The following is a 288,358-nucleotide window of genomic DNA, read 5'->3' as shown; positions in this document are numbered from 1 at the left end:
CGATTTTTCCTTACGAATATGTAACCGATGAATCTAAATTTGACGATGACACTCTCCCACCTCAAAAAGAATTCTTCAGTCAACTGAAAAAGAACGGAAGTACGAATGAAGAATACGAACATGCAAAATTAATATTGAAGGAATTGAGATGCAATACTCTCGGCGATTATCAGGATGCATATCTCAAATTAGACATAACAATACTTGCTGATGTTTTTGAGGTATTCAGAAAAACAGCAATACATATTTATAAATTAGATCCAGCATACTTCTACAGTCTTCCTGGTTTGGTGTGGTCTGTTATATTGATCCAGGCCAGGATCAAGTTGGAAATAATATCGGATGTGGACACGTTACTTTTTATAGAAAGGGGGATACGTGGGGGGGATGGTGCAATGCTCGCAGAGGCAAGCAAAGGAAAACAATATTCACATGTCTGAGAATCAATACGATGCAAATCGACCTTCGAATTACATATTTTACCGTGACGTAAACAATCTCTACGGATTCGCAATGATACAAAAACTTCCCTACGGAGGATTCGAGTGGATAGATCCTATTTCAATTGATATTAATCATTTCGACGATCGTGAATTTCGTCTGTTCATTGAGGTAGACATTGAATTTCCAAATAATTTGCATGATACTTTTTCCGATTTACCTCCGGCTCCCGAAATGAAATGCCCACCTTATTCTAATTAAAGCAAGCTTTTGTTAACTCTGGAGAGAAAAGAGAGGTATGTCGTCCACTACAAGAGTCTCCAGTTTTTGATTGGGAAGGGTGTTCAGGTGGTAAATGTAAGAAAAATTCTCAAGTTCAAACACTTTCCATGGTTAAAATCTTATATTGAGACCAACACGAGACACAGAACAGCTGCAATTTCAGAATTAGATAAAGATTTTTATAAACTAATGAATAATGCCGTTTATGGAAAATCGATGGAGAACGTCAGAAAGCGTATAGACATAAAATCGGTTTCAGATAACAATAAATGAAGAAAATTGGTATCTGATCCTAGATTCAAATCGAGAAAAATTTTCGAGAAATTAACACTTTTAATCTAGATATAAAATTGATGAAATTCAGAAAACCGATTTACGTTGGTGCAACAGTTCTCGACTTGTCGAAACTGCACATGTACGAATTTCATTATAGTATTATGAAACACTTCTATAATGATAAGCTGTTAATTTTGTACATAAACACCGATAGTTTTATTTATGACATACAAACACCTAACCTCTACGAAGATATTAAACATCCTTCCATGCTTGGGTATTTCGACACTTCTTCCTATCCTCAACCCAACAGATTTGGAATTCCTTCCCACAACAAGAATGTTCTCGGTAAATGTAAAGATGAGTGTAACGGTGAGATTATTGATGAGTTCTCTGGTTTGCGTTCGAAGATGTATACATTCAGAACAGAAGAAAGTAAAAGGAAAGTACAAAGATACCGTGGAAGACAAACTAACATTCCAGGATTATACTTATTGCCATTCTTCACAGTCGAGGATACTTCGAGAGGATAATAGAATACAAAGCTCAAACCATGAGATTACAACGAATAAAATAAAAAAAGTAGCCCTGGATCCACACGACACGAGGTGTAATCTCGAAAGATGAATCCATACTTTGCCTTGAGGTTCACTTTAGTTTAGAAGTTAATAATAATTGCACTCAACACATGTGAAAACAATAAACCTAACATGAAACAAAAATTTTGAAAATAACAAAAAAAAATCTACACGTAGTTAATTTTTTTATATATTATTCTCTCCTATTAAAATTTTTCTACCACTCTTTCATTTTTTACATAATAAATATATGATTTCTCCACAATTAAAATTGCACTGCATATTGTATTTTCAGGTATAGTTTCTTGAAATTCACATACTAATTTAATATTAGTTCGATCATTTATAACTACCAATTTTCTTTTTGATGCATTGATTAAAAACATTGGTCTGTGAATTATGAACTCATCTGGATTATAATACATATCTATGTTATCTTCAGTTACCCTTTTAAATGCATTATATGCTTCATATAATTTTAAATAATCTTGTTCTGTAATATTTAAATTGTAATTTTCACGAGGAAATACTTCATATCTGCCATTCTTCAGATACACATTTTTAACTTTACAATTATCAAACTGGCTGCTATCCATTTCCAGATTGTCATTTCTCCCTGTTTGAAACAGCACCGCTACAAATTCTGGTGTGTATTATTGCAAAGATTGGAACTGATTAGTAAGGTGAAATTCAAACAATTTACCCTCCTCTGACCTCTGAATGCATTGGTATGTATAAAACTGTATCGCAATTTGAGGATTTTTCAAAATGTTGGCTTTGTATTTGAGAGCATAATTCGACTCATATTCAACTATAGGCATTCGCAACTCCATAGACTGGATCACACATTTCGCAGCTTCGTGTAAACTAGCCTCAATAACTGTTCCATCTGCATTTAAAGTTTTGTAAATCATGATGGCATTATGATCATTGGGTGCTCTGCGAAATATGACACTCAAACCAGCTTTGCACATAATTTTTTTTATAATCAGAGAAAAATCCAAATAGCAATCTCATGGGGAACAGTACTGTGTGACATTTTGCTTGAATTTTTGTTCCAGCTTCGAACCCACCAACTTTGTAATATGCACTCTCTGATATGGACAGTTTCAATGTCCCCACTGTAGTAGATGTAATTCCAGGGTAATAAATCCTGTCAATCACTGTACCATTCTTCCTAATTTCAATTTGAAAGAATAATAATGGAACAAAATTATCTATAAGTTTTATATTAGCCCCATGGAGAGGATATTCTTCACTATTACTTTGTTTTACAATATCAAATTTTATATACAGATCTGATCTATGTGGATGAATAAACCCATCCCCCACCGTAATTTCATACTGTATCTCTCCATTAGGCTGATTCAAATTTGCAAATGTCCTCCTGTTTGGATAGGAGGACTGTAATTCATAACTCTCGATATTTTCTATCTTGGTATTTATTTATATATTTTAAATATTAATTTCTATTATCGCAATGCTATTAGCACCGGCAAAATCGATGATCTCATTTTTCTCATTCGTAATTGTTATTTCTATGTAATGAACTTCATCAATAGAAACAGGGAAATAGACTGATGGGATTGGGGAATAGAAGATAGGTTCCATAAATTCCGAATTCGGTTTAAATGTAGCAATAATACCTCTCTCCTTGTAACTTCCAATCGAATTTTCTTCTACTTTGATAATCATACCTTTGGCTATGTTACAGTGAACATTCAATGTCTCTATAGCTAAGATTTTGGTATAAATTTACCTATGTGCCTAATACCTGGTTCTAATTTGCTATTGTTCTCAAATATTAAAAGTTCTCCCATTGTAGATAAGTCCAGTGTTTCATTGGTAGTTTCAATCTCTACTCTGTGTGTTACAGAATTTTGAGAGAGCAAGACAGTGGTTGGAAGTTCAAATTGTAAAGTAGATAAGTTATACTGTCAAGGAGGAATAATAATTTTTTCATTCCTACTAATATAGTATTGTTGTAGGTAGTTACATTCGGAATCAGATACATACTATAGAATGCTCTTAGAGCTATGGATTTTGGATAGATGATATCATCGTGAAGATGTAGTTTCAAAACCGAAGTCTAGCTGGAGAGATGAAAAATTCCCATATTTAATATATAATACAGCTTTTTGAAAATCTTTTAATTTGATGTTTGGTTTTTTATTTAAAATTCTGAGCATCGTAATGCAAACATGGCCACATATAATTTGATCGAAATCTTGAATATGATCGTCGTTGTAATAAATTTTAACATGTTTCAATTAACGGATTACTGTACGAATCCGTACGAACTGTACCCTGAAAGTGAAAGTGGACGGACGTGTTTAAATCTGCTCCGTGGAACCGCGTGCTTAGCGAAGTGATGGGGGTGTCGACCGAGACCTGGCGCTGCCGTATAGGAATGTACGTGGGAAAAGTGCCTTCGAAATGTCAAGCGACCGTGGGGTGCAGTTTTGGATTCAAACAGTGTTTCTTTGCTTACGGACTAGTTGTGCTAGTGTTATTAGTGATTGGAGGCGTGGAACTAAACCCTGGCCCAAGTGACGAAATGAAAGAATTCAAAGAAATGTTCCGTGATCTCAAAGCGTCTCACGAATCACTTGTTACCGAAGTTCGACAATTCAACGACGCACTTAGAACTCTGGTCGGTAGAGTGGATGTCCTCCAAAGTGACGTAGGTTCGCTTACAAAACGCGTAGAAGAACTCTCGGAGAACAATAGATGGCTTCAACAAAGGCTGGATGAGCGGGAAGATAGAAGTCGTCGGGATAACCTAGTGTTTTACGGTGTCGATGAGGATTCCCCGGGAGAAGACTGGGCAGAATCCGAGTCCAAAGCACGTCGAATTATACAAGACAAGCTGATCATAATTCTGCAAGAGGATGACATTCAGCGAGCTCATAGGATAAACACGAACAGCACACGAGGCCCACGCCCAATCGTTTGCCGCTTTTTACGATACAAAAAAAAGGAAGAAATTCTCAGGTGCCGCAACAAACTAAAAGGTACAAAAATATATGTTGAACATGACTTTTGCTATTCCACTCGGAAGGAGCGCCAGGGACTCCTGGAACATATGCACAGTGCCCGGAATGCTGGTCATAGAGCCTACATTAGTTACCGCCACCTCGTTGTTGACAAAGTCAAGTATTCCTTGAGTGATCTCCAACCTGACCCAGCCACCTTATCTGAGCCCCAAACTGTTGGCGCCAACCCGTCTCGATGTGAAAGTGCAGTTCAACATCCCCCAGCCCCTATCCACCCTGGAAGTTCAGGAATGCAGTACGATCGGCGAAGCAAGTGGTCCCGCGGAAATGGCCTCCGGCCTCTCTGAAGATGTCGACGTAGCCACCCCCATCGCAACCTGACAGGTAAGAAGGACATCCCCTCAGGACCCACTGGTGTATTAGTGAAAACAGCTGACAATCTCGAACCTAGCGGAACGAGTACAAATCTAATTAGCGCACCCTCCGTTTCTGGCAACTCGCCTGAGAATGTTCATTCAGTCAAAACCATTCATGAGAATCAAACAAATCGAGTCCCCATGAGCATTATTTATCAAAACCTAAGAGGTATACGCACGAAAACGAATCAGTTTCTTCTCAGTATTTTGGCGAATAACTAACGTGGTCTTGTGCGCTGAAACTTGGCTCAACACTTCAATATCCAACTCGGAAATATTTTCAGAACAATACAGTGTTTTTAGATCGGACCGCAACCCACGAGAAAACGGGAAAACCCTAGGAGGTGGTGTTCTTATTGGTGTAAAGAAAGAACATTGCCCTGAACTGGTGGATTTACCGTTAACTGAACAAACCATAGACTTTGTAATTATAAAATTAAAACCGGAACATGCACATGCCATCTATATTTCTGTAATATACATCCAGCCGTCATCACCCTTACCGGTATATGAAACTTTGTTCTCCGACATAACCGCACATTGTCCTCTAGGAGCCCCATTGCTCATCGCTGGTGACTTTTACATCCCTGACATAACTCATCCCACTAACGACCTCCTCACGTTAGGTTCCCACTGTCGTGAATTGAAGTACTTTATTGATTTTAATGATCTCAAAAACTTAAATACTATACAAAATGCCAACGGTAAAACCCTAGATTTAGTCCTAACAAATATAGATAACGTAACGATTCTCCGGCAGGATGCACTGGTGCCGGAAGATACTCACCACCCTCCCCTAGGAATAAATGTACCACGCCCCAAGCCTAAGCGTAAAACTTCAAAGTCGAATATTAAGCGATACAATTTTAAGAAAGCTGATTTCGTCAGTATGTTTCACAAATTTAAATCGGCTAACTGGGAACAATTACATAAATACAAAGATATCGATCTTGCAGTGGACAAATTTTATGAAATAATTAAGTGTATATTTGATGAATGCGTCCCATTCTCCCGCTCAACTTATTCTAATCAGTACCCATGTTGGTTCACGCTACATATTATAAAAGGTATAAAGATCAAGTCGCACCAATGGAAATAAACAAAGCTTACCAAAACTACTTAACAGCTGCGAAGCTAATCTGACTCGCGACCCAAATCTATTTTGGTCTTTAGTTAAGAATCAAAGGAAGAATCCACCAGCCCAACCAACCAAACTCAATGGTGAACCTATCGATAACAATAACATCCAGAATGTTTATGCTACATATTTCGAATCTGTCTTTTCCGCGGAACCGTCCTCTTACGAAACCACACGTACGAACGCGCTCCCGAAATCCCAACTTAGTCGCTTAAGCATTACAGAAATCTCCCTAAAAGAAATCGAAAAAGCCATCAAGAAACTCAAACCAAAAAGAGCAGCTGGACCGGACCTAATCCCCCCCTACGTTATTAAAGGTTGCTCAGAGGCGCTCAAGTTCCCTCTCCACACCCTCTTTAATTTAATCTTGAAAACAGAAAAATTTCCCGCAAGTTGGAAAACGAAGGAGATTTGTCCAATCCCCAAAGCAGCAGATAAGACAGACATAAGTAACTACAGACCAATCGCGAAACTGTCAGCTCCAGCTAAACTCTTTGAGCAAATAATTTATAATCATATTTACTCTCATGTCAAACCTATCCTTTCTCCACACCAGCATGGATTTGTACAAAACCGTTCAACTGTGACTAATCTCGTCGAATTAACAAATTACGTTGCGTCAACTATTGACGATAAAGGACAGGTCGATGTAATATACACGGACTCTTCAAAGGCCTTCGACACTGTACACCACGATACTTTAATTCAGAAACTAGCTTACATCTGCCTCTCCCCGCAACTTATGTAACTACTTGCTTCATATTTACAGAATAGACGACAATATGTCATGCACCAAGGACTAAGGTCCTCCTATTACGTAGCCAGCTCCGGTGTCCCCCAAGGTTCGAACCTAGGCCCCCTGCTGTACTTGATTTTCATTAACGATTTACCAGATGCACTAAAAAACTCCGAAAAATTAATATTTGCTGACGATGTCAAAATTTTCAAACAAATTAAAAGTGATCACGACTGTACGAAATTACAAGACGAACTTAACGAAGTACTTGATTGGTGCAAGAACAACAAGGTTAATCTCAATCTCAAGAAATGCAAAGTAGTGTCATTCACACGTAACAAACATCCCATCCAATATTCATATAACATTTCCGACGTAGAAATCCTAAGAGAGAATACTGTAACTGATCTTGGAGTCACATTTGACAAAGTTTTAAATTTCCAGACACACACTGCGCGCATCCTCAGTGAAGCGCACAGGAACCTAGGATTTGTGATGAGAATGTGTAGCCAGTTTAAGAAAAAAGAAACCTTTACTATACGTTTGTCACATCAAAACTTGAATATGCCTCAGTCGTTTGGGACCCGTTATTTATAAAGGAAATCGAAAAAATAGAAAAACTCCAAAATAAATTCTTAAGGTATTTAGTATATAAATTAGATGGCATTTATCCCAAATTCACTTCGGGTGACATCTTACGCAACATGCTGAGTGTCCCGTCCCTGGAAAAAAGAAGACAGATTCCTTTCGAAACTTGTCAATGGAAAAACAGACTCCTCCGCACTTCTCGCAAAAATAAACTTTTACGTTCCATGCTCAAAATTAAGACCCAGAAATGACCTCTTTAAAATTTCACGCGGTAGAACCAGGATGGCTGAAATGGATCCCATGAGGAGGATGTGCGCGTTGTACAATATAGTCTCCAACAATACCCCTGACATTGATCTATTTAGACCTAAAAGCAAACTTATTATGAGAACCCTGTATATAATGGCATTGTAACCAAATATGTTGTATACTTTATGACATACCACCCTTGTATTATATATTGTTGTTATGTAATGATTATTCTGTTCCGTCTTATACGTAGTTATTTTCTACTTGTCTTTGTTGTTTTCTCTTACCAATTTTTAATTACTTGTTTTGCCAATATGTATGTAAACCGAACTCAGTTAACCTCAAAGCACTGTAACTGGGCATTTGCCTGTAGTGTTTAATAAATAAATAAATAAATAAATAAATAAATAAATAAATTCTGTAGGGGGTACCCCTCCGAAAGAATCGAAAATAAAAGCATTGTCATTTTGTTTATAATAGCATATCCAGTGAGTACCAACATTTTCGGACTTGTCCAAATTCACCACGCCACATTCTCGAGAGTGAGAACTACCTTTAGGGAGAGAAGCAGACATGAAAACCCCCCTGAAGTGTTTAATTTTAAATATTTTAATTAAAGATTCAATATCTTGGTTGGTAAGAGCTTCTTCTTTTTTTTCTGACTGCTCTAGACTTCACACCTTTGCCTCTTTTTCTCTCCATCGAAAGATTATGACGCTTCTGCTCTTCTAGTTCTGCCTTATTTTTTTTCGAATGAATCACAGTTTTGGCAATAGCAGCACTACCCCCAGCTAAGCTCTCAACTGCCCCCAATGTAGCCAGGATAGCTGGAATGCTGAATATAAATCCTCCACTGTGTGTTTTCTTTCTTGTATTTTGCAATCGTTTTAATTGTGGCATACTGAGTAATAATTTCATTCCATTTCCTTTGGCTATATATTGCCTCTTTTTTTCTTGTTGTTTTTTTTGTTAAGATCGAATTAAGTTTTAAATTTTTAAGATCATGAAATTGTATTTGGTATACAACTCCATTTGGTTTCATGTTGTTTTATTATTATAATTATTATTTTTCAGGGTATTTATATTACAAACCCCACCCTAATTTTTGTTTGTATTCAGACCAATGGTTGTACCCAACGCTGTTATTTTTTTTACCCAATGAGGTATCTCTGCTTGTTAATCTTCCAAAAGCTGACTCTTCCAGTTTTTGATCAGCCACATGACGATCATTCAGATCTTTGTGTGTGTTGAATGCAATATCATGTTCTTTACAAGCTGCGTCCAGAGGATTAATACCCCTGTCCCCTCTTTCTATTCGTTTCTCAAGTTTTGTACCAGGACCACAATATTGGTAACCAGGTATGTGTAACTCGAACGGAAATTTATTAAAAATATCATTAACCAAACCTCGACCCTCTGATATATTCCAGAATTTAGGAGGTAAACTATTGATAATTTTAATTAAGTATCCTATACCTTTAGGATCGTTTACAATAAAATTAGCTAATTTGTCACTAATCATGTTTACAATACCCATTTTCTCATTGTGGAAATTATTGTTCCCAGCATTTTCCTCTTCTGCTATAACCAGCAACCTATCTATAAGTTTTCTCACATCGTTTACCCATACAAATTCCTTAGGTAAAGTATTGTATTGATTTATACCACTACCGGTTTCTAGTTGATTCCAGTTAGGTTTAATCAGATTTTTGTATTTATCCCCGCTGCTCGATTTCACACGCTTCTGACTGGCATCGTCATTTTGATACAAAGCATCAGAGACTGTCAAAATTTCAGAGTAACTTTGATAATCATCTTCAGCAAATTTTTTTTGGTTGTTTCTTTGTAATGAGCTCCCATAGCCCTACGGTACCAGGATATCTGGTCCAGTTGTTTCTCCCACCCAAATTAATTTTTGTGTTGTCCCCTTCGAATGTAACTGTATATTTGCCAATTTGATATACTACGCCTTCATTAGCTTCTATAGTTGGATACAAACCAAATACCTCATCTTTTTCGAATTTTCCTGTACTCAAACAATCCCTTGCCAGGGGACCCAACTCGATTTTCTCTGATTCTTCTATAGCTGCTTTAGCAGGTGGTTCCTTAAGTACCAGAGCTGTGTGGATACTTGATAATGGCGAAGGAGGGAAATCAGCATAATTTTTAGCAGTAAGAGGTACCAATTCATTGATGAGGTTTTTATTTTGTTCTGTCACACCCATAATCTCTTTACCAAGACCACTGATTGCATCGATAATAGGTTGGTCTTGACGCTTGTGTTGTTCGTAAAAACCTCGATTATCTGATTTCCAACCTTTGAAACTTTTGGACTAGTACTCTCGTAATTTCGAATTATCTTCTATTGTATGTTTCGTCACATATATATTTTTTGTTTAATGGTTATTTTATATCGTTTCAACGTTTAAAAAGTCGTTGATTTTATTTCTGAATTTACCATTGTTAGGTCTCCAAGTCATGTCGATAGTAACAAATCCAAAATCGTCGCTGTTCCAACAAGATGAACAGAATTTTGAAAATTGGTTGTAATTTAAGTCTCCGCCCACATAATCATCGTATACATGTTTCAAATTAGTATGATCTTGACGAAACAAACAGATTAAGTTTGTATTTTCTCGTAGTATTTGTTTGGGAATTTTGGAATAAGTTTGAGCTAAACAAAAGCAGTATATTTCTTTGTGACGACCTGTGTAAAAAAATTCTAATTTCATTCTGATTTTCCAGAATGACATCATAGAACACCACAACAGAATTTTTCAAACATTGGTTGAGAGGTTATATTGTTGATGCAAATGTAGCTATGCCCAGTCCCTCGTACAGCTTCATGAGTTGTTGGTATTTCAGTTGTTCTAAACTATTTGAGAATACATATAAGTATCTATTTTTCCAATCTAGTCAATTGGGGGCAAGCAAGAAATTATGAACCAGCAAAGTGGTCTTTTCCACAACCGGATGGGCCTGCAATGAGGCATCTTATGTTATCAGGTAACAACTCTCAATTTTTTTTATTAGTTTCCACTACATCTGGTAAGCGCTGTACCGCATTCCATGTTGGTGTCAAAGAATCACCTGGTTTGCTTCTATCCAACTTTTGTCTGGCAGACCTAACTATTTCACATACAATTTATTATTTTTCTTCTTCAATATTTTCTCGATTAGATATGTATCTTGATATTTTGTTTTACTAAGTTCCTCTTCATAGAATCTCCCTTTCAATATTTTGTTATGATTATCTTTTATGATATATGTATTTCTAATCCCTCGTAAAACTTGAAATATTGAGAATAAATCCGTACTCCAATTTTTAATGAATCCCTTCTCGAATAACTGTTTATATTTACTGACCCTAACTTGATCCCCTATTTTAAACTTTGGCTTCTTGGTAGTGTATGTATATTTTTGACAATAAACAGTAGAAATCAATCGTTGCTCAAGGTTTCATGTGAAGAGTACTGTGTACTGTATTGTTGTAATTTTGATCACACTAGATAGCAACTCTTCCTCCCCCCTATTGTTTGGTAGGGTAATCGATGCCAATGGAGAGAAGATGATGGATCTCATTGCTGAAACTAACCTAAATATAGAAAATCAACCAGAGAATCCGCCAACTTTTAGAGGTAGAGCTGGAGCATCCAGCAACATCGACCTAACACTATCAAATAGAAGTATGTGTCCATTAATAGAGGGATGGCAGGTACTGGACATGATCACTACCAGTGATCATAATGCCATACATTTTAATATAAGACTGGATACTATTCCAAACATCCCAAACGCTCCAACAGGGCAAAATCTCTTGTACAACTGGAAGAAAACAAACATGGAAACCCTCCTCGATAGTATTGTGTTGCCGGATTATCCTGGACCTGGGCATAGTCTGGATGAATGGTCAGAGATACTTACTAAAGAACTCCAAATTGCAATACAAGCATCCACCTCAATGAGAGGTATGGCAATACAAAAGAGACCATGGACAGAAAAACTCACAAAATTAAGAGCAAACATGCGGAGATGTAGGAAGGCATATCAAAAATCAAATATTCCAAACACTAGAGCGATCCTACTCGATGACTAAGGCTCGATGGCCAAGGCTAGGTACGCAGAGGAGCTCAAGGATTTTAGGAAGAAAAATTGGCAAAAATTTGTAAATAAAAATATCAATAAGGACAAATGGGGAATACCGTACAGGATTGCAACAAATAAAATTAAACAGGATTCAGGAATTACCACTGTCAGGAAACCTGATGGGTCCATAACCATGGACTTAAAGGAAACTGCCATAGCATTGCTGTATGGACTATTGCCAGATGATGATGAAGACACGGACAACGAGGTTAATGCCATAATTAGAAGCGAGATGGGAAGGTATCCAAATAATAACCCAATTCTTCCTTTTACACCTGAAGAAGTGTTGAGCGAACTGGCTACAGTAAGAAATGGCAAAGCTCCAGGGCCTGATGGCATTCCAGCAGAGATATTAAAAATGTCTCTCCCTAAGACGCTTGAATTCATTACGTCACTCTTCAACTTGTGCCTAATTGAGAAACAATTCCCTACCCCATGGAAGGAAGGGAGATTGATAGTAATTAAAAAGGAGGGAAAACAAGATGAGCTGGCATTAAAAACCTATAGACCTATCTGTCTGTTAAATAGTATTGGTAAACTACTGGAAAAGCTTATAAATAGAAGACTTCAGGACTTCCTCGAAATGATTGGTAACACTGGAAATCAGTACGGCTTCACGAAGGGTCGCTCCACCGAGGATGCCGTAAATGCACTAACAAAAGCAACAAGGGAAATATATGGAAAATATATCATAATTATTTTTGCCGACATCAGTGGAGCGTTGGACAACTTATGGTAGCGCACCTTTTCTCCACACTATACAAAATGAATTGTCCTGTGACCATAATCCAAATCCTGGAGAGCTATTTCAAAGACAGGAAAGTTAAATTAAATTTAAATGGTGAAACTGTGTCCAAAATGTCAACAAAAGGATGCCCACAAGGATCAGTGTAGGGACCACATTTGTGGAATATAAACCTCGAGCCCTGTTTGAGACTATTAGGAAGGAACAATAATGTTGATAGAGCCTATGCAGACGATGTTGCCTTCATTTGTTCGGGGAACACGAGAGCTCAGTTGGAGAGAAAAGCAAATAACGCTCTAAGTGAACTAAACGGGTGGTGCCGTAATGCTAAACTTGAGATATCGGCTGCTAAAACAAAGTATCTGATCGTCAAAGGTCGCTTCAGCAGAAGTAGAAATCCAACAATCAGAATATCAGGAAAATCTATATAGCGAGCAAATGCAGTAGAATATCTGGGAGTAACATTGAAAGAGGGGCTAAAATTTGGAGCTTATATACAATCTATTACAAGTAAAGGGGAGCTAGCCATGAATAAACTGACAAGGTTGGCCTCCCAGAATTTTAATCTACATCCTAGCATTATACAATCTTACATTAAATCCATACATGCACAAATAGTAACATATGCGGCTTCAACGTGGGTAGATGGCCTAAACAACAAAAAAAGTTTAAGGACACTAAGAGGCTCACAACGAAGGATACTTTTAAGAACGACAGGTGCTTCTGGTACAACATCGACTGAGGCGCTTCTGGCTGTCACAGGACACCTGCCAATGGATCTGCAAGCGAGATGGAGAGCCACTAAATACCATTTCAAGAAGGGCAATGAAAGAGACATAATAAGAACTATAGGGACCTTCCACCCGACACTCCAAGAAATTCACGACAAAATAACCACGGACTGGCAACGAGAATGGGAAAGAGCGAAAAACGGGAGAAGAACATATGAATTCATCCCGAACATAAGAGCCAAAATTCCTACTGGTGATCTCCCCATAAGAGGACTTATTCACCTGCTGACAGGCCATGGTCCTTATGGAGTTCACTTGCACCGAATTGGTAGCAGGCAAACAACAGTATGCGCCACATGCGGAGAGACAGAGGATACTCCAGAACATAAGGTCTTCTTCTGCCCGGCAGCTGGAGACTACATCAAGAATCTGAGGAAGGAACTACCAACGACGAATATCACAATCCTTCTATGTCAGCAACAAATAGACAAATTGAAATGCTTGACAAACGCAGTTTCCTTGGAGGAAATGAAACGGTTCAACTCACAGCTGCAGGCTCGACCTACTACATCTCTCATTACTCCCAGCCAGCCTCAAGATAGAAGGTGACGAGGTCCCTAAATGCTCTCTCGACGTGTAGAGAGCACCCACAGTAGTTCCCGGGGAGAAGAGCGATAAGGAGGACGCACAAGTAAATGCCCCCAGAAGGAAATTCCTCGTGACATCTACAGACAGAAGTGAAGCAGCCGAAAGAAGAAGATTTCGTCTCATGCGAATGCAAGGAGAAATACACAAGGACTACCTTCTGAGGGAGACAGCCTCAAAACAACACAACCCAAATTCATAAAATTATCAAATAAAACCCCTCTGTAGATACACGTACTGGTACGCAGGTAAGAACATAGCACCGGAAATCCGGAGCTTCATAAACCCTTGCATTCATTATTAATACTCATAATAATATAGTATCTTATTTTCGTATTATCATTGTTATTTTCATTAATATTTTATTAAAAGTTATTTTACTTTACATTTACTAGTTACCTGATTGTAATCATACACGTCGCCATGAATTAGCTGAAGTGCACACATTTCGGCCTACACATACACAACATGGCGACGATCTTTTCATTTATTTTATCTACAACTTCTGTTTTGTTTTTTCTCACTACAAATTGCAATACTCCACTATAGGGATGGAACTCGAGTGCTCTATACCTTGTCCACTTCCTCCTAAAGGAAACGGGACGGGACACCGAGGGCGGAACACCTAGCCTCTGGGGTGGAGCAAACGACGAAACAATACAAACTAAAATGGTATTCAACAATCAACTCACCCTCTCTCGGTGGCTGGTCCAGGAGCCTAATCATACCTTTAAAAACCAACTATATTAAATAGAGAACTCGAGCCATACAAATCCTCAATTTCTTAGATTCTTGTACCACAGAATCCGGTACTTACAGCCAAACCAAACTACAATAAATTGCAAACACTTTCATACAGAATCTCCATCTCACGAAGAAATAATTGTGTATTGTAATACTGTGTCCATACACTATTTTATGTAATCATTTCATGTATGTAGTTATTTTCTTGTATACTTTCAAATATTGTAATGGGAAATTTAATAAAGTGGTAGAGCAAAACAATAACGGGGGAACCGTAATTCGAGCAAAAGACGTCCCAGTTTATTCACAGAGGCACTGGGACAAAGCGTATGCCCTCGAATGCATACGGGTGGAGGTTTGGTAACATTCGAGGGTTCCCCCTTTATTGTATTGTTGTAATTATAAACTAGCTCGGGTAAAATTTGTACCCACTTATAATTGCCCTGTAGAGTAAATTGTCTCCACATGCGATTTTTTAATGTTCTGTTGAATAGTTCCACTATACTAGCTCTAAGATCACTTCTATGTAGAATAATGTTTAATATTATGTTGTTGCATAAACTTAGCAAATGTAGAATTGTAAAATTTTTTCCCTCTATCTGTCTGTAAATATTTGGTATCCTTCCATCACTAAATATCGACTTAAAAGCCTCGGAAACACAAGTACCAGTCTTGGATTTTAGGGGAACAGCCCATGCATATTTGATAAAGGTATCAATAAATGTAAGCATATATTTGTTACCATGATTTATCATATCCAATTCTTTAATGTCCACCTTGGGGGGACCATCTCAATCAGATCAGCCTGAAACAAATCATTCACGCCTTTCGTTACCACACTGAGTCGTTTGTAGTTACGACGAGCTGGTCTGTGTAATTCATTAACTATATCTTGTTTTAACATCGAATTCTATAAGAAAATATTACATAAAATGGATTATTCTCGGGGTATAATTGTTTCACTTCAAATAATAATTTGCCATTAGCTTGCACAGGGAAAACAGATAATTCTTGATCCACATGTATTTTATATTTATTTCCAGATTCGTCCCAATATACAACAGGTATCTGTAGTGCTTTGTAGATGCCATATTTTCTCTGTATGGTAAAATTTGGTACTTCCACATGCTTTCCTTTCTTCACATAGCCTAATTTTAAAAATTTAATTTCGCCATCAAGGAAAAATTCATGAGACTGACTGTAAGAGTACATTTTGTAAACATTTCAAGCATTAATATAAATCCAGTGCCCTCGTACATTTGGTACACTCTCAAGCCTAACTATCTCAACAATGAAAAATTGACGTAATTCGAGATCGTCTCATCTGTTTAATACCGTTTCTTGATATTCGTTTATGGTGCGTACCACTTCATCGTATATTGGTTTGATTTTCACATCGACATACAATTGTTTAAATTGTTCTTTGAGATCGTGAATTTCTGATGTGAAACCTGATAAAGCAGATTCCTGGCTTGTTTCGAGGGTAGCAATTTGTTCTCTAATGTTGGAAGTAATCTCCAGTAAACTTTGTACAAGTTTCAATTTAGTGCTCTCGTTTGTAAGATCTAATACCTTCCTTCTGATTTATACAAACAATGCATGTAATTCATTCACAATCTGATTGGTAGGCAAAGTAATTATTGCAATTTCCGCTTGAATATTCTTAATGTTCTCCGACTTCAATATTCTATTTACTGCTCTTTTCACAGATGTCACCTCCTGGGAAGATGGTAAATTGGATACTGTGTTTTGAAGTGAGGTTAAAGCTTGATTAATTACATCTAATTCTGTAGCAGATGCTACACTGGTTAAGGCATTTTTAAGTTGCTCTATGTCATCTTGCGTAGAGGTAGACTGTTGCAGCATTTGCAATTTGTTCTGTATGTCGTCTATGAGATGGTGAAAATGAGATAGTTCATATTCAGTGTTGAGATTATCTAATTTTGTGATCTGTCGTTGAATTACATTTAAAGATTCGGTTATGCTTGGCAACTTATATTCCAGAGTTTCCTGTACATTCGTCAATTCGTTTCTCATGGTTGTCAAAGTATCTTCAATACGAGCTATGGTACCCTGTATCTTTCCAAAATCTTCGGAAGTTTCTAATTGCAATTTGATGCTTGCAACACTGCGAGCGATGGCATTTAATTCGGAAGATGAAGGTAAATTATTGATAAAGTCTTCTGATATTTGTAGTTTGGATTGAACTTCTGTTATGGCAGCATGTAATTGGTGTGTTTGCAGTTCGGATTTAATATATTCCAATGAGGGAATTTTAAAAGATAAAAATTGGTCCCGTAATTCAAGAATACTTGCATTAAGCAGTTCATATTGCTCTTGAGTCTTGATAGATTCAATTATGGAAAGTAGTTCGGTACGAATAGTATTGGCTTGGTTATTTAGTTCTTGCTTTAGATGTTCCGAGGTAGTTGTGTGAAATTGACGGAATTTTTCAAGATATTTTTTTAATTTAGCTAAATTCTCTTTTAAATTTTCAACATTATCGAGAGTAGGTAAAGACTTGAGTTCCCCATCAGTTTTTATTATGGGATTAATTAATTCAGACTGTAGATTGGTAATTTCAGCATGTACGCTTACATTCAAAGAATTTTGTAATATTAATAAATCTGATTTCAGTTTCTTTAGACGTGCATCTAAACTAGCAATCTCGCTGGAATTATCTGGAATCTCCTGTCGCCTTCTATTACCAAATATATCCATGTTTTGTTTTGTTTTTAGGTATTTTATATATTAATAAGAGGATAGATTATTCTTATTTCGATAAACAGAGGAATCAATTTATCATACTCTCCAATTATCTCAGCATACAAAAATTCACTAGCTTCCACATCATAAGACGTATCAGGAAGTAATGTACTATGTTTAATTCTATACAAATTTCGACCTATGTGCAAAACTGCTGCATTTTGTGGTGATTTGTTTATTTGAATTTTCCCACTAACAGGTAACTTATATGATGATAAGTTATTATTAAATACAAATAAGTGCTTTCCAGTATCCTCGTCAACATGAGACCAAATATTGTTCAAGTGAACAAGAAGTAACCCTTTTAATTGATGATAAATTTCCCTAAATACATCCATGTTTACTGGAATTCTCTCTACAGGCTGATTATGTTGTTGCTTCTTAAACACAAAAATATTCATGACGTTTTCTTTTATATTAGCTATGTTTTATTATATATAAAATATATATTTATACTAAGTATAAAAAATTAATAAATACACCAAAACTCAATCTGATCGAAATTACTATGAAAAAATCACTTGATACACTTTTTAAACTTAAAATTAATAAATATCCCTCTGTCCCATAATTATTGTCCGGTACACTTTTGGTTGTTGTCCCATAATAATTGTTTGATAGGCAAACTGTGACATTGGTGTATACAGAAGAAGAAAATAAAACACGGGAATGAGTCATACAATGTTATTACTCAAGGATCAGAACAAATTTGCCGATCAAGTATCCAAAGGAACATAAATAAAAAGTCACCATTTTGGCATACTGGAATATAATTATGGGACAGACTGAGTAGTATGTAGCTTTAAAATAAATTAAATACTTATCTTTTAACACTGCAACAACACATCCGTACTCTTCAAACACTCTCACGATACTGACTGATCTGTAATGCAAAAACCCTTTAAGTAACCTAAGCGCGGATGAAAACATCCGAAACAGTAAGTCAATCACAAGACACCCATTACGTCTTAACCAACAACACGGTAGATACGGGTCTGCGTAATAACTTGTTACGTAAACATTGCGTAATAACTTGTTGCATAACATGATGCAATAATTTACCCTTACGAGCCATCGCAATGTTGCGTACTTTAACTCGAAAAAAATTATGACACTCGTACCAAGTACGAGATTGAGAAACACAAATTTGCAATAGTATATAATCGACAAAAACATCGTCAAAATAGGTTTTCCATTGTGGTTAAATTAATAAAAACAATAGGCCTCGTACCAAGTATGACTTTGAACCGCTTAAATATATGTACTTATAAAAAACTGGAAAAACCCACAGGTGTCTGCCAAGTAAACCGGAAGTAGACCGGAAGTAGACCAGAAGTAAACCAGAAGTAAACCGAAAGTAGACCGAAAGTAGAACGGAAGTTGAGCGGAAGTAGGCCGGAAGTAAATTTGTGTAGGTGTAAGTGTAGGTGTAGGTGTGGGTGGGTGTGGGCGGGTGTGGGTGTAGGTGTGGGTGTAGGTGTGGGTGGGTGTGGGTGTGTGTTACGTAATTTAACTCGTAAGAAATTATGACACTCGTACGAAGTACGAGGTGAAAAAAACACAGATTTGCAATAGTATAAGATCGACAAAAACATCGTCAACATAGGTTTTCCACTGTGCTTAAATTAATAAAAATAATAGACCTCGTACCAAGTATTGGTTTGAACGTATATGATTACACTACTAAAACCACTTCCAGCAAGTTCCAGAAACCCTCAAGTAAATTTGGCAACAACTTCGAACAAAGGACCCTAATCGTCTCCAGGAAAGAAGGAAGTCGTCGACCTCGGAGGAAACAGCAGGACTATCCCCACCCCTTCACACAGTAGACAATCGCCAGCGTCTGCAACTGCATTTGCGTGCAGCTTTATGGAAGGATGAAGACGATGGCCGAATCTCGGAAGCAAGTTGGAATGGACAAATTAATGGACAATATTTTTAAAGAGGGGTACTTTCCGAAGGACTGGGCAAGCTCCATAATCCGTTCTAATTATAAAGGGAAAGGGGACAGAAATGACGCAAACAATTTCAGGGGTATTTCATTATTACCTAAATGGAGTAAAATTTACACACACAATTTTAAACAGCTTCAGGAAAGGGTACAGCACGTTAGACACCATATTCATGTTACAAACACTCGTACATAGGAAAATAAAACAGAAGCGGGGGAAATTATACGCATGTTTCATTGATTTTGAAAAAGCATTCGACAAAGTTCATAGGGATATTTTGTGGGGGAAATTGTATGAGAAGGGAATGTCTGCGCGCATGATCAGAGCCCTGCAAGCAATATATGCGTGGGTAGAATTCGGAGTAAGATGCGAAGGAAATCAAGTCTCGGCACTGCAGCCTTCGCTCAGGGGAATCAAATAAGGATGCATCCTATCACCAGTGCTATTTTCTCTGTTTATAGATTGGGTAGTGCATGAAATTAATATCGTCCATGATTCTATCCCATGTATAGGACTCAAAGCATACCAGTCCTTATGTATGCAGACGACATAGTCATCTTGTCCGAGACAATAGAGGGTCTTCAAAGGTACATAGATAGCATATATGAGGGGTACATCAAATATAAAATGAAGGTTAAAATTTAAAAAACAAAAATCATTGCTTTCAAAACTGGCTATATATTTAGGAGACAGGAGACATGGACAGACGGGGGAGATTTAATCGAGCGGGTTAAAAACTTCACATACCTGGAGCAACACTCTCCATAACAGGGAGTTGGACACACCACATAAGGGCAAGAAAAACTAAAACAAAATTTGCAATAGAACAAGTCATAAAGACAATAAATAAGGCACCTCCAATGGCTTTCCCGGTCATTCAAAACCTCTATTCATCAATAGTATTAGGTACATTAAACTATGGCATAGAACTGTGGGGGTTAAGGTGAGACAACACAATAATTGGCATACAAACATAATTTTATAAGAGAGTAATTGGTGTAAACAGAGGCACGGCCAACTGTGGAATTCTCAAGGAATTGGACCTGAACAGAGACGCGGTACAAGCACGGATGAGAGTTGTTAAATATTGGATGCGATTATCACAAGAGGGCCAAACTACACTGAGGGGACAATGTTTGGAAATGTAGACAAGGGAGGAAAACGTTTACAGCTGGGGTCTGGAAGTGAAAAATATCTTATATAATAGAGGAATGGGTTGGGTATGGGAAGGGTGAGGAAGCGGGGGCATCTCAACAGAAAATCAAATCAGAGACAGGTTTCTCGACATAGACAGACAAGAAATAATAGCTGACTGCCAAACAAAGACCTCAATCAGGTAACAGCTAAGAGTAAGAGAATGGGGGAAACCGAAATATATCCAGGTTGTGGGAAAAAATGAAAGAGGTGCGCTGGCATGGTTCAGATTAGGGGGATGGTAACAACTAAGAAAGAGAAACGAAGCAGGGGAACGATATGTCCTTTGTGCAAGGGGGAGGAGACGGATAAACATATCCCACTGAACTACCCTTCTACACGTGACCTAAGGGACATGGATGAAAAACGTAACAGGTAGGGAAGTGATAGAAGTGGTAGACGGCAGAATAAAGATAAAGGAAGCGGGGCAGCAAGTGGGGAAATACCTGGGAGAAGTAAGAGAACGGCGGGGGAAAGCTATTAGAGAAGGCAACGAAATGAGTGACCATGCTCCAGACGAGCCATATTTATAGTGTAAGTGTGTGTAAAGCAAAATGTATGAGTTTTTGGTGAGATTGCAGGAAAAGAGAAGTGGTGAGAGGAGGAAGAAGAACTGCCGAGGGAGGGGAAGAACGTGTATATAGGGGACAAAGTAAGAGACAGCTTAAAAGAAAACTAAATTTAACAAAATAGTGTAGAAAAATAAAAAATGTATAGTGCGTACTGCCTATGGCTCGCACAAAAAGAAAATAAATCAATCTATCTATCTAGAAAAGAAAATAACTGCATGCTATTGTATTCTCAAAGCCCCATGAATGGTGTAAATAATTGGAAGTAATTAACTTAAAACCTATTGGTTTAATAGAATAAAGAAATAGAACTGAGTAATATACTAATGAAACATTATACTCTCACGTATCATATACACAGTGTATACCGTTTATTGAAAGTGATTGCGTGAAAAAATGCCTACGTTTTCTGCAAAAATCGTTTGGAGCCAACTGTTATTTATACACTCTGTTTCGGGAATCTCTAGATCAAGGCCGCGCATAGAAGGGAAAAACAAGTGGGCCAAACAAAGCAGTGCGTGCTGCTACAAAGAACTTGTAACTGCAGCCTCGTTTTACCCTTGCACTCGCGCCCCCTCTTCCACCTCTCGTTGGTTGAGCCCCTTTCGACTCACTAATTGCACAGACTTGTTTTCGTTCGCTTGTTCCAGAGATTCCCGGGGCATAGTGTAGAAGCACATACAAACTTTTCACAATGAAATAATTAAACATGTATCTGGTGCGCATGTGCTACTCGTTTCCATTTCTGCCCCCTCCAGTACATACACTGCTCTAATATTCTGGCAGTACGTAGTGGTGGAATCTTCTTCCCAAGCTCGTGGTAAAAAAAAATACATAAATATTGCCGAACTTACATAATGTAAAATGTTCAGCAGCCCTGGTGCAAGTGTTTCATAGAAGTTTATTATTTTTGTGTTTCTTATGAAGAGTACCGAAATCATTTAATGGAGATAAATGTATTATGCACAGACACACACACACGCGGTGTTTACTCACGACCGTCAACCACTTGTTTGCTTATATATATATATATATATATATATATATATACACATACACACACACACACATAGAGTAAGGGAATCTCCACGTTTCTCTTCAATGCACTGCTTGAATTTTGAAATTTTTGTTCCTGCAACTATCGTGTAACATTATTATATTTAATTATATATCCTTTTCAGTGGCCACGATTGGGTTCCAAAACTGAGGGGGCAAACTGCCAAAACTGGGGAGGGGGTGCAAGGACACTTTACTTCCTCTTGGTAAGTAAGGTTTAGCATAGTGTAGGAGCATAGGTGCCCCCCCTTCCTTATCGCCACCCCTGATCCCGTTTAATAATATATTCAGTAAAGTGAAATTAGATGTATGACCTCCTCTCCGATATATCTAGTTTCCACGATGGCCGTTAACCTCCCCTTAACCTTATCTCAATTCCACCCATGAGATATAGTCAAACTCAGATATTTCTACCGCGATCGGTGCAGTAGACCTGGAGAACCAGTGTTGCTAATCTCCTCTATAGAAAAATCGCTACAGTGTGCCGAGGCACAGCTGTTCGTAGAACAAGGAAATTAGAGAACTCAGCTCTATCTAACGTTGAGTTTTAAACGCCATGCATTATAACCAGAGCTGGGATATATATATGTGCTAACAAGTGGCTTTATATGTACATAAATATGGACTAAAACCGCTAAATGTGGACTAATCCTTGTGTAAAATTACCCAAAATGATGTAAAGAAGACTTCTTCATGGTGATTTCAAATGAAATTAAACAATTTATTATTTCTCCATTCATTAATGAACCTGGTGGCATTTTAACTGTTCACTCCCAATAAGAACGTCCACACTGGTACTGGAACTGCAACGACATGTGATGCACGACTGACACTACCACTAGTTCGATATCTAATAACACTGTTCTACACACGTTTTGTTACAGAAATGAGAGAACCCAATCTTTACTAATATGAGGATGCTGATTACGGAAGTGTTTAAAGTGGATGAAACAAAGTTATGCTTTCCCCCAGTTAAGAGACTTATCACAAAGCATCACCACCATTAAGTTAATTTACATCTGTCTTTCACGGCATCTCTCATCTATATTTTCAGGCTTTAATTTCAAAACTTGAATTGTATTAATATTCTTCCCAAGTGCACCCCTGGCCTCCTTTTGCGGGCGCCTTTAATATATTTATTAAGTTTAGCCCACATTGATTATGATTAATTTTTATACATGAATTATACTATATTGAAAATAAGAGCCAACGTATTGCTTATGGGTAACATGAATTATGCCGTAACTCAAATTAAGAGCCAATCTTAGAAAATGAAATTCGTATTTGTGTTCAGGAGGTCAATTTCAGTAAGAAAGAGCTACTTTCCTTTCTGTAACATAAAAAGTGAAAATTTGTAGAACGGTGTAACTTGCTAAAGTGTTAAAGAGCAACAATTGGACCACAAACACTCCTCCTTAAGCAGTATTATTGCCTCTGTGTGATGGCCGACAGTCGACTGCCTTTGTTGTACATTTACAAACTATGCCGGCTTCCGAAACAAGAATAAGAAGCACATATATTGCCACCAGACGATAAGCCGCGAGGCTTTTTCTTTTGTTATGAACTTGTCACCCATCAAAACATGCCAACTTTAACACAAAAAAGAAACCAATATGCATCGCATTAAGCAGCAAAAATAACAGCTTCCATCACACAATTCCTAAAATAACCGAAGACGAAGGTCGAAATGTTCATGCATCCACATAATTTATTTCTTTTGAGCAATTCTAAAGTGATGAAATATGAACAATAGTACTGGAGGCATTATGGAATTTAACGTTCACTAACCAAACACATGCACTTTCACTTACACACACGCTATACACGCACACAATGTCAAACCAATCAAATACTTAAAATAAAAATATGGTGTTTACAATCCAACAAAACTCGCCGTCATTTTATCTTTCTCCTTCCGTAATAGAAATAGTGCTTCATACTTACATTGGCAACACTAGTCAATAGGTAGCCAATGAACATGCACTGCATCAAAGAAGCAACCACTATGCCATGCTATATTGCCACATTACCGTCCCTGCCAAACGGTGTGAACCGCGAGCTGGAGCGTTATCCAATTGTTGAGAATGATGTTTGCGCGAGTGTGTCCAGGAATGGAATGACGATATGGCTACAATGGCAAAGGTAGGCGATCAGGGTAGAACACGTAATGCTAAGAGAGAGGGAGACGAAACGAAAATTGGTATCTGCGCAACGGCAAAGATATGTGTGTTGCACTCTACGAATATGATGTTTTTATAAGGAAAATTTTTACAGTGCGTAACTAAGTACAAACCATTAAATTTTCAACTCCTTTATTTAGTATTATGCACTATTTCGAGAAAAGGCGACCACATCTGCAGGCAAGCATGTAAACATCTTACAAATGGCGTGGTGTGCACAGTGAACCCGTCGTCTGCCCAAGGATACCCACGTTATAAATCCCAATGAACCAGGAATATTCGCTCCACAGTGGACTTAACTCACTCCTCCTACCTACAGCTGAAATGCACGTGGATCCCGCCCAGCAAGCAACAGTAGTATGATAACGCTAGCCCGGTTGCCCTGGCGCATGGAGAGCTGGGTCCCGAGAGTTAACGGGTCCAGCTTTACGGAGTAAGTCATGTCCACCCACGCAGATCTGGTAGCGATAAGGAAGTTTTTGTTTTATCCTCTTTTGAATACACAAATGTCAAAGAAATATAAGTTGTAATCTATTAAAATTCATAGGTAGAGGTTGGATTTCTATAATTATTTAATGTAACCAGCCATTGAAAGTAAATACTTAATTTTCTTTCGAAGAATCTGACTGGACGTAGGGCACCCAAATTTGTTTCTTGCGGACGTGTACATGACGACTTGCTTACGCCACTGCATAACATATTTAGAACTACAAGAACATTTCAGACGTATACAACAAAATGAGATTCACAATTATCATCTAACTTCTGAAATTCAAAACTGACTGGTACAATTAATGTGCAACAAAATCAAAATGGCTATATTAAAAAACAGTCAAATTAACAATACCTATTGATTGTACCAAAGATTCCACACGTAGAGAGCAAATGACTATCATTTTAATATTTGTTGATATTGAAAGCGATTGTGAGGAGCTAGATATCTTGGCGCCTTAGGCAGGATTATTGTTTAGCCATCACCTTATTCTCGCTCTATCAAGCACCGACATTGTATGTGCGTCCTACGATATTTCCTTCTTATTCCATGGTTTGCGATATTTTCATCCTTCAAATTTTGAAATGAAAAAAAAAGAAAAGCTCATTAAAAAACATTATATAGAGGTTTCATTTAAAGATTCGTAGTTTGCATTTCAGATTTAAAAAAATAAAGTGTAGCATATTTATGAGGGTATTGTGGGCTACTGCCTGAAGAACATCTTTAAAAACGTACTATTCCTACTACTTTGGTTGAAGAAAATTCCAGCAGTGTGTTACAATAATATAGCAAAGTTCAAATTTCTGTGTCGCATATTATTAAATATCATTTTCGTCAGTAAGTTCTTATCATTCTTACATTGACGTAGGAGGGTTGGGCGAAGTGGGCAACCGCCCGGGGCCTTGTGTTCCATGAGGTTGATACGAAAAATGTAAAAATTAGAACTAAGAAAACAATATGGAATATGCTATTTTTATGGGCAAAAAAATTATAATATTCTGTTTTTTTATGATTTAATATTCTAGTTAGACGTCATAATTTATGACGTCGTGGATACGTTAAATCACGGGCTTAACAAACTGGCAGGTCGGCCCTAAGCCTAAGTGACCCCAAAGAAAATAAAAAAGATCATCAGTAGATGTATTTACAATAGGATGAGCGCCAGAAAGGAAGAGCTCTTCTCATGCAGATTTGCTATATTTAAAACAAGCTCAACATGCCCATATGAGCTTTTTGCTCAAGTGTGGAACCCTTGCCTAATCCAAGATTTTTGTGAAAATGCCCTCGGGAATTTTTCAGAAAGGAAGAGCTTTCTCAGATTGATTTGTCTATACTTAAAACTTGCTCAACATGTTCATTTGTTCAAGTGTAGTACCTGCCTAACCCAAGAGTTTTGTAATCGGAAAGTATCAACCCCCCTCAAGCAGATTTTTGTCTATAAACTTGTATCCATACATACACATACACATATTTACTTCAGGTTTAAGTTTAATTGGATACCATTCAATTTGCTTATCTAATATTAAAACAATGCAATATGCAGAGACCCCCTCTAGAATTGCTCCGTGCTTGCATGTTTCCTCTCTGTGTAAGTGTGTGGAATTCCCGAGACGGTAGTATTGATTTTTGTTTTGCATGTTCTCCTCAGCGCCAGTATTTACAGAAATTCCCGAATATTGCATCAGCCAGTATTGTGAGACTGACTGAGGAGAACATACGTGTTGATACAGTGCTTCTCATACTTACTGGTTTAAATTCATATTGAACAATATAAAATCTGATATTTGTTGTAATCCACTCATATTTAGAATCAAGCTTATATTTGTCCCAGCGTGTTATACATAACAAGGTTATTGCTATTCAAGACATGCATGTCCGTGCAGGTATTTGCGGAAGGTTGGTGTGAATGAATATTTATTCTCTTTTTACACTTGTGGGCTATTGGCTTTACAACCTGTCATAATAAGCATAGAGATTAGATTTAAAACCCAAGAAATTGTATATAAATACCAAAGCCAAAAATATTAAGTGTATATACACATACACACACACTCACACACACAAAGGACAGTGTTGAACCCAACTGATATTTTTATCCAGCATAGAGTTTTGAATTGAAACCCAGGAAATTGTATATAATAAACAACAGCAAAAATGCCGAATCAAAAATATTGCAATCAGTGCAATAAAAATATATCCAGCTCTAATTGGGCCAGACACCAAAAAATTTGTAACCCAGACAAATACAGAACTCCCACAAAAATTTGCCCCAAATGCAATAGAAAATATAACATGGAATACTTCACATATAAACATAAAGATACTTGCTCTGTACAATTATCAACATTGCCTCCACAACCATCAACATCTGGTCTGAAAAGAAGGCACGAAGCACCTCTTAATGCCAGAGCAGCAAAGCAGCCACGCCATGAACCTATCCGTAGCAGTTTTAATGCCCAACTTAGGGATTATCGGTTTGTATCAGAGCCAAGATGTGGCATTGAGAATTTCTTGAACAGTATAAATTCTGATCTGCAGGCAATTCTTAATGCACAAAATGGCTCTTATAAACTGTCCCTTAAATTGTTTGTACAATATAAGAAACCAAATGACACAAAATTTACGCAGCCCCACATAACAGAAACTGTAGCTGTATATTCAAATGCAAATTCGGACAAAATAATAAGCAGTTTGATGGATCAACTGAATATCAAACACTCTGAATTTGCGGCAAAAGAGTCCGGATGGAGCCTATGCGGCTCTCCGCACAAGTTATATGTCAATATTTCTGAATTCAGCCCATTACAAGGTTCCACTTATATGCCATTACCTGCCAATATCAAAAACAAAAGAGCCGTGGTCAATATAAAAAATAATGACGCGAAATGCTTTTTGTGGTGTATATTAGCTGCTTTGTATCCAGTTTCAAGGGATCCTCAGAGAATAACTTATTACAAGCAACATGAACATGATTTTGACGATGCAATGGAGGGTTTAGAATATCCAATGTCTGTTCAGAATATTGATAAATTTGAAAAAAGGGCCAGGCACACCAATGGCAAACAATTATCTATTAATGTATTTACTTGTTCCAATGGCAATTGCCCGATAGCACCTCTCAGAATCAGTACAATTGATGATGAATCTGCCATTCCGATTGATTTGCTCTTAATTGAAGGGGATGGCACATATCATTATACTCTGATACATAATCTTCAAGCTTTAGTGAGAAAGCAAATAGACAAATCCAATACAATATTCAAGTTGTGCAGAAGATGTTTAACTGTATTTGATGGTCAAAAAATGGTGAAGGGGGTTCGGGAAGTGAATGCAGAAATTGCCAAAAACGAGTTAATTGAGCATCTGAAATACTGTGGCAATCATAAACCTGTTCATATGGTGATGCCTAATCCAAGTGAAAATTGCAAATTCAAAAAGAATGATGCCTTGTTGGAACACCCAGCATATATTGTCTGTGATTTTGAATCGAACGTCAATCCTCTTGCATCCTGCAATCCAGATCCCGAAGAATCTTCAATTACACCATACCAGCTACATGAACCTTCCAGCTTTTGTTGCGTGGTTATGCGGGATGGTGTTGTTATTAAAGAATATTCATACAAGGGACCAAATGCCATCAAAATATTTGCATATATAATAGAAAATGTGTGCCGTGACATAGCATCTAACATCTTATTAATATCAAAGCCTATGTTGCCTTTAACAGAGGAAGAGATTGAGGATTTCAACAATGCAGAAAAATGCCCGGTATGTGATTGTGAATTTTCAGATACAAATATCAAGGTTCATCACCATTCTCATACAGATGGTAAATTCTTAATGGCCCTGTGTAATAGCTGTAATATTAAGATCAAGAGACCAAGATTTGTCCCCATATTTTGCCATGGAGCATCCAATTATGATTTTCATCATCTGATCAGATACGAGGGGTTTGAGAAGCAGAATTTAAATATTTTAGCTGAAAATGATGAGAAATATATATCTATTAGCAAGATAATTAAAGTTGATGGTGTTCCTATTCACATAAGATTTCTTGATTCTTACAGATTTTTATCAGCTAGCCTGGATACACTGGCCACTCAATTATCTGATGATCAATTCAAAATCACACGTGCATTGTTTCCAAATCAGGACCTGAAATTAATTAGGCGGAAGGGTGTATATCCATATGACTATGTTACAGATTTTTCTAAATTTGATGAGTGTTCCCTGCCACCACAAGAAGAGTTTTACAGCAAAATCAGAGGATCTGGAATCACTGATGAAGATTATCACCATGCTCAGTTGATGTGGAACAATTTAAAATGCAAGACATTTGGTGATTATCACATGGCTTATTTAAAACTTGATGTCACTCTCTTAGCTGATATATTGCAAGCATTCAGAAAATCTTCCATGCAAAATTATAAACTGGACCCAGTGTATTTTTTCAGTGCCCCGGGCCTAGCATGGGCCGCAACGTTTTTGAACACTAAAATGCAATTGGATCTGATCCACGATCAAGATATGTATCTGTTTATGGAGAAATGTATAAGAGGAGGGATGGTGCAATGTTCCCAGAGATATGCCAGAGCAAATAACAAGCATATTATGCTGCCTGATTATGATCCAGCACGGCCATCAAATTATATACTGTATGTAGATGCAAACAGCCTCTATGGTCACGCTATGACGGCTAAACTGCCATATGCAGGGCTTGAATGGGTTGAAGATTTCAATATTGAGGATCTTAAGAATTATGATGACAGTGACTATGGCCTCTTCTTAGAGGTTGATCTGACAATTCCTGATTATTTGCACAATAAATTTTCTGATCTGCCCCCAATTCCCGAGGTTCAGTGCTCACCTGGCTCTAAACAGAAGAAGCTCATGATGACTCTGGAGCCGAAACAGGGCTATGTTGCATATTACAAAAACCTCCAGTTCCTGATGAAACATGGTGTTCAAGTGACCAAAGTTGGCAAAGTTTTGAGGTTCAGGCACTCAGAATGGTTGAAACCATACATTGATACAAACACGGAGCTTCGAACATCTGCAAAGAGCCAATTTGATAAGGGCTTGTTTAAATTGATGGTGAATTCAGTGTATGGCAAAACAATTGAAAATATCAGAAAACATACCGATGTTAAAATAATTACTGACCCCAGCCTGAGCAAAAAATTGGTTGCAAAGCCCAACTTCAATTACAGAAGAATTTATGATGAGCACATGGCACTTTTCAACATGATGAAAACAAAGATCAAGTTTGATAAGCCTATTTATGTAGGGGCTGCGATATTGGAATTGTCCAAATTACATATGTTAACATTGTATTATGATGTGCTGAAACCTTTTTATGGTGATCGTGTAAAATTATTGTACATGGACACGGATAGTTTTATTCTTGATATTAAAACAGAAGATGTTTATCAAGATATGGCACAGCCTGAATTGTTTCAATACTTTGATACCAGTGAACATACAATAATTCAACCCCACAACAAAAAGGTGCCTGGCAAGTTAAAAGATGAGACATGTGGTGATGCTATTGTAGAATTTGCTGGGTTAAGTGCCAAGGTGTATAGTTTTAAAACATGTAGTGCTGTTGTCAAAAAGGCCAAGGGCATTGGCAAAGTAGCTGTGGAAAAAGAGCTTGTATTTGAAGATTATAAAAATTGCATCAAATCCCAGAGTTTAATCAAAACATCAGAATCCAGAATCCAGAGTGTGGATCACTTGCTGACTAGCAATATTGTAAGAAAAGTGGCCCTGGACCCACATGATGATAAGAGATGCATTTTATCATGTGGCATACATACTCTACCATGGGGGCATTGTGATTTGAAAAGTGGCAAACAATGCCCAATTACAGAGCATGATTTGAAATAAATAAACATGCCTATGAACTTATTTGGGTTCAAAAAACAGGCTATTATGGATCTGCCAACACCACAACCCTCTCCTGATATGCTGTCTAAACTGAGTGGCTTGTTAATTATTCATCTGAACAGCATACTTACAGATGTTGATGATGAAACAGGCAAAATATTGTACATATTTAACAATAATTTAAATCATTACCAATTACCTGTAGGTGGTCAATTGCAATTTATTACAACCCCTGAGGGTGATGTCAAGATTTCAATAGGGAGAAATATTTATAGAATGAAGCACTCAAACATGATTTCTGGCACTGTATATACTGTTTCTGCTGGTGACTGCTTATATATTGAGGTCCCGGGATCCTATGACAAGCTTATACCCTTTTTTATAGAATTAAGAATCAGATACTCTATAATAAATAACCACTAAAACAAAAATGCCTAATGATATATTTGGCCATACAAGACATGAAGATCACAGTGATGAGATTCTGATGCTTGATGTCAGAGTCAAGAAATTGAGAAGTGATTTACAAGCTTTACAGACCACACTCAATGCCAGTCTTCAATTAGAAATTACAAATTTACAATCACAATGCATGGACCCTCTTCTTAAAATTGATTCTGAACTCAAAGTGCTGCTTCAGAAATATACTGATCTGGCAACATTGGATAATTTTCAAAGTTTAGAAGAAGCTGTAGCAGCTCTTCAAGCCAAATTTAAGACCCAGGCTAACAACTCTGAGCAATTGAAACAGCAATTGGAAGAGCAGATTAATAATGTCCAGGCACAGCTCCAAACAATTGTCAAAAGCATAAAATCACAAGAAGATTTTGATCTAGTGATTTCCACTCTAAAAGAACAGATTCAGTCACTCCAGATACCTAATCTGGATCCCCTGCACAATGCCATAGCCGAGGTTAAAGAAAAAATTGAGACACTTGAAAATTTTATGAACAATTTGCCATCTTCTGATGCTTTGAATGCAATAACTCGGAGTGTAGCAAATATTAAGCTGCAACTTGAAACATATGAAGATTTTGGAAAAATTCAAAGTTCCATAACCCATCTTGAAGGTACAATAGCAGCAGTGCAAAGTGATTTGGCAAATGTACTAGAATCCAGATTGCCTGGGATTGTAGATACCCTTGTCAGTGTCCAGCAACAAATCACAAAGCTTGAAAACCTCAACACTGAATCTGAGCTATCTCATTTTCATCACTTGATAGATGATATCCAAACAAAGCTTGAAATTTTACAACAATCCACACCCTCTCAGGCAGATATAGCCCTGCTCCAAAATGCTATGCAAAATGTGGCTGATGCTTCTGAATTAAACAATGTGAAATTGGCACTTGAATTTTTGCAAAATACTGTGTCAAATCTTCCCACATCACAGGAACTTAAAAATATTAAGAGAGCTGTGAATCGCATATTGAAATCAGAAGATATCAAGAATATCCAGGCAGAGATCAAACATCTCACTCAGACAGTGGCCACTCTTCCAACCAATCAACATATTAATGAACTGCATGCCCTGTTTGAAGATATAAGAAGACAGGTCCATGATCTTACTGCTCAAAATTCAAAATTGGCAGTTGTTGAAAATTTGCAACAAATTGTAGCTAATATCAAGCAACAGCTACGGACCATGGAATCCAATCAAGCAAATGCCCTGTCTGTTTTTGCCACCCAGCTTCAAGAAATTGTGCAACAATACAAGAAACTTATTGTGGACATAAAAATTAAGCCAGGCCATGATGATGTTGTTAGGACCATCAATGAGCACCTTGAATCTGTAACAAGCAGATTGCTTACAGCAGAAAAAGAAATAACGGGCATAATCGAGAATCCAAAACATTCAGTAATTCTTGAATTGTACAGCATCCCCAACAAAGAATATGATTCACCATTTACACCAGGTGGCAAAATATATATGCTGTCCCCTGCACAATTTTATTACCAGTTTTTTGTTGGGGGCACACTGAGACCAATCAAGATCAAATATTGGCATCAGCCACAGGCACACCACTACCCCACCTTATCAATAACAAATGCTGACAACAAACCAAAAATCACCAGTGTAGAGTTAGAGGATTTTACAGACCCCAATACATTAGAAACAGCCTATGCTGAAGATGATGGCTCTCTGGAATTTAAAATACAAATAGGGGACAAATTATATTTAGAAAATCCTGCAGTATCAGCTGCTGAACACCCCATAGTTGCAATATTCTTGTTTTCATATTATGTCTAGACAAATTATTGTTGATGAATTACACAGACAAGCCAGACATAATTTTAAGAGACTGCCAGTAGTCACAAAGGGCATAGATGATTTATGGCAAAGCGACTTGATTGAGTTGTCAAGTGGACAATTGAAAAACTTAGACAAAATCAACAAGGGCTACAAGTATCTACTTACTGTCATAGACACATTTTCAAAATTTGCCTGGGCTGTGCCACTCAAATTCAAGACTGGAAAATGTGTTACAGAAGCCATCAGGACAATCATCAATCATTCAGGAAGATCCCCGCGCTATTTGCAAACAGATAATGGCAAAGAATTTTATAATTCTGTGTTTCAACAATTTATTAAAAGCCAGGCAATAAAACATTACTCGAGTTACAGTGACCTCAAGGCCTCAATTGTAGAGAGATTCAACAGAACCCTAAAAAATCTTATGTATAAACAATTTACCCTCCAAGGTAATTATAAATGGATTAATATTCTTCCAGAACTTTTACATAAATATAACAACTCGGTCCATTCTACAATCAACATGAAACCCTCTGAAGTAACTTCATCTGATGAGCAAAAATTGATCAGCACTGTTTATTATCCTAGATACCAGCCAACAACAAGAAGGGCCAAATACAGGGTGGGCGATCAAGTAAGAATCAGCAAATATAAGCACTTATTCAAAAGAGGCTTTACAAGAAATTGGAGTACTGAATTATTTACAGTGGTTCAAGTTAAACCTGGGACCCTTAACACATATATAATAAAAGATCACCGAGGAGAAATTCTCAAAGGCAGGTTCTATGAACAAGAGCTCAGCAAAACTAAACAGCCTGACACATATCTCATAGAAAAAATCATCCGCAGAAAAGGCAACAAGTTACTTGTTAAATGGCTGGGTCATCCGGAAAACAGCTGGATCGATGCAGACAAAATAATAATATGAGCACTTGGGATGTTATAAAGAGGCTGCCAGAACCTGAACAGCAGATTAAGAGAAATGGTAACTTGCTGCCTGATAATATTAGATGTCTTATTGTTGGGCCATCAGCTTGTGGTAAAACTACACTAATGGTTGATAATTTTTTATTGGCACCCAACTGGTTAGACTGGAAAAACAGGCACTTGTATGTTTTCTCTAAGAGCTTGGAACAATTAAAATATCAGCAGCTGATGAAGCTATATGATGGATTGGATATAGCCACTTTTGAATCAGAAGTTAAGCCACTCCATGAATGTCTCGATAATTCTGTTGTTGTGTTTGATGACATTATACTGGATAATCAAAACAAGGTTAGAAATTTCTTTACACAGGGCCGACACAAAAACATTGATTGCTTCTACCTGGCACAGACCTTTTCAAAAATACCGAAGCAGCTGATCCGGGACAACAGCAATTTTATATGTGTGTTTCATCAAGATCATACCAACCTCAAACACATACATGATGAATATGTAGGTGGGGACCTGAGCTACAATAATTTTTCCAAGTTTTGCAGTAGGTGCTGGAGCCAGGACAGTTATGGGTTTGTTACAATTGATATGACAAGAACACCCAATACTGGAAAATACAGAAATAAAATCAACGATTTTCTAGACGTTGAAACATATATAAATAACCATGAAAAGGCCAATTATTGATGATCTTAAGTTAAGAGATTATCTTGTAAAAAGATTTAAGGGATGGAAATCAGAGAACCGTGGAATTTATGAAAAACACAAACAAACAGAACAGCCTGTCATTGATGCTATTAATAATTTAGGTAAGAATATCAAAACTGTTACAGAGCAGAATCAAAATTTGATCACAGAGCTTGTACCTGTAGCTGCAAGGAACATATTAGATTATCCATTCACCCCACTTTCCAGTATTCATACACCTAGTCCTGTTGCTCCTAGAAGAATTGAAGCTACTCAGGATCCTATTGAATTGGGTCTTCTTGCTCAAAAATATTTAACCACACCTAAAGACAATAAAAATGAGGTCTTTGGCTTATATGCTGACACAGAGCTTGATGGTAGTATCATACACAGAATTGGTAATTTCAGAGTAACTTTTATGGGGGATGATCTGATTGTTTATTCAGAATCTCGTCTCGGAGAAAAAGGTGCTTTTGTTAAGTACCCCGGCACACCTGGGTTGTGGGAACTGATGACTAGGAAAAGGCCTGGCAGCTATACAGATCAAGATTATGAACATTACAAAGAAATATTAATAAAATCAGATGCTCTATACCAGAACAATGATCCCACACAAAAAAGAGTCAAGTCTAGCAGTGGAGCAAAATACAATAATTTAATCAAGCCCATATGGTCGCAGATCAAGACTGGCAGTGGAATCAAACAATACAACACCCTGCCTAAAGAATTTGTGTGGGTTGATGATGTCAGGAAACTTGTAGATATGTTATTGGTGATAGCTGGGGAGGAAAATGCTGGCAACCACAATTTTTACAATGAAAAGGTTGGAATTATGGACATGATAAGCACAAAATTGTCTAATTTTATAGTGAATGACACTAAGGGGATTGGATATCTTATAAAAATTATTAATACTCTACCACCCAAATTTTGGAATATTTCTGAGTGTCGGGGCCTGGTTAATGACATTATAAACAAGTTGCCATTTGAACTACACATTCCAGGCTATCAGTATTGTGGTCCAGGCACAAAATTGGACCATAGATTAAACAGAGGTGATCCTGGTGTAAATCCCCTAGATGCTGCTTGTAGAGACCATGACATAGCATACAACACAGATTCTGATCTTGACAAGAGACATGTTGCAGACAAGAAATTAGAAGAGGCTGCATTTGGTAGATTTGTAAGCAAAGATGCTTCTTTGAGTGAGAGAATAGCAGCATTGGGGACTACCATTGCTATGAACACCAAACAAAAATTAGGGTGGGGGCTGTGAATATGTATATAATAAACCTACAATGAAGGCCAAGGGTGTTATGTATCAAATACCTTATGCAGGTCTCAAATCTCTTAAAACTATTGACAGTCTTTTAACCAAAAAGCAGCGCAAGAAAAAAAGCTCTTGTCTTGCAAAGGGACATGGTATGAAATTGTTGCTTAGTACCCCCCAATTAAAAAAATTACAGCAATCAAGAAAAAAATCACATGTAGGGGGGTTTATATTTACCATCCCGGCCATCTTAGCGGCACTCGGGGCTATTGGGAGCTTGGCCGGGGGATCAGCTGCCATAGCAAAAACAGTAATAGATGCCAAGAAGAATAAGGCAGAATTAGATGAGCAGAGGCGCCATAACCTGGCAATGGAGAAAAAAGGCAAAGGTGTTAAGAGAGCCATGAATAAGTTTAAAAAAAACAAGAACAGCTTACAAACCAAGATATTGAAGCTTTAATCAAGCCACTGGGCATCAAAAATTTTAGGGGTGTGTACATGTCTGATTCTTTACCGGAACAACCACTCGACAAAGAGTGTGGCATTGTTAATTTGGATAAGTACAAAAATCAGGGCACTCACTGGATCTGTTATCTTAAATATTTAAAAGATGAGGCATTTGTGTTTGATTCATTTGGAGGTGTTCCACCTGAAAATTTAGTAAAATATCTAAAATCAGCTAATCTTTATTACAATAATGCCCGTGTTCAAAACTTCAAAGATGTTAATTGCGGACATTTGTGTTTATCTGTTCTCAGATATATGTCTCAAATAAATAAACCATCAATTGAAAATTTTCAAAAGGCCTTGTGGTATCTGAAACATCATGGGGGTATTCCATCTCACCAGCCAAAATTCAATATTGAAACTCAAATTGCATGATGATATAGTGTATCCCAAAACAATAGCTCTCAGAGCATTTTACGGCATGTACTTGATACCTAATATTACACGCCACAACAACACAATTGCAGTAGGGGATCAAAAAATTGTCATCACTCCAGGGCAGTATAATCTGTCCACTCTAAATGCTCAATTACCCAGAGGTATAGTGTTAAGTCAAAATTCTGTCACTCACAGAGTAGAGATTGTATCTGCTACAGAAACAGTGCATCTGGGTACTATAGGAGAGCTGTTAGGCTTTGAGAACAACACAAAACTTGAACCGGCCATCAAACACACTGCTATGAATATACCCAAATTCTTAGCCATAGAGACTCTGAATATTCACTGCAATGTGGCTGAGGGTATGATCACCAAATCAAATGGCATAGGCACTCACAAACAAACCGGCATCATTGCAACATTCAAACCTAATTCCGAATTCATGGAGCCAATCATCTACAATCCATCCCCAACATTATATTTTCCTGTGTGCCATAATAGAATAGATTACATTGAATTGATGGTCACTAATGAAAAAGAAGAATTAGTTGATTTTGCTGGAGCCACAACAACTGCAATCATAGAGATTAACATTTAAATAAAAATACATACAATGGAAAATATTGAGAGTTATGAGCTACAATCATTCCCCCCAAACAGGAGGACGTTTGCAAATTTAAATCAACCCAACACAGAAATAGAGGTTGATCTTGATGTGGGGGACGGCTTTATACACCCTCACAGAGCAGATCTATACATCAAATTTGATGTTGTAAAGCTCGATGGAACAGATTATCCGGCAAATTCGAATATAAGATTGGTGGACAATTTTGTGCCGCATCTGTTCTCTGAAATTGAGATCAGAAAGCATGGCGTTGTTATAAACAGAGTGGATTATCCCGGCATTACCTCCACAGCTTTGGCCACATTAAAATTATCCAAAACCGAGGCATCATACTACCAAATAGGTGGATTTGAGGCTGGTGATAAGATATTAACCAAGAACCACACAGTGCTGTTCCCGATGCGCCTGTTGCCAGGATTCTTCTCGGATTACAAAGAAATTATGTGGAAGGGTGGGTTAAGAATTACATTTAGAAGAGCTGCAAATGATAATAATGCTTTGATGAGGTACAGTGCCATAAACCCTACAGGAGATGCTCTGCCCAATACCCTACCTGATGAGGGCAAATGCATTATTCAGACTATGGAGCTAAGAATCCCTGTTGTTGAATATGAAGCCAGCTATGCTCTTAAATACAAAGCTGATATCCTAAAAAATCCACAAATTCCTCTGCAATTTTACACATATCAATGCGTACAGAAGCCCGCATCTGGTACTTATTATGAATTTGATGCTACAAATTCATTCTCCAGCATACAATTTGACATGCCTGATTTTGTGGTGGTACTGTTTCAGACTGGGAGACACAATAATCAAGAAAAAAATTCAAGCAAATTTGATAACTGCAACATCAAAAATATATATCTTAAAAATGGCAGAAATGAGGTTTTTCCTAGAGAAAATTACAATTTAGACATTTCCAAGGATGATTTCCTCAAATTATATGAGGCTTTTTCTTCCTTCAAGCGTGTCACTACTGGCAGTACTGATATGTATTACTCACCAGAGGAATTCAAAAATCAGAGACCCATGTTTGTAATTAACACTTCGAAAAGAAAACAGGTTGTGGTAAATGACAGAACAAACATTAAAATTATCTGTGAATTCCACGAGGCTTTACCAGATGACACCATATGTAGCGTTATTCTCATAGGTGAAAAATCATATGTTTATGACGTAAGAAATGAGCGGGTCACAGAGCAATTCTAGAGATCCGATTCAAACACAGAGGCCCTTTGGATATAAAACAATACTTTACCGTCAGAAAATATATTACCTACCCATTTTATAGCACTTCTGCTCGTAGCAGAAAAGCTTTTACCTACCCAGCACATTTGCCATTGCAATTATTCTGTTGCGACAAGACTAAACCTTTGCATGACAATATCCGAGAAGGCAATTCCTCAATATGATAGATGGTTCCTGAAAAGAGCATAGTGTAGATAAGAATTTCTCTTTGAGTTCCATGACAAATGACATGTAATTTCCCTCGGAAAAGGCACAGTGCAGGTAATATCAACAGATATAATCACTCAGGCATACAGAAAGAAGGCAATTACTCTTTGATGATGAATAACTCTGAAAGAACACAATACAGATTATATCTGCTAGCATACAAGAAATATAATTTCCCAGGCTAGCATGATTAATTGTTGGCAGAAACATGGGACTGATCAAAAGATTGGAAAGAACATGGAATGTTTACTTGACCTCCATTCTATTGTATTGATCAGGCAGTTTTGCCCGTATTGTTGAGCTGATATTTTACCCAGATAACAAAACTCTGGTGATTCTTAATAGAGAATAATTTTGCTCTGTTGTATAACATTTTTTACCAAATTTAAGATCTGGGAGCTATCAACTAGCAGTATTTATTCTCAAAATCTCACATATGGAATGCCACATCTCTCAGGACTCGAACCCAGAGCCCCTTGTTTACAAAACTACAATATTAACATTTTGCCATCAGATTTTATGAGGACTCAAACCCAAAAACCTCCTGATTACAAGGCAATAAAAACCATGCACCACACTCCACTGGGTCTCAGAACCCAATAAATATCAATTCAAGATTCCTGGGATTTTGACAGAAAAACATACTATAAACAATAAGATGATAAGAGTTTTAAGTATAGACAAATCAATCTGAGAAAGCTCTTCCTTTCTGAAAAATTCCCGAGGGCATTTTCACAAAAATCTTGGATTAGGCAAGGGTTCCACACTTGAGCAAAAAGCTCATATGGGCATGTTGAGCTTGTTTTAAATATAGCAAATCTGCATGAGAAGAGCTCTTCCTTTCTGGCGCTCATCCTATTGTAAATACATCTACTATCATCGTATATTTCATTCCATGACCATCAGATATTGACTTATTTTTTTTAAAAAAAAACATATGATTCTCCATTGCTCTTTAATCTTGCCTTAGAATACGCTGTTAGGAGGTAAAAGAAACTAACGAAGGACTAATATTAAACGGTGTGACTCAGCTGTTAGCATATGCAGATGATGTAGACTTACTGGGGGATGATGTAAATACAATAAAGTATATTGCTAAAATATTTTTCAAAGTAGCTAAAAAGATAGGTTTGAAAGTTAGCAAAGAGAGAACTAAATATATGCTTACATTTCGAAACCAAGTGTTAGGTAATAATCAAAATCTAATTAATGATAACAACTCGTTTGAACAAGTTTCTAAATTTAAGTACTTAGAACTAATACTAACAAATTAAAATGATATTAAACAAGAAATAAAAAGTAGGCTTAATTCAGGAAATGCATGTTACTTTTATCTTCATAAATGTTTGTATTCTAGTTTAATATCTAAGAAACTTGAAAGTTAAAATATACAAAACAATAATTTTGCCTGTAATATTATATGGATGCAAAACTTGGTCCCTTACATTGAAAGAGGAACATAAATTGAGAGTATTTGAATATAAGGTCCTTAGGAAAGTATTTGAAAGATGTTATTAGAATGATTAAATCAACAAGACTTAGGTGGGCAGGCCATGTGGCAGAATGGGATAGGAAAGAAGAGTTCAAAGGATTCTTATTGGGAAACCTGATGGTATGAGACCAGTAGGAAAACCAAGACGAAGATGGAGGGATAATGTTGAGATGGACCTAAAGGAAATCGGTTGGGATAAAGATAATATAGATCTTGCTCAGGATAGGGACAGATGGAAGGCCTATGTTACTGCAGTCATGAACATTCCTGTTCAAGTTGGCTAGAGAGTTAGTTATTTAGTTAGTTATCGTCTTTCTCATGTGCAATATTTACTCAAAATTTTACCATAACATGCTTGGACGTTTTTACCTATTTATACTCTTATTGAATATAAAGCATTTTGTCTTGTATTTACTCCTTTCTCTTGACCTTGCAATCTCGATTTTAAAAAGTTAAGAATAAAGCACTTCCAACTGGTATGAAGGAAATGTGAGGCATTTAAATTCTTGGGAGGTTTCATTCCTACCTACAGCAGGCTCGTATCAAGGATTTTTGGAGGTGGGGGAAGGACGGCAGATCAGAAAATGTGTAACAAAAATAAGATCCGAAATGCTGTTCGATTGATTGAGTTACGTTATGTTACGTCGATGTTCTGAAACTTTTGGCATATTGCGACTATGAGGATGAGTGATGATATGATGAAATTAATAAAGGAGCTCACACAAAGAATACCCATGCCCAGTCAGGGATTCGATCCGGGACCCATGGCGTCGTAGCGCGTTGTGATACTCACTCCGTCACGGTGGTCGGCGAAATGCTGTTGGAGTCTTTTATTTTTTAATTAGGGGCCGTTTTGCGCTCACGTTGGCAACACTGCGTGCTTGGCGTTTTTGTGCCCATGTGCGTTAGTTACCGACATACCTTGCACGTAAACAGACGCCTTTTGCAGGTTGTGAAACTCTTGGTGAGGTTGTGGTGGAAAATGGAAGTGGTGCAAGTTGATGAAAATCCCGCTTAGTGTGAGATACGATCAGTGACCAGGTTTTTGGCCGCGAAAAAATGTGAAAACGGCAGACATTTATCGCCAGTTACGTGAGTTCTATGGTGCAAATGTCATTATTGAAGGCAAGGTGCGTAAGTGGGTACATCTGTTTATGGCCTGTCGCACGAATTTTCATGACGAACCACGATGCTTCTGATTGAGTTTCTGCTGAATGAACAAACAGTTAATGCAGCCGTGTATCGCAACACTATCAAGTAACTTCGCAGAGCAATACAGAATAAAAGGCGAGGAATGCTGTCTTCCGGCATCATGTTGCTACACGACAACGCAAGGGCACACACTGCAGCTGCCACACAGTCGCTCATTGACCGTGACGGATTGGCTGTCTGGCGTGGCGGCTGATTTCTTTCATGAGGGTCTACAAAATCTCATCTACCGCTACGAGAAGCGTCTCAACAACTATGGGAACTACGTTGAGAAGTAGCTGAATGTGCACAGGAACAGCCACAGAGGTAATTAAATTTCATCCTTTGCATGTTTTCGTTTTATTTCAAAACGGCCCCTAATTAAAAAATGAACCTGGCTAAATGCAGTTGGAGTATTAGATGTAACCACCAATATTATGGCAGTATTGCAGATTGTGCTAAGTATACACCCAACGGCAAAAGTAATATGCCCATTCAGTCTGTTTTCTACGATGTGATCATAATGGGTTGAAATAAAAACATGACTAAGCAGATGTCATCTTCAGCTTCCCATCAAAGATTTCGATCCCTTAGAACAACATAAGGTGCCTACTATAATATTTGATAACGGCTGCACAATTCTAGAGTTGCAATGTTATGGTCCAAAGTAATGTGGAAGAAACACTCAACGATAGACCCCGCTCCCTTCGATCCGACAATCAGCAAAACAGTCGCTTACAGAAAGGATGTCACATGGCGTTCAGCTTAGTAGTTATTGTTTACATTCAATTCTCAGAAGTATTCGAATAGTGCTTCGTTCCACAAAATAACAATGTTTTCACTTTTTTAAAAAAAAATCCTACACCAGCACCATTGAACGGCCATGATAATTCTATGGTTATAAATACTATATTTTTTAATTAAATGATATGTATTAGCAATGATTATTAAAGTTAAGAACATGTGTAAATGTGAGTTAACCCCCCGTCCACCAAATACGAAACACTTTCACAACCAAACTGCAGTTTGAAATAGTCGGGACAGGGATTGGAAAGAATTTAGTGTCCCGAGTAAATCCGGATTTATTGTAGTCTTGCTTCAATGGTTATATAAAAAAAATACTCAATGTTGCAGACAGTAGAATCCTGGAGCCTGCCTCTCTTTCAAAACAACTCATTCATAATATAGGCTTTGCAAGGACAAACTCGAAATTCTTGCACAATATGACGTATCCCTGAAGATTTTGTTTCGATTGATTGATTGATTGACTTCGTTTATTTTAATTCGCTTTTATGCAATTTTGACTAATTACGAAATTGGGGATGCCATTCATCAATCGATAAATGGACACTCACAAACATCCATGATCAGGCCGGGATTCGAACCCTGCCGTCATAGCGCAATGTGCTAACCACTCCGCCACGGAGGCCTGCAAGATTTTGTATCGAATCACATTGAGATTTCAAATGTAAGGAACGGATGGGGTCTCTCATTCTAATCTCGCCTACGGCCTCGCCATAAGTTGCTCGCCACTGGTTGAAGACCCATGCAGTGTTTAGGTTTCTTTGCTGAATTCAATCTATTTGCTTACTAATTTATATTCCGAACAACTTACCGTCGTTTTATTGTTCCTATCGCCTTCAAATTCGTGGCTGGAGCACCATGATTTAGGATAGGAGACGTTCCCGTTCACTATACGGAGCATCGCCTCAAGGGGGAATGATTACTTCAGATCCGTGTAAACAACCGAAAGCAGGTCAAAAAAAAGGTGCAAACGCCTCTATATTCTCACGGAAATAGTAGGTTACCTAGTGCTCTTCTGCCCATTATGCATGGGTAATCGAAACAATCAAATATTTTTAAAAGGCGGCACTCAGTGCCACCACAAATGTTACTGAGGGTTAACAAGGATTTACTTTATTGAGTTCATACTTATTAACTTTGACCAATTTTTCATAATAATAGTTGGAAAGAAACGAGAAAGCATACGTATTCACAATATGTATAACCATAGTCATGGAGTCATAGTCACTAATGTTTCATAAATTCCTGATAAACATGAAGATAAAACAGGTGTCTCTAAATAGAGCAGTGGTAAGAAGGGAGTGAGACAGAGATATATTTTTCGACTATGTGAATTTTGATTTCAAGTGTCATATATTTGCTTATACCTTCCTATTCATACTTACAGTAAATGTGTGCTCTGTGCATTTGTGTGTATACTCGTATCTGCATGCCATGTACAAAATGGCCATATTTATTTCAATCCTTTGATTTCTATTCTCTGTAAGAGCTATAAAACAACATGTATTATATGAAAGGTCTTATTATCAGTGAGATGATGTGACTAGCGATGTTGAAAATGTTGTTGTAACAATTCTGCCCCCTCCCCTCCCTTTTCCTTCCGGATGTGGATCCTCTCACTAGTGAAGGAAATATCAACGATGATATTAGTAGATCTCCAATTATACTCCGAGGTGGGTATTTTAAGAACCCCCATCGGGAATCTAACCCGGGACCGCTTGCACCAAAGGAGAGGGCTAACCATTAAGCTACACAGGAGCCACCTTCATTGATGAAATAATTGTGAAACTTTTTGGAACACACTCAATCAGACAGTTAATTTGAGTATAACAATTGTTACACTCAAATTATAGTATAGATATAATTATATATATTATATAATAGATATTATTATAAGTATAGATATAACCTTTAGAGTAGGTTGCTGTGATAGTGGTGACTGCTTGGATTTGAATTGTATTCTTAACGAGGAAGATGAAATGTGGTGCAACAGGAAAGGATTCCCTAGGATTATCAGTTCTGGAAAAATAATTGTTTGAGGTTGAAGATCCATGCAGATCCTAGGTTTTGTTTTAATATATACATTCCTTACTTCATTCAAGCTAATTTCTGATTACAATTTAATTATACAAAATTCCAGTAAACTTTTAAAACTAAGAATGTTACACTTGTGCAAAAATTTAACTCTTTCCTGGTGAATACAGCCTAACGTATTTGTTTGTAGTTACATTTCGACTCTTATTACCACTGTCTTATCTAGAGAACAGGCTGTTTCACTGATTTATAATAAATATTAAAACAAAACAAAAAATGAAGGATGTACTATTATTCTCCTAAATGATGTGTGTGTGCGTGTGTGTGTGTGTAATGTGAACAATTTCCATCAAGAAAAAAAGTCCGTAAAAAATGAGTTAGGTAGAAAGTGCTCATTGTTTCACAGATTCGTCTGTTTAGAAATATGAGAACTTCTCTTTTGTACTCATGACAAACACACTGTATGGCAACCATATTGTTCTGTTGAAACAAGATGTCGGAGAGTAGCGGAGATTGGGTGCCAAAATCTGGGAGCAAGGCAGTTTACTTTCTTGTTGTAGATAAGAGGCAACTGCCCCCAACGCCCCCTAAAGGCCACCACGACGTTGGAAAATTATAAGGAACTTTGAAGAGATTATATGTTTTTATGAGAAACTGGCTTGCAGCATACCACTGAAGGTGCATATTTTGGATTCGCATTTCAATTTCTTACCTGAAGATTGGGTGCCAAGTGATTCCACAAGAACATTTCTGTTATGCAACTACAATACAAAGAATGCTCTATGATAGCAAATTTCTGCTGGACCTTGCAGTTAAAGTCACCAGAGGTTTCACACAAGCGGTAACGGAAGAAGTGGTGAGTGTAAACGAAGATGTACATTGCCTTGCCTTCCACACGAGACAAAAGACCATACTGTATGTACAGTGTGACTCAAAAGAAAGATAAATTTTGGAACGGAGGATAATAAAAGAGCACACACACACCTTTGAACCATTTAGTGAAGCTAGTAAATAGTACAGAATGTGCCATTGATGAATTTCATACAGTTAAGTTATTTCTTGAAGATAATATCCGACAGACAACAACCTTATCTGCGGAGACATTCCTGCAGTCTTTGAGAGACATTGTTCATGACGCGACGTAACATTGCAACAGAAATCCTGGCAATGTTCTCTCGCATTCTTGCTTTATGGTCTTCTTTCGAGTACGGTAAACCTCGCTCTTAAGATGAGCACCACATGCTGTGAGGTCAGGCCATCTTGGGGGCCATGCAATGTCACCGTTCCTTGAAAGCTTGGAATATGTTTTGACTGACAAGGCACGCTACACACCACTCCACTGCTCCATGATTACTAAATGGCAAATAGCAAGATGTTGTGAGCAGATTTGTATTCAGTGCTATCAACCTTCTAGAGTTGCCATGACACTATTCAAAGTTTCACGTTCTTTTGAGTCACCCTTTGTAACATAAATGGTGATTTATCATGTAAACTAGAGCCAATGGGGAATTTTTTTTTTGGATTCAGAAGCCAAAGACCAATGAAGAAACCATCCATTTTAAAGATAAAATTATTGTATCAGTGTAATTTACCCAAACATCCCCCAACTAGTAGACAGGGGCGAGGAACAGCCAGATTTGGAGATGGGTGAGAGATTAATTTTAAGATGTTCGAAAGTTAACACAAAACTTTGAATATCCAAATAATATTACAACTATGTATTGATAGTATTCTTGTGAAACGATGAAGTCAGGGAATGTTAGCCCCATCTCTGGTAAGGAGTGTGTGCTCCTTGTTTTCTCTCTTGAAGTTACCACTGCCCTATTTTAGTAGCTCTAACAAACACCCCTTCGTTGGAAGAATTTACACTTGAAGCACTAATGAAAATAGGCTAGTAAGAATTGAACTGTGTTTACGGATTCTTCTCTATCTTCAGACACTCTAGTGAGTGCCTTTTATCCTTGTAAGTTTCTTGTAGGAAATTTTAGTTACCATATTTTACCACTGAAAATACTGATGCTTCATTTTTGTTACATTTATTTATACCAGGCACTGCAAAGAGTAACATAATATACAGCGTGTCCCAAGATGATTATCGCTGTTTAATAGTCGTTTAGTTTCTCTTATACAAGGACGGAGCACAACAAGTTTGCATAGTGTACTTTATAAATATTCAATGTGAGAACCTTTCGTGACCCGGCACATTCATCCGGTAATCCAATTCTTTCCAAACACGAGTCATCATGTCTGCAGTGGTAGATTGAAACTTAAAAATGTTGTTTGAAACTATTAAACAACCGACGAATGTTATTATTGGACGTCGAAAAGCTCGCTGAACTGAAGCAGAAGAATCACATCTTGCAAAATTATGCCGACCCTTGTTTGGAAAGCATTGGATTACTGGATGGAAGTGTGCCGTGTCATGAAAGGTGCTCGCATTGAATATTTATAAGGTACACTATGTAAACTTGTTGCATTGTTGTTTACTCCCATATAAGCTTTGTCATTGTATCCCAAATGCAACAGGAATTAAACGACAATGAAATCAGGATAATCATTTGGGGACACGCTGTTTTTTTTTAATGAAATAAGAATGAAATCAACTATTCAAAGAGCAAAGGTCCCTCATTTTGCCTTCTCAATGCTAATATAACGTTCCAGAATGTAAGTACATGCCGCTGGAACTATGCAACCCACATTCATGAATATATCGCTATATTTCTTATCTTACACAGAAAGAATGAAAAATCTACGAACATTTCCATAGCACAATGTAAAATGTAAAATATTTATTCGATCGTTGCCGAGATGGCTTCTCTCATTCATTTCACTAGAAGACAATTGGAGTGAATGTGAACTATCACGACGAGTGTTTGTCACTTTTGGCTTTTTTTAACACTTATCACGTGAAATACAACACAAACCCACAATGAGTAAGCTCCAAGCATAGGCAAGGGAACAGAGAATAACATCTGTTTTTGTCATAGGATCAGCTCAATGACGTGACGATAGATTTTTAAAATACGTTATCCTTCTACAGAGCACGTAGGAAGAAACAAAAACACTAAAATATTGTATGAGAACTTCTAAAAAAATACGCTCCTTCTTGAGCGCATGTCTAAGGTTGAAGAAGTAGCATTTTTCCAATAATTTATGAAAACGAAAATATAAGACAATTATTTAGTATCAGACAAATCCTAAATCCTTATCATATATTATCGCTTGAGCTAACAATCTGGAGACTACACCACCAACGTAACATCAAGGGTGACCACATACCAATTGAAACAGGCAGACATATACAGATTTTAATTGCAATGTATCGACTTGCAACATTTCCGGTCTCCCCAAACTATCAATCGTTTCCTGTGCATTTTTTCAGTTACGATTTGTAACTTTCAAAGACGTAAATGAGTAAATGAACATGGATTTGAAAAAACTCTAAGTTCTGTTTGAAAATTCTAAATACATATGTATTTATGGGACTTAAAACGGAGAAAGTATATGAAAACAGGCAACTTTTAAGAAGGGATATTGTTACATACTATAAAAATGCAACAATTCAAACGAACAAGTGATGATATTATAATTATCACTCTCATTATTTTAGAAATATTTAGGTGGTTCAGTAATAGACTATGCATTTTGCGAGTTTACACATTTAATTGGTAGTTCTATTTTGTAACAAACTACGTATTAAATGGAGTTTTATAACTTTTTACTTTAATTTAAATTCTTCAATTCCATAAATTCTTACATGGTATATTCAATATGTTAATGAAGCTAGTTTTTGACACTTCTAATATCAAATATATTTCATATTCAAAGTATCACCTTAACGAAACTCTTATTATGAGCTCCAAGTGATCTCATTGTCGTGGAAATTTCAGATTTCTCTTCTGTCCTCCATTTGTGAATTATTAATGTTTCTCTCAAACGTTTTCATTTTAGGGAGTTTATAGAAAGGCGGAGCATTTGAGCATGGGGCTCAAAATATTTAACGATTTGTGGAGCAAGCTGGCACTGCACAGTAAACATGAGCAATATAAAGAAAGCGCTTTGTGCTACAAAGAAGAGAAATAGTGAAAATATATCCACTGGACTAATTGTGCTATAACTATAAAACGATTTTACTAATCTCAGACAGGGAGTGAAAATATGCAGCAGAAAGTAATTAATTCTGACGAAAATTGTTTTTAAATCAAATTCTTTGTAAAGAGTTAAGTAAATGTCTCAAAACGCTAAACAACGCACAAATAATTCAAAATTGACATCAAACTGCAAATTCCGAAGAAATTACAACATACCTTAAATCATAGAAGAAATATATTTCTTAATGTGCTATTTTACAAGATAAAATCCAGTGAAAATTCATATTGTTTTTTTTTTTTTTTTTTTTAAAAAAGTTACATTGGAATCTTGGATGTAGATAAGGATGTGAAGTCCAGAGTCACATATTAACTAACAGAAGACGCACACAAACATGACACTTTTCTTGAGGTAGATATAAGGTTTATGCACTACGTAAACACCTAACCAAAGCAATACCCTTGACTAGTGGCACCACCGGCATCCCTTGCACTATTACTTTAGTCTTGTGTTCAGCCACTTTTGAATGACTTCGGGATTGAATTTGTACACCAGTTTCCTTGGAAGGTTGCGGCTTCTCGGCACAGGAAGAAGAACACTTGTTCTGTAATATGTTCTGCAAAGAAAAAGTAGAATAATTAGTAAACGCAGTTGAATACTAGTTGTCGATTAAAACAATAGAAGATCCGTTGAATAGTAGACATTTTTGAGATGGCAACATTTGTGGGTATCTGCCATACTATTTGTTTTGCTTTAGGTACTATTAAAGCAATTATAATATTACCAAAAGAGAATGTCAATATTTTGCCTCATTTTCAGTGATGTAAACTGGATGGTGGGAGATTATGACGGTTATTGATGAGAATAGGAATAGCGAAGTGACACTCATTTGGTGAATGGCTTGCTTGATCAGTGTCGTTCGATGATTTGGTGTTGTGTAGCGATGGACAGAAAATTTATGAGTGGGAGTAATATGAGTAATGTAGGATCGATGTATATGTTAGAAGATATACACAATAAAAAGGAGGTATTTGAAGGGGGAAGAGGGGGCATTTCTTTCTCTGATTTCTGATTTCGCTTCTGGTTGCTGATTTTTTTTATTACTTTCTTGAAGCATAATGTATTTAATATCTTGATTCTTCAAGAGTACTTACTGGATTTTCCTCTCAGTGAGCATTTTTGAAATGCCACACTTCATGAGAATGTTCTTCAATGGCCTCGCAGAATTTAAATGACCGTTTGAAAGTATTATGAGTATTTTCAATCTTGTTGTAATCAATGTATTTACATGATGATATATGAAACATTATATGCGCTGCACGCTTCTTAGCAACAAATACCCTAAAGTGATAAGATACTACAAAACCTTACATTTTCCATTAGAAAGAAGAAATAAAAAAATAATAAGTTAGATGTATATGTTACGTAGGACAGAAAAATGCGTCCCTCATTCTCATTTGTCACAAAATTATTGAAGGGGACACGTCCCCCTGCTAACTGCAAAAGTGAAGACCATGCAGTTTTTTTTATCATACACTTATGCCTAGAGGTAGTATAAAATTGCTAAGTTTTAAACTAACAAAAACCATATAGTAATTGAATTGGCAGCTGTTTAAAAGAACAATGGCTTGCTAGATATTTGGAATCGAGCTCCGCATTTTGTTCTCGTTTTCGATGATCCTGTGGACCAACTCATAGTCGATCAAAGCTCTTCTGTATAGAAGTAAAATTTTACCAACATCTGCTACTTATGTGAGTTTATCCCGTAAGCGAACACTGTGTGTTGCTTACAACGATAATCAAAAACTGCAGTTTGAGTGATTGGGAACAAATTCATATGCTCTTTTCTCCCACCGAAAGAAGGTTCAACCTTTACTGCCCCTGTTCAACATTTTAGATGTCAAATCGAACATAGGCTATTTTAAGTGCAGAAAAAAGAGAAGGAAATGAATAATATTTTATCTTATCTATACCCTTGGTTCTTTTGAGTCACATGTTCATCATTCGATCCTAAAAATGGATTTGTTCTGAAATGATAAGATAAATATGGTCACTGTTTACTTTTTTTTCACATATTGGCTCCTCCCTTGTTACAGTAATTGAAGCAAACGTGTAGTAAAGTTGTTATGAGAAGATCAGCCTTTGAGTTTCAATACTAGTTTTTATTACTAATAATAACAATAATAGCGAAATATGTTTCTTCGTAATTAAATAAATATTTTGCTTAGCAGTTAGGATCTTTCTGCGCCATCGAGATTTTGGGGGGCATTTTGTTCCCTTCAAATAATATAAAATTCAACATTTATATATTTTTACAAAATGTACATATACATTATTTAAATGTATATGTATAAATTTTACACTTTAAATGCAACATATTTAATCCACTAGATGAAGAAAAGAGTATTATCGAGGGGGAGAAAGAAATATCCAACTTTTACATATTTCGGGGGATTGTGAATTGAACGTGGTGGGGGAACAGTATCCAACTCTTGGTCTTAGATTATGATGGGTATATTTAGTTAGAAGGGAATTGAGCATTCAATTGAGGGCGTATTCAATTCTTATGTATTACTATTGTCTTAGACTGTTGCGGAAATTCTGATGTGGAGACTGAGAATAATTCTTTGGAGAAGAAAATATCCACTTTTCAATATCAACAGTTAGCCTAAAATTGGCATGGAAATTTTGATGGTAAGATTAAGTATTAAATAGAAAGGGGTGATAGGAAGCTCTTGATAAAGTGCTAAATCGTAGATTGTCAGAGGATTACTGTAGTGGAGAGGGAGTTCGAGCATTATTTTTGGAGACTGCATTTATCGATATGTGAAACGTGGTATCCACACGTTTTCGACCGCGAACGTGCCAAAAGAGAAGCTGAAAAAGACTAAATATCTCCGGATCCTAAGAAAGTATAGACATCTCATTAAATTACTTAAATCATACAAAGAAATCGATGTAAAAATTTTCTTTCTCGCAATAATGTGTTGCGGGAATGCGTGTTTGGCGCTTTCCAGAGATGATTGTGAACTTTAATACTATATCTGCATTACAAGACATAAGCGATATTCTCGATATTCATTAATAACATCACTTCATAAATTTAGTGCTTAGTGTTAGTATACTGCTTAATTTAAAGCAGGTGCACCATTTCGAACAAACATATATCGAATCCGCATTTCTAACATGTTACAGGAAAGTTTACATTAACGAGTAAAATTTGCATTTACGATAAAATCCACGTTATTATTGTTATGGGTTACTAAAATAAATATATTTGTTCCGCGAAACGAGGGGGGGAGGGTGAGTTCTTTGAAAGAGGAACCGTATAATATTATCTACCCTGAGCTTAAGAATTTCTAGCTAGGTTTCTGTAATGTCTCCTGAAGCAATAATTGGATCGATCATAAGGCTGGAGCATGTTACTTGGTTTGCCAAGGTTGAATTTTCTATCTTGATATAAATTATGTAACAATTTGTGTTAAATACTCAAATTGTGAGTATTATAAACCCACTCACAAACACTATTTGTATGCATATTTGCATAATTTAATTTACTACATTTAACCAATCAATGTGCTAGCTTTACGTTTTTTTCGAAAATCGAACAATTAAAAAATATGGACAGTTTAACATGGTATTTCATTCAAATAGATATCAATTATTACGTATTCATCCAAACTACTTTGAAGGGATTATGATGAACGATTTTAGGGGCGGTTTCGAGTGATGGGGCACCCCCGTTTACGGAGGAGGGGCAGATCAAGTATAGTGTTCAAAAAAGCTAAGAAATAAGTTACTTTCGGTATACACGCTGTCTTAAAAAAATACTTTGTGTGGATAACGATATGGTTTGAGGGCATGAATGATATGATTTGTGGGGAGGGCACGTGACTTGATTTTAGGAGGGATGCGCCATTGGCCTTGGAGGATGAGCAGCCCTGGACATATACATGTTTTATATGATTTGCAATTTCTACAATTTTCTCTCTTTATTAACGCCTTCTGTAAAATTACAAACAAACAAACGTTATGTGTTTCTTTACTTTAATAAATCCTGTGTAGAACATTCATTACAAAAACATTTTTTTTACCCTTCTTGTTGCGAAATTGTGGTATCTGATGAAATCTAGATCTGGTAGGTCATCACCTATACAGAAGACGACTGTCTTCACTTTCATATATTGCGCATGTTGGACTGACATATCTATATATTTTAAGGGACAATTAAATTCTTGTTGATGGCAAGGCGGCTTGAACTTCAGTTTATTATTCTACATATAAATATTCTGAATTTCATTGCTACTTTCCTTTACCCATTTCGTGGTTCTTTACTTAGAAGTAAGTAGAGAAAAAATAAATTTTATTATTATTTAATAGTGTAGGCCTTACCCTTTATTACACTTAAAATTTTAGGAATTGTTAAATAAGGAATAAGGAATGAAGGATATGTATTGCTTATGTGGCATTACACTTGGCTCTACCGTTATTATTTCCAGTGGTAATAATGTGAAGATATTTTTACACGTATTGTTGATTGAATTGTGTATAATTATGTATGCAAAATATTAATAATACTGTATAAAGCTCGATGCGCCAAACAGTTAGCTTCCAAGTATAGGAAACTCGACCTTCTACCCATTCCTTTGTGGATACCTATACTTTATCCCTGGAATCTCTGGAGCAAAAGAACGAAAACAAGTCTCTGTGCAAGTTGTGATTCGAGAGGGCTCGACCAATGAACGCGTGAGAGGGGAAGTGAGTGCAAGAGGAGGAAAATGCGGCTGAAGCTACCAGCTGTTAGAAGCAGCGCCCACTGGCTTTGTCACCTTTTCTACCGTTATGCGTGGCCTTGCTGCACAGATTCCCGGCACAGAGTATATGATTCTAGTTGCAAAGCTTTACTGGAATATCAGTGTGTTCCGAACCAATGCTTTGTATGATTTTGAAAAAGGAGACATTCTCTTCTTTTCAATATATTCTTTACATCTTAGAAGTTCCATGTTTAATATTTTGTTGTAGGCAGCTCATTATAACTTCAAGATCTGTTATCCTAATTATTAGAGTGATCTAGTGTATAATATCATTATCAGACCAGGAACTATATAGTTCCTGTATGTGAATATTTAGGATGGATGCGCCTCTTTATCCTCCTCTGATGACGCCAGTATCATTACGAATGCCATTATATTTGTCGTTATCTGGTAAAAATGATAATGTTTAATCAACGTTTCTTGTAACATATCTGAAAACAATTGAAAATGTCATATAAATCAAACTAATTGTTACAATTTACTAACCTCATTGCTCTTGCCATTTTTTCATACGTCATGTTGGGATTTCCATGCCTCCGCCCCCAGAGCCTCGCCAGCCAATCAGTGTTTAGTATCCTGAAGATCCCCTCCTCCTTCTGAACCCATCTCAGATAAGGTGCATTTCTGGAGTCTTCGAGGAGATTGAGGAGAAATCTCCACAGCAGAACCCTCTCGACTCTTCCTGCGGAGATAACACGCCTCACTATCTAATTCTGTAGTGGAGTATACGTTCACAACACAAAGCTACCATACTAATATGTTGTTCATATTTCGTACATTATTTTGGACTGCACATGATAAATTAGTGATTGTTTTGTTTAGAAAGAATAATTCTTGTATATTCCTTATCTCTTGATATGGACATCAGAAAATACATGCTAACAAGGCTGTCATCAGATGTGGTGCTGCACTTCACCCTTGTATATCAATGTATAATTTTCACTACACATAATTGCATTGCATATCGCTTTCATCATTTTGCGTCAGGAAATCCTATCTATCTGTTCCCTCAGTCCTTCAGAATAGATTTTGGACTTATTATGAAAAGCTTTAACTTAGTATAGCTCAATTTTATCAAATATTTTCTGTCCAGTCGCTTATGGTATTGAAATACACGTATCTAGACAAGATGTATTGTAGAGTATGTGTTTATACTTGCAATTTAGATTCCTAGAAATATGCTCTTTCTCCCACAAGACAGAAAGCAATTAAAAAGACCATGTATCGCACATTACAATTTTTAAATGGCTAACAAATTATATTTACCAAAACGTAGGACACGTTTTTTCAAGATGTTGGGCAGGAACGTATTTACAGTTAATACAATAGATTACTACTAGATATTAGCATATAATATGGTTAAAAGAAACATTTTGAGGTGAAACTTTAATTTTAATGAATTGTTGTGTAGCAAAAATTCTTCAACTGCTAGTCAATAGCACTGCCATATATTACTCAAAAAGGGATGTGCTGGACGGAACATTTTTGGACGAGACGGAATCAGGATAGGAAAATGTTCCGGTCCTTCGTGATGGAAAAGGTTTGGGAAATTTTTGGTAATTGAAATGTCCAAGATTTCTAGTGACTGAGAAAATCCAGAAGTGTATGCTTTATTTCTTCATGAAGGGATTATTTTTTTGTATTTCTGGAATGAGACTTATCACTTCAAACTACTTTCTGACACAGCATCCAGAAAACTTCAGAAACTAAGCATCATAATCATTCGAAATATTCCGACTATTCAGTACCCAAAAGTTGGGAAGCCAATTCTAAGTTGGGATTGGGACGGAATATTATTTCAAACATACACTAACAAACGTCCACATTCCTTGTTTTGATCATATTTCTCCAAGGGGCTAAGTTATCTCAGACATCCCTCTTGTTTTTCTCTTCAAGTTATGTTCCCATCTTTATCTACACGCAAAATAAAAATGACAATTTATATAAACAAGGGGCGAGTTCACAAGTCGTCACGAAATATATGTATGGGAATATACACGTACAATATGACGTTCATTTTAGGTAGTTCTGATTTAATTATTTTGATATCTAATGAAAGTATTAGTGATAAAATTGCCAGAACCAGAGGAAAGAGAAAGTCAAATGAAACACTGACATCTTATCGAAAATTTGAAATTTCGCCAGACAAGGTTCCGAGTTCAAGTTTCGACAACACCATTGTGTTTGTTCATTCAGATGTTTAATGCAATCATATATACCCGGCGTGAATCAATAACCTATATAGAAAAAATACGGTAATTACTAACATTAAAAAATTGGTCTTATCACTTATCTTCAAAGCACACAGAGGCACATTCAACATCACGAAAACCAGGACTTTACGTAGATATAGTGTAAATTTTTAATGCAATTTGATTTTATAGGGCGTTTCACATCATACGAAAAATACTCTATCATTTCGTGACAACTGCTACTGTCCCACGTTATTTGCTTCTTTCACGAGTTTTGTCAATTCATTATTCATTCCGATCATAAATAAATTTAAGAAAACGGTGTGATTAGTTGGATTCCAATTCCCATTTTATTGATTGATTTGCTTTATTTTTCTTCGCCTTTTCTGGCATTTTTGGCTAAATTGTGCAGATGGGGATGAGTGATGATATAACGAAATTGATGAATGGACACTCACAAACATTCATGTCATCGCCGGGATTCGAACCCAGGGCACCTGGCATCGTAGCGCGATGTGCTTACCACTCCACCACGGGGGCCGGCCCCATTTCATTTCTAAATCCTAAATCTGCGTAATAATATCACATGCTTCCCTATTCTTAACGTGCGGCACATTGGTGTATTTTGTGGATTTCTTCGTAGGTTGGTTGTTTATAATAACATTGCATTAATCAACATAAGGTTAATCGCGTCAAGAATGTGAGAGGACAATTGTGTACAAGTCAATACCAGCTAACTGTAGACCGGGCGAACGAGAACAAGTCTCTGCGCAAGTAGTGTAGACGGCTCCACTAATATAAAGTGAGAGAAAAGAGATTGCGTAATGTGCGACTGGAATTACCCGATTTTCCTGCTCCACTCTACAAGCGTTGCAAACTTTTGAAAGCCACAATACCGTACGCACATAGTAAACGGCCTGTATTTTTGTCTCCATGTCCGTACGCTTGGTTTAAGAATTTCTTAACAAAAATATTAGGGATAAAACTGCAAGAGCAAATTTTGACAAGCCGTGCATTTAGCGTACGGACTAAGGTCTGGACCGTACGTCTGTACATGTACGGTCAGGACCGTACGTTTGGCAACTCTGCGCTTTCACCACTCGATTTTCCTCCTCTTCCTCTGCCGATATGCTCGGTTCTGCTCCACAGTTAGCTGGGACAGGGTATAGAAGTGGGATATATTGGCTCTCGATTGTGTAGCCCTTCTTGCACGCAACTGGAATCACTGCGTAAAATCATTGAAAATTATATTTACGGTGTTTCTTCTTATTTTCGCTTCTCTTATTTTTCATCGCTTATCTACCACTTGTGTCAACGGAGACACTGTCGTACGCAAGGGGCCGGATGGCGCTTTCGAAAATTTTGAGAAAATTAAAATTTTCAACTAAAGGTATGGGGGGGAGTTGTCAATGGAAATCCCCTTAAAATTACCCACAACTATCATTTTTCAAATTGAACAACTTTTAAAACTTCTCTATTCTGTCTCTCTCCCCCTCCAGAACGGAAGTGTGTAAAATACACCTTTACAATTCCATCCCCCATGCGAAATAGAATCTTGCGTACTAAGGATAGTAGGATGTCTGTTTGTTCTCTACACCCTTGATCTAATAAAGTGTTTTTTTTCTCAATACAGCAAAAGCAAGTTCAGTGGCCGAGAACGATAAGTGGTTCGATCTCACCACCAAAGTTCACAGGTTTGAGTCCCGTCTGTGTGTTGTTTGTGAGTGTCTCCACCAATTTCATTTAATCGTCACTGACTCTCGTCATAAATTGGCAGAAAAACGATGGTACATAACAAAAGCACAAGGTATTGGTAAAGAGTCAGACATTTCTGAACTTCGCACTTAACAATTTTAAACAGAATGGAGGTAGGGTCATGATATGCCCTTCCAGGGATATCCCACGTGCTTCCAGGGAGTTCCTGCGAGAATGTGACTTTTTCTGCTCTTTGTTCTCAGTTGCAGCCTGAACGTTATCATACGTGAAATCTGAGTTGACATGTCATTTTTTTTTAATAATCGAGACAAAGAGTACGTAAGATCCAAAGCTTTTCTATCTCAAGTGTAAAATACCTACCTTTTATTACAGTTCTAGTTCTAGAATTTGATTTAGCCTCGTTTTACGCTAAATGCTATAGAAAACATGAAGAAAAAAATGGTTTCCCATGATTTAACAGTCGTGTTGTATTTTCAACAAGCACGGCAGAGCATCTCTCCTTAGAGAGCTACCCAGTATTTGGACGGGTTAAAGTTACAGTGGTGTAAGTCACTTTGAAAAAAAAATGACTTAGACATAGAAACCAGATCTGTATACGTCAATCTGCTAACAGAAAACGTGAAGTCAATCAGATATTCAATCAACTGTCAACAGATGACAGTTTAAGGTCTAGTGATAAAGGAAACAGCTGCTGTGTTGATCAGCAAAGTGCTGTGAGTCAGACTTATATTGTTTTTTGAGAAAGTGACTTACACTACTGTAACTTTAACCCGTTCATTTAAGGATAGGTTACATGCCCCTTAATATCATGTGAAGAGAAATGCCGCATTTCCTTTTGTTTCTGATTTTCTTTAAAATAATAACTGTAGTAATTTTAAAGTGAATAAGATAAGATATTTCAAAGTAAAATATAATAAATTATGGATAAATAGTAAGAAATGATCGATTAAGGGGAAATGTGCAAGATGAAGAATACAAGTTGAATCAATAAATGACGACGATAACGTAGGAACCAATTCTCAGAAATCCTCATGTGACTAAGAAAACGTGGACTCACAAGTAGGAAAGGAATTCAAGTGTTTTTGAATGCTGGGAAGACTGGGAAAATGCAACTTCAGGGTAGACTCTCTGAAGTGCATACACCTTGTATGGTGAGAGAACGGGGAGAACAAAGGATTTTAAACATTCCTGGAGGAATTTGAATAAGTGTACTTAGCAAACGTTTTCTATTTTTATATTTTAAAGACCTTTCTTGCCGATAAATTATTAAGTTATGTCATGTAATGATTGTAAAATATTTTGCTTTTCATTGAACAAAAAGATTGCTTTTAATAATGTACATGTTTCATAGAAGAAATGTGCTATATCTAAATAAATGTTTATCGTGTGGGGCATCTCAAATGTAATTCTCATGAGAAATGGCCAAACGTACCACCGTTTTGTAAGAAATGGCTCAAATTTCAGGTTATATTTAATTTATAGAAATTGTAACACAATCCATTGAAATATGAATAGATTAGGGTTGGGTTAAACATATAGCAACATAAGTAGAGTAAAAGGTGAAGGGGTTTCAACCAATTGTCTCTTAGGGGGAGCTCTCCTCCAATTACTCTATATTTTAGTTGTTTTAGGTCACATTTTCACCTTTTGTGCTAATCCAAACAGTGAAGATGAATGATGAACTGATTGAAAGAATGATACAACAAAGAGAATGATACACCCTTGGGATTCTAGAATTTCTGGCTTGGAAATTCTTTACGCTGACCACTCTGCATGTGGACGGCGGGAGTTATGGTTATCGGACGTAAGTGATTAAGTGTTGACATAATCTTGACAGACTTTCATTTCACAAATGGCAAGTCAATCTCCCTTTTCCCTGCTTCAAGGTATACGGTATGTTACAGTTATTTACTATAATGCATATAGAGTTTAAGATAACATTTATTGAGTTAACTTTCTGATTATAATTTAAAGACGTAGATTTCAAATTTATAAAGCTAGAAATGTCTATCATTGATGGATGAAAAGTTTTAGGCGGTCGTCCATCACATTTGGGGGCCTCGATGGAAAAATATTGTTTCATATCAATATTCTATTTAATATTACTCCAGTACCTCTAATATAAATACTAAGTTTTTAAGTAGCAATGCAGTTATTAATAGAGCCTAACTTAGTTGTAGAGCGGTTAGCACAGCGGGGTAAAATATCAGGGTTCCCAGATTCGAATCCAGACCTTGGAATGGGTGTTTCTTCATTAATTTCATCACATTGTCGCTCCATCTCATCTTAGCGATTAGCAGCAAGTGGCATAAAAACGAAGTAAATTAAACCCAACATAATTTGTATCTCTGTCATTCTCTGTGAACTACACAGATTGTCTACTAAGTTATTAAACTGGCAATATTGTAACAAGGTAAATGCTGCCATTAGGCATTTGGTACATGTATTACGTAGTGTCGCTTGTGGTGAGTGTACAGTGAAATCGGTGTCTATTTCGGTGAAACATTGAGTGAGTTACAGTGTTTAAATTATTGCAGTGTTTTGTACCCTAGTCATGGATTTGAAAACAGAACAAAGAGTGACGACCAAGTTTGTGTAAAACTCTGTAAAACCCCTTCAGGAAACGTTGAAATGCTGAATCTCGCTTACGGCAATGAAGCCTTTCTCGTACCAATGTTTTCATCTGCCATCGTCAATTCTGTGATGGCCGGGAAGATGTGGTGGACTCCACTAGTCGAAGTCTCGTGTGAAGACAATGTTTGTTGTCTTCTTCGAGTGGAACGCGTGGTTCAAAAGGATTTTTTCCCTGAAAGTCACACTGTGACTGCAGCTGTATATAAAGCCATTTGGGTCGGGTGAGACCAGAGTTAGTTGAATCCAGTGCTTTGTTCCTGCAGCACGATAATGTGCAAAGCCACAAGGCAATTGTTGTCGAACAGTTTTTGGTACGGAAATAAGTGACTGTATTAAACCAGGAGCCTTGTTCGCCAAACTTGGCACTGCCTGACTACTATTTATTTATCAAATTGAAATCCAACCTGAAGGGCCAACGTTTTTAAACCATTTTGAAAATTGAAGGAGCTGTGACGAGGCACCTAAACACAATCCAAAAGAAGATATCCTAAGGGCATCAAGCAATTGTACAGCCATGCCACTAAGTGTGTGGACGTAGGAGGCATGTACATCGAAGACTAACTAACGCTCATGGTAAATTTTACATATTTACACTTTTTATTGAGTTAGTCTAAAACTTTGTAGGTGCACTGTGTATGAGTATCCATCAGTATCCACGAGGAAAGAACAAAGCTGTAAATACAAATTGTGTTAAACGAATAGACCTAGCAAATAGTAACTTAAGGAAACAAATTAACTTGATCGGCTCCTCTTCCTAGCCGTGAGAGTAAAGATAGTCGTATCTTGATATCGCGCAAACTAACTAATGTAAACATTGAAATGTTCTAACAACGAAGGCCTATAAAATGCTACGCTGAGGATACATAAAATTTATAGATGCTCCTGTTTGTCTGTTTGCTGCGATAATTATATATGTCGATACATCCTTCTTTACAGCGTCCACACAATCAAAAATAAAATATCGATATACTCCCATAATTTAAAAGCCACACGTATGACACTTAGTACATTATACGAAGTATCAAGTTAATTTATTGTCTTTCACGTGCATGGAATCCTCTGATTAATCTGTATATCACTTTGATAAAAAATAAATATATCAAAAGCATATCCTGCGCAGAATTTTATAATTAATAATTTCACAAGGAAATATTTATCCTTTTAGTTATTTAAAAACTACAAGAAATACAAATAGATATAAAATTTGGTATTAGATATGATTCAAATGCAATATTATTTATGACCTACATTAAGTTAGTAAAAATAGACACGTATCAAATAAACTTGTGTGTGTTAAAAATAGGAGATCTTCATTATTCTATTAAGAGAATGCATAATCAAGGATCTTAAACCATTAAAAAATTTGTCCCCATGCGCATCATAGTCATTGATGAATCATCACCTGACTTAATATATGCTACGAACACCAAATCTAACCTCCTAAAGTACATTACTGTAAAATTACAATTTCAATGTTATGTGTGCCGTTCCCAAGGGGGTGTGGCGTGTGTCCTAGCACCCTCCTTTGACCCGATTTTTCTAAAAAAAAATATAAGAGTGAAGGCGATGGAAATTATAGAATAATGAGGAAGGGCTACTCAAATGAAATATAGGCTACGTATACCCCCTTTCAAAATTCCTTGGCACACCACTGTCTAACTCTAATAACGGATATATTCAAAACGCCAGGAAAAGGGCTATTAGCAACTAATTTTCGTGACGTATCCACGAATCGTGTGCATCTAGATGTGCACTTTCTGTGTTGTTTTTAACTTGATGTCTAAAGGTAAATCAATAACCTGACAGGGATGGTCAGTAAACCTGGTAAGCATGGACTTGCTACTTTTAATCTTGGATTCCGCCTATACCTCTTATAAATTAACAAACTGAGATAATTGCTCTGCAGAGTTGTGTTTCAGACTTATAGGAGTTACATAAATAATTTGCTTAGACATCTTGATTTCGGTGTGAAACATCTGGGTGAATTTTTCAAAATGTTGGATTTACATAATTCGGTTGTATTAGATATTGACACAGTAGGTTTCAAAAAGTCGAATCTACAGTGAAAATCAAGTTTTCTGTGTTCGAGGAATCTGAGAAAGTTGTGCACCTTCATGCACTTTATCCAGAGCTTGAAGTGGAAAATGTTAGCTGCGGTGATGTTTGGTCGAGCTTTGGGGTTAGCTCAGGGAATGTTCCTATGGTTTAACATCGTAACAATGGGACAGCTTGGGGGATGCCTACTGGGGATACCATCCCCCCGCATCCCTCCTCACTACGAGCACTGACTAATCGCCAAACACGCCTTCTCAGTTTAAATTGTTTTCAATTTTCTAAACGTCCCAGCTCATACTTTTAGTCATCACAAACAGCTTGTATTGTTATAAGTAATAAGTATAAACTAGATACGACTCTCACAGGAATTTTATCTATGCGAGCGCAGTAAAGTAGATAAATGTTAGATGTATTTCTTTGCAATAAAAGCTTTCATAGAGAACTAACATTTTCATAGGGCCCTTCGATCTTTACTCTTTTCAAAGTTTTATCTTTATTATTCATTCGGAGCCCTCTTTACCTCTGCTCTCCAGTCCACTGCCCTCTTAGCCTCTGAGTACCCAATTCACGATTCTTCGAAGTGTTCAGGAGAGCCCCGTACCCAGGAGAGGACCACGTGGCCCATGCCCCCCTCGAACCATGAAATATTTAAATATAAACCTATAAAAAGTACCGAAAATAACATCGACGATTTTGCAAATTTGTGAATATTTCAATTTTGTTCTTGCAAGAATGAATGTGTTTGTTGTGAAGAAGTCTGTAGTCTGCAATGTTGGCTGGTTTTAGTTTTAAATTCATTGATGCAAGGCTATCAGATGTACGATTTAGCGATTTACTCGGGACAGTCCATTACCTTTAATACCTCTATCAACTTTTTTCAAACTGCAGTCGTGATACGAAAAAGTTTCTTCCTTTCGTTAACTCACATTTAGACATGTTCTTTATTGTAATAATAATAATAGCTAATACGCAACATTAAATTTATAAATATATTTATTTCTAAACAGAATTATAATGACTTTTCAAGAATATTAAAGAAAATTTGAAAACATTGTTAATTCGCGGAAGACAGAACTATTTGAATATTTCAGACAATTGAATGTAAACAATAAGCTGTGTGACATAAAATAAAGATAAAACACGAATGAAAGACTGTTATAAGTATAAAATCTTATTCATAATTATTAACAGAAAGCAAGAATTAAATAAAATAGAACGCTTAAAAAAATTTAACATTTCATCTATTTGTAAACTCTCCCCTCCTCTCTCTATCTCTCTTTGTCTCTCTCTCTCTTCTCTCTCTCTCTCTCTCTCTCTCTCTATATATATATATATATATATATACACAGTCGGAGAAAGAATTACCTGGGCCACGGTACCTAGAATTTCGTAACGTCTTAAAACCTGTTGTTTATGCAACCCAAATAACAAATTATTCGCTTAAGTTTGTCTGGTGGATCTGAGTTCTCGGGAAGGATTGAGAATTGATAGCATGAGTCTCATGACTCATGCCCCAGCAACAACAAACAACAGCTGGGTGCTACGTGGCCTCAAGAAGAACATTTCAGCAACTGGTTTCTTAACAAGATCTACTCGTAAGAAAATATTTTTCGAGTGATACTAGTCATTGTCAAGAAGGTTCACTGAAATGATGGTTCTCATCACAGGCCACATGCCACACGCTAATGGTTTAAGTCTAGTTTATGCACTTGACCTACAGATTAAAGTGGTATCCGAACGAAATGTTCCTCTATCTGGTATTGAATTCGGAAGCCTTTGATTACATGTCGAAGACGTTACCACTACGCCATCGGAGAGGCAATGGAACGCCTTGAGAAAGAGAACCATATTTGGCGTAAATTGTAAAAATAAGACAATATTTTGTGTTCACAGTTTCGAACCGTGAGACAGGCATATATATTTTTTTGTCCCATCGTCCATTTCACGAGTTTATAATTCTTTCTCACCGACACGATTAACGCCAGCGGGAGAAGAAAAGCGAAGTAAAATAACTGAAACAGAAATAAAAGGAAAAAGCGAAACAAATTTTATCCATAATATTCTACGGTCACTTCAGTCGTGTTCAAGGAATCCTACATTTAAAGAGAGCCGTGGTCTCTAACTTGTCTTTTCCCCTTCCTTTGTGCTCTCGATTCCCTCTGTCACGATTGGTCTAAAACTAATTAATACGACGTTATTTAAACAATCCAAACAACGAAACAATGCACAATCAACTGCTCAACACTCCAATTTTTTTCGAATCGGAAAACAATTGAGATGCAGTAAAATGAAGCAAGAAGCAGTAATAAACTGGGAATTTGGTACGGTATAGAATTAAATCGGTGAAGATGTTCCATTTGATTGGATTTTTGTGATTTAGTGTCGCTATTCTTTCACTTTTGGCAAATAGCGACGATGAAGATGAGTAATGAGTGATGATATGATGACATTGATTAACGGACAATCACCAAGAACACCCATGGCCAAGCCGAGATTCGAACCAGGGGCCCATGCTGTCGTAGCGCGCTGTGCTATCCACTCCGCCACGGAGGTTGGTTAGGAGTGGACATTATACCATATTTTGTGTGCGCAATTGGGATCAATCAATGAAATGACTAGGCATATTATATATACTATTAATATATTAATATCATAATGTCACGTCATATTATTCGGCACGAAGTAACATCATAGACATTCAATCTGACACAAGCAACATTACGCAGACTCGGTGGGCAAGCTCATTAAGTGGTTAACCTTCGATCTCGTCACCAAAGTTCCCGGATTTGAGTACCGTCCTTGTCACAGGTGTTTGAGTATTTCGTCATTAATTTCATGTAATGGCCACTCGTCCGCGACTAGGAAGAAAAGTGATGTTACGTAACAAAACTAATAAAAATAAACATGATCGAAGAGTACTTATTTCATCCCTCACGAAATCTCCTATAAAACCGGGATATATATGAAATATATGTATCTTCACATACTTTTTCGATTTCTATATTTAACTAGCCGAGACCGAGAACGGGAGAGCAATTTTCAATTCGAGAAACCGAGAGACGGAGACACTGTAAAGTCTTGTTTCTTTCTTGACGTCTCCCTAATTGAGTTTTTGTTCTGTTCGTTATTGGCTTTGTATTGGCAATTATTGTCATTATTCCTCCCCTGGAGGTAAACCATAACGACGATTTATGATGAAATACATTAGAGCAGATAAAAGGGCAAGAACAAGAGAGTCATGCGTGCTCGGGACTTCAACCCAGAACCTTACGTAACGAGATTTGAAATTCTGGAGAAGGCATCTGTGTTTCGCTTGGCTTTCTCTTTCCTCAACTTCTGTTATTTTATCATGCACGTACAGGGTGGGAAATAACCTTTTGCTAGGGGTCCACAGTAAAAAGTAACAACAATTAAGAAATTATGGTAATACCAAATGTTTACTACGCCAATTGTGGTTACAAAAACAAAATTAAAAGTTAGTATGTCCGCCGTTTTCTTCTTTCACAGCACGAAGACGATCAGGGTAGGAGCTCAGAAGATTCGCAAACAGTCCGTATTCCATTCCATGTCACGGAGGACTTGTTCCAGATGTGCAAGGAGTGTTGGCCGGGAATAGCGGTCCGGTCCACGTTCCACTATCATCAAGGAATCAACTGCGTCCTTCAGAATAGCCCCAAAGTGCTTCGCTGCATTCAGGTCCGGTGATGCACCCGGCCATTCAGAACTGCTGAAGAAGTCAATGCCACTTCGCCGAAGAAGGCCTTGGTTTTAGCATTTGCCTTGAAGCAAGGTGCTTTGTCGTGAACTAACTTTTAATTTTGTTTTTGTAACCACAATTGTCGTAGTAAACATTTGGTATCACCATAATTTCTTAATTGTTGTTACTTTTTCCTGCAGACCCCTAGCAAAAGGTTATTTCCCACCCTGTATAATTAAAATGGATCTGAGAAAATACGTTGCGATCCAACATTGTGTTGGTTAGATGCTATAAATGTGAACTCCAACTTGGAATAAATTATTCCCTTTTGTATGTGGTTGAACATGAAATTTTCTTACACTGTGACAATTTCTTTTTTTTTTTAGTTTTTCTGCACAGATAAGCTAATCTGGACTGGAACTTCAGTTTAAAATGACATACGAACTACTACGTGCATCCACCATGTATCGAACCCGGGATCCCTTGATTATAAGGTGATGACGTTATCATTACGCCATCGAGGAGGCCCTGTGAGAAAATATTATTCACTCGATCTATACAATAATTTATTTAAACATTTACATTTTCGTTTTCTTCTTTCTTTTTTATTAACTACTCTTCTACGACTCTTTTTTTGTCTTGGAATTTCTTCTTGTTTCAGGAAAAAAATAATACATGCAGGCTGTATACCCCAACCCCCATACAAATAGATAGAAAGCTCACTCTCGAGAACTAATTTAAAATAACGTAACCATTAGGGAACTATTCGAACGTTAACTGATATAACTGCAGATGAAACAAAACAGATACTAACGAAATATCTATTCTTGTATAAGCTCACAGGCAACAGGTATCTGGTGAGTCATTCACTCTTGCTAACTACGAGCGAAAGTCACGGAACCAAAGGGTGGCAAACAGGCGTCTGCTCTACGAAACTAGGGTTAGCAGACGAGGCCGTGTTCCTGTTATCAATGACGTACGAAATAAGGTGGAACACAGCTTTCATATCAAACTAGACCCGTGTTTTGGTCCCGTCATTGCATGTAAAACACTTTTTCGTCGTGGCCTTGAAACCCTACCTAAAGGCTTCTCTGCAAGAAAGATATCTTACCATTGAGGGGAGGAAAAGTGTGTGTGTGTGTATCGAGGTCCTTCAACTTACGTATTCTTCTTTATTTTAGAACGCGTGCTGTATCGTCGATTTAATCCAATCTAGCCGTTCTAGGTTCTGTTTCTGTTCGGTAATTTCACATTGTCTTCCTGCTTATGTTACTCGCGACAAAGCTCTGGTTTCGATAATCTGGACGATAACGGGATTGTGTTGGTTGGTTGATTTGGTGTCTTAAGTCCACTTTATGCACAGTAATACTAATCGGGAATGCACCTACAGTTTAAAGTGGCATGCGAACCACTGTGTGCCTACACATTACTTTGCTGGTAGATATTTGCATGCTAAGATGTAGGAAATGCTACATTTTCAGTGTGTGGAATTGAGAGTTATTTCGGATACGAAGAATCGGAGAATGGAGTAGTGAGAAAAGTATCACCTCACATGTTTGAATTATAGCCCCTCCCCCCCACACACACAGGATATCGGCCGTGTTTTTTATAACGAAATATAACATGGTTGAATTGTATCAAGAAAAACTGGAGCCTATTCACATCCCTACGGAACTTGGAAGAAAGTCCACATAGAAATTAGAAAGTTCTGTTCCGACAAAATCGGAACGTATAGTAAATGAAAAAGCAAAGTGCTACCTTACGCTTTGCACCAAGCCATGAAGGCGTGTAGGGGGTGCGGAGTTAGGGTCCCACACTTTCTTGTTACGACCGAAGGTGGGGATAATGTGATCAGCACCACGCCCCTGGCCGCCTTTACCCCCCCCCCCCCAAGTTTCCTAGAGGTACCCACTTTATACGACGCTGGGTGGGCGCCGGAGCCACTTGAACAGATGGACAAAATTCCAATTCTCCCCAGTCGGAGATCGAACTCAGATCTCTCGCATGGTAATCAAACTCCCTAACGACCGAGCTACAGCGGCACATATAGTATAGTAGCCTTTGTAATTAAGGCAAGAATTATTTTAGCGTTTCGTTCAACGGTTTTAGGGGAATCATTTTCGGACATAGGCTATAACTCTTGTCGGTTCTGCGACCTGGCTTAAGAAAAGGCGATTTTATGACGAACAACATTCCACCTGATGTCACGTGACTTTCCTACATTTCCTGTGTCTGTTGGCTATTGCATGAAAGACGAGTTGCTCCTTGAGACAGACAGAATCACCCGATCACCTAAAGGTGCAATGTGTGTTGCCTACCTTTCCGGCATTATTTACTGCCATTAAAGTCTTATGGGGAAGACCTTTTTCCACCACTGTACACACTGTACACACGTGAGTTGTAAATAAAGTAGTGGCAACACTGTCAGGAAAAGGTGACAACACAGTGCATGTGCTGTCAGGCAGTGAGCGATGTCAGTTTGGGCCAATGTCGATGTGTGGAGAGCCAAAAGTGGTTGGTACAGTGAGTACTGTGGTGTATGTAAGACGTTGAAATAAACACCATTATCTGTACTGCTCTAAAACATGTCTACAAAGGTAGAACATTGATTGTGGAGCTAAATCCAGGTTGCCTGTGGAAAAAGTGCACGACAATGTCAGCAAGACTTACATGAAGCCTGTAGCAACAATACCTAGCCGTATCTGATCGTTGCATAAAGGGTAAGTGCATTTCTTTAGGAGGTTGTGATGCGTTCTTGAGAACAACCTCAACATGAGGAAAATTTCATCATGCTTGGTTCCCGATATTGTCACCATTGAGCAACCATCAGGTAAAACTAGTTATTGTTGCTTCAGGGTTCATGCAAGATTTGATCACATTCATGTGCATTTTTGCCATGATGAAAACTGGATTTTGATCCAAGATCACTGTTCTGCCTTTGTAAACATGTTTTAGATTAGTACAGAAAACGGTGTTCATTTCAACCTCCTACATACACAACAGCACTCGCCGCACCGACCACTTTTGACACTCCACACATCAGCATGGCTCCAAACTGACATTACTCACTGCCTGATATCACATGCACGGTGGCATTACCTTTTCCTGACAGTGTTGCCACTACTTTATTTACAACCCACATATATCCTATACATTTTCTGATCTGACCCCTCCCTCCAAAAAATCCTGGGTACGGGCCTGGTTTGGGATTCTGGTCATACGTGTTCCTTTCCTTTGTCCGTTCATCCGTTTCACGAATTTTCATCCTCACCATTGCGATTAAGAGAGGTAGAAAGGGGACGTTAAAAGTGAAACTACAAAAGGACTGCACAGAGTCAAATAAGACGATATAAATCTTACCTACATCTTTCTTGTTGAGTTTGGCTGGGCGACCTCTCTTCTTCTTCACCACCGCTGGATGAGCTTCGGTCGCCTGCCGCGTAGATTGCAGCACAGTCGAACGTGGTGCGAAACTTCCCTCTCCTGGGGAAACCGTTTTGGAACTCGAGCAAAACTCGTCGCCACGACGATCGAAGTCATGCGGTGCGCTCGGCAAACGACTTCTACAAGCCGGACGAAATTGACCCGTTGCATCACTTCCGATATTATCCCTGAGGCTATCTACGCGGGCGATGCTGAAGCGGATGTGTTCGGGGAGAGAGTCCCAGTTCCTCTGCAGCCATGGAAGGAGTTCTGAAATTACAGGAAGAAGAGCATAAATCAGGCGAGCCCTCTGTATTGGTTTCCTGCGGGTTCACTGAAGTCATATAGAGCGACCACAAACATAAGAACAATCGGCTAAAATCCTTCGCACACCTTCCCCTCGATCCGTTCAGCTCGGGCCTAAGGAAGCATGGTTCACCATGCCCCTCCCCATCCCGCGGGAGTACAGCGCACATGAGTCGCGGGTATGCGCACGTTTTTGCCTGTGGTTCCACTATACAACACATTTTCAGTTCCCGCAAATAGACTCAACGTCAAACGTTCGCCTAGAATTTTATTTTCATCTAGAAGTATAAGCTTTCCTAGTAGGTGTGATGTGTACGAGTAAATTTAGGCTGAACTGACAAGGTATTGTACATTTTGATGAAAAATTGGAGGATTGTCTGGAAATAGAATTAGAAACTGTTAAGAGGGTGTTGGAGTTTAGTGAATTGATCACGGATCCAAATCCTTTAATTCAGCCCAAATTTTAATGAATAAAATGGCAATTGTAAACTTTGCCTTCAAATAAGGAATAATCAGAATTAGTCCTACAGGGTGTTTAAAAATATTGTTGTGACCTTGAAGTGAACATTTCAATATTTTCATATAGAGATTTTTTTTAGGAAAACTATGTTCACTTAGCTTCAGAACAAGCCCAAGGTGAAAGTTATTCCATAATTGGTAGCAAAGCTATGAATTGTTTCATTTGACCTTGTAAGCACTTAAATTTTACATTTTATTAAGGTTGACAACCCTGCTGTATAAATACCTTGTATCACTGAGGGCTAAAAGTTTACATAAATAAGTTACTTCAGGTATTCTACCATCCTACCAAATTTCATGATAATCTGAAATGTTCGTGTTGAAAAGTTCATTTTTGTGATGATTTTGCATGGAATAACACTAATGAATGTACATAAAATTTGTTTTAATGAAGATTTGTTAATAGAAGCAGTGAGAAAGCCACTAATGTTATTTCACATACTTTTAGAACATACTTTAAGCTAAAAATTGAAAAACTCAGCATGAATTAGCATGATAACTGCAGTACCTTTTAGTGATAATGGAATTTTAGTAACGTCAAAAGTTGACACAAAAAATCAAAATTATTTGCAATTCAATATTTTTTTTCTGGCTCTCAGTGCAAAGGAATCTTGGTGACAATATTCTAAATGGAATATACACGTATATATCTATGAAATTTTAAAAAAAAATTCAAAGTGATATATCGATTTGACACTGAGATATAATGTTTTTTTATTAAGCACTGCATGCCGCTACCATGGCCTCGGCAATGATCAAATCAGTGCAAAATTCTGAAACTTTAGCTTCCTGTTTTTGAGTAACTATAAGGAGTAGAGAAGAAAACTTTGCATATTTTAATACCTTGTTAGTATTAACAAAAACACAAAGTTTCATGAAAATCTGAATCGGTGGTTTATATTTTGAAATTTACTGGGTGATTTGATGTGGAATCAGCTTTACATTAATTTCCGGCGGTCATGTCTTATCTGCGCAGACAGAAACACTTACACTGTAACCTAAGTATACTCAACCTCTCGATTCACTGGACACATCATCTAGTAGTTATGAGGCGTTGCCTTGAGAGGGTTCAACTGCTAAACTGCAGAAGCGCTACTTCTCTTTCTCCGCAAATAAATTACCGTGTTACTGTCACATATAGGGTAAGAAAGGACGAGGCAAACAGACACCCTAAGCACAATTTTCAAAATAAGTCTGAAACATTTTATTGAAATATGAAAAAAACTTTGGTACAGAAGGTAGGAACGTTCAGTTAACACATGATAACACATACGGTAGTATGCAAAAGAAATGAAAATTTGTCAGAAAATAGTCTGATCAATCCCCGGATGCGGCAGCGTGCATTTACCCAGCACGTTCGGGGCAGACGGACATTTGACCAGGGCAGATAGACACGTTATGATTTATGAACTATCATCACTCTCAAAATAACAACACACAAAATATGGGTCATTTTCGTTACAACACAATTTACATGAAACCAGAGAGAACATTCTAAGCACTGCACTGAATTTTGACCTTGCCTGTACACATCTTTGCATACACGGCACTCATCACGTCTTTCATTTTTTTAAAAGAAAAAAAATTATGCAGCTTTCAGTTCCTTGTCTTTCAGGCAAGCGACGAAGGAAAGATCCGTCAATACATGTGATTGCCCAGTTTTGCGTTTCCTGCAGCAGATCCCAGAAGTTGATGCAAAGGGTTTAGCTCATCAAAACTTCCACGAGATGACACATGCTTTTCTCTTGCTGTAGGCTCTGATGATGGCTCATCTTAACATGGACAGTTACAGGAACAAAGACATGCTCAGGCAGGAGTTGTGGATTAAATAGATATATTCCACAAGCATTGGACCCATTTACAGCATTCTCCACAGTGGCTTCATTATTCCGATTCCAGATTTCAGCACGAATCCCAACAAAGACCACTTTACTTATCTCATTTCCCGCATTTTGTGCCACGTAACCTCTACAGGCATCATTGTAAAATGTTTTTAGTAGGCCACAGAAAGACACACTCAGAGGCGGAAGCTTGTGTGTACTTTGTGGTGGTAAGCACAGAAGGTCAACTTAGTTTCATATCAACGAAATTGTCCATGAAGTGGGCAAATTGTTTCCACTGCATATATCCACTGTCTGAAAGCACTATTTTAGTACCAGGGGGCATGACAATTTCATGGTTGTCATTGTACCTCTGGCATTCAAGACAACAAAAGGAGGCAAATACTGACCTGTGCCAGATACATGCCATTACACACACTGTTTCCCTCTATTCAAAATTTGTTTGGCTCACAACATCTCTTTTGCCTCTCTTGGACACGACTCTTTTTGGTTTGTACACCAGTTACAATCCTGTATCGTCGCGGTTGAATATGTTGGAATGTTTGTCCCACAGATCGTGTTCGTCCAGTAGCTTTGATAAATTGTTGTAAAAAATTTAAATAATTTCCTTAGTGCGAGCATACGACAGGTGACTCGCAACAAGCAAGCTGAGGTTCTTGTGCCGAGAAAGGAACCAAAAACAATAATGGGGGAACCCCCGAATGTATCCTAACCTCCACCCGCATACATTCGAGGGTATGCGCATGTCCCAGTGCCTCTGATATAAACTGGGACGGCAGTTGCTCGTATTACGGTTCACCCATTATTGTTGCACACACTACCTTTATTTAAATTATCCTTTACTACAGTACACATATATATATATAAAACAAATATAAGAAGAGAAAAAAAAATAACAGTAAAGAAAATATATAAGACACATACATATACATGGTTTCCAATACAGTGATTTGATTATTATATGTAAATTACAAGTCACAAATTACACATTACAGTATCGTTAGTGGTCTTCACAGATACCAGCACATAGTTATATTTTAGTATAATTGGGTCATTTTTATTTAGTTATGTTTATTTTATTTCTTTTCACATTCTTTTTCTTGTTTTATGTATGCACTGTGATCCGGATTCCGGACTCCCGGAATCTATAGTATGCTTGATCCATGCCGCAAGACGAACCGCCAAGGACAGATCGCAATAGGTTGAGGACCTTTAGTTATTTGAATTTATTGTTTGGGAGATTACTCACCCCAGAGGCTAGGTGTTCTTATCCCTGTCGGTTCGTCCTACTCCTCCTATTTCAGTCCATGACTTATGTAGCTTGAGTTGCGTTTGAAATATTTTAAAGTTAATATTAATTATATAATCCGAGAAAGGAACCGCTGAACCCAGTCCTTTCCTTCCATTTGAAGATTATTATTAAAGGTGTGTATAATATCATTTGTACATGCATAACGGTATACTACGCTGCGGAGTTTTTTATAGGTCAAACCGTATCTTATTGCATCAAATTTCAGAAGCTGTTCCACTAATTGTGCCTCCACTGAACTTGATTGATTGATTGAATTGGTGTTTTAAGTCCACTTTATGCACAGTAAGGCTACTCGGGACTGGACCTACAGTTTAAAGTCCGAACCACTATGGGCCTTAACCGGGTATCCCACTGTACTTGAGAATGTGGTGTGTTGTCCAAATTTTGGAATTTGCACATTACTACATACCCGTCATCTTAAATATTCCGTCGAACAGAAACTGTTTTTGCTGCTGTAGCTAGAGACATTACATCTGCTACAGCTTTCACAACCGACTGCATATTAGCATCTGTCCACGAACAGTGGCCTTTTGTTCGTTCTAGATCTCTCACCATCCTGTAACAAGGGCACATTGTATTAGAAATACAAACATTTGAAGTGCATAAAATGCATTACATAGAATTCACACTTGCCACTTGCAATACTCAGTCAAGTATACATTAGTATCTCAATCATGAAGTACCTAACAATAGTTAAATGCAATAAAGTTCAACGGCATCCTGTCCATCTGCCCCACATGTAGCCTTTAGCCGTACATTACGAAAAAGTTCACCAGATGGCAGCACAATGTTTGCAACACATATGTATCTATAAGGGAATCACTGCCTTTACTACACTTCAATTAACAACTTCGGCGGGACCATAGTAATCCATGCAATCCTTGTGTTTGCAAGACATTTTTTTTATTATTTAGGATTTTGCATGTACATTTTATGCTTACCTGGTCAGGTTTTTTAGGCTGGATCGGCGTTTCTTCTTTACGATTTCTTCCGATGCTCAACACACCTACTCGCAAACATTCAGGTTCGTACACAAATCCAACTGCTGCACTGTTGCTAACTTCAAACCGAAATTATTCGTACCATTTTTTAGGGATGTCCGTTTGCCCTAGTGTCCGTTTGCCCCAATGTCCGTTTGCCCCGTCATTATCCTATCTTACTTACAATGTAGAAATTTTGGGGAAAGTTGCGAAGAGCTAAATCCATTGTTTAGTCTTAATTCTAAAAGTCCATAAAAATTACTGGCTCACTGCTCTTGTGAGCTGTAGGGCAACCGCGCCTGGTAGAAATGAAACTCCTAATATGTGTTGATAGACAGTGAGGATCTCATTCAAACGGTTTCAGGAGTCTAAATGACATTTACGGTGTTATGGATTCAAAGCATTCTATCTATATTCTACCTGAGAGACCTGTGTTATTCTTTTCTCATTGATATGAAATTTCAGCCCAACTTTCTCAATTTATAGGATTTATTCGATCATTACGCTCTCGCTTTATACTTTTCTAACACTCTGTTCTGCTTCACTACCAAAAGGGGAAAGGGTCAGTGGCTTACATCAAGCGGATTTCGTAAGGAACTGAAAACGTAAACATTTCTTTCGTATAGTACACCCTGGACCACATTCTGTTGACTAACAAGGCTACGGAGTCTAGATTCCCAGTTAAATCCTGTGTAGATTATGTTGTATCATGTCGGTGTGTGAGTTTGTGATTGTAGTTTAAAATTGATTTTATCACCATTCAGACTCATTTTCGCAATTTGCACAAGTGGCAGAAAAGAGATGTAAATTAAAGCAGACCAGTCAAATCAACAAATCAACTCGATATGGGACTGCCATTTCTGTCCTAAGTGGTCATGTTGATTCGGACAAATCATTGCTTAACTAAATTATAACGCAAACTCTTTGTATTTATGACACTGGTTTATTTAGATTATCTACTAGCGCATCATTACTTTTTTGGTTTAGTACAGTATAATTTTCAGTATTTAGCTTTTCCGTTTAATTCAAAGGTAGTCCACTCATTGCACAACTTTAATTAGGCTCATCACCTCCTGAATATTTCCACTTCTAAGCCACATGTATTAGTGTAGGCTGTCAGGATCAAATAGCCTAATTTGTTTCATTTTTTGGCGAAGATTCAAAAATTTACTGGGATATAATTTTTAACTAACTTACTATCTAGCCTTCTTAACTCGAAGATTTATGACTGCAGCAACAGTAGCCTTTCTATCTGTCCCTATCCTTGGCAAGATCAATTCAATCTTTTCCATCCTTGCGTCTTTATGATGGCGCAGTGGTAGCGTCATCGCCTTGTAATCAAGGGGTATCGGGTTGGATACCAGGTGGAGGCACATTGCACAGTGTTTCAGATCCCACTTTAAACTGTAGTTCCAGTCAGTGGCGGCCGGCAGCTACTGTAGTATGATTGGTTGTGCCAACGTGATCAAGAAATAAAAAAATAGAAAAATGTCATCGCTAGCCCATGTCATAGAAATCGAATGAAAGAAATAATTTAAATGGAACTTTGTTTACTAAAATTGCACATACAAGTTCCTAAGATTGATTTGGTTTATGTAAATTCTCTGCTACTGTTGGTTAAACGCGAAGATGAGGATGATTTTATTGGTCTTGTCTTAGCAAATATTTAATGAAAATACAGAAGCTAACTAATTTCTCATAAAACCTTCGTACATATTTTGTTGATTTCACGTTTTGGTGGGTACCTTCAATACTACAGTAAATACGCATTTCCTTTATTTCTACGGACATGATGGAAGTAACCAGAGTCTCCATGGCGAAGGGGTTACTTTGACTTGATACGAGGTCAGCAATGATCAATTCGAATTTTGGTTTTATTTATTGATTGATTTGGTGTTGTAAGTTCATCTAATGTACAGTAAGGCTAATCGGGACTGGACCTACAGTTTAAAGTGGGATCCGAAGCACTATGCTCCTGAACTGGGTATCGAACCCGGGACCTCTTGGTTACAAGGCAACGAAGATACCACTGAGCCATCGGGGAGGCCCAATTCGAATCTTTGGTAAGGCATTGCGATTAGTAAGTAGGTAGAGGCACTTAATGTTTCGTATACCACTTTAAACAGCAGGCCCATTTCCGATTATCATATCTGTGCATAAAGCAAATTTCATACAAAACTAATTGAGTTATTTTTTTCTCATCTCAATATTGTATTACTTCGAAATTGTTTTGCTGTTTAAGATTATTCCTCTTCTGTAAAATATAGATGTAAAATATCCAAAATACAAATACGACGTAAAAAATATGTGTTTATGAAGTCCAAAGTAATAAATTCCTTAGAGTGTCATATATTTCTGAGGTAATGATAATATTAGATAATAAAGAATACAAACATATTGTTATAGTAAATAAATTATGTGGCAAGGTCATATGGTGATGAGTTGAAAGTTTTTAATGGACAGATGTTACGCAACGTTACTCGTCACGCGGCATAAAATACCACACGTACCCATTCTCTATCTTTGTGAAGGAACGTGCATCGATACTTTTATTACCTGTTGGAATTTTATCTGCTATCTGTTTACGACTTGTAAAATATATAACACTTTTCTCAATAACACTGTTCGAAGATTACTTGTAACCATGCATGTACCGAGAAGGAATTCGCCACTAGCAGAATGGCTCCTTGATAATAAATTTTATCGGAATGTTGGCAATTAAATGTAATCGCCTTGAGCGTTGGAATCACGACTTCACTTCCAACGGTCCCATGTTCTAGTCCTGGCTCTGTCATGGGTGTTTATTTTTGTATGTTCCTTCATTAACTTCGTTTAACCACCATTCATCCTCATTGTGGGGATTAAACCAAAGAGGCAGAACAGAGACGCAAAGTAAAGAAAACAGACAAAACGCAAATACAACCGCCACAAAAAAAAATAAAAAACCTTAGAGCTCGACGGAGCCCAGCACTGAACAACAGACATGAATATATTTTTATGGTAGATAGTTGACGAGAGTCTTTACGACCTCTTTAGCTTTGTAATTGTCATTGAAGGGGAATTCGGTAAGAATTATTACTTGCTCTATGGCCTTAATTTTTACACCATTTTTGACCACTTTAAGTGATTTGAACAAATTTAATACACATTCTTAAAGATTCCACATAATTAGAGTATTAGACAATTCAATATTCTGCTTTAATTAAGAAAAACGTTTTAGAATATAATATTTAGCAATTTATTCTGACCTACAGTTCGGCCCCAGAACCTACTTACTAAGTACTACATACGTTATCAATATCGGATAGAAAAAAGTCTGGTTACAAATATAATAAAGCTTTGGTTTATTTTCGTGAATTGTAACTGGTTGTGATTATGTACTATAAGATATGAAACACCAATTCACGGCCAACCGCTAGCATACCCTCACTGGAACCCTGCGATAAACTTTCTCCAGTGAGGTAATTTCCATTGCCCGACCCGAATGAAGTGTGCCGCGTGAGATAATTCGATGGAATCCAGTCAACGAAAGATGGCCCTTAACTCATACCGGTCCTCGGTATGATGGTTGTAGAAGGGTATAGTTCGAAAATAAGTGATCGTCCCCTTTCGGGCTATTCCAAAACCTAATAGCCATTTCCTTCTACTCTTCTACGAGGGGCTGATCGATTCCCTTTCGAAATTCGGACATTCAAAGACGGAGTTTCTTCTCGTCCCCTCTAACACACGTAAGGCGAGAGAGAGAGAGAGCCGTACGATAGGGTGCATGTCTAAATTAAAAATTGACCGTTCTCTTTTATGATGTTTCTTAACCTATCTCCTACTACACTTTTCTTTGAGCGTTTATTCTCCCTCTCTCTCTTTCATCGACAAACACATCTTCCTATAAGATACGAACTCTATGTGGTTCGAGGTCCTGATAAAAAGCCCTGCTGTGTTCGAAAGTTGGAACATGGCACGTTATAGAGGCTAAAAAGTTAACCTATTCAAGAGACACCCTATAGGTACGAACCCGTTGGTATGAAGAGAAGGGGGTAGCGGGTGTATGACAGGTTAACAGGTCTTCATTTTCTTAATGCTGTAGTGCTGCCTCCTAGAGGAAGAAGAAGCAAGCTACTGCTGCTAGACAAGAGCCTGTGCAAACAGAACCTTGAATGGAGAACTTCGTTTCGTTATAATGTTAAGTGTTACGTTTTTTTGTGAGTTCCTTAATAAAGTCAGTTAATCTTGTTAATATATGTGTTTTCCATCGCACAACATTATGGCGCAGTCCGTATGGAAGAACGTTTCACTTCGACAGACTGTTGGAGCAATCATAAACGTGTCGGTTTGACGCAATTTGTCATAACACGGTAAGCATAAACCGTTTAAGTTTTATAAAAATAGTGTGATGTCACTATTTATAACTATATAAAGATTCCTTCTTACGTGGAAGCAAGACATAGCTAATCATCAAACGTACAAGGGCTTTGTCACGTTAATAGATAAATTGTGATCCGATGCAGATCAACGATAATTATAGTTTGAAAACTCACTTTTCATAGTTATTAGATTCCACGTTTTGGATTTACAGTCATAAATATGTACACAACCATGATATTTTCCGCTTTCGACGAAGACGCAGAGGACATTGAAGATTATCTCTTACGTTTCGAACAGTTGTGTATCATTCCAAAGTTCAGCGATGATCAGAAAGTTAATATACTCATCGCCTTTATAGGAGCAAAAACATTTAAAGTCTTGAAAAATGTAGTCTCACCAGACCTTGTACAGAATTTGCGGTATTCTCATCTGCGGGATAGTCTTTTGTCACACTATAAACCTGTAACTAATAAGTTTGTTGAACGATATAAGTTTCGACGTTGTGTGCAAGAGGAAGGTGAAACAGTTTCTGATTATTTCATAAGGCTGAAGCAACAAGCCATAAAATGTAACTACGACAATTATCTGGACGAAGCTTTGGTTAAACAGATAGTATAAGGCATAAGATATGAAGTTACTAGATGAAAGTTACTTTCAGTACAGTGGCTAACCTTTCAGCGATGTCAAGAACTGACAATACAAAATGAAATGTTAGAGAAAGAAACACGATTGTTAATACGATCAGAAAAAGTAAAGCCAGAGTCAACAGATTCACGCACCTCGACCCAATTTCCATGAAGAACAGTACAAGGGGACAAACATACAAAACAAAATAATTATGGTTCATCCGCTCTAAACAGTCAAAGAGTCAAGGAATAAAATATACTGGGAGGCTATCACATACTCTGATTGGGTATCTCCTCTTGTGGCAGTCACCAAGAAAGATGGGTCTTTGAGGCTATGTGTTGATTTTTCTTCAACAGTCAACAAGATGACAGAAAATATAAGTTCAACATTAGCAAGACAGATGATATATTTGCTAAATTGAAGAATTGCCAGTATTTCTCCGTAGTGGACCTTCAAATGCCTTATTGCCAACTTCTCTTGTCAGATAAGTCACAAAATATAACTGTAGTGAACACACACTTGGGACTCGTTAAGATAAAATGGTTGTGCTTCGGGATCACAGTTAGTGGCGATATTTTTCAAATGACGCTGGCTAAAATCTTGGGAGACACGCCAGGCGTCGCATTTTATTTTGATGACGTTATCGTAGGTGGAGATACATCGACACAATGCTATGAAAGGACGCTTCTAGTTCTCTCTAAACTTCAACAACATAATGTGAAGGCCAACTTCAACAAATGTACCTCTCTATCATCGGAAGTTGGGTATTTTGGATACTGATTATCTTCGAAAGGTATTAGTCCTTCCCGTAAGAATCTAGAAGCAATTGGACTGTTCAGAACAATCGAACATCTCACAGTTGAGGTAATTTATCGGCATGTTAAACTTCCATCAAAGATTTATACACAATCTCGCTTCAAAGATACCACATCTTACCTCTCTCTTGAAGCAATATGTTTCGTAGAAATGGACTATTGAAACATCCAAATAAATTAGGAACATTCTATAGGAACTGCGAGAAGCGCAACCCACAATACCATTCGATCCAAATAAACCTATTGTGCTGATATGCGATGGTTCTCCATACGGTTGCGGCGCCCGATTATGCCATCGTGTTGAAGGTGAGCTCGTTATGGTGGCATGTGCATCATCTACACTTAGTGATATGGAGAAAAGATATGCACATATAGAAAGAGAAAAATTTCTAAGAGGACTTCATTTCGAGATAATCTCTGATGCTACGGCCATTAAGTTCATATTTTCACCAGGGAAGTTAATCTCCAAGCATGTCTCGAACAGACTAGTGCGTTGGTCTATCTTTTTATCCGGATTCAACTACGACGTAGTGACATCATCAAGTACACCTGTGGCGGAAATGCTCAGCAGATTACCTTGTCCCACAGAGGACCCAGTAGATGAGGAAACTACATTGTGTTACAGCATGACAGGCACTAAAGCGGCGATTTCTGTGGTGGATGGGGAGGTTAGTCATCCCGCAGTCGCTTCGCTCGAAGGTTGTGGAACTCTTCCATTCGAACCACCCTGGGGAAAGGACGATGACGGAGACCTTACGATCACAAGCATGGTGTCCCAGGATGATAAGGGATAAACAACATTGTATCCAAACCTGTGAGACATGCCAATCCACGCGTTCCAGGATCAAGAAAGGTCCAGATAATAGGTGGCCGGAAGCTAGATTTGTAGGACAAAGACTCCACGTAGACCATTTCCTCTTGGCTGGGAGGACGTTCCTATTGCTTGTGAATGATTATAGTCGCTGGGTAGATGTCTGACCTGTATTGTCCTTAGATACAACGGAGACCATACGCTGGATTATTCAGACATGTCCGACTCTCGGAATTCCACAAACAATAGTTTCGGATAAAGGTCTGGCATCTATCAGCCTCAAGTTTCGTTCCTTTTGCCAAAAGTTCGGGATTGATCACATCACAAAACCGCCGTACCACAGTCCTAGCAACGAGCTTGCAGAGAGGTACGTACGCACGGTGAAGACTGGCATGTTGAAGGTGTTGCATAAACATCCAAATTTGACTTATTAACAGTTCGATATAAAGTTAACAGACAGAGTACCTGCTGTTATTGAGGAATTCCTGGTTGGGAGAGGAACGTAGTCATCCTGCAGCCTCAATCCTCACCTTCAGTCCAAGAACATGGTGGAACTGTATACGTGGTGATCTTAATAGAGATGCGAAGAGGACAGAAGCTCCTCCTTTCTTGAAACCTGGGAGCAAACACAGCAAACCATACAGGACAATTTCACCTACGAAACCGTATGGTTTCAATCACTTAAGCACTTGTAGTGGGGTCGGAACATCGGAAAATATTTCACTTCCGGCTTAGAACCTGCCCTTTTAGGGGCGGATATTATATTAATTCCCGAACCTAAAGCGCCCCAGACCCCAAGTTTTTAAGCCCTCGTTTGTCTATAATGGCGTATTCAAAATGGCGGTCATGATAAAGATTCTATTCCTGTTCATTGAAGTTATTTATCATTCATGACAGCTTATTTTTACCTAATTTCCAGTTTATAACTGTATTATGATAATGAGAAATTAAAAAGACCCACTTTATCAAATATTATTAGACATGGTGGTCAATATGGCCGCGAAAAGTATACAAATCACCCTTTCAGCTGTGTGATCATGTTTGGGATAAAACCTTATGTTTTGGAGGTTCGAGAACTCAACGGTGACATCAAAAGAAGTGTCAAACTAAGCCCAAGAAATAATATTAGTTCAGTTTTTAAAATCTATATATATACAGGACGTTTCAAAAGTCTGACACCAAAGGACAAACTGCGTTATTAGTGCAGATGGTGAAAAATCGAAAGAGGGGAAAGTTGTTGCAAATGTGAGGTTTTAAATATAATGTGCTGGAATTTTCAACGTAGCATTCACCGTTGAGGCTGTACGCTGGTACGAGCCTCAATGCGAACTGATATTGCCTCGTTGCAATATGCATCGTCCTTATAGGGAGCATTTACGTTATCGCAACAGCGTAATGTACTCGGTAAAATGAGAATGATGGTGCAAAATTAAAGGCAAAGTAAGAAGTTCATGTATGTGTGTGTGTGTGTGTGTGTGCGTGTTCGTGTGTGTGTACAGAAACACAGACACACACGCACAGGCAAACACACGCACAAGCACACAACTACAAAACCTGTAATTGTGGCTAACGTTTTCTGAAATAGAGGTTTTTCATTAGTGTACAGTGATATGAACAAAGGATAAAATTCCGAAAGAAAGAGGTGTAATTTCTTTCTTTCTAATCAGGGTAGATCACACTAAAATATATTTGCGCTCAGACAACATTTTCTGTTGGCACATACCGGAGATGCCAACAATAAAATGACGATTAAGAGGGAAAGGGTTCAAGCAGACTTTGTTTTGAGTGCCCTAAGTTTGCCGTATCGAGTAAATTGTGTGACTCAATGAATAAGGAAATACATCTGATACCGTTCATCGAAAAGATGGAAGCAGTGGACCAAAACCAGCAGACGAAAAACATTAAAAAATTCATGATTTGTGTGTTACGGGTTGCTTTCTTCCGTCATCAAGCTGCTTCTCCTCCAGACGCCTCTGGCACACAGAAAAAGATCTAGTGGCACGCATGGACGTCGTCGATATCCACATCCAATCTTTAGTCCAATTTTGGTTATACTCTGGAAAACTTGTGGTACAGTCATCATTTATGTACCTACTTTGTCCAGCATTTGGTGGTTGACTTGATGGCAGTAGATTGCATAATCTGTTTGGTTATTGATAGCACTAAAGTAAAGTTTGTGGATTTACTTTTGTGTTATATTTTTTGCAGGTATATCAGAAACATGAGACCGGAAAATATATAGAAGAGCCGATGTCTAGACCTCCCTGATGGCATTCTGGTAACGTCATTAACTTGTAATTACGAAATCCCAGTTTTTAGTGCGTGGTGGAGGCACGTAGTGGTTTGCATCTAAGTTAAACTGCATGCCATAGCTGTGCATAAACCGGTCTTTGAAATAAAATAAAATGTCGATGTCCATTCTTGGGCAATGCATCACCATTAACAAGCTCTCATCTTACGAGGGAAGCAGAGGTGGTGAGGAGTTACCTTCAGTACAGACAAGATGCAGTCGTCGGAGGGCGGGCGCAGTTTAATGACGTGACAGCTTGTTCTAGAAGATAACAAGAAATTGTGTGCGACCATATCCATTTCCACAGTCAGCAATGGATCATTCCGCCAACTTCCGAAGAAAATGCATGACAACCTGAGAGAATTTTGGGGAATTTAAGCTACGAGAATTGGAGCTCCAGAGGATAAAACAGTTTCGGAAGAAAGTGGAGTAATTTTAGACGGCTAAAGAGGCAGAGGACTTTACTAAGTGCCAGCGTGCCGTGAAAATTCTTAAAAAGCAGTGTGACTTCTTATAAGATCAGAGATCCAAGAGACTGCTGCACGTGATAGGAACAAACGCTAAGACCATCCAGATCAACTTTTTGGCACTGCAAGGCATCGTGAGAGAGATACAAAGGACTTTAAAATACGTGTCAACAGGGTAGTACTCGTATATATCACCGCAAGTTCCTCCTTAGGACGTCCAAGAGTTCACTGCCACTTCGGACGATGAAGGTGTAGATGATCCGGACTACGTTCCTTCTACGTGGAGAAGACAAAATAAAAATGTAATTGTTACGGTTGCGATGGAGGTCCGAATTACTGTATCGGCAACATAGCCACAGTAGCCGTTGTGACAGCAGCTCTTAAGGCTCCTTCATACATTGACGAAAACGCGCAGTGCAGACGTTCCGTTTTAAACAGATTTTTCAGTTACGAGAAAAGATAAGATCTCGGGGTTTGTTTTCTATCCTTCAGAAAATATGGCTGCGTAATTCCTACAAAGCAGAAATTTTAAAAATGACCCTGCTTAATAACTAAATTGGGCATAAAAATGGGGAAAACCGTAATTTTCACATGCAATTATCTCGTTAACCACACAAGCTTATGGAAAACTGTTTTGTTGGGGTCATGCAATGTTCATTGTACTTGACATTAACATCATCACTTCAGAAGTCAGTTTGCCTATTTTGAGACTGTTTGAGGAAAACGAAACCCTTGCAATACGTAAAAGTGTCCCTGCACTGTGGCGACATCTCGTGCAGATAGTTAGAAGCGTTCTAATCCCCACCCACATTAGAACGCGGAGGGATACAACAAAATAGCTCGTGAAGACAAAACACGATCGCAAGAGACAGGGAAGTGTGCTTGCGTCAACTGGACGTGTTCAATTGCAAAATATGGGTGACGGCAGCAAGTGTTTTTGGCGTAAGATGTGGGCTCCGAGAAAATCGTCTGCTGCAGAAACAACAATGAAGTTTCAAGCGCTACAAAATCGCCGGCAAAATAAGGGTTCAGAATGAAATATAAATAATACCTATCCGTTTACTACATCATCAAATGCTGAAGTATTTATCGGTTTCCATTAGACGTTTGCATTGTACGTACGTAAACCAGTAACGTTATTTTGAGTAATTCAATTAAACCGGTGTCCTTGGCAAATATTACGCTATAATACGTAGAACAAGTTTGCTGGGGGTCCGGACCCCCCCTCCCCGGAAGGATTATGAAGTACTAAAATTAAATAATGTAAATATACTCCTTTAGCAATTTTTGCATATTCGATGGATAATTTCCTCTGAACTCGTATTGGAGGGAAGGATTATAGCTATAAATATAATACGGCTTTGAAGTATAGCCTCCGAAATACTTATCAAGTACTACTATTTTTACTCTGAATATTTTGGAAGGCAATGATTAGGATTGAGATCATAAGGCTTTGAAAGACATAAAGGATTTATTTAGGGCGTCTGGACCCCCTCCCCCAAACGAAAAGATTACCAAGTAATAAAATAATAACAATACTCGTTTAGCATTTGTTGTATATGATGGTTGTTAGCTTTATCTGAAGAGACTGAACTTATTGGAAAGCAAGGATTATATTGGGATAGCACGGCTTTGAATGATATTACAAAGAAGGTTTATGCATACTACAACTCATAACAATATGTATACAATATCTATCAAAAACTTCACTGTATCTAACATTTATTTCGTTATGCAATTATCGAAATTAAGTGTCCCTTTTCTGTCAAACATGTAACACCTGCACATGCCATCAAGACGAAGAAAGCAACTTTCTGGAAATTTGACGAAGAGCTTAACGCCAATATCATGAACACCACACATAATTACTATTACCACGTGTAGGGTAATATTAATTATTACACGGAGAAGGTACTGTATCTTTGGTCTGTGGACACAGAAAGGTGTTAAAATAGAATACATCCAGAGAGATGATCATTTCTGGAAGAAGAATATGGAAACGCAGTGTTATATATTAGTGGAAGTTTAGTTGAAGCCATGGGCTGAAACAGCTATAAATTTCAAATGATATATATATTGTTGTTATAGTTACTTGTTGTTGATTTTATACATGTGATATGGAGTTAATATAAAGATGTTCGAACCCAAGTGTTTCATTAAATAAGTTCTTTGAATTAATACACGATAAGTGGCGACGATGGATTGGATACATTTGTGAGTTGAACAATTAACAAGATTATTGTAGTTGAATAGAAGATTCAAATCTACTGTAAGAAGTTTGAAAAATGAATACGTTGCCATTCTTCGAGTCCTATGAGGTAGGAAGTAATATTAAAGCTTATGTGTGAAGATTTGATTCATTTTTAAAAGCACAAGAAGTTAAAGAAGATAAAAAGGTTCATTTATTGTTATCTGTGATTGGAAATAATGCTTATGAGGCATTGTATATTAAATTAGCTCCAAATGATCCTAGTAGTTTTCCTGTCGAAGTTTTGCTGACTGAACTCGTTGATATTTATGAACCTAAAACAAACAAGTTGCTTGAGATATATAAATTTAAAAATGCTAAAAAAGAGCATGGTGAATCAATGGATGACTATATATCACGAATTAAAAAGTTGTCATTAACATGTGAGTTTAAGCCAGAAGATTTTGATAATGAATTAAAGCAACAAACATTTTTTGGACTTGAGGAAGGTACATTAAAAAGGAAGTTAATTATGGAGACTCCAAAGACGCACAAAGATGTTTGTGACTACATTAGGAATCATGAAGTACTAGACAGATTTGGTAGCCATATTCAGCAAGACTCAAACATCCACAAAGTTAGCACATACACACCAAGAAGTATGTACAAGAGCAAATTAGAGTTAAAGAAATGTTGTAAAGGACAATTGCAACAGGATAGTCCAAGGAATTTTAACTGGATTTGCTATAGATGTGGTTCGAAAACAAAACATGGAGCTGAAGGTTGTCCAGCTATGGGGAAAGCTTGCAGATTTTGTGGCAAGATAAATCATTTTTCTAATGTTTGTAGATACAAGAATGAAATAAAGGATGTAGATAAAAGATCATCTGGGAAGAAGGCAGATTTGATGCATCAAAAACAACCTAACTACACCTCAAGAGCTGTGCAATATTTAAATAAGACTACATCAAATGTAAGATCTTCTTCTACACCCTCTGAGGAGGAAGATGCGATAAACAAAACCCGAGGTAATAATTTTGACTGCAGTGGAAGCCAGCACAATATATTCAGTATAAATGTAATAAATACTGTACAGCATAAAAGTGAAGAAAGTAGCAAGAATGTTGAGGAGTTATTATGCAATGAGATTCAACCCTTACATGTTCAGCTATATATCTGCAATGAACCAGTTAAATTCATAGTGGATACAGGAAGTTATGCTAATATTCTACCTAAGAGTAGTGTATGGAAAAGCAGCGACGTTTTACGATTGAATTCACTCAAAAATGGCTATGGTACTATCACAGGAGAAAATCTGAAGTTTGAGGGTCAAATTTCCTTACCTGTAAAGTATAACTCACTGAGTTATGAAATGCCGTTTATAGTAGGAGATTCAAATGATTTAAAACCTATACTTGGTCGAGCAGGATTGCGTATTCTCTTTGGCGATTGGAGAAGAAGTTTGGTAATTGATACTGTACAAGGGCAAATGGACAAAATATTTTGGAATAGTATTACAAGGAGCTTGTACACAGACACATCGAATGGGGAATCAGCGAAGTTGAAATCTGATATTTTAGTAAAATGTAAAATTTTGTTCAATAATGACATTTCGGAACCTATAAGAAATATTAATGTTAGGATTACATTGAAGCCTGGATTTGTACCTGTGAAAAGGAAAGGTTACAATCTACCTTACTTTATGCGTGAGGAAGTAGGCAAGGCAATAAAAGATTTGTGCCAGCAAGGAATCTTAGAAGAAATAGAAAGTTCTGATTGGAGTAGTCCTGTAGTTCCTGTGCGAAAAGCAGATGGAAGTATTCGTGTATGTGATGACTATAGCAAAACTGTAAATCCAAATGTAGATACTTTACAATATCCACTTCCAACTTTTGACGAACTTTATCATAAGTTAGGTTCACATAAGTGGTATACCAAGATTGATCTACGTTCAGCTTTTCATCAATTATTAGTCGAAGAAAAGTCTCAACGTGTTCTTACCATTGTAAATGAAGGTCATTTGTATGTACATAAACGTTTACCGTTTGGAACTAAAATAAGTTCTCAAGTATTTCAAAGAGCCATGGACACAATACTTGGTGGTATTGATGGAGTGGTATCATTTATTGATGACATTCTTTTAGGAGCAGATACATTGTATGACTGTTACAAACTAACTGTATTAGTTTTGGAAAGATTGATGCAGTACAATGTGAAGGTAAATTTGCAGAAGTCTGAATTTTTTGTTCATGAAGTAAATTTTCTAGGAAGGAAATTCACGGAACATGGAATTTTACCTACAAATGAACATGTTCAGGCAGTGTTAAAATGTAAGGTGCCTGAGAATAAAAAGGAATTGGCGACATTCATGGGTTTAGTGGCGTATCATGCACGATTTTTGCCTAATTTGAGTTCTAGGATACCTAATCTTTATTTATTGCAAAGGAAAAGTGTACAATGGTTTTGGAACGAAGAATGTGAGAGGGAGTTTCAGCTAGTTAAGCAGCTATTAGTTTCTGCACCTGTTTTAGTAGCATTTGACACTTGATTGCCATTAGTTTAAGTCACGGATGCAAGTGGCTATGGGATAGGTTGTCAGTTGACACATGAAATAGAAGGAGTGCTGAAACCTATTGCATGTTTTTCAGCTACTTTAACAGATAGTCAAAAAAGTTACTCTCAAGCTGACAAGGAACGTTTGGCAGTAGTGGAAGGTATAAAACATTTTCATATATATTTGGCAGGAAACAAATTTAAAATTCTAACAGATTCTTCAACAGGTAAATCGATATTAGATCCGGACAAAGCAATTTCTCCTGCAGTATCTATGAGATGGCAAAGATGGAGATTATTTCTAGCAAATTATGATTATTCCATTCATTACACGAAGAATGTAGGGATAGCTGATGTCTTGTCCAGATTACCTGTGTCATGTTTAGTGAATGAAGAAGAGGATTTACCTATTTATTTTTTGGGTAATGAGACATTGATGAGTGAAGATCCTTTAAGAGTTGAGGAAGTAATTGAAGCAATGAAACAGGATGAGACATTGTTACTAGCATATGAATACACAGTGAAGGATTGGAGGAATATAGCACGTAACGAAGCTGATGGAGAATTGAAAAAATATTCTCAGAATAAAAATGTCTTAAATTGCAATAATGGAATGTTATGCCATGGTGAGCGAATTGTAGTGCCAAAATTATTGAGAAGTAAAGTTCTACAAGACTTGCACAAATTTCATTCTGGAATTGTGAAGTCCAAACATGTTGCAAGAAAGTACTTTTGGTGGCTGAGCATGAACCAGGATATAGAGAATTATGTTCTGTCGTGCGATGTGTGCAGAAGACATTCAAGAGCACCAAATAAACAAGAGTATGTTTCATGGAAGCCCGAAAATGAACCATTTCACAGAGTACACATAGATCATTTTTTCTTTCATGGATATACATTTCTTATTTTAGTGGATGCATTTAGTAAATATGTAAATGTTTGGCAAGTTGTTCATTTAACGGCTGAAGAAACTGTTGAGAAGTTGACAAATCATTTTTTCATATTTGGAATACCAAATACCATATGTTCTGATGGTGGCCCACCATTTGCCAGCAGGGATTTCCAGAGATTTTGTAACAATCATGGAATAACATTAATTCACAGTCCACCGTATAGACCATGTGCAAATGGAGAAGTTGAAAGGCACGTACAAATCATCAAAAGGTACATGACTTTAACAGGAGAGATAACAAAAGGAAACGTCAACAGACGCAATGCTTCTGTGGATAAATTCTTAAAGAGAATGATGTTCTATCACAACAATACTGTAAATGTGATTATGGGGAAATCACCAAATGAAATTTTATTTTCGTACAAAGTAAACGCCAATAAATTAATTCATAATGATAGAACAAGGGTTATTTATGCGGTAGAGCATTATAAGAAAGGATCTGGAGTATGTTATTATTGTCCAGAAAAAAAAGCAGTATGAAAAAGGCGAGATAGTAGGACAATTATCGCACTCAATTTTCAAAGTTAAGAGGGACAATTACACAAGAAATGTTCATTTTTCATTTTTGAAGCCAGAGATTTCCAGAAAGAACGAGAGTGGAAGATATGGTAATGGTGAACGCTCGACACGATGTACAGAAGAGTTTGGTGGTGAGCAAAATCAATTTGCAAACTTGGACTATATGGAATTACCATCTGTGCCTCACAATGAAGTAATGGAGCAGCAGAGAGAAGGAGGTATGCAGGGCCTGGAGAAGCCAGGATGTTCGAAACAAGAGTCCACTGCAGCAGCAGCATTTCCACGAAGGTCTGCAAGGATACATAAACCACCTTGCAGATATGAACCAGATTAGAAATGTTATGATTGTTGTTATTATTATGTTTCATTTTGCAACCAAGGGGAATATTGTTATATATTAGTGGAAGTTTAGTTGAAGCCATGGGCTGAAACAGCCATAAATTTCAAATGATATATATATTGTTGTTATAGTTACTTGTTGTTGATTTTATAAATAAGTTCTTTGAATTAATACACGATACGCAGCTACAACAATTCTATGTTGAGTGTCTACTACCAAAACTTGTCTATCCACGGCACACATGTTCAATGCCGATCCGAAATCCCACGAGAATAATCCAAGCCCAAAATAGAAGGGAAGAAAAAAAAACACCGGCAAACTGATCAAGAAGGAGAATCTTTCTAAACGAGGTAACCTTTGTAGGTAACGTATGCACTGTTTGTGGCATAGTTGGAAGTAGTTATTTCTGGGAGGTCTACACATAACGTACAGCAACAGATTTTACTATAGTAAGTATTTAGAGGCTAATTTCTTCATGAATTTGATCTTATTTATGTATTGCAGTGCACAGGAGGCGTTTTGTATAGCAACAGAGAATATGTTTACCTTTGAGACTGATTTTGTCATATACATTGTCCGTAAAGTATTATTAGCTTATGTAACGTAATGTACAGAAACACAGGACGCTCTCCAATTATTGTGAGAATTTCGTTGTCATGTATTTGTTCTTATTGTTATACATAGTGTATCTACGTGCACTGCTGTTCATGAATATTTAAGAAGCTCATTGTGTCCGTGTATGATTTCTTTATTTTTTGTAGCCCAGTAATTTTTTATCTGTTTGTCAGATTTTTTCTTTTCTTGTTATTTGTACTTCAAATAAGCAAAGATTGGAATAGTATACAGGGTGGGCCAGATACAATTGGGCAGTTTTCGAACATTAGTAACCAATAAATCCAACAGAATACGGAAAAAAATGGAAAGTACATTTTTTGTCGATAGATGGTGTTACTGTTAGTTTTGTATTAGCAACTAAAACAAATGTATTATTTATTTTAAGAAAGAAAAATACTGAAATCTACTTACGAATTGATGTATATTACACTATATCCCATAATACATAATTAGAACAGTAACAGTGATAATGAAATGTGTATCTTCTTATCAAAGATTTTTATCATTAATGCAACTTAATTGTGAATGTTATAAAAAGATGACAGTCACAATAATCTCCCCTCCTGGGGTGAAGAAAATATAGACATCATACTTTGATGGCTTAAAAAGATACAAGATTTTAAATATACACATCGAACAGTTACATAACTTTAAAATATTCAACATTCAAAACAACATTTAATACTATAACAAATCTTTCAAAGAATGACAATCAATTCAAAACTACGTTGTTACCCTTGCGCACCTATTTGTTAACATTCAACAAGAACTCGTGTTTCTTCTCCAATGAACAGTGAAAGGGTTTGATATTTTGTAAATTGTGTCTACACTTTATCTGTTGTCCATCTAAAGACACCAAGTTCACGAAATTGTTCTTCACTTCCTCCACCAAAAATGGCCCCACATATAAGTCATAAAATTTATGGATAGTTTTGTTCAAGGCAGAACTTCTTGCATGATTCCTAACCATAACCAAATCACCTTGAACAATTGTAGGGGTTTCTGCGTTTGAATGAATCTTCTTTCTAGATTTTGAACGTTTAGTTGTTTTAATTAACTGAATATATTTAGCTTTCCAAGACAATTCGTTTATCTCTTCTGGCCAGTCAATAACAGAAGTTATTTTATCTTGAACTTTCTCGTGTAGAAAAATTTCAGCCGGAGTGAAACCAACAACCTCATTATATGAGTAATTTAGTAATTTTATAACATTTGTTAAAACTTTGGACCAAGATCTGTGGTTGGTTTTACAAAAGAGTCTAAGCAAACGAATGATCTCTTTATTATATCTCTCAATTGGATTCGCATGAGGCGAATATGGTGAAGTGAGAATATGCTTTACACCAATTGATTTCAAAAATTTTTCCCATTCATTGGATTTAAATTGTGATCCATTATCCGTTAACATAACTGTACACATAGGATAATGATGGAAATAACCTAAGTTAATTCTGTTGATAATTTCTCGAGTTGTAGCCTTCCTGAGAGGATAAGCCATAACATATTTGCTGGTTAATTCTACAATAGTCAGAATATGTTGATATCCTTGAGATAATGGCAATGGACCAATCAAGTCTAAAGATAGGAACTGATGTAATTTGTAAGAAATCACGTGAAGCTCCTCTTTGGTAATATGTTGTGTTTTTTGTTTCGTCCTTGCACATTCCACACAATCACTTAAATATGACTTGACACTTCCTCTCATCTTAGGCCAGAAATAGAATTTAGAACACTTCTTATAAAGCTTAGAAAACCCAAAATGGCCAGCCAAATCATGTTGTTCATACAAAACTTTCTTGACAGCTGCTTCAGGTACAAAAACTCTCCAATGATTCGAGTTGGTAGATCTATAAAACAATATATTTTTATGTAGTTTAAATATTCCCTTAATTTCGAAATGGTCATGACCCTTGCCTAACATAGAAATTATTCGTTGACATAATTCATCGTTTTGTTGTACTTTCATCCAATACAAAAAGTATTCTTCTTCAAGTAAATCAATATCTGTGCAGTTTACATGTAAAGTGGAAGGAAACAAATTGTTTTGTGACTTAATTGGATATCTACTTAACGCGTCCGCGGCTGTATTTGCAGAACCACTAACATGCTGAATTGTATAATCATAATTTTGCAATTTCAAAGCCCATCTATTAAGCTTTGGATTTAACGATCTTGCTGAATGTAACCAAGAAAGTGATTGATGGTCACAGTGTATTACAAATGGTCTGCCCAATAGATATATTGAAAATTTTTCCACGGAAAAAAGAATGGCAAGACATTCTATTTCATGCACAGAATATGTTAATTCTGAACCTCGCAAAACTCTGCTCGCATACTGGATAATCAAAGTTTCACCATCGTCAGAATATTGCCATAAGACTCCACCGATTCCAATTTTACTGCCATCAGTATTTACATGGAAAGTGTTGTTCAAGTTAGGTTGAGCTAACATCTCTGGAGACAAAGCCAATTCCTTCAGACGTATAAATGCCTGGAGATGTGCTTCATTCCATTCCCATTTCTTATTCGTTCTAAGTAAATCGTATAAAGGAGCAGCAATCATTGCAAACTTATCCACAAATTTTCTTCTCCAATTTACCATTCCTAAAAATTTTCTTAACGCTTTTCTATTTGTTGGAGTAGGATATTCAGTTATTGCTAGATTTCTTTCTGGATCTACAGCGATGGTTTCACCTGATACTATGTGACCAAGAAACTTCACTTCAGTTTTACAAAATGTGCACTTCGATAATTTGATGGACATATTTACTTCTTTCAAAGTTTTCAACACGTAGTCCAAATGTTTTAAATGACTTTGCAGTGATGATGAAAATATAAGAATATCATCCACATACACTATAAGAAATGAACTAGTATCATTGCCAAACACTTTATGCATTCTGTCGACAAAAACACTTACAGCACTCTTAATACCAAAAGGCAAAAAATGAAATTCCATTAAAATACCACGATATGAGAAAGATGTGAACTTATAAGATCTAGGTGTCAGTGGTATTTGAAAATATCCACAAGTTAGGTCAATCGTCGAAAAGAATTTTGCGCCTCTCAACCTAGGCAAAAGTTCAGATATAGGTTCAACCTGTGTCATGGGTGAAATTACATGTTCATTCAGCTTCCTAAAATCAACAACAGGACGCCACAATCCACCTGCCTTTGGAACTATGTGGAGAGGGTTCCGGTATGGAGAAGTACTTTCATGAATTACTCCCCACGTTTTCCATTTCTTTAATTCTTTCTCCATATCATCTCGCCTAGCGAATGGAATAGGGTACGTAGATGCCACTATAGGTTCATTCGTATCTAGCTGTATGTCATAAGATTCCACCTTGGCTGCCTTTGGTTTGTCCGAAAACACATCTTGATACTTCAGTAATAAATTAAATAACTTATCAGCTACTCCTGCTTCACAATATTCGTTGCCATAAACTTTCTTATGGATATCTTCTTCAGAAGCTAGATAAGCAGAATCATTAACATGAGAAGATTCAAATGTCAAAGTTTTACAAGATTCAATTACGGAATTTAGCGAGCAAGTATTATTTGTGGAACTCGGAACAAAAGGAGCTGATACTTCCTTACTACTTGAATGAATTAGTTCAACAGTAGACATACGATAATTAATTATAGCCTTATACTGCCACAAAAATGGTGCTCCTAAGATCAAATCGGCATGTAATTGTTTAACTACATATAAACCCACGTGGAAAAATTCATCTCCCAACTGCATAATGACATATTTAAAACCCACAACTTTTATACGTTGCTCACCAGCGAAACAAGCCAACTGAATTCCTTCTATTGGTTCCAGCTTTATACTTGGTAATAAAGAACTTAGAGTTATCCAAACCTTGTAATCCAACAAATTACATTGACTACCAGTGTCAATTAAACAATTAAGAAACAGGTCACAAATTCTTCCCTGTATTTCTGGTGCTTCAAGTAAAGGTGTAGGAGTTCCTTTATCTGTAACAGTCCACTCAGGCTCTGAATCAAACCACTCCAGCAAAAATGCAACAGGTAAAACATCTTGTTTATCAACGCCTAAATATTTAACTCTATTAAAGTCACCGAGACAAGACTTAACATGAAAAAGGTAAGGATCATAATTACAAGTAAGCTCCATGTGGTCATCCTTTGGCAGGGCGAATTGAAGCGCATTTCCCCGCCTTAGTTGTTTAATGTTCTCGGAGGGCTCCCACTAGTAGCATTAGTTACTGAGGAACATTCTTGATTTAAACTAATGTCATTGCAATTCATTCCATTTCGGAAATGTCCATTGTTCCTTGCTGAAATCTCTGAGTTAGTGTTAATGGAGTCACCTCGCAATTCTGTATTGGTCGGACTTTGAAATCTTCTATTCCTGTTGTATCTAGGTGCATCTGTATTACTGCTATTACTAGCGTTCCTTTGAGTGTTTGTTCTTCGATTATTATTATGAAAGTACAAACTTCGATCGTTACCTTGTCGCCTATAGCTCTCTTGATTAGCTCCAGATTGCCTATAGTTGTTTCTGGGATTCCTAGCAGCTGGTTGGCCCATAAGTCTCTCTGAAGCTACTGTTTGTGTAGATGAATCGCTGCATGACTTATTTTCCATAGACACTTGCCTTACAAAATGCCTAGATTTTTCGAACCTATTCGATTTGTACTCCCCACTTATATAATCACCAGGTAGTGACAAAGATTTGGTTTTATCACTAGAATATAAGTCTATTGCCCTGAGTTTTTGTGTTAATTGTTTAAGGTTGGAAATTTCGTGACAACCCACATTCTTAGAAACTGTTTCTGGCAATTGCTTCAGAATTACTCTTATTATCTCAGTTTGTTTAGGCTTTTCTACAAGGTTGCAATAAGATGAATATACCTTCAATGCGTACGCTTCTAATGATAAACCAGAAGATGTGTTGTATTTACGAGAACGCAAAACTGTCAGTTGGCTTTCTAACAAATCATTCGAAGCAAATTGTTCAAGAAACTTGCACACAAAATCATCATATGATGAGAAATCCCGTCTTTCACTATTGAACCAATACGCTGCAGTATTGTAGAAACATTTGTGAATAACTTGCAGACGATATTGAGAAGATACACCAATCAAATTTAACATTGTTGTCAGCTGGTCTATAAACTCCCTAGCTGATTGTTTCGAGACGTCACCACCAAAACGTGGTAACTGGCTTTGCTCATTTACACGAATAACTTTACCCGGGCAATCTCCAAATTGGTTTCTTGCAGAAATATTTGTATTACATTCTGCACGCGCAGGTTTACAAAACTGGTTTGATTCAAAATTTGGAGACTGAGAATTCTTAGAAGCAATGTTAATTGGATCATTCAAAATGTCATTTCTGGGAATGTAATTTTGATTACAAAACATCGGACTCATTGAAGTTGTAGCATTTGTATTACCAGCCACAGTATATAATGGCTTCTCACATGAAGGTGTATGCTGAAAACATATTTGTGAAATTGGATTATTTGAATAAGCTTTCGTTGTAAACACTGAGTTTCATTATGAAAACTGGCATTCAGAGGACTTCCATAACCATAATGGTTAGTAGAACAAGGTTCATTGTAATGCACTCTATTTGTATTCTCCGAAAGTGCGAAGTCCCTATTGGCCAACGGATGTGTAGTGAAATGAGCAGGTGATTCGTCACGTGATGGAGGATCCCACAAATATGATGTATTGGAAAGCCTGTAGTTAAAATTAGTTCCTAAAGAAGCGTTCTGACCTGATTTACGTTTAGTAATTACAGGTACATCATTATCAGATGAATCATAACCGGAAGAACCAACACCACGTTTGTCACTTCGAGCACTATCCCGAAATTTAACATTTCGTGATCTTCGATTTCAATTTGCGTTATTTGTTTGACAAGCCACATGCTCAGTTTGTTTACTATTTCCATCCTCTTTGCTCAGTTCTCGTCTTCCATTCAAAGTTTCGTTAGCAACACTGTTGCTGATGGCATTGCCTTGCTCCAAAGAAATAACCCTATCTCTAAGGTCATTTACCAAGGTTTCAGAGCTACATGTAGCAGTCTGAACTACCTTCATTCTATCTAATTCCGCATTTAATGTTTCAAACCTAACCTCATGTTGAGTAAATTTCTCCATAATTTCCTCATTGCAGACTTCCAACCTTGCCAACTTTCCGTCATGACTCTTCATTTGTTCTTGAATATCTGAAACTTCGACATGCATTGTACTAATACCTTCATCCAATTTACACCTCAACTCACTGCTAACATTTTGACAAGTTTGGGCAATATCTTGTAACGAATGTTCAATATGATCAAGCCGGCCGTTAAATCTAACATTATGCTGCTGTAATTCATTTCGAATGGCTTGAAACTTCTCTTCCAGACTTTCATTATTTTGTTGCAATTCCCTTTGTAACATTTCATTATTTTGTTGCAACTCCTTTTGCAACATTTCGTTATTTTGTTGCATATCCTTTTGCAACTCATTTTGCAACTCCTTTTGCAACATTTCATTATTTTGTTGCATATCCTTTTGCAACTCCTTTTGCAACATTTCATTATTTTGTTGCATATCCTTTTGCAACTCCTTTTGCAACATTTCATTATTTTGTTGCATATCATTTTGCAACTCCTTTTGCAACTCCTTTTGCAACATTTCATTATTTTGTTGTAATTCACAGCGAATGTTCTGTTGCAACTTTTCTTGAAGACTTTCATTATTTTGCTGCAAACTTTGGGTAACCGTAACTTGAAATGCAGCAATAATCTTGTCCAAGTTTGGATTCACTGTACTTGTATAAGACTTTAACAAAAAAGGATCAAAATCTGGTTTACAAGATTTACAAAAATAGCTTTCATTAGAAGAACTAAATATTACCCAGTGCATTACAGTCAAACCTCTGCACTCCAAATGTTCCCATTTATTGCAGCTATTGCACTTCACAAGACGAGAATCTGCTTCAATGTTACTGCAACAAATAATATTCTTCATTGGGTCAGCATTTTCTTCAATAGTTTCATTTTCCCTGAAACTATCGACGACATCGGATCTTAAGAAAACTCCCGTTCTTAAGTTGTAAGAATGTTGTTTCCGATCCATTATTTAAAGTAATCAGAAGATAACTTCCACACTATATATTCACGAATCCTGGCTGAAGGTCGTCATAATTGTTGCTGTTAGTTTTGTATTAGCAACTAGTAAAAATATATTATTTGTTTTATGAAAGAAAATACAGAAATCTACTTAAGAATTGATGTATATTACACTATATCCCATAATACATAATTAGAACAGTAACAGTGATAATGAAATGTCTTTCTTCTTATCAAAGATTTTTATCATTAATGCAACTTAATTGTGAATGTTATAAAAAGATGACAGTCACAATGGCTGCATCATACGGTATGCTGTGAACGAGGTTGATCGCTGGATTGGCCGTCGAGGGCCTGTGGACTGGCCAGCCTGATCACCCGACATCAACCCACCAGACTTTTTCCATTGGGGTTACCTCAAACACAAGATGTACGCTAATCCCATTGACAGTGAGCAACATATGCGTGAGGTAATTGTTCAGGAGTTCAAGAATGTTCAGGTTAACATGTGTAGGAAGGCGTGTGAAAATGTTGCTTTGCGTCTACAAGCCTGTGTTGACTTAGATGGTGCCCAGGTCGACCATTATCTTAAAAATCAATGACTTATGTGTGTGTGATTCCATTTTTGTAACAATTTTGTAGCCGTTGGAATTGTTAACATTTGTCAATAAAAATAAAATGAAAAAAAAATAAAAATAACATCTAATCAAAAGCTGCCTAATTGAGTCTGGTCCACCCGGTATATCTACATAAGAAACTGTTACTTAAGCAAGAAAAATAAATGTACCTCGAGAAAAACCAGTCTACTCCGTTCCCTGCGATGTAGATGGCAATGTCTGTTCTCATCATCCCATTCATTACTCTTCACCACGAAATAAACTTTATCTGCAGAAAATAATACAGAAAGACTACTAATTCAGTAACGCACAACTTTGCTCTTCCAGTGTGAGCGTTGTTCGTTGTAAAAGCAAAGTTGTAAAACTACAATTTTAGCATACGTGTAGTTAATTGTACATGATCAGAATGATATGTGTATATCTTATGGAACACTGTCCATTCAATGAACCTGTTGTGATCACTGACTGGGCAAACTGAAGAAATGTTTAATTCGTGCTCTGTTTTAAACTAACTAGTGTCACACGAAAATGTAAACAGTTCATATTATTAGATTACTATTGTTAATAAATGTTATAATAAAAAAGAATGTATTGCCGGCTCCAGTGGTTAACACATCGCGCTACGACGCCAGGGGTCCCGGGTTGGAATCCTAGCCTGGGTATCGTTGTATGTGAGCAGTGGCGCAGGAACGTTTTGCATTTGGGGGGGTACAAAATTCACCCTCCCCATATATATATATATATATTTATATATATATATATATATATATATATATATATATATATATATATATATATATATATATATATATATATATATATATATATATATATGTACACGCACGCACACACACTACTTCAAACCAAGTGTCACAATCATAATAATAATTATTATATTTAATTAAATTAAAATATTAATTAAATATGTAAATTAATTAATAATGAATTATTATTATTATTACATGAATAGGTAAAATATAGTAAAATAATATAGATATAACAGCACGTATTCATTATCTAGCTTACGTGTAGTTAAGATCGACAAGATTTGCATAAAAACAACTGCCCTGGCAAGGAATTTAATATCAAATAGAAAAATAATTGAATATTTATTAAATAACAAAAAAGAAGTTGGATCCAATTAATGAAAAGTAAAGTTCCTGATTAATATTTTATGGATGATATTAGTAGTGTCCATAAATGTTTGGAACCCTTCAAAGCTGTATGCGTCAAATTCCTTGCTTCCAATAAATTCAGCGGAAATAATCATCGAACGAAAGCTAAACAATATTTTGATTATTTACTTTTACTACTTGGTAAGTCTTTCGGGGAGGGGGATCAGGAACCCCCCGTTAAATACATCCTTGATATCTAAGTATAATGTGAAATATTATATTTTAGAACAACACACACGAATGTCCTGTTATTTAATGCATATTTTGCATAAATATTTTTTTTCCTTTTTTTTCTTAGAATTTAAAAAAAAAACAGATTTTAAAACCAGGTAAAACTTCTGAAACATATAAAGCTCTGGACCTCGTTCGGGGTTTGTTTCAATTTAACGGAACGGAAAATCAGGAGTTTTAACTGTGAAAATTGCGAACAAAGATAAATCTATTCATTTTAATGCAGGTTGAGATTAAAGGGGGTGAGGAGGATCTTGAGCCACCCCAACCAGAAATAATCATCTCCCACCCAATGGATATAGAAATTACATTATTAAATATATAATACTTATGGAGTTCCACTTCAGTTCTTTTCATTCTAATTTTAAAGTGCCATAGCTACGCATAAAAATATCTTAAACAATTTATGGCAGATGTGTACCACATCCAATGCCTTTTAGAAGCCATGTATTTGGTATTTTCTCAGACACCTATAGGGCGTTGTATTAAAAAAGAAAATAAAACTAGAGTTGAGATGGTTCCCGATCAACTCGTAAGAAGTCTAAGTTTGAAATATATGTGAAACATGTGACAAAGCATTTATTTCTTATATAATTACAATTAGCTGTACCTAATGACACTCTACAAGCACTTTATCATTAGCGCGGAAACTAGGAAAGTTATATGCTCAAGACTTTTTTCTTCTTTTCAATCCTTGGTGGACAATATGAAGAGCCGGCCAAGGTTTATTTTCGTATGTAATGGTATTAAATGCAGGTACATGCGCGTTTTTTTTGGGTGACATGTCAATTTCTCGTTTATGTGAAAAGGTAAACTTTAATGTAAGCAAAAGCATGTGCGCGTCACAGTTAAAAATTTTCGCATCTACAGAGAAAATCCAAAACGCATTCCCACCTCGCCGGCCTCCGTGACGATGGGGGTTAGAATAGCGCGCTATGACGTCAGAGGACCCAGGTTTGAATCCCGGCCTGGGCATGGATGTTATTTGTGAGTGTATATCAATTTCATCATATCATCACTCATCCTCATCTTCGCGATTAGCCAAAAGTGGCAGAAATGCGAAGTAAAATAAATAAAATAAATGAATCAAACACCTTGTGAATCCATCCAATCCAAAATAGGGTAAAGACCCCGAACATGAGACCCTTTTGGTAGAATTCGATTTACTTGTTAATTAAAACATAAACGATTGATGTTTTTTAAAAAATATATTTTGTAGGGGGTCTATTTTATGATACAAGGTATTGGAATATATAAAAAAGTAACAATCATAAATTGTAAACAAAAAAATGAACACAAGTGCTACTGAGCTATTTTTATAGGGGGTACCGAATAAGAGACCCCGACCTTGTTTGGGTTATATAAATCATTTGAATCTTTGAACTAAATTATTTTTGAACTAAATAAACTAAATTATTTTGTTACCCAACTATAATTGAAACCAAATTATTTTTACACCATGTTTAAAAAGATTAGGCTATTCTAAAGAAGAAACTGACTATTTTTACCATGCTAAAAATACAAAACAAAATGTTCCTTCTATGCTATCCTAGTAGCTGTCCTGGTGTCACCAAAATTGGTTCACTTCAAATGAAACTGTGAAACATTGTGTTACACATGAAGTAGCTACCTGGTAGAAACTAAGTTCATAATGCGTTTACTTTTGATTTTTGCACATCGGACACACAAATATGTCATCTGCACCACAATTGAGCATTAGCCCACTTGTAACAACGTGTGCACTCTTAACCACATTATCTTTGAAATACGATGAACCACAAAATACACATTCTATATTATATTCATTCATCTTCATCTAATTCTAAACTGTCAGACGATTCTGCTAATGAGAAAGATTCTTCCGATTCATCTGTGGATTCTTCGCATTTCTATGATACAACCTTCCTCTTCTTACGTGAAGTAGAACGCGAGTAATCTGATTGCTGCTTTTTCTGGACCTCAGTAGGCTTCCTACTGTGAGTGCCTGTAACACCCCTACCAAACAGGTTCTTCTTCACTTCCTTCTTACATTTCTTCCAATTGTCTGCAAATCTTTTTTTGTATGGTGTTGTTGTTATAACTACTGGTTGATTCACTACGCGAGATTTCCCGGAGTTGGTAAGAGATGGGTTGTCTAGTGTGGGCAGTGGCTCAATGTCTTCTGGCATTACAATGGCATCGTCATCACTTTTGGGTAGTTCAACTGCCTGACCTGTCACATTCCGCTTTCCCTTTTCAGAGCTGACAGAGTGTATTGCAAAATCTTCATCACGAAAAATGTATCTATTGCAAGGGAAAAAACCAGTCTTTCGAAATGCATTAACCGATTGTTTCCATAGTAGCAGCTCTGTTGTATGCACCTGACAATATTCTGGCAATTTTAGTTATTTTTAGTGGTTTTCCTCGATTCTGACGCAACCATGTTTCAACTTCTTGCGGCTAAAATGTTTTGAAGGGAGACACTGATATTCCTGAGTCGTCCACATTAAAAAGTCTGTGTGGTTTGTTTTGAATCTTCTCCAGTTCGCATTCAAAAATATCAAAGAAGGCACTCACACTATCGGGATTGAATCCTTTAATATGGGCAAATGACGTTGGTTCTGGACTTAGCATAGACAGTTCGGGGTAACGCTTCAGAAAACCTCGCAGCCATTTCTTGCCCTAAGTGAACACTCACTAATGCCTCAGGTGTCTTCCCTTTCTCTTTCACGTAACGTTCTAGTGTTCCTTTGGGGACGCAGAAATAACGTGCAGCTTTGTTATAACCCATTTCGCCACTTCGAACATAATTTACAGCCCTTATCATGCTTTCTGGGCTCCACTTCTTCCTTTGGGATGAGGCCGCTCCCTGAAACAAAGAAATGAACATTTTCATAATAAATCCTAGGCTATAGAGCTATAGGCCTACACATTTCTAAAATAATTGTTCACATTTTATTAATCTAATTATGAGTAAATTGGGTTAAATTTAAAAATGAGTGTGTCCAAAACATTCATCCAACAATTGAAGTACTTTATGGTTTTGTCTTTTCTTTCGTTACAAAAAAATAAGTCATTGAATTTATTAAAAATTGCAATACTTTGCCTTCAAGTTTCCTTCCCAAAAATATCGTCCGATGTAGTTCGTTATTTTGTGTAAAAACTACAAGAATATTCTATTCATTACATATAACAAAAGGTAAAGATTAATAACCATTTCATTTGTAACATAATTGCAACGTAACTCCCAAATTAGGAAAAGCAATGATGAAAATCAACGTAAAATTTTAGATATATTTTGTGACTCCTAATATGAGACCCTTCATTATTATGGTAGTCCTATTATGAGACCGGTCTCATATATTGAACCTCTTCCAGGTCTCATAATAGGACCTTCGCAGGCTAAACAAATGAACAACGCTATCTCTCTTACAAGTGGACGAAAACTAGCAACTAATTACATGGTACAACACACACACTAACCACTACGAAATACAGTAAAAAGGGGATCAGTAACAACTTACCTTAACCATTTTCAGCAGCTAGTTTCCAAACGGCAGCAAAATTTTCACGAGCACGTTTTCTTTTTCACATTCACTGCGTCACCAACTCGACACACAAAGAGCTCACGTGACTTTCAGTGCTATGGCGCGATTCCTCCTTCTGTTTCAGCTTCTTTCCGCTAGGGTGCGGCTCTTTGTTTACGAGATACATGGGGGTCTCATTTTAGGTGCCTATCCTCATATTCGGGGTCTTTACCCTATACCAATAGAATCTGCAGTGAATCTCATTTATGTCGTTCATTCATCTGACTAATGTTATGTACAGTTTGACTTTAGGGTTTAACTTAAAATGGCGTTGTGTTTGTGTTGCATTCGATATCACAATTAGATTATAAGCAATTAATATCCAATTATAAGTATACCCTAATACATAGGTAAAAATAAGTCCCCCTGATAAAGTTGCATCCTGTTTAAATGTCTAGGAAAAATTTAATTTCACTTAGGAATGATATCGCTATGCGATGAGTCGAGAATTGTCACAGCCTCATCTCATCTCCTGTGTGGTGAGGTCCTTCTCGTTCTTGTTTGTGCTTATTTTTGTTTCGATTTCCACTCTGAAGTTATTAAAACGTATTCTAGATTCACTTCATGCTCAAATAGGCTAATCGGGACTCTATTTCCAAAAAAAATCTTAAAATATAGGTTTAAGTATAGTTTTCCGTACACCATCTTACAAAGTTATGAAAAATATGGGTGAGGTACAGGAGTACATTGTACCCCCCAAGTTGGTCTGTCGTGTCTCGTCTCATTTGTGTAAATATTTCGTTTCGAAAAATTACATTTTAAACATTCAAAAGAAAATGGAGTCAGTCATATACTCTTCTGATAAATATTTGTATCTTATCTTCGAATCGACGAGACCACTTCTTTAGCATTCGTCTGCAGCATGATTTTGTGAGAGCAAATATGGTTCCATCGTTCCACACACATTTTAAACAATTTTCATCTCCTTAAGGAGGTTACCAAGAACACAGGTCAATGAACTAACTAGTAGCAAGCACAATGTAGTAGAATAAGTTTGCAATGGATTGAATTTCTGTGGTAAGAAAGATAATGCTCATAAATTATAAACAATATACACTTTTTTTATTGGGTGAATTGAAAATAGGTTCTTTTAACAGTAGTACCTTCCGTCTGTTGTAAAATTACCAAAAGGGGGTACAACTCGATTTACTAGGGTACAGTACCCCCTTTAAAAATTTGGGGGTACAATGTACCCCTGTACTCCCCCCCCCCCGTTCCTGCGCCACTGTATGTGAGTGTTCATTCATCATATCATCACCACATTAGCCAAAAGTGGCACAAAAGGCGAAGTAAAATAAAGCAAATCAATCAAAAAACAATGTATTGTTATTATTACTATAAATACTAAAATCTTAACAAACTTGAAACACCTCGCGACAAAATTCTGCGTACGCCAATTATAGTTACAAAAATTGTAATTTCTATTTAGGAACTGTAGGTACAAAATAGGAACAGTTTTCGATTTTTCTTTCATTGCTCTTTATGGAAGATTAAAGAGAGAGAGAGAGAGAGAGAGAGAGAGAGAGAGAGAGAGAGTGCCTTTTCCCCTCCCTGCCTCTCCGACATAATGATATATCCAAGATTCAAGACATGAAAGCGCGGCTGTGTTTACTATTCCATTTCATGAATGTTTGAGAATCTTTTGTCATCAAATTACGGATTTACTATCCATGAAAAATTCGTTACGTGTTAAAAGAACGATAATTCACGTTTGCTTTCTTCGCTCGCCTGCGCGCCAGATTGTCAACTGCTTCACAACAAACAAATTCTCGTCCTTCCACCCTTGCAAGTGATTGTGTTTGTTTCCCCTCAGGTACCCCACCCCACCCCAACTGCTCTCCCGTCAGCCGTGAACAGTAAACAGCAAATGCCTACCTTCAACGATCTCATATGAAGATCTGTTTCCATGTGTAGGTAATCTTTTATACTTTTTTAAAATCATTTCGCGGTTTCTTTAACATAACTTGTGTAGGTTCGTTAGGGACTATTTACTGTGTCGGAGCTCTACGAGGAAGTAGAAGCTGAGACCCAAGCAAACTGTGAAGACTGCCAATCTCGTGACGTACTCGGTTACGTCCGAGATACGTTACAGAGTAAGCCACGCAAAAACCAACCCACATGATCCTCCTTTTTTCTTCTTCTTCCTCAGATTCGACTTTCGTCAAATGTATGAAGGAGCCTTCGGACAGTGACGGTAGAGGACTCATCGAATATAGTTCAGAGAATCAAGGTGTGGTGACAAAGGAAGACAGTGTACCCAGCAGAGATTAAGGTATCTTAGTATCGCCAAAAGAGGACTAACGATTGGATATCGACGCGGTCGATGCGTGCCACTGGCCCTTTGACTGTGTGCCAGAGACGTCTGGAAGAGAAGCAACCCGTAACACACAAATCATTACATGTATTTTAATGTTTTTCTTCTGCTGGTTTTGGTCCACTGCTTCCATCCTTTCGATGAACAATATCAGATGTCTTTCCTTATTCATTGAGCCACACAATTTACTCGATACGGCAAACCTAGGGCACTCAAGACAAAGTCTGCGTGAACCCTTACCCTCTTAATCGTCATTTTATTGTTGGCATCTCCGGTATGTTCCAACACAAGATGTTGTCTGAGCGCAAATATATTTTAGTGTGATCTACCCTGATTAGAAAGAAAAAAATAAGATATCTTTCTTTCGAAATTTTATCCTTTGTTCATATCACTGTACGCTAATGAACCTCTATTTCAAAAAACGTTAGCCACAATTACAGGTTTTGTAGTTGTGTGCTTGTGCGTATGTGTACGTGTGTCTGTGTTTCTGTACACACACACATACACACATGCACTTCTTACTTTGCCTCTCATTTTGCGCCATCTTTCTCACTTTACCGAGGACATTACGGTGTTGCGATAACTTAAATGCCCTTTATGGACGAAGCATGTGGCAACAAGGCAATATCAGTTCTCATTGAGGGTCGTATGTACCAGCGTGCAGCCTCAACGGTGCATGCTACGTTGAAAATTCCAACACATTATATTTAAATCCTCATATTTCCAACAACTTTCCCCTCTTTCTATGTTTGGCTATCTGCACTAATAATGCAGTTTGTTCTTTGGTGTCAGACTTTTGAAACACCCTGTATATATACAGATTATAAAAAAATAACTAATATTATTTCATGGGCTTAGTCTGATACTACGTTTGATGTCATCGTTGAGTTCTGGAACCTCCAAAACATAAGGTTTTATCCCAAACATGATCACACAGCTGAAGGGTTATTTGTAGACTTATCGCGGCCATATTGACCGCCATAACTAATAAACTTTGATGAAGTGGGTCTATTGAATTTCTTATTATCATAATACAGTTATAAACAGGAAATTTGGTAAAAATAAGATGTCATGAATGATAAATAAATCAATGAACAGGAATAGAATCTTTGTCATGCCTGCCATTTTGAATACGCCATTACAGACAAACAAGGGCTTAAAAACTTTGTGTTTTGGGTGTTTTAGGTTCGGGAATTTACATAGTATCCGCCTCCAAAGAGCATGTTCTCCGGCGGAAGTGAAATATTCTTCTATTTTTTCTTGCTTTACAACCACACTATTGTCACCCAACTACAAGGAGACAGATATTGTAGAAAGGTTGGGTTGAACTTAACTTTACAAAGTACTCTTTTCCGATAGAAATCAAAGAGTGGTACATTCACGTTGGTTTTTTTCACAGGACACACATACAACAAAACAGTACAGAAACCTTGGATGGTGATAGTCCACCCGGACCAGATGGCGCGGCGGAGTATCGAAATTCGGATTCCGAAACTACCCCACTTTAACCAGACGTTGATGACCATCAATCCCAAGACGCTGACGCTGCTCCATGACTAAGATACACTCCTCATGAGCTTAGAAGTTCGACCAGGATTAAGGTTCCCCTGACAGATACTGTTTCCCTTGTTTTTTTTGTATTTTTTTGTAATTCTAGTGGGAATGTAGTGCTGCCTCCTAGAGGAAGAAAAAGCAAGCTACTGTTGCTAGACAAAAGTCTGTGCAAGCAGAAACTGGAATGGAGAACGTAGTTTCGTTATAATGTAAAGTGTTACGTTGTTTTGTGAGTTCCTTAATAAATTCAGTTAATCTTGTTAATATATGTGTTTTCCATGGCACAACAAATGCTAGTTCTAAAAGCTAATTGCCATCTCTTCCTACTCTCTTGAAACTGTTTTAAAAAATAGACTGTGCACGTTGATAGTTTTAAGCGTCATATATCACTTACCGTTATGCCACTTCTAGAAACCTATACTTGACATTTCTCACACTCCCTTTCGTGATAGAAACTAACCTTCACCTTTCACGGATGGGGATGGTTCGAACACAAGGAGATAAACTGATTACTGTCGTATCGCCCATCTGCATTATCCTTCCTTACAATCCTCGGTTCGAGCACGGTCCAAATGTTTTAAAAAGCTAGGCTAAAAAGATAAGATGAGAAAAGGGGCCATCCATATTAAAGTGCTTAGAATACAATGGATACGGATATACAAAGGGTGCCTTTTCTTCTTCGCTATTCAATGAGAACCGTGACGACCACGCGTCAGTACATGTGTATTTTAGTGTATTCTTGTAACGTAGAAAATCTTTTATACCTGTTGAAAGTGCACGCCGCTATAAAACTGCATGTCCAGAATCAATGTATCAATTCATTAACTTGAAGCATGCAAAAAGAAGAAGAAATGTGCAGGGGTGGTAGTTTTCACTCTTTGCCTCCCTTGGAATTAGTATATAAAAAATCTTGTGAGGGAATGTTCTATACATTAGAGTAGAGTCCTCAAACCGAATCGCCCTATAGTTTACTGTCTCTAGTTCTGAACATATGGCGTGGTGATGTATTTTACTATTCTCATTGAGTAATTCCGTGCCTCGTGCAGACAGTAGCGCATAGGTACAGTGTTCACTCTGTATTCATAGTGACAAAGCGATTCGAAACATACCGTTGACTTGAACCATTGTGTGTGTTTACTGTGTGAAATATTTCTTCTGTACTTGTTTAAGTTCATAAGGTAAGCATTGTTGTAATAGGTGTTGATTTTTGTGTGTTATAAGTGGGAGGAATACTATACAAATACAATGTCATTGACTGTTTCATGGTTATTGTTGCTGTTTCTCGTGTAGGAGGTACTTTTCAGGTCGTATACTAATCCTTTAAACAGCGATGATGTGAATGGGGCATCGTTTCTCGCTGTTTACAATGGTAAAGGAAATACAAAAAAATGAACAAGAGAGAGAAGTGGAGTAAAATTCTTTTTTTAATTTCAATGAGAACAAAAATTTATAGCCTATGCATATTTATTCTGGACGCCAGTTAATTTAAGAGCAGGTACTATTTTGATTTTGCACCCCCTTAAAAACATTGTCCTAAAAGCTCAGGTTCCATCTGGAGAGTGAAGATGAATGTACAGAAGCAAAAATAAAAATAATATAACAACACTGTTATGTGCGTCTATTCAGAGAACCTCAATAGTTGGTTTCTTTCTTACATCCATGGACAATACCGTACTGTGACTGATGGAAAGAGTCTTTACTTTACTTTTCTGTCACTGACTGAACGTGAAGATGAGGATTGGAAGATATATTAAACATCCATGCTCGTGACACTCTGTGCATTCGGGGTAGCGTCATGCTTATAACACCTTTCTTTCCGTGTAAGCCTACCCTCACCTCAAGAGACTACATCTCGCAAGAAAATCCGTTTCTGGGAATGGGAGGAACACTTCGAACATGAGGATGAACTTGCAAGATACCTTGCTTTGGGACGTACTGCAGATGATGATTTGCTGGCTTGGTGGTGTTCATAGGCTTCCAATTTTCCTAAGCTTGCTAATCAAGCTCAGCGCATTTTGTGTGTTCCTGCAACAAGTGCTCCGATAGGAAATATGCATCAGTCGAGCGGGTATAATTGTAAATGACAGGAGCTCGAAAATTGATCCCATTAAATTGAATGACATTTTGATCATTCATCAAAATTATTGATAAAACTCGTAATCCTTATATATTTTAGCACAAATCTACAGGGAAGCGTCCTAAAATATTATTAGGTTTATGCCAAATTTAACATATATGATTTTTGTCCTTTTTTCTTGATTTACATCTGTTTATTTACACGAATACTACTTCAAATGTTTTCTTCTTACAGTTAACTTTTACTACGGACGATTAATTATAATATAAGTTTCAAAGCATCCAATGAAACTGCTTTAAAAAATATTCTTTTTATTCAATGTTTATTACATTATTTAAATTTGCATTTATTTTTTCTAGCAAATTTAAATAATCGTGACGGTGAGGTTTGGCGAATTTTCTTGTACGTCTGCTTTATGTTCAGATAGAGAAATCTAGCTAATCTGCAGTTAAATTATGAATCCGAACCTCTGCTCAAAGTGCATTCATCTAAAGAAAGTTTATTTTAGGCCCACTTTATTCACAGATAGGCTAACTGTATCTGGACCTACAGTTGAAATTGAGATCCGAACTACTACGTACGTCCACAACCGGGAAATTTTGATTACAAGGTGGTAGAGTTACTACTTTGCCGTCAAGTGTCTTCGTCAGTAATCTAATTAAATACCCCTGGATACGATAGGATGAACAAAGGAAACTAAAATAATGCCCATGCACAGGCCAGGACTGAAACATATCACGTTCGATGCCGAGGTCGCGAATCGACCAAAACATTGCTCTACTGGGAACACCAGGGCCGTAGCCACGCAGGGGCCAGGGACATTGCCGTTACTCCCTCCTGAAGTTTGGTAAAACTACTTCGTAAAATTTTTTTGCAGTGACAAGTAAAAATGTAGACTGCAGATATTATTTTGTTCAAAACTTGTTAAAGGATAAATTCACAGAATACAAAGAACAGATAGGCATAAAATTATTTTATCTGATTTACGAACCCAAGTTAAAGTAGCAGGAAGTAATCAGAATATTTTCTCTCGGCTTCAGCTATGAGTGAGAAGATATTGAAAATATACTGTAAATTTTTGAAGGATATTTCTACATTTTCTGTGTCCTATATCAGTGTTCCGCAACCTCTTTTTACTCACGGTACACCCCAGATGGCCTAGACTCAACACGGCACACCAAAATTTCTGTCCCCTAAAAATCATATGAATCTTAATATAATTACGAAATATTACGTCGTTATGTAATCAATAATTATTATTATCATTGTTGTTGTTATTATTATTATTATTATAAAACATGAATAGACTCATGCATTTATTAAAAATTTATTAACTTTAATTCACTGTAGAAAATACACATTTCTAATACTAATTTTAAAGTAAATACCTCTACTCATACATTCAATGTGTTACTTGAGCCTGCTTAGCTGCACACAGACGGCTGATTCATGGCGGAATCGTTGACAAAGCAAGCCTCATTTCTGCATCGATGAATTTGAGTCTCTCTCCCTTTGATGTTTTAATTGCAGTCAACGTCGAGAAGCCCAGTTCACACAAATAAGTAGTTGAAAATGGTAAATACACATTAACTGCCATCTCGGAGATAGCCGGGTATTCACTGCTTATTGACAACCAAAATGTATCCAAAGCCACTTCGAAAAATTTTAATTTCAATGTTGTTCGGTCTGCTTTCAAATCTGTCAGTTCCTCTTGTAAGCGTACATTTTTCGGAAGATATTTCGAATCCATACTGAATGGATCACGGACCCAGTCAAAATCTTCAACGCTCTCTCCAAAATATTTTTTGAAAGTCTGCTGCAAGAATACTAAACGCTTCAATTTACTGGGAACCATAGCAGCATTACTGAGTTTTTCACCACACACAACACACTCAGGGATTGGGCATGTTTTGTCACCACACCAAAAGAAACCGTAAGATAAATAGTTATCACTATATTGCCGGTGAACTACTTTCTGTTTCTTTTTTTCGGTCTCGATGGTTTCACTACTTGCACTCGAGGACGGACCACTCCGTACAAAGAACTTATCCATATCGAAAAAAGAAAATAGTAAGACTGGTGTAGCAATCCAATATTCGCACTACTGCAGACCACAGCTGTGATAGAACTGAACTGAAATACTGTAATTGATGTCTGACAATGTGTGGGTCCTTCGGCGAAGGAAAAGAGCAATAAAGTTTAAGAAGCGCCGACAAACAGGCACAAAACAGCCAGCCATACACAAAAGATGCAGTGTTACAAACAAAGAACTCGCTTGAATAGCGGGCCGCTAAAAGGCTTGCTAAAAGTCTTACGCGGCTTTCTTTGCGGTGAACACAAAGCTTGCCGCCTGAAACCCATCAAACCGGCCCAATATTACAGGCGAGAATACATATAAGATGAGCAAACAATAACAATATTGAGTAAATATTACATTTAATTTCTATGAAAATATAACAGTTATCAGCAAGAATAAACAAACACCTTCTTACTTAAAATCGACAATTAATTTCTGACAATATTACAATAGTAGGTAAAAGTTCGCGTCACAGCTTTCACCTTGTGACGGCACACTAGTGTGCCGCTGCACACCGGTTGCGGAACACTGTCCTATATTAACTTAATGATAACTCTCTCTCTCACACACACACACACACACACAATTTACTTTCATGTAATACTACTAAACGTTTTTAAAAGGACTTGGTTTATGAAGCCATCCCTGAGTGAAAAACAATGAGCGCTCCCCCCCTCCCAGGGGGATCAATCCTGGGTACGGGCCTGCAGAAGCGCAACCACGAATTTTTGTCTGGGGCCAAGTTTCTGGATAAACGTGCCAACAATAATAATATAAAATTATTTATTAGTAGTAGTGGCATCAAAAGCATTATTTATTTTCCTCATAAGTCATGCAAAAAGGGGGTTGAAACAAAGAATTTGAATTTTTTTTTCAACATGTTAATTTTATATCAGCTAATAATGGAAAAGAAGCACACAAACTATTTTAGAAATAAAAAGCATGATAAATGCATTCGGATATAAAACTTTCATCTACAATATGTTCTTTTCACATATGGAGTGACGTAATATAAGCAAACACTTATGGAATATGCTAACACTAAATTATGTACGTATTCAAAGTTTATTTAATACATATATATTATTTAAATATATTAAAATAAATTCATTCATCTCATAACAAACCAAGAGAAAAAATTATATAAATTGTCTCTGAAATTTGCGCGCTCTTTTTCCTCCAAACAATTGATCATGAATTTAACACATAACTGTTTAGCAGCAACAGTCTGAAGTATATATTTGGTCTTACTTCTCTCTCTGGTAATTTACAATACGTTCCAGCAAATAAAAGAAGCGAGCAAAAATATATATACGAGGATGATATGATCCATATTTTTATGTGACCTCACCAGTAGAAAATATGTCACTAATATATTTATTTTTGTAAAAGAAAGCGTAATTTCTTTGTTATTATAGTATGTAATAATGTACCTTGTTTGTAACGTATATCTTTTGTTTATTGTTTATTGCATTTTATGCTACATTATGGGTAATTTAATGTATCTTCATGTTTGCGAGAGTGCACTTTACGAATTTGTACTTCTAAACATGTATAGATGTCAGTTTTGTTGGTAGCATCTTTTTGTAAATAGTGAGTGATTCATCTATACTTGAATCTGTGTTCTCGAAATAGTATAAGAGCGAGGATATCGCGTAAGCAACAACACAGCCTTTCGCCAAGGATCGACGAAGCTTTTAAACTTAAAAAGAACTCCTCGGTGTTGTGCATACATCCTGGTATGTTAGTTCGGGGCGCAAGCTAGGCCTATGTGATCATAGGTACGCCGATAGCCATGCATTGATGATATGCACAATACTGCAACCATTCTACGTTAAATAATAAAGCTAGCCTAAGGATTAATTTGGAAATAAAAGGCAAAAGAGCAAATATTGGCTCTGTTATTATTACATATCTCTTGGTGGGGTAGTTTGGGGCGCAAGCTAGGTCTATGTGATCATAGGCTTCGATAGCCACGCATTGAGTTTATGCGTTTTAGTTGAGTCAATTCATCGACAAAGCGAAATCCTCGCCTTCGTCTCAAGTATATTTGCATTACAATTGCAATAAATAAAGAATAAAACCTTTCAGTTTATACATAATGCAGTAATGTGGTTTTATTTCTCTGTGCTGTGAATATTGTCTTTGCCTAACACCATCCCTGTACCTGAGAGGGGTCTGTGTACTTCACCGAGTCTCGTCGTTCACCGCTGAGTACTATTATGTTTTTAATAAATATAATAATACGTTTAATAGTATATTAATACAGGCGATAGAACGTATCAGCTTGGGGCACTTAAAAGTACCACAGACAATAGTTATGAAACGCAAAGGTTTACGGCAGTTCTGACGTTACCGATGTAAATGTGGTCCAGGGGCCCAGTGGACAGAGTATGTTTGGTCTCTAGTCGCCATCTTGAAGTCCGCCATATTGGATTCAGCTCATGTTCTTGAAACGGGAAGGGGGTCATGTGATAAACAATTTCAGGCTAGAATTCACTCAGAAACACGATAAAGAAGTTGTTTTCTACATAACTTCATTCTGAAGAAAGTTAGTATTGACCGAAGTAGGATTGTCAGCAATGTAATGTAATGGCAGGTTGTTATCCTTGTTCCAGGTGAACCAGCATGTCACAAACTCGTCAAGATCCCATACATAGAAATGATGCTGCAAAGTGGTCACTTCAGGGTGAGTGTGGGCGTCCGCAATGCCCGACATCCAGACTTGCTACAGACATCACAAGAAGATGTGTACCAAATTCAAGGAGACCACCTCGAATAAGAAACGAGAAGTGCCAGTGATACGAGGTTTTTGCACAAATGACAAGTAGAATGCGGGTCACAAAAGTATCATACGTATTTGGGGTTCCGACAATTATCGGAAAGTCAAATATCCCTAACGAAGGGACATGATTTGGAATGGAACGGGCCTGCGTTACATGATGCAAGTACAAAAAAGGACGGAGATACGGATTGATATTATAATAATGTTGAACAAAACAAAGTTCAGATTGCTCCACTTCACCGTCAGTACTTCTATGACGGATGCGGTCTCGCTGCCACGTGAGTCCTGCTAACACACCACGTGGCAATTTCCGAAACAGGAAGCTTAGAGACCAGTGCTAGATGATAGACGTCTACAAGTAATACATAGATTGTCAGGATCCTTGATTTCAGATTGTAATGTGCAATGTTGAAATAGTTGAGTTGAGTTGGTGTTTTAAGTCCACTTTATGCACAGTAAGGCTAATCGGGACTGGACCTACAGTTTAAAGTGGGATCCGAACCACTTGTGCCTCCACCGGGTATCGAACCCGAGACCCCTTGATTACAAGGCAATGACGCTACCACTGCGCCATGGGGGAGGCCCCGGAATGTACAAATAATCATAACACAAGATACGAGTACTCTACACTACAAGCATGCTTGTGCTATGAACGACAAGTTGCTTCTTACAAAGGGTATGTTCAAAATGGTGGCCATCAGCTGCAATACAGGTTCGCAGTCTAACACGCAGAGATCGTTGCACACGCTGTATCATGTTTCGTGTATTTCTTGCACACGCTGCTCCAATGTGGTGTTTCATTATCTGCCGATGTGGTCGGTATGTCCCTGTAGACAATCTCTTTCAGTGTTCCCCAGAGGAAAGAATCAAAAGGTGTCAAGTCAGGGTAGTAAGCCTGTCACAGAACACGTCCTCCTCGTCCAATCCAACTATTTCGAAACATATTCTGCACACAATCCTTACTGCGACATGCACTGTGAGCTGGGAACCAATCACGTTGATACCACATGATTTTCCCAGCATGCAACGGAATGTCCTCTAACATTGGTAGAATTTCGTGTAATAGGAAGTTGACATACTTGTCGGCATTCAGTGTACCGTCTATGAAAAAGGACCCTATGAGGAGATCATCCACGATACCACACCACACATTCAGACTCCACGGACGTTGGTGTTCCACCTGTCGAAGCAAATGTGGATTTGTTACGGACCAATAGTGCATGCACATAAGGTTGACGTGACAATGAATTCTAAAGGTTGCCTCGTCAGTAAATAAGATACACAACAAATCAGGTGTGTTGTTTCTTATCTCCCATATAAAAAAAAATTCACACGGCTCTGAAAATAATTCCCATGGAGTTCTTGATGGAGTGAAATATGGTAGGCCTATTGGTGGCGACGAAGAATACATAGCACACTTCTTTTACTTATCCCACTGTCCCTAGCGATAGCACGGGAGCTAATGTGTGGATCCACAGCAACAGCGGCTAGCACGTTGGTTTCACCCACTCCTTCAGTCACCGTCTTGTTTCGAGTACGTTTGCGAGGCGTTACACTTCCGGTTTCCCTCAGTTGAGTGAATAGCTTGTCAAACAGTATTCTCGACGGTTGGCGTCTGTTTGGATATTTCTCTGCATACATACGACACGATAGCACGGCATTCTCCATACACTAGGATCATGTCGGTCATTTCTGCGATAGTGAACACCATCTTCTCCGGTGTACCTATGTAGCACGACTCATTTGTCTGCACTACCACAGTCCACGGTTGTTTCGGAAATGGTCACGTGGTATGTTAGCAGGACTTCCGTGGCAGCGAGCCGTCATAGCAGTACTGACGATCAAGTGGAGGAGTCTGAACTTTGTTTTGTTCAACATTATTACAATGTCAATCCGTATCTCCGTCCTTATTTGTACTTGAATCATGTAACGCAGGCCCGTTCCATTTCAAATCATGTCCCTTCGTTCGGAACATTTGACTTTCTCATAATTTTCGGAACTCGAAATACGTATGATACTTTTGTAACCCGCATTCTACTTGTCGTTTGTCGAAAACCACGTATCAATGGCACTTCTCGTTTCTCCCTGAATTTGGTCCACATCTTCTTGTGATGTCTGTAGCAAATCTCGATGCTGGGCATTGCGGACGCCCACACTCACCCTGAAGCGACCACTTTGCAGCATCATTTCTATGTATGCGATCTTGACGAGTTTGTGACATGCTGGTTCACCTGGAACAAGGATAACAACCTGCCATTACATTGCTGACAATCCTACTTCGGTCAATGCTAACTTTCTTAAGAATGAAGTTATGTAGAAAACAACGTATCTTTCGTATTTCTGAGTGAATTCTAAACTGAAATCATGTATCACATGACCCCCCTTCCCATTTCAAGATCATGAGCTGAATCCAAGATGGCGAACATCAAGACATGCTTTGCAGGGTTGTTAAAGGTCCAGGAATTGAAAATATATTCAATTCCGGGCCAGGAGAGAAAATCAACAAGGGTAAATGGGTTCTGGACCGTAAATAACCTTTTTATCTTTAACGTGTTTCAATTCGGTCCAGAAACCTTTTTTCCGGATGAATTTAAATACGGTCCGGGCACCTATTTTCCGAACTACTTTAAATTCGGTCCGGGAACCTTTATTTCAGGTTCAATTCCAATACGGTCCAGGAACCTTTTTTCCGAATCAGTTTAAATAGGGTCCAAGTTCCGTATTGACATGAAACAATACGCAACTTGGATCGATTACGGACCTGACGATAAACAATTATCTACTTGTGAGCATGAAAGACTAATCCAGGTGCTGGCTGCCTCGAGAATTTAAGGAACACGATAGAAATGGGCGAAACGCAAACGCTGCAGTTACGTTATCTCTCAATTTAGCACCATTCTCTCGCGCGTGTTCCTTCAGTTGGTTGTATCAACACCTCTGGCAACACTACCTGTCCCTGTTGTGATATCTGCTGGGCGGCTCCTATTGACTGCAGTTCTTGGATCGGATGACGGAGCAACACGTAACGGGTTTGTTTGAGCTCAATGTGACGCCACGCTAATATAGTCCATTGCGTTATGTACAGTAACTCTTCGACAAGGGAGTTTTTGAACCACGAGAGATCAACAGCGTTATGATTTATTTCCTGCGGTTTCTACAATCGCAGTTAAATACTCCAATGTAAAACGTACTTGCGGACATTTTTAGAAGGCAACTTTTAATCGGTCAACCCTGGCCGAGGAATTGTAAATAATTTCAATTCCGGACTGGGAGAGAAAATTTGCAAACGTAAATGAGTTCTAGACAGTGTAGGCCTTACATATTTAAAGTATTTCAATTATGTCCAGGAACTATTTTACGGATCAATTTAAATACGGTCCGGGAACCTTTTTTCCGGATGAATTTCATTTCTGTCCAGGAACCTTTTTCCAGAATGAATTTTAATTCGGTCCAGGAACTTTTTTCTCCTCCTAGGACTTCGTAGGATTTAGGAGCTACGTAAGTAGTGAAGAAACGCCTGGAGCAACAGGCTGCCGGAGGGAAAGCTATTTCCTTCCAGCAGTTTTTGCAGGCGCCCGGATCTTGTTGAATGCCCAGTTTCTTGTAAGCGCAGAGCGCTTTGAAGACGATGAACCCGGGTAAAGACGCAAGTTGACTCTATGCTGTGGGCCGGGTAGCAGGTACACAAAAGTGTTCTCGCGGGTCAAAAAGCAGCAGGTAGGCAAAGCCGAACTTTACAACGCCCTGGCGGTGAAAGCCAATGTTAGGGAAGTAACTGGGAACTTTTCGGTCCCCAAAAGAAGTGGAAATGTGCCGTGATTCGCTCTTAACGTATAAATAACCTTAAAACAACAACAACATAAAATTATATTTGAAAATTTATAAAAACGTTAAAAAGGATCCGAGAAAAGAGAGAAATTTCGATAACCACAACGTACACGTGTAAAAATAACACAGGAGGAGGAAGGAGAATCGACCTGAAAAGAAGGCTATACCTCCCTCCCTCCCAAAGAAATATTATCATCTCGGAAATGAAATAAGTTGTAGGAACGCAGATGAACCTCTTTCCATTTCCATTGAGACTGTTGGCTTCTGCTCCTGCTGTGGGACTTTTCAGGAAGACTGGCAACAGAGTTGCGCTTGAGTTGGTTGTATGTACGCTGCGTGTTCTGACGGTGACAATACTATAGCCCAGGAGTTCCTAGATTTTTCGTGTCACGGCGCCCTTAGTGTTTCAAGATTTTTCCGCGGCGCACAAGTCAAAATGCAGGCCTATCTAACATTTGCAAAGCTCGGTTAGTGCGGTTAGGTTGCTTGCCTTAAGTTAAAAATAAGCACATATTTCAAATTCAGAAACATTTTTTGTGTAAAAGGTTCTAAAACCCTGTGTAGACTAACAAGTAAATGATATTTCAGTGAAAATCTTCGAACATTTTGCGGCACTACTGTAATCCAGCCACGGCGGCCCATGGCGCTGCGGCGCACACTTTGGGAACCACTGCAGCCTATTTTCTGCATGAATATTACACCCAAAGAATAAAATTATCTCCCTGAAGCGAATAAACATCTTTCATGTTATGATTTCAATTCAGTTTTTAGGATGAACTTAATTTTGTTCTCTTTAAAGCAAAGACCAGTTATTTTTAACATCAACATTCTAGCAACTCATTCCATGCTATTCATATCATAATCAAAATATTATTGTCGTACTGTCATTTCGCTAGTATTGCTCTTTATCCATTCGTTCCTGTTTTTTTCTAATCCATTAACACGTTCCAGAAGAAAGTTCAAAACGTTTCAATGTTCAATAGTTTGGAACATTCCGCTACGCAGATATATATAAATCACATTGCCAGTAACGTGAATAATACGAGATGACCTTAAGGAGTGGAATAATGCGAATTGTAGAGCGAGACTGAAAATTGTAAATTTCAAATATCGAGCTGTACTAGCAAAAAAGCAGCACTTGAATCTCAATATATGCCATTCGTAACTTTATCGCAGTAGCTCATGATTACGGAACATCTACAAAACTTTCGTAGGGGAAAACAAATCCCCTATAAGCAATTGATTTTTCTCCAAGTCCAATGGTCATCCATGTAAATTTTTATGTGCTCCGACATGTCCCACGTTCTCTCAAAGTAACAAAAATGTTCTTGGTATGTCAGGGATATATAAAACAAGTAAATTACATAAAATTTGTCATCCTAGATATAGGATTCTGTATTACTATAGAGTCATTCCATGCCAAATCATCACAGGTACAAAACCAACCATCTAAGATTTCCAAAAAATTTGGTAGGATGCTAGAAAACATGAAGTAAATTACAAATGTAAAGTTTTAGCCCTCAGTGATACAAAGTATTCGTACAGCAGGGTTGCCAACTTCATACAATATGTCAAATATGCTTACAAGGTCAACAAAAAAAATGCATAACTCTCCTTCTTATTATGGTAGAACTTTCATCTTGGGCTTATTTTGAAACTAAGAAAGAATAGTTTGCACAGAAAATACTTTCATATAAAAATATAGAAACTTAAAAATATAGTTAAAAAAAAAGACATATCTTCGACATTAGTGGGAATAAGGTATTTTCTACAGTTCAATGAAATGTCTGTTTTGTGCAAGTTTTACTTTGGGATCAAGGATAAAAAAAATCTGACAGTAGTATATGCTACATTCAGTGAACACCTCACAGTCTAGTAAAGTTATGTCGAACAAATTGGAACAGAAATGAAACCATCTGCATCTATAGTAAAGAAAAGTGAAGAGTTTACCACTCGTAGGATAGTCGCCATATTGAAAGAAATGTGCCAAGCATTAATCTTAAAAATTTAAAAGAATAATATCTCGAAAACGGTTAATTTCACACAAGAAGTGAAGAGAACCAAAATGTTAGACCAGAAAATTTTCTAAATTATGTTTTTTGATTGATAGAGCAAATATGTAACAAACTATGTGATTTATGACCGACCTAAAGTTACTGGACTAAAAAAAATTGTTACTGTTTCTTTCCGGTAGAGTCAGAGGTTGAGGAGATACGTAGTTTAAAAGACCGTCATGTGTTTCCTTATATTTGATGTGCTCCATTTATTGCGATGTTGGTGAGAATGTAATGCACTTTTTCTGCAGTGTGTCGATCACTTGAATATAGCTGCTGTTTTGTTTGTTTCGAAACGTATGCACAATATTGATTAATATGATACGGTGAAATACGGTTGTATACGCAAGATCAATTGTCACACCAGCCCAAAACCGGCCACTTCGCCTAAGATGTAGTACATTGCAGATTTTTCATAGATGATTCGTGATTGATTACACGATGGTTATCATCATTTCCTGTACATACAGATGTGCACTTAAAAAGGAGAGTATATCCGTAACTTATCGTAGATGCAAACTCTACTTCCAAATATGCTTGGCTCTCGAAGGATATCGAACACCCTAAATTTTTACAACCGAAGAGCAGCAGTATCCTGTTATCTTTCAGAGTGGAAGCAAATGATTCATTCCACCGAATAACGCTGTATGGCACATTTCAGTGAATGAGAGAAAAACGGAAAAAAACTGTAGTATGTTACTAGACTACAAGGGGAACAAATGAAACATTATGCAAGCACAGTATCAACGTTTGAGCAATATCCGAACTGATGAGAGGCCAGTTTGTAGCCTATAGCCGCATGGCAGGCCACTAAAAATATCTCCAGTGGAATAACGCTGTATGTGCAGAAGTACTATGGGGAAAATGAACACCAGCAGGTACGATAACAGTACCGAAATCTAATTGAAGACTAAAATTGGAAAACGCTGTAAATGCCACAATAATTCAAACACCGTTTTCCACGTTAAACTATGAAATGTGCCATGCTTTATAATGTGGTAAACGTGAAATGTGGCTGGTAGCCCTCTAAGTAGTTCAATTGGCGTGTAAAGAGGTCACTAGCGTACACGTTCTTACGGGCTGATGTGCGGAACGATGCGATTTCCCAACACTTTCGCTTTTGGCACTTACAACGTTTACAACTTTTAGTCCTCAATTCTATTGAAAAAAAAACTAGATGTGTTACACCAAAACATGCACTGAACTTATCGTCACATGGCAAGTTACTCTGATGCAAGTGCTTTAACCAAAATAAAAAAAAGAAATGGATCGGTTACACCAAAACACACACTTCACTGATCTGCACATGGCACGTCGATGGAAAACTGTCTGTATTCCTCGTCCATGTACTGTAGCATATTACAACCATCAGGCCTTCGTCTTCGTGAGTGGCAGAGGGCCACGGTGCAAGACAGGTAGGTTTTCTGGAACAGTGTGTACATCTTCATGTACAAGGTATAATCTACGATGGTGTATTGATTGACTGATTGATTGATTTAGTTGATTTTACTTCGAGTTTTGTGCCTCTTGGCTAATTTGAAAGATGGGGATGAGTGATGAAATTATGAAATTGATGAATGGACATTCACCAACTACCAAGCCCGAGCGAACCCAGGACCCTTGGAGTCGCAGCGCGATGTGCTATCCACTCGGCCACAGCGTCCGGCTAGGATGGTGTATTTTGTATGTAATGAATGGCTACATGCTGATGTGACATAACATTATTTTTTACTTTGCATACATTGACATTGTCAAATGAAAGCTAAATGTTTTGTTATTGTTACCTATAAGTTTTATTACTGTAAGTCTTATAGCAATAGAACCAATGGAAAATAAACAGATGAATGTCAATTTGGGCAAATCATCCCGTGTTCAGGGTAAAATGCCCAATACAAGAAAGAATTGTTGTAATACTTGCCATGACATATTTAAAGGAAAATAATACACAGATTAAGATTATTAACGTTTGTTTCGTAAACAGAACATCATTTGTACAGACAAGCATAACGTTTCTAACAACACTTATTTTGAATTTACCATAGCCTCTTTTACTGTTTACATTTGTGAGAAATTGCATTGCACTTTGGACACATGAACGTGAATTTGGTACATATTTCATGCATCCACATACTACAACGGATACACTGGATACAGTCACAGTGTGGTCCATTCTTATCATAATAATGCTCATGGGCATATTGTACTTAATTTCTGTGGGCATATCACCCCACATCTACAAGCAGAAAATAGAATCACTGGGTTTGCAACTCTGAGCACCATGCTGCAGTTTTACTCTGACTCTTGATCTTTACACGAAAGGTACAATTCAGTTTCTTTCTCTCTTGGGAATATTATTGCACACTCTTAATACAGCAACGTCCAAAAAAATATTACCTCAAAAATTGTATTTTTACCTTATGAAATTATAGCTGGATGGCTTCAGATTCTTCTCACAAGCTCCAAACCTGCTGCCTCGTCTCACCACGGAGGGCGCTTTCAAACAAGAGTAGCAGAATGGTCATAACATTAACGTTGCGCGAGATACGAAGGGGTGGGCATTTAACCCCGATGGGCATATTCCTCCGAGTGACTCTACTACAGTCAGATATATATTTTTTTATCCCTGATCACAAAAGCATCCCAAAGTGAAACTTGCACCAAACAGACATGCATTTAGCTCAAGAATATACCTTACTCGCACTAGAATTGAAGATACTTTCATTTAGATATATTTAAGGTCAAAGGTCACACCATATGAACTTGAAATTAAAACTTCTATATTTTCATATGAAACTATTTTGTATGTAAACTATTCTTCCTTAACTTCAAAATAAGCCCAAGATGAAAGTTTTACCATAATTAGAAAGAAAGTTATGATTTTTTTATTACCTTTGTAAGCATAAATTTGACATATTTTATGAAGTTGGCAACCCTGCTGTACGAACATAGTGTATCACTGAGGGCAAAAATTTCTACCATATTACCGAATTTCATGAAAATCTAAGATGGTCGGGTTGGGAGCTGTAATGATTTGGCATGGAATGACTTTATACTTAAGCATTTTTATGATATTTTAAATTTGAACTCCCAGTTCATTTTAGAGAGGATATATATATATATATATATATATATATATATATATATATATATATATATATATATATATATATATATATATATATGGGGCTGAGTTTGCTACTTCAAGCTGTTTTGTAAAACTCTCTGTGATATTTCCCTTACACTTTGAATAGTAATTAACTTCGTCTTTGTATTTGAGAATGTTTCGGATTTAAAACATGGCATCTAATTCGAACAAGTGTTCTCGGGTTAGCAGCCAGGTTAAATTGGAGTTTGCTTCCAACGTTTGGAGGCAATACATTGGAAACCATTAGGGAATGTAGAATCTAGACCAGTGTAAGTTAATATACATGACTATAATGTGGCGGAGTTTGGATTCTGTCTTCCTATTGGCTCTCTCTGGATCTTCGTGTTCTCATTGGGTGGTGTCTTGTTTTTACGGAGGAGTGGGTTCCAGGCGTGACTGAACTGGAGTCCCACGCCCTTGTTGAGATTGGTGCTTTCCCGTGAAATGGCTAAGGCTTCCTTTACCCGTCGGTCCCAGTAACCGGCACATTTGGCTATTATTTTTGGTGTCGGCAAATAACATTCTGTGTCCCTCGGTGATGCTGTTTTCCGCAAGTCCTCACTTTTCCGGTTGGAATAATCGGATATTTCGTTGATGTTCATGCCGCCTACACTGGTCTCCATTTCTACAATCCTTGAAGATGAGAGCAATGTATGCCCTCGAAACTTTGGAAGACAACTCCAATTTAACCTGGCTGGTAACCCGAGAACAGTTGTTCGAATCACGTCGCCAAGAAAGCTACAATTCCTAATGGCCTCTAATGATACATCAGACGCTACCTACAGTTACGTCTTTATACTGGTTATAACTAATAATTATGTTTCTTTCAAACGTGTGTGTTATGAGGATACACATGTGTTTATTGGTTAACGTAAGGTCAGGTCTATCAGGAAAAACTAAATGTAGACAAATTTATGGTTCAGCATTCACCAAAACTTTCAGCACAACAACAATTTATACATGAAACCCAACTGGTTGTTTCTGGGTTGCCTTTCAAGTTAGGCATAATTTCAGAGTTGCGAAGTGTGAAATGAGTGTGAAATGAAATAGAATAATTTGAAGATATTATAAGTGTAAAATTCAAGTAATTTCTGACAATATAGAAGATTACAATATTCTTGTGAAGAATAATGAAGGTTAATTTCTTTAAAAAGTATGTACATAAAATACTAACTGCACTTTCTCTCAGTGATGATAAACTAATAGTTCATTTTACTAATTAATATTGTTTTTCATTCATTCTGTCCGAGTGAATAAAAGAATAACAGCAACAATAAGAAAGAATAGAGTATGTATACATCACATCCCACGATCCGTAAAGAAGAGTTAGAAAAATCATGATTTGTCATCAAAGATGATGAGAGCAGACACGACTTCTTCCTCTTCTATGTTTATTTTGTAGGTCAATGTGGAGAACATATATAGTATTTGGTTGTAATCAATTGCATATTGGCTTCCCCGATGGCGCAGTGGTAGCATCATCGCCTTATAATCAAGGGGTCCCGGGTTCTATTCCCGGTGGAGGCACATAGTGGTTCGGATCCCACTTTACACTGTAGGTCCAGTCCCGATTAGCCTTACTGTGCATAAAGTGGACTTAAAACAACAAATCAATCCAATACAATCAATTGCATATTCTTACTTACACAGGCATATCCCAGAGATTTATTTCATTTCTGGGAGAGGGTATATGCATATATCTGCATTTGTGAAAGAGAAAAAATAAGAGAGAGAGAGAAAGAGAGAGAGAGAGAGAGAGGGGGGGGGGGAATTCTCTCAGTTGCAGAAAATATTGTGTCTGAAGTTCAATAGTAATAACAATCAACAACAATCAATTATAGATATCTAATTCATGAATATTTAATGTAATTTATTTTGGCAAAGGCGGAGACAACTGCTTCCTTGCTTAAGTTCAGAACAGAAAAGAGTCTTTCTTCTAGGATGATTTCATTTATAGTGCCTTAAAACTCTAAATAATAACTGAAATTTAATTTTCGTATTCATTACAAACACTCTAATGTTATATTTTCCTATTGAAATAGAGATTTTATCACATAATCTTTGATCGGTAATATCAAATTTAACGATATGATTTAACAACAATCGGAAACGATTAAAACTAACGTTAACTTTCGCAACTGCAAATAATTTGAATCTACGACAGGTCGAGTGCAAATCCACATCAAATAGGTTTATTAATATTTATTTATTTATTTATTTACGACTTTGTTTACATGGCGAAGTTAAGGCATTTATGCCTTCTCTTCCACTTAACCATTAATTACAGGGATCATTTTTTGCAGTAAATTGTATACAATTAAAAAATTAAAAAAGATAAATGAAAAATAAAATAATAAAAGAAAAATAAAGTAATGAAAGTAAAATGAAAATAAAAATGAAATCAATACAGTTTGAATACGAGCAGTCAAGCCCTGGATTAATCATTAATTACGTACATTGCTCATTATTTTTACTAACACAATGAAAAAAATATAGCTTAGAAGAAATTAAAAATAAAAGCAATACAGTTTCTACATGCACACACACACACACACACAAACACACATTCACACACAAGTCCTAACATAGAAAGCATATTTCGTGGGCTAAATGTATAACGTATTTCTTTCTGGGAATTTAACCTAGGTCCAATTGTTTAGCATGTATAACTTTAATTGTCTTTTGAATGTTACAACTGAGGAGGAGGCTTGGATTTCGTGGGGCAGTCTGTTCCAGTGTCCTGCAGAGGTAACGGTAAACGAATTGGCGTAGAAGTTAGATCTGTGGATAGGGATTTTTCACGTGATCTGGTGTTGCAGGAGTGAAAGTCCGAAAGATATTGAAACCGCCTGGAAAGGTATTTTGGATCTTTTATTTCTAGGGCTTTGTACAGTAGGTCAAGGTTGTGGTAAATCCGTTTATCACTTAATTTCAGCCACTCGACCTTCGCATAATACGGTGTCAAATGTTCGGAATATTTTATGTCGAAAACGAAGCGGACACATTTGGTCTGGATTCGCTGAAGGCGTTTAGCTTGCTCGCAATTAACGTCCGAGTAAACAGTGTCACAGTAATCAATAATAGGAAAAACAAGAGATTGAACAAGTTTGTTTTTTATACGTTCGGGGAGGAAGTTTTTAAGCCGGTAAAGAGAGAGTGTAGTGCACCGAAAGCTCTTTTACGCACGGAGTTTACGTGTTCTCTCCAGGTAAGGTTATTGTTTAGTGTAATTCCCAGATTTTTAACCGTGGTAGAGAGAGGCAAGTGTTTATCGTTGACCGTAAGATTAGGGAGATTTAATTCGTCAATTCTGTTCAGAATCTTTGGGGAGCCTACGAGCATACACTGGGTTTTGGTCGGGTTGACGTGCAAGCCGTGGTCTACAGACCACTTGTTGATTTTTTTCAGGTCGTTGTTTACACGTTCGGTTGCATTCAATATTTCTTGAGGAGGGAAAGAAAAGTATAATTGAAAGTCGTCGGCATAGATGTGATACCTACAGTGATTAAGCACAGACGGGAGGTCGTTAATATACAGTGTAAACAGGATGGGGCCCAGTACGGTGCCTTGAGGGACGCCACAGTGGATGCTTTTCCAGGATGATCTTCGATGTGGGTCGACGACACATTGTTGACGTCCAGACAGGTAGGAACGGAACCAGTTAACCGTAGAGTTCGAGAAGCTGAATAGGGATGATAGTTTTGTGAGTAAAATTTCGTGATCAATGGTTTGGAAAGCTTTGGTAAAATCGAGAAGAACAAGGATTGTAAGTTGTCGATTGTCCATAGCTAACCTAATGTCGTCGGTTACGTTGACAAGAGCCGTGCATGTGCTGTGGTTGCTACGGAACCCAGATTCAAAGGGGTCTATTAGGTTATTTCGTGCTAGAAAGTAACGGGTTTGACCACTAATAAGATGTTCTAGAGCCTTAGACAGAGCTGGGAGGATGCTATGTCCGCCATGTTGTAAGGAAGAGAAGAAATTGATGAATGTGGATTACAAACATAATCCTTTTTCATTTTTATATTCTCTCATGAACAAGCCAATACTTTTTGTAGCAAATTGAACAAAGATGGAGGTGTAAGGGGAGTTCCTTCCACGCAGTGCACCCATTAGTCAACCTCTCTTCCACGTAGCACGCCCTGGACTGCAGACTAACGAGGCTCTGGCTACTGGCCCCATTGCCAGTATAATTCTGTGTCGTTATGTTTTCTCCTTATTTGTGCTGAGCGCCCTGTTTGGGCTCAGCTTTTAACCAAGGTAAGAAAATTTTAGTTTTCGGACACGGTTTTATTTTTGTTATGATAAGGGGCTGGACCCCGTATAGTGTGACGGGTGCAAAATAGCCTCAGTGCTGACGCACCCAAAAGTTTTTAATTCAAATTCAAACGAAAATGTTATGAATTATCCGTGACAAGATATAAAAACAAATATATCCTACATTTACTCAGAAATCGTCTTAGTGGAACAACGTGAAACGGGCTTTCCATATTGTGCAAGGTCAGCAATATCTTATCACTTACTGTGGATATCTGGAAAGGAGTTACATCATTCGTCACTGCCTTGTGTCAGATCTTCACTTTTTAACCTTGAACAGGCGAAATCCCTGACTAGCTTAAAAGCATGTTTTCCAACAAATCGCATGCCTTTCGTATTGCGAGTTACTAGGTTTTGGAAAGTGAAAGGTGCATAATATAACATAAATTAATAATGGTTAGAGTGTTTGCCTAATATTTAATGTTGCATTTGTACATCCGTAGGCTAACACGGAGATATGCACGAATGGTGATCAAATGAAATAGAGGAAAGAACAATGATACATGACAATGACATGGCGACTTTTAAGAATCAGAAATCAATAATGAATGTCAGCGAGACGTCACATAGTTGTATTGTTTGGTGTTCTTACCCTTTCGCAGTTTGGCATAAAATGCACTGCAAAATAATGAAGACTCAAATAAAAGATATCATATACAATCTTAAGTTACATGATTGTTAAGATTAACACACTCGTAGTATAGGCTTTACACATAATGACACAAATCAATTATTTATACAGGTGGCTATTTTATTCACACGTACTTCCCCTTACGAAGTATCCGCCACATCACATTTACCATTTTATCGAAATAAATTATTCATTAGATAACAATCAATAACAATCAATTATGCGTATTACAACTGAACTTCAGACACAATATTTCTGAAAAGAAAAATACCTTCTCTCCTTTTTCCCTGTCTCAATTTCTCTCTATCTAATCTCTCTCTCCTCTCTCAGACATGGCCACAAATAAATCTCAGGGCATGCCTGTGCAAATGCATGTACTAAACTAACATATTTAATTGAATATATCAAAACTCTATGTAGTATCTACTATTGCGCTCCCGTGTAAAAATTAGAAAGGAAGCAGTACGAAGATGAAGTGACGACTCTCATCAACATGACAAATCATGGTTTATCTAATTTTTCTTCACGAATCGTGGAACATGTTCTATCCTTCATTCTTTCTTCTTGTTGCTTTATCCTTTCATAAAATTCTGGGACAGAGAGAGTGAAAAAGGAACGCTCATCATCGATGAGAAAATACGAAATTATTACTATAGTTTTAAAAATGATGTGACCTACATTACTTTCACCAACTATTTTGTAATCTGCAATGCATTGTGAAACTGTTTCTACTTTCAAGGTAGAGTGGCTTCATATTGTGCAATTGCATTTTACACGTACCTATTCTGCACTGGCAACCTTCAAATTACACCTAACTGTATGCGCAACATACCTATCCCTTGTGTAATTTGGGTTACCAAAAATGAAATAACGCTGTCCGGAAACCGTTGGTGACAGCTATTAGCCTACCATACTATGGACACACATCATTCCTGAAGGATGTTTATGGAAGGAAAACTTATAAAATTTGCATTCAAAATATGATTCATTAATTGAATTAATTATCATCTCGGCGACGAAGATGAGTTCTATGATGCACTTGATGAATTGACTCACAAATAAAATGCATGTCCAGGCGCGATTCGAACTCGGGAGCCTTCGTGTCGTTGCGCCTTGAGCTAACCACTCTGCAGAGATCGGAGTATTAAAAATATGATTTGTGCTTAAATGGATTTCTTTTTGCAGTTGACATGTATTCAGGCATGACCACTGAAACTACAGACTAACCATTTGAGACACTGTAGTTCTTCAACTGGTCAGGCAAGGTATTGACAGTCGACACCTTCTCAAAATCTACACAAAATACGAAATTGGCTTATCTGATGAAATTTAATAGAACTATCTAGCAAGATGTGACTTGGCCCCTTGTTCTAATTTCTACTTTTGAAGTTACTCCCTGTTTTTCTGAGAAATTACTGTACCTAGACATTTCTGAGCCAACAATTTCAAGTGTTGGCTTGCTATGTTTTATATCGATCTCTTTTTCTATGCAAGTGATCGTTAATGCCGCATAATTTATATGTAGAAGATACTAGTACAAACTGTTTAAAATTCTAGACTTTGCTCGATTGTTCAAATTATCTACCTTTGAAAGTGGGATGAACTCCAAGAGAACTGCCGGCCCCCGTGGCGGAGTGGTTAGAACATCTCGCTACGACGCCAAGGATCCCGGGTTCAATCCTGGCATTGACATGGATGTTTGTGAGTGACCATTGATCAATTTCTTGATATCATCAATCATCCCCATTTTCGCAAATTAGCCAAATGTGGCACAAAAAGCGAAGTAAAATAAAGCAAATTAATCCAAGAGAACTGCCAATTGATAAATGCTATTTTTATATTTCACGTTCTGGTTTAAAATTTAACCAATGAAACGAAAGATTTTACAGCTTGTGCAAAATGCAAGAAATGCGGAATGCAGGTGGTTTACTATGTTTTATACGGTGTTCACGTGGTTGGTGACAAAATAGAAGCACCGGGAAGAAGAAATGCTTGAAACTGATTCTGATACATTTTTCCAAGTTGTTTAAATTGACCGTCAAACAAGAAATGCAGCTGTATCTTTGTTCCTTGCCTTTAAGAAGAGAGGTTTGTCTACCGTCCAGATTTTTTTTTGCCAGGTCCTGAAACACATGTATATTTATTTTACTGCATGGAAACAAACTATTGATATGATATAGATGATAAACTTACCCTCGTGATATACTTTATTGACGATTACGTCCACTGTTAGGCCAACCCAGCCGAACTCTTTCCAGTAGTCTCTCGTTGGGGCACACACTTCCAGAAATCTGTGAGCGTGATCTCTGAAGCACGCGCTGTCGCACTCGTGATCTACATCCAAGGGAATAGCAGAAGCAGACTTCACCCCTTCCGCCGAGCAGCACACTTCCAGGATCTTCCACAGAGCCTTCGGAACGGACACGCTGGGATACCCTACCATCTCCAATCTCTGTTGGCCCAGTAGCATCCACATGATGACCACCATCTGCTCCTGCATCGCTAGAGTGTCGTCCTTCGACCTCGCGGTCAAACTTTCCGCTTGGGAGTTGCTTGGGGACACGCACCTGGACATACTGCTGCAAATTCCAGAATCCGTCTCATGTTCTTCGTCCTTTACATAGCGAACGTGTTCGACGAGCGGTGGTGGTGGCGACGAAACGGAAGACCGACCAGTTGTCACTTTGCAGGAGAATATGTCACCGGGTGCACTTTTTAAGGACCTACTGTCAGAAGTAGGGGTCGATGGTTTTGACCGCACAGGTTCTGACTTTGCGGTTGGACTAGCACAGAGATAAGGAATGGCTCTGATATCCTGCATTGATTCCGTTGATGGGCTTGGACTGTATTCCGAGTTCCTTTCACTCCTCCTGTTGTATTTGAGTCCAGTCTCTGAATACCTCGCTTTCTCTTCTCGTGTTCCTGAAGGATAGGGATTTGTATCTTTCTCAGCGGAATCTTCATGCGTTGCATTCGAACTACTGCTATGCGACATGTTCACATCCTGTACAACACTTTCTCTTCTATTGGCAACTTCAATTACCTCCAACATGTTTCCCCTTTTTGTCTGCCTTTCATTCACTTGTTCGTTTCTTTCTTGCCTACACACCTCACAGTCATCAGGACTCTCATTTGGTGGACTTCGATTTAACCTCTGGCGATGCAAAAAATCCACTCTGCACTTCTCACAATCATCCTCGTTTTGGGTACAAGACGCCGTCGGACTTGCTCTCTCGCACAAAACAGTTGAAACTTCACCTCTACGGACCACGTTCTCTTCCGCCGTTAAATGTTCTCTGGGGTGAAGTCGCGGCGATGGAGGCCGTAATCTCACAACCGTTTCCGGAGGAAAGATGCGCACATTCTGCGGTTGGCCCTGGGCAACGGGGATGTAAGGCTCTTCCCGTCGAAAAGGAATTCTGTACACATTCCAAGCTTCTGGTGGCATTCTGACGTGCTCGACGCAAATTCTAGGATTGTACTGTGGAATCGCCAGCCTAGGTACACGCTGGTACATGCGAACGTGGTGTGGAATTAAGTGTTGCGGCCTCTCTCGCAGAGTGTAGTACCCTGAGCCACACCCATCCTGCCTCATGAGCCTTTCCCTTGTTGCCATGTCGGAAATCCTCCCACCAGACCAATGATAGAAGCGCCTTTCAGCGTCTTCCGTTTCTTGACCCTCCAACCTCAAATATCTGGAATCACTACCTTCTCCTGTGTTTCTTTCGTCGTCGGTTCTGTAATCTGACACTGGGGTAAGAATGACGCGGTGGACTTGCGCAACGTGCTGAAAGTAAGAGTTGTAATCGCGGAACGACGAAGGACAATATTCGCACACCTTCGGCCCACCGTGATGCGACGACGACCCACGTTCTTTCGAAGCGGCGACGAGTTTAGGAGAACACTGACGGTCACTCCCGGTCCCTTCTACATCACTATCGCCGGACACGTGCACCGAAAGGGGTCTCTTCGCGGAACAGGAATCGCAATCGCAGGTCGACTGGCGATGGTCGCGCAGAGGAGTCGAACAGGGAGACCCTGAGCGACGAGGCACTCGGGACAAGTGAGGGATATTCGCAGTCACTTCGTGGCCACTCTCCAGCGGGCTCATGTGTAATGCTTCCGGTTTCCGCTTCCAAATAACTGCGGAAGAGAAATTATAATTCTTCTCCTGGAACCCCTTCCTGGTCGAATCAGGGCGGCACATCCGTTTCCGAACTCTTCAAAGGTTCCGGTGCCCTCCGCTTTCTTCCGTTATGTCTGTGAGAAAAAGAAAAGAATGTTTGATATGATAGCTTGTGTGATGATGATATATATATATATATATATATATATATATATATATATACGGTATATATATATATATATATATATATATATATATATATATATATATATATATATATATATATATATATATATTCAAGATTTGAAATATGGTACCGTACGTCTTGAAGATATTCCAGTGCAACTTTTGTATTTTAATTATTCACATTTTGTTCATATTGCCATATAGGCGGGTACATTTCCTAGTTAAAATGAAAGGAAAGCTTACATTTAGAATCTGTCCAATAACCAGAATTTTTTACAGCACTGTATCCTAACGGAGCATTCTCATCAAAATTGTGGGTCTCCCCGATGGAGCAGTGTCGTCGTCTTGTAATCAAGAGGTCCCGGGTTTGATACCCGGTGGAGGCACGTAGTGGTTCGTATCCCACTTTACACTCTAGGTCCAGTCCCAATTAGCCTTACGGTGCATAAAGTGGACTTAAAACACAAACTCAATAAATCATCAAAATTGTACTTTATCCAGTGCCATGCGACAAAGTAAATTAAAGTAAATCAAATCATACAGCAATAATCAACTATTTGTTTCGTTTCATATTTTTCCTTCAAGTTCTTTACTCAAGGAATCTTAGATTCGATTTCCGGTGGATCCACATAATGGTTCGAATCACTCAAACCGTAGGTGCAGTCCTGATCCATGAAGAGATGTTTTTGTTAATCACAAGATAATATATGTTTGCGTAATTCCTTTAATTAATTAATTAAATAAGCTAATAAAATAATAATTACATTAGTCTTTCTGTACATAACGCGGGCATAAAGCAATAGAAGTAAATCAAACAAATTTCGGTTAAGTTGTACATCCTTTTCATCCGGCGACTGAACGATGGCAAAGTGGTTGCGTTTTCTAAAACAATTGAAGCAAATTGGTCATTTCATACACCGACATACATTTCCCAGGCCACCGCGTGTATTTCTCTGGGGAGGGGTGGATATGCGGCCGTGTCCTGAAATATCCTCAAACAATTTTCAAAGTGCCTGGCGGCTGTTTATGCAAACGCGGCGTTTTCTGCAATCGAATGGTTTACACTTGACTGTCCGTAACCACTCTGTCGGACGACAGGCAGGGATTCTGGCATTGCAGCGCTCTGTGATGACCACTCAGACACGGATGTCGTCTAATAGGTCGGCAAATAAAAGTATCATAATTTGGGCTTTCACACCAAAATGGCACCTTACAACTCTTGTGGTTCTAATACCAATATATGACACTGGCAGATATATTATCTCCGTGGCGGAATTGTTAGAACACTGCGATACGACACCAAAGAGCCTGGATTGGAATGTGGGTCTGGGTAAGGGTTTCCTTGTAAGTGAAGCTTCATTGATTTCGTTATATCATAACTCATCCTCATCTTGTTCGCGATTAGCCAAATGTAGCAGAGAAGCGACGTAAAATATACCAAATCAATCTATCATGCAATTTGATGGACACTACGCTGATATACAATACTAATTATTTTTATTGAAATTATACGTACAAATAGTTGTTTCCGTAGTGTTGGAAAGTGTTTTTATCACAATAGTTTTTAATGGGTCCCTTTCGTAACTTCATACAGTCACGCACACTTCTGGCTTATAACAATTCCATTGAATTTCAAGGGAATATTTTACGACCCAACAATGTCTGTGACCGTACAATAATATTCTCCACACGTAATATTTCCCTTCTCTTCTTTCAATTTTGACACTGTGGTGAAATCATATTGTTTCACATAAAAATTATATTTTCACATAATGACTACATTCCATTCTAAAAATAAACGAATACCTAATGCATATTAACTATTTTTGATTCAAATGTTTGAACGCCACTTTTATACATAATACGTAGTTTAGAATATTTTTCCAGTAATCTATAAATTCAGATAAAAATAACTTTATTTCCTTAATTGTAAGCACCACCTTCCTATTAACTGGTAATAAACTGTACAAAAACAATTCCTCCCTACGGCTGGCTCTTGATCTGGAACATGTATAGATCTGGTATGATGAGCCACGATATTTCCATCCACGAGGAAAACTAAAATTACTATTGGGTCATTCCATGTCAAGTGGCCTAAATTCAGATATGGTCCCTGCTCCATCCTCTTCAATTTGACGAAATTTTATTTATAAATTTGAAACTATTTTTAGAAACCTAAATCTCAAAACTGACAGTTCCAATTTGATCAATGTTATCGTCACTCTATAAAACGTGTGTTGCATTTTGGCGCTTAGCCGCTATATTTGATTCAAAATGGGGGAATTTATACATTTATAACGCTTCTTTCATGGCTATTTATCACCTGATTTCAATATTATTTTTTTAAAATTTAAACACTCTAAACAAGATCTTCAATTCTTGTCCTTTTTAAGCTAAAATCAACAAATTTGCTAAAAATTCAACAAAAAAAATTGTGTACAAAATTTAGAGTAAACCAATTTTTGCTTTATGGGAGAAATTCAGCTGTAATGCAAAGCTATTTGGATTGTTAGATCAAGTAAATCATATTTGGCTGATTTTACACCGCCAGGAAGAGACCGTTTATGGTGCAGGGCGCCCAGAAAACACCGTGTTCTGATTCGAGATGTGAGTGCTAATGATGCCGAAATAGGCTGGTATCAGTTCTTGACCAAGGGATATATATGTCTGACATAGCTCTTTAAAAAGCTTTACTACATGACATGCCCATGGCCTATGAAGGGGAGAAAAGCCAGCCTATCTAAAGTTATTTATTCAGCAGATAGAGTTTTCTTGGCGAATTCATGGCGCATTCATTCTTATTTTCCTCAGCATTGAAAAAGTAACATTCACAGAAATAGCACTAGAGCCTCAACCAACTTATCTATATGGAATTTTCAGATCTCCATGGGATACGTATGTACAACCTGTAGAAGGTTCGTCAAAATTGAAGGGACCATTTCTGAATTTAGGTTACGTGACATGGGATGACCCTATTCTTACCTAATATTGAACCAGTATGCTAATTGAGTGCTCAAAAAACAAGTAGGCCATTGTTGTTATCCCAGATATGAACACATGTATCAATTATGAATTCAACATGGTCGTCTATTTAAACATTTCCAATAGATATCTTTAAATGAATATTTCAGATTTACGACAACTTACTCAAGATGAAATTACTCAATATGGGATTTGGATTTTCGGTCACTTTTATTCTGAATAAGTATTACTTCTACATACGTACTGCCTACTATGAAAATATTAAAATCAATTGGTGAGATACAGTATATTGATAGCAATTGATAAGTTCACACGTGACGTGCTTCTCTTGTTAATTGCGTGCCGGGAATAGCTCAGCAAAATGTTTAAATCCGTGGTGGTCTAGTCTATAGGACATCAGACTGCCACGCGGAAGACCCGGATTCGATTCCCAGGGTTGGTGATTTAAGGTCGGAATTGGTCATGCCTTGTCCCCGCATAAAGCGGCTCCTGGGCTCAAATCAATGCGTACCTGGGGGAAACCCTAGAGGAAAGGGAGGCAAAAGCGACCGGAGCGTGGTGCTGATCACATTTCGTCCTAAGTGGACGAGATCGAGAATGTGTGGGGCCCTACCCCCATATCACTTAAATGTGCCTTTATGGCACGATGCTGTATGCACGGAGAACTTTACGTTTAATACTGGCATTGACAGATATTAAAAGTGTATGACAAGGCGTTGTTATTTTATTTTAATATTGTACTACCTATACAAGCGATGGCTCTGTCAGTAACGCGTCTGACTACCATACTAAAGGTTCCGAGTTTGATCCCAGGCCGGTTCAAATCCGGGAACTTTTATAACTTTGGAAGCTGCCCCGGCTCCCACCCATCGTCGAATAACACGGCTACCTGGAGGAAACCCTGGGGGGGGGGGGGGTGAAGGCGGTCAGGGGCGTGATATTGATCACATCAACCCTACTCACGACCGGATCAAGAAAGTGTGGGACGTTACCCCCACCCTTGGTTGGTGCTTGGTGCTAAGCACAGGGGAGCACTTTACCTTTATCTTTTTTACTATCTACTATCGTATATTACATATAACAAACATTAGGTGGTAAAGTGTGAACTTTAATCAATGGAGATATAGTAAATAAATAAAACATTAAAATGCTACCAAGGCAAACTTTTGTAGTATAAAAAATATAAATAAAAACGTAACGTTTCCAATTTCATTGCGAATATTTGTCTGAAGAAGACCCTGTTAGAGGGTGGAAACGTTACGTTTTTATTTATATTTTTTATACTACAAAAGTTTGCCTTGGTCAGAATTATAATGTTTTATTAACATGGAAACAAGGCTTAACAGTGTTACAATTAGTAAATAAATGTAAAAGTTAACAAAAATGGTTAGGGTGAATTCGAAGACCGTGTTTAGTACTATGCCGTTGATAACAATTGATCTCTGGAATGCTATGTTTTGTAACATTCAGCACTTGTATAAATATCACTGACATGTTAGAAAAAGGGAGTCGTATCCCCTCCCCACAACGTTATCCGACGCCTTAAACGGCACACACGGAACAAGATACTGCGAGTGAGGTGTCAAATACGTATATAATACCTTAAATAATGATAACAACTTTAATCCCGGGCGAGAGCTTCGCATACCACGTGCATTTTTTTCTCTCTCGCCTCTTCGCTACTGATTAATTGAGTTTGTGTTTAAAGTCCATTTTATGCATAGTAAGGCTAATCGGGACTGGACCTACAGGTTAAAGTGGGATCCGAAACACTATGTGCCTCCACTGGGTATCTTACCTGGAACCTCTTAATTACAAGGCGACGATGCTACCACAGCGCCATCTGGGAGGCGTACTACTTCCAGCAGATTCTTGGTAGTAAAACATTAGTCGAGGGGTCATTAAGTGTGTGCAGGGTGATTTGCTTTGTTTGAATAGGAATTACTTATCACGGTCTCTTCCTTCCGGTTGGATAACAGAGTCAACAATATGGAAGACACAACGGTGTTGGTCTTTGTGTCTTAATGTTGCACAAGATTACAGTACGGGGTTATTTCAGGGCATATTTTCAGAAGTCAAACAAGTTAGAGCTGCGTTTACACCTAACTGCGATATGCTCCATACACACACACACACACATACACACACACACACACACACCCACACACACACATATATATGTATGTGTGTGTGTAATTCTTGAAGATTAATCCTATAAAAAGTAAAGGAGTTAGGCTGGGTACAATTGGTCATGTAGAAACAGGTTAGGCTTAGTGGGAACCACATTGGTGTGCACGAGCACAAGATATACACTCAAACTGAGTGATAGTCCCCCTGCCCCTCGGTTACAGCGCCCGTGGTGATGTAATATATATATATGACAATGTTTTCTCACACCGGAAAAATTATACATTTGTTACAATAATGACGTTGTAACTTTTTCCTGATTAAAAATATGTTCAAGAAACCTTCACCACTGCATTTCTCGTAAAATTCTAGCCTGATTTGATTGTAGTCTGACTACCACGCGGAACACCCGAGGTGGGTGATCTAAGATAGGGGTTTATCTGGTTTTCTTCCTACATAATGCGACTCCAGGGCTCACAGCAGCCTCAAATCAAATGGTAACCGATGGGGAGTAAAGGCTGCCGGACCGTGGTGTTGATCAAATTACCTCCAAGATATTAGACATGGAAAATATATGGGGCCCTTCCTCCACATACCCTAAATATGCGTTCATGGCACGGTGCTATATGCACAGGGAACTTAAATTTACCTTTACCTGTATATATTGTATTCATTCCTGCCCCCTGAGTAACTACGTTTATTTTTTTACATACGCGAACCCTCTACTATGTCAATGGCTGGGGTCGGCTAAAGACTTACTTGTCTCCGGCCCACCCCGCACTGCAGAGTTTCGCGGTTTGTAGATCCGGCATTGAGAAATAGTATATGTTGGGTGCTTAGTGTCTTCATAATTTAAAGTACCTTCCACTTTCTCTCCGTTGCTAATATTGGGAGGAAGATAGGAAAGGGGATGCGGTTGCTAGCTGGACCTCTTTTAGAGAGGAAGTTTAATATTTTTACGATAAATCTCAGAGATATCAGTTCATTTTAGATGTCTGGAATTGGTGAGTGTGTTGGCAATCTGAGGATTACAGACTACTATGATCGTTCCTTCTTCGGGAGTTCACGTGCATTTTGTTGTGTTTAGAGTCTCAGTATGTTTTTACGGTGTTAAAATCTTCCGGATAGTACACTGTATGGTTACACAGGCAGAGGTGTGATTCATTAATGACTTTTCTTTAAGGTGAACAATTTGAGCGAACGTAGTTCATTTATTTTCTATGTCATATAAATAAATTTGGTGCGGGGCGGGGGGAGGGGTGGAGAGGGAGTCTCTTGTTCTCTATTTTCTGTTTCCATGGCATTTTTTAGCCTCCCCAATGGCGTAGTGGTAGCATATGTCGCCTTTTAATTAAGGGGTCCCAGGTTAGATAACCTGTAGAGGTACACCTAGTGGTTCGGATACAAATTTAAAGTGTAGGTCCAGCCCCAATTAGTCTTACTGTGCATAAAGTGGACTTAAAACATTATCAAATCAATCAATCAATCAAACTTGACATTTTCAGGTGAATTAGTGTTCTGGGAGTTGTGTAGGTTGTGAAAGATGGTTTTGATGCAACTGATGTTAACTTTACAATATTACGTTACTTAGAAGAAACACTAAGAACGAACGCTCAGCACGAATGCGCGGCATAATTCACGGTTCATGTCATATCTGAAAGATAGTAAAAGGTATGGGGGACAGGAGTACCCCAGGCGTCTATGTATGTATGCTACAGGAAATGACGTGCCTGACGTGCCAGGGTGAAAGGTAACTCCACCAGTAACTATTTTAGGAACCTCACAATTAAAAACCGAAAACATATCCATGTACTTGCATTTTCGATTTATTCTTGTTTTTAAAATCGTATTGAGCTTGTGTGTTAAAGTGAGTGAGAACGTGTAAATGGAGCGAGATAGCATATTAGCATGCGAGATATTTTCAATGCCCTCCCCGATGGTGTAGTGGCAATGTCGTAGTTTTGTAATTTAGGGATCACTGTTACGATGTCCGATGGATTGACTGATTTATTGATTTGGTGTTTAAGTCCACTTTGGGCACAGTAAGGCTAATTGGGACTGGACCTACAGTTTAAAGTAGGATCTTCCAATGGGTGATGCCCGATGGAAGCACATTCCATAGCTTATAGTGGTTCAAATACCACTTTAAACGGTACAGTCCCCACCTCTTCCCTATTACTCTATCTGTGAGTAGATAAAACGTAAAAGAAACTTCATACGAGCTTTCCAGCTTCACGAAAAATGAACAGTATTCGGCGTCGTCTATCTCCAGGTACGTACTACGTACGCCATTGCATTCGAGTGCAAGATTATTTCGAGAGCCAAGAACTGCAACGAGAGCGATTATGATGATTCAACCAGGTCAGTGTGAATTGCAACTTTTGAGGTAAGATATCTTCAATTGCTAGATACTATGGAGTATTCACCTAGTTTTGCACATGGCAATATTGATTAACAGATAAGGTATTTCGTCATTCCATAACTGGTATTTTCATATTATGATGTAATTTTTGAATATTGATGTTTATAATTGAAGTAGAATTTTCATTCAATCAATGCCCGCATCGTGGCCGTGCGGTCTAAGCCGCCATGCTATAGGCTTCGGGAACGGGACACTCGCAGGTTCGAGTCTCCTGGGGGGGGATAGCGTAACAATTTTTACCCTGCGATTTCGGCCTGTGTATGGGACCGGTGTCCACTCACCATCGTGAGGAAATTGGACAGTTAGGAATAACTAGCTTAAACCGGTAATGGAAACAAACATACATCGACATGGGGTTCGCCTTGCTGACCACATTTCATCCCGTAACTTGTTGGATGATCTCCCTCAGAAGGTGGGAGTGAGGCCGACAGTCGGTAGGTAGACCCTGGCCCTCACGGGCTGTTGCGCCACTGGTAATTATTATTAATCAATACTTAGAACAACGTTTAATTGTTACAATGTTCAAGCCCCGGTATCGGTGTGTAACTCCATCCTTTACAAATATTTTAACCTTACATAAGAAAAGATGTGCATCTGTAAACTTTCTGCGATAAACATCGAATTCTAAAACCTTAGATATACTAGAATAAGGGCCTATTGCTTATCAACATCCCTTGCATGAGAATAAGCTGTGAAGTGAGTTTATGACAAGATACTTACAGAGAAGCGTCAGAGCCATTCTCGTTTTGGACATCTGCCGATAAAATTGTCGAACTTACTGACTGATAAAACATATTTCTCCAGCAAATGGGGAATGACGTACTGCCGAAAGAAAATTTTTATAGGCTTTATTTGGGCGCTTTATCTCCCTATTCCTTTTGTTTTCCAATAGACGCTCTTCCTGTTGACAAGAAGTCTTTCAGATAGGCTAGATTGTACTAAGGAAAAAATATATTTGGACAATGAAGGTAATCGGGCGACACCTACTATATTATCACGGATATTTTTTTACACCGTGTACATGTCGCCATCCTTATGATAACACTCAGGTCTGAAGAGAAAAAAATCAAACTGAAGAGTAGCTTTTTGATCCTTCCATCCTTCCTCTATGAGAACCAAACTAAGGGTTGCACACAGAGAAGTTAATTTATTGCTGTTGTGGGCAATAGCCCTTGAGAGCCAGAACCTACCTACAGACTGCCGACTTCAGTCCAACATGTCTCAACAGAGATGGGCGATCATCCAACCAGTTACGTGGTAAGCACGACGAACCTCCCAGTCGGTGTTGTATGTTTCCGCTACCGGGTTTCACTACTCATTCTTAGCTCCCCAATATCCTCACGATGGTGGGTCACCACCGTCCCATACACAGGCAGAAATCTCAGGCGAAAAAATGTTACGGTTCCTCCAGGAGACCTGAATCAGCGCGTCCCGTAGCAGGAGCACAAAACCTGACACCTAAATGACCCCGCGCACTGAGACGCCGTAAGCGCGGAAACAAAACGGAACAGTTTCGCTTCCGGCGTCTCGGTGGGCCATAACCCTCAAGATAACCTGCAGACTTCTAGCCGGAAATTCCGTGCCTGGGTTCCGCATGTTCCCCTGTCGTAAGCGTTACAACATTAGATTTCAATGGAAGCAGACATCAGAAGTTCTGTTGCAGGATTTTTTCGTGTTTCCCAGCGTCTTAGTGTGCGGGGTCCTTTAAGTTTGACGCCCACTGGGACGCGGAGAAACGTCTGAAAAGAGAGCAACAGTTCATCAATAATTGGCCAACTTCTTTGCTTTCCGCACTAACGTAAGTTACTTTTAATTTTCACTGCCGCTGTCTATTGTGGATTCATCGGTCTCCTCACCTGATGAAACCTCTGAGGAGGTAGCATTTGGTATGTTTTGGCTATCATTTGCATTCGAAAGAGACAACAGTAAAGAGTGCCAAAAGGAATTGATGAAACTCGGATCAGAAAGGAATCAAAATGAAGACGAACTCAGTAAACGATCGAATAAAACTTCCTGAACATGACATGATAAACAGAATGAAATCTTAAAAATTCTTGAAATTTGCAAGGAAGTTGTTCATAGTGGACGGTTAGCTTTGATGTTTGATGGGACACAAGATGCTGAAGATGCCTTGAAGTTAGTTGGGGGAAGATACTATGCTTTAACATGATGCAATGAAACAGCTGGAGGGATGCTTTGCTACTTTTTTTTTTAGCTGGGCGAATACAATCCTCCTGGACATCCCCCCCCCCCCCACACACACAGACTTCAAGCACTGGGCAAGAGAACTATTTATATAATAGGGAAACTAGTGCGCTTATTTTTTACGTTGCCTGCTTCTTGCAACACAATGTAATTTCAGTGCTTTGCAACGAGGCACTGTGTCAAGCTCATATGGGAAAAAAAACTGTATAATATTGGCACTAGAGAGATCATGAAGTATTTCGTTGAATGTTGTACAAAAGTCGAAAATATTCTGTCTTGAAATATGGCAATGTATAATCAAGATTTGTGATTTTTTTTATTAATACCTGTAAACGTGTTCACGATACTTGATAGTGCATTTCTGTGGCTGGAAGTTGAAGTGTTCTCGTATATTTACACGATGCATAACCAATATTCGAAAAAATACACTGCTGCGTGTGTGTGTGTTTGTTTGTTTGTGTGCGTGGGTGCGTGGGTGTGTGCGTGTGTGAGAGAGAGAGAGTGAGAGAGAAAGAGAAAGAAAGAGAGAGAGAGAGAGAACACTGCAATAAAGGATTTTAAAAATAAATATTATAAACAGAATGTGAAAATCAAATCCTCAACCGTAAGTAACATGTGAGGTATTATGTCTTGTAATTATACATAGACTATAATCAAAATATAGTTCAATGTACCGTGATGTACAGTATATGTTTGTGTTTTAAGTTTTTAGTTAATAATAATTACAAGTTTTCAATTATAACTCAAGTGTGTATATTCTTAGGTCCCCACTACCGAAAAAAAATATTGCCCCCCCCTTTACCTGCAAATGGAACGACATGTGTATTGGTGCTTTACTTATGTTTGCACCCCCCCCCCCCCCACAAATATCATAAGATATCGGGGCCTATCTCGAGAAGCCCCAGCAGGTGATCAGGTTATGCCTCAGATACATTTGAAGATATGGTTGCAAAACCAAGTTGACGCAAATCCAAGAATTTCTGCAATACTTTCTAGTGATAAGTGTAGTGATGTATTAAAGGGAACTTTGTATTGTGTTCGCGCTGTTCCAGAAGAAGACTATATTGTTCAGTGTTTTTCATTTTTAGTATTATTAGCAGTATATTAAAGTTATAACAGCATACAAACTGAAAATGCATTAAGGCAGTATCAACAAGAAACTATAATACGATAACATACTGTACGGTATTCTTAAGCTCTAACTATGCGTTTCATATTTCTTGTTTTAAAAATGTCGTCTCTATATTGTAATATACATCTGTCTTGCCAATTATGGACATATCAGCAATTGCATTCTATCATAAATGACATTTTTGTAGCAGTTAAGTTATTCCATCCCTATATTTAACAGAACCATGTTCCAAAATTAATGGAAAATGGGTCTCCACTCAGCGTTTCATGAAACTTAGCGTATATTTAAATTATAAAGAGAATTTCTTATTATTACATAAGATGAATTGTATTAAATTAGATTATAATTAGAAACTAACTATAGCCTTTGAAAAAATTGTGGATTACAGCACCGAGGAGGAGTAAATAAAATGCACCTTTTTGGAAGTAATTGCTCTGATATAAATGTAAGGTAAAGTGAGATTAACTTTGTGTGTTCCTTATTTACACAAAATATATGTAGACCTTTTCCTTTTTTGAATACAAGTGGAATTTAATTGCATTTTACATCTTGCAAATCTGAATTAAAAATATGACATGTTTCATACATGATTGAAGCTTGTTAATGTGGAAATTTGTTTCCCACTATTTGGATGGCTCGGTATAAAATAAAGCCTACAGCTACAGGAGAAAAGAAATCTTAATTTTAATAATTTCAAAACAACTGCCACATCGTTCCTACAACAAAAATTTAAAATATACACTATTTGATCAATTGGATGCTGGATCATTCGAACGCTCCAAGGAAATGGAAAAAAAGTTTTCAATCTTAGCAACTGCTGTCATATCAGTATTATTCCTGCCCTGTCCAAAAGACTCAAACACCAGTGGCGAAGAGTGACATTTTTACGTAGTCATCTCAAGATTTGCCAAACATCAGTGCCGATCTTTCAACGGAGGAGGGGAGGGGGCACAATATTACTCTGCGACAAACGCCAAGGTCATTGCCAATTCAATGTAAAAGCTCATACCACAGACCTTACGACTACAAAAGACACATAATTCTATCCCATACGACGAGAATTATTAATTATGATGGAAACTGAAATGCAAACACCTCAATTGTCGCGTTTAAAGGTAAGAGGAACCTTTATGGTTCGCCGACAATTGTTGTTTTGATAATGAAAAACAAATTCATATCGTTCAATGTGTGCTTTTCCTCTTAACAAGTGAAAATAGCAGACATTCGAGTGGTGTGCCCAGGATTTCCGAAGAGGGGGAGGGGGGTGACGTGTACTTTTTTAGTAGTTATTCCTGAAGTCCTCATTTTGCCATCTTTCCCTGTATTTTCTTTCTTCTTTTTTTTCAAAGAATATTGAGCAGAATTATGATCCTCACCACCCTCCTTGAGCACACCACTGGACACTCAGAAGAATCTTGAAAACTCCAGACAAACCCTGCCGTGTTGATAACATGGGGATGGGGTTGAAAAAAGGGCCTGTTATGACCCAGATTTTCAAGAGTGGGGGAAAGTACAGGTCGTTGGACCTGTCTGCCTGTTCGGAAGCGTTCGGCAGAGACCTGAGAGATTCGCCCCATTCTGCTATGAGCTGGGCCGACGAACACCATTGCTTTCAATAGGAAACTTGGTGGGAGGGTTCGGCGCGAGGGGTAGTACTGGGGCCTCATTTCTATGCGCTAAGGTTAGCGAATCTCTTACGTATTTCGAGCTGTTTCATGCTGTCCCTTGGCTTACTTCGCACAAATATGCGAGTATTCTGACTTATTATTTTTACTTCTTCTCTAAAATATATAAAATGCAATATTTTTATAATTTTGCTTGCTCATCGCCGCATCTCCCGATGACCTGACGCCTCGCCTCTGACAAACACGTATGCAAATTACAAAGTTGTAAAAACCTTTCACTTTATATTCACACAAACATTCAATTAGAAATATCCAAATGCAACGGATGTCGTATTTGACAGATTCCTCCACATTTTATCATTCTTACGCTTGTGGGTATCAATAGTTGAAGACATCTGACATCGAAGGACTGATTGGTGAAATGTCGTGGGCTTGTTATTTGTTTCAGACAAACATTTTGAAACACCAAGGCACTAGAAAACAAGGGATTGTCTCAATCCCGAGTCTTATCGTAACAGGATGTTGGAATTCCCAAGGCATTTCCGTGTTATGAGAGCAGTCAGGAAGACAGATATTGTTTCGTGGCAACGTTCAGCAAACGTAGTGGAACAAGGGAAAGCGTGTCCCCCGCACCTCTTCCTAAGCCGATATCATCATTGTTCTAAGTAAAGACTAGTAATGGACGATATATAAAATTAGATATCGCGATATATTGTCAAGAAAATATCGTCACACCCGATACGATTTCTTTCCGTATCGTGATTAAAGCGATATATCGGCTGCACGATATATATCTTGTGGGGGATATGTATATCCTATCGTATACATGTATCGTGTTGGCGACATATATAATCCGCGTGATATGTATAGTGTTGGAGATATAAGAGCGTCTCCAAGATTTAATTTTGCCGGCTATATATTGTCTCCACGATAAGTATCGTGCTTGCGATATGCATCGTCGCCTTTTCACATGCTGCAATTCCCGTCACAAACAGAAGAGTATTTCATATAATAACAACCAACTTCGGTTCGCCACATTCGGATGGAGAAACGACATTGCAAGATATGTTATTTGTGCAAAGTTTGAATAAAAAAATAATTGGATAAAAATAATAATAATTACCTATGTTGCAAAATCAAAGTAGTCTTGTGTTCATTTTCCATTACAACCAAAATAATTTGCCAAAAACGTTCATTCCATTGTCACAATATATTTTTATGTAAAAAGTAGCAAATCATCTTGATTATTTGTGGCTTGCTCGGGAAATCTAAAATTCTAAGTTCTGGCTATCTATATACGATAGACAAGCGCACTAAACACTTATCTGCGAACGGTAGAAATTGCTCTAATCTGACCTACGTGGAAAAATCATGTATTCGTCGTTCTGGCTGAGTATGTACGAGAGTCCGAAATAAATGAAGACATTCCACGTCATGCTGTTTCCATTGACCGACACTCAAGTCATGGTAACGATATTTCCAAAACGAATTATTTTAACTTTACTTGTACATATCATGTTGTAAAACATGATTTGCAATATGTCAATTTTCCATTGTTTTAAATGAAAAGGTAACTTTAATTTTTGTTTTTAAAGTACTAATTCAATTGGTTAGACGGAATTGAAAGAACTCTTTTATGTTAGACCCAACCTACTCTCCAGTCGGCCATGGATATGCCCCTCTCATGTGTGGTTTCTGTAGACAGGGATTATTCCTCTAAGCCGAAATATCCTTGGCAACAGAGGTAAATTTGTTCTTCTGGGCATGTTAATCCTACCCTACTACTATATTAGTTCCTTCTTGCCATAACAAGTTTAGGGATTGTAACGTGTAGCAGTGTCCACGTTACAAATATGTATATGAACTTAATAGTTTTCTTTGTTTTGTTCTTATAATTTTATATGTTAGTGGTTAATTACCAAGGAATGTGGAACAGACCTCGTATATAAACTATACATCCTGATGTTAAATATAAGTTCCAAGAGTTCGTTTCTTTCTGCCAGCAAGCCGAGCTGGAAGTTTATTATCGGTGACAACAATGCAAGAAAGCTAACGCTATTGTGTAAGAGCAAGGCAGACTCAACCTTATGAAAACGTTGTCATAGGGAAAAGACGAAAGATTAGGCTGTCTTTCCCACGCTATATCTGTCGTGTACCTTGGCGGACAATAATTAGACTAATATCATAATAATCCCTTATTCTTTTACTGCAAGACAGTGTATTTAGAATTTAGTTACGTTAAGGTAAAAGAAAGTTATGCCCGCGCAAGACAAAACGTGTATATAAATAATTTTTGCTTAAGATTTTGACGTTGTAAATTTTCTTTATTTTTCTTTGTTGTCATATCGCGTGGCCGTTGCAGGGAGAGAGGGGAGTTGGAAGAAGCCATACTCCCTGGTCAAATTAAATACTGAGTGTAACAATTAAAATTATATTGCATATATGTTATTCACAAAAGGGTAAAAATAGTAATTTTTACATGTAGCTAATTATGTTCCTCATTGATATTTTATTAATTTGTATTTTATTGTAATGTAAAATTGGTGTTAAGATAAAAGTTGGTAAATCCTTCACGGCACCGAGAAATGCTATATAAGCAGCGAAGCTCGGTGGCCCGTGGCGTTTGTATTCGAACTTCTTATAAATACAGAACTCGTATAACCGTCTTTTCTTTCAACGCTCGAACTACTGCGTTTAGTTCCACTTGGTTATTAGGAATTAGTTCATTCTGGGATTACCTTAGGACAGTTACTTAGCTCTTCTGGTCAGAAGGCTTATGTTCTCTCTGTTCTATGCTCCTGGTCAGGAGATATAATTGACAGGGTTGTGATTGTGTTAAGATATACCGGAATTCGGGATCGGCCGATAGACTGTTGGTAGTCAACGTTTGTGACCCTGGTTAGGGTACACCTTTTCTTATTCTGTGGTCACGGATTAATTTTCGGTTCTCTGGTCAGAGGTTGAAAAGAGAATAGGAACTTGGATACTTAACTGGATATCGACAGAACCTAGTGGGAAGAAGGATTGTCGATTGCTTGTAGAATCTTGGTCAAGATCTATAAGTAGATTGAGAACCTTTGACCCAGAATTACGAGGGACCTTACATCGGGGACTGAAGCAGCCGGATTAAAACGAACTTTGAGCCGAGGAGACTCAAGCCCCGAAGAGATACTGAGCGTGAAGCCGAGGCTCAATAGACCCATCGAACCAAGTACGATCTAGGGCGGATCTGACAGGATCTTTAAGATGCAGAATCAACGAATAATTCCATGTACCTTGCAAAATGGTCCATCTAACTACCAACCGCTTTTTTTAATGAAACAACGGCATGTTCCATTAACTACAAGTATAACTCTCGCATGATATCATCTTCATTTTTATGTATAAAGGTTTTGAATTTTTGGTCTAAAGATTGACATTTTCGTGGAATTTCCCATAAATCAAGTATTTCCTAACTACGGTTGCCTCAAGAAAGAAAGACATGCTGCTAACATTTGGGGTTTGAAAACGTATACTTGATAACTTCCCTGATTATATAGTAAATATCCCCAATATGCCACGCATGCTAACATTGAACACACAAGGGCCTTCCTGATTTGTTAGTGGTAAAGTCGTCTATCTGAACTTATCACCACCCATTCTCGCAATTAGCCAAACATGCCAGAGACGGGATGTAAAATAAACAAAATCAATTAAAACAAACTTAGATCATTGCCAGACAATAATTTACAATATTGTTTAACAATCTTATGATCTCCTCGCTGATATATATGTAGCCACTAGATTTTTATCTGAGTTTCCATGGTATAGTGAAGGAATTTGATCCAATTTCGCTATTTTATACTCTATATTTTTCAATTAACTTACCAAATGTATAAGTGTTGTACTCATATAGAAAATATACTACACTGCAGTTTTAAATTATCAATACATGCCTTAGTTGTGGTGGTGCACGGTACTGGCAGCTGAAGGTGTATATAAAATCGAAGGTTATGCTTGTTTTCCCAAAACACAACTTGCAACAATTAATATGGTAATAATTTTCGTCGATTTATGTGACGAGCAATACATACTAATTTAACCATTGTTCTTAATTACTTGATCTGGTATCATTTACAAAGCTACCAGTATTCAAAGAACAAGAGGACTTGGCAATAATTAAAAGATGCACTCTATGCATTGTTCCCGTTCAACTGTTTGAAAACTCTGAATTGTGATGTTTATTCTTCAAAGGATTCAGGGTACAGAAAGGGGGACTTTTAGATGAGACCTCTCTAGGCTAAAGTTTGTTCAGAATTCCTACATGTGTCCAACGCAATTCCACATAAATGATAAGCTTCTATTCGTAAACGAAGCAAGGGAAAAATATATCAACCTCACAAGAATTAGAAAAGATGATATTGAAATTGAGAAAATTATTTCTTTCTTACCTGAGAACTCGGCTATTGTTATCTTCCAGTGACATCGATACAGTGAAACCTAACTTTACAATTTATTACATGCTTTAAAAATTTAAGCGAACCATTCGCCCAGCTGGTCCTCCTCCGTAGCCAGCCGAGCGGGTTAAGGCGTTCACTCGTCTTGAGATCGTTCGCTGCGGGACGGCGTAGGTTCGAATCCGGCTCTGGTCGGAATTTATTCGGCCTACGTATAGGGCCGGTTGCAACCCACCATCGTGAGGAAATTGGGGAGCTCCGAGTGAGTGAGCGTAATCCGGTCGCGAAGTCCTACAACGGCTGGGGGTCGGTCGGGCTGACCACCCGTCCCCATAGTCTGGCTGCAGATCTCCACGCCCCCTTGGTGGCTCGCGTGGTAGGGAAGTCAACAATAGGTAGGTAAGCCTTGGACTGTGTGCTGATGAGTAATTGGATTATTATTCGCCCACCTGACCCGAAGATAAGTGAATTTGGGTTATTCCGAAATTCTTGTTAAACCGTTTTTCGGAATTTTATCACTATGTTTACTTTTTTGGCAAGATAAAACACATTACATCACCATAGATAATTCCGAGAATCATGAAAACGCACGTCCTTGGGAACCATAAAATTGCTGATATTATATTTGGGAAAAATATCCAGAAGTAATAATTGTTTAAAGATGTATGTCAATTTGTTCAATTTTTGTTATCCTGAATACATTTTTAAAACTCGTTGCACTGTAGTTTTGCTTCCGATTTTCACTTATCACATCAAATTTGAAATACGATAGGTAGTAGGGTGGAATTAGCTAAAATTTTGCTCGAATTAAATACTAAAGAAAAGATTTTTTGCTGGAATATTAGGACAACTGAACTCAAATCCAAAATGCTAAAAGATAGAAGCTTGGATAAATAATCTTGTACGAGGATCAGTCAATGATTGGTGAAATTACTGAAAATTTTGCTCCAAGCCGGAATTTAATACTATAGAGAAGATTTTTGTAGTAATGTTTTAATATTAAAACTCTTATCAAAAGGCAAAATGATGGAAGCTTGGGGAAATCTTACGCAGATCAGTCAATAATTGGTGGAATTAGCGAAAATGTTTTTCCAAACCGGAATTAAATACTACAGAGATGATATTTTACAGGAATGTTCCCCAATGTTATTAAAACTCAAATACAAAATGCCAAATGATGGAAGCTTAAGGAAATCATTCTGCATACGAGGGTCAATATGTATCTCCACCTTGCTGTAGTTTTCTTTGGGTTGACCACGCTGATTTCTGCGTGGGCATTTCAATGGAGTGTGTAATCGAAATGTGTTTAGTGTATATTTGACCTTCACAGCCATATTTTCTTTTCTTGTTGTTTAACAGGGTAGTAGTACACAAACCTTCATTTGAGATCAACTTCAACTTGGACCCTTCAAAACCCTGTCATTTTACTGCACGAACTCACTTTCTCTCTACGTTTCTCGACTGTTTTATTGCAGTAACGAAGTAAAAGAGCGGAAAAAAGGCTCTGAAAAGTGAGTGTCAAAAACGTACTTTCAGGTACACATGTTTTAGAAAGTTACAAAGCTGGAACCTGTGTCGTCCATGTTTCTATATCGTGAGCTTTGTAAACCTAAAAATATGTTTGCTGCTTTTCCCTCATGTTTTTTTGCATATCGTGACCTTTTGTAAACCTCTAATGTTTGCAACTCTTATTTTCGGAACATTTCTTTAAGAAGAACTTTCGATCACATATTCAGTACTCAGATGATCATTGAAACTGACAAATTGAAAATTCATATTCTCTAAATTCACCGTATTTTGTATGGAAGCTTCCAGAATACATCGTTGTAAAAGTACCCCACCGTCAATATATGCAGGTTGAGGAAAATAAATGTTCACTTTCAGATCAACGACAATTCCATAATTTTCGAGAACCGATATAATCCACAGTAATTCATTAAATGTTTTAATTATTTTTTTTAGTTGGTAAATTCGGACCAGCCATGCCTTTCGCTTTAACGCACGTAACAAAATCGGCACTCACATACCCACCACCGAATAATATATTAAGTTCTATTTTTTTCTATCGACAATCTTTTGCAGATTATAAAAATCTTCAAGAGCAATTTTTTATATTTATCAAAAATCCATTTTTGTGTGTTCGTTATACATTATAAATTATATTTTCATCTTGTTGCCAAACATATCTTCAAATCTGATTTCAACAACACAATCATGCCAATCGTTCTCGACACGAAAAGCTACGAAAAATGTACTTGGGTCCCGATGGTGAGAAACGCGAATAAATGGTTAGAATATCCGGCTATCAACGCACCCACACCACCGTGTTGTAAAACAATTCAAAATAATTTGATTCTAGGATACACTCACACAACATACAGCCTGAAACATTTTTTTAGCCCTAAAAAAATTCCGTATTATCGTTAGTGTGACAATGAAAGATCTTTTTACGAATATTACAAAAAACAATTAACTGCTCGAAAATTTACACCTCTGCAACCAATGCACCCTTAAACGGTGTGACAGAAGCAGATACTATTTACCTTGTGTTACCTTCAATTTACTTTATAACATTAGTTAGTGTACGGAGTCAAATTCGTCAATATGTATTGCAGCAAAGTTTTTTCGGTTTGTTGATCGGAGGTAAATTAATGGAGATCAAACACATCTATCTTTTACAAATCGATACCTCAACTATTTCCGTAGATTCGAAGGGAGCCACAGTTTTTAGCTGGAATACGCAAACCTGCAATCTTACACCCTCTATGCAAAAACCTTCCGAATGCCAAATTTCTCCAGAATTTGCCAAATTTTTAGCTCTTCGTAAACGGATTTTTTTTAGCGTTTATAACCGAACGCCAACATTAACACGAAATAATTTGCATGTTAAACGATTAGTTGTTAAAAGAGGAAAATATCATTACTATCATGGAAGTTGCAGATATCATAATAGAAGGTCATTTGTGCCAGAGCATCATACACACATGGGTGGATCGGTCAACGGGACTTGCTGAAAAAAGAAGAAGAAAGTAGTATTGTCAACTGTCTAGCTGAAAAGGCCAATTGTGTCAATAACGGTCTTGCTGAAAAGAAAGGAAGTAACATTATCCATAGTGCCAGGGCAACACGTGTGGGGCTGAGGGAACATATAACGGAAAAGTTTCCTGTTTTATGTAGCAGTATCATTGTGAACATTCATCGCGATAGTTCTTATAGTTATTTTATAATATAAGTTTTTTTGTGCAGCGGCTCTTATTTTTTGTGCTACAAGTTTTTAAAGGTAAGTTATTTTTTGTTATTATTATTTTTTCGAAACGTGACTCTTTTTTCGCGTTTTTGAAGATGAAGCATATTTTTTGCTCTATATTTTTTTACAACTGTTCGCGTGCACGTTCAGCTTTTGATTTTTTCCCTCCTGTTTCAGGGCTTTTCCCCGTCGCCCCCCAAAAAATCAATGCTTTGGATATCTAAAAATAACATAGATACAGAATGGAGTCGCAACCCGGACTCTCTGGTGCTTGCAAACATGTACCATGTCGCAACTGTGGGAAGTTGATTTCCAAGCTGAACATGCCTAAGCATAAGAAGAGATGCCGCCTACCGGCAGATGAAAGTGTTGATGCCCTCCCAGCAAAGAAATCTCGTATCGATGCGCATGAAGGCACTGCTTTGAATAAAAGTGCCCGTACCATGACCTATAAATCTTCACCACATGAAAAATGTGATTCCGGCACGTTCTTGGATAATTTGAAATCTCTTGTCGTTGACAAATTATGCGATTCTATTATTAACACCGCAATCAAAATTCATCTTGTGTTAACTCTTATGTACGAGAAAGTCGTCTCGTCCAAGACAAGCAGTTTCAGTTTTTATGTAGGATGTGAAGGCTTACATCAGGGTAATCTCCACGATCTTGACGAAATTGTGACGCGTCTATTCGACCATCTGGGAAGAAAACAAGAGGATTTTGAAGGACGCGGAAGCGGTTGGAGTCTTTGCGGCCGCGACCACATGTTACAGCTCATAGTATGCAATTTCAAAGCGCTAGGGGGTAGCGCTGCCCCAGCCATTAGAAAAAAAAGCAAAGCAGTGCTGAACATAGAAAGTAAAGATAAGAAGAGTTTCTTATGGTCTGTCATCGCAGCATTACACCCAGCCAACAATAATAACCCCCAACGTCTGTCCAACTACACCGGATACGAGAGGAGATTCAAAAAAGTGATAAAGGGAATTTCATATCCAGTGGGTTTGAATGACATCGACATATTTATAAAACAGTATAAAGAAGAAAAGGGACAAAACATTGATATTTCCGTGTTCGGGGTTGACGATTGTGGAGACATTTGTGTTCTCAGACCTGCAAAAAGCCAAAATAGAGTAATCAGACTTCTTCTCATAGATGACCTTTACAGTTTAATTCGCAAGTTTTCACGCCTAGTGGGAAGACAAGTCAGCAAGGATAAGAACAAGATTGAAATTTGCGATCTGTGCTTGAGAATTTTTCACGGGGGAAAAATGGGACAACACAAGTGTTTCAGTTCCATGCATGCAGAACCAAAAGATGTCATGCCGGAACCCGGAAGCAAGATGACATTTCAAATTTATCAGGCTCTTCTCCCCCATCCTATTGTTCTTTTTGCTGATTTTGAAAGTTTTCAAGTTCCGTTAGACTCGTGTGACCCTGACCCCACTATCTCAAACACAATACCAATTTTTCACCACGAACCTTGCAGTTTTGCCATTTACGGGGAAAAGTTAAATGAAGTTATTACGTATTGTGGACCCGATGCTGAGAAAAACTTTGTCAAAAAAATAGCAGAATGTGCCAAAGAAATTGCACCTTGACTTAAAGGTCCTTACGTTTTTCCACCGCCACTCACAACGGAACAACGACATACACATGACATCGCAACAAGATGCGAGGAGTGCAACCAGGATTTCACAACCATCAAACTTCTAAATTTTTGTGCATCATTTGTAACGTGTGCAATCTCAAAATCAAGGAAGCGCGATTTATTGCTGTGTATCTCCATTATACAGAGAAATACGATACACATCTGTTCATCAAAGAGCTCTACAACATTACGAATCGCATCAAGATCATTCCGAGAACTATCAAAAAGTATATTGCTGTAAGGGTGTGGATTTCTTTCGAACACGGACAAAGTGCGAATCCTGGACTCTTACAATTTCCTGTCTTCCAACCTGGCCACCCTCGCAGCTCAACTTAGCGACGAAGATCTTGTGGCCACGAAACAATGTTTTGGAGACGACAATTTGAATCTTTGGAAACGTAAGGGCGTCTACCCTTATGAATACATCAATGATTTCAACAAATTCGACGAGACCGAACTGCCACCGCGTACTGCATTTTATTCTCATCTCACCGAGGACGTTTGCTCTGAAGATGATTATCAGCATGCCCGTAGAGTGTGGTCGGCCTTCAACTGTCAAACTTTTCGGGACTATCACGACCTGTACCACAAACTGGATGTCACCCTTCTGGACATTTTCAAATCGTTTCGGAACAGATGTATTGCAATCTACAAGTTGGACCCAGCACATTTTTCTACGACACCGGGACTGACATGGGAGTCCATGTTGAAATACACCAATGTAGCGCTGGACCTCATCACGAACAACGAACAAGGACCAATATGTATTTCTTAAGAATGCAGTACGCGGTGGCATTGTCCAATGTCCACGTCGCCATGCTGTTGCAAATAATCCTTATTCTCTTGGTTACGATGCATCAAAACCTGACACCTACATTGTCTACTGGGATGTGAATAATTTATACGGCCATTCAATGTCGCAGTGTCTTCCCATCAGTGACTATCAATGGATGGACGAAGAGGAACTCTCCTCCAAGGATTTTCTCAACTGGACCGAAAATAACGAATGGGGCTGTTTCTTGGAAGTCGACCTTGATTATCCCGAAACTCTCCATAATAAACATCAAGGATTGGCAATGGCTCCAGTAAAAGAAAAACCGCCTGGAGGATCGCAGCCAAAACTCGTATTAAGCTTGAAGAACAAACGAAATTACATTCTCCACTACAGGTTACTTTAATTCTATCTGAATCATGGTTTGCAGCTCAAGAAAATACATAGAGGTTTGAAGTTCAGACACAGCAAATATTTGGAGCCGTATATTGCTGAGAACCCTAAGCGTCGAGTGTAATCTACAACCTCTGCGACAAAGACCTTTACAAGTTGTTTAACAATGCCATTTACAGCAAAACAATGGAGAATGTGCGCAAGTACATCGATGGAACATTAGTTACGGATGTGAATAAATTTGAGAAAATTGCTGCTTCCCCATACTTCAAAACATTCACCATTTTCGATGAGAATTTAATACTCGTTGAACGTAACAAGAAGGAAGTGAAGCTCAATAAGCCGATTGCTATAAGTGCCACCGTTCTTGAACTCTCCAAATTACACATGTATGAATCTTACTACGATCAAATCCAACCATTGTATGGCGATAACATTCAAATTTGCTACATCGACACCGATAGCTTTGTGTTTCTAATCCAAACACAAGACCTTCATCATGATCTGACTTCGATGAAGCATCTTTTTGATTTTAGCAACTTACCATCAGGCCAACCCTTGCATTCGTCAGAAAATAAAATGACCATAGGAATGTTCAAAGACGAGGCGGCCGGTAATTACATCAGTGAATTTGCAGGACTTCGGGCAAAAATGTACTGCGTGAAGATTGCGGATAAGAAAGAGATCAAGAAAGCAAAAGGGGTGGGGAAAACTAGCACAGGCAGATTCACCATAGAAGATTACAAAGAATGCCTGTTTAAAAAAACAAAGCTAGGCACCGATCATCACATTGTGAATACTTCTCACAAACGGTATACAACACGTGTGATCAAGCTAGCATTGGATGGTACGGACAATAAATTAAATGTACTTGATTGTCAAGTTCATACACGCGAGTGGGGACATTGGAATACCAGTGATAAATGTACCATGTGAGTCCTCAATAGACGCTAACCGCTTTGCCATGATGTCTCTCTCTCTCTCTTTTCTGTTCTGCGTGCTTGAAACATCTGGGGGGAAAGAAGAAATAGAGGTAACGAACGATCTTCACTCATGCCTCCAGGCGGAAGTCATTAAGTCATTAAGTCCAACTTGCAACTTTTTTTTTTCTACCTCATCCATCGCATAACACGTAATTGCAACAACAAGCGCTTGTTACTTAATGAGAAATACAGCGTATTTTTACCCGATAAGAAAACTCAAATTATGAGACGTCAGTGAATTTTTTTAATGTATTAAATAACGTGAAAATGCCGATGGATTTATTTGGTTTCAGAAAGCGAACCAACATGGAAAGTGTACGCCACACGACGACAGATAATTCATTACTATCCAAACTCAACGGTCTGTTGATCGTTCACCTGAACAGCATTTGGACGAAATACGATGATGAAGTTGGCAATACTTTTTATGTCTTCAACAATAATTTACATTACTACGAGATTCCGAAAGCCGGATAACTTCATTTGTACGAGGGACTGGGCATTAGTACGTTCTCTTCCGAAATCATTCCACTGGACGATTGTCTCGTTAATTCCGTTATCATGTTCGACGACATGATCCTGAAAATCAAAGTGAGATTCGTAATTTTTTCACACGAGGTCGTCACAAAGGATTAGATTGTTTTTACCTGGCACAAACGTTTTCCAAGGTTCCGAAACAACTGCTACGCGATAATGCTAATTTCATTTGCTTGTTTCGTCAAGACCATACGAATTTAAAACATGCACATGATGATTACGTGGGGGCTGACATGAATTACAATCAGTTTTCTAAATTTTGCTCCGACTGTTGGAACCAAGACGACTTTGGTTTTGTTACGATCGACATGACGGACCTAATAACCTAATAACGGAAAGTGCAGGAATAAAATCAACGTTTTTCTAAACGTCTCAACGTTATAAATAATGTCATGTGAAAACGCAAAATTTTCAAGACGACACAAAAACAAAAAAAATCAAAACTGTAGCAAATGTATATATATATATATAAAAGGTCAAACATATACATACATAACCTTAATATCGAAAAGTGGATCATCTCAAGTTTTTTGGTGACGACAACGGAGGCTCAAAAAACATCTCAAACGTATATAGAAATAACCATAAACAAATGTCGAAACGCAAATTTCAAGAAGAGGATAACCTTAAGCTGCGGGATTACTTGGTGAAACGATTCAAAGGTTGGAAGTCCGAGAATCGCGGTTTGTACGAAGAGAACAAGCGCGAAGGTCGACGCCATCAGCGGTCTCAGCAAAGAAATTAAAAATGTCACGGAACAGAACAAGGATCTGATCACGGAACTCTTACCTCTTGCCGCTCGAAATTATGAAGATTTTACTCCGACGCCTCTCTCCAGCATTCACACTCCTGTTGAACTTAGACAACCGCCAAGACGTCAAGCCATAGGCAGCATTTCTTCTTCGCATAAAATCGAGTTGGGTCCGTTGGCACAAAACTACCTGAGCACGAGGAAATTTGACAAGGACGAGGTGTTCGGATTGTACCCGAGAATGGAAACCAACGAAGGCGTCGTGTGGAAGTTTGGAAAATCGAAAGTCACCTTCGAAGGCAACAACATTAAAATTAATTTAGGTGAGAAGAACAGTTGGTCTAGGTTGGTCTAGTTGGTCTTTCGCGAGACTCGTCAGCAGAGACGCATCCTTGGGTGAAAGAGTTGCAGCATTGAGCACCACCGTTGCCATGAACGCGAAACAAAAATTTTGGGTTGGGTGTATAAATAACATACAATATGTCGCAGTCTTGTATAACTGATTTACCGTCCGAACTGCTATGTAAAATATTCAAACACACTTTAAACAGAGATTGCGAGGATGTTGAGAAACTTGTAATCATAGCAAGAACAACGCCGGAATTTCGTATCCCATGTGAAATGGTTTTCAAGGACCATCTTCGGAAGATAAGTGGCATGAGGTGCAGTGATCTCGACACTCTTCTTTCAGCTGCAGGGGAAAAATTAAACGACAGGATGTACGAACTTCACGAGGCGAGGCAGGGGAGAAGACGATACACGGATGACTGGTGCAAGTCTAAACAGGAAACCGAAGATATCATCACGCACATCATCGCGTTTTCCAAAGCACGAACTTTCTTCCACACAAAATAACACATCGTGAAAAAAAAAATATTTCCTTCAATACACATATACACATCGTGAAAAAAAATCTTCGATAAACGATATATAAATAACACATCGTGAAAAAAAAAGAGTGAAAAAATGAGTGACGTTCAAGCATTAAAACAAATGCTAAATTTATCAGTCGAGTATATAAAAATGCAAGAGTAGGTGAAACCGGCGACTCTGGGCCGGCCCTTTGACCTACTTTTTATTTTACGACGTTTTACGCACTAAACTAACCTACAATGAAAGAAAAAATGGACAGAAAAAGCTCTGGCATCACTTTTTAAGCTATTTTTTATGCCATCTCGTTTTTTTGACCTACATTTGAAATGACTTACGACATTTTCCTATAAGGCTACCCCCCTCTTACTGTAAGGCCCCCCTCAGTGTAATCTACTACGACCTGCTAATAGGCTTCTACTCTCAGCGTAATTTGTTTTTTACGATGTTTTACGGATTAAAACTAACCTACAATGAGAGTAGGTGAAACCGGCGATTCTGGCTGGGTCTTTTGACCTACTTTTCGCGCGCAGTGTTGCCAGCTCCTCACTCGAAAAAATCACCAAGGTTTTTGTTTTTGGGTATAACCTAACCTAAAGCAAGGAGCTGGCAACCTTGCTTGAGGTATTTTCTCGCAGTGTTGCCAACTCCTCACTCGAAAAAATCACCAAGATTTTTTTTTCTTGGTCTAACCTAACCTAAAGCAAGGAGGTGGCAACCTTGCTTGAGGCTTGCCTTACAGTGCATAAAGCAAGGTTGCCAACCCACTGGTAGTTTTGCCATAGCCTTTTACAAGAAAAAAGAGAAAGGGAAGAGTTAAACAACCGACAGCTTACCCACAGCCTTTTTTGCTCTAACCTAACCTAAAGCAAGGAGCTGGCAACCTTGCTTGTGCAATCAACCCGGTTGACCGCCCTCAAGTGGAGATCAACGTTGCCAACTCCTCACTCGAAAAAAATCACCAAGATTTTTTTTGATCTAACTTAACCTAAAGCAAGGAGCTGGCAATTTTGCTTGTGCAATCAACTCGGTTGACTGCTCTCAAGTGGAGATCAGCGTTGCCAACTCCTCACTCGAAAAAAAAAACACCAAGGTTTTTTTTGGTTTAACCTAACCTAAAGCAAGGAGCTGGCAACTTTGCTTGAGGCTTGCCTTACAGCGCATAAAGCAATTTTTGCCAACCTGCACACACTGGGCAAGGAGAGCCGGCACTGCTGTAAAAGGGAGAGAGATGGGTGGATGGTAACGCAGTATGTGTGTGCGTGTGTGTGTATAATATGTAGCATTATTAACTAGAGTGTGTTGGCAATTTACTTACAACTAAAAAAAAATAGAGATGCCAACGTTGGTGTAAGATGAAGAGAGAGAGAGAGAGACCCATGGCTGGCAACAGTAATGAGCGAATGCGCCATATCGTAATTTTCCAACTCCGTATATCGTGACCTTTGTAAACCTCTCTCGGGGGAACGATGTGCCACACACACGCGCGCACACACCTGTATTGTGACGCAAGCAAACAAACAAAATAATAATTGTTGTTTTTTTTAGGATACCTGGCCCCTATAACCTCGCGAGGGTGCGTGGTGCCCAACACAGTTCTAATGGCCGCGGCTAACAAAGTCATGCCTCTGTAGAGTTTCACGTGTTTTTTTTTTTCTCAAACTTCCATGAAACCCAACAGAGGACCTCCATGTGTAATGTGTGTGTTTTATGATTGAAGAGAAGAAAATTTTTTTGGTTAAGAATGGAATGTGTAAAAACTAAAAAAGTTTCCGTAGGGTGCAGCATCTGAAAGAAATAAAAAAATATCCTCAAAATAGTGTACATAATATGATAGAAAAATATAAAAAAAAGTGTGAATGCAAAAATTAGTGTGAATGATTGTTTTTTTTAAAAAAAATAATAGAAAAATATAAAAAAAATGTGAATGCAAAAATTAGTCTGAATAATTGTTTTTTTAAAAAAAATAAAAAGTGGTGCAAGAAATAATACGCATTTTTTTGATGTAGAAGTCTAATGGTGCGAGCAGATTTCTTCCTCGTCATGGCATCCCCATTCTCGGGTGTGGATGTTGCAGTCCAGTAGCCTCAATTTGGTGTCGTGGGGATCAAGCGCCACTTTATTAATCATGGATGTACGCAACTGGTCGATGGTGCTTGTGATCCGATGTTCGGTCATGCGTTTGATTTTTTTGTCGAACAAGCACGACTTGTAATCTTCTACGGTTAGTTTGTTTGTGCTCGAACGCCCCACCCCCTTTGCTTTTTTTATTTCGGTCTCATCCTGAACTTTGATGGCATACATTTTCGCTCGAAGACCCGCAAACTCTGTGATGATGCGACCGTTGACTTCATCCTTCATCTTCCCGATCGTCATTTTCTGGCTGTCGTCGAAGAGAGGGTGATCTTTCGGATAATTAGAGAAGTCGAAATGCTGGCTCATGTTTTTCAGATCTTCGTATAGATCATCGGTGTGGATGTTGTACACGAAGCTGTCCGTGTCGGTGTACACCACCTCGATCGCCTCTCCATAGCGTGGTTTCATGATGTCGTAGTGAAACTTGTACATGGCCAGCTTCGACAACTCGAGGATCGCGACTCCCGCGGCGATTGGTTTGTCGAATGTTATGTGGTGGAGAGCACGTTCGATCAATACCAACGTGTCGCTCAGTATCGTGAAGTTTTTGTACGTGGGCTGAGCGACGCGCTTGTTTATTTTCTTCGGGTCGGAGACCAAGTTGATATTTCTTTTTTACCTCGCATCTTCCATGCTCTTGCCGTAGATGCTGTTGTTCATCAATTTGTATAGGTCTTTGTCTGCGGAAGAAGAAGCTGATGCTCGACGTTGAGTGTTGCCGTCGATATAGGGTGCTAGCCACCTGGTCTGTCTAAACTTTAATCCCGAGTGCACGCGCTTCAAAACCAATCCATGCCGGAGGTTGAATTGTAGGAGACGATAATGCACCACGTAATTTTTTTTGCTCTTGAAGGTGAGCATCAGCTTCTTCTCCGGAGCCGTTTCCATCACAGGTGCCATCGCAAATCCATGGTGTTTTCGATGAAGCGATGCAGGATATTCCAAATCTACTTTCAGGAAACATCCATTTTCATGATCTTCGCTCCATTCCAAACAATCTTGAAGTTCCTGCTCGCTCATCCATTCGTATTCTCCGATGGGCAGAGGCTCGGACATGGCATAACCATACAGGTTGTTCATGTCCCAGTATGCCAAGAAGTTTGTCGGTTTTTTTGCATCGAAATCGGCAACATATGGATTGTTGGCCTTGACGTATCGAAGGGGACACTGGACGATTCCACCACGTTTTGCCTCTTCAACAAACAAAAGTTGATTGACGTCCTTGATGAGTTCTATCTTCACCTTCGTGGATTTTAACATTGCCTGCCAAGAATAACCCGGTGTGGTGTAGCTGAAAGCGGGGTCCAAACCATATGCTGCTATTCCTCTCGAGCGATGGAGATGAAAACGGTCGCTCAATAGCGTAACATCCAGTTTCAGATACAGATCGTGATAGTCGGCCATGGTTTGACAAGAGAATGTAGACCAGACGAGCTGAGCATGATGGTAGTCCTCTTCGGTGCAACAGGTGTCGCTAAGACGACTGTAGAATGCTTCTCTCGGTGGTAACGATGTTTCTGAGAATTTGGAAGCATCCGTCATGTATTCGTAGGGGTAAACACCCTTGCGTCTCAACAGTGCTAAATGTTGGTCGCCGAAACATTTCCTGGTGGCGACCAAATCATCGTCGGTGAGTTGAGACGCGAGTGTCGCCAAACTCGAAGACAGAAAGTTGTAGGAGTCCAAGAAGCGAATTTCTACGTGATTGCCATTTCCAACGTCCACCATCTTGCTGAATGAAATGAATTTCTCGTTGGTGCGAGCTATGACGCTAATGGGTTGAGCGTCGCATCCCATCTCCTTTATGAAGATTTTGGCGTCGTAGCCCTCCAAATTGTGAATGAATACAGGAATAAAATTTGGTTTTTTGATTTGAAGATTACAGTTGTTACACACGGGGGCCACATATTTTCCCGTGTGATGATTGTGGTGGCGAACTTTGACATTTTCGAGGGTGAAGTTACTTTCGCACACACCACACTGAGAGGCATGGTCGTATGCTTCCTTCTCTTCCTGGGTAAGAGACTCCATTGCTTTGTCTTCTCTTAGTAGAGGAGCGAATTGTATGGCCATCTGCTTCAGGGTTTGAATGAATTTTTGTGGAGCATCATTGCCGCGATGTAAAATAACATTGCCTGTGTTGTTGACCATCAATCCAAAAGCGCAGGCTTCGTGATGTAGAATTTCGGTAGTGCTCGATACGCTGGGATTCGGTTCGCATGTGGCGAGTGGAAGTTGGAAACTTTCAAAGTCGGCGCATATCACCACTGGATGCCAGAGTAATGCCTTGTAGTTGGAAAATGTCATGTCTCGAGAAGGCATTTTGATAGCCGCGGCCGAATGTTTACTACACATTTCATGATGATCTCGGAGTTCTTCATCAGCCTTCTTTTTTCCTTGACCGTAGAATATACTCAGGCATCTGTCGCATACTCGAATTTTATGTTGATGTGTGGTAATTTGACTTCTTGTTAATTTTGGAAGATTCTGAATTAGACAGTAATGATAATTATCGTCATCTTCGATCAGGAGTAATCTGATGACACGATTACTTTTAATGTTGCTGTGTCTGAGAACGTAGATGGCGTTGTTTTTGTCTAATCCGAATATGTGTACTGCTATACTTTCGTTTTTATCTATCTTGTACTGTGCCTCAAATTTACTAATGTCTCGTAGATTTACAGGGTAATTAATGCTAGCCATAGGTTTTTCAAATTCTGAGAGATATTCTGGCTTGTTGTAGTGGTATAAACGATGCTTATGATTATTGGCTGGGTGATGAGCGGCAATGATGCACCACAAAAAGCATCTGTTATCTTCATTTTGAATGTTGATTATGGCTTTCTAACTGCCTATTTCCGGAGGCAAATTGATGTAGCTGGATGCTCCCATCGGGTTGTATCGTGCCACCTTCAAAGTTAAAGTGTGAGGCGAACCGCAAAGTGTCCAACCCGATCCACGTTTTTGGAAAGTGTCGTGCTTGTTCAACAAAGCGTCAAACATCTGGTTGCAAATGGCATCCACCTCATCGACGTCGGCGGCGTGGAGGCTCTTTACACCAGTGTAATGATGGAAAGTTTCTCGCTCTTTTTTCATGTTTTCGTAAATGACGGAAACGATGAGGTGGATTTTCAACGAGCATTGCAACAAAGCTTCGGTGATAGACGAAATTAACTTGCTTTTGACCGAGCGAAAAAAGTTGTTTAGATCAGATGTTTCTTCAGATTGGAAAGTCTCCTCGGTTAAAATATTTCGAATATTTTCGCCGGCACTCTTCTGCTTTTTTCGTGGCGCTTGATCGTCAACATCGAGCTCTCTCTTACTTGATCCTTCGCCATGCACATTCTTCCGATGTCTTCTCAAGTGAGAAATGGATATATATGTCCCACATTGGTCGCATGCACGTTTCGCTTCCTTCTTCTCCATTTTTTTTGCTAAAAAAAAAATGAAGTTACTAAAAATTGCACATTTTTTTGTGGTGTTATTTATATTAGATACGACCTCAATTTTTTTTTAAATAACCAACATGAATCTTTTTGGTTTCCGAAAGCAAACAATGGAGACTGTACACCGCACGACGACAGATCATGAATTTCTACCTTCCGCGTTAACTAAACTCAACGGTCTGTTGATTATTCACCTCAACAGCATTTGGACGAAATTGGATGACGATGTGGGCAAAATGTTTTATGTTTTTAATAACAATTTACATTTCTATGAAATTCCGATCGAGGGGAAACTTCGGATCACCGTGAATCCGGAAAACGTAGGCGAAATCAAAATATCTACCGGCAAGAACATTTTTCGAATCAAGCACGACAAAATGCTTTCTAACATGGCATACGATGTTTCCGCAGGAGATTACCTGTACGTGGAACTCCTCGGAGATTACGACAAACTTATTCCTCTCTTCGTAGAATTACGAATCGTCTATCCTATTATAAATAACCGTTAACCAAAAATGCCTAACGACATTTTCGGCAACACCAAGCGTGTAGACCATGCAGAAGAGATTCTCATGTTGGACATTCGAGTTAAGAAGTTGAGGACCGATTTGATCGCTTTGCAGGAGACCTTAAACAAAAGTTTAGAGTCGGAAATCGCCACGCTCCAAACGCAATGTCTCGACCCCATTCTGAAAATCGATTCCGAACTGAAAACGCTCATAAAAAATTATGTCGACGTACCTTCTTACGACAGCGTTCAAAATATACAGTTGAGCGTGGATTCGCTTCAAAATGATTTGGCCAAATTACAGCAATTTCAATCGAAAAATGAAGATTTGGAAAAATTGAAACTCGAAATCGAAGAACGAACTTCCGCAATAGAAAAGAATTTCTCCGAACTTCAAACCGTCGTGAACGATATTGATGTAGAACGCTTGCACGTCGTCGTTTCCAAATTACAAGAAGAATTCACCGGCACGTTGGAAGAAATTAAATCCAAGTTGCAGACTTTGGAAGATACAATGACGAACCTACCATCGTCGGACGAACTGCAGGTCATCGGTAAAAGCGTCGCGAACATAAAAATTCAATTGGAGGCGTATCGAGATTTCGAACACATTCAAACCACCATCGCTACGCTTCAGGCGTCTCTGGAATTGATCAACGAAGAAATTAAAAATATTCACGCTGAAGCGAGAGCGTTGACGAGCATTCAAGACACGTTGAGCACGGTTCAGCAGAAAATCGAATATTTAGAAAATTTGAACGTCGAAACGAATCTCGCTCATTTTCATCACGTACTGGACAACATACAGGGTGACTTGGAATCGTTACGGACGAGCGTGCCTTCTAGCGAAGATTTGGAAAAATTGAAAACGGCAGTGACGGCACTATCCGATTCGAGCGACATCAAAAGTTCGTTGAACGATCTCGAGAGTAGGGTGGCCAATCTCCCCACCTCCAAAGAATTGCACGCTTTGAAAAGGAACATATCACGTATGCTGAAACGACTGGAAACGGAAACGGCGAACGTGGAACAGATTCGAGACGAAATTAGTTCGCTGGTGTCGACGCTGCCCACTTCGCAGAGCGTCGCCGACCTTCACACGCAGTTTACAGAGATGCGAAGCATCGTGAACGATCTTACCGAGAAGAGCTCGAAATTGAATCAAGTCGAGAACCTTCAGAACATTGTCGTCAACATCAGAGATCAAGTTGGAGTGCTGGAATCCACGCAGGAATCGACGCTGGCCTCTTTCGGTGCCAAGTTGCAAGAACTCAACGAAAACTACAAGCAGTTGAACGTGGAAGTGAAAATCAAACCGTCGTTTTCTGCCGTAACGGATACCATAGTCGAGCATTTGCTGCCCATCGAAAATAAACTCGGACAAGTTCACAGTAATCTGCTCGGCGTCGACACTAAATTCGCTAAACTGTATTCTCTGCAAGCCATCGAAATCAACAGCATACCCAATCAACAGAGAATCTCCACGTTCGTCGAAGGTAACAAACTGTACATGTTGCATCCTTATCATCCGTACTACAAGTTTCTCCTCGATGGCACGATTCAGATAAACGAATTTTCGTACTGGTCTCACGGTAGAAAAGCTAGCGTTCCCACCATGACTTTGATATCGAATCGTGGTGTACAGAAAGCGGGAAACATTCCTCTGGCACGTTGGAACGAAACGCGCAACATATATAAAATACACGAAGACGAAGATCTCACCGTTTTCGACGTGAGTGCCGGCGATAAGCTGATCATTCAAAACACGAGCGAAGTGCCGCCCTCTTTGAATCCCATCACGCTTGTGCTTCTCTTGAAACGTAATCTCTAAACAAAAAATGTCTAGGCAAGCCATCGTCGAAGAATTGCATAAACCTGCACGCCGTAACTACGAACGTTTGGCTGTGGTAACCAAGGGCATCGACGACCTCTGGCAAAGCGACCTCGTGGAGATGAGTAGCGGCAATTTGAAAAACATACATAAATTGAACAAGGGCAACAAGTACCTTCTCACCGTCATAGACACATTTTCGAAATTCGCATGGGCTCTGCCTTTGAAAGCCAAAACGGGAACGTGCGTCACGGAAGCATTCAAGACAATTTTTCGCGAAAGCGACAGACCTCGGTTTCTGCAAACGGACAACGGTAAAGAATTTTACAACGCCGTATTCCAAAAATTTATTCAAAAACACAAGATTCGACATTATTCGACCTTCAGTCACATCAAAGCCAGCATCGTGGAAAGATTCAATCGAACCTTGAAAACACACATGTGGAAACGATTCACGCTTCGGGGAAATTACAAATGGGTCGACATCCTGCCGGAACTCGTCGACACCTATAATGATACGGTACACAGAACGATAGGCATGAAGCCAGCTGACGTTACCAAGTCCAACGAGCAGCGTTTAATTTCTACAGTTTACTGTCCAAAGTACACACCCACGACAAAAAAAGCTAAATACAAAATTGGAGACCAGGTGAGGATCAGCAAATTCAAACGCACCTTCGAGAAGGGATTCACAAAAAATTGGAGCACGGAACTCTTTACGGTGGTTCGAGTTTTACCTGGAAACCGACACACGTATATAATAAAAGATAGTAGCGGCGAGATTTTGAAAGAAGATTTTACGAAGAGGAACTCTCTAAAACAAAACACCCCGACACGTACCTCATCGAGAAAGTATTGCGTAGGAAAGGTGACAAACTGTTTGTCAAATGGCTGGGACTTCCGGAAAAGAGTTGGATCGACGCGGACGAAGTGATCTTGTGAGTACGTGGAACGTGGTGAAGCGTCTACCGGATCCGGAAAGTCAAACGAAGAAAAAGAACGGCAAGTTGCTTCCCGACAGCATCCGCTGTCTGATCGTAGGTCCTTCGGGGTGTGGGAAAACGACACTGCTCGTGGACAATTTTCTCCTCGCACCGAATTGGTTAGATTGGAAGAACAGGCACCTGTACGTGTTCTCGAAAAGTTTGGAGCAATCCAAATACCAGCAACTGATGAAACTGTACGATGGTCTGGACATTGCAACGTTCGCCTCGGAAATAAAACCACTCGACGATTGTCGTGAAAATTCAGTTGTTGTGTTCGACGACGCCATCCTGGAAAATCAAAATGAAATTCGCAACTTTTTCACGCAAGGTCGTCACAAAGGAATGGATTGCTTTTACCTAGCTCAAACGTTTTCCAAAATTCCAAAACAGTTAGTACGCGACAACGCTAATTTCATATGTTTGTTTCGTCAAGATCACACCAACCTCAAGCACGCGTACGATGACTACGTGGGCGGAGACATGAACTACAATCAATTTTCGGAACGCTGCTGCTCTACTTGCTGGAACGGTGACGATTTCGGATTCGCGACGATCGACATGACGAGGAAACCCAACGACGGAAAATACAGAAACAAAATCAACGATTTTCTAAACGTTGCAACGTTGTGAGAAACGACGTGTATAAATAACGTCATGGCGAAACGAAAAATCGAGGACGAAAATCTCAAGTTGCGAAAATACCTCGCGAAACGCTTCAAAGGTTGGAAATCCGAGAATCGCGGATTCTACGAAGAGAAGAAACGTCAGGATCAACCCGTGATCGATGCCATCAGCGGTCTAGGTAAAGAAATTAAAAGTGTCACGGAACAAAATAAAAATTTGATCAACGAACTCGTACCGCTCGCAGCTAAAAGTTACACCGTACCCACGCCCATTTCGAGCATTCCTTCGACACCGTTCGAACTGAAGGATGCACCGGCACGACGTCGAGCCATTGGTAGCACGTCGTCGTCTTCGGATAAAATCGAGTTGGGACCTTTGGCACGAGACTACCTGAGTACGGGGAAATTCGACAAGGATGAAGTGTTCGGATTGTATCCCAGCATGGAAACCAACGAAGGCGGCGGTGTGGTGTGGAAGATTGGGAAATCGAAGGTGACCTTCGAAGGCAACGACATTAAAGTCAATTTAGGCGACAAGGATAGTTGGAACAGGTATCCGGGTACGGTGGGACTGTGGGAACTCGTCGCCAAAAAGCAGCCGAAAGATTACACCGACGAAGATTACCAAAGTTACAAGGAAATTCTGATCATGACGGATGCCTTGTACCAGAACAACGACGTCTCGCAGAATAGGGTGAAATCGAGCAGCGGCGAGAAGTACAGGAATCTCATCAAACCGATTTGGAACCAGGTGAAAACAGGCAGCGGCGTCAAACGCTACAACACGTTACCCAAAGAATTCGTTTGGGTGGATGATGTGAGGAAACTCGTGGACCGATTGTTGGTGATAGCCGGCGAAGAGAATGCAGGCAACCGTAATTTTTTACAACGAGAAGGTTGGCATCGTGGACATGATCAGCACGAAACTTTCCAACTTCATCGTGAACGACGACAAGGGCATAGGTTACCTGATCAAAATCATCAACACGCTGCCTCCGAAATTTTGGAACGTGGCCGAAGGAAAGGGACTCGTGAACGACATCATCAACAAGTTACCTTTCGAGATGCATCTACCTGGCTACCAGTACTGCGGACCGGGTACCAAACTCGAGAAAAGATTGGAGAGAGGAGACAAGGGTGTGAATCCGTTGGACGCGGCATGCAAAGATCACGACATTGCCTACAACACCACGCAGACGGATCTGGACGCACGTCACGAAGCAGACAAAAAATTGGAACATGCAGTTTTCGAAAGGTTCGTGAGCAGAGACGCATCGTTGGGTGAACGGGTCGCCGCACTGGGTACCACCATCGCCATGAACACGAAACAAAAATTGGGGTGGGGTATATAAATAACATACAGTAAAAAAACAACATGGCTTGCATAACTGATTTGCCGCACGAACTACTATCTAAAATATTCAAAAAGGTAGTTAACGGAGATGTTAATAAACTTGTGATCATAGCTAGAACGACGCCGGCATTTCGCATGGGATGCGAAATAGTTCTCAAGGACCATCTTCGGGAGATCAGCGGCCTGAGGTGCGGTGATCTCGACACTCTTCTGTCGGCTGCAGGGGAAAAATTAAACGAGAGGTTGGATGAACTGCACGAGGCGAGGCAGGGAAGAAGACGATATACTGATGATTGGCGTAAGTCCAAACAGGAAACTGAAGAAATCATCACGCAAATCATCGCGTTCTCCGAAGCACGAACTTTCTTCCTCTGTTAAAAAAATCTTCGATACAAATCGTGAAAAAAATATATATAAATAACACACATCATAAAAAATAATCTTCGGTATATATAAATAACACACATAGTGAAAAACAATTAAATTTCTCTAACACACACACTGAAAATTTCTCTTCTTCGATATGACAACTGAAAAAATGAGTGAGCTCCAAGCATTAAAACAAATGCTAAATTTGTCATTCGAGTATGTAAAAATTCGGGAATTGGAAGTCAACAAATCTTACACGATAACTTCCGGTTCAATCGTTTCTACCCAGTATGGTCCCAAGGTACGCCTGTTGCTCAACGCACAATACAGTCTATTTTTACCAGATCGATACGCTAACATGTTATCGGACGAGAAGCTATCTATTTTAATCGAGAACAAAACTCGAATCGTGTACAAGGGGGCAAAGGAACTTCTTGGCAAGAAAACGAAGCACGTAATAGAATTTGTGTAGCGACTGCGGGGCCGTGAAAAAAAAAATCTCAGAATATTTATATATAAATAACATACCGTAAAAAAACTACACAAGAAAAAAATATCAGAATATACATATAAATAACATACCGTGAAAATAACACATAGAGCATCAACATGAAGCCCAAGGGTGTCGTGTACCAGATACCATACTCCAATCTGAAAAATCTAGGTGCCCTCGATGGGTTACTCACCAAGAAACAACGTGAGAAGAAACGTTCTTGCTTGTCGAAAGGACACGGAATGAAATTGCTGCTCAGCACACCTCAATTGAAAAGATTGCAGCGTTCGCGGAAACAGCAAAAGATCGGAGGTTTCATATTCAGCATCCCGGCCATCCTGGCAGCATTGGGGGCCGTTGGAAGTTTGGCCGGCGGAAGTGCCGCCATCGCGAAAACCGTCATCGACTCGAAGAAGAACAAAGCGGAATTGGAAGAACAGAAACGTCACAACCTGGCCATGGAGAAGAAAGGGAAGGGCGTGATGAAAAAGTTTAAAAAAAAGAAACAACGGCACTCACCAACCGAGACATTGAATCTCTGATCGGACCGTTACAAATCAAACACTTCAGAGGAGTTTTTATGTCCGACTCGTTACCTTCAAGCGTGAAAAAAAGAGAATGCGGAGTAGTCAACTTGGACGGTCAAGAAAATCCAGGCACGCATTGGATATGTTACCACAAAAATGATGATAAAGCATTCGTTTTCGATTCTTTCGGAGGTGTTCCACCTACAAATTTAATTCATTATCTGAAAACGAAAAAAACCTCTATATACTACAACGACGAACGCATTCAAAATTTCGGAGACGTGAACTGCGGTCATCTCTGCCTCTCCATGCTCGCGTTTCTCTCTAAAATAAATAACCGTACGATCGAAGATTTCCAGAAAGCATTGTGGAACCTCAAACAGCATCACTAGGATGGGCGTGTTCCATCTCACGAGCGAATCATCGATCTTGAAACTCACGCTGCACGACGACATCGTCTATCCTAAATCCTTGGCTCTGCGTGCATTCTACAGCATGTACCTCATACCTAACGTCACGCAGCACAACAACAAAATTAGCGTCGGAAGCGAACACATCGTCGTCACGCCAGGCCAATACAATCTTTCCACTTTGCAAGCTCAATTACCCAAAGGCACGTACCTTTCTCAAAATTCGGTCACGCACAGAGTGGAAATTCTATCCGCGACGGAGACCGTGGACCTGGGCACCATGGGAGAACGTTTAGGTTTCGAGAATGACACCAAACTCGAAGCTGGCATCAAGCACGTGGCAACCAACATTCCTAAATTCTTGGCCATAGAGACTCTGAACGTACACTGTAACGTGGCCGAAGGTATGATCACGAAATCCTCGGACGGATTAGGAAGTCACAAGCAGACGGGAATCATAGCCACTTTCAAACCAAGTTCCGAGTTCATGGAACCGATCATCTACACGCCCTCTTCGCCGATCTATTTTCCAGTATGTCGCAACCGCATAGACGACATAGAGTTGGTGGTGACGAACGAGAAAGGAGACGTGGTGGATTTCGCAGGTGCCACTACGACAGCCATCGTGGAGATCAACATATAATAAATAACCATACATGTAAAATGGAGCAAATCGAAAGTTACGAATTGCAATCTTTCCCTCCCAACCGTCGCACGTTCGCAAATCTGAACGAAGCGAACAGGGAGATCGAATACGACGTGGACGTAGGGGATGGGTTCATTCATCCTCACAGAGCGGACCTCTACCTTCAATTCGACGTGGTGAAGAAGGAAAGCGGAGACGCGTTTCCCGCAGCAGCAAACTTGATACTCGTGGACAACTTCGTGCCTCACCTGTTCTCGCAGGTGGAGGTGAGGAAACACAACACCGTCATCGACAGAATAGATTATCCAGGCATCACGTCGACGGCAGTGGGAACGTTGAAATTATCCAAAACGGACGCAGCGTACTACCAGGCCGGGGGATTCGAAGCTGGGGCCAAAATATCGACGAGAAGTCACACGGTGCTCTTTCCCATGCGTCTGCTGCCGGGATTCTTCTCGGACTACAAGGAGATCATGTGGAAGGGAGGACTGCGCGTTACGTTTCGAAGAGCTGTCAACGACAACGACGCACTGATGCGATACGCTACTTTGGGTCCGGACGGTACCACGCCGATAGCCAACACTTTACCCGAAGCGGCCAAGTGCGTCATCCGGAGCATGGAATTGAGAATGCCGGTGGTGGAATACGAAACGAATTACGCCCTCAAGTACAAAGCGGAGATCTTGAAAAGTCCGCAGGTGCTGATTCACTTTCACGGTTACCAGTGCGTGCAGAAAATAGCGTCGGGAAGTCACATGGAATTCGACGTGACGACGCAGTTCAACAACATACAGTTCGACATGCCAGATTTCGTCGTAGTGCTCTTTCAGACCGGGCGCAATAACAATCAGGAAAAAGATTCCAGCAAGTTCGACGACTGCAAGATCAAGAATATTTATCTCAAAAATGGACGCAACGAAGTGTTCCCGCGCGAGAATTACAACCTCGACATGACCAAAAACGATTACCTCAAACTTTACGAAGCGTTCTCGGCTTACAAACGCGTGACCGAGGGAAGCGTGGACATGTACTACACGCCCAGCGAGTTCAAAGCACGGAGACCCATGACCGTCATCAACACATCTAAGAGAAAGAAGGTTGTGGTCAACGATCGAACCAACATCAAGATCGTCTGCGAGTTCCACGATGCCTTGCCCGAGGATACCCTATGCAGTGTCATCCTGATTGCAGAGAAGTCCTTCGCCTACGACGTGAAGAACGAGAGGGTCACAGAGCAGTTTTAACAAGTTTTTAACATCTTTTCTTGCACAATAAGAAATTTTTTGTACTAGCACAATCAGTTACAATGGCACAATACGAATTTCACTAGTTCTGATCAGTTACAAATGTCAATTTCATTAGTTATCAGTTACAATATCTTTTTTGCACTATAGCACGAGACAATCAGAAAATTTGCACAAAAAAATTTGTTGTTGTTTTTACACGTGAAAATTAACAATAAAATTTTTTTTTATTGTTTCAGATGCTGTCGAAACATCAAAAACACATACACACATACTAGAAAAAAAGCATGCAACTTTAATTGTAACACACACATATTCTCCATCTTCATCAAGAAAATATTATAATAAACATAATTATTTTTATCTATATCTCACAATAAAACTCTATATCCAAAAATATCACAACATCAAATAACACTAGAGTTGTTAGTACACGTTGCATGCATTACGGAGGTCCTCTGTTGGGTTTCATGGAAGTTTGAGAAAAAAAAAACACGTGAAACTCTACAGAGGCATGACTTTGTTAGCCGCGGCCATTAGAACTGTGTTGGGCACCACGCACCCTCGCGAGGTTATAGGGGCCAGGTATCCTAAAAAAAAAAACAATTATTATTTTGTTTGTTTGCTTGCGTCACAATACAGGTGTGTGCGCGCGTGTGTGTGGCACATCGTTCCCCCGAGAGAGGTTTACAAAGGTCACGATATACGGAGTTGGAAAATTACGATATGGCGCATTCGCTCATTACTGTTGCCAGCCATGGGTGTCTCTCTCTCTCTCTCTTCATCTTACACCAACGTTGGCATCTCTATTTTTTTTAGTTGTAAGTAAATTGCCAACACACTCTAGTTAATAATGCTGCATATTATACACACACACGCACACACATACTGCGTTGCCATCCACCCATCTCTCTCCCTTTTACAGCAGTGCCGGCTCTCCTTGCCCAGTGTGTGCAGGTTGGCAAAAATTGCTTTATGCGCTGTAAGGCAAGCCTCAAGCAAAGTTGCCAGCTCCTTGCTTTAGGTTAGGTTAAACCAAAAAAAAACCTTGGTGTTTTTTTTTTTCGAGTGAGGAGTTGGCAACGCTGATCTCCACTTGAGAGCAGTCAACCGAGTTGATTGCACAAGCAAAATTGCCAGCTCCTTGCTTTAGGTTAGGTTAGAGCAAAAAAAATCTTGGTGATTTTTTTCGAGTGAGGAGTTGGCAACGTTGATCTCCACTTGAGGGCGGTCAACCGGGTTGATTGCACAAGCAAGGTTGCCAGCTCCTTGCTTTAGGTTAGGTTAGAGCAAAAAAGGCTGTGGGTAAGCTGTCGGTTGTTTAACTCTTCCCTTTCTCTTTTTTTCTTGTAAAAGGCTATGGCAAAACTACCAGTGGGTTGGCAACCTTGCTTTATGCACTGTAAGGCAAGCCTCAAGCAAGGTTGCCACCTCCTTGCTTTAGGTTAGGTTAGACCAAGAAAAAAAAATCTTGGTGATTTTTTCGAGTGAGGAGTTGGCAACACTGCGAGAAAATACCTCAAGCAAGGTTGCCAGCTCCTTGCTTTAGGTTAGGTTATACCCAAAAACAAAAACCTTGGTGATTTTTTCGAGTGAGGAGCTGGCAACACTGCGCGCGAAAAGTAGGTCAAAAGACCCAGCCAGAATCGCCGGTTTCACCTACTCTCCTTGTAGGTTAGTTTTAATCCGTAAAACATCGTAAAAAACAAATTACGCTGAGAGTAGAAGCCTATTAGCAGGTCGTAGTAGATTACACTGAGGGGGGCCTTACAGTAAGAGGGGGGTAGCCTTATAGGAAAATGTCGTAAGTCATTTCAAATGTAGGTCAAAAAACGAGATGGCATAAAAAATAGCTTAAAAAGTGATGCCAGAGCTTTTTCTGTCCATTTTTTCTTTCATTGTAGGTTAGTTTAGTGCGTAAAACGTCGTAAAATAAAAAGTAGGTCAAAGGGCCGGCCCAGAGTCGCCGGTTTCACCTACTTGCAAGAATTGGAAGTAGACAAACCTTACACGATAACTTCCGGTGAAATTGATGCAACCCAGTATGGTCCCAAAGCACCTCTGTTGCTCAACGGACAATGCAGCCTATTTTTACCAGATCGATACGCTAACATGTTATCTGACCAGAAGCTGTCTATATTAATCGAGAACAAAACTCGAATCGTGTACAAGGGGATAAAGGAACTTCCTGGTAAGAAAACGAAGCACATAATAGAATTTGTTTAACCCTAGAACGCATATGTGTGGTCTCTCAGACCCCACATTGTATATTAAAGCACCTTCTGATACAATAAATGCGCATCAGTTCTTCAGTGTTTGTGACATCTTACATCTGAATGTGTTCTTATAACGTACGAAATTATAGCCCCGTACCAATAACAATTTTTGTGAATTTTGTTATTTTGTATCATTACCCATGTTTCCATACGTGGGGTCGTTCAGAAATAATACATTTTTTGTTATGTTAACAGTTGGGCTGAAAAGTTCGTAGGCTAACGTAGTAAAAAATATTTTTTTGACAAAATTCGATTTTATTATTCAATATAGTTGCCTTCGAGGGCGATACAACGATTATAGCGGTCATACAATTTTTCGATGCCATTTTTATAGTACGATTTCTCTTTAGCCTCAAAATAGGCCTCAGTTTCGGCGATTACTTGTTCATCAGTGCTAAATTTCTTTCCAGCGAGCATTCTTTTAAGGTCTGCAAACAGGAAAAAGTCACTGGGGGCCAGATCTGGAGAATATGGTGGATGGGGAAGCAATTCGTAGTCTAATTCATATAATTTTGCCATCGTTTTCATTGATTTGTGACACGGTGCATTGTCTTGATGAAACAGCACTTTTTTCTTCTTCAAATGGGGCCGTTTTTTCGTGATTTCATCCTTTAAACGCTCCAACAACGCTACGTAATAATCGCTGTTGATGGTCTGGCCCTTTTTGAGGTAATCGATGAATATAATACCATGCGCATCCCAGAATACTGATGCCATAACCTTGCCAACCGACAGTTGCGTCTTTCCACGCTTTGGATTCGGTTCATCACATGCAGTCCACTCGGCTGACTGTCGATTGGACTCTGGAGTGTAGTTATGGAGCCATGTTTCATCCATTGTAATATATCGACGGAAAAATTCGTGTTTATTAAGGTTGAATATCGCTAAACATTGCTCCGAATCATCAAAACTTTGTTGCTTTTGATCGATTGTGAGCACGCGCGGCACCCATTTTGCACACAGCTTTCGCATGTTCAAATATTCATGCATAATATGTCCAACACGTTCCTTTGATATTTTTAAAGTCTCAGCTATCTCGATCAACTTCACTTTACGATCATTTAAAATTATTTTGTGGACTTTTTTGATGTTTTCGTCGGTAACAGCCTCTTTGGGGCGTCTACTGCGTGCATCGTCTTCGATGCTCATTTCGCCTCGTTTAAATTTAGCAAACCACTTCTCAACGGTTGATTTTCCTGGTGCAGAGTCCGAATAATGTTTATCAAGCCAAGCCTTGGCTTCAACAGTATTTTTTTTCGCCAAAAAGCAATGCTTTATTAACACACGACATTCTTCTTTATCCATTTTTTCACAATAACAAAAGCTGCTTCACTCACAATGCTATATCTCACGAACTAATTATCCGGCAGCTGTGAAATTTATACACGTATCTTTTGAAGGTTAGTACTAAGTAAAAATCACATGGATTTAATTCTAGTAACGCCATCTATGAGTCAGCCTACGAACTTTTCAGCCCACCCGATAGGCACTAGGTCTGTCATAGCAATGCATTTTGCTCTCGTTCAACTCTAGCATTGTGCTTTTACAGGTGCTTCATTGATGGCGCTAATGAATCAGCTTCACATCTAGTTCATAATATTCGTCTATAAAGCTATACTCCTATTTGGCCGCATTACTGTAAGAAGAAGAAATACATACTATTTGTCATGTTTCTTCCGGTAGCACTTTTGCTGTGCATCACCAATATTATTTAAAACTTGTCACCTTTCTTGCTGAAAAATAAGTTATGTATGTATTATCAATGATGCATAGGATACTTGAATCATGGCAGGTTTGTGTTAGTGTTGCATCCTATGAGTGTGATTTAGAGATTTGGAGCTTTTTTCGTGGTATTTGTTTCAACCAGTGAGAATGAATTCTAAAAAAGGAAGAATGAGCGTTCTGTGAATCCAGGAGATGGTAATTGTAGTGAATTTGTCTCTGAGTGGCTTTCTGAAGAGGGAGTTTTATCCTCTGAAGATAGTATTCAGGACAATGATGCAGAAGGATGCTTCGAAAACACCCAGGACATGTGATCCGAAACATCATGTTCAGCTGAAAAGTGAATTAGACAGTGATGAGAATGAAACATTTTCTTCGGATTCAGAAGTTGTTGCTTCAACTATTTTGACCAGAAGAGGTGGTACAATGTGGTCTTCTGTTACTAAACCTATTGCACAAACCCGTCAACACAATGTGCTTCACAATGCCCCTGGACCTGCACCAGGAACTATAACTACCATGCCAAAGGACCCATGGGAGTATTTCATTACGGAAGAAATATGTTATGAAATATTATATTGTATAAATCTTGTTGTTTGTTTGTAAAAGGATGGGAGGTAAATGTCGGAATAGATCTGTTAGAACTTGGTGTGGATAGTAATTACTGGATTGGAAGTGCGCAAGACAGAGAGAGGTGGAGGTTTTATGTTGCTTCGGCGATAAACCTTCAGGTTTTGTGATGCCAGAGAGTTAGTTAGTTTCTAAAAGTTGTGATAAAATACGTGTGGATATCTCAAAACGACATTAATATGTGATTTCCTTATCTTGTTGTAGACAAAATATGTATTGGTAATTACTTTTACTGATATATTTTGATGGGGTCTACCAGCCCCCACCTATGTAAAGTATTAAATATGTTTGGGTATGCGTCCTAGGGTTAACAGAACATATATATAAATAACATACAGTGAAAAAAACATATATATAAATAACATACCGTGAAAAAATCTACAATGAAGCCCAAGGGTGTCGTCTATCAGATACCATATTCGAATCTGAAAACGCTGGGTGCCCTCGATGGGTTACTCACCAAGAAACAACACGAGAAGAAACGTTATTGCTTGACGAAAGGACACGGAATGAAATTGCTGCTCAGCACTCCACAATTGAGAAGGTTTGCAGCGTTCACGGAAACAAGAAAAGACAGGGGGTTTCGTATTCAGCATTCCGGCAATTTTAGAGGCATTGGGGGCTGTAGGGAGTTTGGCAGGGGGTAGCGCCGCCATAGCAAAAACAGTGATCGACTAGAAAAAGAACAAGGCGGAATTGGAAGAGCAGAAACGTCACAACCTGGCCATGGAGAAGAAGGCGAAAGGCGTCGTGAGCAAGTTTAAAAGAAAGAAGAAACACTCACCAACCACGACATTGAATCTTTAATCAAACCATTACCAATCAAAAACTTCAGAAGCTTTTTCATGACAGATTCATTACCTTCAACCGTTAGAAATAGGGAATGTGGCGTAGTCAACTTGGACAGCCACCAAAATCCAGGCACGCATTGGATATGTTACCTCAAAAATGCAAACAATAAAGCATTCATTTTCGATACTTTCGGAGGTGTTCCACCTATAAATTTAGTTAATTATCTGAAAACAAACAACCTATACTACAACGACGAACGCATTCAAGATTTCGGAGTCGTGAACTGTGGTCATCTCTGTCTCTCCATGCTAGCGTTTCTCTCTAAAATAAATAACCCTACGATCGAAGATTTCCAGAGAGCACCGTGGAACCTGAAACATCATAATGGGCGTGTTTCATCTCACGAGCGAGACTTCGGTCTTGAAACGACGACATCGTCTATCCTAAATCCATAGCTTTACGTTCATTCTACAGCATGTACCTCATACCTAACGTCACAGAGTACAATAACAAAATTAGCGTCGGAAGTGAAAATATCATCATTACACCAGGTCAATACAATCTTTCTACTTTGCAAGCTCAGTTACCTAGAGGCACATTCCTTTCTCAGAATTCCGTCGCGCACAGAGTTGAAATTGTGTCCGCGACGGAGACTGTGGATCTGGGCACGATAGGAGAACTATTAGGTTTTGAGAACAACACCAAACTCGAAGCTGACATCAAGCACACAGGAGCAAACATTCCTTAATTTCTAGTCATCGAGACGTTTAACATTGACTGCAACGTGGCTGAAGGCATGATCACGAAATCTGATGGGTTGTTAGGAAGTCACAATCAGACGGGAATCATCGCCACGTTCAAACCCAGTTCCGAGTTCATGGAACCGATCATCTACACACCCTCTTCGCCGATTTATTTTCCAGTATGTCGCAATCGCATAGATCAGTTAGAGTTAGTGGTGACGAACGAGAAAGGAGACGTGGTGGATTTTGCAGGTGCCACAACTACGGCCATCGTCGAGATCAACATATAATAAATAACAGTACATCATGGAGCAGATTGAAAATTACGAGTTGCAATCTTTCCCTCCGAACCGTCGCACGTTCGCCAATCTCAACGAATCGAACCGGAAAATCCTAATACGACGTGGACGTAGGCGATGGGTTCGTTCATCCTCACAGAGCGGACCTTTACGTTCAATTCGACGTAGTTAAAAAAAAAAGCGGAGAAGTTTCCCAGCCGCAGCAAATTTAAAACTCGTGGACAACTTCGTGCCTTACCTGTTCTCGCAGGTCGAAGTCAGGAAACACAACACCGTCATCGACAGAATCGATTATCCAGGCATCACGTCAACGGCAGTAGGAACATTGAAATTATTCAAAACAGATGCAGCATACTATCAGGCGGGGGGGATTCGAAGCGGGAACGAAAATATCGACGAAAAGTCACACGGTGCTTTTTCCCATGCGTCTACTTCCAGGTTTCTTCTCGGATTACAAGGAGATCATGTGGAAAGGAGGACTGAGAATCACATTTCGCAGAGCGGCCAACGACAACGACGCACTTATGCGATACAGTAACTTGAACGCAGACGGGATCACGCCATTACCAAACACTTTACCGGAAGCTGCCAAGTGCGTCATAAAGAGCATGGAATTGAGAATGCCGGTGGTGGAATACGAGACGAATTACGCTCTCAAGTACAAAGCAGAGATCTTGAAAAATCCTCAGACACCGATTCACTTTCACGGTTACCAGTGCGTGCAGAAAATAGCGCCCGGAAGTCACATGGATTTCGACGTGACGACGCAATTCAATAATATACAGTACGACATGCCAGATTTCGTCGTAGTGCTCTTTCAGACCGGGAGGGACAATGATTAGGAAAAAGATTCCAGTAAATTTGACGACTGCAAAATCAAAAACGTTTATCTAAAGAACGGTAGGAACGAAGTGTTCCCGCGTGAGAATTACAACCTCGACATGACAAAAGATGATTATCTCAAACTATACGAAGCGTACTCTGCTTACAAGCGCGTGACCGAGGGAAACGTGGACATGTACTACACACCCAGCGAATTCAAAGCTCAAAGACCCATGTTTGTCATCAGCACGACGAAGAGAAAGCAGGTGGTGGTCAACGATCGTACTAACATCAAGGTCGTCTGCGAGTTCCACGACGCGCTGCCCGAGGACCTGAAGAACGAGAGAAGTTTCTTGCACTATATCACAACAATTTGCACTATAGCACAAGATAATCAGTTACACCAGTTACAATGGAAATTTTGCATTCTAGTATGAGATAATGAGAATGTTTGAACTATAGCACGAAATAATCAGTTACAATAAAAAATTTCACCAGTTACAATAGAAATTTTGCACTATAGTATGAGATAATGAGAATTTTTGTACTTTAGCACGAAATAATCAGTTACAATAAAAATTTCACTAGTTACAATGGAAATTTTGCACTATAGTATGAGATATTGAGAATTTTTGTACTATAGCACGAAATAATCTGTTACAATAAAAATTTCACTAGTTACAATTGAAATTTTGCACTATAGTATGAGATAATGAGATTTTTTTTGTACTTTAGCACGAAATAATGCTTTCTCGTTTCAGACGCTGCTGCTGCTGCTGAACAACAACAAGCACACATATAGACACACTAGAAAAAAAGAGCATGCAACTTTATTTGTAACATCTTCATCAAGAAAATAATAAACATATCTTACATCAAAATATCAAATAACACTAGAGTCGTTAGTACACGTTGCATCCATTACGGAGGTCCTCTGTAGGGTTTTTTTATGTGAAAATAATAATAAAAAAAACAAACACATGAAAAAAAACCTACAGAGGTGTGGTTATCTTACCGCAGCCATTAGAACTTTTTTGGTTGGGCACCAAGCACCCTAGCGGGATTTGGGGGCCAGGAAATACAAATATATATATATGTTTGCTTGAGTTTACAACACGCAATACAGAAAAATAAGAGATTGTGAGGTTTACAAAGCACACGATATGGAAACCTAAAAATGTTCCGAAAATAAGATATGCGAACATTAGAGGTTTACAAAAGGTCACGATATGCAAAAAACATGAGGATAAAGCAGCAAACATTTTTTTAGGTTTACAAAGCTCACGATATAGAAACATGGACGACACAGGTTCCAGCGTTGTAACTTTCTAAAACATGTGTACCTGAAAGTACGTTTTTGACACTCACTTTTCAGAGCCTTTTTTCCGCTCTTTTACTTCGTTACTGCAATAAAACAGTCGAGAAACGTAGAGAGAAAGTGAGTTCGTGCAGTAAAATGACAGGGTTTTGAAGGGTCCAAGTTGAAGTTGATCTCAAATGAAGGTTTGTGTACTGCTCAGGGTAAACAGGCTTGCATCACAATATAAAGGATCAATGTGTGTTAATGGTTTACCAGTTCATCGTTAGTTACTCGTGGCTTAGAATTATAGTATGGACCTGTTCCATGTTGTCGTGAGTACTGGATGTGAATGGCCATTCTGCTGCTCCTTCGAGCTTGACACTTGTCCGACAGTTTTTGAACTTGTCAATCCATTCCAAACCACTTCATCGTGGTTAGTTCTTCTCCAATATTGTGATGCAAGCAAGTGTATTTCATTCCCTGGCAATTTCATTTCTGCCAGCTGAAGTAATCTTGTCTAAGAGTTGTCAACCTTCTCAAACGTATTAAGTCACACATCTTGGGATGATGACCGCATTGTTCTATTTCCACTTTATTGTTCTCTCACTATATCGAAATTCGATTGTGGATGTATTATGCTTTCCTCTTCTCATCCGTCTCAACTTCACATCCTCAACGCTGTTCATCGTGCTGGTAGTCGTCTGTGTCGCGTTGTATTCCGTACCGGTCCAATCTCGACTTGTTTATGTAGGTATTAAGTCCTCGTCATCTCTACAAAGACAACTTATTCTTCATTATTGCCACCACTTGCGCTCGATTCCATCCCATCTATCTCTCCACAGTCTCTGATGAGAGAATGTTGACTGTGTACCGTCTTCATCCTCGTGCCACAAGGTCACTCTGTGTGTGTGCAGACGAGATCTTCAGTACTTCGTGTTGATAGTGATCTGCTTGGAACCCTCAGCTTTTTCACTCTCTCCTCACTTAGGAATTACCTGCATGACCCACTAACTCGTCTCTAACTACTCTCCTAAAGGCAGAGACACCTACGTTTTTATTATTTTTTCTTATATGGATAGGTCCATATCAATTGAATCAATGGGTTGTGGGTTTTTGTCAACTCGTACAACAACAGCTTTACTTTAGTTTCTCCTTGTTCTATCTACACAGGAGCTTCTTCTTCTTTTCTGGCACTACAGCCCATCACAGGCCTTGGCCTCCTTCAGAATCTTCCGCCATCCATCTCTATCCAGCGCCTTCCTTCTCCAACTCCTAACTCCCAGCATACTTAGGTCCTCTTCTACCGAATCAACCCACCTTAAAGGTGGTCTTCCTACTTTTCTCCTGCCCTCCATATGCATAAACGTTATCTTTTTGCACATCGAGTTATCTGGCATTCGGTATATATGTCCTAGCCACCTTAACCGTATTAGTTTAATTTCCTTCACAATATCTATATCTTGGTAGAGTTGATATAGTTCATTATTGTATCTTCTTCTCCAAAATCCGTTTTCACATATAGGACCATAGATCCTGCGCAGGATCTTCCTTTCAAAACTTCCGATCATTGTCTCAGCATTCTTAGTTATAATCCATGATTCACATCCATACATTAAAATAGGTCTTATTAACGTTTTGTATAGCTTAACTTTTGTTTTCCTTCTGATATACCGGGACTTCATATGTTTTCCAAGTCCAAAGTAACTTCTATTTGCCATACTTATTCTGTGTTGAATCTCTGTCAGAGAATCTCCTTTTTCTGTTATATACACACCAAGATATTTAAATTCCTGTACTCTCTCGAAGGAGAGCCCGTTAACTTCAAGATGTGTAGTACTAGTATGCACCTTGGTTATTTCCATATATTTTGTTTTAGCAGCATTTACTGCAAGCCCCATTTTTTGTGCTGCTGTAAGGAGATTAGCTACAGCTTCACGCAATGCTCTTGTTGTTCTAGCTATTATAACCACATCATCTGCATATGCCATCATTTGCACTGACTTGTTTATTATAGTTCCTCTAGTGTCTATGCCTGATTCTCTGACAGCCTTTTCTAGTGCCTTTTCTAGTGCAATATTGAATAGCATACATGACAGGGCATCTCCTTGACGCAATCCTTGTTTTGTTTCGAATTCTTGAGATAGCTGATTTCTTATTTGTACTCTACATCGCACTTTTTTTAGAGTCTCTTCTACTAGATTTACTAATTTCTGTGGGATGTTGAATTCCCTCATGGCTTCAATCAGCTCGTTCCTTCGTATGGTATCATACGCAGATTTAAAATCTATATAGAGGTGATATGTATTTATTCCAAATTCTTTTGTCTTTGCGCATATCTGTCTAATTGTATGTATGTGGTCTGAGGTCGATTTTCCCTCTCTAAAGCCACATTGGTAGTCACCTATTATTTTGTTTACATACGGGGAGAGCCTTCGGAATAGTATATTAGAGAGAATTTTGTATCCGGTGTTAAGTTTGCTGATGCCTCTATAATTTTCTGTTTGTAGGCGATCCCCCTTGTTATATATGGGGTATATTATACCTTCTTCCCATTGTGATGGGATTTCTTCATCCTTCCATATTTTATCTAGTAGATTTTGAATGCTTCTCAAGAAATCCCTTCCGTGAAGTTTCATCATCTCTGCTGTTATTTTGTCAGATCCTGGCGCTCTATTGTTTTTCAGCTTCTCAATGGCACTCTTAACTTCTTCAAGGCTAGGTCCCTGCTTTTCCTGTTCATTAAGCTGGGGATTTGTTACATTCTGATCTTCTTCCGTATGCTGATTCTGTTCTTGCTCCATTCCACTTCCATTCTGGTTTTTTTCATTCAAAAGTTCATTAAAATGTTCCTGCCATCTAATTAAAATATCCTGGTCATTACTTAACAGTCGTCCGTCTTTATCCTTACATATATATGCTCCAGTTTGGAATCCTCGCATTTCATTGACAGTTCTATAAAATCTTCTACTCTCTCGTTTTCCATTAAATGATTCCACTTGTCTCATTTTACTTTCCACACTCTCTTTTTTCTTTCTCTTATGTATTTTCTTTTCCTTCCTTCTCAGTTCTCTATATACTTCTAGCTTTGCTCTTGTAAAATAACTTTGTATCATATTTCTGTATGCTTCATTTTTCTGCTTGGTTATCTCCTTGCACTCCTCGTCAAACCATTCATTACGGTTTTGTTTCTTCATTTCCCCTATTTCCTCATCTGCTACTTTTATTATTACATCTCGTATTTTGCACCACTCTTCATTGGGATTGGTGTTGTTCACGCCATCTTCCAGGTTTTTCAGTCTGTCAGTAATCTTTTGCTGATATATTTTCTTTCTGTCTCCTTCCTTCAATTTATATATATATCATATTTTGTGATTTTACTTTCTTGCCTTTTGTGTATACATGATATTCTGTTCTTGATCTTAGCAATCACCAGGTAGTGATCTGTGTCCACATTTGCTCCCCTAAAACTACGTACATCTAAAATGCTTGATTTGTGTTTACTATCTAAAATTACATGGTCTATCTGGTTACTTGATCTCCCATCGGGAGTTCTCCATGTTGCTTTATGTATATCTTTGTGAGGATAAAAGGTGTCTGCTATGATCATTTGATGCCTATTTGCAAAATCAATCAGTTTTATTCCATTATTGTTACTCTCATGGTGCAGGCTATGAGATCCTATCACAGGTTTAGCCCAGATTTCCCTGCCTACCTTTGCATTAAAATCTCCAAGCATTATTTTGATATCATATTGGGGGCATGAATCGTAAACCCTCTCCAATTTATCATAGAAAGCATCCTTTTCTTCCTCAGATTTATCCTCTGTTGGTGCGTGGGTTGTTATCAAGCTGTAGTTATGGAACTTTTCCCTAACTCTTAAAATGCAGGTTCTATCATCTATTGCCTTAAAATCCATTACAAGATTTTTCATCTTTTTCTTTATTAAAACACCTGTTCCAAACTCATGTTTTTCTCCACAGCTATAATATATTACTGTGTCTTTCTGCTCCAACACATCCTTCCCAGTCCACCTAATTTCCTGTAATGCAAGAATATCAAGCTTGTATTTATTAAACTCTTCGGTAAGGTTTCTTAGGGCTCCAGTTCTGTATAGAGATAATACGTTCCATGTTCCTACTCTCATATCCTTATTCTTGCCAGTTCGTCTTACATATTCCAGTCCGGCTCTCTGATTTGAAGGCTTCTCAACAATAGGTGCTTTTACTGGGTAGAATGGTCAGTCCCACGCCAAACCCCCAAGCTTGGGGGACCAGGATTTTTTTGGGGTTTACTCCCCTAGGGAGGCTGGCTTCACCATGCCTGAAGAGTCCTCCCTACCCTTGGTTTTCTGTTAGGGTTTCCTTCCCTTAGCCTTTGGGGATCCCTCCCCTCCCTGCAAGGCAGCAGGAGCACTTTATGCAATACTAAAGGCGCTATACTTTGGTCAAGTTCACACTTTGTAGAGAATTCCCATTTATTCTAATTCCTTTAGTGTGCTCCATGCTTTCCACCTTATATAAACGTTATATAGGCTAGGAACCTTCAGAATATGTTCCGTCGGGACTGGACTTACAGTTTAAACAGGGATCCGAACCAATATGTGCCTCCACCGGGAATCGAACCTGTTACCCCTTGATTACAAGGCGACGACGCTACCAATGCGCCATCGGGGTAGCCCATTTGGCAGGATGGGTAACAGGAAACAAGCCCCACACTCTCTATACCATCATTGGTGCATGACGTTCTCACAAGGGATAATACTAAGTCGGCTTCTCATTGGACATGGCGGTCTCACCCATACTTCTCACCTGCAAAGTTGGACCCTCCATTTTGCAGTGTATTTAATGTTATTTTAAATGTTCGGTACATTCTTATAAGATGCGCTGTTTATAATGACCTCAAATTCTTCTTCTTTCCCAAACTTTATCGTCCATGTTGGGTGGAAGTGACAATCTTTAACCAATTATTTTACATTTCTGAGAAGCGTGGATCTTTTACAATGTCTCTAGGTAATATTTTAGTGCCTCCTCATCTTTTATATCACAATATTTTCGTGCTATTCTTGTCTTTTTTAAACTTTCGTAGACATAGGTGTAGCTTGGGACCTAACTTTGTGGAGCAGAATCTTACTTGGAGGGAGGGAGACAGAATTAGAAAGTTTTTAAGTCTATAAAAATATATTCCAGGACTATTTTGATATATAACGGTTACATTTGCAAAATCATAATAATTTTGTTACTTTACTCTCTCAGGTTTCAGGAGGTTAACAAAAGTACCATTACGTGTAAATTTTCATAAACCTGAACATTTGGGAAGGATAGTGTCCCCCTTGCGCCCGCCAAGTTAGGCCTATGCTCATAGACATTTATATTTCCACATAGGCTTAAAACATTTCAATGCATTCGTGTTACAACGTGCCAGCATATAAGTTTCCGCTATATGCTTCACTTTAATACAAGGTGGCACAAACGTCAGTTCCCCGAAATAGTAACAATCACGTTACGTTTGTCAGTTGTCAGTTGTCCACCTTCTCCTAAACCAATCCTCACAAAGCGAAATTGCAAGGCAACCCCAAGCTATCAGCGATCACTAAACATCACTATCTGTGAAGTATTTCGATCATTTTTTCATCATTCCGTCATTAGTTCCATGGACCAACTTACCTATGCGCCACCCTATACTTCTCTAATTCTGACTTTACGCTCTATTATACCTTCATACATTGAAATGTAATACATTCCAGCTACTGCTACAATTCATGAATGAGAAACAACCATTTCATAAACCTTTGTGCTTTTCATAATATTCATAACAAAACCTATTTAGTCTCTTTTATGGTTCCTTAGATATCTAGATTTGCCCAAGGTGTACTGTTTTAGCATTCTGGCTATAATTTGCCCTTGAGTATATGAACAACCCCCCCCCCCTAAAGATCCGGGTCATATCCAAATTCCACCCTACTAAGGGGATTATATTTTGGTTGATATTCCTTTGTTCTTAATCAGAGATATTACATTAGATCATAAGCCCGACCCTCTGGCCGAGTGGAACGAGTCTCGCGGAAGCAGCCGTACGAGCAACATCGTCTCGCGTGGCGCTTGCAGCTTGGTTCGAACGAGGCCGTGTCCTGGTGAGTAGGAAGGAATACTAGTTACGAGTCAAATAGAAGTAATTCGGACTGTTGTATAATGTTATTTTGTCTTTTTCGAGTGCTCAAAAGAGACCCACGTCAGTGAAGTTACACCGTTGGATTAGTGAAACGCTGGCTCTCACCGAAGACCAGGTTCTAAGCATTGAAATTGACAATTTTCGTAAGTGTGTATACATTAAACTGGTATCACACCTGTTAGGTGAGCAAATAATACGGACGTGTGGACGACTGTTGGTGTTTCGTGATGAGGATGGTGATCATGATGTACGATTGGAATGGGCGGACAGAATATCAACAATGGTGCGACTACATGTCATCCCGATGGAAGTTACGGATGAGGCATTATCTGCGGTACTCATAAAATATGGCGAAATACAGTCTATTGACGACGAGACTTACTCGCAGGAACATATCTATCGTACCCGCACGGGCATAAAAGTGTTGAGGATGGTATTGAAGCAGTCAATACCGTCTTACGTCACGATCCAAGGTGCAAGATATTGGGTCACATATTATGGGCAGCAGCCGTCTTGCAAGATCTGTGACGAATTGACACACGCAGCAGCCACGTGTCCCCAAAGACGACGACGCACTAATCCTAACGTAGCAAGTTCAACCGCAGTTCAAGCGGGCACATCTATGAACAACCAGGAACCCAGCACCTATGCCCAACGTGTCAATCGACCACCAACGCAACTCACTGTCAAAGAAACACAATTGGACTCTCGACCCACAGTGTTGCCAATCCCCACCAGAACGAAATTGAGTCAGAAGACAGAGGGTGATGTACCAACAGCGTCAACTGAGAAAGCACCGAAAGACGATTCTGCAGTGGTAACAATTTCGGGGAACAACGCGACGGACGAAACCATGGAAACTTCACTGTTATGGGCTGATGAAGTGGAACGGAAAGAAACTGTTCAAATGGAACTACATGAAGATCTACCAGAGGGTGCCCACCAACTTAAGTGTGAAGACCAGATGAATGTGCATGACAATTCTGATATCCAGCTGACTCCAGATGAAGTCCCAAGTTATGTGAAGCCTGTTGCTGTTTCAAGGGCCCCGTTGAAGGATGCCACCAGAAGGAAGCTACCCATGGAAGGACAGCAGAAGCAGCTGAAGAATCAGAAGCGCAAGAAAAGTTCTCAAAGGGATGCGGAAATCAACCCACCGACCAAGAAGATTGATGACCAAAGCCCCCTCTCTCCCTCCCCAGTGCGAATTACCCGGTCCCAAAGTGTTAATAATCTAGGTGCTAGTGTTAGTGCTAGTGAAAAGATAATTCTTCATGAAAATTAATGATGCGTGTGATAGTGTTACTGTTTTTTTGTGTTAATGTTTGGTATAATGTATACAACGAGCTTATTGCCAGTAAGGGGGCTAAAGCGTCCCTGATCAGGATTAGGAATACCCACTTAGCTATGTTTACCTCACTCAGAATAGCCACGATTAACATTAATAAATTGCAAAACCGTAATAAACAAGAGGCGCTGGGTGACTTTTTCATCCAGTCGTCTCTCGATATAGCCTTCCTCCAGGAGGTACAAGTGACCAATTTTGACTTACCCCCATCAATAGTAGTCTATAACAATGCAAATTGTCAGGCAACGGGGACTGCTATTCTAGCGAGAAATACTGTGCCGATCACAAATGTTTCGTGTCATCCAAACGGACGAATTATATGTGCGAAAGTGGCAAATGTTTGGATTTGCAATATATATGCCCCGTCAGGTACTCAACAGAGACAACAGAGAAATAATTTTTTTGCGACAGACGTGGCAGCTGAATTGCAGGGTGCAAAGGAACATATCATATGTGGCGGGGACTTTAATTGCGTATTGCGACCACAAGATCAACGTCCTGGATTTTACACATCAAATTCTCTTCAAAAATTGGTGTCGGGTTTTAAATTTGTAGACGTTTGGACAGATAAACATTTCGGTAAGAGGGGATATACATACATTAGAGACAATTGTGCGTCCCGTTTGGACAGGTTCTATGTTACCCCGTTACTGCGTCAGAAAGTAACTTCGATTTACCTCACACCTACATGTTTTTCGGACCATCTGGTAGTGGTAATGGCAATTAACATTGATCTTCCCTTAGTGCCTCGGGGATATGGGTATTGGAAATTGAATACGTCAATCCTTTCTGATGACGATTTCAAACGAGCATTTCATGAGCAATGGAGTCTTTGGGAGGCGCACCGCCTTCGACATACTGACATCCTTCGTTGGTGGGACGAGTTCTTAAAACCGGCAATTAAACGATTCTGTTTAGCATACTGTAAAGAGAGGTCTCGTGATTGGAATAATAAATATCAGTTTTATTATCGAGTTTTGCGCGAATTAATAGACGAAGCATCGGCAGGGAGACCGGTCAACACTGATATAAAACGTGTACAGGCTATTCTCTTACGCATGACAGCGCACAAACGTATGGGTGCTAAAATTCGAAGTAGACTTCCTCAGGTGGACCATGAAGAAGCTGTCTCGATTAGTCACGTGATCCAAGAACGACATAATGCACTACGTAAAATCATCACTGAACTCTCAGATGGTGCGGGTAATAAAATCACAGCACCTAAGGATATACAAGGTAAAATATATGAGCACTTTAGTTTGATGTTTTCGCAGAAGCACATGGACAACTCAAATTATGGTACAGTGGTGGATGCCGTGTCGGAGGTACTCTCAGATGAAGATAGAAATAAGTTGGACGCGGATTTCACAATCGAAGAAGTGTATAAAGCGGTGAAAGCGGCAAAGCCATTCTCCGCCCCTGGTGTTGATGGGCTTCCTACAAGTTTATTTCAAACTTTTTGGACGCTAATGGGAAAGACCTTAACTGAGTGGGTCAATGCTGTCTTTCAGCACCAGAAAATGGGTAAAACTTCCCAGACCGGAATTATAGTATTAGTACCGAAATGCGCAAAGCCGACAGAAATTACTCATTATCGCCCCATTACTCTCTTGTGCTCAGACTATAAAATTTTCTCACGATGTATGCTTGCACGTTTAATGCCATACTCCACCAAATTGGTGGGTGATATGCAAGATGTATATGGTGGAAACAAAAACATTTATGCAGTGCTGCAAACGCTGCGTGAGGTAGTTACTAATCATCACAATACAAAAAGTTCACAAGATGAAGCGATTCTAGCTCTGGATTTCGAACGTGCGTTCGACTCTCTGACCCATAACTATATGTTTCATGTTTTCAAAAACTTGGAATACGCGGGACATTTCTCGCAGCGTTGCAGGGGCTTTATCACAATGCTGAATCGCGAATACAGATTAATGGTTTTTTGACAAAATCGCTTCGCATAATGACAGGTGTCCGACAGGGAGATCCCCTATCTATGCTAGCGTTCTGTATTTCCCTAAGTCCCCTGCTTACTTCTTTGGAAGCACAGCTAAAAGGCAATACTATCCTGTCGAAGTCTCTAAAAGTGTTAGCTTATGCGGACGATGTCAGCATCTTAGTTCAGTCACCTGTGGATGTCGATATGGTTCATAAATTAACGACGGCATTTGGCGTGCATTCAGGCCTCCACATTAATGTAAAAAAATCTTGTCTGATGTATTTAAATACCGCCCCATCCAACACACCTGTACAACACTTCCCTGTTGTTAACGCCTTAAAAATTCTTGGGGTAGTCTTTACGCCTTCTCTGCAACAAATGATACACGTAAATTATGATAGAGTGATTGGGAGCGTTAAAGCAGTGTTGCAAATTAATAAGTTTCGAACTATTAGTTTGCAAGCACGTGTCACGTTTGTCAATGTATATGCACTGTCGAAAGTCTGGTTTGTAGCAAAAATAATTCCAATGCGTATGCTAGATGTAGCAAAACTGAAAAGTGCGGTGAATTGGTTTGTGTGGAATGGGCAGTTGTTACGAGTTAAGCACGAGACCTTGTGTTTACATAATACAGGAGGAGGCTTGAATCTTGCACACGTGCAACATAAGAGCCAGGCGCTCCGCATTCAAGCGGACATCGAGACGATGATTCAGAGGCCGGATAGCATTACCAGTTACGTCCTTCGATACTGCTTGGCTCGTATACCGTTGGAGTCTCCCATAAACGTGACCTCAATTCCCCCCAACCTTAGGTACCTCCGTGATACCTTAGTAGAGATCTGCTATGGCTTGTTACAAACTCCTACCCTGCCTGTTCCAGTGGTGTCGCACATGTACAGAAGAATGCGTGTAGCGTCTCAACAGGCTGTTAAGATAGTTGCAAGACACCCGGAAGTTCGTTGGCCTGTGGTGTGGAAAAATATACACGCGAAGCATCTCCCAACAAGAATACGATCGGCGTGGTTCGTTATAGTGCATCAAATACTGCTGACTCGAGTGAAACTTTATGATCTGCACATGGCAGATTCGTCATTATGTGTAATATGTAACGTGCCTGATAGTTTAGTGCATAAGCTCAGTGAATGCTTAATAACTGCTACGTCATGGAAATATGTTGCGAAACTCGTAAGTGTCATTTGTCGTACCAATGAGAAGAATATTACAATTGATCATCTTCTGTTTCCCAATTTTAGTTATTTCCCTAACAAGAAACAGAACAGTGTATTGTGGTTACTGGGCCACTATGCTTGGTTTGCCGCTACTTATCAGCAACTTGACTTTCATGAACAATTTGTGCATTATTTAAGGCACACATTTCAAAATATGTCGGCAAACAAACAGAACAATGTCTATGCAAATTTTCTAAATGTAATATATCCTAGTTTGTAAAACCTGTATAGTAATCATGAAAGTTTGTTATAATCAGATGTAAATAGTAAAGGAAATAAAAAAAAAAAAAAAAAAAAAAAAAGTGGTTAGCACATCGCGCTGCGTAGCCAAGGGTCCCGGGTTCGAATCCCGGTCGGGCTTGGTTGTTTGTGAATGTCCATTCATCAAATTCATCATTTCATTACTCATCCCCATCTTCGCAAATTAGCCAAGAGGCACAAAACGCGAGGTAAAATAAACTAAATCAATCAATCAATCAATACATTAGAGCATACGAATTTTCAAATCTTTCTTCTTTTAAGGGTGTTTGTTGAATGTTACATCAACAAGGCTTAAACGACAAGGACAATAGATGATTGGCTTGACATTATCTATATATCTTACATGTTATTTTTTTTTTCAAAAAGTGACATACCTAAACAAATTAGTTTTTTTTTGTTTCTTTACTAATATGTGCTTATAAATAAACAAATAAATACTTTATGACATTTGGAACTTGAACATGTAAATTAAGATATTCGTATCTATTTTATGTAATGTCACGGACGCTTGTGGATTATAAGATTACATTAACATTCAATTAAATGATTACAAACCAGGAGGTGTCCGCATTTGTAGATTATTTTCATTATTTTGAAAATGGAAATAGAAAAGCCTGGAAAAATAGAAAAAATGAACTTAAAAATATGGAGACTTAGCAAGTGTATATTATACAAGTGTATACTATTGTGCTTCACTCTCGGCAGTCACGTGGGCAGTAAGGGGAACGAAGCAGTCGCTGCTGATGCAGATGGCAACGTTCTCGTCCACCATCTGCCAGCTAGCGACCTGCAGAATGGGTTTCGCTGTCGTCTTCTTGACATTTGACACTAAAGCGTGGGGTGCGGGAACAGGGAACAAGCGTCAAGCCATTAAGCCGACCATAGGTGCATGGCGTTCGTTGACTCGTCCTTCTCGTCGAGTTCTTCTCACTCGACTGCGTATTGCACACAGCCATCTAACTCATGTCCACTTGCTGCAAGGGCTGGACCCTCCAAAGTGTCGCGTTTGTAATGTCTTTTTAAGTATTATGCATATTCTTGTTGAATGTGCGAATTTCAGGCATACTTTCCTCAGGCATACTTCTAATCAGAGGCGTCTTCTGGGCGCATGCGATGCATGCGAAGCATGTGTCAATTGTGGGAAAAGAATTATTACTTTCTTTCACTTCAAATCCAAGATTTGTTGAGCTTAGTTCAGCGCTCTCGTGTAAAATAAATACTTCTCCTATATGAAGAAATTAGAATGTAGAAATGCTCATTAATGTCGTCGCAGAGCAAGCTGTCGGATGGACCGCATCAGCGAAGGAAGATTTTAACGTGGGCAAGCGCTGCTTGCGTGCTTTTTCCCTCCCCCTCTTCACTTATTTCCTCTCCAAATGCATGAATATCACGTTGGCTTCATGCGGTGAGGTGACAGCTACAGAGAAGAGTGTGCTTGTTGTTTCATTGAACAAAGAGCATTGGCAGCGATTGATTTTTCTCCCTGGAGGTACAGTGCAATGCACATTTAGTTTAAATTTGGTTTATTTTTATTTCAGGGCCTCTTTCAAAGTTCCACATCACTTAGTGTAGTATTTCCAGAAATATTAAAAAAAATGACAGAAAATAAAACAGAGGGTGTGATACAGGACCTAATTAAGAAAAACATTCAACTTTCGCTCTTTCTCGGAAAAATAAGAAATAGTTAAAAATGATAGACCTTGCCCTTCTTTAACCGGTCTGTATAGTAATCATAAGGATAATAAACAGGAGAATGTAAGACATTTTCAAACTGCGAAATACAAGAAAACTATCTGGTTAGCAGGTTGTTATGTTACAGAGAGGTTGTACTGTTGGCCTTGTCTATTGTTTGGTGTTGATAGAACAAGTGTGTGGATTAAGGATAAATTTAGCAATTTAAACGTACTATCGGTTTCTATTTCAAGACATGAAAAATCTCTCGGTCATATTGTGAATCTCCAATGTAAATATAAACTGTTTATAAATATGAAATGATTTTATAATTTTATGAAGACTTCCACGTCAGACATCAAACTTGGTGAATGCTATCCCCCAATCCATAATATATATGTTTAAAAAACATTGTGTACAGCATGATCTTTATGAAAATGCAGTATTAGCCACTGCTTCTAATCTTCCCAACTCTTTGTCATCTCTGTCGGGAGGTGATAGTGTTTTACCAAATGTTTTTCGCTTTTTGTGAAATATTTTAGTTTTTTCGTACTTTTTAATGTGTTGAGTTTGTCTTGTGCAAGCCTCTTTACAACCTCGCACTTTAACCTTTCTAAAAGGGCTTATCACACCCATTGTTTTAACAATTTTAGTAAGATTTTTAGATAAGGGAACAATTCACCGTATACATTGAAGCATGCAAAATGGCCACATGTGCTGATTCAACCAGTAATTTTAATTCCATCAATCAAACATAAACACTTTAGTATTATTTGTTAATTTGTTAGAGCATAAAACTGAGAAGTTTCCTTTACGTGTTGTACATCCTGGGGTCTGTTGAAAATTTGAAATTGTAAATCGCATCCTGCGATATGTTTGTGAATAGTTGCAATGAAAAGAAATATGGACACTCACATTTAGTAGCCCATTTATTTGTATAACTTCTCGCTCAAAACTAAGTTTCGATAAAATGCTTAAATAATTCAAAGAAAAGGCAAATATTAATCTAATTTCAATCTCCTTTATGCCCTAAGTATAGCAAAAAAAATTAATTACCTATATTTTTAACACTTACCTTTTTATATTCTAGGAAAAAACAAAAGTTGTCCATGTATGCAAACTAGAGTACTGCACTGGACAACTTGCGCTCGAAAATACTCGTTCGAATCGCCCACGCTCGAATGTATAGAATATCAAACATATTTTCAATGTGTCAATATCGTACAAATATATATGTAAAAACACAAGAAAAGTAAAAAATTATCGTCGTATTTCTCATGTGAAACATTTACGCAAAAATTCGCGATAACTTGCTTGGGCATTTATACCCATTTAATCTTTTCTTGAATATAAAGCACTTCGTTTTGTATTTGCTTCTCTTTCTTGGCCTTGCACCCGAGATGTTAATACGTCAACAATAAATCACTTCGAATAGCCACGAAGCACGTGTGAGGCATTTAAATGCTTGCATTTTTCCTTCCTTCCTGTAACAGACCCGCATTAGAATTGTTTTTCTCTTGCGGGGGGGGGGGGGGGGCAGATCCGTAAATGAAATGTTCAACAAAGGGAAGATCGGATATGCTGTTGGATTAATTGAGTTAGATAATTTTACGTCGATTTTATGACAATTTTGGCTAATCACGACGATGAGGATGAGTAATGATATGATGAAATTGATGAAGGAACACTCACAAGGAACACCCATGCCCAGCTCGGGATTCGAACCCTAAAACCGTGATATTGTAGCGTGCTGTTATAACTACTCCGTGACGGTAGTGGGCGAAATGCTGTTGGAGTATTAGTTGTTAACCGTATCACGGGTCAGGTAGGATTATGGCGCAAGTTGCGCCATCGAGAATTTTTCCGGGGATTGTTTCCTTTCAAATAATATAAAATTGAACATATATGTATATATGTTTCTCCAAACTCTGTATATTAATTTTACACATTAAATGCACCATATTTAATCCTTTAGATGAAGAAAAGAAAGTGATTAATGGTATTATCTAAAGCTGGGCGGGAGAAATATCCAGCTCTTACATATTAGCCCTTAATTGATACTTGGGTTCTGGTGGGATTCTTAATTAAACGTTGGGGTGGGGGGGGGGGGGCAGTATCCAACTCTAGGTCCTAGAATATGGCGGGTGAGTTCTTTGAAAGAGATCTCACCCTGAGTTTAAGATTTTATAGCTAGGGTTCTTCAATGTCTTGTGAAACAATAATTGAATCGGTAATGCGGCTGGAGCATGTTATTTGGGTTGCCAAGGTTGAATTTTCTATGTATACCTTAAGTTGGGTAATAATTTGTGTTAAATACTCAAATTGCGAGTTGCTGGGCTCCGTGGTTAGCACATCGCGCTACGACGGCAGGGGTCCCGGATTCGAATTCTGACCAGGGGATCGATGTTTTTGAGTGTCCATTCATCAATTTTATCACTCATCTCCATCTTCGCAAATCAGCCAAAAGTGGCACAAAAATGGAAGTAAAATAAAGCAAATCAATCATAGAATCAATCAAATTGTGAGTTGTATAAACCCACTAAAAAAAGCTACTTATATGCATATTTAGATAAATTAATTTACGCTTTTTTCGAAAATGGAACAATTAAAAATTATGGACATTTTAACGTGGTATATCATTGAAGTAGACATCAATTATTACGTATTTATACAAACTATTTTGGGGGAATATGATGAAAGATTTTAGGAGCAGTTTTGAGTGATGGGCTCCCTGTTTACGGAGTAGGGGATGATCAAGTATAGTGTTCAGTAAAGCTAAGAAAAAATTTACTTTCGGTAGACATGCTGTCGTAATTAAATCCAATACTTTATGGGGATTACGATATGGTTTGAGGAGCGATTGGGGACGACACATGACATGATTTTGGGGTGCATGGACACCCTGCATGTTATGGTAGCATTCCGGCAAGTGCTAGGTGTACACCCAACGGCAAAAATAGCATGTGCATTACTATTTTAATTCAGTCGGTTTTCCACAGTGCGATAATAATGGGTTGAAATAAAAAGGCCATTAGCAGATGTCAACATCAGATTGGCATCAACAGAATTCCATCTCTTAAAACAACACAAAATGTAGAGTAAAAAACAGTTATAAACAATTTGCTTACTACTATTATATTTGCTATTGGATGTAGAACTGTAGAGTTGCAATGTAGAGTCCAACGTAACAAAAAGTATCAAGTCTACAGCTTGGTACTTATTGATTACATTCAATTCTCAGAAGTATTCGAATAGTACCGTGTTTTGCAAATTAACATTGTTTTCATTTTTTTTAAAAAAAAATCTCATACCAGCACCATTGAATAGCCATGATAATTCTATGATTAGAAAAAAATATATTTATAAATTAAATGATATGTAACAGCAATGATTATTAAAATGAAGAACATGTCTAAATTAGAATAACCCCCCCCAAAAAAAACGAAACATTTTTGCAACACGACTGCCGTTTGAAAAAAAGGAACAGGGACTAAAAAGAATGGGCTGTCCCGACTAAATCGAGATGTCTTGTAGACTAGCATCAATGGTTTATTTTTTTAAAAAAAATACTCAATGTTTCAGACTGCAGACTTCTGGAGCCTGCCTCACTCCCAAAACAACCCATTCATGTATCAGGGAAGAAATAGAAATTCTTGCTCAATCTGAAAAAAACCGTTAATATAATTTTCGTAGATTCTTGTATGTTTTCTTTATCTTCACATTTCAGAGTTCAAGAGAGGCATGGTACCCATGGCCCTTCCGCTGGATATGAGCTTCTCCTACAGCTTCAGATTTCAGCTCCCGGAAAATAAAGAAAGACATTTTTAGGGTGTGTGAAATTATTAAATATGATTTTCGTCATTAATTTATCATTTTTTAAATATGATACATTTTTTACCCTTCTGTGAAGATTTTACATCGATTCAGATTGAGATTTCAAAAAAAATAAAGAACTGATGGTGGCCTCCCATTCTACTCTCGCCCAGAGCCTCGCGGTATCCTGCTACGCCACTGTCAAGAATATTAATTTAATGGGGTGTCAATATTTTCTTCGGATCCCAAGATATTTAGTCTTTTCCATCTTCTCTTTTGGCACTTTCGGTGTCGAAAACGTGTGGATACCATATCCCAAATTATAGTTTCAAGAATTTAATGTTCGAACTATCTCCCCATTACAGAAATCCCTTGACAATCAAAGACTTAACACTTAAAATAAGCGGTCCTAACTCATCCTAATATCAAAATTTCCATCCCAATTTTAGACTTTCCGTTGATATTGAAGAGTAGATATTGTCTCCTACAAAAAATTAATTTTTAGTATCCATGCCAGAATTTCCGCAATAGTCTAAGACAATAGTAAGACACGAGAATTGGATACCCTATTGAATTTAATGCTAACTGAAATACCTGCTATAATCTAAGGCCTAGAGTTGAATACTGCCTCCCCACCCAACAACGTTTAATTCAGAATCCCCCAGAACTCAAGTGTCAATTAAGGCTTAATATGTAACAGTTGGATATTTCTCCCCTCCCCCTTCGAGAATACCCTTAAACACTTTAATTCCTTCATCGAATGGATTAGTTACTGTGCATTTAAGGTGTAAAATTTTTCCATATATTTTGGAAAAATACATAAATGTTGAATGTTATATTATTTTAAGGAAAAAAATCCCCTCAAGAAATCTCGATGGCTCAGCCTGCACCCTAATCCCCCCCTGTCGGCACTCTGTTGGTAAGAGAAACTAAGTTACATTTTAACATGGAGATGATGGTTATGTTCACTTCAGTTTCAATTTCACTGCGTCTTTCACTTCACGATCCATATTTGAAGCACAACTACCACAGACAAATAACAATTACTCGTGAAGTACTGTTCGTTCGATCGATTGAATGTTCGAGTGTCATTCGCTCGAGCGATTAAACTGTCCATTCCGTAAGCCATCTACCGTCATCCATGCGAACTATTAGACGATCGAGCAAAGAGACAAACACTTCAACAATTTTTGTATTCACTTCTTCACTATTTCAAATTCAAAAATTTAACAGGTATTTGTAGATTTTTGTACCTTCTTTAGCACATTTTCAAAGGAAGAAACGGAATTAGTGAATCCTTCATGGTAAAAGTCCCTCACCGTGATTGATGCGTTTCTTTGATGTAGAGATGTAACAAATGTATGTATACAAACTTCTTAAATTGTCTCAGTAATGATATGAATATGCACGGACGGATGCACCACACACACACACATATACACACCGTATACACACACATACATGTGTGTGTGCGCGCTTGTGTGTGACGATTTCAACTCCATGTGTAAATATAATTCTTTGAGTTTACTGATCGAATACACAGGATAGACCGTGCATACAATTTGGGCATAAGAAATAATCTTCGAGATATAGTGCATGACTCAGGAGTAGCGAAGTGCGGAAGATGGACGACGAATACACAGGCTGTATCATGCTATACAATTGGCAACTTATGTGACTGGTTTTGTTTCGTTCATTCTTTCTAATGGATGGCGTGGTAACGTAATCAAGGGATTCTGCGTTCCGGTGGAGGCACAAGTTGGGTTAGGACTCCATTTTAATCTGCAACTTCCATCTCGAATAGCTTCTCCTGTGTATAAAGTGGGCATAAAACCCAATTGTATATTTATTTTAAATGCTATTCACCTGATAAGAATACGTAAAATATAATATTTCCCCATCCTCAAAAAAAAAAATACTTAACTTAGAGCTGAAGGAATCAAACGATCGTAAATGAAGGTGCACCCATGTCCATGCCGAGATTCAAACCTGGATCCCCTTGACATCCTAGCGTGTTGTTCGAACCACTCCCCCACAGAGGTCGGCGAGAGTTACAAGTATATCAATTATAATAATCTGTGACTCAACATTCCGTGAGGGCCAGGGCAAGGCGTTCCTACGAAATGCCGGCCTCATTCTCACATACTTTAGCAGAGGTGGGTGATAATCCAACCAGTTAAGAGATGTCGTGTGGTGAGCACGACGAACCCCCAGTCGTTGTTGTAGATTTTCATGACAAGCTTAGCCAATCCTTTCCATTCGTAGCTCCCTAATTTTCTCACGATGGTGTGTGGTTTGAACCTCTAAATTAAAAGCAAATGTTTATAACTTATTTCCTATCTTTGAAAAGCATATCAAGTTAAAAGTGTTACACACACACAAACACGGAGAGAGAGCGAGAGAGCAAGAGTTAGAGAGAGAGAGAGAGAGATAAGGCGGAAAGAGGGAGGGAGGGAAAAAGAGAGAGAGATTCAGAAATACGGTTACCATCTTCGGCATTTCAAATCACCGCCTTGCTCAAGCTAACAATATGAAAGTTTGACTTGATTTCTATTGGCGTGTGATAATTTAAGCACATTTAATGTGTAAAAGCGCATTTCAAAAATCATATTTGCATATAATAACACCAACAATAACAAACAAATTCCCCTGAATATGGATGGAAAAAGACTCACAGTTCTTTCGAAGTTCCACAAATATTCGTCCACACTGGTGATATCCCAACTTAAATGTAATGAGGCTATGTAAAATATATTCTCTTCGAACGTTATCTAAGAAAAATACCTCGCAAACAGTAGTGACTAAAGTTATATGGGAAATTATTTGCTTTGATATTTCGCCATGTGCTGCAATGTTTTTATCAAGTAAAGAGAGATAGTGAATCATAGCATGAGTATTGATGATGACTCGTGAAAAATTGTGTACGATGATTCAGTCTGAATTTGCCAAATTTATTCACTTCTGTTCCTAGTGAGGTATATTTCGTAATATTCTCTCGTATGGAGTAGCGATGTCACAGTGGGGGGAGGGGGAGTCCGACCTCCATGAGCAGTATGATCATAAAATCTCAATTTAACAATTACTCCATTATAACTCTTCAAGGATAACTGTATTAACAATTACAAATGTGATGATAAAATAGGTGTTATGAGGTTAAAGATTACGTAATTCAAACATTTGAACTGAACAAATGATAGCAACAAGCTAAAATAATGTTACATATGCACGTACGTCACTACAACAGTACGGGAAAATTACTTTTAGTCACATGGGAGAATTACTATCTAAAACTTATGCTACTGTGCTGCCACCACAGCTAGTGCAAATCATTAGCCACTTTGAGTGAGGCAAGCCTCAAACTCGGCATTGTTCGAAAACCGTATAGCTAGGATCTTCAGCGTATGTTCCGTGTGCTAGATGACGTAAACTCCGTAGTCAGTGTTTCAAACTCGCAATGTTTTCACTATAACATGACGTGTCGAGTATTTTTAATTTTTTAAAAAAATTGTTTTAACTATGCTTGCCTAACCTAACCTAACCTAACCTTACGAAAAATGGTTTTTGGGGCTAACGTGAATGGTTTGTGGGGCTAACGTCAATGGTTGGTGAGGCTAACGTCAATGGTTTGCGAGGTATTAGTACAATTTCAAATCCGGCACGAAAGTAGGTATTTTCCGGTGAACAAGATTGCAACACTGCATAAATCGACAAAACATTCTCACAACGCGCGATGAACCAATACGCTATAGCCATAATATGTGTTACAGATTGGAAATAACGAGTAACAGTAAGTACTCGTAAATGTAAGAAATAGACATTATTTTCTTTAGAAATTCATTATTTCACATAAAGAAATGTTCCGCAATGCAGAATAGTACGTTAGCAATGTAAAAAAGTGCGAAATAAATTATTTATAGGTATCACCCCTATAATAAAGTAGTACCCGTATTTCAACTATAGTCCTCCCCGTTTTTTTGGTAATAATTTTCCCTTTTTTGTCCTTTTGAAAGGAAAATTTCTCCCTTTAAACTACGGTCTCTATTTATCAAATACTACCTTTTTATATTTATTTATCTATCCTATTTTGTCAGCTGTACTCACTAACAAATGCATTATCATACTTTGAGCTCTGGTTAGTACTCCACGAACATATCATCATCTATGCGTAACAAACACTGTTCGTTGTTGTTTAGGCGATGAGTAAAGCCTAAGGCAGGGGTTCCCAGACTTCTTCGTTTTACGGCGCCCTTAGTGTTTCAAGATTTTTCCGCGGCGCCCCAAGTCAAAATGCAGGCCTATCGAACATTTGCAATGCTCAGCTAGTGTGGTTGAGTTATTAAATTAAGAAATAAACATACGTATATTTTAAATTCAGGAACATTTTACATGCAAAAAGTACATAAATAAGCACATATTTGGAACAATCATATGATTGATTGAATTTCAGAGGAAATATTGGAATATTTCGCGGCGCCCATGTAAGCAACACTCGGCGCACACTTCGGGAACCACTGGCCTAATGCATAATATATTATAAAAAAACAAATTACCATAGATAAGGAATAGTACAGAGTAATGCTTTTGTCGTTCGGTGACATGTTTTGTTCTGGCAGAGGAGATACTAGTGTTGTGGTTCTTAAAAGATCAATTATAAAACGCATGATTATAGATGCTGAATTGTGACCAGAAAACAAATGAAGGCGTCGTTACTTAATCATTTTCGAACGTGCATGTCCGACAATAATGGTTCTACTCATCTAGAACCACTATAGTTGTCTCATTGCTTTGATTTTCAAATTCGTTCAAAATGAGATCTTGTCACGTGTACATACTGAACTCGTAAATGTAGATAGCAACCTAGACGAGGCAGGTCTAGGCTTTGTGCTTGTCCTCGAATTCGAAATGACACGAAGTCAGAGACAACGTTGTAAGAATCGAGATGAGAACGAGAAAAAATTTGGTATGATTTTTTAATAAAAATCCTAAACAAAATTTAATTTACTATGCAACTGCTTCCGATACTTATGGGATATCTACTTGACTACTCGTATATATAAGTCGTGTGTGTTTGTATTATATAAATTTCAATATATTTTCCCTGTACGTTTTTCGGCAAATTCTTTCCAAATTATGTTACTGTAGGTTATAAATACACCACTTTTACTCATCTTACTGATGTCCAGTAAAGTCATTCACACATGTGGACATTTTAAGAATTTTAGATCCAAATATATTCATTTTTAGCAGTTGGTATCTTCAAAGTATTCGTGAATTACCGCTCCACTTAGGCCTATCTACTCAACGAAGCACTACACTTGAAAGCTTCCATTAGGAATTTAACGCAAAAGAGGTAAACCTCAAAATAGATATGAAACACATTTCTCAACCTCTGAAAATGTAGATTAGATGGTGCTTAAAAATATCAGATGAATTTTAAACGGAAGACATTTTGGGCACTCTGCATCAAGACTGCAGTTCGACAAAAAGTCAGGACAGGGATAAATATAGTTAACTGACCCAACGAAATTTGGACGTCTCTAGCCTTGTGGTTATAAAACAAAAATTTCTAAATATAGGAGACTGGAGACTTCTGGAGTCTGCCTCTCTCCAGAAACTACTCATTCATTTATGCAAGAAGAAAATCGAAATTCTGAAAAATCATCCAAGTTATTTTTTGTAGCTATTTATAGGTTCACATTCAAATATTTCACGGCATGCATCCGTCTGATGGTTAAGCTTGAAAACACACTTAGTGAAACATCTTTTAGGGAAGCAGTGATCTATCCACATTATAAAAAAGTACGGAAAATTTCCGCAACACCACCCTTAAAATTCTTCCAAAAGTCTCAAATTGTGGTAACTTTTACTTTAAATTTGCCCTTACTCCTAGGTAGCTTCGTACTTACACTACACCCACAGGTGGTATATTCTGGATAAAACCCCAGTAATTTTGCAAAGTAATTTCTGTTACGTTTGAGGCCAGAAATCTTACATATCTTTGAAGCATTATGCGGGAAATGAGGGAAAAGGCTGTAGACATAAACTGATAATGAAACGCGTAATTGAACTTTTAAAGTCCATTGGGTCGAAATGCTAAATTTCTCACAAAATGAAAATACCTCTCTGCACACTGTAAATGTCAAGGAGCTAAGACGGTATATTGATAGTACGTCTTAAAATAATTTTGTTCCATTGGAACTAACGCAGCAAATGGCGTGTAGTTGAAAAGAAAATGCCAAACCAAAGTTTCAGGAAGCCTAGTAATAGTGACTATAATACGAACAAATAATATGAACAAATTGTGTTTGTTTCAATCACTAATCTGTAATTTGTTTCCAAAGGTTATTACGATATAAGTATCTTACATATAAAGTAAAGTAGACAAATATTGAATAGGATGATAAATATTGAACACCGACGTACCAGGTGGTTATAATTAAAGTGACGGTGTTCAGAGTGGTACAGCACGGGCTGTAATGAGAGTAGCAGTCTGAAACTTCGTAGATATGCTAATGAAGCAATGCGCTCGAGAATTATATAAAAAAAATTCCAATTCTCGCCACCAGGGTAAAAAAGGCGCTGTAAGCAGTCAAAATGTGGTATAGTTACAGGGAAAAGGCAGGAAAGATCAAACACATGAGAACAATGGTTCTGGCATGTTTATTAGGAACTATTTTTACAACAACTGTTCAATCTGGCCTCCCAATTCAGCAACATGCTGCATTCGTAACACAGCATGGTCGACGGTTGCTCGCAGCATGTCTAGTGAAATCTGAGCGACATGTCGTTGTATGCTAGCCTTCAGATCAGGCAGAGACCGGAAATGTCCCTGAAAGACACGATCTTTTAAATATCCCCACAGCCAGAAGTCACATGGATTAAGGTCGGGGGATCTGCAAGGCCATGCATCTGGAAACTGCCTAGAGATGATGCGGTCATTAGTGAAGCAAATCTTTCACGAGGCAAGCGACATGTGGTGTTGCCCCATCTTGCATGAAAATGGTGGTGTGTTCACAGTTCCGTTCTTGCAAAGCTGGAATCAGGTGTTGCACAAGGAGGTCCCTATAACGTGAAGATGTCACTGTACACCTAACAGGCCCTCGAGGTGCCCTCTTCTCAAAGAAAAACGGACCAAGAATGAAGGAGCTAGTGAACCCACACCAATCAGTCACGTAAACTGAGTGCAATGGTTTTTCCTGCGCAACATGCGGACGAGTGTAAGCCCATATGCGATAGTTCTGAGTATTCACTTCACCGTCCAGAGTAAAATGCGCCTCGTCAGTCCACAGAATATTTCCCAACCACATGTCATCCACTTCTATGTTTGCCAGAAACCGAAGGGCAAACTCATGGCGTTCTGTAATATATTGGGGTTTCAGTTGGTGTACAGTTTGAATCTTGTAGGGATACCAGTGTAAAATGCAGCGCAAAACCTTGCGAACTGTTAACCAGGGGAGTGACAATTCACGTGCCACAGCTCTAGCACTGTTTGCAGAAATTGAGGCATGTGCTGCAAGGTCAGCTACAGCTACAGCAACCTCGTCCACAACTTCCTATCCCTGGTGCAATACCCGATTCACCTGTTTCCTCGAATTTCTTCATCATCTTCTTCAGCCCATTAATTGACATGGGCCCTCTTCTCAACCCTTTCTGTTGGCGATATTTCCGCAGTGCAGAGTTGCAATTGCTCCCATTCTTGTAAAACAACTTCACTAGCAGTGCACGATCTTTCTTCGCAATAGACATTGCTTTTTACACGGAAAAATGCAAACTTTTAATGTTTGGCAAACATTCACATCACTAAAGGAAAAAAAGCAACAAGCGTCACCAACAACAACCAGGGAGCTCACACAATGGTTAGGCAATGTCACCGACTATGACGTCAGAGTTACGGAAAATTACACGTTTTGACTGCTTACAGTGCAATTTCTTACCCTGGTGGCGAGAATTGGAACATTTTTTTTTTGCATAATTCGCGAGCCCATTGCTTCATTAGCATATCTACGAAGTTTCAGACTGCTACTCTCATTACAGCCCGTGCTGTACCACTCTGAACACCGTCACTTTAATTATAACCACCTGGTATGTAGTTTAATATGTATCGACGTTTGGCGAAAACTAAAGCTTCACATCTTAGTAGCCGACCCTTAGCTGTGAGACTGCTTTGGTGGAACCTTCAAGTGTTTCCTGGTTGATGCACAAGAAATAAAATTTTGGGTGTGGAAAAGAATTGCAGGTACATATGTAGATGAAAATACTTTAGCGTATGCGTGTGCCGTGAATGTGTTACGTCGGTGTTGAAATGTTTACATTTAGAGCTATCTACATTTGGAGGTGTTGTAATTTCATTCGAAGAATGGTGGCTGCTTCGGGGAAGACAAAGCCAACATGGCGGACCGACAAATATGGAATACCGAAGGAGCGACAAATATAAAATGGAATATTTAAACACCTAAATGATAATAATTTATCCTTGTTTGAGATGAGTCGTCCGGCTGAGAAAGGAAAACAATGGGAATTAGAAGACAGACATGTGATATTGAAGATATGCAGCGTGCTATCACGATTGTTCTGGATCTGCAAAATGGGTTCCTGAAGGCTGCAAAATATTGCAAAGTTGCTCCAAGAACATTTTTCCGCTTTGTATTAGTTTGTCCATATAGATTTCGCTTTTTTCGTATACAGTGAAAACATTTATTTCTTATATATAGCACCAGGAATTCCACATTTGTCGACCCTTTTACAAATGTACACAATTGTCCTTTTGTACTTGTGTTTACATTTCTGCTAAGTGTCTGGCTTTTTCTAAGCAAGATATATACTACATTACACCTAACATGTCTCAGCACATTTCAGTGCAATATATTCATTTTTTACTTCTTTCCTTTACTACTTATGACCAAAAACAAACCTTGTATTCTATAAATAATTCTTGAAGCTTCCTGGCAGCGAATACTGAAGAGGTTTTTTCGGGCAATCAGCCTGGTGATTTCAGATAGGCTTTCGAGCTTTCGAGAGCTAACGTCACTCTCATCTTCAGGGATTGAAGAAGCCTATCCGAGATAAGGCGATATTTCCCCGTATACATAGAAGAGTGCGAAATGGCCTTAAGTGCCGACGCACCCAAAAATTTTACTTCAATCCAATCCAATCCAATCCGGAAATCGCCTGACTGATTGCCCGAGAAAACCTCTTTGCTATTCCATATTTGTTTAATTTACTCTAACATTTTAAAGTTATATGCAAAACATTAATATTTTGTGAATATTACCGACTGTTAATTTTCATGTTTACCTGTTCCAAAATTTTTTCGTTGCAATTTACAAAATTTTACATAACTCTTTCCAACTCTCATAGTTCATTAGAAATATATCGTTTCAGATAAATATATTTTACTTTCACATACAAATAGGTAGTTAAATTTGGATAATTAATTTTGAAATTCCTTTCCTGTACAGTGGGATCCATGAGTATTACCATGAAAATTGTCCATGACTATTTTCATAATTTATTCCTTCCATCCTATGTACTTTTAAGCTACGGATTTTTATGTATACTGGTCTAGAAGTTGTCAAGAGCTTGTTTTGACTTTTCTTTTAATTCTTGAAGCATTTGTTGGGTCAAATAAAGTGCACGAAGATGGTGATTTGAAGACTAAAATTTGTATACGCTCTAAGTGCCACAAGAATTCAAACACCATTATCCAAGTTAAACTGTAAAATGTGTCATGTTTTATAATGTGGTAAACGTGCAATGTGGCTGGTAGCCATCTAAGTAGTTAGAAGGGCGTGTATAGAGGTCACTAATATGCACGTTCTTACGGGCTGATGTGCGGAACGATGCGATTTCCGAACAATTTCGCTTTTGGCACTTACAACGTTCACCACTTTTAGTCCTCATTTACAATTTGCACGATAATGCTCATGGATCCCACTGTACCAAACTAGTTTTCTATCTCTCCTAGTAAATTAGTAACTGTGATATTGATAGTAGAGACCCCCCGAACGGTGTATTTATGACATGGGAAAGAAAGAAAATAGGCAATATATGCAAAATTCTTAAGGCACCAATCATAGAAGTACATTAACTTCACATTAAGTATAAAGTACTAATTTACTTAAGTGTGCACTTAATGTACGTAATTACTTCAATAACACTACGATAACCATGTAGGTCTAAAAATACTTCCACTGAATTAGTCACTTAGTCGTGCTCATTGAGCTATATGCTATACAGTTTTGACACAATATGTACCGCCATTCGTAGACAATATACATAAATATCACTTGACAGTTATCATAAATATCAAACTTACCGGGAAATCAATGACTTATAAATTATAAATAGAAGCCATGGATCGATGCAATGTAAGTGTCTGAACGGTATCTTCCTTCCTACTGTTAGAACATCTTTCTCCGAAAAAGACAAACATGATCTTTCAACAGCTTCAGGATGGAATCACAACCATTGTGCTCTAAAATTTTCTTTCATGTTCTTGCGAACTGCCAACTTGAAAACACATTCCTTTCGTTGCATGTGGAAGCGAAAAATTGGTATTAACGAGTCGTGCAAGCTGAACATTACGCACCATCCATCTGCCTCTAATCAAAGTCGTCTTGTCAAGATTTGGTAAACAATACTATTTGTTTTTCAAAAGAAATCTCTTGTCCAATTGCTAATGCCAGTTCTGAGGATCGCTACGCAAAGATTCCAAGGATTAACACTCTGTGGGAAATGATATCGTTGCAATTCGTAAATAGTTCCTCGGAAATCACCGGAATAATTCGTGCAAGAAGCATTATCTCTTGAGTCATCCTCTTTCCTCCTTCGATTAAAAGCGGTGAAGTAATATTATCATACTGTGTGTTATCTTCAAAGAGTTCGATTAGCATATTTCTGATCAATGGCTGTACAGTATTTGCTTGTAAACTTCCTCGTTTCAAGGAAAACTCGCAGTAAATTCTCTTCAGAATTGATAGAACATTAAAACTTGGAAACGTTTAGATAAATATAGCAGTAAACACGTGTTTCGCTACACTAGTTGTCATTGATTTCATCCTTGGGAAAAATATGCTACATGCGTCTACCGTACTGTAAAAATCTGAAAGGACTACAAGGAGGCCTCAAGTCTGTTTTGGGAGGGCTTCAGCCCTCCCCCCACCGCCACCCTGTACCGCCGTCCCTGAGTCGAAGCCCAATTATCCTATTTGTGCTTATAAATTGACTTGAAACAAAAATTAAACAATAAAACGAGCATTTAGTCCATTTACTAGGCCATCATTTCACAATTCTTTCAGACAGGAAGGAAAGGTAATAAAACAATTTTGTTACAATAACTGCAGTGAATATGATTTTTTTTTAACATCGAATGTTTAACATTAACATAGTTACAACATTAACATTGCATTCTACATTGGTGTGATTGCTTAAAAAAATTCAGCCGTTACCTACGTAATATATTTGATTGTTACTCTAATACGTAATATCAGATATGTAATTACTAATTATGTATATAACATAATTTCAAATATCACCAAGCAAGGAAGGTATGACGTTAGTCGTCATAAGAGCCCATGTGTTTGTAAGAATTCACGCTAGATGGCATCAGCTTACTACTGATTACAGTTTTAGCCGCTTTGATTTATGAAAAACTAACTCGATGTCTCCTTTGTAGCAAATCAGAGATATTTTCGTATGTTTGCGGTGAGGGGCAAATTGAGAAAAGAAAAAAAACTTTTTTGCTTGGTGTTGATCAAAAGTTCACATAGTAGTCGAAAGTGTGTAATTTTTGTTTCAAATATCAGGTCTGAATGCTAAGCGCATATGGGTTTGGTGTCTTGGGTCAACAATTCATCCATAACACTCATTTTTAAAATTGGAATCATACTGCTCTCGCATCTTTCAACAGTGGGACTGGTGATGTAATGCGTCAAGTTTTGTGTTAAATTGTTTTAGAGGGAGCGGTATCGCTAGGTACATGGAAGTCAAAGAACATGGTTCCAGAAGTTAGAGGAGCAAGAGAGAAAAAAAAAGATTAGCTGGTATATCTCTCGTGCGGGTACAAGATCATAGCTGCTCTAAAATGGACAACAGTTACCGGAGGATGGATTCTGGTATTATTTCCGTTGCAGGTGCTAAGGCGGAGAGGGGAAAAAAAGTGAAGTTTCACCCGTCCGTAATGTCCTTGTGTTGACCCCCAACCCCGAGATTGTAAGTACACTTCGCAACATCTTATTTGACCGCCCTGAAAAATTTCAAAGTCCGGAATTCGTAAATTTGGCACCATAGCGCTTCAGAGCCAACTAAGAGTAGCCAACTTTGCAACATTTCATCTTCCTGAATGAAAACGCTCGTGATTTTTTTTTCATTCTTTCACATTCCATAAAGTAAAGATACCCTAAAGCAGTAATAAAATATATGAGTAGACAAAAAATTGTTAAGTAGAAATACGAATGTTGAAAATATTTCCAGATTCTTCGTTCTGAATTTGAAAATAGGAAAATGTATGTGCATTGTGAAACACTGAACAGGTTCTCATCCACCTGGAAAGAATTGCGGTCACATTTGAATGCAAGAAGGCAAATTTATGATGATGTTATGCGAAATGTTTAGTAAAGATACCTTGCACAACACCAAACGATTCTGCAAAGTGTGTCTTTTCCTTGGTTCTTGGCGAAAAATGGTTCGAAACTCCGGCACAATGTTGCTTCAACTCAGATTAACGTGTTTTACTGAGCTTTCTGTTAGCATTCTCAAGGAGTAGTTGGTTAGATGACAGCACTTTCCTTTTTTTTCTGTTTTCGTCAAGATCGAAACATCGTAGGTTCAAGTCCCACCCTTTTCTTATTATTTTTTTCCTTTTTATTTACCGAGTACGAAATGTTCTAATAACGTAATATAATATTATATGATATTACTGTAAATATTTATGCGATGCAAGCTCGGTGGCGGCGATTGGGTTTCAAAACTGATGGGACAAAGTGGGGGGGGGGAGGGCAAGGACAGTTTCTTTTCCTTGGTAGATAATGTTTAGCATAGTGCTGGGTCATCTGCCCCTCCACACTCCATAATCATCGCAACTGTGCATGCCTCAAGTAATGCTTCTACTAATGTTTTTAATCTTTCAGTGATTTGCAGGATTTTAGGAAATACTTTTCCTTTCATTCAGCTGTTATAAGTTAACACATATTAAGAACTTACATGTCAACTTTCTGCATCCGGAAATGCTGGACATAAATCGCATAAATATCAACGGAAATATCCAAGAAACGTAGGTAAGCATTCTCGTCCAAAGCCGTTTACTTCCCGAAAAAGATTTTGTAAAGAAGCAGGTTTGAACCCGTGACCTTCCATGCCATAAGCAAACAAACCCCCTACACCACACGGTTCACGTTATTTTATGCACTCGGTTCGGATACCACTTTAAACTGTAGGCCCAGTCCCGATTAGCCTTACTATGCATAAAGTTGACTTAAAACACCAAATCAACCAATTCATCTACTTTCAGAGTGGGCCTTCTATGATATTGTAGTCGGCCAGCATCCGAAAATACAGTTCTGCTTCGCGTATACCAGAGTGTAATTGCATTTAATATTGTGACTAATTTTACTTTAAAACTACAGATTAAAGCGATAATAGTGTCCAGAAAAAGAACCTCAAAGTAGATCTTCACACAAAGTATTTTAATCCATTGCCAAACATTTCAGTTAAGAATAATATTATATTATTATATATTGACCGTATTTTCGATTCATGATAAATTTGCTAAAAGGACCATATCAAAAAATCTAAATATGTAAGTTTTACTAGTAAATGCATTTAAAATGCACGAAACAACAGGGGAGGAGAAAAATAAACCTAAAAACTAAGTCAAAATGCAACAAAAACTGTTAAAAATACTGACAAATAAACTAAAAGCCAAAAAAGGCCAAAAATGCAACAAAAAATGTAAAATAGAAAGTATTTTCCGGCTCTAACTGAAGGGAAACGAACATGATATCAGGTTTAGCATTGTTTTTAATGGTCAGAAAAAGTTGATTTTTCATCAACTTCCGGACCCTACTTAGTAATTATGACCATTGAAAAAGTTGGAGGTAGCTTACATAAAATTTTCTTGCTGAGGGATCGTATCGTCCCATATCTCCACTTCATAATAAACAAAAACAGCAAGTTCATATTTCGAAAAAGACTTGGATTCTTCCACCACGAAAATATGTTTTTCATAGTTTGAAGTTCGTTAGTATTATCTTTCAAGGTTGCAATTGTTTTAATTTCACACATATTTTATATTTCATACGTTCCTCTCTCTTTTCATACAGTCTTTGGAAAAAAAGCTGAAGTTTCTTGTCAAACGGAGTCTGGTTCAAATGACTCCTTTTCGCTCTCCTGTTTCCACTTTAAACAAACAATAAAATACTTCGTAACTAAACGTTTGCTTGTTCAAAACACGGAATTTATACACAATTTACAAAATATGACAAAACGCCAACATACATGTTCATCATTTTCCCTTTCAGCGTTTCTCGATTTTATCTGAATTCGTTTCCTCATGAAAATTGCCATGAGGAAAATATAGATATGACATTATCTGTGAATTGGTTTCTTCAAACTGGTAGCAAATTTTAAGATGAGCTACCTGGAGAAGAGGTAGCGTGCTTGATTCTTACGAAGGAGGTCGTAGGTTCGATTCTCCACATAGGCAGGGTTTTTTTAGGAGTATATCGTTGGGTGTAAAATTTATCCACCGTGATAAGAAGTTAACATTGGTCTCTGTGTTTCACGAGAGGAAAGGAAATAGTAAGAGAAAGTTATTTCGATGATAGGAGGAAGTCACATGCCACGTGGAATGCGCAGAATCAAGTTACATAGATCTAAGTCTGTAATGGTGGTTTCGAATATTGCAAAGTTAGTGCGGAAAGTTTGTTATATCTGATACTCGTACTTTCTGTTCAAAGAAGACAAACATTTTAGATACAAAGCAGTGACGAATTAACGATCATTATGAGATTTTGATTTTTTTTTTGTCACTCACTATATAAATACTTATTAGTAATTTCTTATCGAATCGGCCTTCGTCCCAATAACAATTTATTTATGTTAATTAGCGATTTACTATTAGTTTTAGGCTCATGGTAAGATGGTGGTGAGGGGGTTGACAACAGTTATTACGAAGGAACGGCCATAAAATTACAAATCTTAGCAATTTGAACTCATTAAACACTCTCCATCGTTACAGTACTACACTACATCACTACTTAACATAACTGTATATCTTTTTTTAGTATATCGAAATCAAATAATCAATATTTTAGGTGTCAGTGAAGAACAAACCATACATAACTTAAATAACATTGCATTTTGCATCCTGAATACATGTATGTGATTTGTGAATTAATCATGATGTTTGTGTTAACACAACATATGAACAATAACTAGAAATAAAAGTTTTAACATTAAATCCTGGAAATCTCCAACTTCTAAAGGGAAATATGCGCAGAAGGGACGTCCCTCAAGTGTGCATCGGATTCATTTTTTTTTAAATATTCTAATATCAACGGTCGAATCTGGCTCTGGTCGGAATTTATTCGGCCTACGTATAGGGCCGGTGGCAACCCACCATCGTGAGGAAATTGGGAAGCTCCGTGTGAGTGAGCGTAACCCGGTCAAGAAGACCTACAACAACGGCTGGGGGTTCGTCGGGCTGATCACCCGTCACCCCAATACTGGTCTAAGATCTCCACGCTATAACAGGTGACGGAGGAACAGTGTGGGACGGAGACCAGCAGTCGGTAGGTAAGCCAAGGCCCTTCAAGGGCTGTAGCGCTGTGGGTTTATTTTAGTTTTAATATCAACGGTATCTGCTCAGCAAACAAAAAAAAAAAAAAAAAAAGAAAGAGGAGAGGGTGGGATTTGAAGCCGCGACCTTTCACGCTTGATGAAAAATTAGGAATGCAACACCTAACCAACTGCTCTACGTTAACTTAATGACGTTATACCCTTAAAAACATGTTGACGTTTATGAAGACTCCCGCCTTCCTATGTTTCAAGCACATTTTCTCGACACTTCGTGTAAAACATATGTTTTTGAGAACTGTCCGATATTATGCAAGGTATTGTAATAAAATGTCGCATAAACTCCTCACAAATTTGCTTCTTTCTGCACAAACGTGATGGCAATTTCCTCCAGGTGGAGAAAAACTCTATTCAGTGTTTCAAACCCCACAAATTTCAAGTCGAGCAAGCAGAATCGTAAATATCCTTCAAGGTTCTTTTTCCAATTTATTATTTCTGTTTGATTGTGTATTATAATAGCGGTTTATAGTTTCTAAGTTCATGGAAAGTGTTAAATTGAAAACCACTCACCGCAGCGTTTTTCGTCTAGTGGAAGGACCTACTCAAAGTTGGCTACTCTCACCTGGAGCTGAAGTGCAATGTTGCTAAGTTTACGATTTCGGGACATAGAATTCTTTCTGGGCGGTCAAATAAGATGTTGCGAAGTGTACAAAGCTTTGTTCTCTTTTAGTGCTCACGAGATAAATTTTCGTAACGAAACCTCAGTAGTACTACTGTATACCGTACTTTGTACTTAGCTAGCTTTGCGTGTGCCGTGTCAATCGAGGAAAAAATTGTATTTGATCTGGTGCAGGTAACAAAGAAAAGCGCGACGCCATATTGGAAAAAAGTTGAAAATGGACTGAAATTTCGCAAATTTCAAGCTCATATCGTTACATCGATTTACATAAGTAATAAAAAGATCGTACGATCACTACGTATAAGTGGATAATGAGTAATAAGGTTCTTTATTTAGGTGCCACTTCACATTAGTACATATGTTACTCAATGATCTATGAAAATAGAGACCTTTATTTCAGGTGAAATTGGAACTCGATTATAATTTTTTAAGATGTAAATTTATTCAAAGCAACAGGAAAAAGAATAACTCAATCGTACAATTAACATCACGTTACGTCAGTTCTGTTCTCGAAAATAAAAATATATCAATTAACGAACAGAAATTTATTAGGCAATATTTATCCTTTTGTCATGACTAGAGCCCGGAAGTTTGGCAAAATGCCTCTTTTTATCTACTGCATATATTGATAAAATTTTTCCGGATATACGTTTCTTATGTTGTTTCGAATGTTTTAGAAGCCTTTCCATTTTGCCTATTTTGCCTATTTGGGACCACACTGCCTATTTTTAATTATAATGCCTTTTTTTGCCATTTTCAATGAAATTTGAATTTCAATGAATAAAATTTCAATTTCAATGAAATTATTTTTAAAAAATATGTATATCAAGTGTGGGGAAAAAAGTATTTCATGCTAATTTAGGATATTTTCCGTTAACATTTCCTTGTGCATGATTGACTGATGAATACTTGTTTCAGAACACCTGCACAATTACGTCATCAAGTCCAGCGCCCGTGTCAGGAAGTCATTGACAAGAAACAGCACTAATGCCCAAGGGCCTTTGCATGGATTCCAAAATCAAGTTCTCTATCTTTAGTTTAAGTCTGCACTTTGGAGGGAAAGGATCGTGTAGTTTTCATCACGCCGAAATTTAGTGTGCCATTAAGTGGTAAGTTACATGGTTACGTGTGTGAATTTGGTGAAAGCACATTTTCGACAGACGGTACTATTCTTCTCTGCAAGATAACTGAAAAAACAATCAATCATGAGAAAAAAATACTTTATATTTCAGCATGTGTCAACAGCAAAACATAAATCAGCAGCTGCTAAAATGATCGGACAAAGAAGATATCCCTAATTTCAACAGTGGGCACTTCATCCAACAAGAATCTCAGTTTTCTCTTGAACTGTGCAAAGCTTTCATGGAAGCAGGAATCCCTTTCTGGAAGTGGAAAACAAGTCACTGAGGAAATTCCTGGAGAAATACACTAAAGAAACGGTGCCGTCGGAATCTACGCTGCGGAAAACATAATTAAGCGTCTGCTACGAAGAAGCTCTGCAAAGGATTCGTGCTGAAGTTGGTGGAAAAAAGATCTCGATTTCAATGGATGAACCTACTGACGCTATGGGACGCTACATAGCCAACTATGGAACCAACATGCGGAGAATCCTCGTCATTACTTCTCACGTCAGAACAACTAGAGAGAGCCAATTGTTCGTCAATAGCTCAGTTATTCTCAAATTCCCTACTTCTGCTCTGGCCAGATGGTGTACATCATGAACTTTTTATCAGTGATGCAGCTCCCTATATGAAGAAGGCTGCCATAGTATTGAAAATTCTCTTCCCGAACATGCTTAATACGTGTGCAGCCCACGCAATGCACAGAATCGCCGAAGAAGTTAGGGTGTTGCACCCAGAAGTGGACAGGTTGATTTCGAACACAAAGAAGATATTTCTGAAATATCCCCCACGAACCCGAAAATTTCAGGAAGTTACGCCTGAGCTTAGTTTACCTCCGCAACCAGTCTTGACGAGATGGGGAACCTGGATATCAGCAGCTATATATTATGCTAACAACCTTGAAAAAATCAGTGAGGTGATCGATGCTCTTCCAGAAAATGAAGCGGCTTCAATTCGTGTAGTGAAAAAACTCCTGTGCTATTCAGAACTGAAGAATGAACGGTCGTTTATTTTTGCACATTATGGTGCATTGCCAGAGACATCCATGAAAATCTTCGAGGAATCTATGCAGCAGATGATGGAAGTGCAAGGAGAAAAGGGGTCAGCTGTTGCGGAAAAGTGCAAACGGGTAGTGAGTGCAAATGAGGACCTGAAACAATTGAAAACAATTTGTGACATTCTCAAAGGTGAAAATGTTGTTACCGAAATGAGTCCAGCTACATTAGCATGTTTTATGTATGCTCCAATAACTTCTGTCGAAGTAGAAAGATAATTTTCTATTATTACAAACATTCTCTCTCACAGATGACTATCAATGAATGTTGAGAACTTAGAAAAACACCTTGTAGTTATGTGCAATCAAGACGGAGAAAATTGAAATGCTCTTCCCAATGTAGATTATAACATTTTGCCAGAAATTATAGATAAAAGTAAGCGACTTCCAATTGTGTCTTTCTTTCGGTTTATTTTGCCTTTTTCATTTTTAGTGCCTATTTTTCACATTATAAATACCTTTTTGCCTGCCTATTTTAACGAAAATAAATGCCTGAACTTCCGGGCTCTAGTCATGACAAAGGCATGCTCAAAGTTTCAAGAATAACACGTGAATAATCTCCTTTTCCTGGCACGACCTTTCGAAGAGATTTGTTTTTAATAACAGATGTGCCCAGAAAACTAATTACAGCAGTTTTTATTTGCATTCCTTCGCCACAACGTTTTACGCATCTCATATACACAAACTAAAAAAAAATTGGAGGGATTTCAAATATAACACATTTCCCTGAGAAAAGATTCAATTGACTTGTTTACATTGGATTTGCGTGCCTCGGGTGGAAGAGTGGAAGAGTTCAATTACTATTCATGCATGGCTTATAATAAGTATTTTTATTTTTACTTTAGTCACGTTCTCTTTCAGCAGGGGGGAACTCATGTTCGATTCAGTTGTTAATAACTGATTGTTTATGGCAAGGTATGTACATTCACTTTGATCTGGGTAAATTTAATGAAGGATAAAGGGGTAGTCATAGACAATTGACCTTTCATGGTGATGTCATGCTGAATTAAAATACAAAGTGATTGTGTACCAAATTAAGTATCCAGATTGAATTTTCGTCAACCAGAATTTATCATACCTTTCAGTGCTTCTCACCTCGGTCAGCTGTTCTGTGTGAGGGGCTTTCAACAAGTTGGCATCCTATCTAAACTTAATTAATTGGTCACCTTTAAATATTGGAATTTGATTCATTATACAAAGACCAGTTGCCGACGTTGAGTTAATTAAAGTAAAGCAGGGGGAATAGATAGGAAGATCTCAGGATTTATACGAGGGATGTTCAATGAGTACTCAAATGTCAACAACACAATAAATCAGTTGTAATATCCTCGTTTCGGATGTATTTTTATATAATTAGTTTGTAAGGGATTTATTTTCAATTCCTACACCAGTGAGTCTTCAATTCTGCTACTAGCTCTGTAGGCGAGACACACAAAGACCGTGAAAGATAAGTGGAATTTTAAAGGTTTCATTATGGGAATGAGTTGGCGTTAGGGTTGGTGGTCTTTGTGGTGCGGGTGGTTGGCAAGGCGAACACACTGTCAGCACACCGTCTCAACGGCTTTTTGAATTTTGTAAGTTATTTTGAAGCTCTTAAAAATATATTATTTCGAGAATCTCTGGAGTCAACTAACGAAAATAAGTCCTCTGCGCAAGTAGGACTCGAGAGGGTTCGACTAATGAACGCGTGAGATTGAAGAAATGAGTGCATGGAGAGGACAATGCAGCTGCAACTGCCAGCAATTTACACCATTGCACTGCCCATTCGCTTCCTCTCCTTCTCTACCGTTAGGTGCGGCCTTGCTCCACAGATCCCCGAGTTATGGAGGAGAGGCCATTGCAATGCATCAGAGTGTAACAGTTTGGAATCCACCATTATTCGCATAAATCTATTTCGTAGACAATGACCAGCAAATAAAACTCCTCCAAGAAACACTGCTTGTCTTTAGAAGTCCAGTGATTATAAAAAAGTTGATTCTATAACTATATACTATTGAAACGTTCAAACATAAAAGGTGACAATAAGTCACTTATCTCAGTGGGTGTTTGGATGTCCTAAATATGACCGGATGTTGACGGAAGTGAAATGAATAACATTTCGTTGACTTTCTGATGGATTTTTATCACGTTGAGTGATCACTTAGGATTTCCTTGTGGCAATGAAACGAATATGAACAGCTGCTTTGTTCCTAGAGGGTTGCCATAAGAGTGAAAAGCAATTTGATCCTTTCTGATTCGCCTGATGTCCTTCCTGTGTGGATAAGCTTTCCACTGCGAACAAATATGGTCTTCCTATTTGTTTACATTCAAGTGAAATGTACATACAATAAAACCTATTGACTACTGCAGCGCGCCCAGTCCCATCACAGCGGTTATCTAGACCGTCGTTCCCTATCTGTTTTCAAGTATCTCCCTACAAACTCACGGTATGCTGAGCGAACATCAAAATTTCTCCGACCGAGATCATTGGGATATCACACGAGTCCAATTTGGTTGCATACTCTCAGGTAATTTATGTATGGTATTTCTTGCTCTAGTAATATTAAATTAAATTAAATTTTCATTTAAAAATTTCCAACATTTTCTCTGTCTGAATGAATATCTCTCCGTTATATGCATTCTTATTTCGCTGTATGCACATTGCAAACTCTTTTCAAATAAAATATTTTAAAGGCAGTAATGTCAACATAACGTAACGCTGTGCAGCCCTAATTATGAGTTGTAAAGTACATTTAAATTAAAGCCAATAACTCTCAATATATATATATATATATATATATATATATATATATATATATATATATATATATATATATTGACAGTGATTGTTGATGAAAGAAAATACGGAATAATGACTTCCGTTTCCTTTAAGTTTTTTAATAAACAAAATAAGAGCTTTATTCTTATATATCTCTCTAACATAAACTAAGAAAATTCCAACACAGCATACAAATCTAGTTACAGAACAAGTTCGAAGCAACACTATTTAATTAGCATCTTCTCTTTTTCAAAAGCAGATAAGGAAATTTAGTGGTAGAGATACCAAAGAGATGGCAGAAAGAACTAGTGCATTTCCAGATCTTAGCCTGGACATATTAAAGCCACTAATATTGAAAGGAATTATAATTTTACATCTTAATGAGAAAGCATTGCTTCTCAGAATTACTAACTTGAAGCGATAAATAAACGAAACGATAATTCAAATTTGTTTGTTGGAGTTAAATTGAGCATCTGTTATTAGGAATATTCGGTAGTAGTGACTTCTGATTAATATACAGGGTGGTCTCAAAGTACGGAACGGGAAGAATAAAATCGAAATGGATGCGGTTATTGAAATTTTATATGTGTACATGTAGTTTGGGGATGGAGGAAAACCTACTGAACCGCATTCGAAATATGGTCGCCATCTGAAAAGCGATGGATCGAGATCACTTTTTTTTTTTAAATGGGAACCATGTGAAACATGAAATTACACTGGAAAAAGCTCACAAACACGATGGTAGCATTCAGTTTTGCAAAACGTTATTCATGTTTATGCTACAGGATGTTAAATAAGTGTTTTCAACGGTTTCTCTCATTGTTGAGGGATGTTAGAGGATATGCTCAATGTGTCCACCATTGTTGGCCAGTGTCATATTGAGTTGATTCACCCATTCCTGATGGACTTTCAATAAGATGTCGGGTGTGATCCTTGCAGAGCACTCGACACTTCTGTCTTTCAAATGTTCCATATCAATTTCGCAGACTCTCAGTTATTGACCTATATCTCCATAACGAATCGTCGTAGACTGGTAATAATTTTTCAGCATTAATTCTCATTAGATGGCCTACAAAAAAGGTTCAGTTTTCGATAATGTTTTAAACTATTACGGTTTTGCCGTAATTTTAAAAAAAAAACAGTCTTCAAAAAGTGAAATTATTCCAGTCAAGTATATTCGAAACCCAAAATAATTGTTTATGTTTGTTGTTAAAACAAAAATTCTCCCCCCCTCGGAAGAGCTTGGTGTTGGGGAAATTTCAAGACAAAATTGTTGGTGGGGGAATTCCCCCCGTCCCCCCAGGGATTTCGCACCCTGGTTCGTTCATTTGAAAACGAAACATCGTGTTTTGTAATTGAAGACCATTTCTTTTAAATTCGATATTTGAACCCCAGGATCCAAAAAAAAACATGGGCTATAAAAATATTTTTGTTAAATTTTTCAATAATGTCGGTAGTTTTAAAAAATAGTCTTCAAATAGTGAAATTGTTCTAGTACTTTCTAAGTTTATGATTTTAACTTTTGATTTGGTGTATTAAGTCCACTTCTGCACAGTAAAGCTAATCGGGACTGGACCTACAGTTTATAGTGGGGTCCAAACCACCATGTACCTCCATAGGGTATCAAACCTGGGACCCCTTTATTACAAGGCAACAACGCTACCACTTCTTTATTAGTATTAATTTTTCGTTGAACTATTTACAGCTGATTGGAACAAGCTTTTTCATTATTACATATAAAGATTATTACATACTAGGATACAGTACATTTAAGAATTTGGCATATAAAATGTTATTTTTGGTTGATGACATAGTTTGAAATATGTGATGTAAGTAATTCACAAATTGTGCGTAAAAGTCAGGTTGCTGCTAGGTGGAGGCAAAACAAGCATAATGCCCCAGTAACTACTGTACACTGTTGTTTCATTCTTGGGTAGGTGGGAAACAGAAGATGATACACTGTTATATTCCTCTTGCTTGTGCGACAGAATCCACTCACGAGTTTTGAGATATATTTCCAGGATGTAGCAGTAAGTTGGCATTCACTGAGCATATGCACCAAGGTTTCAGGAACGTGACACATTGAACATAGTAAGGTGTCTGCCATGTGTATGGCATGGAGGTTCACGCCGGTCAGCAGTATTTGATGCACTATAACGTAGCACGCCGATCGTATCCTTGATGAAAGATGTCTCGCGTGAATATTTTTCCACACCTCAGGCCAACGAACTTCCGGGTGTCTTGCAACTATTTTACACGCCTGTTGAGACGCTGCACGCATTCCTGGAACAGGCAGGGTAGGAGTTTGTAACAAGCCGTAGCAGATCTCTACTAAAGTATCTGGGAGATACCCAAGGTTGTGGGGGAGGGTAGTAACGTTTATGGGGGAATCCAAATGTATGTGAACGAAGCAGTCTCGAAGGACAAGACTAGTAATGCTATCAGGGCTCTGAATCAGCGTCTCTATGTCCGTTTGAATATTTCAAGCGGACATAGAGACGCTGATTCAGAGCCCTGATAGCATTACTGGTCTTGTGGAGAGCCTGGCTCTAGTGTTGCACGTGAACGAGGTTCAAGCCTCCGTCTGCAGTAGGTAAACACAAGGTCTAGTGATTAACACGTAGAAGCTGTCCATTCCACACGAACCAGTTCACTACACTTTTCAGCTTTGCTACATCAAGCTTGCGCATCGAAAGTATTTTGGCTGCAAACCACACTTTCGAAAGAGCATAAAAGTTAACAAACGTGACTCGGTTTGCAACACAGATTTTACACCTACAATAACTAGATAATTATTTGTTGTATCATTCTTTGCAGAAAATGCGTAAATATTACACCAAGTAATTTTAAGGTGGTAACAACAGGGAAGTATCGTACGGGTGTGTGTGGTGGATCGGTACGTAATTGCATCAGACAAAATTCTTGTACATTAATGTGGAGGCCTGAATGCACACCAAATTACGTCGTTATTTTATGAACCGTGTCAACATCTGCATGGGACTTAACTAGATGCTGACGTCATCGGCGTAGGCTAACACATTTAGAGACTTCGACAAAATGGTAATGCCTTTTAACTGAGCTTCCAGTGAGGCAAGCAGGGGACATAGCGAAATACAAAATGATTAACTGCCTACGATGATTGGTTACGAAGATATAGGTCAATAGTCAGCAAAATTGATGTTTGCTGAGGTCGCTGGGGGTGGGGAAGCACTGTGAGGAAGGGGGGACTTTTGGGATTTTGCACTACTAGTAGTGTTCTAACTACTGACCAAAATTCAGCTTTTGCGGAATTATTCTCGACATTGGCCTTTTTTTGTCCTTCTTTGACTGGGCTATAAGGAGTTAACATGCTTCTTTCTTCCGATATCACTTTAAACCTTTCTGCTCCGCAGGATAATCACCTAAAATCTCATGGGGTAATCGAGACTGGCGTTTCTGACACTGAACTTGAGATGTTGGAAAAGATGGAAATTGTTTCTCCTCGAGGAATAAATTACTCATGAAAAGTCTTAATATATTTGAAGGGTGAGGGAGAAAAGGGAATCGCACGGAACAGCCTAAACGAGAATGTTAAGAGCCATTATTTTGAAATTCGAACAAGAAAGGGATATTTGGATAGTTGTATTCTTTGATTGGCTTGATTTTTTATATATGTTAAAGTAGGTCATGAGAAATTAATATTGTGCAATTTTGAGACCTTGAAAATTTTTTCAGTTAACAAAGAGAAAACTAAATATATGCTTGCAGGCGGAAAACAAGTGTTAGGTAATAATCAAAATCTAATTATTGATAACAACTCGTTTGAACCAGTTTCCAAATTCAAACACTTAGGAGTAATATTAACAAATGAAAATTATATTAAAGAGGAAATAAAAAGTAGGCTTAATTCAGGAAATGCATGTTACTTCTCTCTTCATAAACTTTTGTCTTCTCGTTTAATATCTAAGAAACTAAAAGTTAAAATATACAAAACAGTAATTTTACCTGTAGTATTATATGGATGTGAAACTTGGTCCCTTACATTGAAAGAGGAACATAAATTGAGAGTATTTGAAAGTAAGATCCTTAGGAGAATAGTTGGACCTAAAAGGAATGAGGACACAAGTGAGTGGAGAAGGTTACATAATTTAGAACTACATAATTTGTATTCATGTAAAGATATTATTAGAATGTTTAAATCAAGAAGACTTAGGTGGGCAGGCCATGTGCCACGAATGGGAGAGGAAAGAGGAGTTTACATGATTCTTGTTGGGAAACCTGATGATAAGAGACCTGTAGGAAGACCAAGACGAAGATGGAGGAACAACGTTGAGATGGACCTAAAGGAAATCGGTAGGGATGGAAAAGAGTATATAGATCTTGCCCAAGATAGGGACAGATGGAAGGCCTGTGTTGCTGCAGCCATGAACCTTCCGGTTTTAGAAGGCTAGAGAGTTAGTTAGTTTTTAGTTTTGAAACTTTTTACCCTCCTCTTTAAAAAATGCCAAAGTTCAAGGTCAGACCGTCCATTTTTCATGAAAGTTCGGAGTACTATATCTTTGGAAATGAACAACAAATTTCTTTGAAACAATTGCCATGATGATAAAAAAGCACGTTGGTTATTTGCAGTAACAATATTAAAGATAAGGGAAATATCCTAAGCCTGCTTTTCCTAAACCTCTTTGAGATTGATTGCCTCATATTGGGTTATTTTACGTTGTATTTCTGTCACTTTTGACAAATCGTGGCAACCCAATAGAATTTATGGGTTCGTGGACCTTTAACAACTCTGGATACGACACTCGAAGTGACGTCTATGATCACCACCGTAAACAAAATATTCACATCTCAGTACTCGTAGAAATTCTCTCCAGCGCTACGAATGTATGAGCTTCCCGAAGCGAGCCACGATGATTTCTTCTTTGACGGTGAACCGTTTACAACCCGCACATCTCCCCACAAAAGCAGCATTGCAGTAGCTAAGAACAGTGCTCGAATTAACGGGGGAGGTGGTGCTCCAGAGGCGGAAGTAACAAGTACTGATGGACATGATAGATTTATATCAATGAACGAAATAGAATCAATTGTAAGAGAAAATGATGTACGAGTATATAGATAATCTAATATTGAATGCGTAATTTTGTTGAATAGGAATATGAATGATTGTAAATTGGATTATGAAATACGAGTGATCTTGTCGATTGTGCTTGCGCATGAGCAGTGTTTGAAACCATAAGCAAGGGTATGCTGATATTATGTCTGTAGATATGCATCGTGTACTTTATGTCCAATTCCAAATGTCACGGTAAGAGGAGTAATGGAATGATTTCAAATTCAGCCCCAACATCTCGAGTGGAAGTTATTTTACTGATAGGTGCTGAGCGCTTATGACATTGGAAATCCAACGTGTCGTCTCAGTGGACGAGAGGATTGAGTGCTTCTGCTGGCCTTCCGATCTCGATACCGGCGGTTGCAGTTTCTAGACCTGGCATGTGCATGCGTTCCGCTCAGTGTACATAATCTTTATTAACCAATTCCATGTTATCATCCTCGTCGTCACGGTTATCATAACTATGTAATTTTTTTTAATGTAGAAGACTTATTGAAAGAGCAGAAACTTCTAAGGACCAAACTTGAGTGTGGCGGCTGTTGAATTTATAGTGTTACCGTATTGCTTCTTCATTTTTGTATGTCATCGAAAAGGATAGTGATAGCGCGAGAATAACGAAGGAGACTAATTTTTTTGGATAAGGATTTTGCGATAAAATCTTGTCTGTCAATGGGGTATTCGCAAATATGTTGGGGATTTGATCTTACACGTGTTTGTTTTGAAGAGTTATAGAATTAAACTCCGCCTAAAATAATAAAAAAATATTCGTGTTTATTTGTTAATAATGTACTAATTACTTCTCTATTCACAGTTCACTGCGCACCATTATTTTCTTACTAGCGATCTCCTAAAGAAAGTGCATATGAAATGGTGCCAGTCTTATTGATTACATCTTTATATAATGCACATTTAAATTTTACAAGCCGACTTCCCCTACTCCTTCCAAACTGATGCTATTTATGTTTCTGAAAACGTTATAACCAAGTCTTCCTGCTTGTTCCAACCGCATATAGCAATCACGGAGCAGCGTTAGTGCTAGTCTATAATCCTTCCCACTCAAACTTGCGACAAGGCGCTAAAAGAACTGGAGGAGAACAATTCTCCTAACAAATACACACACAGCTAAAGACCTTTCTCTGACTGAAATACTTTGGATCGTACACTAACATTCAAGTGCTGTTTCTCATTCTTATCCAATATTGACATAAGGCTCATTTCTCTGGGAAACTATATTAAAAAATGAGCCTTATGTACCTAGTACACTTTAACCATATGATTTCACTCGGGCAAATTACTTTAAATGCTTTCAAATAGATTCACCTGGAATGCAATTCAATAAATCTGTATTCAATGTGAAGAAATCAGTATGAACAGTTTGAAAAGTTTTTACAATAATCAAAAATTGAAAAAAAAGATCGAATATTTCGAAATATTAAAATATTTGAAATAATCGATTATGTTATTTCGATTATGCCCAAAACGTTGTGGGAGCCATTGGGTACATGGGCTGTCATTGTCTAACAGGAGTTAAGAAGTTGAAATCCGACGAAAACAACATGCTTGGGCAACTACGCTGCGTTCGAAAAATGCCGGCTGTTCAAAGCAATGAATATTAAAAATGCTAATATCACAGTCTATTTTTAAGAAAAAAGATATGTTCTTCTTTCTTCACCATGTCAATATTTAAACCTCACAAAGGGCTCTACATCAGTCAACACTGCGTGCAAAGCTAAACTCAAATTTTAGTCACATAGGGTAACTTCGGTGAATAACGCCAGGCGGGAAACAACGCCATTTCAAAGTTTCAACTCTGAAAGCATGGACGCATGTAAAGTTAAGGGGTGACTCACCGTTTTGCGATAAACAATGGTGCCTGGTAGCATTGCTGATAAGAACGGTTGCCATTTTCGAGCCTTCATTTAAGAGAAACACTTTGAACAGTGTAGACGTTTGAGTTGCGTTTCGAGGAAAAAGGGTCCACATTTTCATCGCGCCGACAAAGATGAGTGTTTTTCTATTGTAGGATTAGATTTTAAATGTTAACAATGTTGTACGTACACAATACGTTTATTACATAAGAGAATTATGTGTGTACGGTTTTCATGGTCGGTGTCGTAAGTTTAGAACAGTTGGTTAAACTACATTCTGTTGTTTCGGGAAATAACGCCATCATCGTGTCGGGGAATAACGCCACTCAATTTAAACTCAAATTTAAGGAAATGTTGATTTCGAAAATAGGTTTATCCTTGCTCAGTTACTTTCGAGGCGTACAGATATTTATTCTCGGTTAATTTCCTCTTTCAGATGGCGAGAAAATGTAGAAATATACAGGCCAAATGGTCAGTAGATGACTTTAGGCAAGCTATGGCAGCCGTCAAACAAGGAATGAAGATAGCATGTGCTGCACATTTGTTCCAAATTCCTCGCAGAACTTTGAGGGACTGGGTATCGCGAAAAGACAAAAAAAAGACATGCTTTTTCTAATAACTTACTACAGTAATTATTTTTCCTAGTACAGTTTAGTAAAGAAAATGTGAATGTTTTATTTGTAATTAAGATAATGTGAATGTTTTACTTGTAATTAAGAACATGGCGTTATTACCCGACAGGTCTGGAAATAACGCCATTTTGCATTAACACAGAATTTCGTATTTTATTGCTTTCATTATAACAGTGCAATCAATATTTTATTATTACACAATAGAGGAAAGTTCATTCTCCTAAACATGTAAGTTTCATGTTTCTAACAATAAAAATGTATGAGTTATGGAACAAAATGACCAATTGGTGGCGTTATTCACCGAAGTTACCCTATGTAAATAGTGGATTAGTTTCATCTACATTAAAAATATATTTTAAATGATTACAAGCACAGCAATAAAATAATAAAAATCGCATTTTCTTAGAACTTAGAATATGATCACATTTTAAGAAAATATATTTTTCTGTCTTGAGGAACCCGACGAATATTACCTCACTTAGCTTACCTCCTCGGCTGAACTATAACTGCAAGTGATAATAATTGATTAAAAGTGACAGGTCCGATATATCTGGGACCAACATATGGGAAGATTTAGCAAATGATTGTTTCACGCAAAATGAAATATTGTCATTGGAGAATCCAATTTATCTATGAGAGCAAAACAAACCAATGAAAGTCGGGAAGACCCAAATTTGAACGTCTCCAAATTCATCTAAGCTCTCAGTATCCAATTTGGAAACTTGGAACCTTGGAACCTTGAAACCCTGTGAAAATAGCAACTCCTTACGATTGTTATACCATGCATTGGTCTCATCACTAATCGATACATGTTGATTTCATTGTAACAAAAGATTGTTACACTAATCTCGATCGCAGTGTCTGTTCGTTTAGAACAGAAACAATTGATACCTATACCCTACAATAGATATATCTTGGATATCTAAGTAGTATATAAAATTTACATATATGTAATTTGGTGTACCAACAGATTTAGATATATAACTTAATTCCTGAAAATTGTTCCGTCCATTTGTATGTCATGTCATGTCCTGTTGATTTGGCGGAAATTATCTATCTCCACCAAATAAAAGTAGGAATTCATTTATTGTTAAGGCATGATAAGATTATAATCGTACACCGTTACTCCTCTTGGTTTGACTATTTAGAAGACTGTGAAAGCTACAAAGATAAAAGTTTGTACAACGACTTGACTTTCAATTTATATTAATTTTAATATGTGATCATATTATTAACAATATTTAACCCGTCCTTAAAAAAAATATATAAGAAATCTGATATCTCAATCTACTGATATTCTGTTGCTCCGATTGGTACTCATGCGACACATGGGTGCAGCCTAGTGAACTGAATTGCATCTTAATTAAAGGCTATTGTCATTAACGACGGATTTGGAGAAGCTCTTGTGAGAATCACAGCCTATAAAATTCACGTGGCCACGCTTCAGAATGGCCACTATTTTGCTGTAACGTTGTGACATTTGTAATTGTTAATATATCAATTTTGAATGCTAATATAGGGCAATTATAGTTTTATATTGTTGTGTATACATCGCGATGCAGGTTCACTCCAAGCAGATCCGGATAGGGGCACAGGAATTTAACAGTATTGACACAGGAAACTTTGATCACTAATTCTTACAATAAGAGTAAAATGCAGGATAATATCACGATCCGAGACCTTACGCATATTGCAGTTTTGCTGAATCGTTGTTTCGTGAATTGTTGCAGTGGCGATGGATTTTATGTTACTTCGTGCGAAGAAATATCAAGGACAATATCAGTGAACATATCTCTGATGTTGCTATTGGGAAAATTGGTTGTATATATTATTGCTAAGTGTTTTCAACTTTCTTTGTGTGTGGTGGCGGAGGAGGGACGTGAAGTCCTATAAATTCAGTATATGGGTTCCCATTTTCAAACCCTTTTTCGATTTTGGTTCATCCGTTAACAATATTAGCTAGATATCATGTTTTTCGAAACAAGTAGATTCACAACTGATGATTTTCCTCCTTGTTTGTATGTGGGATGCTCTGGAAATTTATTTTAGAAAGAGTTCAGTGACTCAAAAGATATTGTCGCATGTTTCAAAATACATAAGAATTCTGAGTTGCGTGAAACTTATGTAAGGTAAAAAGCTTTGTTATGAAGCATATGTGCATTATGTACAACCCGTCCAAATCCACATCCTGGCTGAGGATTCCTTCAATATCTTCATGATATGGTTACTACAGAATATTTAACAAGGTCATGGCACCCATTTATACTTTTATCCTTTTTCTTCACTATGTAAGCTCAGTCGCCCTAGAGATCAGTCACTTTTAACGGAATTACAAATTTGATAAGTTATTAATTAATCAACCAGCACACTAATTATGTAGTAACCTACATCCACAAAATATTCATAGAAAACATTCTGGAACGGGAAACAATGTAACAGGGCCCAGAGAGCAATATTTCAATTGCGGTTCTGCCTTTGTAACACCATACATTCGCTTGGCTATTTGAAATAAATATTTATACATAACAGTAAATAGCATATATGTCAATTTGAGTATGGTACATAAAACGTGTGAAAAGAGGCACATGTTCATGGGTAAAAGTCGGCGCCATTTTGTTGTCCTCGGATACACGAACGTGCCACTCGTCATTCACTTGAACATTCAAAGCACCGATTGGTTGAGACAACATAAGGGTATTTCCCACTTGCATGATAAGATATTGGCAATTCAGTTACATGCAAGTGATTGGCTACCATGTCAACGATATAACACTTGACTTAAGATTCAACTCTCTGTTTACGTAAGAATCTATAAAACAAAATGAACAAAAAATGAGGCCAAATTATTTATTCTCAGTGCCATTTTACAACAATTTAAGTCATATCGTAAAACACATATACAAACGACAGTAGTTATACGTAAAATACAAGATAGGGACCATCCCGAACTTTGCATTGAACTGCTCCTTAATAAAAGCGATAAAATGAAGACAGAATCGACTAATTCTATGTAATGTTCACAATGAAAAGTTTGAAAAAGCATATTTCGAAACCATATAACGTAATATTGATAATATTCTCTGGGACGAATTCTATAATGAAAGAGTGTTTTTCTTATTTTCTTACGAAAATCTTCTTATAGCTTCCGAATCAACCATCTCTATAAAAATAAATTATCACAGTCACACTACCTTCTTTACGCTGTACATGAAGCAAATCTCGCCATCATAAAAATTCAAAAGCTGAATTGATAATCGCGCGGAGTTTGAATTTCTGCTGGAAGCAGTCAAGAGGCAAATTGAAATTTCTCACAGGAATTATGTAAGAGAAACAGAAAATCGTATGAAAGTAGATTTTAGACACTCTCGGCCCTTCATCCAAAATGAGTGAGAAAATGGTGTAGCGCCTTAAATATAATTTACGCTCCTGAGTGTCTTAAAGTTATTGCGTTTACTGGTGGTAAACAAATTGCTCTTACAAGAAATGTACTGTGGATTTAGATACAATGTGTTTGAAATAATGCTTCATATAATGCATAACATTATGAAAACAGCTTCTGCACCAGAATTTAAACGATCTGTTTAAAAAAGTCAAAACTGGGCTGCCTACGTCACTGGAACTTTTCATGATGTAGCATCTAGCCTGTGAGACGGTAGGTAGTTGAACTTTTTCACTCTCCAGCATTCGCGCGTCTACACGGTGCAACACCGACTTGTCTACTTCGAGAGCATCCTCGATGGCGCAGTGGTAGCGTCGTCGACTTGTTCAGGGTTCGATACCCGGTGGAGGCACATAGTGGTTCGGATCCTACTTTAAACTGTAGGTCCAGTCCCAATTAGCCTTACTGTGAATAAGGTGGACTTAAAACACAAACTCAATCAATCGTCTACTTCGTTGATTTTGTAACAAGTAGTGTATTTGGTTTCTGCACCGTGTGCAATATGTAATGTGTGTTGTATGTGCTAATGACATGAACGTTTAAAGCAGCAGACAAGCATTTGTTGAATCTTCTAAACATGACAATGCTATTCGTCTACTTGGTTGAGTGTCATTTCCTTGCACCAGTTTAACACTTACTGCACTTCACCTAGTGTCAAAAAGTGCAGAGAACTAGAGTGGGCTAGTTTGCTGCTTGCTTTGTGAGAACAGTGGACGGAGAGGGTGTCTACTGAAAGACAGAGAGTTGTCAGCTCCATGTCACCTCCAGGATGTGTGATGCAGACCCCAAAGGGAAAGAGAAGAACGCCAATTCGAGTTTAGGTCAGCGTTGTTAGTGAGAGGTGGTTGGAGTGATGGAGTGAGAAATTTATCCAACGGGTGACTATGGAGGCATTAATAGCATAAAGCGAAAATCTAGTTGTACCTGAAAGCTCGTTGGTTACGATGACTTCATAACTAAAGCCATGAATATTTAGACACAGGTTCCTCGTTCATGCAGAGTGATATCGTCATCGAATAAGCATAAACGGCAATATAAGAGTTGAAACCAAAGATATCGTGCAACTTGGATAACATATTGCGGTATGTAATAAAATGGTGTCCAAATTTAAACTACCTGCCACTATGTGAACCTTTCCTCATCTTTTTTCTGGAAGGTGGAAATTATTGAAAGTATGCCCAATCTCTAAACCTAATACGTAACACATGCTACACTGAATGGCACATTCCGATTTTTTCAAGGATTTTGTCTTATATTGTTGTATATATATATAATAAGGGATAAGGCAGGAGCTTTCTTGTTGGTCCAATGTGTTGAAAATTTACACCCTCCAGTACTTAATAACAACATTTGTAGGTTGCAAACAAGATGATTATGTACGCCAAGTTGTAACGATTAAAATGTAAGCAATGAATACAATACAGCTTCATCTACAGAGGGAAAAAAGGGTCATATTTTTCTGTTCCCTCTTGAAAGAAAAATAGCATTAGTTGCTTCCACCCTTGAATAGTTAAGGATCAAACTTCTAGGTGGCAATCAACTTGTATTGTGGTCCCCACATAATAAGGGTTAAAATGAATACAGTGAGTAAAATATTAATTTGTCCTTGGAAGGGTTCAGGGGCAGCATGAGGCGTCAATCTTAGTTCATTATTGAGAAGTTGACCAGCCTTGAAATATGTATCGAACGAAAGAACACAAAGTCACACAATAGAAATTAACAATTCTTTCTTGTCCTCTCCCCTCTTTACTTACATATGTCAAAGACAATCGGTTCAAAGCGTTTCTAGCTGTGTTATATAAAGTGATCGCATTGAAATATTTATTGCCTTCATAATTTTTCCCATATTGTTATTTGAGTGAACGGCAGAGCTAAGAATATTTCAGGATTTGTGATGCCCATCCTAACCCACCCGGTGACAACGCCTCTGCTTATCCTCCATGCCACTGAGATGGATGTGTAAGTTCACTTTGAGTTTATTGAGAACTTTTCACACCGAAAGTACCCCTGAGGAGCATTGGTACATGTAGTTTACAAAATACAATGTATTGACATTGCATATTATATGTACCATTTTATATAGCTATATACATATACATATATATATATATACATACACATACATCAATTCGGCACTATGCTTTTAACAATAGTTTAATATGTATAATACAATCTATAATCAACAAAACAAATTATACATTTAAATTCTAATTAAATAGTGGACAAATGTTGTAAAAGTACAATATTATATAATGTGTACAATCTAAATTGATTTTATACAATTTGACGGGTTAAAGTTACAGTGGTGTAAGTCACTTTTATTTTTTAAAAAAAGTGTCTGACTCACAGTACTTTGCTGATCAACACAACAGCTGTTTCCTTTATCACTAGACCTTGAACTGTCATCTGTTGCCTGTTCAATGAATCTATGACTTACTTCACGTTTTCTGTTAACAGATTGACTTATATAGCTCTGGTTTCTGTGGCGAAGTCTTTTATTTTAAAAAGTGACTTACACCACTGTAACTTTAACTCGTCCAATTATTTAATTCCTGAAACTCTTTAACTGAATATAATGCCTATTCTAATAGCAATTTTCCCTCTTATATTTAAAGACCGTGGTTACTTCAAAATTTTTGTAACTATTTGGTAAAGTATTGTATAACTGGAGACCTGTGTAAAATGGTCCTTTTTGGTAGCCGAACTTTGGGAATATCAAAATTATTTTTTTGTCTTATATTGTAATCTATGTTCTTTGGATAGTGCGATTTCGTCTCGTGTATAAACTAAGTGTTTCAAATATGTATAAAGTTGAAATTTTTAACATCCGAAACGTTTTAAAATGCGGTTTACAATTATCAGTTTTGTGTGCATTTGCCAAAATACCCTGCGAGATGAGGCTTGTTACGCGCTCATCTTGTCGTGAGGGGAGGGCCAGAAGCTGGCAGAGACGTTGTAATACAATGCATTTGGTTTTGTTTTCCGTCGTTTTCCCCTTCTACCTTTTCCTCCTTCCGTCTTTGAAAAGGATTTGAAACTGTTTGCAAGCATCTTCCTCAGGCGAATTTACTCTCTCCTCATCGCCGGATGTATGGATTTGGTCAAAATATGTCGGAGCCCCACACATTTTTAATAACTTAAGTGACAGACCATAAAAAATGAGTGAGTGGGCATAGAGGAATGTTATGAGACAATTTGCAAAAGCATGTCTTGTCTCGTGTACGAGGAAGCCACTCTCGTTCTCGTCTGTAATAAGGAATTCCTCTTCTGTATAGTGCTGTCCGTATCTATAAACGCGAAACCCAACAGTGAGGGGTGAGGGAGGGTATGAGCAAGTTTTTAGGGAGCCCTTGCCATGTCCTTTACGTACTTAAATATGTGTATGTTATACAATAAATATAGAATATTGTGTCCAGCAAAGCAGAGCATAGAAGAAAACACCGCCGAAATATTATAAGGGGAAAGGATTGTTCGTTTTAAGTTGGCTAAGCTTCAGTAGTGTTCGGTTTTCTTCTTTTTGATGCTCCATACCACTAACTGAACATTAATTTATTTCTAATCGCAAGTGTTAGAAGTACAACACAGTAGAGCAAGGTCGAAAATACCGTGGAGAAAACGAAATTACTACTTACTTTTGAGGCCATCAAACTTGATTTGCTTGCATAACCACCACTACATACCCAACCAAACACAACACACGAAGAGCCGATAGCAAAAGCAGAGCAATAGCAGAAATATTATGAAACAGGTATTGTTCCAATTCTGAATTCTCTTTTTAAGAATCTCAAATGTGATTTATCAAAAAGTTTCATTTACACATGATTTTTACAAAACTTCTGTGTGAAAATTACAATAGCTACCTAAAAACCTTTGACATTTCCGTTCATCACAAGTAGTATTTCATACAGAAGAGGCCTTTAGTAACATTTTGCAGGAGGTCCCAAAAGTTGTAGATCCAGCACTACTCCTGAGGTCTCATAATGATAGATTCAAAAATATGAAAACAAATACTTTTTTGCAAAATATATATAAAAAAGTAAGTTTGTAGCTACATCATTTTCTTACTTTATTGTCAAAGTTAAAGATGGGTAAATGACTTAAGAATACATACCAGATTACAACAACTAGGTTGATATTGTGTGACTGAGTTTATCAAATGAAGGAGCGAAGAATGGTGTTCGTAATATGTTAGTAAAAAAAAGTGGACCTTCCGTGAATCAAAGTTTGTGTGAGAGAGCATTCCATGAATCAGTTTCCACTTAGTTTTCTTTATTGTCTGACTGTTCCATCCACAATTAATTATATCGGACGGCAAGGGGACAAAGGAGTAGAATATTCTCAAATAAACATACTGCAGAATCTACTTTCATCCTCGTACTAATGCTGTGTCTACTTTGACGTATTTCTTTCCACTGACCATACGATCAGTCAGCTTGCAAACACTGCTAACAAAACTAGGCATTGTTTTGTAGCCTCAGGAAGTAGAAAAATAATAAATTAATTAAAAAACAGTAATGATAACAAGAATATAATCGGACAAGCTTGACCAGAGATTCATATGATACTCATGGAATTTTCTGTTTACGGTAGATACAGTATACTTTGCTTTCAAACAAGAAGCTCCCCTTTCGACTTAGGTCTTAACAGCACAAATAATATGATTGATCAATGGTAGCTAATTTTAAACGATACGGGAATCCTTGTCCAACGATGCTCTGTTTCAAGTATGACAAGAGGGGGAAATTATTCTGTCGAGGGAAAGTATTAACTAAGATTGCTTGCGATTACTGTTTCCTTTGGATTAGACAGAAAATAATACAATGTAAATGGAATGAATTACTGCAAACTGAAACATCAAATTTCTACTTACAAAAGTACACATACAATATCAAGACACTTCTTTATTTCGGTTCCCTGTGCAGGCAAAACTTTTAAATGTTAAGGAGAAGAGTGACTATTTTGAACCAGGTTTGAATTTATTTCAATATCGTTGGAATTGGCGCTGCTAGTAAAAAACTCTGCTGCTTTTAAAAGGAGTATGAATTTATTTATCTCCATTTTGCAAATGGAAGCGGTTTTTAAAGTTGAGTATCAATCTAGACACGATGTTTGAGAAATATGATAATATTTTTGTTCAGAATCTAATGCATTCCTTATAGAGAAAAGCCTCAACATTCAACTTTAGATAAGGATAATCAAATGGGAGTTTCGACTTTTTCTCAGATAACTGAAATTTTCTATGAGACCTTTCTCTGTTCACACGATTTTCTAGGCCATCGAAATTTGATATTCTCAATAGAACAATAGATAAAATAATAATACCCACATAAGAGTTATGGTAAGTTTTCTTATTCTCCTACGACATCCAGCTCACAGACCTCTCTTTCTACACAATCTGTCCCTCCTGCCCTTAAACCATGAAATAAGTTACACACCTTACATCACAGGCGTGCGCACATGGTGGGTGGCAAGGGTGGGCAATTACCCCCCCCCCCCAATCATGGAAGTCCGGAGATTTTCTCCACGGAGGTACAAGCAAGTTATTTTTCCATGGGGCATATTACCCCGATGATAGTGTTGCACGCTTAAAAGACATTACTTTAATTTGAAACTATTGCATAAATATTCATTAGTGTGACTGAAATCAAATTTTACGTGTGAAATATATACTTTTAGGTTGACATTCGATTTCTAAGGGTGAGGTGTGGTCATTCTTGCCCCCCTCCCCCCCCCCCCGTCTTCCAGACGTCCATGTTCCTATATTATTTAACTTTCACCTATAAAGTTAGTGTAGAGGAAGGTTATCGCCGTTATTATACATTATTTTTAATCATAAAGAAAATTCAGTATTTTCAAGCCGATTAAAGTTCAAAGTAACTACAGGGTATTACAGTGGCGCAACCACAGGGGTGAAATGGTCATTGCTCCTCCCCAACATTGGACGGAAATCAATTCTAGTGGGACAAGGGGGGCAAACATTGAGGTAAAAGAAAGAAAGACTAGTAGAATGTAAGAGTAGCAGGACAAAAGGATACTCAAGATGGAGTCTTTCTTGCATTATTTCTTCCAGACGACCAAGATCACCTGCAGGGGGCACAGAAGGGCAATTCCCCCCCCCCTCGATATAATTTTTTATACAAATAAAAATACATTTCGTAAAATTGTCTTGCTCGCTTCGCTTGCAATTTTTGTTTCTGTTACAGCCTTGTCAAGTTCACAGCAGTAGCTGGGAGGCGGCGGGAGTTGGACCTGGGCGTAGAACGATCTAGATGAAGAAAACATGTGAAAAACAATGGCATGGCGCCCCATGATATTTGTTGTGCCATATTAAATCAGTATTGCTTTCAGTTTGCAAAAATGTTGATCTAAAAATTTTCTTTTACGCTTCGCTCGCAATTTTATTGTTTTCTGTAAATCATTGGAAATTACCAGAGAGATAAGTTATAACTACTAAGTCAGTGGTTCCTAAAGTGTGGGTCGCGGCGCTCTATGGCGGGCTTACAGCGGCGCCGCCAAATATTCAATATTTTCACTGAAATGAACATTTTGCTTGTATGTCTACACATTGTTTTAGTACTTTTTACACATAAAATGTTTCTGAATTTGAAATATGTGTTTATTTTTTAACTTAAGACAAGCAACCTAACCGCACTAACTGACCATTGCATAGATAGGCCTATATTCTGAGTTGGGGGCCACGGAAAAATATTGAATCACTAAGGGCGCCGTGACACGATAAAGTTCGTGAACCTCTGTTCTAAGTACTTCAGACTCTTGCTGCTAAACAGTTTTGTCTTAAATGCATGCACACAATTGTTTGGAGGAAGAGGAAGGAGCGCGGCATATTTTATTACGGTAGGCCACAAGTTCGATGATCCTCTGATCCAACCAGATTGCAAAACCCCAACACAACAACCCAGACTTTCGGAATTACCAAATTGCCCACACCATATTGGATATGTCACTCCCGTCCATCATCTCACGAAGCGCGGTTTGGAGGTCCATAGGCCTGAAGGTTACAAAAAAAGAAGCATCTACCAAACTACTGTACTAGTTCCACTTCAATTTACAGATCAACATATTCCCTTTCCCATTCAAATAAATCAGTCCTTTTACTTTACGATTGACCCTTTTACCCCAAAAGTAAATGGATTTTGATATGCATACAAAATTCCCCACCTGTAAGGAAATAATGTTAGTACACAATATATAAGACACTACTGGTGAGATACCTCGTGATATTTATACAAATATGAGAGCATTTTTGTTTTACTGACCGATATGTTTATTTATAAATCTTTCTAAATTTAATTTCAGAATATGTAGTATAAATGATCTACCTTGATCCTTGTTAAAGGTTACGACAAAATTTGTTCTAATCTAGGTAGCGGGTTCTTGAAACTGTTCGTCTTACTTTTTTGATCAAACAGAATTTTAACTACCACGTATTAAATATAACATCGTAGATGCATCCATATTGCACCAGTAACCCAGTACTTAATACCAAAGCTCAAAGGCCTTCTTTAACAATAAACTTACTGCAATCGCAATTCATGCGCTTGCGAGCGAACAATGTATTCTGTTTGTACGTTTCAAATACAAAATGATTTAAGAAATGTTTTTATTATTTCCTTGATGCGTATATGTATAATCCCGATTCTTACAATGTATATGAAATCACTCACGAGTTTGCGTATTCGAGCACTCCTTTGAACCGAATAAGTTCCAAAACAGACGACGTTCCATCTTCCGTTTCTTCCCTCTTTAATGCAAATAGCACTTCACAATGATCATTTGATCCGATAAGCGAAGGATTGAAATTCGATGAGTTTGTTTTGTTTCACCGCTACTTGAATATTAGCGTGACCTACATTTCAAACTGGCAAATGTGGTCAAAGCAATATGGCGTCCGTACCTTTTTATTTGGCGGGAACCGTACGCAGCCAATATTTTTTAATACAAACAACTGGCAAACAATTCATCATTAGCTGTCAACTCTATTCGTAGCTAAAGTACACTCGAAACTCCGTTCATAGCGACACGAAACATTTGAAATCGCTTCCCTTGTTATGAAAGGTTAAAAACGTACTTACCTTCCACTACAGGTTACATTCACAGTGAACCAGAGGCTTCACTTTTGGCATATATTTCGATACCAAAAACTCACATATACTGTCCCACCTCTCCAAATTAAAGATGCTCCGGAACTTCCTGGTATCGAACTTTTCGGGCTGATATCACTTTCAAAGCTAGACAGCTCCTGAGTTATTAGGTACGTTCAAATTAAGTCCCGCTCCACACGCATTTCTTGCAATGCTTCGGTATCCATCTTTTCAGTCACTTCTTCTTCAGTTCCCTCCTTCAGCCAGCCAACAGCGTGTTCAAAATTAACGAGAAACAATCATCACTTCCAACTGTGTTTTATCAAAAAGAGAACGTGTGATAAGGATCCTTTTAGTAACCTACGTATATTTAGAACTCGGATGACTTTTTTATTTTATAAACTGTGTGCTGAATCAGTTTCCAACAAGTGTTTCAACAACAATAAACCATGAGGTTTCCCAAAGCGATCTTAATGATAATTTGTACATCAATCGGTATATGCATAACCATCCAAAGAGCAAAATGTATAGAATTTAAGAACGCCAAACAACTGCGTCTTTCACAAAATCACTTGCAAATGCATAAGAATTGACTTAAGATATGGATCTTCTGGTTGCAAAGCTTGCAACTTTTCTTTAGAAACAAATTGTTTACTTGAAGGCAAAGGCACTACTTCATTTATTTTAAAAGCCATTTTCGTTGTATTCGGGAAGCTGCGACTGAGTGTATCAGCCACTACATTCTCCGACCGTTTACAATATTAGACGACGAAAGATAATTGCTGCAACTGGATAAACCAGTGGCTAGAGTCCACGTATGCCACGTAAGTGACTTGTGATCGGAAATTACCAAGAACTGTCGGCCCTTGAGGTATGTAACAAATTTATTGATGGTGTATAAAATGGCCAAAACTTCAATCTCTGTTGAAGTATATGCCTTCTTGTATGGTTTGAGCAGCCTGCTGACAAATCCCAATGGTTTCATTGCCTCACAATCTAACTGGTACCAATGATGACCGCGTGCACCAACGCCGATTATTTCGAAGTTCAGATGAACGAGATCAATTTTAATCCACTTCAAATGAACTTGGTTTAAAGATTTGCATGGTATCAACGAGAAACGACGTTCAGGAGATTCCGTTCAACTGATCCGAGATTAATTTGTAAGGCTATACCTGATTGGATGGCTAAAATAAATGACAATCAAGAACCCCATAGAGTAATGTGATGTGTTAAAGTATCAACATGTAGGAGAAGAAAATAATTCGGGTTGCAAACTTCTCTGAATTTGAGAGATGTACTAATCAAACTTGTCAATATGTACAAGGATGTAGTGGAGTGTAAGAAAATAATAATATTAAAAAAGAACTGACGGCACAACACAAAAGGAGGAGAAAGCATGAAATCTTCTTCTACGGGACTTTAATGCCTTACGAGTTGTATTCGATTTTGAGAGAAGAGCGTACGCTGAACCTCGCGCGCTCAATAAAGATATATTATTATTTTTCTATTATTACTGTACTGTGGTAAGTATTTGAATTTTTCATTTCTTAATTCTTATATATTTATATTGTCGTGTCGTGTAAATAGCCAGTAACATGTATTTTCGTAAGTTTATACAATCATATTTCCAACACCATGTCGAAATTTCGTAAACATTGCTCTGTTCTAATTTACCTTGCACGTAATATATGACATTTATATATGTTTTGCGTTCTGGAATAGAAAGTGCAGTGTCTAGAAACATTACGACTTTGCACCACAGAACCACAAATTATTATTATTATTTTGGCAGTTTTTAGTTAACATAGTTCTCGAATTATCAGCATTGTACATCCAACATCTCTAGCGTTTGCACACGCTCGATATCACTTTCCGCTCTCTTTATATTAAAAAACAACTGCCTGCAGTGTAAGCGTCAGTATCGTGAACCAGGATCACACACCAAAACGGTTGCGAATGGCCGATCAGAAGATAAACTCGTTTTGATGTTCCTAGATCGCGATCAAGTGTTTAACCGTCTTCGCGCAATGGAATTTTCCAGTGATCCTTTCCCGATCCGAGTTTAAAATTTGATCTTCGTTCGTGCACACGGCCATGATAGATGCATCCGTTTGAACATAAAATTTCTCACCAAAATTAGGATAATTCAAAGTCACTTCTTTGACAACCAAATCTTTCAAATTCTGAAATGCTTTGTCAGCCTCATCAGACCACTTCTACTTTGTTTTTTGTTTCAATATATCATACACTGGATGTGCCACCAATGCATAATTTTGTACGTACCTATTGAGCCAATTAAAGCACCCAAAGACCCTTTGTAATTGTTTTAAGTTTTCAAGTTTGGGCAAATTAATTGTGATCTCTACATAAGCTGGATCCTTCATGTAACCTTCCGTTGTTATTACGTGTCCCAAAAAATTCAATTTTTTTAAGACAAATTTGTATTTTTCGATTTTCAATGTGAATCCCGCTTCAACTAATTCAACATGTTTAAGGTGAGACCCATAATCCTTAGATTTGACAATTATATCATCTACGCAGACAACAAAATCTCTGAATGAGCCAAGAACCCTGTTCATCACGTCTACGAAAACTGCTGTTCCATTAATAGATCCGAAGACGACTCTATTGAACTGGTATAACACTCTTTCGAAAGAGAAGGCCGTGTACTTTTTACTATCAGGGTGAAGTGGGACTTGAAAAATAAGCATTCCCTAAATCTAAGTCAGTAAAATATCTGTAGCCTTGAAAAGAGGACAACAAATCATTTATCTTAAGAGGCGCAATCTGAATGTGTTTAACATGTTGATTCAATTTCTTGTGATCGACGCATAGACGTACGCCACCATTCGGCTTTGGGGCCACAAGATGAGGAGAGCGATATTCTGAGTCAGACAACTCAATCACATCCCAACTCAACATTTGATCTATCTGTTCTTTGACTCTGTCTCTGTATGCATATGAAATTGGGTACTTTTTCGCCACAATCGGGACATTTGTGCCCAACTCCATTTTGTGGACATATCCCTTGCAAAGTCCACGCTTGTCAGAGAACATGGTCTCAAACTTCAACAAGACCTGTAGACAATTTGATCCAAACCTAGAGAATCCTTCATTCTTTCAGAAATATGAGAGACACATCTGGACTGAAAGATTCCTTCGGGGCAAGCGATACTTTGGTGACATTCAAGTCTGTATAATGAACTCCCACACTCTCCAGCAGAGTGAATTTCAAAAATATTTTACCATTCGGAGTGTTGTAAAAGAAAGCGTCGCAATCAAAATTCAACTCTCCATGTAAATTATAAATTACATCTAAACTAAAATGAACTAAACAGTAAAATTTTTAACAACGACTAATTGGACATAATTATTAAACCCACCTAAATAATTCATCAATTTTGTCATTCATTCTATTGATTTAGATTTTGTTCCCGAACAATCGACTAACCTAATATTAGACGAGGGTTCTAGTCTCGGTCGTGAGATAAGAGACGACAGAGATTTCAAAGTATCGTAACTCATAACACTCAGTTCTGTCCCACTATCACATAACGCAGTATATACTTTATCTAAAATTGATACTTTGATTAAAGCAGACGTCCTTCTGTGATAATTAACATTGATCGGTACCAGATAATTTGTGGAATCAAATAAATCTACCTCCTCTATATCATTATTTACAAAAGCTACAGCAGGACACATTAACTTGCTCTCATCCCCTACCCATTGATGAGAGCCCTCCGACAGTTTCCCGAATAAGCAGAATGTTCAACTTCTCTGAGTCGTTCTTCAAAAGCATGCACATCAGCCTCATCAACAATCTGTGAACTGGGATTGTATTCTCGACAACCTAATCTTTTGAAAATGCCTCTCACACGAAGGAAATCCAATACTTGAATCATTCCCTCCCTGTTACAGTGAATTTAGTCAATTCTTCCAATTGAAGGAATACCGATGAACTCTTCAAACAAGTCCAACCTAAATTCGCCATTGACATCAAACAACAAAGGTGAGATGTTATGTACCTTCACCTTGTTGCCATCATGGAATGAGGCAATATGATCATTTACCCCTTTAAATTTCTCCATTACACTAGAATATCGGTTTCGCATTATCTTTGGTATACCATGAATGGCTAACCAATTTATCTCTTTGGTACGATTTGCAAGTAATCTCAAAGTTCTCGACAGTTTTTGCTTAATATCCTCTAAAGACTTGAAACCTAGAATATAGTTTGAGCCAATCATGACAATTACAGAGTCAGACAATTTTGAACATGAGCTGAGTTTTTCATTCAGATGTTCAGAAGTCTGACCAACTACATATAGGCCAATTCTTCTATTACCCTTTTCCTCAAAAGTAATTGAATAGTTGCCAAATTTTTACGCCAACCTCACCATCATGCTATCACGTATGAGTTGTTTGTTTTCCAACAACGTCTCTGTAAGGCTAAAATTATCCTGTCTCCCATTTTACATATATGGGAAGTTATGTTTTATACCATTTATAGGTGCCTGTGCCTTACATTGTACTTAAACGTGAGACCCCACTTGCTTTTGTCCTTGTATTTTTGGTTATTTTGTTTAAATTTGCTTTACATTAGCAATATCGGGAGGCATCCGGTGTAAACTTAGTTCACGTTTAATTGCCCATCTTTTGAAATTTTGCAACGACATCTCTTGGTGGGTCTGTGTGTAACTGTAGATAAATTGAAGCTAAGAAGGTATGGTACGCGCTCTATTGAGGAGGCTAGGAAATACAAGGAATTCCCCCCCCCCCCGATGGTCAGCCAAGCGTGGTAAAGGGACAAATTTGTAGCATTTGAAGCTCGCGACCGGATCAAGAAAGTGTCATGGCGTAGTGCTAAGCACAGGGTGCACTTTTTTAATCCCCTATAACCTAAATTGGTACATGCTTTTATCAACTCCGTACATCATGTTGCATAGGTCTGTAGTTCGCGCATGCTTTTGCGATGTTTCTTTAAACAGAAGGGACCAGAATATCTTGTCACTTGAATGTGAAACGACGGTGTCATTTTTTGCCTGCAGCTTGTCGCTTCGGTTTGAAAGCTCCTTACAAAGCAAAAATAAATACAACGTCAAGGAAAAACCAACATGACTTTCATGTACGTATTTATGAAAGCTTAAACCTGACAGTTATAAATTTGTCAGTGATTTTTTTCAGAAATTAATCTTTCCTGAAAAATACCAATATTACTATAACTCAGCTATCGATTTTGTAAGCCTTGGTTTGATAATAAATGTTATAATTTAATATGGCTAGACTTAAGTGGCTAAATAACTTTTATCATACAAATTCAAATAATTATAATAGAATAAAGCTGGAAGTTAACCTCCCATTTAGAAGAAGAATAAAAAAGGTGACTTGAAATGCAAACTTTATAGAATTGTAACAAACAGCAAAAATAAAAATATCAGAAATTGATTTAAAAGTGTAAATTAGTTTAGAAAGGGGTGGTTATCTAAAGTAAGCCTGATAATAGACAAAAATATGTGAATGTTTGGATGATCCAAGCGATATTTGAAATAGATGAAAGAACTACTTTAATGTCCTTTTAATTGTTCATGTAGGAGATAAATCGGAAGTAAATGAAGTTCATACAGCACAAACTAAAGTTTCAGAACTTGACTGAAATTCAACATGCTATTAAAAGGCTAAAGAATAACAAAGCACCTAGCATTGATTTAATACCAGCATAGTTAATTAAATATGGTGGAAATTTGTTAATATGTCAAATCCATAAATTAATTAGTTTAATATGGAATAAAAACGAAATAACTCAACACTGCAAATAATCCATAATTGTTCCAGTGTTCATAAAAGCTGATGACATGAATTGCAATAATTATCGTGGAATTTCTCTACTCTCAACAACATATAAAATCTTATCTAACATTCTTTTAGCAAGATTAAACTCATATACTAATGAAATTATAGGTGATTATTAGGCCTCGGAAGTTGAAGACCTTAAAATAGTAAAAAAAAGACCTATAAAAAGACCAAAAAATATCAAAAAAGGACCTAAAAACGGAAAAAAGAACGTATAAATGTGATCCAAATTAATTAATAACCAGTTTTAATTACATATTTAATGACCCAAAATGAACATATATTATGTTGGGCCTCGTCATCGGACACTAGGAAAAAGAAGGATTTTTCCTCAACTTCCAAGCCCTAGTGATTATCAATGTGGATTTAAACGTAACAGATCAACTACAGATCAAATTTTTCACATCAGACAGACACTTGAGAAAAAGTTGGAATTTAATCAAAATGTCCATCAGCTATTCATTGATATTAAAAAAGCATATTATTCAGTCTAAAGAGATAAATTATATAATATATTAGTAGAGTTTGTAATACCTAAGAAGCTTGTTAATATGAGGAAAGTATGCACCAGTGAGACAGGAAGTAAAATTCGTGTGGATATTATGTCTGACAAATTTACAATTCATGATGGGTTAAAAAAAAGGAGATGCATTATCTCCTTTGCTCTTTCTTTTTGCCTTAGAATATGCTGTTAGGAAGGTGAAAGAAACTAACGAAGGACTAAAAATAAAACGGTGTGGTGACTCAGCTGTTAGCATATGCAGATGATGTAGACTTACTGGGGGATGATGTAAATACAATTAAGAACAATGCTAAAATATTTTTCAAATCAGCTAAAGATATAGGTTTGGAAGTTAGCAAAGAGAAAACTAAATATATATTTACGTGCCGAAAGCAAGCGTTAGGTAAAATTCAAAATCTAATTATTGATAAGATCTTGTTTGAACCAGTTTCCAAATCCAAGTACTTAGGAGTTAAACTAACAAATGAAAATTATATTAAAAGGGAAATAAAAAGCATGCTTAATTCAGGAAATGTATGTTACTTTTCTCTTCATAAACGTTTATCATCTCGTTTAATATCTAAGAAACTAAAAAATTAAAGTACACAAAACAGTAATTTTGCCTATAATATTATATGGATGGGAAACTTGGTCCCTTACATTGAAAGAGGAACGTAAATTGAGAGTATTTGAAAAAAATCCTTAAGGAAATATTTGGGCCTAAATGTGATGAGAAAACAGGTAAGTGGAGAAGGTTACATAATTTAGAAGTACATAATTTGTATTAATGTCCAGATATTATAGGAATGATTAAATCAAGAATACTTAGGTGTGCAGACCAAGTGGCACGAATGGGAGACGTAATAAGAGTTTACAGGAGTCTTGTAGGGAAAGCTGATAGTAAGAGACCAGTAGGAAGATCAAGACGAAGATGGAGGGATAATGTTGAGATGGACCTAATGGAGATTGGTAGGTATGGAAAAGAGTATATAGATGTTGCTCAGGATAGGGGCAGATGGTAGGCATGTGTTTCTGCAGCCACGAAATTTCGGGTTTAAGAAGGCTAGAGAGTTAGTTATTTAGTTCGTTATGCAATCACAAAAGCATTTGATGTTTTCAATATATGAGGGGCAGTCAAATGAAAACAGAACACCCACCATAAAACACATTCCTCGTAAAAGTTGGTAACACTGTTGTTACGTATCAATACTGACATCTGTAGGGTAGGAGAAATGCATAGTGAAAACGCACAGGTTCACACAGTTGCTTCGTCATTGCTCAGGAGGTGAGCGTAGTGAAAAGTGTGTTCGTCTAGCATTGGAAACGGAGGCAAAGCAAAGAAGAGCAGAGAGGTGTAGTTCGTTTCTTGGTGGCTATGGGTGCTGGAACACGCGAAATTCATCGTCGCATGTCTGCAGTGTATGGCGAACACTGCATGTTCCTGACAAGTGTGCACGAGTGGCAGAAGAGATTCCGCGAAGGACGCACATCACTGCAAGACGATCCGCGCCCGGGAAAGGCCCATCGAGCCATTACGCCTAATGTGATTGGGAAGATCGATGGTCTTATCCGGGAAGACCGACGAATCACATAGGAATAAATTCGTCTTCATGTTGGCCTTAGTCATGGCTCTGTGCATGCCATTATCAAAGATCACCTGCAGTTCCGAAAAATGTGCGCGCAGTGGGTTCCGCATCAACTGACGGAGGGACAAAAGTTTGACAGAATGACCGGATGTCTGAGTCATTTGCAGCGGTACCACGAGGAAGGGTATGCGTTTCTGTCACGTATCGTCACACAGGACGAAACGAGGTGCCACCATTTTGAGCACGAGAGCAAACGGCAAAGCCAACAATGGAAACGCGTCGATTCTCCCCCGACAAAGAAATCCAAAGCTGCCCATACGAGTTCCGGTAAGGTCATGATGAGCTGCTTCTTCGACTGCAAGGATCCTCTGCTTGTCGACTTCCTAGAGCGTGGAGCCTCAATCAATGCGTAGCGCTATGCAGACACGTTGCAGAAACTGCGACGCGCCATAAAGTCAAAACGCTCTGGAATGTTGTCGGACGGACTCATAATTTTGCATGATAACGGCCGTCCCCATACTGCCAATCTGGTGAGGGATAAGCCTCAGACATTTGGCTGGGAAACGCTTCAACATCCTCCGTACGGCCCCGATATTTTCCCTTGTGACATCCACATTTTTAGTGACCTGAAGAGAGAAATTCGTGGATGTCGGTTTCATTCGGACGAGGAAGTGCAACAGTGGGTGAGGTTATGGATCCGTCAGCGACCTACCTCTTTCTACAAGACTGGAATTGATCGTCTCGTCTTCCAGTGGGATAAATGTCTTAACACTTGTGGCAATTACGTTTGAATAAAACAAACTCCATTGTCACTTTGTAGCGGGTGTTCTGTTTTCATTTAACTGCCCTCATATTTTTATCACGGCAAATTGTGCTGTCACCTACCATACAGCCTGGAACTTCCAGCGGAGGGATATTTGAGTACGACCGCTTCTTCTAGCTAAAAGTCTGTAGGAATCATATGCTTTTTTTTAAAATCAAGAAATACCTGATGGACATTTTTATTATGTTCCCACTTTTCTTCAAGTATCTGTCTGATATGAAAAATGGTATCTATAGTTGATATGTTAAGTTTAAATCCACACTGATTATCACACATAATTTCATTAGCATATGGGATTAGTCTTATTAAAAGAATGTAAGCTAATATTTTATATGACGTTGAGAGTAGAAGAATTCCTCGTTAATTATTGCAGTTCATTTTATCACCTTTTATGAACACCGGAACAATTATGGATTCTATCCTGTCTTGAAGTATTTAGTTTTTATTCCACATTAAACAAATTAATTTATGGATTAACGAATTCCCACCATATTGAATTAACTCGGTTGGTATTAAATCAATGTCAGGTGCTTTGTTATTCTTTAGCCTTTTAATAGCATGTTGAATTTCAGTCAAGTTAAGTTCTGATACTTTAGTTTTACACCTTGATGTAAATCTATGATATTTTTATATTTGCTATATCTTTCAATTTCGTTAATTTTACTTTTCAAGTAATCTCTATCTTACTTCTAAACGTGCGGTTAACTTTTCGCTATATTATATTATAATTTTCTTAAATTTGTATCATCAGAGTTATTTAACCACCTAAGTCTAGCCTGATTTCTTATTTCTATTAGGTTATGACATTGAACCGTGACTCACTTTTTCTTGTTTTATTGTATCCTATACTTTCTTTCGCTGCTGATTCTATTGCATTATGTATGTGTTCCCAATTCTTATTTACGTTTGTTTCATTTATATTTTCATAATAATTTAAATCCTGCAATATATCGAATCTATTTGACAGTTTAATTTTTAATCTTTCTTAATTCTAACATCAGCAAATTTTACTGTATTAAATTTTATATCTTTTAGATTTTGTTGCTTATGTTTTATCACCGAGAGTCTATCTCATAATTTAACAATTTCTAAATAATAGTCACTGGCACAGTCAGCACTTCTATGTGAACGAACGTCAATTATATTAGTATGCCTTCATTTATCAAGGAGAATATTATCTATCTCATTATGAGTTTTACCACCTGGAGAAGACCAGGCACATTTATGGATATCTTTAAGTTTAAAAGTGGTACCTACACAATTTAATTCTTTGAGGTTGCAAAAGTAATTACTCTTATATCATTATCATTACGGAATTCATGAAGACTTTCTTTACCAAATGTGATTGCATATTAATAATAATAATAATACGAAAGGTTTCCAGTGACAAAAATTATATCAATCAAAGCATTCACCTGTCAATTATTCTATTTCTGACATAAGGGGATTAAGTTCAAAGGCTTGGTCATCAATGTGTAAGTGAAGTGATGGACTGTAATCGGTGGGAAGAAATCAAAGGATTTATTCACTTTAACGACAACGACGTTTGTTCCTGCGGGACATCCTGGTCATGACAAACTTCACAAAATCAGACCACTTCTTGAACGGATACGAGAACGTCTAGTTCTCGTACCTCAAGAAGAAGTTTTGGCAGTGGATGAGCAAATCATTCCAACGAAGTGCAGGTCATCTATCAAACAACATAATGCCAAGAAGCCTCACAAATGGGGTTATAAAGCATTTGTTCTCAGTGGTATTTCTGGATATAGTTACGATTTTGCAATATTTTCTGGGGCTCAAAGCAATGTTGTCCCTGCTGGTACACCAGATTTAGGTGCTAGTAGTAATGTTGTTGTTAGATTGTGTCAAAGTGTACCTCGTAATGTAAATTACAAAATATTCTTTGATAATTGGTTCACGAGTGTTCCACTACAAGTTTATCTCAAGAAGGAAGGCATCCTATCACTAGGAACAGTGCGTGCAAATCGTATTCCAAATTGCGACATTCCTACAGAATCTGAAATGAATCGAGAAGGACGGGGATCCACGAAGGAAAAAGTGGCTATAGTGGATGATGTCGAACTTTCAATTGTAACGTGGTACGACAACAAAGTCGTAAATACCTTGTCGACATATGCAGGGAGCAGACCAACAGGGGAGAAACGGAGATATTTCAGAAAAGAGAAGACCTACAAGATGGTTCCATGTCCATACTCTATCTCAGTTTATAACAGTTATATGGGGGGTGTTGATCTTCTGGACTCAATGCTTGGATACTACAGGATAAATATAAGGTCCAAGAAGTGGTACCATAAAATAATGTTTCACACATTCGATTTAGTTTGCGTCAACAGTTGGCTTCTTTGGAGGAGAAAAACAGGAGACGTGATGCCCCTGGTGGACTTCAAATTGTCAGTAGCAGATGCTTTGTGCAAGAGTAACAAGTCAGTTTCAAGGAAACGTGGGAGACCCAGCAATGAAGTTGAGAAGCAGTTGAATGAGAAGAAGAAAAAAGGCAAAACAGTTGCTGTCCCAATTCTTGACGTTAGGCTGGATGGCATGGGTCACTTCCCAATTTGGATGGAAGAGAGACAACGATGCAAATTTCCTCAGTGTGTCAGCAAATCTTTTATTGTGTGCCAAAAATGTAAAGTCAACTTGTGTCTAAACAAAGACAGAAATTGTCCTTCAGATTTCATACATAGTAGAATGCCCATAAGAAACAAGAACTCATTTCATTTATTTTTCGGCATCTAGAATCATGTAAGTGACTATGCAGGGATATTTTGAAATTCAAATAAGTAATGGTCATTGTAAGCACTTTAGTCAGTGCAGTAGATATTTAGGAAAATATCAAATGCTATTTTTTTTTTAGAAAGTGTCAAACAGAAATAGGTTGCAATATTGCCCTAATATTATTCACAATTTCAAATTCAGAGTTGAAATAATTAGCATACAAACAACAGAGACTAATCAAAATATTATAAAGAATAATATTTACAAAACATGTTATTTTACAGAGCATGTAATCACAATTACAATGTAAAAATATGCAATAAAAATTAGGTTTAACTGAAATCACATTTATAAGAATTTTTTCTCAAACATTTCTGTTTAGAAATAAGTATTTGTGTATATTTCACATTATTGTTGCATTCCATTATTGCCATTTAATCTAGTACAATACAGCAATAATATAATAATAATGCATAACTGAAAGATAAATGTAGACATTAGTGCATGATGTGACACATATGGCACCATTTATTTTATGTGTACATGGATGAAAGTTTACCTTACTGCATGTTGTGCCATTTATGGCACGCACTTAATTCTCCATGGCATGAAGTGCAAAATTTAAAATTCAAGTTTTATGTTGTATTTTAAGTTCTTGTGAAACGTTTATCACAACAAATGTTTTTTTTGCAATAAAACAAAAAATCATGCAGTAAGGGGATATGTCCAAAGGTATTACATATTTGATTTACAAAACAATACATGCATTGTTACTATTATTAACAAGCGCCGTTCGAAAAGCCCCCAGTTTCCCTTTTGTTACTATGTGATAAATTGAAGATAGATGGTTCTAACTTCTCATACTGCATCTTTTTAAACAATTTAAATTGTAAATCTAAGAATGAGAAAAAAAAACACCATTTTAAGTAACATGCGCCAATTAAGGTCCAAGGGGGAAGCGGGGCAAAGGCGCAAAGATCGAAATTTTCTGTAATTACGCAAAATATTCGAACCCCGTATTTTCTTTTTAAATGTATCGGCACGTGCATTACATAGCTTCATAGAGTGATCTTTTGTTGTGTTTCCTTCCGAATTTGGTCCATCCAGCGTCCATAGGGCAGACGTTAAAAGCGAAATTCCGGATATTGTCCCGAAGCTGGCAACACTGCCGATTTATGTCATATTATTATATTTATTCAAGAAGTATCAGTCTGATTTCAACGAAACTTTACACGGCTGTAGAAACGTACCACCGCTACATACTACATGTTTTTTTTTATTTACATCGGCCTGTTGACGGGATCACAGTCATAAAAAAATCAACTTTCTTGTTCTTCTTCTTCTTCCTTTAACACTACTTATTGGGAGGCACAATGTATAAATTTTAGCTCCGCTAAAGATCCCGCATTTAAAATGGTACCTGCAGTCATCAAAAGACAGGCGCGCGAGAGGTCCATCGTATAAAGGTTAACTGTTGTCTGCGTGCTGACACTATAGAGTAACGCATTGCAAATAGCCGATATAAATTAGAAACAAGTATTGTCAAACACACATTTTGAAATTCGTCGAATATTAAAAATCTGTGTACACTAGGAGCATAACATTTCCCCGTGCATGGAGGAGGTCACTGAATTCAGTGTAATGAGAGTACTGCGTTCGTTGAAGGGGCGAGGGTAATAATATATTTTCGTCCCTCCCACGAAAATCTCCATAGCTAGGACAACAATATGTCAAGAATGTCTGTGGTTTTTACAGTTTCTCATTTCCTTTAATTAGAATTTCCGGGATTGACACGGGTATCGAGGTAAAGGAGTACCAAAAGAGGAAATAATGTAAACATCATGACAGCCCTTGAAGTATTGCTACCCTAATATTAAGTAAGTCAGAAACCAATCCAGTAACGCATTTTCTGAACTTAGTAGCTTTAAGTAACAGCAAATCTGTCTTTCAAATTTACTTTTACGGTATCGATTGGGTTGATGCATAAGTTCGTAGCGTTTGTGTTTGGTATGGCAACACTGCGGTGTTAGAGTGCGCGTCAAATCTCCTGCATATGACAATAGCCAATAGTAGCGCACTGCAGCGGTGCCATATCGAAATCTCACACGGAAAAGAGACAGCGTGGTTGAGCGAAACGCCTTGTCACGGAACAAGGCAACGTCGCACATCCGTGATTCGCTGGTGGTGTTCAGCAATTATAATTTGGATTTACGAAGTAATTTCGTTTCTGGGTAATATTTACACCTCTGCCAAGTGTAAATTTTCTCTGTCGCATATTATTAAATATAATTTTTGTCAGTAATTTATTATTATTATTTAAATATGATAATCCGCTGACGTATCCCTGAAGACTTTGTATCGATTTACATGAGATTTCAAATTTAAAGAACGAATGGGGGCCTCGCATTCTAATCTCGCCCAGGGCTTCAAGATATGTTGCTACGCTACTATATTTAGAGTATTCAAATTCAAAGAAGCAAATTTATATCGGTTTATATGTAACCTAGAAGCACGCGATACAAAAATATTAACTCCACCATTCTGACGGCTACATGCCAAAATGAAATACAAGTTTTCTAGACAACTTCGATGTGCTCTATTCAATGATCAAATTAGAAGTGTCAACTTTGAGATATCGGCTTCTGTAAATAAGTTTTATCATTAAGCAGCTTTACTACATGTCCATGTTTTATGAACTGGAGAAATTCCAGCCTTTCAAAGCAATTTATTCAGTAGTTACAATTTGTTAAAGTTTGGGTCGAATTCATCACAATATTCGTATTTGCCGTGGCATTTGAAAACGTTACCTTCACAGCCCGGACACCACAATGGAATTACTCATGAATCTGAAACCTCGCAGGTCTCCATGTGGGATAGGTATGCACAACCATTAGAAGTTTCGAAAGAAATGAAGAGGGTCGAGCAGTGACAATATCTGAATTTGGGCACTTGACATGGATTTGGAATTACCCGAAAGCAAAATACAAGTTTCTGAAAATGATTCATGACTACTTTTCTAATATACCTTTAATGCAATATGATTTGGGAACTGTACATAAATATTTGAAAATATTTAAATGCAGAGAAATATTAAATATAACAAAGTAAAAGTTATTATTAATGTCTTACTTCAAATAACGTTTTCAATAGACATGTGGGTTCTAAATGCAGTGTGGTAAAAACCAATACATTAGATCAGTCCTGATATCTTCATCTCGAAACAAACTTGAAACAACCACTTGCAAATAATATTTTACGAGAAGAACATGACAAAATAAATAGACAACAGTCGTGGATGAAATAAAATTATTTTTGAGGAACACGAAGAAATTAACAAAATTGTTATGAGCATGAAATCTACATTTGTCAGTTAATGGTCACAAATTAGTCTGGACTTTGATTTCTGTCCACGTAGGAATTTAGCTCTGAAGCCTAAGTTGTTTGAAAAAGTTTATCCTTAATATAAAAGAAGGAACATCGTTTGAAATATGTGATAACAATAAATTTTGTTCATTTTAGTTCTAATTAACTAAAACCATATTCCCAGAAATGACTCCAGAACAATATTTGATAAAAAAAAGACATTACTTTAATTTAAGGGACAATGTGCTAATTTTGCTTTTATGGTATACTATACGATATTTATATTCGATAATTTTTTCGACCATTTACATGTGAATATAAAACACTTCAAATAACAAATATCTTGAGGGGATTGCGAAGTAATTTTGTTCAACATTAATTATACATTATTAAACAAATGCATTCAGCAATACCTCGCAATTAGTGGGGTAAAATTGGTCACAGCAAAATCACTAACATATTGAACTTAGTTTGAAAGCATCAAGTAAAATACTATCTCGAAGAGGCACTAATCTTCTCTAAGAATAATATATTTTATAACCACTAATTCATATTTGTTAATAAATGTTATGATTCATTGCAATGTTATTACACTAGAATTCAAAGTCATAGATGTGCATTGTTTCATAAAATGATGGGTCGAAAACGTAACTGATGAATCAGGTACTTATCGCTAGTGTACTCACTTTGAAGATGAATTCTGGGAAGGAATATTCAGGGTGACTCGTTCCGGGAAGTATTACGTGTCTTCTACGAAGTCTGTGTACTTTTCGCACGAAGAGCTTTCATGTACACAGATAAGAACAGGAGATATGATAAGATTAGTGCGTTGTATGTTTGATTAAGAATCGTGGAATCATCCTGTTCAGACGGTTTCTATGTTGGGAATATTTTTTTCCTCGTTCCTTGATAAATAGGAACAGGCTTTTAATGTACAGGCAACGCCAGGTGCGAGAGATAGTGACGAAGAACCTATCAGTTTATTGCATGAAAATCACCACCCAATGGTATATGAGGAATTGATAAGTTCTGTTAAGCCAGCGTTATCAGGAAAGCTCGTTACGTGGTAGGTACGAGAATATTCTGAACATTGTCATCATCCTTCCAATACATGCATCTCCTGTAAAGCTGGTAGGCATTTACTGAGGAAAGAAATTTCCACAAATGTCCAAGTTTCCTCGACGGATATCTAAGACGCAGGGTAATTTTGTTGTGTAGTATATATCGAGCTGTCTTTGACATAAGGTGTCAGAAAGGTAACAATCGCTGGAAATATATATTGCATTCGTATGAACCATCTTGAAAGGGGAGGGATTACTAATCGAGGTACTGGTGGGAGTTCTCATTCTTTCCAGTTGAATGTTTTAGGATTTATGGCAATCATTTCATGTGTTTCTTTAATTGGATGGTCGAAAGTGATATCCCTTTAAGTCATTGTGATTATTCTCATCAACAGCGTACAGAGATTTAATCTCTGCAAGAGTCTTATGTTGATTTTAGGAGAGCATATCTGAATTATTGCAAACCGCATCTCGTGAATCTTCATCTGAACAATCTCCAAAGGGAGGGCCATTCAAAACGTAAACACTAATCATGTAACGCTGAGTTACAAGGTTTTTCTTTTCTGGAAAGTTGCAGGTGTTATCCTAAGTATATTTTGCTGCTGAATTCCAACATTCAATCAGGTTTTCCGTGTCATGCTCTAATTTTGACAAAATGTTATATTTGAATGTTCCTCCCTAAAACAAATCCTCTTAAAAATAAAACTATGCTAATGTATATTGCATTCTTCTTTACTTGTAACCCATTCCCATAATTAACTGTATGTGCTGTAACATAAAATGTCAATATATCATTTATTGTTGCAATTAACAAACCCCACAAAAATATGACAGTTTGGAACTTTGTGAGGGAAAGATGGAAAGTTTCACACGGATTGTAATATTCTCCTACATATGGTTGATAACACTGTATAATATACAGAACATGTGACTGTCAACATCAAGTATCCATTGTGAAATAGAAGCATTTAATTCACATCATATTTATAAGTTTGAGGTTGTGACAGGTGAAGGTGTGAAGGTCTATTGTGATGTGTCTGCCGTTAATAGAAGCTTTTTAGTGACAGTATAAAAGTGCGGAAACTGTTACACGTTATTAATTTCTAGTGTTGAATAGAGTGTAGTCATTGTAAATAATACCAACGAAGTTTTCAATAATACAGAAACAATTGTTACGTATCTGTAAGAGTAGTTGTCAAGGGAAAACCCGCTAATATAACACAAGTTGTTAAATTAGCGTAAGAATTTACAGGCCCGAAATGGATGAAGACAAAACGTGGTCCCCACACACGCTGTAGGCCATGTGCTATATCTCCGAGAATGGTTAGCAGTACACATAAATGCCATTCGCTGTACCCATGTTGTGTCATGGGGTGGGGAAGGGTGTGGCGAGCAAGTTTTTATTATTTTTATTTTTAACCTTTAGACTCCCGAGCAGATTTACGAAAATACCCCCGTTCTCGCCCGGGCTTCTCGGCGGGAATTTTAAATTCGAACACTCTTTGGAGGAAAATTGTTATAACTCGGGCACTATGGGAGCAATATACTTCTGATAACTTTTGTGTTGCAGCTAAAACATCAGCGCATGCAACCGTGTACAATTCAGAACGCCGGACTGAGGAAGAGGGCTTGGGTGGCACGATCCTCGAATTTCAATGGAAGAAACATAAAAATCTGGAGTTTGCCGCCTCTTCTCCCGGAATTTTGGGGACAGGCCGCAAACTTTAGTATTCTTTTCAAAGAATGCATAGTTCACAAGAGAATGAAACATCTTTCATGTTCTTCAGTGCCATACAAGTTGAATAATAAGCCAAATTTTTTTTTTTTTTTTTTTTTTTTACGAAAAATAGATAATTTGCATTTTTTGAGGAATATTGTTATAACTCGGGCATTATTGGAGCAATGTACTTTGGATAAGTTTTGTTTTGCAGAAAAAGCACCAGAGCATGCAACCGTGTACATTTCAGAACGCCGAACCGAGGAACGGGGTTTGGGGGGCGTGACCCCCGATTTTCAATGGAAGAAAACCAACATAAAAATCAGGAGTTTGCACCCTCTTCTCCCGCTATTTTGGGAAGAAGTCGCAAACCTTAGTATTATTTTCAAAGAATGAACATTTCCAAAGAGAATGAAACATGTTTCATGTTCATGGGTGCCATACAAGGTTGAATAATGAGTCAAAATGTGAAACTCTGTGCGGAAATGTGACATGGATAAATTACGGAGGGGGGAGGTTGGTCATCAATGTGAATTTCCCAGGCTTGCTCGAGACCTGTGTCAGAGTTTCCACCCAAACATAAGAGTATGAAGGTCCAAAAAGCACATTAATTTCGTAATCAGCACCATGATACCATATGATATCATCGGGGCAGTACGACTTTACTCTGATGATACCATATGGTATCATCGGGGGAGTAAAGGTTAAGAATCCGAAGTAGAGACCTAAGAATGTACATACTTGAGTTAACCTTAGAAACTTTGTAATTACAATTACTAGCTCTGACAACAATAATATATAATATACTATTTTATTGAAACACCTTGTACCTAAGTACACCGAACTTTATGAGCTGGACAAAAAAATCTCTACATTGCAATTACATAATTATTATACATAATATTTTATCTGAAACTTTTGATTGAGAATTTGATTATCCTAAGCTGTTTAAGTACTACTTTTTCCCATAATCCTTTATGAGAGTTTAAATATCTTCTCACATGCTCACATGCGTTGGTTAAGCATTGTATAAGTGACACTACCCACAGTAATGCAGTATGAAGTAGCACACATATGCTACGTTACGTATGAGTAAGTCATTTACTAATCCTGATTAAACAAAACAGTCACATTTTGCAAGACAAATTTTCTTCAACTTCTTCTACTCGTCTTGAACGAAAGGAAAAGAACATTCAATGAAATAATTCATGGTCCCTTTAGTGTTAATATTATCCAGTTTCTCCTTATGTACTTGACACAGTGCCACAGAGTTAAGACGCTTTTGGGTCATCGTACTTTGTAAATAGTTCTTGAGGCGATGCAATGAAGAAACTACTTTCAGCCTCGCAAGAAAAATATAGCGTAAAAGCAAGCGTACTAGTATTTCTGCTTTAATTAAATAGTAGCAGTGGGCATTTTCTACTAGGCTACCCTAGGCTATAGCCTATGGGCATCTAATCCAGGAAGGGGCCGCACAAAAAATGAGACGCTGAAAAGGCACAAGTGACAAGGACCATGGATTATTGAAATTCTTTAAATTTGTAATAATAGCAAAATTAATAAACATGTCAAGTCTATTTACTTGCTTTCCATGAAAAAAGGCAGAAGGAATGGTTTCTATAGTTTACATAACATACAGCATTTTAATCCATACAAGTTTAAACTCAAGTCAATTTTTTACTCAGGTGTGTCTATATTTTAAAGTTTAAAAGTGTTATTTATACAGAGCATGCAATTAATGGAAGTAATGATGATGATGAAATGTCGGCAGGGCAAAAAGCAAACGATAGCCTAAGGTCCTAAATTTTATAAATTCCCTCCTGAATACTTGGCCTGACTGTGCACCATGGGGACTGTTCGGAACATGGAATATCTATAGCGTATCGTCTATGGACCTTTTAAGAAATAATAGTAATAATAAGAAATAAATGAGAATACTATTATAATAAATTAATAATATATATAATTCGTTATTCATTTTATTGTCCTAGTTGGATAATAGTTCAATGTAGATAATTAATGTTCCACCAAATTGTTATTTTACTGGTATTTCCACAAAATACTTTAAATCTCTGAGATAGGGACAGGATAAAGTTACTATAATGCCGTTTGCAGACGCGAAACCATGCCCCTTGTAGTTATATATCTCCATCACAGGCACGTACTGTACACATTTCGGGATGGATCCGAGCAAAGTGTTTTAAATGTGATAATGATAATAAAGTTAAAAATTAATAGGTTGATGAGATCTAATAAGCCAATTAAGTTTTGTATAAGAGTTTGCAAAACAAGTTACTATTCACATTTCTTGGATTTCAGCTTGAAATAGTCAAAAAGTGTTCCAGTTTTTCCTTTTTCCGTTCTCCTTTTTCAACTCTGAGCTCAACAACATCCATCCACCACAATTCACTGCTATGTACTGAACAAAGACGATCAATTCGTTTTCTCATTCCTTTCTTTTGTCTATTTCGAACGAAAGTGATAGCCAAAACATTCCAATTTTTTTCGCCTCAGAAGTTCATAAGGTGAGGTAACCAATGCATCAACAGATGCCGACAATGGAAGATAAAAGTAGCTTACATTCGTGTGGAAAACCTACTTAATTTTCAACGGACTGACTCAAGAACACGAGGACTACAGTATCCCATGCTTCTGTCTCTATTATTTTACCTTATCATAATATACAATGCGGTTTCCTTAATTAACTGTGTATTTGGAAAAATAAATACTGCGATAGAGTAAAATGCCCATTTCAGAGCAGAATCCTGCGTAATTTCACACAGAGTACTCAAATAATTTATGATATTTCCATCACGCAAGTAATATTTTGTTACAAAATGAAATTGTGTTGAAAGTTATACATTGGGCCCATTATAAGGAGGGCCCAACGGATATCTGTTGTGCCAGCCCCCCCCCCCCCCTGGTTTCAGCGAACCTGCTTACAGACCAGCTGAAGTGCACCAATAAACATTTCTTGCAGAAAAGATACCACGTTTGCCTTCAATTTTGATCACTTTGACTTGAGGTTATTCTCTTTGCTGTGTTTGCAAAGCAAGGATTCAGAAATGTGCATATTATTCGAATCCCAAAGAGTTTACCAAATATGCCACTCGATTTTTTACAAGTATCAGAAACACAGACAGAAAATTACTAGAAATCAGAAAAATTGATTACAAAGTTTTTATTGATAATTTAAGGAAATCATCCTACCACCCCCCTGATACTAGCACACACACGCGTTAGCTTACATTATACTTACACTAAAGATAAGGTCTTAAACTAACATTACACGGTCTAAGTACTGAGATTGACCACATAAAAAGCCAGGAGGGGATGAATGTGGAGCGCAGGTCGTAGTTTTTCCAGCAATGAAATAAACCTTACCACATTGTGCTAATTGCATAAAACGGGCTGCTATTCTCCTGGTATAAAAAAAAAATCAGTATAGTTCAGTACATACAAATATCGTTATAGAGCTTGAAAAGAAAATAATATATAACTTTACGTGACAAATAATTTTATTAACATATCAGTCTAATACATTTACTTTGTTATGACTGATAATATTGTTTTTACATTTTTGATACTAAAAAATGCTTTAAGTTTGTAGAGACAGCATCAAGCCAGCAACCTGCTGTGCAGTAGACCAAGACCAGCTGGAAATGGATTCTTAGGACGAAGTTCATTTGGTTAGCTCAATAGTTTCTTTCCTTGACATAATTGGAATTTGGCGGGAAGGTGAACTCCCTGGAGTTAGAGCACACTAGTCTTCTGTGGGTTCAGTCAGATTGGCGTCTCTACCCTTTGCGGTGCCGTTGATTGGTCGGACGAAGAACTTAACTAATAAGATGAAGATGAAGTGCAGAAACATGAATTTCTTCCTGACCCACTGGAGATTCTCCATGGTGCGATTGGTAGGATAAGCAGGGATAAACATAGCAGTTGCAACAAACAGTTAGGTCAGTCTAGAACAACACAACCCACCGACATGATATGGACGCCATAGTAACTAGTAACCAACAAACAGTTATGTTAGCACACGTTATGGATATTCACCGGCTGCGCGGAGCCGTTTACATCACTCTAACACTTTCACAAAGTGGGCGGTATTGCAAAGTTTACCCATGATTACTAGCCTAATCAGCCGGAGAACACAAGATTCTAAAATACCTCAGGGCTTGCGGGGTGTGTGTATAGGACCAACCAGGTGACCAGGATGCGGGTGACCCGTTACAAAGTGAGAAAAGGAAATTACATGAAATTAGAGATGTTTATTACTTATTTAACACAAATTCTCGAAATTTAACAAAATAAATACAAAAGGGCTTTTCTTCCTTTCAGTGATATCCGGGCTCTTCACTAACCCGGTGACAACAATATACATCTTTCTACAACAATTTTTAACGGGTTAGATCCTAAATAAACCTTTTTATCTCGGTTAGCCACCTAGATAAGCCAATCTCATATTACATTTAAACATGTTTATTTCAGTTAGGTTTCCAGACTTACTTGAAACGTTTGCCGTTCTCTCTTTCATGTGCATATGCTTAAAAGCTAAAAAGGGAAAGAAAAGAAACCGACCGGGGACTTCCCGGGGTTTGAACCTGGGAGTCGGTTCCTGAACTAAATAAAACTAGGTTAAATTAAAAATTAACCTTTTCCCCCTCTCCTACCTTCCGAACATATGCTTATTTAAGGAAAGGAAAAAACGGAGGGGAAAGGAAACCGACCAGGGGACTTCCCGGGGATTGAACCTGGGAGTCGGTTCCATCAAAAAATACAAAGCAAAAAGGGGGGAGGAAAGAAAAGAACCGGCCGGGGACTACCCTGGTGTTGAACCTGGGAACCGGAACTTTACTGGGCCACATCTATTACAGGTCTCTGGTCGGGGACCACCCGGGGTTTGATCCTGGGAACCAGAAACCTTGGGGGTGACCCAGCAGGGGGCTTCCCGAGGATTGCTCCTGGGAACCGGGTCATTAAGGGCTTCATCTTTTAAGGAGGGACCTGGCCGGGGGCTTCCCGGGTTTTGAACCTGGGAACCAAGTCCTCCATTGCTGCTACTGGGCTTCTCTGGCAAGTAGGCCGTTTCCTGGATGTCTGCCAGTTGACATCAGGGAGCCATAAAGAGACTCATTTTTCGGCCCGTGTGAGCTACTTATATAGGTAAAGCAGGTGGCGCTGATGTACCTAACTACGTCACAAATTTACACGTAGCAAATCTCATATATTTAAATATTGCAAACTGTGATAAACTAGATTACCCAAATCCTTACTGTTAAAAACCCTAAATGCCAGAAAATATACATGTCAAACAACACAGCTGATACTAAGCATTTACCAAACTTTTTAGACAACAATGAGCCTCGGCGGAGCGCAGAGCAGAAAAGATAACATGACAATGAACGATTATGCAGCATTTCAACAATCAGAAAAAAAAAGGAGTTATCAAATCTCCTCTGACAAAACCAAAACAGTGCGTTTAATGAAAAATATATTGTAACTGCGGGCACGTTACACAGTCAAGAAGTTCTTCATACACTGAAACATCTTTGCCATGCAAGTGATGATCCACACAATGATATCTGACATGAAATGGAGAAAAAAAAAGTAGAAGTAATTTGAGCCGATATGTGTTCTTCAACAACTTACATGCACTTCAACTGTACACATACCTACTTCTGGGGCATTACACCTGGAAGTGCCCATGAAGCTCAATTTTTCAAATTAAATGCAATGTGGTAACTTTATCCTATCTTTTGAGTGAATAATCTAAAATTGGCATTTGCATAAAATTTCAAAAAATTTCCATAATTAAGTTAGTAAGTAGAAGGTGTTATATATTGTTTTTTATTTTAACTTTTTCATTGACTTTTGTTTTCTATGTGACCCACACGTGACACCAAAATATAATTTCTCCTTTAACTGTTACATGTCCTCTTCATCTCCACTTGAACATTCAAAGGTCAATTAATTACCTTCTCCCTTTGTGTTAAATCATTATTTTCTATAATTTGACAATTCACAAAAAATAATATAAATTTCTAATTGAGTGAAGTGGCAGTGTTTCGTCTGTCCCACCTGTTAAAAAAAATGTACACTTAAAGCTAGCTATAAATCTGGGAAAGTATTTTAAGGGTAGGTATGCTTAATATGCGTTAAGTTTCATATTCCATTGCACAAAAACTGTAAGAAAAATGTTTCTTAACTCTCAGTAGAACAGTTACATTTTTATACAAAGGACCTCCCCAATGGCGCAGTGGTGGTGTTGACGCATTGTAATCAACGGGTTTCGGGTTCGATACCCGGTGGAGGCACATAGAGGTTCGGATCCCACTTTAATCTGTAGGTCCAGTCGTGATTAGCCTTAATGTGCAGTAAGTGGAGTTAAAACAACAAATCAATCAATCATTTAATATACAAAATGTTGTCCGCGTCTATCAACAGTTGCATTTGATGAAGGGATGCCTAGAAGAGAAATGGAGTGTGTTTCTCTGCACTATCATGGTGAACTAGAAAGAGACTGAATGCGTTATGCAGATTTTCACGACTGGGAGCAACTGCCCACCAAATATCTCTCCATCCAACGAGTAGCGCATGCAGTGAGCAGTCAATGAATTGTAATCTCAGTGGAGAAAATGAAAACTGCTGTGGTAGGGGCTTAGCTAATGAGGACGAGGCCGTGATAATGTTTGATGATGGTAGAAACAACCTTGAGTTCGACGTGTACCCGGAGTTCGCCAACAGACAAATTTTGAGAGCCCCACACTTCGAAGGTCGGATCGCACATTTCTCGACACATTGTGTTTGGTAAGCTATTGAAGAAAACTGAAAAGAAGCTGATTCCTTGCAATATCTACCACAATTTACAAGATATGTATGTAGTACAAAGTATTCTTCTCAAGTGAAACGCGGTGTCATATTGTGGTGTCATATTGCGGTGTCATTCCTGTGCATGAAGCCCCGTGCGACGAAGGCACATTTAGGGGATGTGGGTGTAGGGCCTCACATATTCTTGATCTCGGCTATTTTGGAGGTGATGTGATGAGCACCACGCTCCGACCGCTTTACCCAACACTTACTCTTTGATTTGTGGTTGGATGAGTCCCGGAGCTACTTTATGTAGGGACAAGGTCGGAAAAATTACGACCTTAGATCACTCACCCCTGAAATTGAAACCTTGTCTCCGGCATAGCAGTTCTACAGGCTAAACCACCGCGTTTCTTAAAATATACTCAGTAGCTTCCAGAGTCATGTCCTAAGTGATCTTCAATTCCGAGATTTGGATCAAAAGCTAGCTCTCTTCGTGGACAATCTCCTTACATTATTTTAAAAATATGTCCGTATTAAATTTCAATTTCCAGTGCCGCAGCCAGTCAAACTTAATAGTTTCCTGATGTTCTAAAATAAACACGTTCTAAATGCCCAGTCATAGACACACGTCACTAATAGTAATAAACTCTTTAAGTTCTTCACTGCAGTTCCTAAATGACTAGTGTCGCAGCCAAAGAACTCTACGAGGTTTGTAGATGAGCACCTTCAAATTGACCAGATATGTAGATAGAGTTCTCTCCCAGATATGTAGATAGAGTTCTCTCCCAATAATCTCCAGAGATTCTTTCTAAACACGTCTTATGCTAAAAGAGTTGTAGCAAGAACTATCCATTAAAAATATTTTCATGTTCTTCTGAGAACACTTCCTAAATGACCTAAATAGCCAGAGAAAGCTCTTTCTTTATTTATTGAGGTTCTTCTTTGTGCACGTCCTGAGTGACCAGAATCGGAGATAGAGCAACTTATTAAACATATCCTGAAGTTTATCTATTTAATGTTCAGGGTCGTAGAGCGATCTTCCTCTTAATAATCTCTACTGATCTTCACCTAAGACTTCTTAAGTGACGAGATTTGCAGCCAGAACTCTCTCTTAAAATGTCCTGAAGTTCTTCTGTTTAGACATCCCAAGTGACCGAAGTTGCAGCCAGAGCTCTCACTTTTGTAATATCACGAATTTATTCTGTGAACACTTCCTCAGTGACCAGAGTGTAACCATAATAATCTCCTTCGGATCTTCTGCGAACACTTCATAAACACAAAGAACGTTATTATGCAACCCTAGGAAAAATTTAAAGGAGATTGTCAAAAATTTCAATGGAAATCGAATCTGGCATCAATTGTTTACAATTGCGACAGATGAGCATTAATTACAGGTCGTAAATGAGTAGCACTGGCGTCGATAATAAAGGGAGCCAAGTCAACAATAAGAAATGTAATGAAAGTATGAAAAACGTAGCTGAATAGTATAAAGTAGAGAGAAAACTATATTGAAGAAGAGAAAGGAATTGAAGTAAAGTACATAGAAGGGACGTCAGAAAAGATAAGGGCACGGAAGAAAGGTGAAGTGAAGTGTGAAGTGTTCAGTTTCTTACCTTTCAAGCCCATCATGAAGGATGAAGTCTCGTGACTGTCCGCTAGAGATCCTCGTTCGCCGAGTAGCTACTGACAAATGAGGAATGACCCTCCTCGGAACCTCCTGTTTCCAGCGCTCACTGATAAGACACTAACTGCTCCAGCGATGCCTACAACAATGTAAATATCCGCTCTAGGAATTTGTCCTAGGAGAACAATAGCTGCATTCAAATACATTGCAGTGAATCATGATGGAACGTCTATTCAGATCCGCATAGCTTATTTATCGCACTGAAGCTAACAATGAGTGGCATGTTCTTTGGAATGCGACACCTGAAACTCACTGGCTAAGTCACAGGATATTTTCATGTTCTCGCTTCTTGCATTGGCACCAATAATATTCAAGTTATGTAACGGAGCATATCGCTATGAATAGAATTTATAATTCTTACAAAAATTCTATACGGGTTAATTTAGTTTTTTCTTTCTTATAGTGTATCATACCAGTACTTTGAGTTGACATTGCATTGAAAAAATAAACGGAAGTAAAAATGATGATTGAAAACGAAAGTAACACAATCATTTTAGAACCCGCGTTCGAATCCCGGCCTGGGCATGGATGTTTGTGAATATCCATTCATCAATTTTATCATATCATCATTCATCCCTATCTTCGCAAATTAGCTACGAGTGGCAAAAAATCGAAGTAAATTAAAGCAAATCAATCAATCATTCAAAATCTGATCAGCCGAATTTAGGCCAACCTCACATAAAGTCTTGTTCGTTGAGAGAGAACTCGAACTCGAATGTCAACGTCAACCCGTCTGGGAATTGGCACAATGCCTTTCAAGGTACAGAAAAGCAGAAGTGCCTTTTCATGTAAAATCAACAAGGTCCTCAACCTTACAGTTTTTGGTTGAATTGAAATTTGGCATACCGAAAGGGCTACTTAAGGACATTGGAGCAAGCAAGGTAATTTTTTTTCCAAGGGTGGCCAAAGGATGCATATTTTCCCCCATTATAGTGATTCCCCTCGAAAAACACTATTTTAGTCTGAAATTTTCATATTCCTTCAACGAATTTATAATCATTAACATAAATTACTGTGATTAAAATGAAATTATGTGTGAAATACATAATTTTTAGGTTAACATTCATTTTCCAGGGTCCTTCCCTTGCCCCCTAACGGACGTCCATGCTTGAGGTAGAAAAATATGCAGAGTTATAGATCTATATCCTTTGTATTTCTAAAATTACAGTTGTGCATAATATGAGATATTGACAATTTTTCCAACACCTTGTTAACTTTAAATTGCAATATTTCGGCAATCAGGGCGCTTATAGAAGTGATTCAGGGGCGTTGGAAGGGTCTTGAAGGGCTCCTTTAACACAAGATATTACGGGCCTATGCCAGGGAAAAATTACTGAAGGGAGTATAAGGAATTGCTGATAGCCATTTTCTGAAAACTAGAACTGGGGCATTCTATTGTCAGGGGTGGGACACACGGACTACATTATTTATATTAAAGTAACAATTCTACTGATAGTTAAGCAACGTTTTCCTTAACGTTTCTTGGCAATTAAATATAAAACTTAACACTGTTGATTAAACATAACTACCCTTACAATACCTTCCAGGTTTGTAGCTGTAAGTGAACAATTTTGTGTCACAGGTGGGACAGACGAAACACTGCCTCTTCACTTAATAAGAAATTTATTTTAATTTCTGTGAATTGTCAAATGATGGAATATAAATAAATTATGCCAAGGAGAGAAGGTAATTGACCTTTGCAAATTCTAGTGGAGTTGAGGGGGAAATATAACAGTTATAGGAGATATTAATTGTTTTTGGCTGACACGGGTGGGGCAATAAATATCAAAGGTAAATCAAAAAGTGAAAATAAACGAACAATGTGTAAAATACCTTGTACATTCTTTGTGTACTTGATTACTACACCTCTTAATATCGTCAATAATTCTTAATTTGCGCAGTACTTAATTGTTAATTCTTAATACCCTGGGTGGTATTGCGGGCCAAGTATGTAGCATTTTTGGCTACCAATTAGGTTCTTTCCAGTGTGCGTGTGTGTGTAAGACAGGTAGGTAATCAACCACTTTCCCAAAGATACCTTTATTAATGTTCTTGTTTTGCTACAGCTAAGCAGACAAGCCACAATAACTTTTTTTTTAATATTTGGCAAGCAATAAACAATTATTTTATCTTTCTCTGGAAGAAGGAGAATTGTTTGTTTTTGTCTTAATTGTTGTTATCAGTTCACGTTATACACATGTATTCTAACCGGGACTTAACTTACAATTTAGAGTGGAATCCGACCACTGTGCAATGATGGCTTGTAGGTTTCATTATCACCTAAAATATAAGTAGGGTTCATGATACGTTCTGCGTGTATTTACGGTTGTTTTACGATGTTTAAATTCGAGGCTTGAGAAGTTTAACAACCTCTCTATTTATAAAATATGTTAGAAATAATTTTTAATTTGCGTACACTTCACGCGATTCCTTTCGTATACTCATTCGAATAAAGAGAATGACTTTTCTGTTTATATGGAATAAAATTGCACACGCAAGTCTGATACTACGTAGAAGGCATTTTCTTTCTGGCAAGCACTACTCAAGCGTACAGTTCCAATCAGAAAACACGTGGCATAATGAACCAGCGATTTCATAATAGCATGCATATTGCCACGCTCAGAAAAACAAATTGGAAGATATCACAAGGAAATGTCACAAATTTCAAGAAAAACTCTGAGTCAAGACTTAATTTCATTACTATTGGGTTAAGTGAGAACGTTTAACTTTATCGCAGGATGACACAAAATATTTACATTATTGAGCTACGTAAAATACTGTAAATAGTTCAATTAACAAAGGGAGAGCCGTGTTTTACGGGATAGAGTTATTGGTTGGAATACAAGCTGTCCTATGTTCAATCACCGTTGACAGTTATGCTTGTTTCTCAAGTTTTACTGCAAATGAAATGTAACACTTCCATCATGAAGTGATGAAGGTTCAAATGTAAAATTTCACAAAATCGTAGGTTATATGATTACACTGGGTAACAGGCAAAAAATCGTCCAGGGTTTCTCAGCTGAATTAGACTAATTTTGATGCCCTGAGTCCGAAAATGACCTTGGTTTTGCTCAATCAGGTCAACCTTTTGAGCTACAGCAGGGGTCGAAGTGTCCTATATTTTTTAATTACTTTCACACCACTTAATTTATATATATATTTTATAATATTATAATATAATATTTTTTTAATTACTTTCACACCACTTAATTTATATATATATATTATAATAATATAATATTATTTATTACTTTCAGATGGCTTCGGCGCGACGTTCATGCAGGAATAATCCTGACGTTTTCTGCTATATCTGCGGAGAATACACGCTGTCAGCGGATAGGAAGAACATCACAAGATTCGTGAAGCACGCATACCAGGCGTACTTTAAAGTCAAGCTAGGTGACCAAGATAAGTCCTGGGCACCGCACACGGTGTGCAAGACGTGCGTGGAATACCTCAGGCGGTGGACTAAGGGCGCCAAAACTTCACTGAAGTTTGGGATTCCGATGGTTTGGAGGGAGCCGCTTGACCATGCATCGGATTGTTACTTCTGCGCCATCAATACTACTGGCATCAACCGGAAGAATCGGCACATCCTCCAGTACCCCGACCTTCCATCTGCCCGCCGTCCAGTTGCTCACTGCGAAGAAATACCTGTACCAGCGTTCCCACAGCTTCCTCACACCGACGACGAGGCCACCACTTCAGACGACGTAGGAGATACAGAACAGGAGTATGAAACACAAGATGGTCCGCAGCCCTTTTCACAATGTGAGCTGAATGATCTGGTTCGGGATCTCAGCTTGTCGAAGACTTCCTCCGAGCTGTTGGCCTCCAGACTCAAAGAGAAAAATTTACTTGGCGAGGACGCGCGTATCACTTTCTTCCGTAGAAGGCATGAGGAGTACATGGGCTACTTCTGCCAGGAGGAAGACCTCGTGTACTGCCGAGATGTCGCCGGTCTTCTTCATAAACTCGGCACTCCTACATACGATCCGACAGATTGGCGACTCTTCATTGACAGCTGCAAGCGCTCTTTGAAGTGTGTGCTCCTCCACAACGGGAACCAGTTCGCCTCAATCCCTCTTGCGCACTCCACAACTCTCAAAGAGAAATATGAAGCAGTGAAGTATGTGCTTGACAAAATCCAATATAAGCAGCACCAATGGATGATCTGCGTCGACTTCAAGATGGTGAACTTTCTACTAGGTCAGCAGTCCGGGTTCACGAAGTACCCATGCTTTATATGTATGTGGGACAGTCGAGACAGAGTCCAGCACTATGTAAAGAAAGAGTGGCCGGCGCGAGAGCAGTTAGTACCTGGGGCGAGAAACATCATAAACGAACCTCTTGTTGACCGGGAGAAGATATTGATCCCACCGCTACACATGAAGCTTGGGTTAATGAAACAGTTCACGCGCGCTCTGGACAAGGATGGGAGGTGCTTCAACTACATGTGCCGAGCATTTCCTCGACTGACCATTGAGAAGCTCAAGGCCGGCATTTTTGATGGCCCACAGATACGGCAGCTCATACAGGACACTGAGTTCCAAAACTCCATGAACACGCTTGAGTGCGCCGCCTGGAAATCGTTTGTGCAGGTGGTGAACAACTTCCTGGGGAACACGAAGGCACCAAACCACGCCACACTCATCAGCAGCATGATAGAGGCCTTCCAAAAACTCAGGTGTTTGATGAGTATAAAGATGCACTTCCTGTTCTCACACATGGATTGGTTTCCTGAAAACCTTGGGGCGATGAGCGACGAGCAGGGAGAAAGGTTCCATCAGGACATGCGCCAAATGGAGGAGAGGTACCAGGGGAGGTGGGACGCAGTCATGCTGGCGGACTACTGCTGGTCGCTGAAGAGAGACAACCCAGCAGCTGCTCACACACGGAAATCGAAGAAACGCCGATATCTGCCTTGAACTCTGAACTTTTGTGTCATGTAACGCTCATTCTTATTATATTATGATTATGTTTATCAAATTTAATGTAGTAAATAAATAATGAATTAATTTGGATACGTTGACTTTTATTTCTTGAGGGAAACGGAAAAAATTGTCAGGGGTTTATCAGCAGAAATTAGATTTTCTTACGAAAAACAGATTTTTTTGAAATTTCTGTAGAAAACAATCCTGACCTGATTGAGCAAAACCAAGGTCATTTTCGGACTCAGGGCATCAAAATTAGTCTAATTCAGCTGAAAAACCCTAGACGATTTTCCAAATATTTTTTTTTGTTGCCCAGTGTTATCAAACTAATTTCAAACTTTCAAATATACTGACACCAATCAATTTTTAAGCCAGCGGTTCTCAACCACCTTTTTTCTCATTGTACCCTTGAGACGTAACAAAACGTCTAATGTACACCCACCATAGGTTGTATCCAAATAGTGGGTTTTAGGAATATTTGTTTTCGCAAACTAGTTGGTGAGGCATTTGTTATATGTTCGAGGCGTGTATCTTCAACACAGCAAAATGGCAGTCGGACTGTATGCGGAAAGATGGTAAACAAATGAACATTAAAATCATACGTTTATTATGTTATTGCGTGTACCTACGTTTAGAATCTTTATGATTAGTTACAAAAAATAAAAATGTGAGACACTTGTATGCAAAGACGTGTATAGAAATGTTCAATTTTCACATTTATTTCAGGGTTATGGAATTTTAATTTAAGATAAATAATAAGTTTGCAAACATACTGTCAAGATTATATTGTAAATCCTCAGAGTTTCTAGTGAGAAGGATGTGACTGCATAGCCTGAGACCGTATCTTCATATCTGGTTGTGGATTTTAAACTTCCAAGCGGAGACACGGCTCTAAATGTAGGCCATTTCGATTCTTGGTTTTTTAGGTACGCTGCGGATAAGAACAAACACTCTCTGAGCTGATTTCGTAACCCATACAAGTAGTTCATGTACTCCTAAGAGTACGCGTACCACGGTCTGAGAACCACTGGCATACGCAATTCATATATATGGCCATTCAGCCCACACCTCTTCTTACGAACTCTACGCCCTATTGCCATTCACTAGTTAATAGAAACAAAATGAAATTTATACAACGTAGTTGGATTTATGACTTCACTTTTTCACTTCGCAGTTCACTTTAGTTAATATTAAAGCACATTATACGTCATTTATTGGATCAAACGAAACACTACAAACATTTTCCTGGCAGAGATTATGGGGTTCCTCTTTTCTCCAGGTAACTTCCGTACTTTATTCATTGTTCTTTCCATTTTTTAACCACATTGTCACGATTAACTCAAGAAAGTAGAAAAGCGACATTGAATGTTCAACTACTGTATAACTTTCAAAGAAGGTAACAATTATGGATTTATGTAATTTTCTTAACATTTTCATTTTCATAGTAGACCCTAGTAGCCTGAAAAAAAATACATGCGATTTACTAGACGACATAGTTTTGAGTGACCATATCTTCGTGTATAGTTTGTGTATAGTTTGGGAATTGGCGACAGTTCTGGGTAAAATAAATCGAGATACAAAACAAGTATACGTAATTTCTCAGGAATTCACAGTGAGTAATAACTATCGCCTCACCTTACACAATGGTAAAATATACAACGCCATAGCATAACAGTTGGGCTGAAAAGTTCGTAGGCTAACATAGTAAAAAATATTTTTTTGACAAAATTCGATTTTATTATTCAATATAGTTGCCTTCGAGGGCGATACAACGATTATAGCGGTCATACAATTTTTCGATGCCATTTTTATAGTACGATTTCTGTTTAGCCTCAAAATAGGCCTCAGTTTCGGCGATTACCTCTTCATCAGTGCTAAATTTCTTTCCAGCGAGCATTCTTTTAAGGTCTGCAAACAGGAAAAAGTCACTGGGGGCCAGATCTGGAGAATATGGTGGATGGGGAAGCAATTCGTAGTCTAATTCATATAATTTTGCCATCGTTTTCATTGATTTGTGACACGGTGCATTGTCGATTGTGAGCACGCGCGGCACCCATTTTGCACACAGCTTTCGCATGTTCAAATATTCATGCACAATATGTCCAACACGTTCCTTTGATATTTTTAAAGTCTCAGCTATCTCGATCAACTTCACTTTACGATCATTTAAAATTATTTTGTGGACTTTTTTGATGTTTTCGTCGGTAACAGCCTCTTTGGGGCGTCCACTGCGCGCATCGTCTTCGATGCTCATTTCGCCTCGTTTAAATTTAGCAAACCACTTCTCAACGGTTGATTTTCCTGGTGCAGAGTCCGAATAATGTTTATCAAGCCAAGCCTTAGCTTCAACAGTATTTTTTTTCGCCAAAAAGCAATGCTTTATTAACACACGAAATTCTTTTTTTATCCATTTTTTCACAATAACAAAAGCTGCTTCACTCACAATGCTATATCTCACGAACTAATTATCCGGCAGCTGTGAAATTTATACACGTATCTTTTGAAAGTTAGTACTAAGTAAAAATCACATGGATTTAATTCTAGTAACGCCATCTATGAGTCAGCCTACGAACTTTTCAGCCCAACTGTTATGTAACGCTATCAGATAGTAACTAGAATAGAACTGTTCTATTGTTTTACGGCGATGAATACCACCTTTCTCTATAATTTGCTGTAAGCAAGTATTTGTGTGTTCTTTACAAAATATAAATAGGAGGAATTTTATAATTTACATTAATTTACTTTTTATTTCTTTGGTGGGAATGGCTGAAGAAGTAGCGAGCGCGTATGCTGGTTGTTACCACTCACTGGCGTATGCAGAGCCCCCTTCGACATTTTGAAAAAAATTAAAATTTCCTAAAAAAAAAATAGTCAAGAACTCGGGGAAAACCAAAGTGGTAAATACAAACTTGTCATAAAATAATCCCCGATTGCCATTTTTGAGACTGAACATTTTTGAATATACGAAATATCCTATTGTGTAGGTCACTCCCTTAGAAAGCAGTTACACTATCCACCATTACAATTCCAGCCCCTTTCGAAAAAAAAACCCTCCGTACGTCAGTGATCATACTGGATTCACAATCCGCTGGATATAAGTTTAAACAATTTATCCATGTTGTGATCAAAGAATAAAATTGACAAGAAAAATAATATTTGCATATTCACTTATTATAAATATGAAATGAGAAGCGGTCTTATTAGTGATGTATTCGCACTTAAAATTGAAGGCTTTAGTAGAAACGTTTACCTGCCCTCACGTTAACGTTTCAGCGCTCTGCGAACAAAAAGTTACAAAAATATGGCTGTATGAATAGTAGGTATGAATGATTGTCACTGACTCTTTGAAATTACTACTCACACATTACACACACGATCACACACACTATCGCACACACACACACACAGACACTGATATTAAAACATGTACAACCAAACCCACAACCTCCACGCTTTCACGTACGAAATACATTGTAAAATATGAATATGTGTGTCTGCCTGAGTGTTTCAAAACTCAAAAACGCTATTTTTTTCTTGCATGGAAAAGTGAAAAGCGAGGAGAAAGAAAATGAAGTGTTTACTATTAACATAAATTATTCATGACTTATCTGACTTTCCTCCACTGATCCTGAGATGCACTGAATCCTTCATTCCTTCCTTGTCACTCTTCTTCTCAGACAGTCAACGAGAGAGAAAAATGGAAATTAAATAATTATAGATTTACAACAAATGAGAAATTATAAATGATTTATTATTATTTAAGAATTTAATCTTCATAACTCTGCACACATTATTGAGGAAAAAGATTTATCATTGAATTTATAATTAATTTACGTATTTCAAATATAAAGTAATATGTAAGTCAACTTTCAACAAATAACTTATCTAATCTAGCTAGGAATGAATACATTTTGATCTTCTTCATCACTTATAATAATAATAATAATAATAATAATAATAATAATAATATCGTCTTTATTGAGAGGGCGTGTTTCGGCCTCGCGGGCCGTTCTTACAACAAACCCTTTAAAAAAAACATATTACAATTGACACTTTCCACTTCTTGAAAATCTTTGTTGCAGTAGAAAGAATAAAAATACAAAAAAAAATACAAAAAAAAGAAATTAAAAAAAAACATTCCTACTTATAATGTAAACAATTAATGTACTGAAGGTACAGAGTTAAATACCACAATTAAAATACAATTATTACAGCTAAAACTACAACCAATAGCTCATTCCCATTCATTACAGAAAAGACAAAGCCAGGCACTATTGTTTGGACAGCAGATGTTTCTTTAGATTTATTTTGTATGTTGCAGGGTGGAGCTCCCCTGAGGTCAGTGGTGGGGGGAGGTCATTCCATTCTTTTATTGCGGTGACTATGAAAGAATTCCCATAGAATGTTGTTCTGTGTACAGGAATCGTGAAGTGTGTTTTTTGACGAAGGTTAATTTGTTTTCCTTTCTTCCTGTACGGAGCAATTTGATCATATAAATATCTTGGTTCCTTATTGTTCAGGATCCTGTACAATAAAGACAATGCCAAAAATGTTCTCCTATTCTTAACGTTTAACCAATTAAGTTCCTGTAAGTACGGGGATATGTGTTCTCTTCTTTTGACATTCAGTATAAATCTTATGCAACTGTTTTGAAGTTTTTGTATCTTGTAATTTAGAGCACTGTGGATGTTTATAAAAACTGGGGAAGCATAATCAATTTTTGGCATTACAAGTGTGTTGACTAGGTGAGTTTTCGTTTCTTTGCTTAGCATATGTTTTAATGGAAAAAGTGATTTCAGTTTGGCTATTGAGTTTTTAATTATATGTGTGACATGAGAACCCCATTGTAGATTCTCGTCCAATATTATGCCAAGGTTGCGTGCTGTTTCTACTTTCTTTATTTTGGAATTATTCAGTGTAGGGAGGGGGAGTTGTAATTGTTCTAACTTTTTGAGGTTACTCGTTGTGCCTAAAGTTAAAATGTAAGACTTGGATGAATTCAATTTGAGTGCATTACATTCAGACCATTTAGATATTGAATTGAGGTCCTGTTGCAATGCTTCTAGGGCCATTGCACTGTTTCTTAATGGTGTTTGTATATATATTTGTGTGTCATCCGCATACTGGTGGTATTTGCAGTGTTTTAGTGAATCATTAAAATCTTTGATGTATAGCGAAAATAGGATAGGTCCTAGAATACTTCCTTGTGGTACTCCTTGTTTGATATCAAGCCATTTAGACATGCACGATTTATTCTCATGTACTAATTTTACACATTGTTGCCTGTTCGTTAGATAAGACCGAAACCATAACAATTCCTTATTTCTTATGCCGATAGATTTCAATTTCTCTGCCAAAAGGTTGTGGTTTATGGAGTCAAATGCCTTGGTGTAATCAAGGAGTACCAGAAACGAAATTTTACCATTATCCATCCCCTTGGCTATGTCATCAACAACGCTAACTAAAGTAGTTACCGTGCTGTGCTGTTTCCTGAAGCCTGATTGATGTGGAGAATAGTGGTCATGCAACATCAGATGGTCTACTAATTGTTCTTTTACTATGCGTTCTATAACTTTAGACATAATTGGCAGTACGCTTATTGGTCTTAGATCTTTAACATCAAGGGAAACAGTGGTTTTCGGTACGGGCGTCACTACAGCCTTTTTCCAATCTTCGGGAAATACCCCTTGAGAAAGAGAGCAGTTTATGATGTGAGTTAGGCTCTTTAGGCAATGTGGGATGCAGAGTCTCAACATTTTTAGACTGATGCCATCATGACCCTTGGCATTGGAATGTATTTTTTTGAGCTCTTTCAACACGGTAGCCTCATTAACCTTCTTCAGTTTGAAGGTTCCGCTTGTCTGCCATGTTTTATATGACTCGATTAATTTCTCAACCTCGGTCGTGTTTGTTTGCTGACAAGCAGAATTTACAAAAAAGTCATTTATTGCATCCGCATTGAGTACACTTGAGGGTAATTTTTGGTTAAACTTATTAGTAACAACTCCCTCTCGTTTTAATGTCTGCCAAAATGCTCTAGCGTTTTTAACTTTTTCATCGAGAACCCGGTCATAAAGGTGGAATTTTGCGTTTCTCACGGCTTTTTTCGCACGATTTTTAAAATATTTATAAGAGAGAAGCGCGTCTTGATCTCCGGTGTTAACATACTTCAGGTGAAAGTAATCGCGTATTTTCCAAAATTCTTTTACTTTTGCAGATATCCAAGGGGCGGGTGGTCTAGTTACTCGAAACGTTTTTACTGGAAAATGTTTGTCAGCCAACGCAATAATGTTGCTGTTCAAGAGAAAAACGGATTCGTTTACGTCGTGTTTGCTGCATATTAAGTCCCAATTAATATTTCCCGCGTCTTTGTTAAACTCGCTTTCGTTAAAGTTCTTAAAGCTTCTGACTTGAACCAATTTGTTATATTTTTTGGTGCAGTTGATTCCGAACACGGCGTATGTTAGGTGATGGTCTGATATACCGGACATTATATTCTGATCGACGTGGGTCACCTTCAGGTTATCAGAGCAGATGATAACGTCGATTAAAGTCCTTGACGTTGGCGTTACCCTCGTGGGCTTTGTGGTGATTTGCTTACCGTGAGCCTCGGCAATGATGTCGTTTAAGAATCGCGTGTTGGGTTCATTTTGTTTCAGCATATTTACGTTGAGATCACCAATCGCAACGTAATGAGCATATTTCAAATGAAAATATTGCACGATATCCCCAATATCGCTTACATGTGTATATTTAACTTTAGGAGGTTTGTATGCGACCAATATCCCGACCTTCACCTTCTGTACGGTTACCTCGACAGCTAAGGCTTCGACGTCATTATATTTTTGAATAGGCAATTCGAGTGCTTTCCATTGTAATGATTTGTGTATATATAAACAAACACCTCCTCGAGTCCTATCACATCTGTCATTACGGATAATATCGTAATTATCTAATGCTACCGTGTTATTCGAAATATGTGGTTTAAGCCACGTTTCGGTAATTCCTATGATCTGAAAATTTAATTTGTTTATTATGTATTTAAATTCGTCAAAAGAATTTAGCAGACCTTCCGTGTTGAAGTGACACACTTTCAGTTCTTTGGGGAATGACTCGAGGCCGTTGCTTAGCTTCTGTTTGGGGAGCGGTGATTGACAATAGCTGAGTCGGGGAGGAGGGGGTGAGGGTGCCTGACGGAAAAAACTGTCCCTGAAGCTAAAGGGAGGGGAAAGGACTCCACTGACCTCATCACGTGGGCTATTCACGGAGCCTGGTTTCTTTCCAGTTTACCCGAACAATAAGCGCCTGGAACGTCTTGTAATATACATTTAGTTTTCCTGGCAGAAATGAGGCATTGGGTCTTACAATATTGTAACAAGGTAAACAATATCTTGTCATCCAAAATGTAATTGTATGTGGCTTAATCATCATACTTGGAACATATAAGTAATTATGAATATATGATTTTAAAAAGAAGAAAAAATCTACTAATAAAAATGAGTAAGATAAAAAAAAATATGAGTAGGATACAAGAATGCAGGAAATGATTACATAGATACCTATAAATAATGATACAAATAAGCAAAACGAGAAAATATACAAAAAAAAGGGGTATATATACTATATATATGTTAATACGCTAGGGTTGCAAAATTTGGGCAACAATGTAGATTTCAAAAATGTGTGTATATAAATGAAAGAAATAATTCAAAATACAAATATGCAAGATGCAATTTAAAAATATAGAAATAGGCAATTTGACAAAATGGAAAAAGTATATGTACGTTTAAAAATCTGTGAGAAAAAAATGAGGTTTCAACGCTATTTTGTGGAAATAAACGGATGTGTATATAATGTCTTGAGAAGTGAATATGATGAAAGGTTAATGATCATGAACCAGAAAACTGTAAAGGATTGTCATTGTCCGTGTAGTTTCCAAGGCACAACAGGCACATTTTACTTCATGTTCCGCAGCTCTTCCTTTGTAGAAATGAAGAATCTTTGATCGTCCCTTATGACGAGGATCTTCCCGTCTCTCGTAGTGGCAGCACCAAACTTTTCCCTTGCTTCATGCAAGAGCTGCAGCTGAGCTTTGCACAAATCTTCGTGAATTGAGATCCGGGTTCCCTTCAGTTTGCTTTTGTTCCTCATAACCAGGGATTTTGTCCTGTAACTGACAAACTTCACGATTATAGGGCGTGGCCTGTTGGATTTTTGACCAGTCCTATGCGAACGACAAATATCACCGTTTTGAATTGTCAATCCAAGCTTGTCCTCGAAAAGTTTTATCGCTATTTTGTCGGTATCTTCATTGTCCTTTTCAGGGAGACCAAATATTCTTATCGACTGGCGCCGTTGGTATTGCTCCAGTTCTGCAGTTTTTTCTTCCAAATGAGTGCTAAGACTGGCAATGTTTCTTTCGCACGACGCGATTTGCATTTGAAACTCGTGCACTTTTTCACTGTTGAAGTTGAGGCTATGCTGAAGCGCTTCAACTACAGCAGCTGTGACCCTCTCTACTATTAAGTCTGCTAAACTCTTCTGCACTACTTCGGAATTTATTTGCGTTTTCACGCAATGTTCTATTGTCTCAATGAGAGACTCCTTGCTTACCTCCTGGGGTCCCTTCGCCTGGGTGGGCGACGGGTGGCCGCTGTTCTCCCCTCGGCCGCTGCTCTTCCTGCTGCCCGATCCACTCGGCGTGGTGGACTCCTTTCGCTGTTTCCGAGTGTGCATCTTCTTTTGTGCACAAAAACCGACACAATATCACAAACCACAATAAAAGTCACTTAGAACTTGGACACCAGCTTATTATTGCCCCGAACACTAGTTTTAACTTTCCGACTTTACGCACCTGCGAGCACTTGGAACTGAAACACGGAGCTAAGCTAAGCGTAAGCTAGTCCATCCGCCATCTTGAATCTCTGTTTCTCAGACCTGTTTTTAGGAGGAAAAAGTGCGTTTATTACATCGGCAAATACGATAATATTCTTGAAAGCTTGCAAAGATATTGATGTAAAAATTTTCTTGCTCGCTTCGCTTGCAAAGTTGTGTTGCGGAATTGATTGATTGATTGAATTGTTGTTTTAAGTCCACTTTATGCACAGTAAGGCTAATCGGTACTGGACCTACAGTTTAAAGTGGAATCCGAACCCCAATATGCCTCCACCGGGTATCGAACCCGGGATCCCTTGATTAAAAGGCGACGCCGTGTTGCGGAATTCCATGTTTTATACTATAGCTGCATTACAAGATGTAAGCGATATTCTCAATATTCATTAATAACATAACTTTTTAAAATATAATGCTTACTGTTGGTATACTGCTTAATTTCAAGCTGGTGCATCATTTGGAACAAAGATATATCGAATCCGCATTTCTAACTTCTTGTCACTCGTGACACAATAATTGAATCAGTCATATTTGGATTGCTAAGTTTGAATTTTCTATCTTTATCTAAGTTCTGTAACAATTTGTGTTAAATACTCAAATTGTGAGTATTATAAACCCATTCACAAACAGTATTTACATGAATATATACATAAATTAATTTACTACATTTAAACAATCAACGTGCTAGCTGAAAGTTCTTTTTCGATAATCGAACAATTAAAAGATATGGACAGTTTAACATGGTATTTCATTCAAATAGATATCAATTATTACGTATTCATCCAAACTATTTTGGGAGGATTATGATTAGAGCCCGGAAGTTTGGCAAAATGCCTCTTTTTATCTACTGCATATTTTGATACAATTTTTCCGGATATACGTTTCTTATGTTGTTTCGAATGTTTTAGAAGCCTTTTCATTTTGCCTATTTTGCCTATTTTGGACCCCACTGCCTATTTTTAATTATAATGCCTTTTTTTGCCTTTTTCAATGAAATTTGACCATTTTTTTAAAAAAAATGTGTATATAAATTATTTTTCTCCCAAGAAACGTTGTTGGCATTTATTTTTCTTCCGTTTATTATGTGAATAATTTTCGCCTTATTTAAGTAATATTGAACTCATGCATGTTTCAACATTGCTGAAGGAGAAAAGTGTGAGAAAAAAGTATTTCATGCTGAGTTAGGATATTGCCTTTCGGTTAACATTTCTTGTGCATGATTGACTGCTGAAGTGGACAGGTTGATTTCGAACACAAAGAAGATATTTCTGAAATCTCCCGTTCGAACTCGAAAATTTAAGGAAGTTGCATCTGAGCTTAGTTTACCTCCGCAACCAGTCTTGACGAGATGGGGAACCTGGATATCAGCAGCTTTATATTATGCTAACAACTTTGAAAAATTCAGTGAGGTGATCGATGCTCTTCCAGAAAATGAAGCGACTTCAATTCGTGAAGTGAAAAAACTCCTGTGCTGTTCAAGTTTATTTTTGCACATTATAGTGTATTGTCAGAGACAATTACAATTATAGCATCCATGAAAATCTACGAGGAATCTATGCAGCAGATTATGGAAGTGCCAGGAGAAAAGGGGTCAGCTGTTGCGGAAAAGTGCAAGCGGGTAATGAGTGCAAATGAGGACTTGAAAACAATTTGTGATATTCTAAAAGGTGAAAATGCTGTTACCGAAATGAGTCCAGCTACAATAGCTTGTTTTATGTATGCTCCAATAACTTCTGTCGAAGTAGAAAGATCATTTTCTATTATGAAAAACATTCTCTCTGACAGACGATGTCAGTGAATGTTGAGAACTTAAAAAACACCTTGTAGTTATGTGCAATCAAGACGGAGAAAATTGAAATGCTCTTTCGAATGTACATTTTAACATGTTGCCAGAAATTATAGATAAAAGTAAGCGACTTCCAAATGTGCCTTTTTCGGTTTATTTTGCCTTTTTTCCCCATTTTTAGTGCCTATTATCCACATTATAAATGCCTTTTTGCCTGCCTATTTTAACGAAAATAAATGCCTGAACTTCCGGGCTCTAATTATGATGAACGATTTTAGGGGCAGTCTTGAGTGATGGGCTCCCCTGTTTAGGGAGTAGGGGCTGATCAAGTATAGTGTTCAGTAAAGCTAAGAAAAAAGTTACATTCGGTAGACACGCTGTCATAATAAATACTTTGTGGTGCTTACGATGTGGTTTGAGGGCACGAATGATGTGATGGGGGGGGGGGGGGGCGCATGGCATGATTTTGAGGGCGATGCGCCATTGGCCTTTGGGAGATGGGTACACCTGGTCATAGGACACATGAGATAATATGTGTTCACAATTTATGAACCTGTATGACTCAAACAAATGATTCTTTCGGAAAATATACCATTGCTTATGCTTCTATACTCTGTCCCGGCTATCATCTCTGGAGCAAGGGAAAGAAAACAAGTCTCTGCGCAAGTTGTGACGCGAGACTGCTACACCAATGAACACATGAGAGGGAATGCGATTGCTTGGAGAGGGGGAAGGTAGTGCCGTTATCAACCTTCGCTCTTCTCACTCGATCCACCTTCTCCGTGGCTATTCACGTTCTTGCTCCAGAGATAACCGAGACAGAGTACAAAGAAAACATTCCAAAATATATTATCATTCCATCAATCAATGACTCATGACGTACAACAAGAATATCTTTAGGGGTTTCATTTATTGGAATTAACTCAATCACCTATTTGGTGAGGCCCAGCCTTTTCTCTCCTGACGCCATAAAAAATTGCAGTGTATTTATGCTAAGATAACTAATCCTAACAAGCTTAACCTAAGAAAGAAGAAATTCGACCGTAACGCGAGAACACGAACGATGTAGATTGACCAAAATGGTGATTGCTTTCAATGCGATCAGTACTGTACATGCACTGTGAGCAAAGAAAATTTAACCCGCACAATTGTTTAAATCACAACTCTAGGTGTACAGGATGACATCGAAAGAAACTAACAATCACATCTCGATTGATTGCTTGATTGATTTTACTTTATTTTTCGTCATTTTCCAGCCATTTTTGGCTAATCGCGATGATGAGGATGAATAATGATAAGAAGAAATTGCAGAAAAGACAATCAATCATAAACACGAGCAGGACACAACAATAGTACCACAGGAGATTAGATGTATACTCTTTCTGAGTCCAGGCGTCAGAGCCTCCTTAGTCTGTAAAATTCAGTCTTGAGTGTACTACGTGAATGATAGGTTGATATTTAGGTGTCCTCACAAAGGGACACCTCTTACACCCTGGCAATCTTGTCTCATTGCTGATAAGACTATAGACGAATATTCAGAAGAAGGCCCTGTCAGAGGGTGGAAACGTTACGTTTTTAATGTATATTTTTATACAATAAATTTTGCCTTGGTCAGCATTTTATACTTTTATTAACATGGAAACAAGGCTTAACAGTGTTATCATTTCTCATTTATTCAGTACAAAGAATACCCTATTTGGATTTTAAAAACCAAAACACAAGAACACATAAAATGAAGAAGAATGAACGAAAATAGTGATCGAAAATGTTATACTACTGTTATATTTACTGTTGATTGTAGTCCAGGCTCGTACTAGGATTTTCTTGGGGGGAGGGGCCAGATCCGAAAATGTGTTTTATCCCCCCTCCTCTCTCACCTCAGCCCAACAATTAGCCACACAGCTGTCACATGGTACAACTTTTCACTTATTGTTTACACTGAATTCTCAGAAGCATTCGAATACTTAGATATGTGTTTTCTTTTGAACAGCTATGATAATGATAATTCTATATTCAGAAAATAACATATTCATAAATAAAATTATACGTATTAGCAATTATTATTATAATGAATAACTCTAAATGTGAGTTAACCAAAAGATGGAGACATTTTCGTAGTAAGTTGCGGCGATTGAGTGCCAAAACTAGGCCGGGGGTGGGGGAGGTGCAAGGGCAATTTACTTTCTCTTAGTAGACAAGACTTAACATAGTGCAGGGGCAAAGGTGGAAAGAAATTGCGACTGGCACAACTGCCCACGCCTCCCTAATCGCCGCTAATGTTGGCAACCTTGCACCAACGTTTGTAGAACTAAAATTACACAAAATTGCAGACTGCAGTTTTCTGGAGTGTTCCTCTCTACATATAGACGTAGTTTTGCCCGTCTGCTTGGGGGAGCTAGCTAGGGCTAACTTTATTCATGGTTTCATCCATTAAAAAATCATCACAGGCATTCTCCTTGGGAGACAGACATCATCTTTTCCAAAAGAAATGGAATTGTTAAATGGAATAAATACGATATTATACGATATTATAGGCCTATGGTTGTAAATTTATTAAAGAACACATTTCTTCTTTAGAATAACGAAGGTATAACTTTAATATGTGGTAATATTAATGGGTAATCTTGTGTATATGGTACTGAGAATATTAAAATCATCCAAGTTATTTAAAAGCACAATCTACATAAGTAATGGAATATTAAAAAAATTAATTTCCTTAGTTTCTATACGACGAAACCTGGCATTTTCCTAACTGTGCTACAACTGAGAACCACTTGCGACTTTATGATGAACTTAAAGGGGAGAGATGGGATGAACTTAGTTGGTTTCCCATCTTAGTAATCTTATAAATGTTTGCAAAGTTCTCTCCAGAATACTATTTAGTAGGCTGTAATTAGTTTTCATTCATTTAAACCTCACATGCAGATATTTTTTACCAACATAAAATGCATGCGTATAATTGGACGATATTTGCTTAATCATGGCCACCCGCAAGATTTTTCTTAAGGGGGAGGACAGAGGAACTTAAGTGGAGAAAAGGTGGGTTGATGCTTTACCCCACTTCAGAGAATTCTCATATAGTATCCGCACCACTAGAATAATTTGCATAGGCACTTAATCTGCTGTCTTTCAGCGCACCCCTCGTCCATGTTTGCACGCTACAATTTCAAAATTGGAATTGTATGAAGTCTTTCCAGATATCTCCACCCCTTCTGCAGGTGCCCTTGTGTTTAATATCTAATCGAACAGAAACCAATGTCATCCAAAGTTTCGGTAATTCAGATTTTAGTCCAGTACTGCCTTGCAACTAAACAAGATACGTCGTAGCAAAAGATTTATTGTTTATTTGTTTAATTTATGTATGTACATGTTCGTTTTACCCATGTTATATGTTCATTGTCAAAGAAGATTTCAAGTTTTATCACACGTATAGAAGGGCCTGTATGGTCATATGATCATTTTCTGTGCAAGGTTGGCAACTCCGTAAAAATAAGTCTTCGTAACGATGGGAAAAGTTAGAGATTTTCTTTGTTTCTTGCGGTTTCGTTATAAAACAAATGATAAAATATGATTTTAATGTAAGTCTAAGTTTGTGATTTTTCAAGGCATTATGTGAGAAATCTTGTGACTATTTCTTGTTTCTAATCTGCTGCAAATAGCAGAGTTGAAATTTAAGTGAAAGATTTGCATCTGCAAGGGCTTTCTAAAGTAGATATCTTAGTGGAAATGTATTTCAAACGTGTTGAGTCACGTGTGTTAACTAGTTTCTAGTTAAATCAATTAACTGTTAATAAAACGTTAATTATGTGATATTAAGACTGTTACTTAAACCCAGCAAGACCCTGAGTGTAAAAGAGTTCTCGTACTCCTAGCCTGGGACGACGTAGCAAATATTTTGGCTCCGCAACGTGAGGGCCGTAGCGTACATCCGGCTCAATATCTTTGGGAACAGTGGTCTGACAGTTACTACAAACCAAGTCACCTTTTGAACTTGCTACCTCTTGTCCATCGAAATTAAAATGCTTATATTTCAAACACTGGGAACACTGGAAGTACTCTATGTCGTCAGCCAGATATTCACAGCAACCAAATTCCAATTAGGGACCCATGGTCTTCCAATGCTTTCACCTCCTGAATGGTTGATCCTTGAGTGGTTCAAAAAAGAGAAAGAAGAACAAAAGAAAGAAAAAGAAGAAGGAAAGAGGGAAAGGTAAAGCAGAAAGCTAAAGAGGAAGCTGAGAGAAGGCGAGAACTTGAGTCTTTGATAGAGAAGCAAGATCAAAAGAGAAAGAAAGAGAAAGAAGATGATGAAGAGAAATGTAAGGCCGATATGAATGAACTTAGAGCTCTCTTTTTACAATTTAAGGTAGACCAAGTTGAAGGACTGAGAGAAGAACTTCAGAAAATTAAAGTAAGTAGCCAGCAAGAAATAGAAAAGGTAACGGAAAGAGTCAATAAGAAAGTTGGACAGGTTGTCCAAGAACAGTTGCAAGCTCTGGCTGACTGGAAGGAGCAAGTGGATAAAAACTTAAATACTTGTCTTGAATTAATCCAGACAGTTACAAATCAGGCAGGAGCAGTTAACTTCCAGCCCCAAAAGTTGAAAACGTTGGAGACTACAGTAGATGCTTTTGGACAAGAATTACAGGCTGCTGTTCAGACTTTGAACGAACAAACAGAAGGCATTGAGAAAGCAGTGCAGCCTCAGAAGGAAATACTACAAAATACTCTAAGCGACGCTAGAAAGTTAGAGGTTTCTCTAAGACAAGAAATCAAGGAACAGACCAGCTTGTTCGTCCAGAGAGTTAACGATTTGGAGATGCAATTTCATATTTTACGTATTCCAACCGAAGTTGTGATAACTGATGGTTCTACAAGAGTTTCTCCTGAATTGAAGTTTTGAATCCAGAAGCGGGTGTTTTGTAATAACCTTCTCCAACAAGAAAATATTCTGGCCATAAAGATACAGTTATTATTGAGGAAAGAAAGAGAAGCCGTGAGGGAGGAAGCTCTGATAAATCACCACCTAGAAGAAACCAGGGATTTATGATGCCTCGCCTAGCCGACATAGCTCACATTCCAAAATTCAACGGGGATATTGAAGCCCAAACTTCGGGAATTCAATGTTAGTTTCGAATTGTTGGAAGTCGCTCAGAATGATCGCTTAGAGTTATTGCCACGCGTTTTCATAGCCAAAGCTGAACATTGGCTGTCAGGAAACATTGACAACTTTATAAACTACGTAGACTCTTGTGACAAATTCCGCGAGGAATTTGCATCACGAAAGGCAAAACAAAGACAGGTAGCTGCAGTCAGAAATAGACGATACTATCGGTAAGTACATGAAAACATGGAAAGTTACGCATGAAGTATATATACTGCATATAGAAACCTGTCTGACAAGTTCCGTGAAGATGAAGTCATAAACTTGGTAATAGGACAGTTACCCTACAGAATTAGAAGTCTGTGTTTAGCTCATGCTCCTAAATCCATTGACGAGTTGGCTCACTTTCTGAAGGATTTTGATATGTACCTATGACGATCCAGATGCTTGGAAGGGAAGAGAAGAATTTAAAAGGAAAGATGCCAATGATCATAGGAACAAGGTGAAAAATGTTCAGAACCAAAATCCTAGATCTGGTGGTCGGTTTCCTATAGGAAATAGATTTAATAACACTAGACAAGATCAAAGGTTTGAAAGAGCTGGGATGAAGAAGATAGGATGAACTTTAATAGGAACAGATATCGGAACAGAGAAACCAGAAATAGAAGTGATGGAGATTCCAGACGGAGCAGCCCGAGTTCCTATAGAATATACTCGCCTCCAAATAGATCGAGTTTAGAAGAGCTTGCTGAAACCGGAGTGATGAAACTCCTTTTTGCTAAGACCAAATGGGAACTACACAAGAGAACGTGAGAGGAACAACACAGTTGCTACATCCCAGAACCAAGAAACCAATGGATCGTGTAAATTTTGACAACCTCAAGATCTACAGTTGCTGCTCAGAAAGAAGAAAGGAACTTGGAAGTGATGCAACGAACTAAGGTGTGAACATTTTTTCAGCGAGTTATAAATAAACTTTCTTCAAAAATTTTTACCTGGAGGAGGGGCTATTTGCAACGACCCAAGTTACTTCTTCTTCTTATAAGGCGCTACAGCTCTTTATGGGCTTTGGCCTGCTCAATTACATCCTTCCACTCTTCTCTACTCAACACACATTTCTTCCAGTTCTGTATCTTCAGTTTTCTTATGTCATTTCTGACATCGTCTATCCATCTGGCTTTGGGCCTTCCTTGTGATCTTGTAGCAACAAGTCTCCAATTGTAAATTTGTTTCACAATTCTTTCTTCAGGCATTCTTTCAATGTGACCCAACCAGCTCAATCTTTGTGATTTGATAAATCTGCTTATATTCTTACTCTTTATTAATATTTCAAGCTCTTCGTTTGTTTTTATTCGGCATATATTATTAGATTGTCTCGTTGGGCCATATATTTTCCTTAATATCTTTCTTTCAAATATCATTAGTTTTCGAATTATATCTTCTTTCAGCACCCAGGTTTCACAGCCATATGTAACCACAGGTCTTATTATGGATTTATACAGCTTTAATTTTATTTTTCTGGTAACTGGTTTGGATTGGAATATCCTCTTATTCGCATAAAATGCTCTGTTTCCAGCTGCAATCCTTTCCTTAATTTCTTCTTTGATTTCATTGTTTCCATTTACTATTGACCCGAGATATTTAAATGACTGTACCTGCTCTATGTGCATTGTATCTATATCCTCTTTTTGTTGTTGGATTTTTCTTCTAGTACACCTCATATATTTTGTCTTTTTTTCGTTCACTATTAATCCATATTTCATTGCCTGTTGCTTTAGTTTCACTAGTGAGTCCACCATTGATTGCTTAGTTCTTGTAGTAATTACTATGTCGTCTGCATATGCACCGACCTGTCTTAATCTTGTTGAAATGTTTCCTCTGATTTCCAACTTCTGAATTATTTCATCCATGACTATGCTAAATAAAATTGCTGATAATGGGTCTACTTGTTTTACTCCTCTATTTATTGCAAATTTCTGACTAAAATCATTGTTTCCTTTTACTACTGCTGTAGTGTTTTGTAATGTCATCTTTATTAATCTTATTAGTTTGTTTGGAACATTAATTTTCTTTAGACATGTAGGAATTATATTTCTATTTACTGAGTCAAATGCTTGCATAAAATCGATAAATATGTTATGCAATTCGATATTATATTCATAACATTTTTCATATATTTGTCGCAGTATGAATATATTGTCAACTGTAGATCTATTTGGTCTGAATCCCATTTGATATTCGCCCAATTTGTTTTCTGTAATTTCGGAGATTCTATTTTGTAGAAGAATTGCAAAGATTTTGTATGCAACATTCAAAAGCGTAATTGGTCTGTAGTTATTACACTGCAACCTGTCTCCTTTTTTAAAAATTGGGTAAATGATACCATGTAACCATTCTCGTGGCATTTCCTCTTTATTCTATATGTTGAGTATCAAATTATAAATTTTATTCCTTGTCATATAACCTCCATGTCTTATCAGTTCTGCTGTGATATTATCTGAACCAGGTGACTTATTCATTTTTAAGGATTTTATGATTTTATTTACCTACTCATATGTTGTATTGGAGTTACCCAAGTTACGTCGTAGCAAAATATTTATTGTTTATTTGTTTAATTCACGTATGTACATGTTCGTTTTTCCCAATGTTATTTGTTCATTGTCAAAGAAGATTTCAAGTATTATCACACGTGTAGGAGGGCCTGTATGGTTATATGATAATTTTCTGTGCCAGGTTGTCAACTCTGCAAAAAGAAACGAATTGGGAACGATGTGGAAACTTAGAGATTTTCTTTCTTTATTGCGGTTTGATTATAAAACAAATGATAAAGATGATTTTAATGTAAGAGTCATTCCATGCCAAATAAACACAGATATGTGCAATTTCCAACCTGACCATATCGGATTTCA

The 288,358-nt window shown here is 38.0% G+C and overlaps 1 protein-coding gene across 3 annotated transcripts; it reads right to left on the bottom strand.

Moving 5' to 3' along the window:
* Positions 1–48,871: 48,871 nt before the first annotated feature.
* Positions 48,872–264,788, bottom strand: LOC145994348 (uncharacterized). Of its 3 annotated transcripts, none has more exons than XM_083130468.1 (5): positions 264,663–264,788; positions 130,221–132,287; positions 68,998–69,330; positions 53,830–54,025; positions 48,872–49,145 (listed from the first exon to the last, which is right to left on the bottom strand). In XM_083130468.1, exons 2-5 carry the CDS (start codon positions 132,232–132,234, stop codon positions 49,025–49,027), a joined length of 2,664 nt encoding a protein of 887 aa, XP_082986594.1. In that variant the 5' UTR covers positions 132,235–132,287; positions 264,663–264,788; the 3' UTR covers positions 48,872–49,024. The 3 variants fall into 3 exon arrangements, with proteins under 3 accessions (XP_082986594.1, XP_082986595.1, XP_082986596.1); XM_083130469.1 differs by lacking the exon at positions 264,663–264,788 and adding an exon at positions 254,145–254,199; XM_083130470.1 differs by lacking the exon at positions 48,872–49,145 and having other exon boundaries at positions 53,836–54,025; positions 69,002–69,330.
* Between the last annotated feature and the right edge of the window lie 23,570 nt (positions 264,789–288,358).

The sequence above is a fragment of the Lepisma saccharinum genome, chromosome 10 (assembly GCF_977018435.1).
Source record: "Lepisma saccharinum chromosome 10, izLepSacc3.1, whole genome shotgun sequence".
Classification (NCBI taxonomy): domain Eukaryota; kingdom Metazoa; phylum Arthropoda; class Insecta; order Zygentoma; family Lepismatidae; genus Lepisma; species Lepisma saccharinum.
The sequence above is the reverse complement of the archived record's forward strand: the minus strand, read 5'-3'. Positions and strand labels throughout refer to the sequence as shown.

Bases quoted from the DNA above. Each gene is read 5' to 3' on its own strand.
- LOC145994348 (XM_083130468.1), bottom strand. From the start codon at position 132,234: ATGTGCCGCCCTGATTCGACCAGGAAGGGGTTCCAGGAGAAGAATTAT. The intron at 69,331-130,220 runs GTAAGTTTATCA...CTGTAATTTCAG, and splicing joins CAATAAAGTATATCACGAGG to AACTCCTTCCATGGCTGCAG. The intron at 49,146-53,829 runs GTTAGTAAATTG...TTTTCTTTGCAG, and splicing joins AAAATGGCAAGAGCAATGAG to AACATATTACAGAACAAGTG.